The 285,728-nt window shown below is 41.8% G+C and overlaps 21 protein-coding genes and 1 long non-coding RNA gene across 52 annotated transcripts; 10 read left to right on the forward strand and 12 right to left on the reverse strand.

Annotated features, from left to right (window-relative positions):
- Window positions 1-2,823: 2,823 nt before the first annotated feature.
- On the forward strand, window positions 2,824-111,031 carry spdi (split discs). 7 transcript variants are annotated; one of them, XR_010654851.2, is made up of 14 exons: window positions 2,824-2,963; window positions 5,036-5,729; window positions 6,290-6,790; window positions 6,854-6,994; window positions 7,589-7,765; window positions 7,844-9,122; window positions 9,202-9,356; window positions 9,429-9,548; window positions 9,619-9,934; window positions 10,180-10,454; window positions 13,565-13,629; window positions 13,695-13,862; window positions 43,210-43,283; window positions 110,894-111,031. XR_010654851.2 is itself a non-coding variant. In XM_017083706.4 (11 exons), the coding sequence occupies exons 2-11, from the start codon at window positions 5,346-5,348 to the stop codon at window positions 10,621-10,623; spliced, it is 3,432 nt and encodes a 1,143-aa protein (XP_016939195.2). In that variant the 5' UTR covers window positions 2,824-2,963; window positions 5,036-5,345; the 3' UTR covers window positions 10,624-11,370. The 7 variants fall into 7 exon arrangements, 5 of the variants coding, with proteins under 5 accessions (XP_016939195.2, XP_070853638.1, XP_016939194.2 ...); XR_005014804.3 differs by lacking the exon at window positions 13,695-13,862; XM_017083706.4 differs by lacking the exons at window positions 13,565-13,629; window positions 13,695-13,862; window positions 43,210-43,283; window positions 110,894-111,031 and adding an exon at window positions 10,534-11,370 and having other exon boundaries at window positions 9,205-9,356; window positions 9,432-9,548.
- On the reverse strand, window positions 19,343-20,309 carry LOC108016846 (uncharacterized). The gene is made up of 3 exons (XR_001767785.4): window positions 20,189-20,309; window positions 20,019-20,108; window positions 19,343-19,963 (listed from the first exon to the last, which is right to left on the reverse strand). It is a non-coding gene; the product is annotated as an uncharacterized lncRNA (long non-coding RNA).
- Window positions 28,610-46,767, reverse strand: vnd (ventral nervous system defective). 5 transcript variants are annotated; one of them, XM_036820330.3, is made up of 4 exons: window positions 46,425-46,767; window positions 45,840-46,023; window positions 32,861-33,540; window positions 28,610-30,609 (listed from the first exon to the last, which is right to left on the reverse strand). In XM_036820330.3, the coding sequence occupies exons 2-4, from the start codon at window positions 45,956-45,958 to the stop codon at window positions 29,630-29,632; spliced, it is 1,779 nt and encodes a 592-aa protein (XP_036676225.1). In that variant the 5' UTR covers window positions 45,959-46,023; window positions 46,425-46,767; the 3' UTR covers window positions 28,610-29,629. The 5 variants fall into 5 exon arrangements, with proteins under 5 accessions (XP_036676225.1, XP_070853639.1, XP_036676223.1 ...); XM_070997538.1 differs by lacking the exon at window positions 46,425-46,767 and adding an exon at window positions 46,250-46,366; XM_036820328.3 differs by lacking the exon at window positions 46,425-46,767 and having other exon boundaries at window positions 45,840-46,393.
- Window positions 53,345-110,409, reverse strand: Appl (amyloid-beta-like protein). Of its 13 annotated transcripts, none has more exons than XM_017083791.4 (12): window positions 110,251-110,409; window positions 108,744-109,065; window positions 75,272-75,442; window positions 61,826-61,964; window positions 61,489-61,707; window positions 60,283-60,953; window positions 60,052-60,192; window positions 57,061-57,210; window positions 55,951-56,636; window positions 55,734-55,881; window positions 55,473-55,655; window positions 53,345-54,895 (listed from the first exon to the last, which is right to left on the reverse strand). In XM_017083791.4, exons 2-12 carry the CDS (start codon window positions 108,819-108,821, stop codon window positions 54,788-54,790), a joined length of 2,694 nt encoding a protein of 897 aa, XP_016939280.2. In that variant the 5' UTR covers window positions 108,822-109,065; window positions 110,251-110,409; the 3' UTR covers window positions 53,345-54,787. The 13 variants fall into 13 exon arrangements, with proteins under 13 accessions (XP_016939280.2, XP_016939278.2, XP_016939277.2 ...); XM_017083789.4 differs by having other exon boundaries at window positions 55,734-55,878; window positions 60,271-60,953; XM_017083788.4 differs by having other exon boundaries at window positions 60,271-60,953.
- Window positions 80,272-81,643, forward strand: LOC108016888 (nucleosome assembly protein 1-like 1). Its single transcript, XM_017083792.4, has 2 exons — window positions 80,272-80,904; window positions 80,965-81,643. The coding sequence occupies exons 1-2, from the start codon at window positions 80,347-80,349 to the stop codon at window positions 81,508-81,510; spliced, it is 1,104 nt and encodes a 367-aa protein (XP_016939281.2). The 5' UTR covers window positions 80,272-80,346; the 3' UTR covers window positions 81,511-81,643.
- Window positions 111,032-121,652: 10,621 nt separating the features above from the next.
- Window positions 121,653-124,034, forward strand: LOC108016812 (endoplasmic reticulum-Golgi intermediate compartment protein 2). The gene is made up of 3 exons (XM_017083612.4): window positions 121,653-122,140; window positions 122,208-123,020; window positions 123,478-124,034. The coding sequence occupies exons 1-3, from the start codon at window positions 122,020-122,022 to the stop codon at window positions 123,885-123,887; spliced, it is 1,344 nt and encodes a 447-aa protein (XP_016939101.2). The 5' UTR covers window positions 121,653-122,019; the 3' UTR covers window positions 123,888-124,034.
- Window positions 123,930-146,653, reverse strand: arg (arginase). Its single transcript, XM_017083614.4, has 5 exons — window positions 146,330-146,653; window positions 145,481-145,684; window positions 145,231-145,417; window positions 125,780-125,879; window positions 123,930-124,421 (listed from the first exon to the last, which is right to left on the reverse strand). Exons 1-5 carry the CDS (start codon window positions 146,535-146,537, stop codon window positions 124,038-124,040), a joined length of 1,083 nt encoding a protein of 360 aa, XP_016939103.1. The 5' UTR covers window positions 146,538-146,653; the 3' UTR covers window positions 123,930-124,037.
- Window positions 131,161-142,416, forward strand: elav (embryonic lethal abnormal vision). Of its 3 annotated transcripts, XM_036820188.3 has the most exons (3): window positions 131,161-131,417; window positions 133,016-133,291; window positions 135,935-142,416. In XM_036820188.3, coding segments are annotated over exons 2-3 (1,440 nt in total). In that variant the 5' UTR covers window positions 131,161-131,417; window positions 133,016-133,290; the 3' UTR covers window positions 137,374-142,416. The 3 variants fall into 3 exon arrangements, with proteins under 3 accessions (XP_036676083.1, XP_036676086.1, XP_036676085.1); XM_036820191.3 differs by lacking the exon at window positions 133,016-133,291; XM_036820190.3 differs by lacking the exons at window positions 131,161-131,417; window positions 133,016-133,291 and adding an exon at window positions 134,739-134,975.
- Window positions 146,654-147,279: 626 nt separating the features above from the next.
- Window positions 147,280-163,224, reverse strand: svr (Carboxypeptidase D svr). 2 transcript variants are annotated; one of them, XM_070997231.1, is made up of 9 exons: window positions 162,285-163,224; window positions 154,785-155,020; window positions 154,225-154,704; window positions 154,053-154,153; window positions 151,896-152,013; window positions 150,312-151,638; window positions 150,034-150,257; window positions 148,759-149,966; window positions 147,280-148,691 (listed from the first exon to the last, which is right to left on the reverse strand). In XM_070997231.1, exons 1-9 carry the CDS (start codon window positions 162,732-162,734, stop codon window positions 148,522-148,524), a joined length of 4,314 nt encoding a protein of 1,437 aa, XP_070853332.1. In that variant the 5' UTR covers window positions 162,735-163,224; the 3' UTR covers window positions 147,280-148,521. The 2 variants fall into 2 exon arrangements, with proteins under 2 accessions (XP_070853332.1, XP_016939125.2); XM_017083636.3 differs by lacking the exon at window positions 162,285-163,224 and adding an exon at window positions 157,310-157,993.
- Window positions 163,225-163,404: 180 nt separating this feature from the next.
- On the reverse strand, window positions 163,405-165,346 carry LOC108016653 (uncharacterized). The gene is given in 3 exon segments (XM_017083361.4): window positions 163,405-164,125; window positions 164,128-164,425; window positions 165,054-165,346. Coding segments are annotated over 3 exon segments (381 nt in total). The 5' UTR covers window positions 165,102-165,346; the 3' UTR covers window positions 163,405-164,090.
- A 1,488-nt stretch (window positions 165,347-166,834) lies between these two features.
- On the forward strand, window positions 166,835-170,143 carry LOC108016965 (probable methylmalonate-semialdehyde/malonate-semialdehyde dehydrogenase [acylating], mitochondrial). The gene is made up of 2 exons (XM_017083902.4): window positions 166,835-167,054; window positions 168,382-170,143. The coding sequence occupies exons 1-2, from the start codon at window positions 167,025-167,027 to the stop codon at window positions 169,912-169,914; spliced, it is 1,563 nt and encodes a 520-aa protein (XP_016939391.2). The 5' UTR covers window positions 166,835-167,024; the 3' UTR covers window positions 169,915-170,143.
- A 507-nt stretch (window positions 170,144-170,650) lies between these two features.
- LOC108016605 (ATP-binding cassette sub-family B member 10, mitochondrial) lies at window positions 170,651-174,029 on the reverse strand. The gene is made up of 6 exons (XM_017083295.4): window positions 173,531-174,029; window positions 173,260-173,466; window positions 172,308-172,510; window positions 171,964-172,245; window positions 171,167-171,910; window positions 170,651-171,099 (listed from the first exon to the last, which is right to left on the reverse strand). The coding sequence occupies exons 1-6, from the start codon at window positions 173,907-173,909 to the stop codon at window positions 170,830-170,832; spliced, it is 2,085 nt and encodes a 694-aa protein (XP_016938784.2). The 5' UTR covers window positions 173,910-174,029; the 3' UTR covers window positions 170,651-170,829.
- A 273-nt stretch (window positions 174,030-174,302) lies between these two features.
- On the forward strand, window positions 174,303-179,109 carry LOC108016909 (uncharacterized). Its single transcript, XM_017083826.4, has 6 exons — window positions 174,303-174,435; window positions 174,498-176,849; window positions 176,903-177,555; window positions 177,618-177,980; window positions 178,036-178,596; window positions 178,843-179,109. The coding sequence occupies exons 1-6, from the start codon at window positions 174,420-174,422 to the stop codon at window positions 179,002-179,004; spliced, it is 4,107 nt and encodes a 1,368-aa protein (XP_016939315.2). The 5' UTR covers window positions 174,303-174,419; the 3' UTR covers window positions 179,005-179,109.
- On the reverse strand, window positions 179,019-180,826 carry LOC108016910 (uncharacterized). 2 transcript variants are annotated; one of them, XM_017083827.4, is made up of 4 exons: window positions 180,666-180,826; window positions 180,382-180,585; window positions 179,574-179,898; window positions 179,019-179,310 (listed from the first exon to the last, which is right to left on the reverse strand). In XM_017083827.4, exons 2-4 carry the CDS (start codon window positions 180,527-180,529, stop codon window positions 179,247-179,249), a joined length of 537 nt encoding a protein of 178 aa, XP_016939316.2. In that variant the 5' UTR covers window positions 180,530-180,585; window positions 180,666-180,826; the 3' UTR covers window positions 179,019-179,246. The 2 variants fall into 2 exon arrangements, with proteins under 2 accessions (XP_016939316.2, XP_016939318.2); XM_017083829.4 differs by lacking the exons at window positions 180,382-180,585; window positions 180,666-180,826 and adding an exon at window positions 179,980-179,998.
- Window positions 180,827-181,049: 223 nt separating this feature from the next.
- Window positions 181,050-184,313, reverse strand: LOC108016547 (28 kDa heat- and acid-stable phosphoprotein-like). 2 transcript variants are annotated; one of them, XM_065868072.2, is made up of 2 exons: window positions 184,200-184,313; window positions 181,050-182,093 (listed from the first exon to the last, which is right to left on the reverse strand). In XM_065868072.2, the coding sequence occupies exon 2, from the start codon at window positions 182,025-182,027 to the stop codon at window positions 181,425-181,427; it is 603 nt and encodes a 200-aa protein (XP_065724144.2). In that variant the 5' UTR covers window positions 182,028-182,093; window positions 184,200-184,313; the 3' UTR covers window positions 181,050-181,424. The 2 variants fall into 2 exon arrangements, with proteins under 2 accessions (XP_065724144.2, XP_036676078.2); XM_036820183.3 differs by lacking the exon at window positions 184,200-184,313 and adding an exon at window positions 182,175-182,321.
- On the forward strand, window positions 182,722-189,980 carry ebo (ellipsoid body open). 2 transcript variants are annotated; one of them, XM_065868071.2, is made up of 11 exons: window positions 182,722-182,928; window positions 183,041-183,564; window positions 184,518-184,673; window positions 184,755-185,149; window positions 185,276-185,472; window positions 185,986-186,422; window positions 186,487-187,036; window positions 187,106-187,275; window positions 187,344-187,553; window positions 188,447-188,882; window positions 189,157-189,980. In XM_065868071.2, the coding sequence occupies exons 1-11, from the start codon at window positions 182,926-182,928 to the stop codon at window positions 189,232-189,234; spliced, it is 3,156 nt and encodes a 1,051-aa protein (XP_065724143.2). In that variant the 5' UTR covers window positions 182,722-182,925; the 3' UTR covers window positions 189,235-189,980. The 2 variants fall into 2 exon arrangements, with proteins under 2 accessions (XP_065724143.2, XP_016939359.2); XM_017083870.4 differs by having other exon boundaries at window positions 182,723-182,928; window positions 184,755-185,137.
- Window positions 189,981-191,883: 1,903 nt separating this feature from the next.
- Cyp4g1 (Cytochrome P450 4g1) lies at window positions 191,884-194,180 on the forward strand. Its single transcript, XM_017083859.4, has one exon. The coding sequence runs from the start codon at window positions 191,983-191,985 to the stop codon at window positions 193,654-193,656; it is 1,674 nt and encodes a 557-aa protein (XP_016939348.1). The 5' UTR covers window positions 191,884-191,982; the 3' UTR covers window positions 193,657-194,180.
- Window positions 194,181-200,093: 5,913 nt separating this feature from the next.
- ase (asense) lies at window positions 200,094-202,319 on the reverse strand. The gene has a single exon (XM_036820181.3). It carries the CDS (start codon window positions 202,071-202,073, stop codon window positions 200,529-200,531), a length of 1,545 nt encoding a protein of 514 aa, XP_036676076.2. The 5' UTR covers window positions 202,074-202,319; the 3' UTR covers window positions 200,094-200,528.
- A 31,288-nt stretch (window positions 202,320-233,607) lies between these two features.
- On the forward strand, window positions 233,608-235,008 carry Pgcl (Pepsinogen C-like). The gene has a single exon (XM_017083388.4). It carries the CDS (start codon window positions 233,651-233,653, stop codon window positions 234,878-234,880), a length of 1,230 nt encoding a protein of 409 aa, XP_016938877.2. The 5' UTR covers window positions 233,608-233,650; the 3' UTR covers window positions 234,881-235,008.
- A 23,721-nt stretch (window positions 235,009-258,729) lies between these two features.
- Window positions 258,730-259,878, reverse strand: l(1)sc (lethal of scute). The gene has a single exon (XM_017083452.4). It carries the CDS (start codon window positions 259,793-259,795, stop codon window positions 259,013-259,015), a length of 783 nt encoding a protein of 260 aa, XP_016938941.2. The 5' UTR covers window positions 259,796-259,878; the 3' UTR covers window positions 258,730-259,012.
- A 2,409-nt stretch (window positions 259,879-262,287) lies between these two features.
- On the forward strand, window positions 262,288-264,706 carry LOC108016685 (transcriptional regulator ATRX homolog). Of its 3 annotated transcripts, XR_001767772.4 has the most exons (3): window positions 262,543-262,762; window positions 263,002-263,684; window positions 263,898-264,706. XR_001767772.4 is itself a non-coding variant. In XM_017083408.4 (2 exons), exons 1-2 carry the CDS (start codon window positions 262,331-262,333, stop codon window positions 263,624-263,626), a joined length of 654 nt encoding a protein of 217 aa, XP_016938897.3. In that variant the 5' UTR covers window positions 262,288-262,330; the 3' UTR covers window positions 263,627-264,706. The 3 variants fall into 3 exon arrangements, 2 of the variants coding, with proteins under 2 accessions (XP_016938897.3, XP_016938896.3); XM_017083408.4 differs by lacking the exon at window positions 262,543-262,762 and adding an exon at window positions 262,288-262,359 and having other exon boundaries at window positions 263,002-264,706; XM_017083407.4 differs by having other exon boundaries at window positions 263,002-264,706.
- Window positions 264,707-279,190: 14,484 nt separating this feature from the next.
- Window positions 279,191-280,608, reverse strand: sc (achaete-scute family bHLH transcription factor scute). The gene has a single exon (XM_017083425.4). It carries the CDS (start codon window positions 280,512-280,514, stop codon window positions 279,474-279,476), a length of 1,041 nt encoding a protein of 346 aa, XP_016938914.2. The 5' UTR covers window positions 280,515-280,608; the 3' UTR covers window positions 279,191-279,473.
- Between the last annotated feature and the right edge of the window lie 5,120 nt (window positions 280,609-285,728).

Consider the following 285,728-nt stretch of genomic DNA (forward strand, 5'->3'; position numbering starts at 1 on the left):
TATTTATGTGTCTCAAAAGAAACCAGAGAAAAAAAGAGTCTTTTTTAGAAATGTTAGCGAAAATGAAACCGTTTTCTAAAAATAATTTATTGTCGCCGGCGTTTGTGTCTCCGCCGCAAACTATATAAACCATACAACATATAACACACAACATATGGCAAGCGGAGCGAACAAAGGCCGATAAACACAAACATAAACATATCAAAAGAGAGCAGCGCATAATTCGAGCGGTAAAACGGCCAGCAAACAGTTCGCGGCGACTGCGCAGTCCGCTGCAGCAGCGAAAAATATGGATCCAAAATTTCCGGGGGCTTCCTCTTCAAAGATCACTATATCTTCGTAATATTATTCCATCTATCTTATCGTCTGTAAAAAGATAGTTTTACAAATTATTGGAGGGTTCCTTATAAAATATCATAACCATATGTGATATAAGAATATGGGTCCAAAACTTCCGGTGGCTTCTCCTTCAAAGATCACTATATCTTCATAATATTATTCCATCTATCTTATCGTCTGTAAAATGGTAGTTTTACAAACTGTTGGAGGGTTCCTTATCAAATATAACCATGTGTGATATAAAAAGTATCATTCTTGGATTGGTTTATAAGATTGGTATAAGATACTATGACCCCTATGTATAAACACAAAATTATTTAAGATTCAATTTTCTAAATGTAAAAATTAAATAATATGTATATCATACAAGAAGGGAGCTGCAGATTTCTTTTACCAATCCCTTAATCCATCAGATTAAAAAGAAAAAAGATTTTTTATATGATGAGTAAGCATTTCAAGCGTTTCTTGCCTATGAAAGAAGAGTAAAAATTGTTATTCCAACAGATTGTGATATCTGGCCTAAATAGTTGATTATATAATAATCCCTTGACTCTTGCTTATAACTTACTTATAAGATCAACGGAAACAGTGTCTGTACCAGAAGTACCATTGGTTTACCTGATATCATTTGTTTCCGTTTCCCACTCTGTTCTGAAATATCTCGATTATCTTCTTTACTATAATCTGTCATCTGATCTTAATAATTTCCTGAGAGTGTGGGAAAGCGAAGCGATATGGCCGACTGTTTAGGGTATAGCGCACATTTCTTTGGCGCGCCAAAGCGTAACATTCATAAAGAAACGAAAATTCACAGAGCAACTGCCCCCTTTTTGCCTTTCAAACGCAAGTGAATGCCCGGAGGGGCTATGAACCCCCCTTCTGGTTATTTTTTTTTTTTTTTGAATATGTCAGGAGCGAATGAATGGCCAAGTTTTTAAGTTTTAACTGGCTGCCCAGTGGTTTTCTCAGGTGGCCATTGGCCAGCAGCGAAATGCGATCCCAAAAAGGGGGTTTCGCGGGGGGCTCGAGCTTTCTGCGGTTATCACCAGCTGTTTCCAGGGGCGTACAGGGTAGCAGGGGGAGCAGAGGCGGGGGGGGAGATGGGTGAAAGGGGGCGGGCGGCCTTAACGATAAGCGCTGTTTTGGCCTGGCTTTTTGGTCATAGACCTCTAACGTACCTAGCTTACGAACAATAAAAATCATAAAAGAGAAACGTGGTGGGTAAAAAGTGACAGGGGGGGGGTTAGGCCGAGAGAAACGTGGAAGTGGCAGAAATGCAGAAAACCGCAAATGACCCCCCACCCCCAAAAGCGACGCGCTTTGCTGCCTCTTGCGGTTTCTTGGGCTGATTTCTTCTGCTTTTGCTGCCTCTGATAAGCCCCACGCTTACGAAGAGGCATCAGAAGAAAAGCCCCAGAAGAACGGTCCGAAGAATCGGAAGAATTAGCCAACTAGCCGTTCACTGCGAGAAATTGCGGGCTTAAACCGGGGTTTCAACTTTGAAAAACTAGAATAATTTAATAAACATATTCGAATAAGGAAGAAGTTTAATATTTTATTTTTTCCCAACAAAGCTCAATAAATACTATCATCTGGCATTCTGGACTGGTAATTTCGCTCAGTGCACGCACACGCAACGCGCAAAATATCAAGATATCAAGAAGGTAGCAAAGAATGCGGGGAGAGTCGCCGACTAAATTGAATTGTCATTCAACGCCATGGGAGCTCGACTTTGGTCAATGTCTCCAGGTCTCTGATAAACCAAACCTTTTTACAATCCAGACCAACCTTCTCACCTTTTGGAAGCCAAGCAAATTCCAAACTACTAGCTATTTCAAATGGATCAAGAAAATATGTTTGCCTTAGCTTAGAATCTGGGAAAAGTCGAAGGTCACTGGATTTATATAAGAGGTCTGAACTTTGGAGTCCTCCCTGGCGGTATTTTAATTTAGTGGAGATCACTTTGCTTACTAAGAAGCAGGGGGCTTTATTTCCATTTTCGGTAGTTAAACAGGACCAAGGTTCCAATGTATTTATGCTTAAGAATTTTAATTTATAGCTAAACTATAAAAATATATTTGTTTTCAGTTTGTATTTATTGGGAAAACTTAACAAAAAGTATAACCCTTTGGATCTATTTAAGTCTTATTTTGTCTCCAAGTGCTAAACAATATAAAAACCTCCTCAAGAATGCAAAAGAAAAATTTACCATTTAATTTAATGAACTAAATTTCAAAATGAAATTAGAACTAAAATAATACTTGGTAGAAAATAAATAAAATCATTCATTCACATCTAAACCTTTAGTTGGCACATTACTGGCCCTTTCGATTGTTTTTGAAAATTATATTTCTTGGCGCCAACTCAGTGTTGGGCAACGCGTCACGCATGCGCCGTGGCCGCGAGCGCCCTCTGGCGGCGGAGTGTTATCGGTCGGCGTTATCGATAGGCGCCGTCGACTGGACACTTGTTGTTGTTGTTTGCAGAAAGCAGCAGAAACAGAAAACGCGCGTCGCTTTGTTGCCAGTTCGTTTATTTAGTGCCGTGCGTTGTTCCCCCCGTTTTGCCTACTTTACCTTTAATTTTTTTAACTGTTTTCCCCCGAACTCTGTGCAACATTAAAGGTTTTTATTAAAGTAGCAATAAACCAAAAAATAAAACTCGGCTCGGTACGTGCGTGTGTGTGTGTGTTAGAGCAGCATATTTGTGAGCGTGTGGAGTTGGCTTTTTGTTTTGCTGTCGTATTCCGGTTTTTTCGACGAAAGAGAGTGCGAAAATCGAAAGAAATCCCTTTTACAGTTATCTGGTGCAAATAATTAAACGGTGTTGTTGGGTGTTTGATTCACTACCCACCTCTCTTTCTCTACGCCTCTCCCCTCTCCCTTGATTTTTTTTATTCAATTATCGTGCTCTTTCTGGCAACTCCATTGTTGTTGTTGTTGCTGCCTCTCATTGAAGGGCAACCGATCTTCCTTCTCTCTCGCTCCCCTACATCCTGTTTCGCCCTCTTTTCCTCTCGCCGCTCTCTCTCTCTCTGGATCGCAGTTGCAGTTGCATTGCACAGTGTTGCATAGTTCCCTAATTAGGGCGCGCTCTAAAATCATAATTGAAAATTAACATTCGATCGCTAAGTGGCCTGCTCTTTCTGGTCTTGCTTTCTGACCAATTATCCAACTTATCGCTGTGCAAACGAGATAAAGATAAACCTCCCCCCATATAATAATGATAAGGAACAGTCCCGTGTTCATCAGCAATTAGGCGAAAAGTGTCCCTCTGAATATGAATTTAATTTCGTGTTTCGCTCGTTTGCATGATGTCACTCCACTGTTTGCGTTTCAATTTAAGGCCCTGAGTAAAGTAAACAAATTTGCGTGTTTCGCGTGGGCCGCTGTCACAAAAAAAAAATAAGCAGAAGAAAAGAAATCAAAATCAAATCCGAAATCATTCGAGGCCATAAATGGCAAACCAGCGAAATCACCGAAAACCGGACTGTTTACCAACACTGGCCAGATCGGCGTGTTGCAAGTGCAGGCAGCGCTGCTGCGGTCAGCTGTCAATGTCATTTGTTGGTGCAGTTCATGTTCACATCATATTCTCCTGCTCTCTTTTCTCTTGCTCTGCTTTTCTGACGCGTCGTGACATGAGTAATCCGGCATATTTGTGACAATGGGGAAAGAACACATGAACAAACACGCAGTGCTGAGTGGAGTGGTGTGCGGGGAGGGGGTGGTGATGTTCCATGGGGCGAAGGGCGGAGAGTTCGAGTCCTCTCTCTCTTGCACACAAATACAATTTACACACACATACATTTCTGCACAGCAGAGGTTAATCATATGGCACCTGCATTCGAAGTTTTTTAATCAAAGGTTTTAGATGAGGTTTTAGTTGATAAAAAAGTTTAGCTGCTCTCCTTTTCAAGTAACATTTATTTGGTTAATACTTTGTATTTCTAATTTTGTTTTAGTCCTTTACTCTTTTTGGATTAAATGTCCAAACGAATAGTTTATCTTAGACAAAGATATAAAATTTCAAGTTATTTTCAATGGGTTGTGATGCTACTGGCCTGACCTCGGCTGTTCGGCAGTGAACGTGTGATTGGGAGTGTGCACACATATGTATGCAAGTGTGGCTGTTGAAATGTTGACGTTGCAGCGGAACTCTGGTCTTGGCAATATGTCCATGTCCGTCAGACCCCCATATTCCGGCATCCCATATCCCCATCCAAATTCGAGCTGGAATAACGTATCAGAATTTTAATTTCGATTTCATGATCGTCGAGTGCATTTTAATTAATAATTGGGTGTGAACGCGACTGTGATTGTGTGTTTGTTTTGATTTCTCTCTTTATCTCAGCCCCGTTGCCTCTCTTGCTTTATCTTATTCGCTCTCTTGACGACAAACAATGCAATGCGATTGTTTGCCGCCGCACAAACGGGTTATATTGTTGTTGCCATCGGCCGATTGTCGATGTTGCATGCAACATGAGCATCTCTTGGTGAATCCAATTTCGAGCTCGCTTTCCTTCATTCATTCATTTATACGTCGCCCGTCTTGCATTACAAATTCTGGCCAACAATTTTGCACAGCAATTTCACTTTTTACCCCGTTTTACCTCCGTTGCCATCAACTCAAAAGAAAGCAGAGCAAATTGAGTTGATAAAAGCATTGTGATAACAAGCATGTACAAAATAACTAGCAAACGGCGATAACCGATAACCAGCAACCAACGATAAACGAACACTGCGAGAAAATTCTTTTGAATAAAACACAAAAAACGATAAACGAACATTCCGAGAAACTAAATAAAGTACACAATATACATCAAACTTGACATATTAAAAAAATATTTTAAGAAACTAAACACTGCGAGGAAAATAACCATTCTTAATTCAGTACACCATGCTAAATATGAAATAATTTGAAAAAAATACAAACAAGCCATAAGGAAATTAAAGTTGGCCCGTTGATGGTTTACGTTTTGCAACAAGCAAGGATAATCCGGCAAGATGATCAAACTGAAATCCTTGTTCCGCAGAGGACAGGGCACCTCCAGCTCGAACTCCTCCAATTCGTCGCACAAGCAGCAGCAGCACTCCTCCAACAACAATCGCCAGAAGTCGCAGTCGAGCACTTCATTGAATACCGCCCACGAGCAGCAGCAGCAGCAGCAACAACAACAGCAGCAGCAGCCGCAGCAACAGCAACCACAGCAGCAGCAACACAACAACACCGCAGCAACAACAACAAAGTTCTACGCCCACCAGGAGGCGGCCAGCTACGAAAGGGGCGTGGATGTGGGCGACGAGGAGGCGCTGCTGCTGACCAACCAACAGCAGCAACAGCGGCGACAACAGCAGCAGCAACAGCAACACTATCACCAGCAGCAACAGGTTCGTTATGATTGTGTTATTATTATAACCTTTGCTATCTTATAGTTAAAACTATAAGCAAACAGGGGATTTATTATAGAGCTGTAGATATAAGAAATACGTATACCTACAACATATGTAATTCTAATTTTTAAAATTTTAATTTATTTTAAAATTTCAATTTTATGTTGCATAACACGTTTTGGGATTTATTTCTAAATCTCTGTATATCTTTTATGAGAAAACAGAATCCCAATATTAATAATATTTATATTTACATTTTTGTAATATTTATCTGTTAGTCAAATTTATATTTTATTAATCACATAAAATTTAAGTTTAAATTTGTAATTTAACAATAGAATTTTTTTTTTGAATTTCGTTGTCCCTAATCACGGTATGATAATAGTAGCTGTCAAAGAACAAAATCTTAGGAAAGTGATAGTTATGAAATAAACATTTCGTTTATATTAATAAAAATATTTATGAATTACTTTAAAGGCAGTAGTAAAAACTACTCATTTACTCACTTACTTAATAATTTGTTAATCAATAAATAAACGTTTACTACTTTACAACAGCAACTACAGAGCAACACCTTGCCCCAAAAGAAATCAAAGCTCAAGGGACAAAAGCAGCCAAAACAATTGCCAGTGCAACAGCAACACAGCAATGCACCTGAGCCACAGCAGCAACACCAACAGCAACAGCAGCAACCACTGATGACTTCCCTGGCAGCCGTGCCGCAGGCAGCAGCAACCGGCAACAGCAGCAGCAGCAACATCAACAATAACAACGCATTGGCCGCACTGCAAGATGGTGGCGCTGCTGCCGCCGCTGCAGCCGATTTCTACCAGCAACTAGCTGCAGCAGCAACGGCAACAGCAACATCGGCCAACGGCAGCAACACCAGTGCCGACAGTCCGGCCAACGCTTTTCCCGCAGCAGCAGCAGCCGTTGCTGTTGCCGCTGTGGCAGCCAGCAGCTATCAGCAACAACAACAGCAGCAGCAGCAGCAACAACAACAACAACAGCAGCAGCAACTCATCAACAGCGAACAGCAACAACAGCAACTCTTAGAGGTGAGTTATGCCCCTATTTGTTTGTCCATTCCATAATTAATAGTCCGAAATTCCAACACGCAGGCTAACAACAAAATGCAGGAGCTGCACAAGCAGCTGGAGAGATTGGGAAGCGAGCAACTGCAGCTGGAGACACGCATCACGGAGCTCCTGCCATACCAAAGCGAGGTGGCCAAACTGAAGGGCGATCTGGTTAAGATGCAGGTGCGCAAAAAGAGCCAGGGGAGGAGGAGGAGGAGTGGGTTGATGGGTTGGCTGGACAAAAAGGGGTGCACTGTGGGCGGAAACGGGGTGGCTGGCTAACCACAAATTGCTGATGTGTTGTCACGGCTGATTGATGTTGTTGTTACTGCTTGTCCGATGATAAAGTCATTACATACCCTTAAGCCAAGGGAGTAATCTAGATTTTCAATTCATAAATTGAATGAATTGTTATTTTATAAATAAGTCCATGAACAGTTGATGTATTCTTAGTATATGACATAATGTCAGCTAATGTATAAATACGAATCTCTAGAGTTCCGTCCTTCCGCAGTGATTAATAGCAGGCTTTGATAAAGGGTATTCTCAGTAGAGACCCTTCCACTAGTCAATGACTAAGCCAAGTTCTCGGGGGCGTTGCGCTTCGCTACCCTAACCAATCCATTGATATTCAATACGATCTATAGGCGATGCGCTCCTTTAATTGAGTCGAGTAGAAAGCTTTTGCGTCGTAGAACAGCAGCATCAGCAGCAGAAGCAGCATCAACGCAGCTTAGAGGGAAGCAAAACTGATCAGTCTGATGTGTGTGCTTACAGAGTCTACAGGAAAAGACCCAGATGGAGATCGGCAACCTGAAATACGAGAACGAATCTCTGCGCAATCGGCTGCGGGACGTTGTGAACTCGCCGCTGTCGGATGCGGAGAAGCACCAGATCATCCAAGACTCGCAGCGGCTGCACAGCTCGGCGCCCGCCTCGATAGCCCTGCCCAGTGTGAGTACTCCCAGACAATATCTGGTGCAGCAAATCCCAGCATTAACATTCGCATAACATCCAATCTTCCCATTTTAGACAAACGATGCGCATGATGGCACACCCTGCCTCACGCCCGACTGGGATAAACAGTCATCCTCCAGCGAGATCTCTGTAGCCTGCCTGCAGGACAAGATCATTCAGATGGAGGAGACGCACTACTCCACCAACGAGGAGCTACAGGCCACGCTGCAGGAGTTGGCCGACCTGCAAACCCAGCTGACGGACACGCAGACGGAGAACGTGCGCCTCGCCGAGGACAAGGATGTGCTCTTCCAGTCGCTTTGCCGGCAGACCGAGAAGCTGAATGAATCGCGAACGCAGATCAGCACACTGAAAGAGCTGCTTCTGCGGGACACGAAGCAGGCGGCCTCCGAAGTCAGTGCCTCGGAGCGGGAGCAGAAGCTTCTGGATCTAATCAAGACATCGCAGGAGGAGCGCGAGGCCGTTCTGCTCAAGCAGGAAGAAATGGGCGCCGAACTGGCAGAGCTGAAGCAGGCGCGGGAAGCTGGCCAGCAGGAGCAGCAGCGCCAGAGGGAGCGGATCGCCCTGTTGGACTCTCAGTTGGACGCAGCCAATGCGGAGCGGCGGCAGGGAGAGGCACAGTTCTCGCAGGCCAAGGAGGAGATCTCGCAGCGGGCCATTGAAATCAGTCGGTTGAGTACTCTGCTGGAGAATGCTCGCTCCAAAATCGAGGAGCTGGAAGCAGATTTGGCCAGGGGCGACAAGACGGACCTGAGCGACGTGCTGGATGTGGCCAGAAAGGAGAAGGATGCCCTGGAGGAGCGGGTGGCCGAGCTGCAGGATCAGTGCTCGCGTAGTCAAGCCGAGCTAAGACGGCTACGCGAGCAGCTATCCGGCCTGACCGAGGAGTGCAAGGTGGCCAAGAACAATGCCAAGTGCGCCGTCTCCCACCTCGAATATCGCCTGGAGCAGCTGCAACGCGACAAGGACAAGATAGCCGGCGAATGGCAGGCGCTGGAGGAACGCGTGGCCGAACTGCAGGTGCAGTGCAAGTGCCACCAGGAGGACAAGGCCCAGCTGCAGTCCCTGCTGAGCGAAACGCAGCGCCACCTGGGCGATGTCCAACTACAGCTGGGCGAGGCGGAGTGCCGGCTCGACCAGGAGATGCAGCTGCGACGGAAGGAGGCCGAAGAGTGGCAGCAGTTCCAGGCCGATCTCCTGATGACCGTGCGCGTGGCCAACGACTTCAAGACTGAGGCGCTCAGCGCCCGGGAGCAGCTCGTGCTCGACAACAAGACGCAGAAGGAGAAGATCAGGCTGCTGGAGCAGCAGCTCGAGAAGCTCACCAAGCAGCGTAAGTATATTTGTAGAGCTCTTTTCCTTTAAGGAAGCCGTCAGTAATGGTAAATGTTTTTTTTTTTCAAACCCTCCAGCAGAACTGCAGCAGTCGGAGACTCCGCAGTCGGTGCTGTCCACGGTCCAGCGTGAGATGGAGATGGCCACGCGGCGCAGCAAGCTGAGCTTCAGCCGACAGGACTCGCGACTCTCCGTCAAAACGCTTATCGAGAGCATCGAGAATAACAAGGCGGTAAGTCCATTATTAGATCAGTTCCACGAGAAATCCTTTTCTGAATTGCAACGTTTCTGTTTCTTCCAACAGCAGGGCAAAGCCGACGAGGCGGAATCCCACTACAGCTCCACGTCCAGCCTAAACAGCGGCACTCCGGAGCTGGGTACCACGCCCATTATCTTTCCCCCCTCCAGTGATTGGCATGAAAGCGTGAGTGTTTAATCTGTCTAGTCTATCTGAATGATGAACCTCTGTACTGATGACTTTAAATCCCCCACAGCTTCGCCTGCCTGTGCTGCAGAGCAGCAATCTGCATGTGAACGTGGGCAATCAAGCAGGCACTGGAACAGGAGCGACTATTCCAGCTGGCAACGCAGGAGGAGGAGGATCAGCTAGCACTACCAAAGCCACATTGCCGCTGCGCGATCAACAGCAGCAGCAGCAGACTGCGATGACTACGCCCCAGAGCCAGATTCAGTCCCAGAATCAGATCCAGAATGTTTCCCAGCCCTCGACGCCGGCCACGCCCAGCAGTGCGGGCAGCAGCAGCAGCAGTGGGCTGCCCTTTGGCAATGTCTCAAAGTCCTTCATTGGCGGTACGAAGATAGTCTCAATTGGAAAACTATAAAATTAATTGATTTTTAGGAAAAGCATTAGGTTTACAAAGATAAATGCATATTTAGAAGATTTTTTTTGGATATTTCTCAATCCTTCAACATAAGGATTCTCAAAAAGTCTCTTACCTACGCTATCTTGACCAGTTTTGTTGTAAACTTTCAGGATATATATACGATTTTCATGAAACATAATGCTAAAGTCTGAAATTCTATATATTTTATAGGGGAACGCAAGGATCCGCTGAACATGCTGGCCAAGAATGGAGGCTCCAAGCGCAACGCCCTGCTGAAGTGGTGCCAGAACAAGACAGTGGGCTATCGCAACATTGACATCACCAACTTCAGTTCCTCGTGGAACGATGGCCTGGCCTTCTGTGCGATCCTGCACTCATATCTGCCGGATCGTATTCCATACGATCAACTGAGTCCGGCCAACAAGAGGCGCAACTTTTCGCTGGCATTTGCGGCTGCCGAGTCCGTGGGAATTGGCACCACCCTGGTGAGTTTCCATTCCATGAGCAACTTATATATATCCCCCCGAAAATGCATTATTATCTGTACAATTTATTCGCTACCAGAACATCAATGATATGTGTCAGATCGAACGACCCGACTGGATGCAGGTGATGTCCTATGTGACGGCTATCTACAAGTACTTTGAGACCTAGCTGAGGGAACGGACTTGAGGAGCGTCTGCTGCACTCCACTTGGGCACTCTTTTTGGGGCAGTAGTTGTAGGGATCGCTTTATTTTCAATATATATTTTTTTGTTTTTTTTTCCTTATAAATACTTTTTTTCTCGTTGTTGTGTATATTCAGCGTTTCCAGGATGGACAGCAAAAACACAATCTTTTTCAACCGATTCCCCTAGCTTGTATGCTTTTTTTTTCTACGACCCCCTTCTGTTTTAGTGTGTCTACGTCCATTTTCTTGCCCATGTACAGTGGTCACTCAATGCAGTGGTACATCTGTAAAATGCATTTGTTTGTTTTTCGGTTTTACAGACGACCCCTTTAGCACTAAGTTTTAAGCTTAAAGTTTAATTTTAATGGAGCTTCGAAGGTTGTTCAGGTCCATCACTCCAGGGACAACGATGACTCTCACAGCCAGTGTCCACTGTACATGGATAAGTAGTAGTTCTTGGCTATTTTTTTTATTGCCTGGTACAGAGTTTATTTTTACACGCAATTGAGGATGATGGAGAATGATTAGCTTGATTAGCTTTGCGACGAAGCATAACTATAGAGATAATAAGGAGATGGTCCGGACTAGCTTTAGCCTATATATATATAATTATTTATTCCAACTACATCAGATCACTAATTTAAACGCAAACAAAATGTATTTTTTTCAACGATTCATTCTACGATCTACCATAAAGAACAAAAAGCTGCGAAAGGCAGTGAAACAAGTAATCCCTGGTTGTTTTCTTTAGCTTTAATAACTTAATTAAACTGGGATTAGCTGAGCTGTGTGGGTTGTAAATTAAAAATTCTCGGAAAATTTTACAGCTTTCGCAATTTGCATTTTTCGTAATCAAAATTTTCTGAGCCGTCGCTTATTAAAATAGATCAATCTTGTGCCTGCCGCACAAAACGAGGAACCTGAGACCTTCGGGAAATGGGTGGGTGAAGTGATATGAGGTGTGGTGTGGTGTGGTGCAAACTCTCGGGGAAAACTCTCAAAATGGCGCTTCTTGAGCGCGGAAATTTCCCTCGAGTGGGAAATTTCCCAAGGAGCAGGAAAGAGATGGCTTCTGTACGTTGATTTTATCCTTTTTGTGGGCGGGATTGAAATTCCGGACGTGGTTGGTCGAGATTTCGGGGGATGGTGTGGGCGGCGGTGGGTGTGTCATGTGGCATGCGGCAGAGGATTTAATTAAGTGCCCATGCCACACCGCAGGGGGTGTGTGATTTCTTTAAAATTAAAACAAGCCGATGATTGATGTACTCGAGGCTAATGAGAAGAGGCAGCCAAAGCTGGGAAAGAATAAGGAAAGTCATACCGCCATGGAACGCACTGAGGCACGAGATTATTTAAAAGCGCTTGATATATTTATATCGTATTTGTTTTTATAAGAAACTGCTTCTTATAATTACTGTTAGAGCTCTCCAAAATTAAATAGGGAATTTAATTTATAGTACATAATGAATTGCAGTGTTGTAAAGGGCAAATTATAGCGCTTAAGTAGCAAATAAACCATAATATTGCCTGTTTTTTAATATTTATTTCTTTAATATATGCAGCTTCTAGTCAGTAAAATTATTCTTATCAAATAAATATTTTTTTTGCATACTTTTGGGACTTTTAAAAATACCAGATTTATTAAATGATTCTGCTGACATTTTTCCTTTTTGGTATGTGATTTACCAAGAGTGATATTTAATGTCAGGACTAAAGAATATATAGACTCGTTGACAGGATTAACTCCTTCAGTTCAAATCAAATGCATATCCGTATCCGCATTCGTGTCCGTTAATTTGGTCCGCTTGTTTAGGCCAATGTCACGTACTTCTAAAGACCTTAAAGCACCCATGCCCAATACCATACCCATTCTACCCCTTCGGTTGACTCGTAGTTCCAGGACAAAAGCAAATTGTATCTGTCAATTAGGCGGCTTCTTCTAGTATCGCTCTCTATCTCTCCTGCTCTTTTAGTCCTTTAATGCCCGGCACATGTCGAAAATGAAATTAAACGCTGACGCATCTTTTGCTGACCAGCGGACAGTCACCAAAATATGTGTTTTGGAAATCGGTGGCAGGGGTGAGGGATTGAGTTGGGTGGCTTGGAGAAATGGAGAAAGGAAAGAAATGCTTAGTCATAAATCTAGAAATCGGCAAAAATAAATTTCAATGCGGCCAACATTTTAATATACAAAACAGACTGGCCAAAAGGCAAAGACACACGAACGCAGGCACACTGATTTATTCACTCACTCAATCGGTGGCAGTGCAACTATAAAAATATTATCTATAGTTTCCACTTAAATGCACAGCGGCACTTACCGGACGGCGCTCGTCCTTGTCCACCAGCCAACCGCCCAGCCACCCAACCACCCAACCACCCAGCACAACCCACCCCCACCTCCCCCACATGTGGATAAATCATAATGGTTAATGTGCACTCATAAATGGATAAGCCAGGCGGTATAGTACACTGAAATAAATTACTATCCTTACATAGATCTAACTATAAAGATCTATAAATGTTGTATTAGTAGAATGCCAATTTAGAATTTATATTTTGTATGACATTTTTATACCATTTTGTTTTTCTATTTCAATCAAATGAATGTATTTTTAATTATAATGAATTTGCTTTAATTTTCAGTTTGATTTTAAACAAATTTTATTCATAATATCATATCAAAAATGTATACTCGCCGAAATCTTTATAGTTTTTATGTATTAGTAATAATAGAACGTTGTTCAGTTGAACATATACCCGATAATCTTTTTTTTACAGTCTCAATATATTCTAATTGTTCGTCTTTTTTGTATATTATATTTTATTGTAAATTTATAAAATACACTATTAGCATGCCATGTTTATTAATTTCCTTATTTAAATAATAGATTTCTAAAACTATCCATTATTTTCTCTGTGCAGGTACATATGCTTCAACCGAAGGAAGTTCAAATTCGTGCCGGCGAATGTGGATGTGAATATGAGTGGTGAGTGAGAGTGGGAAAGTGGGTGTGGGCTTGGATGGGCTCCAGATATATATATATTTATATAGATATATAGATAGCGCGGGTGGACATTGCTCATTCAGGTCAGGTCATGTCAACTCGGGCGGCGGGAAATCGTTTTGTGTGCGTGTCATTTATGGGTCATTTGCCAGGGATCCATGGAAAACCTGAACCCACCGACAACAAGTGAGCCAAGCCAGCCGGAAAACGCGGAGGTGGGTAGAACATATATGTTCATTAGGATATACATATAGATCGATATAAAAATCTCTATTGAGTGTTTAGAAACCTAAGATCCCCTTTGTTCACCCGCATTCAAAGTGAATCTATAAGATCTATGTAACTATTTTTAAGCATCTTCATCAGAACTGGCTAAACTTTAACATCTTGTCACATTCGATTTTCCATTTGCTCCACATTTTCCGAACAGAGGAAAACAGACCACACAGACACTCACCCACATATGGTACCAAAAAAAAAGTTGACTTCCTGTCATAGTTGGATGTTAATTTGGTTCCTAACTTTGTCTTCTTAGCATTTTCCCCCCATCCCCACCACTTCCGATGCTCGCAGTCAAATCCTGTTTACTGCCTGTCAACTTATAAACAATTTTCCATGATAATGACGCCGACGATCGAAGCAACTTTTGCGGCGGAAGCAAAGACTTTTCAAAAAAATGTAAAAAAAAAAGAGGAAGGATTATAATCGGGTAATGGAAAATCGAAGAGCGGACAAAGATTAAATGCGTTGGGCAACATTTCCGGTTTTGAGTAGATGGTCCAGCTCCATGACGAGGCCGCTTCGATTTGATTTCCTCCCGGCAGCAGGGCAACAAAGAGCTTTATGATTTTCCGGTCAATACAATTCCAGCCAGGGGCTGCTGCACTGCATCCTTACAAATCAACAAGCATGACACATTGCCGCCCAGCCATTGTTGTTGCCAGTTCGGTTCAGTTCAGTTCTCGGGGCTCTCCGCTCGAGGAAGTACTAAAAAACACAATGGAACTGGGCAGGGGTTCTCACTCTACAGACTCTTCTTCGGCTATTCCGACAGTTCGACTGCAATGACAGTCACAATGGACCCACAAAGAACCATGGAGTGCCCCGCGCCCTCCTCCAAAAATAGAAAAAAACCTACCTAATGTCATCCTGCTCTCGGGTTAGATCTGAAGTCGTTGGGTCATCGAGGCTGAGGGTCAATAAATTGTGATTAGACAAATGCAATTCACTTTTTTATGGTTCCGAAGTCAATTGCCGGAGGGGAATACTTGACTGGGGTTGGTAATATTAAAACTATACTTTTATGATGAAGACTGCCATGGTTTATTATTATAATTTCGACTCGAAAAGTAATTTGAAGATCCTTAAAAAGGATTATGTGCTCACCACTTGAACCATATTATAATAACTTTTAAATTCAATTACAAATTATAACAGTTATTATAACTCTTTTTTTAATATTTTAAAGGATTTATGTATATTTTCCTTTAATAATACTAGTTCTGACTAAAGCTTGAAATGCTCTATTTCTCCATTTCTCTATTTCTTAAATGGCATCTTTCTCCAAAACACTTTCTTGTAAATTGCTTGTATGACCTTCCTGCTAAACGATCCCCATTACGATCCTATAAAAATTCAATAAAGAATCCCGCAGTTCGCCAGCCAGTAACCCCTTATCCGAATCCTTCGAAAAGGGAATAACAAGGCTCATGAATCTTGTCCCACGGGCGGAGTCCCACGTCGTCGGCTAATACGCATCAGGGCTAAATGCTCTGGTCGAGCCAATAAATGTGTTTGTGCACCACCCACATGCCCCATTCCGTTGAACACCCTCCGATCTAGTACACAAGTTCACCCCTGACTTCTTGCCCATTGTCCTTTTGGCCACACTTGCCGTGCTCACTTTGATTTGCACGCATGAACTCTGTTTCTTGAGCAGTGAAAAAAACGTTATCTAAGTTTGAATTTATCCACCTTAATCTTCATTATATGAGTGTCTCCAAAATCAACGTAATCATTTCTGATAAAATATTTTCTCACAACTAGATTTTTTTTTTTATTAGCCTGTTACAAGGAAATCGGAAATTACCTATGACATCTATAACTAGTTTTAAGAAGCCTTAGTACTCATGATTTAAAAATCTTTGCCAAATCAAAAAAATTCATTCTAAAATTAGTGTTGGAAAGTGTTTTTTAAAGCAATTTTATTAGCTTGAATACTGAAAATCGAAATGTAGATGCTTTTCAAAACGAAATATTTTGTTGGTTATACTAAAAAGATTTTTTATTTGTTTTTCAATTAGGTTAGTAATTTTTCTCACAGTGCAACCTCTTCTCCTTCGAAATCTCAGCCTCCTTCGCTGAACGGCGTGTCAATGTTTGTTTAGCACCCCTCTTTGCCATCCTGCTAACCAGATTTCAATTTGTGCCGAGCAAAGTGTTTATGAGATTTCGAGCTGCCGCTGCTAAATGGCCGAAATCCTTGTGTCCTGGGACTCCCCCGCAGGACTCGAAGGATTCGAAGGACTCGCCGGATTCGTCGGGCATCTGCGTGTGTGTCCGATATACCGTATATACACTCGGTTTTATTCTTCCCTTTGTTTGACTTTGTTTTGTCCTGTTTGGTTTGGTTTGATGTAATGTGACATGATGGTTTCATCAAAAGCGCATTAAAAACAAAGCGAAAGAAACAAACAAAAGAAGGCGGAATCGAGCAGGGAATTCCGTTATGGACTTGGAATATCCTGCATCGTAAATTGTATCTCGGAGATTAGCCAACTTAGGTCATAGTTATCTTTTGAGGTACCCAAAATGTTCCGTTTTCTGAGCGAAATTAAAAAAATTACCAATAAAATGAACTACATTTGCAGATATGCTTACCGGATATTAGATCTTTATAGGTGAAGTTCGTAAGTGCTGAAATCGTGGTCACCAAACCTTTTCTCTAGCAGATGTCATAACTTCTGCAGCTTAGTTCCATTAGTACCATGGAAAATTGATCAAATTAAGTTATCCAATGCACAGGCAAGAGGAAAACTTCCTTTAGATTTGGTGGGCTAACAGGGGTTAGCCTCGCAGGATCGCACAGGCCAATGCACTCAGTCTGAGTCCTGCGAAAGGGACTTGGTACGGGAGTCAAATCAAGGCAGCAAAAGGATTCAGGCCATTAAGTTCCGGAAGCGAGTTGATAACCAGACAACAAGTATACAAATCCAGCCGACCACTGACACGGGACACAGGATTCAGGACTCAGGACTCAGGACTCAGGACTTTGTGGCATTACGGAGCTGTCCTGGCTGGAGATATTTATGCGTGTTTGGTTGTGTTTGTTCATTGCAGTAATTGGCTGGCGGGTCCTCCGACAAACAACTTTTGTGCATATGCAAACCAGAAAAAAATAAAATAAAATAAGAGAAGAGAAGAGCGAAAACTAAAACGGGCAAAGAACCCAAGAAGGAAAATGAATCAAAGCGAAGGCATCCACGATAAACTTTTTGGCCCGCTGAAAATTATTCCTCGCCTCTATCTTGAGGTAACTGATGGAAACATGGATTACCGTAGAATACATAACATTGAAATTCGATAAAATAATAAGATACAGAGACCAACACTCATGAAAATTATGAATAGTTCACTACAAACCTGTTTCTAGTTAGTAAGTAATCAATAATATTTAGTAAAATAATAATATTTATATAGGTACCTTCTGTTTTGTGTGCCTTCTGATTTGTATATACAATGATATTTTAATCTTAAACGTAATTTCAGCAAAGGTTTTCTCCGTATATCCCTTTGAAACCTGTTTTGCGACCCCTGTGGTCTATGGACTGGGTGCATGTTAGTTACTTTTGTTTTGCGTCCAGGCTGGATGAGTAAATAAATAAAAGAGCCGTCAGCGGGAATTAAGCAACCCTTCCGTTGCGAATAAATCAGCAAATTAATCGCACAGCCGAGTGCAGACCGCAGTGACTGTGCCGTTGCCACCCCCCTTTTTCCGCAATTTCTCCATTTTCTCAACCTCCCGGAAACGGAAACGCACACACAGTTAGCCACACATCAAAACTGAATCCAAATCCAAAATCCCAGACCCAATTCAAAAATCGAGCAAACTTTGCCACTCAAGTGGATTTAAATTGGTTTTTGCGTAACCGCAGTCGAGATTGGATTTTAAAATTTTTCAGTTATTTGTTGCTTCTTGTTGGTCTTGTTTGGTCCTGTCTGCCACTGAACGGCGACACATTTCCGCTTCCGCTGGCGAGAAAAAAAAAAGGAAGAAAAAAAACCCTGGCTGGGTTTCATTTGATTTGACTTTTCACGTTTCATTTAGCAAACGATTTCATTAGTTAAAAAGCGCAGTTTCTTTCTTTCCCGTCCTGAAAAGGGGCTGTCCTGCACATATTGTCCATGTCCTTGCTGGCTTTCCTTTTCCTTTTTGCGCCCTTTCAATCGTCCGGGCGGAGTTGCCCCTTTGTGTGTTTGCTTTTTTCTTTTTTTTTTTTATCGCCATTCAAGTTTGTTTTTCCGCTTAAAGTATTTTTATTGAATCTCCTTATCGTTTTTTATGGCCACTCACCCAGTGGTCCATCGAACAACAACACCCCAACCCCCCCCACACCCCCGATTAATGCTAATCTAAACAAATTCTGTCATTAAGGGTCCTTGGATCCCTCGTCGCCGGAAATGTCGCGCTGCTGGCCTCTGGTTCCACATAAAATATTGTCAATCAATTCAATTACAAGTTGACATCATTGTTACTTATTGTTGACGTCAATTGTCCGGCAGTAGCCCCCTCCTGGCCCCCTGATTTATGGAGTTACCCGGAGTTAGCTGGGCTGACCACTTGGTGGGCGTCTGTACTCCAAGGACCGAGCCCCTGACCCTGATTTTTCCAAGACTGATGGTCAGAGGCTTTTATTCTTGCTGTTACAAAAAAATAATACATACATATAAAAGGCTATAAATATATTTTAATGAGTGTGTATAGTATTTTAACCTAAGGACCAAAAATAATAATAAAAGAATATTCAAAATAACACTATTTCTACTCATAATCAGAAACATTTAAAAAGAAAACCCAAAATATTCATAGTAGCCCTTTAAAAATAAAAATCCCAAGTAATGACTGTTCAATTTTCATATAATATCGCTTTACTCTTTATTTATCTTTCAGAAATTTACGCAGATCTGACACTTATCGGGAAATTTCCCAAATATATTGGAGATTACCTTACTCTCCAGGGTCCACTCTATCCGCCTTTTTGGGAGCGTGTCTACTCGAATTACCGATCAGACCCTCGAGGTAACGCCAACCCCTTTTAGTCGTGGGCAATTAGGCGGCGCACACACACAAATGCTCGCTGGCGGGGTCAAAGGTCAGTGGGTGGGGCACGGACTCGGGACACACTCCAAGGCAACCCTTTTAATAACTTCCGTTCATCCGCTTTTCCATCGCCACCAGGATCGCCGCTTGTCGCTAATTGCCACCGAAGAGCCTTTCCATTTCCAATTTCTTTTTCATTGATTGATTTCCCTGCCAGATTTTCTTCTTGCGATCGTGTTTGCTTTGTCTGCCGGTTGCTTTTGTTTATTTACCAATAATAATGCAATAAAAGGCCAAAAAGGTTGAACCCTCTCAAGGAGTGGGTAACCCCCCAATAAGCACACCTTTTCCTTACACTGAAAAAAATTGTATGCTCTTTGACGTTTACGTTTTATTAAGACATTCAGAGATATCGCAAACAAAATCTGTATACTAAACAAAGTGGGAAGGATTACATCCAATTAGCGCAGCAGATTCCAGTCCAACGATTCGTATATAGCAGCATTTTTTTTCGCAGAGTTTAGCCTTTGTCCTAAAGTATCCTTGTATTATTGTGATCCACACTCGAGTATTCCGTATCATAGATGTCATTATTTTTCGCAGAGTTTAGCCTTTGCACCACAGTTTCCTTGCATTATTGTATTCCAGATTCGAGTATTCCGTGTCATAGCAGTCTTGTGTTATTTTTCTAAGAGTTCAGCCTACGCACCACACTATACTTGCATTATTGTATTCCAGATTCGAGTAATCCGTATTATAGCAGTTTTATATTATTATTCGCAGCGTTGATATTATATGAGCGTTCGTATTATATTATTCTATTCGTATTATTTTCCGTGTAGTTCAGATTATGAGCGTTCGTATTATAGCATTCTTGTATTATTTTTGCAGCGTTGAGAATGATTATGATGATGATAGAAGAGGATGGTTATTGGGCAGTTCAGAGTGTATGTAGTCCAGACGCATTTCCATTCAATTAGTGTTGATTTGTGTAGACTATAATGAAACGGGCTTAATTTTTTAGTCGCTCGATAATAAACGCTTTACTTACCGGCAAGAAACCCCGTGAAACTGGAAAAGTGTCGAGTACACTTGTCCCCTGGCCTCTTCCGAAAATCCCACGCCTGAAATTTTCGGCCGCCTAGAAAATATAGTGTTAATTTTTTGTATACCGATTTTTGTTCACTTTTTCGAGAAAATAATTTGTATTTTTTCACTCACCACAGGGACTGCCATTTTTTTGGCTTTTTATTTTAGGTGTTAACGCAATGGAGTATACTAAACAACTGAATAATTTGGGCTCTGGGTCTGGGGCCATACTTTGACAGCTCCGAATTTCGAATTGGCATCGCCTACTTGAAAGCAAGGCCTGTGTGATTGTAAACATTTTCATTAGCTTGTTTTCTTATGAAAATATATATGTTATGTTTATAAAAAAGAAAAACTAGATGATTGCGTACCCTAGATAATTCTCTAAACTTAATTAGAACCCATCTATTTTATATGTTCCAGGCAACAGAAATATTTATTTTGCTCAGTGCCAACCCTTTACAGGTGGCTCGCGAGCTGTTCTTTTGTCTGCTAATGGTTAGGATCGTATCGGTATCGTATCGTACAGGATAGTATCGTATCGATGTCGTGGGAAGGTGGCGCAAAGGTGCAGTGGTGCCTGAGCGCATTCAAATTCAAATTAGTCGATCGACACCGCAGCAACCACCGGGTATACATATAAACAGAATATGCCCAGAGCCACTCGCCGGGGTCATGTGAAAGTGCAAATTTATATTGGTTTAATGGGTTCTCCCTTTGTTTTGTCTGTGATTTCGCGGCTGAGAAGGGGGTGTACAAAGTACATAGTATGTTTATTATGAGGTATGCGTGCGCCCTTTATGCAAATCATGGTAATGCAATATTTAAATTGATGTTCGTGGCTTTTTAATGGCGCACGTTTCGAGGCTCCGCACGCAACTCCCCTCGTCCTGTCTCTGTCCTTTGGCGTTCTCCTGTCTCTTTCTGCGTTCATTAGGGGTAAAGTCATCTTGCTGGTCCCCTTTCTCGACTTATTGACATGTTAATTAGGCATGTGAACATCGAATCAGTGGGAAAGGCTGCTAGAATTGTGGGAATCTCGGGATATGCAAAACGAAACCATCAAAACTTTTATTTTTAAAAATATCACCCTTAAAATATGGTTTAAATGTCTTTAAAGGGTGTTCTGATGGGATAATATTATCAATTCAGCATAGAAAACTGGGAACTAATAATATGGCTGAACTTCTCTATAACCAAATAGAGAGGTCTTTGGGTATATTAAATTTTTTGTATTATTATTTAATTAACTTTGTTCAACATTTATCCTGTTACCTTGTTACGTTTTCAATTACCTCATCTGCTATTTATTATACTGATATATACGTTTTCAATTACCTCATCTGATATTTATTATTCCTCGATGCCTAATCTCCCCCCGATTAATTAACCATTTCAGATCCCGCAAAGACCTGCTGATCCCACCATTTCCATCCGTATCGCCATCGTCGCTTTTCCCAATTTCGAATTTTGCCACCCCCGGCTGTTCACACCCCATTAGAAAGTCAATCTGTGAATGCACAAAACCTCATTCACACCCATTAAGTAAACTTTTTGGGTATCTCTGGGTCAGCAAATCGTCAACATATTGGCCGCATCTTCATAAATAAGAAAGTGTGACCGCGGCGCACCCAAAAGTTGGAAAGTAGGGGGGGGGGGGGAACCTTCCAAAACAAAACAAAAAAAAAAACAATGTGGCACGTGCGGGTGGAAAAACAAGGGGGTGGTGCAAAACCCACACACAGAAATACAGAAACAATTGACTCTGGACAAGATTACATGGCAGGAAATTCAATTTTAAAAGCAGCTGCCACGTGTCCTTTTAGTGCTTGAAATTGTTACAGTTATTGCCTTGAGTGAGGGTGGGTGTACTTTTCCCGGGTCTCCGAATCCATCCAGTCATCCTCCATCGCTCATCGATGAGCCCGATGAGTATACATATGAATACGTAATTCCCTTTGTCGAAATTGAGCAATAAACGCGAGCGACGCGGTGCGGCGCTTTCAAATTGCGTTACAAATAAACAAAGGGGGCGGGGGCAAAAGCGGAAACGGAAACACACCACCGCCAACGTGTTAATTTCCAGGGGGTGGCTTTCAATGCTTTTCGGCCTTCAGCATTCGGTTTTCAGCTTTCCGAAGGCCTCTTGCGGTGGCTAAAAGGGCGTGTGATTGACTTAATTGACTATGAAAATGAGAAATTACATGCTGATAATGACGCTGGTCGCGAAATGAGCAACAACATTATTAAAAACGCCATCCGCCGCGCGTCCTCCTCCTTCCCAAAAAAAATACTGTAAAATGCGCCATCAACTGGCGACTTAATTTGATTTGATTTTTCCCCCAGACTCCCGCCACCCACTGGGTTTTTCCGCCCTTTCCGGCGGTTTATGGCCCCGCATTGGCTAATTAGAATTGCGTCCCGCGACTTTGTAAACCCCATTTTTCCCAGGGCGGGATCAGGACTTTGTGTTCGCCCGAGAGTTTGGTCATTAAAATTGCATTTGGCCTGCGGACACGAGTCCTGCCAGGAGGCAAATCAAACGGTCAGCCATTTGACAGCCAGGAAATACAAAGGACATTTGTGGTAAAAGGTCATCTCTCTGAAAGTTTAAAGTACCAAAACCGTAGCCTTAAAATAACATGTAGATAATATAGTACCAAATCCGTATTCCTCTATTATATGTTATTATATTATTGAACTTTGTTGATTTTATATCTCTTGAAATATTATATTTTGCACTATGATATTGTTTAAGTATGAGCTAGAAGTAGCATCGCATAAAATAGATTGCAAAGATGGTTTACGTATGTATAAAAATTGGGAGTACTCGCAGTGTTTTCGCTGTAAAAGGTTTATAGTGCTCCCTAGAGCTTATAAAATAAGCCTTATTTAACACTGTCTTCTTAAAAAGTGTTGGTAAATATCACATGAATCATCGGTAGTGTTTTCTAAGTCAAAGCCTTAAAGCTTTCATTTTTTCATAGATTTTAAAACCCTTTCTTAAGATACGTTTGCAATTTTTCAGTTTTAATAATCGAGACTAGTTTTATAGGCATTCCGAAATAACTGATCAGGAATTCAAATGTATTTTTCCGGTCTGCAGTGGGATAACAATGGATGGCCTGGGAACCAATCTGTGGGGCACTACGCCTGGCAATCTGCAATACGTCGAGTGGTTACGGCAAATCTGAAAGCGTAATTAACTTGGGCCTACAATCTCCACCCCACCCCACCAATATAAAAATATACAGATATATATTTATGTATGTTTGTGGGTGACTGCATGGCCACTTATCGATTATTTTATTAATTGTAATCTCATTTATTTACCCCTTTTCTGCTTTGTGGTTCCTGGCCTGATTTGGTTCGGTCTGTTCTGTTCAGTGTTTAATTTCCACGTTTATTTTGTGATAAATTTATTATTTGATCGGTCCGTCTACGTATGCCATCCATATATATATGTATGTTATATATAACAAGTGTGTGCGTGCTTTAATCAATTTTTCATTACAAACTGGCAGTGCGATTCCAGTATCTGTATCTAGACTATATCTGTGTCGCCGATGTCCGATGTCCGTAGCTTTATCAATGCCAAATTCGAGGAGTTTCAGTCTCGGGTTTGACCATTCGGAAATCGTCTCCGGATCAAGTGTTGTGAGCAATGCATTCCCCAACCACCTGCTCAATGCCAAAGATCTTGGGTCACAAGTGTCCCGAGGCGCCCCCACGATCCTTGTTATGGATCTACGTTTCGGAATCACCTTGTTCTCATTACCCAATTCGCGTGAAAAGAGCTGGGCAAACACGGAAAGTCATACATTACATAAAGCTGGATTTCCCCTGTAAACAATTTCTAGTCTCGGCCATCGAAAACAAAACAGAATGAATCACCTATTAGTTAATCATTACAATTACGATTACGTATGGCTTACGAAAACCATTGGAAATACGGAAAAATCTGACATGAGAATGGGCTAAAAGTTTGACCATATTGAAAGTGAAATATTTAAATGCAGAATTTTAGATATTTCAACCACAAACTCATAGAGGTATCCCACATGAAAGTGGGGATCCTATAACTCAAGTTATGGAATCTAGAAGTGCAGTTTTGGGCTCCCATTCTGAAAGCCATTGGAAATACGGAAAAATCTGACATGAGAATGGGGTAAAATTGTGACCCTCTTAGAAATGATATATTTAAATGTAGAATTTTAGAGAATTCAACTACAAACTCATAGAGGTATCCCACATGAAAATCGGGATCCTATAACTCAAGTTATGGAATCTAGAAGTGCAGTTTTGGGCTCCCATTCTGAAAGCCATTGGAAATTCGATAAAATCTGACATGAGAATGGGCTAAAATTTTGACCATATTGAAAATGAAATATTTAAATGCAGAATTATAGATATTTCAACCACAAATTAATAGAGGTATCCCACATGAAAATCGGGATCCTATAACTCAAGTTATGGGATCAGAAGTGCAGTTTTGGGCTCCCGTTCTGAAAGCCATTGGAAATTCGATAAAATCTGACATGAGAATGGGCTAAAATTTTGACCATATTGAAAATGAAATATTTAAATGCAGAATTTTAGATATTTCAACCACAAACTCATAGAGGTATCCCACATGAAAATCGGGATCCCATAACTCAAGTTATGGAATCTAGAAGTGCAGTTTTGGGCTCCCATTCTGAAAGCCATTGGAAATACGATAAAATCTGACATGACAATGGGCTAAAATTGTGACCATATTGAAAATGAAATATTTGAATGCAGAATTTTAGATATTTCAACCACAAACTCATAGAGGTATCCCACATGAAAATCGGGATCCAATTACCCAAGTTATAGAATTTAGAAGTGCAGTTTTGGGTTCCCATTCTGAAAGCCATTGGAAATACGATAAAATCTGACATGGGAATGGGCTAAATTTTGAGCCCCCCTGTAATTGAAATATTTAAATGTAGAATTTTAGAGAATTCAACCACAAACTCATAGAGGTATCCCACATGAAAATCGGGATCCTATAAATCAAGTTATGGAATCTAGAAGTGCAGTTTTGGGCTCTTATTCTAAAAGCCATTGGAAATACGGAAAAATCTGACATGAGAATGGGCTAAAATTGTGACCCTCTTGTAATTGAAATATTTAAATGTAGAATATTAGATATTTTAACCACAAACTCATAGAGGTATCCCACATGAAAGTGGGGATCCTATAACTCAAGTTATGGAATCTAGAAGTGCAGTTTTGGGCTCCCATTCTGAAAGCCATTGGAAATACGATAAAATCTGACATGAGAATGGGCAAAAATTGTGACCATATTGAAAATGAAATATTTAAATGCAGAATTTTAGATATTTCAACCACAAACTCATAGAGGTATCCCACATGAAAATCGGGATTCTATAACTCAAGTTATAGAATCTAGAAGTGCAGTTTTGGGCTCCCGTTCTGAAAGCCATTAGAAATACGGAAAAATCGGACATGAGAATGGACTAAAATTGTGACCCTCTTGTAATTGAAATATTTAAATGCAGGATTTTAGACATTTCAACCACAAACTCATAGAGGTATCCCACATGAAAATCGGGATCCTATAACTCAAGTTATAGAATCTAGAAGTGCAGTTTTGGGCTCCCATTCTGAAAGCCATTGGAAATACGGAAAAATCTGACATGAGAATGGGCTAAAATTTTGACCATATTGAAAATGAAATATTTAAATGCAGAATTTTAGATATTTCAACCACAAACTCATAGAGGTATCCCACATGAAAATCGGGATCCTATAACTCAAGTTATGGAATCTAGAAGTGCAGTTTTGGGCTCCCATTCTGAAAGCCATTGGAAATACGGAAAAATCTGACATGAGAATGGGCTAAAATTTTGACCATATTGAAAATGAAATATTTAAATGCAGAATTTTAGATATTTCAACCACAAACTCATAGAGGTATCCCACATGAAAATCGGGATCCTATAACTCAAGTTATGGAATCTAGAAGTGCAGTTTTGGGTTCCCATGCTGAAAATGTTGACTCTCTTGTAAATTAAAGTCCGGATCGGAGTTTTGGGTCACCTTAATGCAGGAAATTATTTAAAAGTGCACGGGTTAAAACAGAATACAAGAGAATTAAACGACAAACAATGATTTAAAGGCATGTTGATAAGGAGGTGTCTAGAAAATGGGATTCGTGGAAAAGAAAAAGTAAATACTAAGCAAGGTGCCAGCCGTGTCCTACAAATGGAAATGGAATCCATCTGGAAGCCCCGACCCCCCCGGAACAGACCCCTAACACTCCGATAAGCTGCACGTTTGTACTTGACATGACGGTCATGCATGCTTGACCAGGTGGGTAATCGACGAAGGAGGAGGCGGGCGGAACGAAACGGATCGGATCGGACCAAATAACTGTCCAAGCAGTTGTGAGACATATAGCTGATATCGTCGGGGGAGCTGTACGCGGTATGGGGATTCCGGGGAGTGGGCAATCAGCTTGGCGCAGCGTGTAAACGTCGCGGGTTGTCCAAGAGTCAAACAGCCAAACAGGCAGTGGGAATCGGGCTTATCGATATGGTATATACTATATTTAGGGGGGTTGAGGATCTTGGGGGGTGGCGGGGGAAAATATTATTAGTTTATTTCACGATTGTGCCAACTGAACTGCTGCTGGCTTTCAGTCCACCAGGGCTATATCACTGGCCCACTCTAATCTAGATCATTGAATTGTATTGAAATGTACTCGCTGGGGCCATATACTCGTTTACGTACGCTTACTATATGTATATACGCACTGCCACAATCAACATCCTGTCCGATCCGATTCGATCCGTGCGATATGGGTATGCAAATGATTAGGCGACGATTAGGGGCTGTACTTGGATTTCTGACACTCCCACTCGTAGTACTCACCATCCTCCACCTCCGGATATCGCTAATCGGTGGCTTTATGGCCACATATATTGGCCTGCTGGCCATTCAAACGGGTTATGGGCCCCATAAACGGGTGCAGCAATTATGTACTTCTGGTAATTTGCTGCCCGAGAGCCCACTGCGTGCTACGATTTTCGATGGACAAGTGGGGAATCCTGTAATGGCTAAACATAGGTGGCTTTCTTGTAGAATGCATCTATAAGGATGTGCCCTAAAAATTATAAACTATACATTTTATGGATTATCGACTTTTAATAACTCTAGCATTTTTATAATGTAATAATATAATATTTAATTAAATATTCGCATAAAATATGACTAACACACAAAGGGCTAAATCATATTAGGACAGCTCTAGAATATCACTCATGTGCCACTTAAAAACAGAGTGATTACCTGAGCTTACGTAATCCCCCGGTTAATTACTGATCTTTGATCACATTTTCTTGAGTGTCAATCATGACCATTGGTCATGGTGGTGGCCCAGTGATAAGCAACAGCTTTCTCCGTGGTCAGTGCTTCCAATTGAGATGGATCCAAACAAAAACAAGTCCGATCGTAAAAATATAATTAACCAAGTGGTGAATAACTATAGGCCGCGGCGTATGTAGGGGCAATATTTATGGTACTTGAGTTGCAGTTGTTGAGTTTATGACCCGTGTAAAAGAGAGCGTTTCGATTTCGTATTCCCATTCCCGGTTTCGGGTTGCTGCAATACACATATGTATATGACCGGGGCCCCACTTGATGTTTATTAATACAGCGCACCGCATCGCACAAATATTATTGCCATTATGCTAGCTGTGATCAGCGTGAATCAATCGAATCGGGCCGAAATCGAATTGGGTGGGTGGATGTATGAGAGGTATGTGGGTCCACTTGTGCCAAGTGCCAGTATTCCATTGATGAGTAATTTAATTTGTCGTTTATTAGAATAGCACTCGTTTTATTTTATGAGATACTCCAGCGCCTCTACTTGACTTCGAGTTCTTTATTTGCCAAATGTGTCGAGCGGCGCAGAGCGAGATATCTGTGCCGGCGGTCTATATCTTCAAAAACTGATTGGTTATATGGGTTGTGTATATGGGTATAATGCGCCTGATGGCCAGTTAATCGGCTCCAAATCGAAGCCACCAGACAGAGTGCTCCGCAAGCCGCGCTGTCGTGTTAAGGTCCGTTGATTACCCCTTATTTCTATCCGGGTCTGGGCCCCTGTTATCGGATCGGACCCACTGGCTTTATGGTCTAGCCCCCTGGCTCTTCTATTCCCCCTGATCTACCTACCATTTGCCCAATCCTAAAAATTGTTTTGGTGCCGTAATCAAGCGAACTGGACGGATTACGATGCCAATCGCAGAACGGTAGCTAACAACCATAATCAAGTCGATATTTATGGTTTGTCCAACATGTTTATACGCCCCAGCGATACGTAGACCTAGAAAATGCGGCGGAGGGTGCCATTTACGATCCCATAAAGTGCATAAAGGGCTATAAGTCGTTGAACAATAACATTTTTCAATACATTTTAGAGGGCTTTTTAAGTTTTTCAACAACATTCAATTTTTCCAGATGATATTAATTATTATTCCCCGGTATGGTAATAGTAAAACATTTTCTTTTGTAATTTTTGTAAATGGTTTTTATTAAATTTCTAAAATGTATTTTTCAGTTTGAAGTGTTCTTGTTTCGCTTTGCTTTCTGTCTGGAATACATTTGCCGTCTCTGTCTGCGTCCTGTCCTTGTCTTTTGTTAACATTTATGAACTCATTACTGGCTATAAATTCAAAGAGTTTTTTTTTACTCGCTATACACGCACACACACGAAAAAAAATATCGGTTAAGGCTAAGTGTCTATATTATATATGTATTCATACAAAAAAAATTGGGTCATTAAATTCTTTCTAAAAAATTTGAACACTAATTATGCTTGATTTTAATATTAAGATATATAGTACAGATGTAGTTGCATTGCCTTTTATAAGTTTTTATTTTGGAATAATCTTAGTTACATGCTTTTTTTTCATTTTAATATTTACAAAATGTTTTTTTTTTAGATTTTTTAACTTAGGTCTAGAAAAAAAATTTAAAAAAAAAATGGTGCCTAATTCTACATTTTATAAGTATTATCAACTTTAGTGCAGTAAAACGGGGGATTTTATGGGACCTAAATGCCCAATGACAAGACATACTAATATAAATATAACATTTAATCAAAAGAAAATGAACAGTATACTTTTGTCATGGGCATTTTTGTTTATATTCAGGAATGTGTTTTATGTTTATATAGAGGTTACCCCTGACTAAGTGGACCTATAGCTCTTGAGCTCAGGTCTTGGGGTTAGTTTAGTTTATATATATAATCGTTTTTGGGGCTCTTGCCTACTAACTTATGTACAGGAATGACTCAAAGGGGGAATCTGTGAGACTATGAACTAGTTGTGATCTATATATGTATCAATTATATTTTATGTTTATTTATTTTTTGGCTTCTCCGGGGATCTTGGGGGCCTGGTCTTCTGATTTATTGCACCAAGGGTTCATATCTATCCACCTATTCGAGTGGCTCCAGGCCCGTGAAGATCAGATCAAATCGGATCGAATCAGATCGGATCGGATCATATCCTAGCAATATTAGGGCCACCAGGCCGCCCTCTGGGCGTGGGCGTGCGGATGGGCGTGGCCGTGGGCGTGGGCATGGGCATGGGCGTGGGCATGGGCATGAAGACCGGCGGCAGCAGCGGCGGCATGTTGATAGGCGGCTGCTCCGTTCAGGGCCACCAGATGATGAGCGGCGGCGGCATTTTGCATGGCGGTGGCGGTGGCTGATGAGACGGATACGCAATCGGCTCCCAGTTTGGAACCATCACCCAGGCAGGGTTTACCATTCCTCACCAGAACCGGCACGGCCACCCGACGGGGCGAGGGCAGGGCGCTCGGATGATGCGGATGGGTGGCATGACCGTGCAGTAATCCCGGATGACCCTCGTAACCCTTCTCGTTCTGGGCCCGCTTCGTCTTGTAGCGATGGTTTTGGAACCAGATCTTCACCTGCGTCGGCGTCAGTCGGATCAAACTGGCCAGATGTTCCCGTTCCGGGGCGCTCAAGTAGCGCTGTTGCCGGAATCGACGCTCCAATTCGTACGTTTGCGCCTTGGTGAAGAGAACTCGGCGCTTTCGCTTCTTATTGGGCAGACCATCGGGTCCATTGGCCCCACCGCCGCCACTGCCATCGGCATCGTCCACATCATCGATGTCCTCCTCGATACCGTCCTCATTTAGGCTATCATCGTGACCACTACTTGCTCCATTGATCCCCTCGTGCTTCAGGCTGTTATTGTTATTGTTGTTGTTCGTCGTATTGTTGTTATTGTTGTGCAGGGCATGGGCCGCCGAAGGACCACCAGCTGATCCTCCTTGATTGGCCGAGGATGATCCATGCAGCGAGTGCAGGGCATCGCCCACGGACAAGGCATCGCTGTCCGCCGATCGGCTGTAGCTCTTGTAATCGCCGGAAAGTGCCGGCGATGTCTGGCAATTTGATCCAATGTAGGTGTACGATACCTCTGAGGTCACCGGAGAAGTGCTATCCGGACTGGCTGGCTGCTGGGTTCCTACAAATAAAAGAACAAGAAGGCAAGGGTTTATATATCTGCTCATTATAAAATTATCAATAGAATAGAGATTCTTAATACCCTTTAAGACGAACAATAAATCGTTTAGAAATTCCATAAAATAGCAAACATCATTTTTGTTCACTTAGGCGCCCGAATGCCAACCATTTGTTTGGGTTTTTCACTAAAGACAGCTCAAAAAAAAAATAGAAAATGCAAGAAGACAAAGGCCAAGTGAGAGAACTGGGTGGGAATTTGTCAGCAATTGAAATACCTTTTTGGCCGTAAATTAATGCACCGACACACCCCTCTAAAAACCGAGTGATCGAGCAGAATTCGACACGAGAAAAGGGGGAAAGTCAGGATGGCAACTACGGCAATTGGATTAGGCGCGACATGAGGCTGTGGTCGATACGATCCAAAATGCCAAATGCTAAATGCCAGATGCATAGTGTCAAATCAACCCCTGCCCCCATCCCCTAGGAGTCTCACCCTAATAACGTCAATTAGGCGGAGACAAACAGAGATCGCATACATATGTATATAGGGAGGTATTCCCTCGTTGTCTACCTGGATCTACGATCGTTTCGATCTCCCGCCGACCGACTGACTGACTGACTGCTGACCTTCGGGCCTGTACTAAAAACCAGGAACCAGGATGCTAATGAAAGGACAACACAAAAGCCAAACCTCAAACACATCAATGGCAGTCGGGAATCTTCCGGTTCGCCCACTTTTGATAGAGTTCCGCAGAGATAGTGATTTATCGCCGGGCGTGGCTTTATATGATATTCTGGGGCGGGATCATGGCAACCGCAGGATGAGGTATTTGAGAGTATTCATAAGGGAAATCCCGTTTAGGAATAATACAAAGAAGTTATGGGATATTTTGGAATATAAAAGGGACTTTCTAATAATTATTATTATTATTTTTATAAAACTATAATATGAGAGGTTTTTTCTATGGGCTTCTTAAACGCCTGAATAACCATTACCCCCAGTGTACCCCATTGACTAAACAAAAAATCCAAACGTCGTAGGAGCTGCTAATGCTCATCCATTAGGCCCCTCCTCCAAACCAAGGACTTGGTTGCAGTTGCCCTGCCAAAAAAAAAAGGAACCCATCCGCTCACCATGACAACTCAACAAATTAATAACTTAATATAATCAAAACGACTCCTTCACAGCTGTGAAAATTCCCAAAAAAAAGAGCAGACAAGAAAAAAAAAACGGCAAGCGGGCAGCAATTATAATTTGTAGCTAAACAAAAAAGGCATAATAATAAAAAAGGGAAAGAGAGACCCCAGGCGGAAGTGCGTGCCATAAATTTCCAGGACGAGAAATGTTTGGGCCGCAACAACAAGGAGCCATCGAATCGAACGGGCCAACGATTGAGTATCCTGGCCGAAGGACACGAAGGCTAATCCTCAAGTGTGAAGCGCATACAAACTATTAGTCAAGATTAAAAAGGGGGAAGTCCAACCCCCCCACCCATTACGATCCGCAGTTAACTGCCAACGAGTGAGTGAAAAGTGAAAAAGAGAAAAGCAAAAAAGAAAATAAAAAAAAAAAACAAGAGGGCCAGGATCAGACATGGCTCGTCACTCCACTCCCTGGCAGCACCTGAATCCTGCCGAATCTGCGGGGTATGCAAACACAGCTGCCTCATCGCTCGACTGCCCTCCGGAGGAACTCTCGCTCTCTGGAGGAGTGAGTGGGCAATTACGGAACAATATCATTAGTCGGCCAGTTAATCGGGGGTTAAATGCAGTAGAAAGCAGGGAAATCCTTTATTCGGGTTTTTAATGAAACTCTGTCCTGATTTTTTCTGGCGGTCCTCTAGTTTTTCAGCTACCTTAAGATTTATGATCATAGACCATATCCTATGTTATATATCAAGTGTTTCTTATTTGGAATTTACCAGCAACTCAATGGTGACATTTTTTAAGGATCTACAAGTTCTTAAGCTTAAACTAAGAACAGCATTCGCTGTTCCCAGGACAAAAAACATTATCATATAAGATCCTATACCATATATATAAATAAAAAAAAATAATATATATGATATTATGCTGTGGAAGTTTCCCAAATAGACTAACCCAAGGCATCTAACATCGAAACTTATAATCCTTACCCTATAGGCATAACTCAAGATCAAAATTCCTATTAAGAATTACTTTAGGCTTATAGCATGGTCGTCCAAAATCATTGAGACCCCAACAAACCCTTTCAAATAGAACTCCAAACTCACCGTATAGCTCGTTCTCCTTGATCCACGCACTCCTGCCCGAATGCTGTAGCATGGTTTGGGCCATGTGGTGGTACGAGGACATCTCGTCCCCGAAGCTCCCCGGGAAGTTCTTGGGCAGATTGGGCAGGTATTGGCCGGCGGCCACCGCTGCAGCAGCCGCGGCATTGTGGCTGGCCAGCAGGTGGGCGGCGGCTGCGTTCGCGTGGGCGTGGCTCTGGGCATCTGGTCCGCCCTGGTGGTGGGCCAGTGGGAGCGGGGCCACCGATTGCTGGTGGTGTGGGAGGTGCTGCTGCTGGAGGTGGTGCGCCGCCTGCTGCTGGTGGTGGTGCGGGTGGTGCTGCTGCTGCTGTGGGTGGCTCGGCGGCTGCTGTTGGGCGTGATGCTCGGTGGTGCTGTGGTGATCCGATCCTCCGCCGCCCGTCCCGCTGCCATTGTGGTGCTCGTCCACCGAACCGCCGGCGGGCGTGGGCGAGAGGGCCGAGGGCGTGGCATGGGCTCCACCCTGACCACCGTGTCCATTGGTGGACTCACTGGCCGAATGGTGGCTCAAGTCACTGCCATGTTGAGCGGCTGCGGCCGCGGCAGCAGCGGCATTCTTCAGCTCGGAACCCTCCAGATTCAGGATGTCCGATATGTGGAAGCCAGAGCGCTGCGATGACGGCACCTTTGCATCGAACAAGCTGCAAGATGGTCAATAAATTCGGGCATTATTTATTAGATAATTTAAAAGTATATGTGTACATTTAAAATGTTTAAAAAATCAGTTTTGAAGTTATGTTATTTAAAGGCTTTTTTGAAATACCCAAAATATGCAAGGAATTCCTCCATTGCAACTGCCCGCGGCTAAATGAAAAAAAATATAAGATCTGAATCTTAAATAAAACTGACAATGAAATTGGAAAAGCCTACTTCAAAGGATGAACATCTAAAACTTGTTCTTCCTTTTCGTATCATAATAGTGAATATAAATTGTCAGAATTTATTCTTGACTTAAAATACATCTTTAGAAAAATACTTAAAGGGCGAAAAATGAATTCCCAGAATTTGAACTTGAATATTCGAATACTTTATTAATTGCCCCCGACAATTGGCCATCGAATGCTGTGATTAATGACTTCAGAAGGGGCCTCTGAAGATTGTCATCCTGTTTAGCATTTAGCATGCTCATTGCAGCGACATCCGGTGTCGATCTTATGAATGGCCGGAAGGTGCAACAAAGGGAGGTCCTTTGGCAAGGATCTGCTAAGGGAACACTACCTGAGCTACCTGCCCGCGCTCTGACTTTCACAGATTTTCGCACTTGCCCTGGAGAAGGAGGAGGGGGATAGGGATAGGATAGGATGTGTATCCTATAGACACCATACCATATCCTTTTAGATCGCAGAACTCGCACCTTTCCCCCGGAATTAACTTCGATTAAGTGCACACAAATCGCTGGATTATTGACACCTAGTCCCGGTCAGAAACCGAGTTTTGATTTTCCTAATACCATCAACAATTAAACGCAAATCCGCTCGGGATCGTTGGGAACTACCTGCTCGGGTCAGTGCGAGAACTGCGGGTCAGATCAGGTCAGCTCAGGGACGAGTCTTCAGGTCGAAACAGGTCGTGCCACATGTTGGCGCAAGTTCGTCTGCTTCCGGTTTTCCCAACTCGAGTTGGGAGTTTTTCCCAAACCGAACAGAGCCCGGTCTCGCGAATTTCCCACGGTACACGGGGCATTCCTCGTCGTCCTGTGCGGAATTCCCTTGGCCAGACAGTGTGACGCCAGGATCTCTGAGTCTGCCGCACACATGTCGCCGCCGATTGGGGTTTCCCTGGCACTCACCTACGGGAATTGGGAATTTCTAAGCCAGGCCCGAACAACAAGCCAGAATTTCCCAAACCAACCGCCAGTCGCCAGAACCTTGAGTACTTGCCAGATCAGAAAGACGGGGGAATTACGTCCTGTATCTGGTTTCTGGTATCTGTTCGCTCTGCGGGACTTGGCTAATTTTTGGATTAGCCGGACAAGTCCATTAGCTGGATGGGATCTAGAAACTGATAGGAGGCAGGGGCTCGCAGGGGTGTGATCTTGAGTCGGAGCTTAAGCGAGGGCCATTGCAGCTCAAGTCGGGACATTTTTGTAGATATACCACAGATTTAACTATCTGCATATCTTATCTGGATAAAGCTTATGCCAACTATTTGACCAAATCCATTTATTTTATCATTTAAATGTTAAGACACGTGTTAATATCCTTGATAAGGATTACTTAAGGTTTTAAAAAACTAATTGATCAAAACTCATATAATACTTTAAAAAACTTTAAAAACTGTTTAAGAATGTTGGGCGGATTTTGAGAAGTAAGGCTATTCCAAAGTTCTATAATGAAATTAGTTGTACATTTTCTCAGTGGTCTACGCAAATGTACAAAACCTTTGACATCATTATCTTCCAAATGATGTTAAAGGATATAACAAATTTTGAAAAATATAATCGTACAGGGTAAATTATGTTAAGATCATATGGTAAAGCTTTTTATAAATATTTGTTTTAATACAACAAGTTATTGATAAGAAGTTTTGATTTTTTAGAAGTTTTGAATGTACAGATAGTATGGGAAGATATGGGAACGTTATACCTATACGTCGAAGTTTTCGTTTTAGTTAAGATCATACATATTAATCGTGATTTTTTAGTTAAGATGATATTTTATGTTCATGAATTCGTAATATTAAAGAGGTCTCATCACCAAAGTTCAAAGCAAGAAATAAGATTATAAAGAATTGGAGAAGTTAAACCTTTTCAATCATATTGCTCCCCCAGTTGATCCCCAGTTATCCCGTTTCCCAACCGAATCCTTGAGCTTACCCGGGCAGAGCGTTTCTCAGGGCCGCCGGATAGAAGGCGGCTGGCAGGAGGGCGTGGCTCCACGGCGGCAGCAGAATGGGCGACCAGGGCAGGAAGGGGGCGGCAGCAGCGGCGGCGACGGCCGCCGACGACGGAACCATCAGACTGCTCATGCTATGGAGTCCCGGGAATCCGCTGAAGGCCGCCGCTCCCGTTGGAATCCGAAGCTGTTCGGACGCCAAACCGGAACTGGAACTCGTATTCGTGGGCACGGTGGTGCTGGCGGTGCTAAAGACCTTGGCGGATCGCTCGCGATCTCTGTCCCGCTCCTCACGATCCCGTTCCCGCTCTCGTTCCCGTTCCCGTTCTCGCTCCTTTTCCCGCTCCAGCGAGGGCGTTGAGGTGCGCAGGGGGCGCTTGGGCGTGGCTGGGGAAGAGGGACTCACGGTGATCGCACTTTGCGGTGAGGCGGGCAAGCTGCCGGCGCTGCCCAGACCGCTGCTGTTGTCCCGCTCGCGGTCCCGCTCCCGCTTCGAGGGAGTCCTCTCCAGGGACGTGGCCGAGGTGGTCATATCGCTGGGCGAGATCGGGGAACCACTGTTCGATTTGCGACGCTGCGACGCGGGCGGCGGCGTGGGCGGACTTTTGCGTTTCTCCGCCACTTTGGAGCTTTTTTCGTTAATCGAAGCACGCCAAAAAAAATAGATATATAGATATATCACAAGCACTTGGTAGTTTTAAGTATCCTTTTTGAGGGCAATTCAAATTCCTGGCATAGTGTTTGATTTATGTTTGTGTATATTAACAAGAGGAAAGTTCGTTGGTTCAATGGGTCGCGATTGTCGATATCTCGGATTTTGTGATTTCTCAGTTGCACGGATCCGCGGAGCAGCGCACTCTAAACATTCCAAACTGAAGTGTCATCAACAACTAACGAGGCATCAAGAACTCGACACGAGTCCAAGTCCAAAGCGGCCAACAAGCAACAACCAACAACCAACGGCAGAAAAGTACCAGGTCGTATGCTCGGGGTGTCTTTGGGTATATCTCTATGTATGTGGTGCATATCTGTATCTGTATCTGTGTCTGCATCCCTCTGCCATTGGGTACATAACACAGATACGCACACACATACACACATAGCCAGAGTGGAGAGACTCTCGGCTTTGTTGGGCGCGCTAAGTGGCTTCTCATGTCCTTTTCAACAAGGATACGGCTACAATGTGAGTGGCCCATTCAACCACCAAAGGAAAACAACCACCATTCGTCGCCAGAGCGAGATGGAGCATCTGAATGCGAGTCCTTGTGCCGGAGTCCTCTCGCCGTCCCGCTCTAACTCTCTCCTGTTGCTCTCTCTGCCGCTCTCAAGAGTACCACTTGAGTGAGAGTGTGTGTGTGCTGCAGTCCCCTCAATGTCTGTGTGTGTGTGTGAGGGCCATTGTAGCGCCTCGAGAACCTCCTTAGGTATACAAAATTCCCATTCCCATTCCCAGATTGGGATTCTGGGATTCTGTTCGCCCCGTCCCGCTCTGTTCTGCACTTGATGTTGTCAACAATCGCCGCGTCATTATATTGTATTTATCATTATCAGTGCTCTGCAACTCTGGACCTCTGAACCTTTTGGACCTCTGGACCAGGAACTACACACTTGCCACCGACTTACGACGCCGGTACAAGTGTGCATGAGCAGGGCAGGACATGCGCTTGTGGTCGGAACTCAATATGATATCATCAGATGGAGATATCAACCCATTATCCTATTGAGTGGCATGGACGATAAGGAAGATTGGCTAGGGATTTACCTTACGCGGCTTATTTGTAGATGGCTATTAGAGATATAGTTTTGGCACTTTAAATACCGATATGGGTTATAAACAAACCTGGACATCTTTGAATTTGGAAAGTGATTATTATTAAAATCAGAGATCATTAATACTGATTAAAATAATATCGATATAGTTAGTTGTTTAAAAGATACAATTCTTCCAACCCCATTGAATGATTTCTAAAATTCCTCGGAACTAAAAAGCATATTTAAATCTTGAGGCACATATGTGCATAAAGAATATCTTAAATTTGTAAACTTACTAAGGAAACTTTAGCATAGTGCTTGCATTACTTCAAGTACACACTTTAAATCATTTCTGAACTCAAAGACACTCTTTAAGTATCATATCATACATTTGTAGTACCTACTTCGGCTATAAAAACTTTATTATTGTGAAAGTTCTATATCCCTTAACCATGTTAGTGGTATGCTATCATGCTCTGGCATTTAGTTTATTTTATGGCTGAGTTTCGGAATCCAATTTCTTGCGTGTAACGGAACTGTTATAGAGCACTTGGGCGCTAAAGTAGAGCCCTTATATACAAGGATTGCGCCGCTGCTCGGTGTTCGTGCAATTTGAATTTCGATTTCATAAGCTAACCCATGATTAGCTCAGATCCTTCACATGCCAATACATGGGGGGTGTCCTTAGAGAGGTGGCCTAAGGACACACCCCGAGCACTCAGATAAAGAGGGATAGAGAGAGTAAGCGACTAAGGGAGCCAAAAATAAAATATGGGAAAATACATAATCAACGCGAACATTAGGCCAACTTGGGTATAGCCCCAAAGAGCAATTGAAAAAAGGGAAAATCTCTTATATGGCGTGTTGGACGCCATCTATATAAAGGATGGGGGGGGATATATAATGTATACGTATATATGGAGGGTCCTTTATAATGCTGGTCCTGGTACTCCTGCCACACCCATCCGCCCTCTGAAAGTGGGCACTCCATTGTCGCTCATGACGTTCACACCATCAATCCCTATATGGGAATGGAGAATGGAGATGGTAAGTGGAAAGGGTCGAATTTTTACTTGTAATACCTTCTGCCGCTGTCGACGTCGCTTCCCGGTGGGCGCGTCATGGCCGCCCGACCAATCGGAGGAGTGTGCGAGCAGTAGAGCTATATGCACCGTATGCTGATGCGCATGTTTGGGAAATTTTCGTAAGGCCAAAGGACTTTTGCTGGAAAATTTCCCTAAAAGGCGCACACGCCCATTTTTCCCTGTGTGTAGTGTTGTGTTGTCTGTATGTTGGCCATTGTTATTGGGCTTAATGATGATGTTGCATTTAATAACAAAGTAAAACCTCTGCCTGCGTCGCTGTTGTTGTTATAGTTTAGCTTCCGCAGGAAGTTTAAGTATCTCATGGATATATCTGTGGAAATGTATCTGTATCTGTATCTGTGTAGAGCGCGGTGGCATTCAAATTTACACACGAATTCAATTCGATTCTCGCACAAAAACTCGTTTGTTTTTATTGTCCTCGTCTCCTTTATTTGTGTACTTATTTACTTTTGTGCCCTAGCTATGTTCACCGTGTTTTTTCCCGCACTTCAAACTACTTTGTCAGTGTTTATTTCTATTTGGACTCTAAGTAGAGACAACTTCAATTGCAGCTCTCGTCCTTGTCGTCCCTGTGCCCTTTCTGGCTTTCAGGGATTTTGGCATTCCCATTCCTATAGTTTATTTTTATTTTCCCGAATTAGTTTTCAATCTATTTGCATAGCAATGGGTGCAGGATCAGCGAGCATCAAAGGGTTATTAGAAACGAAACACAATTAAATGCTGTTTGTGCTTATAAAAAGGGAAAAATAATCTTTTATAGGACTCTTGTGTAAATAATGAGGAAGTTCATTTAAACTCCTCCAAACAATTTATAGTGATTAAGAATAGACTCTATGAATTTCTTCGATTAAATCCATTTATAAATGTATAAAATTAAAAATTATAGAATTTGTTGTTTTTAGCACACTTTTATAAAATTTGTTTACTGACATAATTTAAGGCATTAGGTTTAGATTAATATAATGAAAAAAAATGCAAAAACAAATAGTTTTTAAATAATTTCCAACCTTTATTGCGAATTTTGTGCCCTTTTAAATATAAAATACACAGGTATCTGTTGGATTAGTATCTTCTTAGTTTAAATGTTCCAGGGCATGGATTCTTAATAGAATGTCTTGAGGTTTTCGATCAAAAAGCAAACATTATTTTGCAATTGTGAAAATTCCCAAATGTTATTTACGACCGAAAGCTACAAATTAAGAAAACTTCCCTTGTTCAAAAGACCACTTTTGTTCGTTGGTATGTCATGGTCCTTGTGTCGCTATCGAGGACTCTCTGCAGTGGAGTATCGGGATCGGAATCAGGATCATAGACGGAGGCAGCTGTCCCTTGGCAATGCGATTTGAAGTGTGACAATGTGCTGGCCCAATCGCATCCGCATTCGCATCCGACGGATACACAATACACCATTCCATTCCACTCGCATTCGAATGCAATAAAGTATGTTGGATGTCACAAATCGTCCTTGTTAATCGCAGGCAAACCGCGCGACAATCCCCGGGATATTTTGGGATATACGCATATAAAGGAGTATTTCCGTATGTGTTAGGGGGAATTCGAGTATAACAACCCCAATTAAACGCCTCGCCAGGCGTAAAAAATCGAGATATTTGGCAAAAGGTGTTTGCTTAACGCGGATACAATTAGGCGGCCATGTTGCAGCAGCCTCAAGCAGCGTGCCACAAACTCACACCGACATACACACGCACATCTCCACACTCGAAGCCATTCACACAGATACTCACACTTACACTTATTCACACCCATTCATTCAGTCATTCATTCAATGCTCGTTTGGCTGCAGCCCCTCGCCCATTGCCCTTCCTCCGCTCATCCCATTGTCATCCATTTTAATTTACCTTCCGGTTCTGCCTTTATATTCTCCCTTTTGACCCTCTACTCTAGAGCCCTATAGCCCTATAGCTCTACATCCCCCCTTCCCCCTCTTGCTCACACTATCCACTGATTTTGGCCCGCTCGTGTTGTCAATTGACGGCCATGACAATTTCGGGTCTCCGATTCGTCCCGCGGAAGTGATTTACCCAAAAAAAAAGTAAAAACGAATTTTCCAAAGGGAATCCATAAAGTTTCCCCGCCGGAAATGCATTATTCACCTATGTGCACACCGAGAAAAAAATGTAGTAGAACCAAGGATCTTGTTTTCAGTCTGTTTCCAAAAATATTAAGCGTGACTTTTTATCAGCAATACGATATCTAGACTGCAGTTTTGATTTTTATAATGAAAATAACAAGTTACCAAATTTAACTTCCTGTTTATTTCCGTGTCTTAAACTGTGCTAAAGTTGGATCACATCGTTCAAATACTACAGTTACAACAGACTTTTAAAGTACTATCTTAAAGCTCGTATATAGGAAATGATCAGTATCAAAGTCCAAATAGAAGTTTAGATAGAAAGAGAGGAAACATGATTACCCCAATTTAATTTTAATTATTTCTTTATTAAATATATCTTTGTTTTTAAGGTCATATGTTTAAATACTGAAGTTTTAATATTACTAATAAAACTTTTATATATAATCACACATTTTACATTTATTGCTTCCATATTTTTTCTCTCAGTGTAAACATACTCCCATCCCAAGCCATCTGATTGATCTTTAGAGGTTTTGTCCTTTGGTCAGTTGTGCCGGCGTGATCGTGTATCTTCTGCTTCTGCTCTATTGATTCCGGGCAATTTGTTTGCTCTATTGCCAAATATATTATGTAAGGGGGATGTATCCTAACAAGAAGGCGTTGCCCATGCAGGACAAAAGTCAAAAAAGGATCTTCAAGATGCGAATGTACTCGTATCTGGGCAAATACAGCTGGATATCTGTTTGGTTTTGCTTCGGGTTGATTGTTTTTTCAACTTTTAGGGTGGCTTGTGATCCCTAATGATCGAAAGTAGGAGATTTGCATTTAGAAGTCAATCCCAAGTCGATTTCTCTCGCTGTCTTTGCTGGCAAGAGCAATCCATCAGTGGCTTAAGTCAGCTTAGGGGAAATCAGTATCCTTCAGCTGTTCTACTTGATCTTGGTGGATCTTTAGGTTTGATTGGATAAATCAATATGGTTATCAATTGGTTCCGTTTATCATCTTAGGCAAGGCAACAATTTAAATGGGAAAGTAATAAAATATTATTTCCTAATTCTTTCTTTTTTTTCTACAATTTCAGTAGAGGTTGGATCATTCACCAGCTCATTGAGTAATAAAAAAGATGAAAGGATGGATGGATGCCTCCGTCCATTCTATCTGTATCGGCATCTGTATCTGCAACTGAGTTCGTATCCTATATCTTTTGTGCAGCTGTGAGGATCGGATCCGTGAGTAGCGCCCTGTAACTTGACAAATGGATTTCCCGACTGCCTGTCCTGGTCTTTCCAAGTCGTTTTTTGAGCTGCGCATCCCACTGTGCCGATGTGTCCGAGTTGCCGGGTCAGTTGGTCAACTGGGTTCATAGCGGCCAACTTCCTCTGCACATACATACACTTCCTACTTCCTTCACAGCGGGGGGATCCCCGGACATCAGTCCAGCCCGATTCATTCGCAATTTATTCGAAATGCCAAGGCGATTCCCTTCCCGCTTCAAATGGCAGCATATATATATTTTGTATGAATGGCCCAGCGTGCGAAATGGCCATTTCAACGCTTTGTTCGGCTTTGTTTTGTTTCCTAATTTCATTTTTTCGAACATCACCTTGCCCATTTGTGGTGGTCATTGTAGGATGCCATCTATTACTATCCCATTTGAGCTGCAATCAGTGAGGGAGGAAACCTTTGGCCAGCCGACGGCTAATTGTTCAGATGGGTTTGCTTAATTTATATGAAATAGGTATCCAAGTTTCGTTTAAATCTTTAAAATAATATCAAATATATTTCTAGGTATCCGTGTAGTATCGTGTCCCAGCCGAACTGTGCCAAAAACAACTTGAGACCCCCCGATCCGCCCCTGGACTCTTGTCCGTGACACTTCAGGCAATCACATGCTTCATTATAGGCCCATCAAACGATTCGGGCGACCTGGGTTCGGAATGGGCATATGGCCTACGGCTAATGGCTGTCGCGGATGCAAATTTCATTGTGTTATTTTCGCATCCGGATAGCCTATATAGTGCATGCGATGCCTGCCGTTGACAAAAAAAAAACGGGCTGACAAACTGGCATTAAATGTCACAAAGTCACGCGTCCCCCGGCAAACTGAAACTGCAACTGCAACAAAATTGTATGAAATGTATCAATTTCTGGCCGTTGTTTTTCGTCTATACATATTTTTTGCCTTAGCTTTTCCCTGACAATGGGGCTGACATGCAGAGACAGCCACTCTTTGTTCCCCGAACTCCCACATTTATTACTTTTCCAACTCCCACTTTATCCAGCACCTCCTCAACCTCCTCCACATTTTCTTGGCAAGTGGCCGTCGCTTTGACAGCGCCGTTTAAGCGAAAAAAGGTGAAAAACTTTCCTTTCATTTGGCGGGTGACAGTTTCCTGAGCGAAGACATGGAAACCAACGAGCCAGAGTGGTCGAGCAGTTAAAAGAATAAATCAGGGTAACAACTTATACTATAAGTATTGAATTTTATTTTATTTAAGCCTATATTTTCATTTCCCATTCCAGATTTCTTTAATCTAAGGATATATCTTTTACTATGACAAGAACCAGTAATTTCCTGTTAATATTTCATTTTATCGGTAAGCAATACTTAATTATTTTAATATTTATAAAACTCCTTATTCAGTCAAAAACACAATTTAAAACAAATACTAACTACCTTTTGCAGATCAGTTCTTAATTATTTAAAGTAAGCGGGTACCTTCCAATTGATTTACTATAATATTAAGAATTTATGGTTTATTTTATGGCTTGACAACCCTGCTACTCAGCCAGGACTTGACATTAATATTTGAGGAATCCAAATCGAAAAAAATGCAGAAAAAACATAAACACAAATTATCGCAAAGTGAGGGTCGCGAATTGAACGCATTTGAAGGAATCCCCTTCGGGTATAGACGACCTTTCAGTGCTTTATGGGTCGGGAAATAATTCAGTCGAACCTCTACATTTTAAATCTTTATAAGGTGAAATATAATATTAATGTTAAAAACATTTAAAAAAATTTTAGACTGAATATCTTTGTAACAAAAGAGTATAAATTTAAGTTAAAGTAGGTGAATCGTAAGTCGGTTATGTGACCCTCACAAAGTTTCAGAATTTTTTCCTGTGAGTTCGGGTTTTGTTTACTTCCTGGCTCATCGGTCGTCGCCGTCGTCGCGGACATGTGCACACATTCCCAGGCATTTGAAGCTTTCGACTTCATTCTTTTTTTTTTTTGATGGCTATGCTCTTTTTTTTTGGTTTTTTTTTACCGGGTTATATGTTTTTTATTATATTTTTTTTCTTGGGTTCTTGGTTCTGGAGTACGTTCAACTTGAGTGACTTGCGTTGGGGACTCTGCGTTCAAATGAAATTATTTTTTCGAACTTCATATTTCAGGGAGACAAGTGTAGCGTGTCCGCGTTCCGTTGTCCTTCAAGTTTCACTCACTCCAAAAATATAAAAGGGGTTTCGAAAAGCGGAAGGAAAAAACCCAACCTGCCATATGGAGCAACAACTGCTGTCGCAGGGAAATTCCGAGATGGAAATCGGGACAAAGCACTGGCTGTATGCACATACATATATGCAGCATATCCTGCGATCCTGAGTTCCTCCAACCATACGATCCATCAATGAACTCAGGCTACCGATCCTCACACATGACATAAAGCACAAATAAATGGAATTGGTTTTATTTGGCAAACAGCATTATCCCGGATTATCCGAGGGTTCGATGCAACGATTATGGACAAACCCAATTAAACCCAAATTTTGCCTGTCGCAGTCGCTCGCTTCGTTTTGCTCTCCTGTTTGTGTGATTTTCCAGGCGATTTCACTAAACATGTGTTTTGGTTTTTCAAAAACCCCGCCGTCGCTTCGGGAAAGGTGACAAAGTGGAAATAATGCGCATTGTTGAACTCGGGTCTTGGTTTTTGGCTGTACTATGTGTTATATATATGCTATATGGGTATACCATATATATAGATGGTACTGTTATTCCGACACCTTTTTGCCTCGGCTTACCGATCAGTCGACCAGTCAGTCTGCCGGTGGATGAATATGATGAATCCCCATCCCCAGACCAGAGCAGACCATACCATACCATTCACAATGCCGTAACATTGGCTTAGGAGTGTGCGAAAATCAGGGACTTAGCCGAAGAACGGACCTCGTTTCGATCCGGTTCGGTAGCCAATACAATTTCATTATGTTATGCCATTAAATGTTAATGCGACATGCCTTGATCCTCTGCTCCTTTCTCTTTCCATTTCCCCGGGCCGGTGTTTTCTTAGCCCGGTTTGTGTTTTCTTAGCTGATTTTAAATCAAATTGTTTTTAATTGCCTCATCGATTTCCAGGAAATATTGTGACATTTCTTTGCAGGTGCGTATGAGTACCTGCCATCCTCTGAATGAAGGAAATTCAGTTATGGATCATTGTGATCACAGACGTTTTTCTCTACGGTTTTAGGTTCCTAAGTTCCAGCATTAGATTAAATGAGTTTTGAAGGCCCGACTTTTGTCTCTTTTCCAAGGTTATTAAACTTAAATCTCAATAGATGTTATGTTATTAAGCCCACTATATATATCCCCATTTTTGCCGGGCCTTGTATTTGCCATGTCATGCTACCATTCAAGTTTGATGATTGTGAATGAAAGAAAGATTGTGAACTGTGAACGACAGATTCATAACATGACCATGTACTTGAAGTCCCCAAAAAAGTGGCTCTATGATCAATTGACTGATAACGGGTTAATGAATGAATGTTCTACGAGAGATCTTGGACGGGTGAAACATTTAGCCACTTCTAATATTTTTTTTACTAATACTTAAGGTCTTAAGCATATATTTTATTTGTTGCCATAGTCTGAATTATTAAAATTTGGGTCTGCTTATTCAGTTTTCTTTTTTTGATCTATACTGTAACATTAGGATTATAAATTGTACCAATTAACAAATGATTTTCTGTGATTGGTTTCCCTTTCAACCCACATTCACCCGCCCTTTTTACCCTTTCATAATATTATTCTGACAGCTGAGTGACTTTGCCCATTTGCCGACGGCCGATTTTCCGATTTGTGAATTCGGATCTCAGAGCTCTGAGTTCCGAGTCGTGTGTTCCGAATTCGGGCCGTGACTTTGGGCTGTACTTACTCGTAGACATGCTTGTTGTACTCGTAATCCGGCTGCATGCAATAATCCTGTTGGTACACGTTGTTCGTGTAGTAGCTGCAATCCTCGAAGTAACCGCAATTCGGATTATAATTGCTCATAATTAAGGCTCTCGCGTGCGGAAAATCTGAACCGTCGGAAAAATCGTGGAAAATGGCAACCGAAACTGAACAGAAAAAAAATTATTGTTACTACAAATTGGTGGGGGTGTGTGGTTGGTTGGTTAGTTGGATTACGATTGGTTCACATTTAATGAATTATTTAATGAACTATTTGTCGACGAATTATTTGCACTCGAATGGCTTTTTAATGCGCGATCACTTTTTAATTGATGTATATGTACACTGTGTACGGCAATTAGGCGGCGAAGGCGTGATTTATTGGGATATTACTAGTCAACTGCACTCGATAGAGAGCTACATTTTCCGATATATAGCATATATATATATAGAAGCCGGATCGAATCCGGGAGTTGTGGCAGGCGTAGCGCGCGCTTTTTGACTGCCGCTGGCCGATTTCAATAAGCCATAAAAACGTCGTCGGCTAATAATACTAAATAAAAATTACAATCTGTCCGCCGAAAGAGAGCGTCCGTTTGTGGTTTTATCTCGCTTGCTCGTCCGTTGGCTCCACCACTCGGACACTCAGGCTCTCTCACTCTAACAGTCGCGATATCGCTGCGATCGAGTGGTTTTAGCGACTCCACGTCGAAAGGTGCCAACTGGCGCTGGCGTACTGCCAATGGAATAAACCGGGGGACCTGGACCCGCCGCCAGAAGCCCTCGACACCCGATGATCCGTCGAGAATCGGAATAGGAGAATCGGGAACCGGAGAACCTGAGAATTGTCGGGAGAATCGCCAGAGAATTTGAGTGGCGCAACGAGGGACACTTTAAACGGTACAACAATCACTTATTAAAGTCAAATAGGTATTAAACAAAACACACGCAGTGCACAGGAGAGCGTTGAAGGCAGCCGAGTTGAACAAATATCAATAAGTGTACACAAGAGTATCGATAAAGCTGTCCCCGTAGGTGTGCGCTGCAGTTATCGCTGTCCCCCCCCCTGGAAAAAAATATATATGTATATATCCACACACATGCACTTAACTGGCCCGCAGAGATATATTCCAGCCGGGAGATACTCGCAACGCCCCAAATCGGGCTTTTTGCTTATATTTGTTCTTCTGCCCCTCATTTTACTGGGTCTGAACCGATTTGTGGCTGCTGCTGCAATGCACAGTGGTGCCAAGTGATCGAAATGGGAATAAAGTAAAGTTGTAAAGTGTGACCAGATCATCTGAAAGCTCTTACGTTAAGTTTGCATTAAAAACTTATTTTGTATCCATTTTCCTTATTTTCTGACGATTAGATCCTGAGTTTCGTGGTTTAAAGATGATCTTCATAGAGGACCACGCCTTTGTCCGTAGTTCTTGTCCGCTTTAAAGTGCAACCCACTGGGTGGTTATTTGCCGTGCTATATAGCTTTCACCCATAAAGTATAATCCCTGCAATCTATACAGTTAACCGCAATTGAGGAAAATATATACTAAATCAGCACTTAATCCCCTCGTTATCTGTCCGCAACCCGTCCGCTTGTCCGTTTGTCCGCCAAAACTGACCGTTAGAGTCAGACCCCACTGGGTGGCTATATTGGCAGCACTCAATCGCACACTTTGCCCACAAGACACCACGGAACCGGCGATCCAATCCATCAGCGAATGCGAGTGAATAAATTTGTCGGGTGGCCGTCGATAAATATCTTAATGGGCGCTCGTAAGACTGCCACTTGATGTTTCGGTAGCACCCTGACCAAGGTAAAGGGGCTATAGCTATCAGGTTATAACTCCCGACTCGAATTCAAGCGGAGTCATAAAATAATAATAATAATAGTAATACGGCCCCCGGCGAAATTATTATTATTAAGGGTGATTATGTGGCGCGTATGTTTATTGACAAACAATATCGCTGCTCGATCGGGAGTTGTTGGGCCCCATAAAACTCCCGTTTGGCACCGTATTCTGTTTTATTTTCGTTTTGTTTTTGTTTGCACACGGGTACGGATCGGGTAGATATCAGAGTGTGTGATATGGTAGCCGTGATAATGCCGTGGACACCCGAGAGAACACACAACAACAAGAGCATACAACCTACATATGAGGTATGAAGACCCATACATTACAGCTCCCGATGTGCTGGCTAATCAGCCCGATTTGAATGTGGACTGGCTGTTTTAATGTTGTAGCAACATGTTTGGCTTCCATTCGGGTTCGATTCTTATCAGATGGAAGAGCGGGCTACCGTTTGCACCGCCTTATCAAGGGGGCCAGCACCACTACCACCACCTAGAAGAACGCCACTGAACACCCAGGTGGGGCGGACTGCCGCCGGTCGTCAGTCTAGTTGTCCCTGTCGCACCCATTCAGTGGTTGGACCGCGAGCATTTTGTTTATGCCCTTATCTCTCTCTCTCTCTATGAACTCTGGGCCCCATCGACCGCCCCCTAATTTCTCTAGCGATCTCAGGAGCTGTACCACCTATCAGTATCCCAGTGCTGACATCTAACTTCGACTGGGCCAGACACTATGACAACTGTAATAGGAGTGGTACTGGTGATCTCGGAACGATATGAACCATTTCAAGATTACTTCTTAAGAGCCCATTCAATGTTCTTTATGGGGGTTCTGTCGAGTGATCTCTTAACCAACCTGAGTGAACTCAATGGGAAACCGTTTAATTTTGGTAATCAAGGAGCTTTAAGTGATGGGTATTATCAGTTCACCTAGTGATTATTAACTTGAGAGATTCTTCTCGTTTGAAGAGCTTTAATTTTAACTCAATTTACATAATAATTTAAAATTCTAGATTTATTTGTAATACGTATGGAGGGTTTCGCTTACTGTAGGGTTTTGAAACCAAATGGTGAAGTAAATCTGTTACCAAACAAACTTTAAAGAGGCAACTTCCACCTCTTATCCGAAATTACCCGATGCGTCCTTGGTTGATCAATAAGCCCAAGTGCAAAACAGGGAAATTAAAGTAGAGCTTTTGGGCCGGACCCAAGGAATTCTCCCCCCAACACTTAAGTACTGCTTGCAGCAAAACAAAAAAAAATTCACATATCTCAAGTTCCCAATACCCTCAAGTGCATTTCAAAGTTGTCTGTCGCTCTATCTGTGCTCTACCTCTATCTACTTGGGTGTAACATTGTTCCGATAGAGGAACTGCACGCCCGGCAAGTGTGTTGTTTGTCATTTGTCATGTAGCGGACAAATGGACGAACGGACAAACGGACAAACGGACATACGGACAAGGGACAGTGGCCACTTGTGTGTGGTGCACTCTTGAGAATGCAGAATGCACTTTGGAAAGTTTCACAACGCAGCCAGGGTAAAAACAAAACCCACGGAGCCACTCGACGAGCTATTTCGAACACAGATCACTATCTATCCGCTTTTCCGTCCGCTATCCGCTGTCCGTTGTCCGTGCTCCACATTCACGGAGTTCCACATCGATCAAAAATGCGGTGCTCCATTAAATGCGAGCGACAAAAGCAAACCCCAATGGAAAAGCCAAAGCAAACCAAATCGAGTCAGCAGAAGCTGAAGCAGCTCTCCCGGCCCATATATCAAAATGTACGTCAATTTTCATGCTCCGGACACTTGATAGACTGAAGTGCTTTACATTGATTTCACATATACCTTTTCAAGTGATTTATTGTAAAGGCTTGTTGGCGCACTCGAAGTTGAAACTCATAATGAGCGCGCACACATGTATGTGCCCGGGTGTAATGTAGTCCAGCCCCCGCTTAGAAGTCAAACTCATTAAGTGAGTGGATGTTCCCCGGAGTCTCAGGCCTATATATCTGTTCGTTCTTGGACTGATTGGCCAGCCAGACTCTCTGGCATTGGGCCTTGGTTATCTTCGAGGGGATTTAGGGGCTTAACAGGAATTGGTTTTGAAAGTTCAGGGGTTGGTTTGCATATTATTATTAAATATTATGCAACGTTAGTGGTTCAACCTTCTGGGAGTCACTTGAAGTTTCAGATGGTAAAATTTAATTTCGAATACCATGTTCGTTTGGTTTTAACAATAAATCATTTTGAAACCTTTTTTTAAATGTGAAAAATAGTATTTCCTATAAAGAGGGAAACGTTTTGCTAATATAAGGGCTACGATTACGTACTTACTTCGTTTTATAACCAATATATGTATGTATGTTTTGGAACGATTGGGCTAATGCCAAGGCTGGAACCAATCCGTTCCATCTGCTTTCAACTGACCCCGTATTATCGATGCTAATCCAACATTAAGGCAGGGAAATTGATTAGGTTCGATGGGTTATCGGTGAAATATATGACCGATCGCGCGGAATAAATCATAATAATCTTGGGGTTATTTGGATGTGGAACAACAATCGTAATAAAGTTAATTCACGCTATTAATATTTTGTTTTTCTGTTATTTTATTTTATTTATGCAAAATATTTCGAAAAAGAACACAAAAATTCAAAATCAAATTATATGATTATACATTGAAAATGGTTTTTTTGGTTTTGTTTTCTTTGTTGTTGTTGTTTTGTTGTTGTTTGTTTCCTTTGCATTCTTATGTTTTATGTTTGGTTTTCCATCAATGGGTTTTTTTGTGTGAAACATTATACAATTTTCCTGGCTTTTCCTGGGTCCCACGCCCCGGGGCTATAGTGTTATAATGCCCGACATATCGATAATCGATATCGATCCGGATAGATCGGTGCGAGTCGAAGATCGAAGATAGTCGATCGCCGATCGAAGATCAAAGATCGGGGGTCAACGGCCAGGACCGAATGCTGAAATCTTTTCCACATTAATAATAGTATATATAGCGTACAATTATTGTTGCAATTACAATTGTCTTTGAGTACATTTAATATTTAAATTTTCTTATACTTTTCTCCAACTGAGTTCTCCGCTCGGCCAAAAATCATAGTTCGACAAAAAGAATTACACAAATTTTTTGCTCTTATTTGCTGGTTTTCTCTCGTTACAATTTACTTCTTTTTGTTTTGAATTTGTTTTTTTGTTTTTTAATTTTTTTTTTGCTTTTCTCTTGGTTTTCAATGATGAGACTACGACAAAAACACATGCGATTTCATTATAATTTTCTTGTTGTTGCTTCCACGTTTTTTTTTTGTTTGTTGGTTTTGCATTTAATCTTTGTGTAAATCTTTTTTGTTTTATGATATTCTTTACGTTTCCATTTATTTTATTATTTTATTTAATTTTATTTATGCAGGACGGGGTTTATTTCTTACACATTTGCATCATTTTTGTTTTTTGTTTTTTTTTCGCTTTTACTTTCCGCTTTTTTTGTTTTTTGGTTTTGTTTTTTGCTTCACTAAGTGTAAATATCAATTGTTTTTTTCTTTTTTTTCTTGTTCTTTTTTGGTTTTTATATATATGTATACTTTTTCATTTTTTGTTGTTGTTCTTGTTGTATTAATGAATAAATTAAAAAATATTCAAGCTTTGACTAGTTAGATTTTCTTCTTATTTACTTTTTGTGTAGTTGATTTGCCTTTTTGTTTGTTTCTGTTGAAATATATATGTGTTTGTATATATATATATATATTGATGTATATATATTGTTGTAATACATTTAGCATTATATAATGTGTCTGTCTTTGTCTGTGTGTGTCTGTGTGAGGGAGAGCCATGAGTTTGCCTTGAAGAACGAAGATTGCCATGATTTTTAAACGAGTCAAAAATTCTTGAAGATATTCTTTCCGTATAGCCAAAAGTTCTGACCAATCCTATAATTGCATATATTTTGAGATTGTTATTCAACTTTGAGTATGTGCGAAACAAGAACTAAACTTGAAAATCTGCTAAAAAAGTAAAATTTGAATTGAAACTGATCGCAAAACTCTAGTTGAAATCAAAATAGAAATTTAAACTGAGCTGAAAAGTGGATTTAATCACTTCCAAAAGTTAATGCCTAAATAAACGTTTCAATTATAACAAAAATTTAAATCAATTTCAAAATTGAAAACGTTACTATTCTTGATGCTCAGAAACTGAACATAAGTTTGTAATCCTCATTGACACTGACCTTGGATTTAAAGTATAAATTGTTTTCGATATGGAAATGATATTCAAAAACATAATCTCATTTAAATTATGGTCTTAACTAAAATTTCCATATCTCCATTGTACATTTTCAGCTTCAGTTACAAGGTTTGTTTCTCTAAGGATTACATTTTCATTGTCAATTTCATCCAGCTTCAATTTTAGTATCAATCTCAGGTGACTTTTGAATTTGCATTTCAATTTCTGCCTAATTTACAGCACTTATTTTGATTTTAATTTGTATTAGTGTGTAAATGCCAGTTTTCAGTTCTGTTTATACTGTATTTTTTCAATATCAGATCAAAAGTAACTTTCAATCGCAGTAATTTCCAATAAACTTTAACTACAGGTTCGATATCAGTTTCAGTTTAAACCCAGTTGCTAAATTTAAATTGCAGTTTCAATTATGGGGTCATTCTCCTTTTAAATCTCATTCAGAATCTCAATTTCCGATTTAATCTTCGAATTACTCAGTGCAACTGTATTTTCAATCTCAACTTTCAAGCTATGGCTCTTGTTTCAATTTTAGTTGAATATCGGTTTCAATATGACATACAATTTACGATTTAGTTTTACTCTTTATATTCCTATTCTTTTCAGAATATTTTAGACCAGTAACAGTTTAGATCTCAGTTTTCGTTAAAACACAATTGAAATAAAAAATGATTTTCCATTCTGTTTCAATTTCAGTTCAATTTTTATTTCAATTCCAGATCAATTTTTATATCAATTTCAGTTCAATTTTAGTTTCAATTTTAGTTTCAGTTTAATTTTTTCCGTAGATAGATCATTTAATATGCTTAAATTCAACGTCTGCTTCAATTTAGCTCTTGATTGAATGGAAATTGAACTGGGAAGGGCAACCACTTGTCGGTTCTTAGCCACGGGGAATGCATTTCGATTATTTGGCTTGATTGAGTAACAGTATCTCGCTGCTCGAACAAAGCAGGCCAAATATTTGCCAAGCAATCGAGCCGAGAAATGAAACTAGCCGTTTCGAAACGGTTTATCTTTGGGACTCTCCGGCGCTTTGGAGCGTCCACTCTAGGTGGTGCCGTCTCCGGATCCGTCCGTCGCCGAGCTCCCCGGATTTTGCGGTTCCACCTCCGTTTGGGGGACCCGCTTATCTGATTTCGCCGTCATTTGGCCCTAAGGCATAATTGCATAATTGCAAACAGTTGCGAATCTTTTGATATGAAATGCAACGACTTCTCAAGGGCTCTACTGTGGTGTGTTTGTGTGTGTGTGTGTGAGTGTTTTGTGCTGGCCTTTGAGTGAAACATGTAACGTAAAAAAGAGAAAAAACATTTTTGTTTTTTGGTTTTTGTTTGGTTTTTTTGCCACCGACTTACACACAAAATATGCAGAAAAAGTTCTAAAAGTTTTTCGCTTTCGTTTGTCATATTTGTTTTTTTTTTCTTTCTTTGGGTTTCCATCTGCAATTAGCTTAGCGTTTTGCATTGTTTCTGTTACGTAGCTGATTCATATATTAATTTCATAGCCTGCCAAGCATCGTAATTCTTTCCCTCAGCCGGCTGACCTTCGACCTTTGGGTTGTGTGGCTCGTGTATAGATACATAAATACATTTATGGACATTTCTTCTTGCTTTGCTTTAAATATATTGTATATATATATATATATATGTGTATATATAATTTGTTGGGTTTTTGCAGTTGCTTTTTGCGTTTTTTGTCTGGTGTCCTTTGGGTGTGGGTGTGAGTGTGAGAGTGTATGGTTTAGAGAGAGAGTTCGACATATACATTAGCGCATATGCACGTTCGTATAGAGATTAGTACGCGTAGGTAGCTCTTAGGTTCACATGTGTCTCAGTGTGTGTGTGTATCTGTGTTTCTGCGTCCTTTCAGCTTTCTTCTTTTAGCTCTTAGCGCGGCTCTAATAAATGGCGTAAGTTTTGTCGGTAAGAATTGCGATCGGCTTGCAAGCATTTCAACGCCACGAAACGCTCAAAAGTATGCTACAAAGCAGCCATGAATGCGTGTATGCGTGTGTGTTAATCTGTGAGTTGCTGTCAGTGTGAGTGTGACTGTTCCTGTATCTATGAGTGAGTCGGTGTGTGAATGTGTGTTGACAATTTATTTACTAGGAATATCTTTTGTTTTGCATTTGCTTTTCTTCTGCTCTCCTTTCTTTCTTCTCCTCCGCCAGCTCCTCCTTTCCTTTTTTTTTTTTTTTTTAATTTTTGGTGTCTGCGATTCTTGCCTTTGCGCTTCCTACTTTCTTCTTTTACTCCGAGTTGCCTTTGCACGGATTTTTGCTTGCCTCTTTGGCTGTTAGTTCTCTTCATTCTCTCTTTTTAATTGGCGCCCAACAAGAACCGCAAAATGGGAAATGTAGGTGAGTCTGTGTCTTCAATCTGATTATGTGTGTATCTGTGTGAGTGTGTGTGTGTGTGGGAAAGGGACAGAGTGGTCGAGTGAGACAGAGAGAGACAGAGAGCTAGAAAGGATGTTTACTGCATTTTGTTAAACATTCAAATACTTAAATTTAATTGCTTGCTTTATATTCTTGCCTTTCTGCTTGCTTGCTTTAATTTAATATATAGATATATTACCATTCATTGAATTTATCTTTCTTCTTCTACCCCTCGATTCTCCTTATTGGAACTGCGCTCCTTTTGACGAAAAAAAAATCATTTCTCTTCCCATCTGCTTTTAATATTATGCTTAAGTTTTTTTCCATTTTTTGAAATTGTGGTTGCTGCTGCTGTTGCTTCTGCTCTTGCTTTTGCTGTTGATGTGTGCCTCTTGCTCGCTCGCGTTCTCGCTCCTGCTCTAGCCAGCCGCGTCCCTGTTGCCGTCCCGCTTACTCTTTCACTTCGAAATATTTGTAGGTCGGATTCTCGTACCCATTGATCTGCATGTTGGGCACGATCTTCTCCTCCTGCACGATGGGATGGTGTGTGGTTACGTTCTAGATGGGTAAATCAATGAGTTAGTAAGCGATTAAGGATAAGAAAGAGTAATATGTGTTAGGTATGGGGTAAGAGATCGACAAAGGCACCGAGATTACAATGCCTATCTGTGGTAATAATTGAAAACTTACACCGTTGTGTAATTGTAAATTTTAGGTTGTTAATCAAGATTAACCGAAGGAGCTGCTTCTAGCTTAACTTGGGTACTATTTCTCTAGTAAGCCACTGTTATACATAAACTTTTACTCTTATCAAATCTGTTATATACAAGAGGTTAGGGGAACCATTAGCTTGAGTTAAAAAATGAATTATTTTATGTAATTGATCTACCAGAGCGTCACTGTTCTACACTGCTGTTATAAAACTGTTATACATATACGGAACACAAGAATGGATTCCCTAGTTTTGAGTGAATGATCTTCTCTAAGCCTAACTCCGAAATGAGCTTAGGATGTTCTTGTTTCTACTTCTGCAAAGCACCACTGTTATACGGCCATCATGCCCCTACTTCTATACTACACCACTGTTATACGGCGATCTCGGCTCTCCATACCCTGACCACAACCCGCCACTCACCTGATCGACCTCGATGAAGCCTTGGGCGTGCGGCGAGCGCGATGTCCGCCACTTGGCCACGGCCACGCCCACGAAGACGGCCGCCATGAGGGCGATGCCGGCGAAGGAGAGCGTGAAGTAGACGTTGCGACCCTCCTTGACCGCGTGCGCATGCTGCGCGAATTCGCGGCGCAGCGAGAAGCTCTGCAACGAGAGGGGAGAGAGAGAGAGGGGATAGGCTTTAGGCAAATGCGGTACGAGTTGGCGCCGCAGCTCAAATACCGATTCGCGGTGGCCCAGGTCATGGGTCATGAAGTGCTGCACCTGCGGCTCGGCCTCCTGGTGAGCAACGGCAGCGGCCACATCCTCCACCGCCCGCTGGACGGCATCATCGTCGACCGTTGGTAGCACGGTCTGCACCTTGGTGCTGCTGTAGATTTGGACAGATCATAGATTCATTATTATCCAGAAGTTTGTTATACTTCGTTTAGATACCCACCTTACTGTTGCCTCGGCGTACTCAGTATCCGACAGCTCCTTCTCGCTCTTGGTGGTGTCCAAGTTGGGATTGGCCGCTGTTACAAGTCCGCCATCGAGACCCAGCTCCTTGCTGCTCAGGCTCTTCTCCTGCTGCTGCTGCTGCGCCTGCGATTGGGTCGACGACTGTGGTGACTGCTGCGATTGCTGCTCGGCCGCCTGCGACTTGAGCATATCGTCCACCTTCTTGGCCTCCAGGCGCAGCTTCTCCTCGCGCAGTTTCTCCCGCTCGGCGGCCCGCTGCTCCTTGCGCTGCTTCTCGGCCAGCCGGAGACGCTCCTTCTCGGCCACCTTGCGCTCGATCTCGATGCGGTACTTGTCCAGAATGCCGGCTTCCGCCTCCTCGCTCATGCCCAACGACGAGCCGGGAATGTCGTCCTTGCTACGCAATGCCAGGATATAGTCGTTCATCAGTTGGGCAATCTTGGCCGATAGCTCGGGATAGCGCTTGAGCATGGTCATCGACTGGTTAACGGCACGATCGATGTCGATCAGGCGCTCAAGTGTGCGTGGTCGCTCCGAAGCAGCCGCCTCCAGGCCACCGGGTCCTCCAGAGTTCAACAGGTGGCGGTAGTGGGCCAAAGCATGGGCACGGTCCTTGTGCAAGGCGCGCAGTAATTTCTGCAGGCACTTCTCAACATGGTGAGCCTGGATGAGATTATGGTCATTAGCATACGAAACTTATGTCTTAATCCATAAGGAAGAAGTAATGACTAATCTCTTCACAGAGCCTTTTTAACAATACAGCTTAAAGAGGTTGTGATAAGATTGAACATATAACAAATCACATTTTTCTTTTTTGACACAAATTGGTTTCCACCAATTTGGAACCGCTCATATTTTCTATGTACGCCTAAGATCCACAAAAACTTTTTTAAATGATGTAACAATTAATTGGCGCCCCCGGGTGGACTCACGTTTGAAAATAATGATTTTTATGATGAACATGCTTGCAATACTAAATTGATCGTAACTTTTTGACAGTTCTTGTAATTAATCTTTAAAATATCGATTTTTACTTGGAACCGGACATATCCCATTGAGGATACCTCTCGCAGGGGGAACTACTCACGTTCGGGGGCTGTTCGGTGAGGGCCTGGGTGTAGCAGGTCATGGCCTCCCGCTTCCGCTGGTTGATGTGGGCCAAAACGCGCTGCTGGTGCATGGCGGCCAGCTGGTGCTTCTCGGCGTTGCCTTCTTCCTCGAGTGCCTGAACAGAAGTCTAAAATTACATTCCCATATAAAGACGTATTGCACACCAAGAGAGAAAGATTATCAGCATGGGGAATTTTCTTCGATCGATAACAATATGCAGCTGTCGATCGGTCTATCGGTATTTTGATTTCGTTTACATTTTCGAAAAAAATTGCCTCGATTCGTACGTATCTCGTGGAATGTTTTGTTTGTGGTTGAAATGTTGGTTTTGGTTTGGGTTGGGAACGTGTCGCTTGGTTTGTCCTGAGTTTTTGGATTAAAGGATAGCTCGCAGGTTTTATTATTTTTAGTTTTGATTGTGCCGCTACGGAGCTTGTGCTGCCATGGAGGAGCGAGATGGAGCGAGAACGAGCGAGAGAGGAGAGAGAGTGCAAGCCACTGATGCGGTGCAAAAATGTTTGGATTTGAAATGATCCTGTCCATGTGGTCGAATAGTGTCAAGTTTTATTATGGTATATGGTAATATATACATGGATGCAGTTCATTCCCGGCGGAAGCGCAGCAGTTACGTAAGCAGCATATACAGGTCTATAATGCGAGCAATACACATCGATAAGGACCAAAGTCGGGATATCAGAGGTTTGACTTCCGTTCGTGTTCGCGTTTATTCTCAGTTCGTCTTGGGATAGTTTGGTATCGAAATAAGTAATACGTCAAAACTAAGCATAGGTTAAGGATTACGTGTAGGTTTAGGTAAAGGTATAGGCGGATTATAGTTAGTTTGTATGCCAATCAGTTCAACTACAAAGCACTTTGAATGTTAGTTAGTAATATGGGTAATTGGATCTATTGTTTCGTTTCTGTAGTGGTACTTCGTTAACTGGTTAGATTACGAGCAGCATTATCGTTATTTTTACTGGTACTGTTATTGTTATTGCTGTTGTGATTACAATCTGATGCCTCTTTCGCTCCCATTTGCCATACATATGGATACACAAATAAACAAAAGACAGCCCAACGATGCCCAGAGATATGGATGGGTAGTATATCCCTAAGATGGGTAGTACATACATAAAATCCATCTCTGGACCTCGAAGTGCAGCAAACGAAAAGCAGGCGATACAATGAGGACAACTTAATATCTTAAGAATACGACTCAATGAGCTACGATTACGGTTAGAGTAGGAAACAATTACGATTACGATATACAGGGTGCATGATAAGGGGACTTTAAAATGGGAACAGAAAAGGAACTTGACGAAATAATAAATGATTTCGATGAATATACAGATGGATTGAATACTTGTTATGGGGCCGATTACTCAGGTAGCTTCAGGTGGCAAAGCTAAAGGGAGTTCTATAATCGATAATGATTTTTAGTAATCACTTAACTAACACCAGTTTACAAAAGAAAATTGATGAAATACGCCTTTCAGGAAACCTTTGTTTTCCGGTAAGATACATCTCCCTGATTAAGAAAAGGGCACTTAAAATTTTTTCTATGGTACCAATTTTTTTTTAAGTGTAAAAAACGTTTTTCGCACTTTTTTATTTTCTAACTCGAGTTGTGATAAACCGAATTCGGTCATTAAGGACTCATTTTACAGGTAATAGAATGCCCTTTAACTTTCTTATACACATCATTAAGTTCCATTCATTAGTTCAAAAGCTACACTTCGTCAAAGTTGAAAAATTTGGAAAAAAATCAAAAACGCTGGCATAAATGGCTTCTTTAAAAATACACGCGTAAAAACCGAAATTAGTTTTATGTTGTTTTCTTGAAGGCTGAACCATAACGGAGAATATGCGCCATAGATCACGACAATCCGTTGGTAAATCGATTTTTAACAGATTTTTAAACGTATATACCCAAGTTCAGTATTCGGGAGCAGCGGCCGTTAAACGTTATTTTAAATTTTCAGTGTTGGAGAACGTAAGAATTTGGTGCAAGTTGTTATGCATAACGTCAGTTTCCTTGCTATTAGCGCTGGGCAAGCTAAAAAGTATGCGATTGCAGTTACGAGGAAATCATTTTTATATATTTTTAGCAAGGAAACTGACGTTATGCATAACAACTTGCACCAAATTCTTACGTTCCCCAACACTGAAAATTTAAAATAACGTTTAACGGCCGCTGCTCCCGAATACTGAACTTGGGTATATACGTTTAAAAATCTGTTAAAAATCGATTTACCAACGGATTGTCGTGATCTATGGCGCATATACTCCGTTATGGTTCAGCCTTCAAGAAAACAACATAAAACTAATTTCGGTTTTTACGCGTGTATTTTTAAAGAAGCCATTTATGCCAGCGTTTTTGATTTTTTTCCAAATTTTTCAACTTTGACGAAGTGTAGCTTTTGAACTAATGAATGGAACTTAATGATGTGTATAAGAAAGTTAAAGGGCATTCTATAACCTGTAAAATGAGTCCTTAATGACCGAATTCGGTTTATCACAACTCGAGTTAGAAAATAAAAAAGTGCGAAAAACGTTTTTTACACTTAAAAAAAAATTGGTACCATAGAAAAAATTTTAAGTGCCCTTTTCTTAATCAGGGAGATGTATCTTACCGGAAAACAAAGGTTTCCTGAAAGGCGTATTTCATCAATTTTTTTTTGTAAACTGGTGTAATCAATCATTTTTTCATCGATACCTTGCCAACTGAATTACCCGATATAGACGCAGACATACACACACATTCAGATGCAGAGACATAGCTTTTTAATGGTTCACAAATTCTAGAGGATAGGTGGCAGGCAGTCAGAGAGAGAGATAGGTGGGGTTCGGTGCGAGACAGAGACAGAGTGATGAGTAGAGACAGTGAGTGAGAGAGACAGAAATAGAGGGGGTGGACATTGGGATGTGGAATACTGGAGATGAGTGCGTCACACGGAGGATGACTGACCTGGAAGCGAGCCGTCATCCGCTGCTTAAAGGATTGGGCTGCCTTGGGGTCCGCCAGTCGCATGTCCTGGTACTTCTCCTCCAGATCAGACCAGTCCTTCATCACGCGCGTGACCTTCTCGCGATGCGATTCCTCAAGGCGCTGTTGGGCTTCCTTTGTTTAGAATACGTTTTGTGTTGCATCGATAAATAAACCTGCGCCCTCAACGTAAACACTTACTTTCTGACTTACTTTGTAGCTCTGGTGCTCATAGTGCGGATCAAAGTGGGTGAAGTACGGGTCCGAAGTGGGCTGTGCGGTGGATGGTGGGGCTCCAGCTCCAGCTCCTGATCCCAATCCAGCTCCCGAGTTTCCAGAATTCATAGATGCTGCAGCAGCAGCAGCAGCAGCGGCGGCTGCTGCGGCAGAAAGCTGAGGAGTGCTCGTGACCAAGTCGGACTTCAGGGGTGTCTTTTCGGAAGCAGGGACAATCGGAATGTTGGACGGGGCGGAAGAGGCACCACTCTTCAGGGTCACCACCTTAGCTCCTCCACTCTGATTCCAGGAGGTCTCACCATCAGCCTCGCCCTCGGAACCAGCTCCATCCTCCTCGTAGTTGTCACCCTCCTCACCGCTATCATACTCCGCATTTATGTCATCCAAAGATCCGCTATTGACATCCCCTGAGGAACCGGTGCTGGGACTTCCGCCTCCGGCAGCTGCCTCATCCGCCACCATCTCGTCCTCCTCGTCATCGCCCATCAGGTCATCCTCATCGTCCAGCTCATCGTCATTGGCATCCTTAGAGTAATTCGAGTCATTGCTGTCGTCCTCGTCATTCACCACCAGTTCGTCATTGGCACTGGTAATCTGGGCTGGTGGCATCACCGGCAAGTCGGTCTTTTTCACATGGATTTCATCGGCTGGGAGAGGGGAAAAATTTCATATATGAAATATTTGTTTAATGAAGAGCCAACACGTTGGCTAATTGATAGGAAAACCCAACGTTTAATTGACGAAATGTGAAGCCAAATTTAAGCAAACTCCACAATAAAATTCCTGAATAAATAAATCCATAACTGATTCGCTTAATATCCAATGACAGAGTGAGTAATGGCACATTTGTTTGTTCTGTGCATTTGATTTGTGTTTTAAATAATTAATGTCATAACCACAGGGCGAAAGTAACTAATGGCTATGCACAGACAAAGGCGGACAAGGAAAAAAAAGTGTGGAAAGTGGAAAGTGTGACAGTAATTGGAGGGGATTGCAGAAGGAAATAAAAAGCATGTTGATTGGATTTGCGGAATATCATATTTCTGCCACAATAACGATGGGCTTTTGCAGTCTCAAAAGACTGACGTGTGACACCCCTTGATGGGCGAATGGCTAAGGGAATGCTATGGATTTATAGTTTTTTTTTTTTTTTTTTTAAAACGGCCCTGGTCCAGTACTCACTCTTGAAGTGCTTGGGACAGCAGACGAACTCCACGCCGGAGAAGACCGAGATGCCGCAGGGCAGGAGCATGGCGAAGCTGCGCATCTGCATACCACGCTCCTGGCAAGCGGCTGCTCCAGTTTGGTTCCACCTCACGAATGGCCAGCAGCGGGAGGCGTTGTGGATGTGGTCGAAGAGGCAGCCCTCGGGAACCAGCAGGGCGTCCGATTGGAATGGTCCTTCTGAAGCCAAACGTCGTCGAGTGGTGATGAATGCAATGGATGGAGATGGAGCATAGGGAAAGCGGATCAGTTGGTTGGTCCCCTTCTATGGGTATTGGTATTTAAGTATACTCACCGAGACAGCGGAATGGCTTGATCCAGCGGTGGGAGCCCTTGCACTTGGCCGCATTCAGAGCACCCTGACGGCACCAGCCGCCGATCTTCTGGTAGTGGGATGACTCTACGATATTGGTAATGTCTCGGTTGGGATAGGCCTGAAAAGTAAAAAAAATAACCAGTTTATAAAGCTGTTAAGCTCACCCTCACAAGGGTATAAAAATAGATTAAATTTGAAAGAGTATAACAATTTGTATAACAGTTTATATACCTGTATAACAGCATGTATAACTGTTTTAAAACATTTTACAAATAACGAATAATGTTTCGATCTCTAAACTATTTTAACGAGAACACGACAGTTTCTCCGTACTCCAACCAAAAATGTTGTCCTCTCATAAACTGATTAAAGTAGAATGCCACTAGTTATTCATCAGCATTTACCACTAAACCAGGTGGCTTATGTAACAATTTTATTTAGTTCTAGCCACCCAGTTAGTGGGAGAGATTTTAAATTCCGGCTGCCGTTCAATTCATTATTAATCAAGTTCTCATTTGGGGGGCGATACAGGGGAATTTCATTTATCTGAAAGGATTTTCCCCAGGCTCGCCAGGACACTACCACTCCCCATTCCCCTATTACCCATCCCTATCCCTTTCCCTATCCCATTTTTCTCATCCTGCAAAACTACGAACCGATACCCTTTTGAACTCTGGGCTTGTTTGCCAGCCCATTTGATGTGTTTATTTCCCTCTTTTCCCTGTGCTTCTTGTTGTTCCTGTTGCCTTTGGCTTCCGACAATGGGCAGTGAAACTTTAATTGCCTGCCCGGTTTGATTGACTGACTAAATGACTGACTAACTGAATGGCCTAATAAAATATCCCACATGTCTGTACTTCGTGTCTGTGTGGGTGCACGTGCACCCATGTGAGTGTGTACTGTGAGTGAGTGTGTAAGTGAGGGTGTGTGTGTGTGCACTACATTTGTTTCAAACAATTATGTGCCGAGTGGCACACACTCCTCTGGATCCACATTCTCACCATCGTCATCCTGGCCCACACACACACACACTCACTCACTCACTCACACTCGCACAACAGCTCATGAAAATGAGGCCTTTTTAAATGTTGTTTGAGTGCTTGGTTGGAAAATGGTTACCTACCCATGAGGGGAAAAGGGGGAGAGGAAAGCGGAGGAGGCCTGGCAAGAAATGAGTGCAAACGGCACGTAGGCAAGGCTCACAGGCGGTCAGACAGCACCCACTCACCACCCACCGCCCACACACCCACTATCCACCCAGCAGCCCACACTGCGTATGACTGTCGGCAACCGGGCTAAATAAAACATTAAAAGCACAAAATAATGATGCTGATGCATGTCAAGTCAAACTGAAAACCGAAACCCCAAAGGCCCTCGACTGCCGGACTTCCCGGACAAACAGAAAATAAACCAAGTCTTGGGCATAAGGCCTTGTGCTATGTGCTATGTGCTATGTGCTATGTGCTCTGCTGTGCTGTGCTGTGCTGGTCATTCCATATGCTGCCAGTGTATAAGCCCATAATGGCACAGTGGACTGTGGACAGTCGTTGGACTGCATTGACAATATAACACCAAGTATATAACAAATGGGAGTTGGCCCAACTACACACTCCTGCCTCTCCAGGAAATGAAAATGTGCCAATGGAGATTTTGGGAAAGGTTCAAGATCATCACAACGGAATGCATTTTAATTAGGAACCGTCTGGTGGGCAGGGATATAAACATCCTATATTATTGAAGAGTCTCAGAAACGAATTAACTTAAACATTGTATAATATCACCAGTCGCTGTGCATTGATTCTTGAGATTGATTAACTAGCTTTATATATATAGATTCCTCTTATACAGGAACTGACTATGCACTTAAGTTAGCAGTCTAGAACTAAGAAATCCTAGAATAGATCTTTTCGGAAACCTAGTAAAAATGGTAAATCAGTTAACAGTTAATAAGTTATTAAGGCTCTTAAATGCCAAACCTTTACCAGACATAAGGTTCCCCCAAGAGCAACACCTTTCAGACCTCAGGTTGTCCACTGTGCCCCAGGTTATGTTTTCGTTTCCGTTCGGGAGTTGCGTGCGTGCCAGCGACTCGATATAAACCATGGTGGATCCATCCAAGGACCCACCCACACAGGCCCGAATATTCCCGCACTTTAAAAATAAAGAAACGGGGGAAATGGTCAGGGGATTGGAACCACCGACGACGACGTCATGTCATTCACACGGCCCAGTGCCTGACCAGAGCGGTCGATGGAGTATATAAACGTGCCCGGGGCTTATGGATATACACACACCCACACACATCCAAGCAAGCCAGCCACCCAAACAATCCACCCAGTAGCCAGTCGGCTGTGGAAAGTGAGACTCACTTTCGCAGGACTCGTCGTCCTGGCTGAAATGTGTTCGTTATACTTGGCTTAATCAAAACATATTCAGCCGAGCGTGAGGCTGTTTAAGTGGCTCGCTTGAGAGAGTTTGCCGCAAATAAGCGCGGCGCAAGTTATTGTAACAGCATTTGATTCTTTTGTTTCGGGAAAAGCCCACTCCCCAACCACCACCCAACCCACTAAACCCACACAACCCACACAAGCAAATTTAATTGTATAAAATTAGCAGAGAGCAAAAAATCCATGCATCGCTGCACCGCTTCAGTGGGTGAATGGGAATGCGGATGTGTGAGTGAGTGGGTGAGTGTTCGCTAATGACAGACAAACAATTAAACTTGACATTTCGCCATTGTTCCGTTAGCTTCCACACACACACACCCACACATACATTCACACAGATATAAAAATATATATACACGCATGGGATTTCAGGACACGTCGCCATTGTTGCTGTCCACACGCTTCACAAGTATCCTTGAGCAATGCAATTAGAAGGGTCTCGATACGCGGACATTAATGACAGCGGCGAATGCCGTTTGCCATGGTTATATTGTTATATTTATCGTTATCGTTATCGTTACAGTCGTCCTTCAGATTCATTCCGCTTTTTTTCCGGCTTCCCCTTTCTGTATGACTGAATTTATTGCATACTTAGGGGCGAACTACCAACTTAGACTTTATATAATCTTATCGAAACTATTTTTAATGGATCCTTATAGCTTTGACATTTTGCTTTGCCTAATTTTCCTTTTTTCGATTTTTTTTTATCTATTACAAGTTATTTTATAACTGTTTGTATAGCCATAGGCCGAAAAATCCGATATATAGAATTACCTTTCACCTATCCCATTTCCCTCTGATTATTTGCACCTTTTTCGATTTATTTCAGCTTTTTGAACTCCTAACGAACCTTAATTATTATAAACTTTTCTAAACGGTCTCACTTAAAATACAATTAAATTGTTTTACAGTTTATGCAGTTAAACTGTTGAAAAAATAAACTATATAAATTGTATTGTAATTGGATTGGCTTATTGAACAAATTGTTGGGCGCTAATGGGCTGTGAAAAAAGTTGCTCGCTTTAGTTAATTGGTAAAAACGAATGGCTACGCGGCGCAGCACTTTAAAGTTTATACCCGTACATGTAGATAAATATTGTTAGTCAATTGGATATACGGATTGGATTTTTCCCAGCATTGATTTATTGGCTTGGCTTAAGCGAAAAGCCCATGACCCGGAGGCATTTGGTTTATTTATGGCAAATCCAATTTGAACAGCGGCAAACACTGTATGCCATTATTGTGGCCTTATTCATGGGCTCGATCTTTTGTTAAGTTTCCTTGTTTCTTTTGCTTTTTTTTATCTGAGTTTCGGAACAAGTTGTTTTCCACGCCGATCAAGGTGAGGCGGAGAAGCCCAAGCCAAACAAATCCAGTTAAAAAAAGGAGAAATCCGGCGTGGCAAGTGAGTGTTTGACAGCACCTAACATTCCTCCCATAAAACATCTGTATCCGGAGGGGGCGTGGCGTGGCCAGGTCCCCGGTGTGCCCTGTCTGTCAATGCATGCAAAATGCAAACAATTGAGTTGCCAGGAGGGAGGAGGAGGAGGAGTCCAGGGATGGGGATTGGCTGAACCTGGGCACACCTGGCGGAGTGGAGCGCGTTATTGAAAATGATTTTTTAATGTGGCACTGACATGGTGCTCCGTGCTCCGTGCTCCATCCTTCATTTGCCTCCAACCAACTGGGTTGCCACCGTGCCTCCGTGTGGCAAATCATTTTGTGGCAACTTTCTATTTGCATTTTTTCGCATCCTTGCTTTGTTTGCCTTGTTTTCATTTAAGTTTTCGCCACGCCTTGGCATTCCAGTCCACTTCTCTTCCGCTACACGCTGCGTATACGTAACTTGAAGCCTGGTCACGCGGCGTATACATAGTTTAAGCTTTGTTTTTTTTTTTTTTTTTTTACCTGACGTGGGTCTACAACATATATATATGTATGTATTTTTAGTTAACTTCAAAACCCAGGCATTCAATGACGGAACCCCAACACACACTCGGCCTTCGCCCCAACATGTTGACATTGAAATTGTAAAAATAATTTCCCATACGCCCCGTTGTACAGCGGCAGAGGAACTGAAACTGAAACAGAAACAGAAACACAAACACTAACACTAACGGGGGCATTAGGGCCAAAAAGGCCAAGCGCTGTGTTATTGTTGCCCCGACTGGTCCTGCGGCTTTTCCGTTTTTCCCTGGCTTTGTTTTGCGCCCCGTTTTCCTCGAACTTTTGTGTCGCCGAGTCCTTTCAGTCAAATGGCCAGAAAGCAAACACAATTCAAGGTGCCATCCGAGAGCAGGCCATGGTATATATGGTATATGCTGCATGATACACCGATAAAAAAACTGATTAAAAATACTACTCGTTTTGATGAACTATCTCATGTGATATTTGCAATTTTCATTATCAATTATCAGCCAAAAAACTAAAATTTTATGGCGAAAAAATGGGATTCAGATTTTGGTAAAAAGTACGAGATTCGCATTTTAGTCAAAAATACGATTTTTCTGTCCAGTTTTTCAATCGTAATTCAGCCAAATGAAGCCGTACAGCTAAAAGACCGACTGTTTTGAGCAGCTTTCTACAATTGCTATCGATTCCTATCACTTTAAGGAACATTTATTTTTTGACCCATTTTCTCATTTTTTATAAGGGGGTACATCGGTTATTTTTGGAATTCAGATTTTGGTCAAAAATACCAATTTTTTAGTGGTTTTTCAGTCGTAGTTTAGCCAAATCAAGGCGTACAGCTAAAAGACCGACTGTTTTCAACAGCTTGCTAGCCGTGCTAACGATCCCAATCATTTTTAGGAAAATGTATTTTTTGAGCCATTTTCTCATTTTTTATAAGGGGGTACATAGGTTATTTTTGGAATTCAGATTTTGGTCAAAAATACTAATTTTTTAGTGGTTTTTCAGACGTAGTTTAGCCAAATCAAGGCGTACAGCTAAAAGACCGACTGTTTTGAGCTGCTTTCTACAAATGCGATCGATCCATATCACTTAAAGGAAGATTTATTTTTTGACCCAATTTCTCATTTTTTGTAAGGGGGTACATCGGTTATTTTTGTGATTCAGATTTTGGTCAAAAATACTCATTTTTTAGTGGTTTTTCAGTCGTAGTTTAGCCAAATCAAGGCGTACAGCTAAAAGACCGACTGTTTTGAGCAGCTTTCTACAAATGCTATCGATTCCTATCACTTTAAGGAACATTTATTTTTTGACCCAATTTCTCATTTTTTATAAGGGGGTACATCGGTTATTTTTGGGATTCAGATTTTGGTCAAAAATACTCATTTTTTAGTGGTTTTTCAGTCGTAGTTTAGCCAAATCAAGGCGTACAGCTAAAAGGCCGACTGTTTTGAGCAGCTTTCTACAAATGCTATCGATTCCTATCACTTTAAGGAACATTTATTTTTTGACCCATTTTCTCATTTTTTATAAGGGGGTACATCGGTTATTTTTGTGATTCAGATTTTGGTCAAAAATACTCATTTTTTAGTGGTTTTTCAGTCGTAGTTCACCCAAATCAAGGCGTACAGCTAAAAGACCGACTGTTTTGAGCAGCTTTCTACAAATGCTATCGATTCCTATCACTTTAATGAACATTTATTTTTTGACCCATTTTCTCATTTTTTATAAGGGGGTACATCGGTTATTTTTGTGATTCAGATTTTGGTCAAAAATACTCATTTTTTAGTGGTTTTTCAGTCGTAGTTTAGCCAAATCAAGGCGTACAGCTAAAAGGCCGACTGTTTTGAGCAGCTTTCTACAAATGCTATCGATTCCTATCACTTTAAGGAACATTTATTTTTTGACCCATTTTCTCATTTTTTATAAGGGGGTACATCGGTTATTTTTGTGATTCAGATTTTGGTCAAAAATACTCATTTTTTAGTGGTTTTTCAGTCGTAGTTCACCCAAATCAAGGCGTACAGCTAAAAGACCGACTGTTTTGAGCAGCTTTCTACAAATGCTATCGATTCCTATCACTTTAAAGAATATTTATTTTTTGACCCAATTTCTCATTTTTTATAAGGGGGTACATCAATTATTTTTGGGATTCCGATTTTGGTCAAAAATACTCATTTTTTAGTGGTTTTTCAGTCGTAGTTTGGCCAAATCAAGGCGTACAACTAAAAGACCGAAAGTTTTGAGCAGCTGGCTTCAATTGCTATCGATCCCTATCACTTTAGGGAAGATTTATTTTTTGACAAAATTTTTCATTTTTAGTAAGGGGGTAGCTCGTTTATTTTTGGAATTCAGATTTTGCCCAAAAATTCTCATTTTTTAGTGGTTTTTCAGTCGTAGTTTAGCCAAATCAAGGCGTACAGCTAATAGACCGACTGTTTTGAACAGCTTGCTAGCCGTGCTAACGATCCCAATCATTTTTAGAAAATTTATTTTTTTTACCCATTTTTGCATTTTTTATAGGGGGTGCATCGTGTTTTTTTGCAAAAAATGTCAAAAGTTAAAAATTTTCACATTTCCACATTGAAAGAAAAAAATTAAACGTTTTTAAGGTTAAGAATGATATGTTTAGACCTGTGGAGCCACTAAATCTTGATACTTTTTGTTAACTGTATAGTGTGCGGCTGTACAGTTTGGCCCTGCGTGTCCACATGTGTGTTTAAAGTCCGCAGTCGACAATGGCTGACCTACCCAGCGGGTTCTGTTCCGTTTCTGTTACACTGGCTCACTGGGGGCCATGGGCCATCCCCATTATGGGATAAGCTGATACGCACCGAGCGGTAATGCCGTGTAATTACGACTGCTCTATGGCAACCACTGTTATACACAGTGGCTCGATTGCTCAATCGGATTCAGTTGGCTTTTGTCTGCGCTGCTCATTTGATTATGGAGCAACTCAAACCACTCAGTTTGCCAGCTGCTCTGCTCTGTTCTATAGCTGTGTGCTTAGGGACATCCGATATGGCAAAGCTCCTTTATTTAATCAATCTCGATGGTGAATTAACTGAGTTGCTTCAGTCGAACTACAAGAGATTTTGGTTCTATTCAGATTTATCTCTGTGAGGCAAACAGGAGTTGGGAACAATGCCCCTTGGGTGGTTTTGGCAAAATTATTATTTTATTAGTTGCTGCACAAATTTATTCAAAAGGCAATGAGTTTGCCATGATGCAGAATAAAATTCCAACTAAAAGCCTTTGTAAGTGGATCTCAGTCAAAGCTATTCATGTATACAAAGGACATCCGAAAACAATGCAGTTCAAAACAGGAAAATAATTAGGATTAGGTAAGCAAGGTAAATCAGAGATATTCGTATTTGTATTTAAATAAAAGGACTCTGTTTAAGAACTCTTAAAGTCATAAAACTTCGAAATAGTTTCCTAAAAGTATTACTTCTTCAATGATGATCCTTTAAAACACATACAATTTACTGAGAGTAGAGAGAACTATTAGCCAGATTCTTAGCCCTGAACTGGTGTAGTTTTGGTTTCAGTTGTAATAGCTCTGCTGTTATACATGCCCATTTTGGCGGGTCTACAAAATGGCCCAACCACATGCCAGGGCACCACAATCTGGGAAGTTTCGCATAGTCAGCCAACCAAATTCCCAGGCACCACCCAGTAACCACCCAACCAAACCCACTGGCCTGGGGCCTCAGCATCCCCAAACGGGCCGCACATACATCACCTTTAATGGGCATTATGTGTAAGCAAGCATTTAACTTTAAATGTCCAGCTACATTACAAACAATTGAATTAGGCAACTCACCCACTGGACCAACACCCACTGGAGCACCACCCACTGGACCGCCACCCACCACTGGACCTTTCCAGGTCCCAAATCCCCTCGCTCTTGGCGGTGCACAATTTTGCAGGCATTTAAGCGAGCGGCTTAGCTGGCAAAACGGGCCCATTTGTTGTCTCTTTTATCTGTCAGGGTGTGTGCGGGTGTGTATCCATTTGGGCCTGGCCAACTATATTTAGCCATATCACAGATGAGGAGGATGATGATGATGAGAAGTGGGAAGTGGGCCAATAGGGGATCTGCCGGATCTGGAAAGGGGGGGGGGCTAAACTATTTAGCGACTAAACTACTTTTTGCCAGCTCAGTGAGTTTCAATGCGGCCATTATGGAGCGTCTCGTAAATATAGTTCAGTTCGGTTCGTGTCCTTCAACGGTGAGTGGCCAACCTGTTCAGCTGTTTAGTTGTTCATCTGCTCACCTGTCAGGGGCATCATCGCGGCCTGATGATGAGGATACAGATGAGGAGGATGAGCAGGATGCAGGTGCGGATGGGTCAGTGGCAATTACAAGGGGCGCCTCTGGTGGCTCAAATGATTCGCAAACTATTCCAGCCGGTGCAATTATGCACAAACAACAACAGCCACTGTGCAATTGACTCGCTGCGGGATGTTTGTGCAGCTCTCGAAGCGACGTGTCTTTTTAAAACCCCATCCCCTACACTCGGAAAAAAAGCTACTTTAAATAAAACTCTCCATAAATTTAACCATTGCTGCTGAATGTCAATATTTATGTATATTTTGGTAATCAACTATCATTCATGGTTGACCACATTTGTTTTTAGCCTTGGAATGCTAACCTCGGTATCTGAACAGAATATTCTACAACTAAGGTGAAGTTTTTAACTTTACCTTATTTTTTCTAAGTGAACCCGCTGAGTTTGCTCTTAAAGCGGATGCAACTGAGGCGCTGACAGCGCATAATTAGCGCATAGTTGGTCCGTAATCGGCCGACCAGGAACTTAAGAGGGCGCTGTGAGAAGCGCGGAGAGAGGCGCCAAAAACACTCCTCTTAATTGAGCGATCAGCGCCGGATGATGCTGCGAAATCAATGCAAGAAACGGACACACAGCAAAAGCAGAGGGTTCTTGCTTATCAAGCAAGGAATGCCCAGCACACACACACACACACGTGATACAAAGTGAAACACTTGGGGGGAAAGTGCTTTTGGGGATATTCAATTACAAGCCTTCCTAATTAACGTTCTGGTCCGCGGTTGCGTGGCCCTCGCCCAGTCACTTAATGAGATTTTCCACCAAATGAGCTTACAGGCCCCTCAAACTCAGAACCAACCAGCCAGCCCCCCATTCAAATGCCCCCTTTCATATCGAATTGAGTGTAGTTAATTGAATTTAGATGCGATTTATGTCTGCAAAGTGCAATTTTGGGCATTGAGAGTTTTTGAAAGGCAACCAGCCACTCATCAGCAAGTCTCATTTATCATTATTAATCCAGAGTTTCTGCGAGTTTTGAAAGCCATCGCAAGGCACATGTAATTTAACTCATTAGCCCGGGCAAACATCGAGGGGATTGGTTGTTGTTTTTTTTTACTCCCTGGGTTTCCTTTTTTCGGGGGGTTTTTTTTGGGGTGGATGGGTCAACATTTTGAAGCCCGACACCGCAAGGCAAACACAGGCAAATTAATTAATTTCCATTTGAATTGCAGAGCAAGCGGGGCTCCACTGAAATTGAAACGAAACCAAAACAAGAAACCAGCGCAGGGCACAAAATTGATATAAAAATGGAAGAGTGGAGTGAAAAAATGATATAAATAAATATAAACATGTTGGCAAGAGCAGTTTGGGCAGCCGGACAAAAGGACAATAAAGCGCTTTTAATTAATTTCTTTCGCGGTCAGCGTCAAGGTGAATCCAAACAAAATGGTCGAGTTGAAAAAGTGTTGGCGTGATTTATTTGCGTAGGAGGAAGCCAGTGAGTGAGTGCAAAAACTGCATGCAAATAGCCAAATTTGCCCGTTTTGCGAAATGTTTAAGGTGCGACTCCCCCCGGCCCTGGCCACGCCCATCGGGGGCTTGACATTAATGGAGAGTACGCACCCCCCACCCCCCCCCCCCCCCCAACCAACCACCGACCCCCCTCCGATTTCCCTTTGCTGCGGCGTGGGCGGGGCCTTCGTTTGTGGTGGCTCGAAGGTTTGAAGGCTTTTCATGCCATCAACGGAGGGGAAAACGGGGCAATGGGCCAACGGGTCGGATGGAAATTGCGTGCAGGTGAAGTAGATGGTGGGCGTGGTCAGCTGCCCTTTTCTGGCCACTCTCTGAATTCCCCATTCTCAATTATACAGGAAAATGTTCTCCTAAAACATGAGCGCCAAAGATCAGAAACCTGAGAATAAAACTCAAGCCACACAAATCACTAGGGTGATTTAAGGTGCCCAAAAGTAGGCAACAAAATATTTCAAACTCTGAAAAACCAAATGTTCTTCTAAAAATTTGAGCACCAAAGATTAAACAACAAGTAACTATACTCAAGACTATTTTGAAATGTTTTTTAAGACAATTGGAGGTGCCACATAAATCACTAGGGTTATATAAGGGGTCTAAAAGTATGCAACAATATATTTGAAACTCAGTAAAACCTATGACTTCATTTGGAAAGCGACTGTTTTTTATTCACTGCATACTTTTAGACAGCCCCTAGGGATATTTCTTTTTAACTGCTACCTTTTAAATTTGAAGCTTAGATGTTGGCAAGCTAAACCCATCTTAAAGCCATCGAACGACACTCCAAACTCACATCCATTCATCCAATTCGTTAGCTGCGGGCTCTTCAGCTTAATTACGATTTTATTGGATTTTATACTCAGTGAAGCCTGCGGCGCGAACGGGGGCAGAAACATCAAAAACATTGCCACCGACGTAAATTAAGCATAATAAATAAATTACCATAATTATAAAATGTGTGAGCGGCAGCAGAAAAAGGCGACATCGTATAAATGCGTCGGCGAGAATTACATAAAATATCAACGCGAGCAAATATGCAAAAAAAAAAAAAGAAACGTAAAAAAAATGAAATAAAATTAAAGTAAAAAAGGCAGAAAGAAAAACCGAATGAAATGAAATGGAACGAAACGAAAAAACGAGAAAACGAAATGCAAATGAAAAACCAATACAATATTTGTCATTTACATACATCATACATGGGTGGGGGGGATGAGTGTGTGTTATTTCGATTTATGTTGTGGCAACACAGCAACTGCAGGCGACAGCCGAGGACTCCAATCCGAATCCGAATCCAAATCCTGGCGGCGGCAAGGAGCCAGGGTGAAATTTGCATGTCAGAATCAAATGCGACAGTTTTGACAGCTTGCCGGGCTCATTATTTGCATACAGATGATCGTAATGACGCCGGCGATGAGTATGAGTATGGGTATGGGTATGAGTATGAGTGTGAGTCTGGGTATGGATCTGGGGTCCTGACCTGACCCCACCCGAGCTGGCCTTAAACCACATACCAAACACATGACACTGGCTGAGCAAATGGTTGGAGAACCACTATTCAACTGCGACTGAAGACCTCAAGTGCAGACTTTGGCTTTATGAATGATTTATTCACAGAAACGAGAAGTCCCTAAATCAAGTTCGTTTTGAAAGCATTTATAAAAAAAATGTCGAAAAGTATGCAGCAAATAATTTTCAATAGTGAAGCTTTGATGGATTCCCAAGCAAAGGTGGAATTTATATTATCGCTGCATACTTTTAGACACTTTTATAAAAATATTCAAAACATTACCTACCAGAGCATCAAACCATAAACTTTTGGAGGTATACCATGTTAAAAACACATCCAAAAATATAAAATACAAAACTTAATGTTTTAAAAGATAGCAAATATCAATACCATAATTTAAAATGTACGAATGTCGATGTATCTATTCCATGGTTCGCCACATAATCGCATCTAAGGTTGGATGTAAGCTAACAGGATCATTATAATCCTATAATCAAAATCCGCACGCCAAGAACAGACATCAAAGCAGAGGTAATTTTATTACAAATCAATGGCAGAGACAAATTTCCCTAGTAAAAAAGAGAAAATGAAAAATACAGCACTCTGCCCGACTCCTCGGGCATTCGGTGTACATATCCTGATTAATATTCTGGCTCTTTAAATTTGAAATAAAAGCTGCAATCGGATTTATTTAAGCTGCTCCGAATCCGAATACATTTTTCCTTCCCCCCCCCCCCCAGCAGGCAAACAAAAGCAGACACATGGACAGCTGTTGGCTGTGATCTGATTTCATTTGCCCTGCCACACATGTCGTACTCAATACATTTTCCTCGGGAAAAACTGCGGGGCCAATGCAATGTCAATATTTATGAACTATTATTGAACATTTGACGAAGCTGATGATTATGTTGCTGCTGCTGATGATGATGATGATGATGATGATGTAACAACAACAGCCAGGAGGAGCACGAGTTGAGCAGATGAAGTGAAGCTTACATTAGCCAGCGACTGGCAGAAGAAAAATTTAATTAAAAAGTTAAAGGAAATGGAACGGAGGCAAAATGTTGACTATGGAATGCCAATTTATGACAGCGACGACAAGGATGCCATGGCTTCGATACAGGATACACACACACACACACACACTCACACACATACGCATGGGTAATGAGAAGGGGAAGTCCCGCAAAATGCAAAAAGCGAAAATTAATGGAAAATTAATTAAGTGTCGTTTAATGTTGTCTCAATGTAAACGCTTTCAACGCAGCGCAAATTAAATTGTTGATGCCATACAGCAGGACCACTCAGCTTTTGCTCCCTTTTTTCCCCTCCGTTTGGTGGCTGCTTTTGATTTATTGGTTTTCCTTCTCCGGACTTAAAGTTCTTTTTTTATATATGTACATATATATGCATATTTTTTTTATATGTTACCCAGTATTTTCTCGACTGCTGGTGGGGCTGCATTCTGGAGCCTCAGTCGAGCGTTAGCCAGGGCCATAAAATTACATTTTCTCCCCCCCCCCCCATTCAGCACAACCACCCACCCTTGACCACATGGCGTATGCGCAATCTCAACGAGGCAAGGAGCGGCCGAGCCACTTTTCCATATGCAAAGTGCAATGGAAATTGCAATTTTTCATGCGGCTTCCCTTTGGCTTTTCCCTTGCAATTCAATCAAATACAAAATGTAAAAAAAAAAAGAGGGGGGGGGGGGGTTGGAATAGAGAGACACACTTACCTTCTTGCAGTAATCAAGCAAATCCATTTTATCACGCAAACATGTGGCGCCGGTTGTCTTCTTGCTGAGGTCCGTCACCCAGCGTCCCTCCTCGGATAGATATTGCGGCTGATAGATTTGTCCGGCCTCGCAGAGAACGGCTATCTGGGGTTCCCATCGTGGAGAAGCGGCCTGTAAAAAAGAAAAAAAAATAAAAAGAAGGTTAGTCTGCCATTCTGGTGGTCAATTGACTTCCGTTTTCAGCGGAAAGTAACAAGTTGTCACTGTCAGAAGGGAATGGAGATATTTCAAAAAAAAAAAAGAATTCCCATTCTAGCAATGCCAACAATGCGTATGCGTAATGTGTGATATGTGTGTACACAAGTATTTTGGTATCTGCTGTGTGAGGACGACGAGCATGAGACATCAAGAAAGCCAAAGACAAGACAGCAGCAAACAGCAGACAAAGACATGCCAAGGCACATTAATCATACGCCACATTGTACAGGCACAACCCACATTTCTAAGCACCCCCCACCCCCCCACACACACACACACGCCCGTGACAAAGCGATAAAAAATGATGCCACATCGTTTGGTAGATAGGCAGATACTGAATACTGAAATACTGGGAGATACTGTGAGATACTGTTGGTACCCGCCAGCCAAAGAACAATTAATGGCCGTCATTAGGGGGCGGCTATGGCGGTGGGGGCGTGGCAAATGCTGAGTCCAGGCGATTGCTTAAATGCTTCATTACCACATGACAGGAGCAGCCAGCCATGTGGCCAACTGCAGGCCCTCCGAGCGATGATGAATGTCCGGGCAAATTATGCATAACGATATCAATTGATACATTGATTGATTGACGCCCATAGAGTGACGAAAGTGCGAAAGGAAGGCAGGAGCTGGACCAACATCAGCAAAATATGCTACTAAACTTTAGGAAAACTGTTTGTTTTATTCATTATTGTTTTCTTGATATAATGAATTCCTCCATTTAGTTATAGGAAAGGTGGCTTCTATAGAGTAAAGATGTCTAAAGGTGTCTAAAAGTATGCTATAGAATTTTACTCCTTTAGAACAGTGTTACTTTGTTAAACTGCCGTGCTTCTTCATTTGTTGAAAATATTTATTGTATTATTGTAAAAGGGATACAATATTATTATACAATTGTTATATATATTTGTGGAAGAGAAGACTATCCCATTTCTTTATTTTTTCGCTCAGTACAACGACACTTGACGGTGCGCTGTAGAAATCATCAAAGGGATAATCACCAGAGACAATTGGAGAATCACTGCGAATGGGGAGCGGGATTAATGTGCAAAGGGATGGAGATTTCGAGCAGAATTTTGAGACAATGCCGGCGCTGATTGCAATCAAAGCGAGTTGCTCGCCGGCCCCAGCTTTTCACTCTCCAATTATGACCGGCAACAATGGTAGTTTTTCTGATCTGTGCTTTTCCTTTCAGCTAGCTAAAATCCCGAGGCTTAAGTCCCAGGTTTTTGTTTCAATTTTTTTCGCGCGCGCGCGCTCACAAATAAAGTAGAGCAGACATTTCCGCCCCCGATTTTGCACAGCCTGCGCCTTTCAAAGCGCAAATAAAATCCAAAAAAAAATCCGATACTCCGAAAAATTAAAGATACTAAAAGGAAAGGTACAAAACTAAGAAAATAACTTAAAATCGCAAATAAATATCGGATATAAAAGTCGGTAAATCAGATATAAAACTCTGAAAATCAGCTGTAAAAGTCCGAAATTCAATAAATTCCTTTTTAATCCCATCTGAATGATTCCGCATCCCTGAAAACCTTTCAAAAGAATGCGAGGAAAGTGTCGATAGGTCTAACAGCTTTAAAATATTTCTGAAATTTAATACCTGCTGGTCGACAGCCTTCCGAAATTAATGCGATAAACATTCTGTGTCCCACTTAAAATGATTTCCAACTTGAAATGCATTTACCCCAGAGATGGGAATGTTGCAAAGTGATTAAACGGAAACTTTCCCTATCGCCGGGCACTCGATTTAATGATGCCCTAATGCATTCATAAATACATAAAGCTCTGTTCCACAATATAATTATTGATCGGAAATGCTGGGAATTCGACATCCCCCCCCCCCACTCACACACACACACACTCAAATAGCAAAGTGCATTGAGTGGATACTCGCAAGTAACGGATACTTGTAAAACTTCATTAAAGCCGACTTCCGGTTGCCAAGGCAGCAGCTGAAATATGCATTGTACCCACGGGCCATTTTCCATTTTCCAGCCAGCTAGCCCAGCCCCCTGTTGAATTTTCTTCGCCCCTCGGTTGTTGTCAGTCGAGCAAAAGTGATGTGATGTGATGTGTTTGTGTGTGAGCTCAACTATTTCAAAAGTAATTAAGTTGGCAAAAAGGCGCCAACGCAGCTTGGGCTTAGCTTTTGTTTGTCAGTTTTGGGGGCTAAAAGCAAGGGGGAAAAATGGGGGAAAATTGTTGGGTTTCGGCAAAAAGGGTGAAAGGCTGAAAGGTTGAATGGGGGCGGGGTAGATGGAAAACCCAGTGACAGAGGCGGGCCAGCAATTTTTCCAGGCAATCTAATAATTCAACCAAAAGCAACCACACACGCACACACTTTTCGCATGGCCAATGCCCTTTTGCAGCAATGTGTGTGTGAGTGTTGTGTGTGTGTTTGTTTATGCAGATTTTGTTTGGCTTTTGCCCGAGTTGGGATTGCACTTGTTGTTGTTGCCGCTGCCCTGCCGTTGTGTTGTTTACACTAACACCAACAAAGGCATATGCCAAAGGGGGGTTTTTCAGGGGGGGGGTTGGGCAATAATAATGTCGCTAGCCATGGCAACGCAATGTGCAAACAAAAACACAAAGACAAATTTGTAACAACTGTGGGGTTTTTTTTTTGGGGGCTGAAAAAGGTATCCCCAGAAGAGGAAGAGCCCCGTCTATACGTATGTGAAAGAGTGCATGTCCTGCGACAATTATGCGGAATATCCTCTTTTGGCCAAGCGAAAATAATGAGGATAGACAGGAGCAGCCATTAAACGCAGTTCAACCCACTTAATCCTGGTCTCGAGAGCGGAGGTACGACATTAACGACACAGAAACAAGGCATCACCATTCAAGTTGACAGTGTTGTAAAATAGGGAAATATCAAATATCAAAATGATTAAAGAGTTACCACTCAAGCACTTAGTACATTTTTAAAAGTGTTTCAAATTAATACAATGATGAATAGTTTCACAGCTTTCTTTCCTTTTAAAACACTAAAGATTCTATAACATTCAGAAAATTAGTGTTTATTTATAATTTTTCAATACTACATACAGATCAAACAGTTCCCATAGAAATAAACAAGGAAACATTTCAACTTTTTATTTTGGCCATATTTACTAAAGTTTTAAAAAAACCGAATAGTTTTCTACATTCAACAAATTTATTTTCTTGGTTCTTAATTATTTTTAAACCCTTTTCCAACACTACCAAATACTTTTATCAAAGTGTTCCAACTGAACACTTGGTTGCATATTAACTGGACCTTTAATATTATATCAAAACCCTAAGGATTATTTTTTTTTAAATGTTTCTTTTCTTTTTAAACAATTTTACCATTGATGAATATATTGTTCGGGATATATAAAAACTTTAATCTTTTATGGGTTTTTAAATGAAATCTAAGAAATGCCAGGACAACGACTAACTTGCAACTTGAAATTCAACCTGAAAACACCTAAAATGCGGTTATTACCATGCTAACAAGTTGCCTCGGGCTGCACATTGCGGCTGAAATTTGCATCCTGCCCGAAATAGACAATTTCGCCGCTGAAAATTGATGAGGCCCTTGGCCATAATGATCGAAGAAAGTAATGCGGAGATGGGGCAAATCAGAAGCCGCCAAAGTGACAGGCGACAAAGGGAAATTGCAGCAGCACCAGGGTGTTAATGGGGTGGTGTCAGAGGTGGACTCCTGGGAAAATGAAGGGGGGGAGAGGGGGGGATGGCCGAGTGCAACAGCCAAAACGCTGCCACTTGCGGCCACGCCCACCGACCAAATCCGCCCCAGCTTCCGTCTGCTGCTGTCGTTTCACTTCCTCTTTTCTCGCGCTCTGGTGAAAGGCAATCATGGTGGAAAACCACCGCCCACTCCGCCGGAAAAGCCCCCCCCTTTTCATCCGCACTGTTTGCTGAACAAGCTGAAAGGGCGACAAATTGTAATCAAATGCACGCATGAGTGTGTGAGTGTGAGTGCGCTTGTCCTCCGCCTTGCCACAGTAAAGGGGCGTGGCCCTGCGTGAGTGTGTGTGTGTGCGACAGGTTTGTGCTTGTTGCCCGGCCAAAAAGAGCGAAAAAACACGCTTAATCGGAGGAAAAAGGGGGGGGGGCATGTGAGGTGAGGGTTTTGGAAAATAGTGGAAAGCCATTGATTAACCTGCTGGGCGGAGAGTCAAACGGTGTACTCCCATTTGGAGCTTGCAGCTCATAAACTTGCCAAGTAATTGGAGTTTCGATCAGGGGCCCAAAGTATGCAGCAGGAAATGGGGACACCGGAAAAGGCGGGAAAACCTGTTTCGAAATGAGTTTGCAGCGAAAGATCCAAAGTGAACTCCTGAACGAGAAATCTCTATCAATAGAGATATAATGGGATGTGTAATTGAAAGTCACTGCCTACTTTTTGACATCTTTATAAGTTACTACATATATGTGATTTCTTTGCTGATAATGGATACAAAAGCAAATGTTTATGGTCACTTGAGCCGAAATCCATTATAACTCAAATCAACACTACAGAATAAAAGATGGTAAAATATTTGGAAACTTTAGACTAATTGGCTTGAGCTGTGTATTGATTCTTAAGATAGAAAAAATATATTTCTGAGACCTCCTCAACTGCAACAAAAACGCAAATATGCTTGAAAAATCCCAACTATAAAGCAAGCCATGACTTCAAATGGAATACATTTTCTGACGATCAAGTAACCTTAGCACTTGCTAGCACACCAGTTTGCATTACATTCCCCATCCCGAGCTCAGTCATCATTCGAAACTTCTACCGACAACATCGACTTGAAACGAAAAACTTAGACATTTACAAAATGGGAAACTTAATGAAATTCATAAAGAAATTTTTCAAAAAAAACATCTCGGCAAAACAAACCGCAGACATCGATGACATTTCCGGTGACTTAGAACCGGCCTACGTAGAGACCAACTTGCGACGTCAGTACTTGCAGACCATGGTGGAGAGTCTGCCGCCTTCAGTTCAAAGCAAGTTGGTGATGATGAAGAATATGCAGCTGGAACGGATTTATGACGAAAAGGAATTCTACGTTCGTGTCTTCGAAATGGAGGTGGACCAGAATGAGAGCAACCAGGAGATGTACCGCAAGCGCAGGGCCATTATCGAGGGAACCTGGCAGCCACCGGATACGGTGCCCAGTTATAAGGTGCCAGATCCATTGGAGCCGAAGGCGGCAGTCTATTTTCGTGAGGCCCTGGCTAAGTTCAAGTCGGTGCCCCCTGAGACCAGGGGCATTCCCGATTTCTGGATAACCGTGTTCCGCAACACGTGTATCGCCGGGATGATCCAGGAGCAGGATGTGCCGGCCTTGCGCTTCCTGGTCGATATATCGATTCATTATGGCAAAAAAAAGGTAGGTTTTTAACCGGTTATCTAGGCAAATTCCCAATCCAAAACTCTCTTCTTGTCACAGCCCTCATTCACGTTAATGTTCCATTTTGCCAAGAATCATTTTTTTATGGACCAGTTTCTTACCAAAACGTACTTCCTTAAGATGGGCATTGATAATAGGAATCCGTTCTCCTTTGAGGGACCCCAGATAACCCACTGCAGGGGCTGTGAAATTTTCTGGGAGCCCAACATGAATCTCACCACCGAGGTGCGTCAGAAGAAGCTGCGCCATCGCGGCGACGGAGATCAGCGCATCATCTACGAGACCTATTTGGCCGATTCGTTTTTCAACTTCTTCGATCCACCGCTGATGAAGATGCGCAAAGATAACTATAGCGAGAAGCACAAGGCTCTGCGTGCCGATTTCAAAATTGCCCAATATCTACGCACTAGGATTATACCGAAGGCAGTGCTCTATTTCACTGGCGACATTGTTGAGGAAAATTTCGTTCGAGATGAGGACGATACCACCGACGAATACAGCGACGACGAGAAGAAGGATGATGATTACGAGAAATACGACTTCTCTGATGTTATAAGCGACGAATCATCGACGCAGTCGATGTGATTCCTATATTTATTACGTTTCACCCGTTTCATTTTTAATTTGGTTAAAAATGTATATATATTTTGGTACCTGTATCTATGAGATACGAACTCGCAACTGAAAAGCATTAAAATCCAAGTATGTACATAGAAAACAGTATAGAATGTTTTCATTGCAAGGACTAGTTTTATAATATTTATTTTATAAACCACAGTCAATTTGAACTTTCGATTTAAATACTTAAGTCATCTCTTGTGTCCTGGCCAAGAGAAAGTAGAAAGTAGAAAGTAGAAAGCAGAGAGCAAAGCAGACCGGCCAATAAGTACTTTGGGGGCTACTTATAATGGCCAAAGAGGGAGGAGAGCCGACAGAAACACAATTATGTTAATGTTTACTCGACCGTAATTAACTCAAATTTATGATATTTTAATTTCGCCCGAGCGGGACACTCGAGAGCGGCCAAAGTTGGAAAAGCTCGGGAGCAAATGAGCGATGAGGAAAATTGTGGGGCTGTGTGGGGGGTTTGGAAAAGCGGCAGCGAAACAAACAAAAGAAAATTGCGTTATAATAACACACGTAAAAAAGTTCCCCATTCCCTGTGTCGCCTGTTATGCTTAATGCGAGTTGGAGACAAATAGAATTTTAATGCAAAATAAAACGCAAAATGCTTTCTCTCCTCTTCGGAGTCCTTTTTTTTAGTCCTTACTTTCTTTTTCCTATTTTTTGTTTGCTTTCTTTTTGTTTCTTTGGCAGTCGGCGACAGGCGAAGGAATAACAAATGCGTTTGCCTGATCGAGGGGATAATTACAGTGCGTTTCATGGGCGTAGGAGTGTTCAGCGAAAAAAACGTGTCAAAAAGTTCCACAATAAATAAAAAATTGTAGCAAATAAAAATCTCAATGTTAAATCGACAGTTGAACATTTTCATGACCTAAATATTTGATTGAAAATACAAGGCTCAGCACTCCAGGGATTTTACATCCATAATTCAGTCTTCCAAAAAATGTTTTTTAAATTGCAGTTTTCATGATTTATCTTTAGTGAGTGAGCTCTCCGATCGTTTTATGACCTGACAATTTTGAACCGCACTGTCCCTCAGTTGCAGGCAAGTTGGCCATTCAAATTATGCTTTGCATGTTAAATTTGCGGACCAACAGTCAGGCAGAAGAAATGAGCATGGGTGGAGTGGCAAGGGGGTTGCTGGGTTGGTTCTTTTTTTTTTTTGGGGGGGGGGGGGAGGAGGAAGACCAAACACGTAGCAAGTGCAGATGAAAAAGCAGCAAAGAAAACAAAAACAAATTGTGAAAAATAGCCACAAGCTAGGGCTTTTAGGATATATAAAGGGGGTTCATGGGTGGCGCAGAAGGGGGGGCAACCTAAGTAGCGTGTCGCTTGAAGTAAGTCAAAGTTGGGAAATGAAATCGCTTTTCTTCTCTTTCACACCCGCGGACATTTTTCCTATTTTTTGGAAGCCATTGGCGAACTCCCACACACACACAGATACAGACACACACAAAGACAGGGCTATTATTTATGAGTTTTCTACGTTCGCTGCTGCTGTCTTTTGTGCATTTTCGCTTTTTGCCATTTAACTTTTTTGCCCATGATTTTCCTCTTCTTTTTTTTTTGCCTCTGTATGTGGGTTTTTTCTCGCTTCTCGCTTGTTTGTGGCTCAATTTCGAGTGTCAAAAAGCCTTGTTGTTGCTGTTTTGTTGATGATGACTCAGCGCACACAGTGGCGTAGGGGGTGGGCCTTCCAGCAGGGGTTAGTGTGGGGGGGGGGGGGCTTAGGAAGGGGCATGGATTTTCGTTGGCCTGCTTTCTAGCCACTTTTTTGCTTTCTCTACTTTTCCGCTTGAAGCCCGAAACGTGCCTAAGTGAGTGTGTGTGCCCAGGCATATGTATGCGTTTAATTCCACTTGCACACACACACACACACACACGCAAACACGTACACGTACACTCGAATGCAGATCGAAAGAAGCAAAGACTGAAACTCGAAACTTTTTGGCCAAAACTTTTTGCAGCCAGTAAAAACCCAAAAAACATTTCTTTATTTCATCTACATCTCTGTCACTTTCTCCCGCTCTCCCCCACTCTGTCTCACTCCCTCTTGCAGGTAAATCGGATGCTTTGACAGCACTCACTCACCCACATTTACACACAAACACACTGACACTCACACACACACACACGCATGCAAATTGAAATTAATTTTGTGAAAAGTGCCTGCAAGTATGCAACACAATTTTTCCAAGACAACTTTCCCGCACGCGTGTCTCTGTGTGTGTGTGTGTTTATGTGTCTCTTTTTTCACATCCCTGCTTGTATGTGTGTGGCACTGTACTTTCTAATTGATGCTGCTGAAAGCACTTTTAATTACATTTGCGGGCGGCAGGATGCCCCCAGGTTGCAGGCCCGAGGCGGGGAAGCCCCGACCTAAAACTCAACTCAACTCAACTGAATTCGAGTGCCAGCGAATGCTCATCATCATTATCAGTGGCATCATTACTGGAATAGTTGGTACTATGGGAGCGAATAAAAGCTGCAGTAAATGTCACATTTTACAGAAGGGTTTCGAAAATCAATCAATCAAATCACTACGGTTTTGATATTACCTTTAAAGGTCATCTTAGATAGCCTAAAATGTGCAGTGAATAAAGGATAGTCGTGTTTCGGAATAAATTCATTGTATTTCTGAGTTTAAAATATATTGTTGCATACTTTTAGACACCTAAAATGATATTTTAAAGCTTTTCAGGGCCCTAGTGATTTGGATGGTACCCTCGTAATCTTTTTTGTTCAAAAGATTAAAAATCAATTCCTTTTCGTTAGATTTGATTTTAAAAATGTATAGCCACCATAAAAAGCATTAGATTTTCCTTTAATAAATCTGCAAAATCAAATAAATGTTGGTTGCTTAGACAACACTATTACATTCCCAATACATGGGTATTCGACACGGAATTTGCGAATATTTATTGCCACCCCTAGGAAACTAACTATCATCAAATGAAAAGTCACCATCATCACCATCGTCATCATCATCAAGCAGAAGCTGCAGGAGTTTCCCTTGGTTCCCAGCAGTTCATCATCCTCGCAATGGCATTTTCAATTTCAGTTTTTGCACTTTTATCGGAAACTGCATTTGGCCACTCGTCCCAACCCCCCATATCGTCGCACCCTCCCACCTAATTGATTCGGCATGGCAATCTCCTGCAGGAGGTAGCTCTTCAATTATACAACTTTTGGCCCCAAAATGAAATTACTCAAGTTTGCTGCCTCGCTGCGATGCGATTCGTATTCTGCACTTTCCTTGCATATAATGCCTGATTCCCATTGACGCCTTTATCTATCTCCATTTCTATTCTTTATACTCGGTACACCCCAAATAATTTGGGTCACTCCAGTGGCCACTTTTGAACGTCTCTCTCTCTTTAGTGCGGTTCATTATTCCTCGATTTGCTGCAGGTCCTTTTGCCTCCTCCAGTCGTCTCATTTCATTTCATTTCATTTCACTTCATCTCATTTCATTTCGATTTTTTATTCAGCTAATTGAGTGCGAGCTGCAAAATGGCCAGGGAAATTGTGTAGGAGTGCGTTTAATGGCCCAAGATGACAATTGAAAACTCATTTGTTATGGCCTGATGTAGTTAATCGATGGTTTGCCTATTTTCCTCCTCATCCTCCTTCTCTTCCTCCTAAAAAATGGCAATGATTCATGGTAGAAAGTGGACAGAGAAGGAAAGACAAAAAAAAGGTAGAATAAGAGTCGAAAAGATGGAGAAATTACTTAATGTCCTTTGGTATATTACATTTGATGGTAAATGGACTGATGGCCATTTGCTAAAGGACTTCATTTGGTTTTCAAATTAAATGATTCCTTTGTACAGCCAAGTAGTCTTAAGCTACTACCAAATTACTAACTAAATAATAACACTGCTTACCAATAAAATATGCATAAAATATATGCACTCTGTACAAAGCTTAATTGAAAGAAATTAAATTAAAATGTGAAATCCACTCGGATCCCAAAAAAGTCCACCATCATACCGCATTTGAGGTAATCAACCAAATTATCCACTAGTAGGGCCCCAAACTTCTACCACTATTTCGCCCAATTTTAGGCCAACGAAAAACCGGAAAACAGAAATTCGAAATGGGGGGAAATGGCAAATGGAAAACCCATGCGCAACGAAGTTAACTGAAAAATTAACGCTGAATCAGCAAGGCAATCAACAAAAATTACGCAACATTAATGCGCTTACAAGCAGGGATCAGCTGGGCAGAAATAAGAAGAGTCGGGGATTCGACGACCGACCATATATATATGGTCCATGTACGTATGTATGGATGTATGTATGCTGTGGCCGTAATGAAAATGCTGGCTAACAACATTTTAATCCCGGCCACAAATTGCTGAGGCTTAAAGCGTTCGTTCGATAATAAATATGATTAATTTTACACAAAAAGCCACAGAAACAAGGCCGGAAAGTGCATGTGCGAAAGAGACAGATGCGGCTAAATAGATAGAGATGGGTATAGAAACAGACAGCTGAACTCTAATAAGTACAGTTGGCCACAAAACATTTTGGGGGCTAGAAGGGGGATAAAAGGGTATTTGGCTAAAATGCAATAAAGCTGCCAAACAAAAAAAAAACTAATCAACAAATTATGGCAGGCAAGTGGTTTGGCCGGGAAATGAGAAAAGCAAAGGGAAAATAGGAAAAGTTGGAGAAAATTCAGTCGGGGTAAAAGGGAGGGATAGATCAAGGGCGAGAGAGAGACAGAGAGAGAGAGAGGTGGCTGAAAGATGGAGTGCTGCATTCTTTTGGGCGACCATTGCAATTCAATTAACTGTGAAAACTAATTAAGTGACTCCTGCCGAGAGCAGGCAGCCTCTATCCTTAGAAGCCTATGCATGTGTGCACTGAAAAAAACCGTGTTGTATTGAAAATATTTTAAAAGTAATTAAAAATCTACTTGGTTTCTTTACAACTATAACAATTTACAAAACTCTTTGAGGGTTAAGATAAATATTTATATAGTATCCTTTTTTGATGATATTACAAATATTAGAAATCAATATTTTAGAACATTCCTCTTTTGTAGGGAAAATATGTTTAAAATAAAATTTTAGAAAATTAAAATCATGATTTCGATAGAGATTTTAAAACTATGTATGCGATATTTTACATTTTTTATTAAGACAATATCGTGACATAACGAAAAAGGTTATAAAATTATTAGATATATTTCCTAAGGAGTTTTCTAAATGAAATAAGAGGAAAATGAAGCCTACCCAGTTTTTTTCTAACTGCAAAGATTGCATGAGTATATTGCTTGCATACTTTTTGGCATAACTTTTGGCCTGGCCTCGACAACAAATTGAAATTGGAAGCTCAGGCGATGGGAAGCCAAAGGAAGTGAGAGGGGCGGGACTCGTGCGTGTTTCAAGATGGCGACTTCGACAACACTTGGAGCTAATGGCTTCGCAGCTCGGAGAAAGCGGAGAAAGGAGGAAAGTTTTCGCCCCCCGACACCGACACGCTCCGACTGACAGCGACTAATTCCACTTGCCATCTTCCTCTCATGGCACCCAGCCACGCCCCCTATCCCCGTATGCCCCTATCCCCTATCCCCCGCCCCCTTTCGTCCTTAACTCCTTTACTCGCATTCATTTTAATCGCACGAGCGTAAGCCAAACGGAAAGCTTTTTCAATTTGCTGCCATGCAGGAGCAGCAACAACAGCACACACACACTTACTGCCAAGATACTCAGATATTATGTATCCCACCTAGCCGAAAAGATACTTAATCATCGCAAGCCAAGTCCTGCATCCCAAGTCCTTCGTCCTTCATCCTTCGTCCCTAGTCCCTCGTCCTTGATACTTGGGCTTCCCGCGCCGCGTGTGTGTTATCCGGTATTTAATAACCGAGCAGCTTGGGGCGGCAATAAGAACAACAATGGCGCAGCCAGCAACAAATTTGTGTGCATAATTTATGCCCTTTAGAATAGAATATCCTCTTGCTGGAAGAAGCTCGAGCAGATTGAGGATTTCGAAGTGGAAGCTGGAAAGGTGAGAGGTGGGTGGTGTTATGCTGGTATGGTGTTGGCATGGGGAGTGCTTGTGGCAACCAGGATCCAGTAGCAATCAAGTTGTGAATGTACCTGCCAGATAGCAAAACTTCTCCGGTTTCAGCCATTCATGGGGCCAAACAACAGGGCTTAAGTCCCTTGTCTTGCGAACTATGGCAAATAATGATGCAGTTCATGGACGAAGGTAAAAACATATCAACAGCTTGATATGCGAATATTCCGACATTCAATAGCCCCTTGAAGTTGGGAAAAGCAAGACTCCAATGTTTAAAGGAAGCATTTATAAATTGGGTATATTGGGAGGTCTAAGAGTATGCAGTCTATAAGTTTGAACACAGAGAAAATTCTGACGTTCTCATCTGAGTTGAAAATGTTCTTAAAAATAGAAAAACATTTTTAAAGTTGAACATATTTTTATTTTGCTCGAATCAAGTTGAATTGGCAGTCCTTACATTGTATATCTCAGCAAATGAACTATTTGTCCAGTCAGTAGTCCATACTTATCAAAAAACGTTGTTACCAAAATGTACTTAGACGGTTTTTAAGAACGAATGTTCTCAATTCAAGAACAATGTTCTTGGATGATTCTCTCTGTGAAGGAGTTTAAAATATATGTTTGCATTCTTGTAGACACCTAAAATGGCGATTTCAAATCCATAGAGATCCATGAGAGTGATTTCTACATCACATATGTAGGTATTTTCTAGCCCCAACACCATATCTTTTTCCTGCACCAGGTTCAGAAGACCCTAAGCCCTTGCAAATGGAGGCCTGTGTTCCACAAATCGTCATCACTTTCCCGCTGATTGATTGCCCATTGAGAACTGCAGTCCGCAGTGGATTCCATGTTGACCCATTTGCGATTAGGTCTAGTGCCGCCCCCCTTAAGACCCTGAATCGCTTTTGAACTACGGCATGCAGGATAATTGCTAGCACAACAACTGGGTGGAGGGGGTTGAGTGGTGGGTTAAACAGTTGGAAAATCAGTGGGAAAGGCGGAGAAAATCGGTATGAAAAAGGATCAGACTGACTCCCCAAAAACCGGAGACTGAGCTGGAAAATGAATCGCAGTCGCTTTGATAAGCGTCGATTTAAGGCGTCGGAGCATTTGGCACACTCATTACCAAAGGGTTTGGCCACTCACACACACACACTCAAAAGCACTCACCCACACACAAGCACACACACACACACACACACACGCACACAGGGCTTAGGAGCACATTCACCAGATAAATGCCATGATTGAATGACGGAAGAAGGTGGAAAATAGGGAAAAATAGGGTTTTGGAGGTGGTGGGGGTGGCTGTGGAAAAAGAGTGAGCTACCTAGTTCATTAAATCAGCTTTTCCACCACCACCACCTCCGTCCCCGCAATACCCCGATTTTCTTCTTTGTGTAAAGTTGTATTCCGAATCTCTTTGCCTCGCTTTGCTTTCTTGTTACGTTTTTCTCATTATCTCGACCCGTTCTTTCTCCTTTATTTATTTTTTTCCCCTTGGAGTCAATGAATGTGTGTTCATTCGAAACTGCAGTGGGAAAGTGGGCGGAGAAAGCGGGGGGGGGGGGGAGGAGAAAGGGCGCCGTAAGGGCGTGACTTACGTGCATAAATTACAAACAGAAGCGAGCGCATTCCCCGCCACATGGGGCGTATGCGCAATTTGGCCAAAAAAAATGGGGAGAGGGTAAGGAAAAATGTTGACACCGACAAGGTGTTGGCAACACACACACACACACGCACACGCACACATGATAGACATGCAATTTAAACTTTTTGCCAGCAGAAGGATCCCCCTCCCCCCTTTCTTCGGGAGATTAGCGACAGGGAGCGGGAAACTTATGCCATCCCTCTCCTGCCAGGATGCGTATCGAAATAACTTAAAGTGATGGGCCAAGAATCACTGGCTTGAGTTCAGGTTGAGTGAGTCCCGAGACATTTTAATTAAGTGCATCGCTTCGGGATGGGACAAAAGCTGGATAATGGAGCAGGGCATCGACGCAGATTAATCGATAACAGCTGGAGAGGATTAAGCTGCATTATCAACTCTAATTGCTCATAAGTGGCTGGCCAAAGTCAGAAAGGTAGGAGGATTAGGCTCTCAAGACTTCACTTAATGGTTATCGTTTCGCACGCATAACTGCAAAATCTATTGATATTTCCTAAAAGCTCTAAAGGTGTTTAAGCAAAAGATATATAAAAGGGGTTCGTTGATAATTTATGAAATAGGTAAACCCACTAATAGGTTTTAGAAATACCTAAGCAGTAAATCAAGGCAGTTTATAGCTTGATTAATTTGCAACCAAGTACAGTCACCTCCGGCCTCTCAATGATTTCTAAAAATCGATAACAATCGATATGCAGCCAAAGCTTTTATGCTTTGAGTCTCGGAAAACGCGTGTTAATGGGTCACCAAAAAGGGGGCGTTTGCTCTTGCCTGTCACCAATGGGCGCGGCTGTCGAAGGACTGCAATTACTTGAGCCGGAAATGTCACTTCCCTCGCATTCTTATCCCCAGAAGCTCCTTATTTTCCTCGCGGAGCTCAGGGCAAATGAACTTTAATTAAATTCTTCATATGCCCCTGCGTAATTCTTTCTGCTCTTTTATATAATTTTTTTTTATTTTTTTGTCGCCCTCTTCTGCTTCCTTGAGCAATGCCATTATAAAATGTGGTGGTAGGACCTCTAAATGGATTTTGGGGCGAGGCAAAAGTTTTACTTCAAGGCTTTGTCCTTGACGTTGGTTGGAGGTGGAGCGATGGTATGGTGTTAGGTTGAAATGTTGTGGGTGGTTAGAGGAGGAGGTGATTTCTCTGTCGATTTTCGGTCACCTCAAGGTGGACCCTTTGCCAACTTATCGGCATCTGCATCTCAGTTTCAATTTGAGTGATTGGATGGATGCTTCTCCCTCCCCTGCCCCCCTAAGTGTAATGTAAATAAAATATAAATTAAAATTGCTCCTTTTTATGAACTTTGCTGTCAGCTTTCACACCTCTGCACACGAACTTTGAATGGCCCTCCGCTGTCAACCAGCCCCTCCAAAGGTCACAAAACTTTTTAAACATTTTCTGTCCACTGCAGGTCCTGCTTGGTCCAGGCCATGATCCTGGCCAGCCCAAAAGTCCCAGCCCCAGCCCCTCCGCTCCCATCCCTCCTCCGCCCCTCATTATGCGCACAATCAGCAACGGCGAGAGAGTAGGAAAAACAAACTTCATTTTGATAAAAGTAAACGAGCTTCATTTTCCAGCAGAGGAAAAAACTAAACAGAAACTTTTCCAGCTGCGCTCGCTGTACCCCCTAAAACACCCATCCTCCTTTGTTGTTGCTTTTGTCAGCTTGACGCCATTTTGTTTTCTTACTTAAGCCCCCCTTTGCCCCCAACCCCCCTCCAAAAAAAAGAACGCCACGCCCCCTTTCCACCGAAAATATTTGTGCATATTCTGCAGAAAAAAAAATGAAATGGCAAAGTAAACCAGAACCGGAAAAGGGGGCAAGCGAGCGAGGCGAAATGTTTAAAATTAGCACAATTAACTTTAATTGACGTAATTTTTAGTGACGCCTGCCAAGGGGGGGGGGGGGGGGGGTGGGGTTGATGGGGGTGTGGTTCTGTAGGGTTAGTTAGTTAGTTAGTTGGTTGGGTGGAGCGTTAACAAGTTCATAATGGCGAAATATGCAATTTCAGCTTTCGGACACTTTGAATGGCACCCAAATTACACAGCCAGCGACTTTTGTGGGAATCCCCTTAAGCCCTTGGCTTGCAAAAAAAAAATGAAAGAAGTAGACGGTAATCCTGAATTGTTATGATCCCCATAATTAAAGAGCTTGTGCAGAAATGAGCCACTCTAGATAACCAAATCAATTACAGATTATAGACTTTGGCTATGGGGAGTGCAATGTTGCATATGCGTTGATCGATTACAGGCACACACGATTATTGTAATCGAGTTTAAGCTTTTCGATATCAATATTGAGTAGTATTCAACTATTTATAACTTGTGCGGAAATGAGGCACTCTAGATATCCAAATCGATTATAGATTATAATCTTTGCCCCTGGAGAATACTGCATATTCGATGCTCGATTGTAGCACTCAAGTTTCAAATAATCGACTACCAACTTATCGATATCAATATAAATTAGCATCGATAAAATAATTTCTTAAAAATGTTCCTTAAGCAACGAAAACACCAAGGCAAATAGCTCGATCAACAATAGTTCAGTGTTTGCATATGCACACTGCTCTTGGCTAATGAAATGCCACCGATTGCACGATTGTTTGGCATTGTAATCGATACTGCAATCGACTAGGGCTCAGGGTTTCAGGGCTTCAATCGCACTTGATCCCCTGCCAGTCGTTGGATTGGAAAATCGGAGCGATGCAAATCCCAATCAGGCGAATGGGGCGGAGTGGGGGTTGGGGGGCTCCCTAACCCCTTATTTCTTCATCCTCCAATCTTCCAATTCTGAGACCCTACCCCCCCCCCCCCCCCCCCCCCTGCAATTGCATTTGGCTGGCACGATGACAGGGTTGCCTATGCGGCTTATAGTTGTCGCCTTGTTGTCATCCCTCGTCCTTTTGTTCGCATTTGCTTGTCTTCTGGCCATTGTTGTTGCTTCTTCTGGCTGTGATTCTTCTGTTTTCTTGTTTTTTTTTTCTCTGCCAGGACTCTGCTCATTCATTAAGCATTTCAAATGGCTTTCTTTGGATTTGCTTTTGTTGTCCGCCTTCATCTTGTCCTTATGCTGCTTCTTGTCCCATTGTTCTTGTTGTAATCTCTAAAGTCTGCATTACTTCAAATCCACAAATAACACAAAAAAAGCGGCATAAACCAAAACAACAGAAAAGCAACCCTCAAAAAAAAAAAAAAGAATATCTAAGGAAAGACCGAAAAACCAGCGAATCCAACACGTAATTTCCTTTCTTCTCTAGCTCTATCTCTCTCTATTTTTGTTGTTGCTCTTTTCTGGCTGGGTCAGGGGTGGCGAAGGGGAAGTTTAAGGGGGCGGGGAGTAGGAAGTTTACTTTGTCGCAGTGTCATTTATTTCGGCATTTTTGTCACTGACGTTCGTTTGCCTTTAGCCTTCGCCTTGTCTTCAATTTTTGATGCCCCAAAAAAATTGGGGAAATATGTATATATAATAAAAATTTCTCAGATTGCATTACTTATAGTTATTCATGATATCTCTTATTAAATTTTTTAAAATTTTTTTTCCTAGCAGACATATACGTTAGTAATCCCTGTCCTACCTTTTGATACTCCACTTTTGAGTGTAGAGACTTGATTGTTTTGAAAGTAAATCAAGCAAATTCAGCTTGTTGTATTTTAATATGATTTTCCATAATCCTGTTATGGGAAAACTCCATTTGGAAGGGTATTTTGCTGCTGCTTCCTCCGTTGCTGCTGTCGTCATCATCATAATCGTTAGTGCCGTCTCCCTCTAGCAAACCCCCTCCCTTTTCTTCTCCCTTGTGCGCTTCCTTGTTGAGTTAAGAAATACCCAAAGCAGCCCCCTTTGGCGACCCCCTAGCAATCCCCCCGCCCCTGAGTGTGCGTTTTTATGACTCTTATCTGCTGTTGTTGTTCCACTTCCACATGTCCTGCCAGCCCCTCTCCCCCCATTTTCCCAGCCCCTGTACGTCTTGGCTTGAATTTTCCACTTTTGCATTGCATATTTCAAGGCGCAATTTTTCGTGTCAATAAAATAAAATCGATATTCCACTCCACTCTTCGTTTTTGTCTTGGTTTTGTTTTTTTTGTTTTTTTTTTTTGGCAATTTGCTGGGTTCAACAACTTTGTGCCACATATGCCAAGTCGCTCTGAAATTGCTGGAGAACTCAGTGTGTTTTATAGGAGGGGGGGTTGAAAACTATCACTCGGGGCGGCTGTAAATGCAGCTAAGGGAATTCTGAGCCAAAGTGTCCTTGCAATTAAACTTATGATCGTTGCGGGGGAGGTTGACGGAGTTCTGGCTTTCTGGAAATCCCAGGAGCTACCGAAAAACTCCCCGTCCACACCTCTAGTTCAATGCCCACACCGCCGGTATTTCTCTATCTCTCTTTCCTAACAAGTTGAAAAGTTCCAGCAAACAATGTTCTAATTAAGACATTGAAACCCTGCTAACCCACAGAGGCGGCGGTTGAAGGGGGGGGGGGGTGGCTTAGGTGGGTAAAAATAACAAAAGTTTATTGTTCCATTCATCACCCACTAAGCAGGGGGTGCTGGAGGGCGGGGGCAACAAATTAAAAGGATATCAAAGTAAATTTGAAGCGTATTTCAAAGTCGTGCGGGGAATGTGGGGCCGTTTCGAGGGTGGGTTCGGCTGGCTGGCTGCTGTCGTCACTATGCAAAAGAGCCAGGGGCAAGCAAGCCACCCCCCAAACCACCCACACAGACACCCTTTAGCCATCTCTTTCGCTCAGTTGCGTCTTGAATGAATGCTTGAAATTGGTTTCTGCTGCTTCTTGAACCTTTTTTTGTAGCACAGAAAAGTATACTACACACAGAAATACACAGGTAGAGAAAGGCAGAAGGGCAGGGCAGGGGCGTAGATGGGGGTGAAGGAGGAAAGACAGGAACCTGGGGACAGGTAAACCGAAATAAATTCAAAATAATTTGTGTAAAATAGACGAGCAGCAAACGATGTTGTCGACGCTTAGCCGCCCATTGAACCACCCACTTGGCAGCTCAGTCAGCGCACCCTCCTGACCAACTTTTACCCCCTTTTTTTGGCCAGAGGCAGCTCGACACATGCGAGAAGCGTGGTGAAATCTGCCGCCGGCATCGAGAACCTACCACAAAAACGGTGGCAATGTAAAACCCCCACAACCCCTCTACTACACAGCTGCTACCGGGCTGAAAGGCTGCCAAAAATGTATTTTCCTCAACAAGGCCAAAAGTTTAACAAACATTGCGGAGCGCAGCAGAGAAAATAGGGAGAAAATGAGTGGGACAGTGGGAAGTTTGGGGAAGGGGGGGGTTGAGAAAAAAGGGGGCTGAAAGTGGGTGGGAGAAAGGAGAGAGAGAGCGAGCCCTGGAGGCCCATAAGGCGAGCACAGATAAAGCTCAAGCATTAGCAACTCTTGAGAAAGTTGCGCTGCGCCCAAGGCGCCTCCCCTCAAATTTTTTGTTCTTATACATACCACCCAGCCACGCAGAAACAGACAATAGTTTTTTGTTGCACAATGGCCACATTCCAACCACCCAACACCCCCCTTTTATTTCACAAGGTCGAGCATTCATTTGCATTCGCATTCGCATTCAAAATCAGATTCAGTTTCGGCTTTAGATCTTTGGCTGCTCGTGTTTCCAGGCCATTGGATCTCATTGGACCCGCCTAAGCCGCACAAAAAAAAAAGAAGAAAGGGGGCGAAAAAAAGTAATACCCAAAAACATTTAACTCAAAACCCGATTGAGTTTATATTCAGAACTTCAGGGGGACATAGGGGGGAGCTCATTTCAATTATGAATACAAAGACGAGTCCGCAATCCCCGGACCCCAATCCTCAATCCCCAATCCCAGGCGTAATCCCCAAAAGTCGGGGAAAATCGCCCTCTCTATATGCATATTTTTACTTGGCCCCTTGCTTTCTTCACTTCTTCACTTTCCACTTTCACACAGCAAACGCAGTGGGAAATCGTGGCCGAAAGTTATTTCGGCCAAGGGGAAAGAACCACCGGAAGATAAATGCAAATAGGCGAAATAACTAAACAGCCAAAGTGGCAAAGTGGCAAAGGCAACAGCAACAGCAACAAAATGCCGAATCGTGCGAAACGAGGCAGGGCAAAAATTTAAATTAAAAACACGTCGACATCAACATTTTGCCAACACCACAGAACAGCACACACATGTGCAAGCATGCACAAGGGTTTCGGGTTACGGGTTACGGGTTTCGGCTCTTTGGGTTTTCGGGTTTTAGTTGGGAATTCGGATTGGGGTTACGACTCTGGCTTTTCGTTTTCCTTTGCCTTTGGTTTGTGATACGGGGTCATGGGTCACACATCACAATGGTCACAAGCATATCGATTGTTGCCTTATATCCTTTGATTAATTTAAATAAAGCCAAGACAAGCTTGCAGTCACTGGCAGTCCAACAGAGATATTGATACGTTTGCCAAGGATGCTTTAAGTTATGAATCATAAGAGCAGGGAAACTGTAGTTTCTCCCTTAGTTGTGCATCCCCCCGAAGCCAGCTAAGCACACATTAAGTTGATTACCAATCATGACCAGCAACTCGAAACAATCGATTACTTGCTACAAAGCCTGACAAAAGGGCCTGCCCGCAAGGGTTTAATTCCGGAATATCATTTGGGCGCCTGTTCCCTCATCATCTTCAAGTCCAGAAACTTGTACAGTTGGCAACAAAAGTCGCCGAGGCTGGGGTGGATGGGGATCTTTATAACCCACATTCAGTGTTAACCACTTAATTTTCCGTATCATTGAGAAGGGATATTAAAAAGCGTTTGACGCCCAACCCGCACCCCTCAAGTGGATATACATATATATATACATATAGGATAATCGTATTGGGGGTAGGAAAGTGAGAAGGGGCGGGCAAATTAACTCGACTGTCAACCGCAAAATCACAACAGATGCAGTCGCCACTCAATCACAGTATTTGTGAGCCCGCTTCGAGGGTCCTTTTTCATTTCCAGCCCCAACTCCAGTTTCCTGTCCATGTGTGTGTGTGTGTCTGAAAACTAAGCACACACACTCGTCCGATCGCCCCACATATACATATGCATGAGTGAAGGGTTCGCCAGCTATAAAATATTTTTTACTCGCCCCATAATGTGACACCAGCAGAAGATTGCAGATTGCGGGGGCGAAAGGCTGGCTCAATATCAATACAGTTTTATTTACATTGGAATTCTGACCCCCCACCCCCCTCTCACACACACACTCACATGGCTCGCTTAAACAATTTTGTAGCATACTTTTGTGCGCAGCTCTCCTGCCCCATTCTTTGTCCGATTTATTTACGACACAAACATTTTTTCCGGTTCCTGCCATGGGCGTGGCAGCTGTATGGTAGTAGGGGGGGAGGAAGGGGCAAAGGGGGCTTTGTATTTGATTTGCTCGACTTTCGAGTGGCTTAAAAACAAAATCGAAATCGAATGGGAACTTTCGAGCCACCCACAACCGCAGGGAATGCTTTCAATCGTGGTCCTCTTGCCTTGGCCCCTTCCTATCCCCTTCCCTTCTTTATAAATTTATAATTCCCAACCTATCTTTTCCACTCAGTTTACTCGTTTACTGCTTGGCTGGCCACACCACTCACCACACCACACACTCCATACACTCACATTCTGAGGCCATAAGCCTTGCTCAACACACAGAAATGTAATAATAAAAGTGAGCCAGCGGGTTTTCTGTGGGTCAAATGTGGTACATCATCAAATTTACCGCTCGAGCAGTTCATAAAGTGCGTCGAGTCGAGGCATCGATGAAGACATTCGATTATGTACAAGAGCGTCAAGTAACTATCGATAAAAAAGCAGAAATCGTGTATCGCCGCCGGGGGTACAGTCTGTGTGTCTCATGCAGACAGGCGGTATTAATCAATAAATCGCACAAATCAGCGCTTAAATGGCAATTGACTTTTATGGTTACCTACCCACTACCCACAACCAACTACAGGCTACAAACACACATGCATGCACACATAAGCTCCGTCCACCCGGGGGCGCCAAGTATTTTGGACAGGGGAATCGCGCATGCGAGACGTTAAAAAGTCATTACTTTGACGGCAGCACTAAAAATTTGTCTTGTTTGGGGATGGTTTGGGGTATGTTTTGCTAGGGGGGGATGTGGTTTTCGGGGTGCTATTGTCGCATACAAGTGCTGTCTATACCCACACACACAGCCACACAGCCATACAGCCATACAGATTATGTGCCCTGCATGGCAGACATCGCAATGAGCTTGTTTCTCACTCTCCTTCTTCTCGCTGTGGCACTCGAAATATTTAAGCGATAAAGTACAGCAAGTCACCCACACACACATGTTTGCTTGTGCCTAATAGAACCCAAGTGACAAAGGCATAAACACACACACACTGGCCATTAGCTGGCTGCTGCTGCTGTGGCAATTTGGTGGCACAGATGAATTTAATAGAGACGCCAGTGCAGCTGTGTTTGTGTGTGCTGTGTGCTGTGTGTGTGGCGACCATTATGCGCCGCAGCGCATACAACATTATTTTATTAAGTGAGACGAGGCCAACAAGGGGGCCCCAAAAACAATATGCGTTATCTCAACACCCCCGTCGTAGGACGCCCAGCGCCCAAACGCCCAACGCCCTGGTCTATAACGCACATTCCTCCGACTCCATCTCTGGATTCATTCTGCATTCTCCGTTCTCCATTCGCCATTCGCCATCCTACATTCTCCATTCCTCTTTGGAACGTGTCAGGCGGAGGAGGAGTCGCCGGAATCATGGACAAGGGACTTGGATGGAGGGCAGATCGCATTCTGTGGTTGCATGCCAAAGAGCTGGCATGTGCAATGGTCCCTTTGACCCCGGCCAGATGATTCATGGCCCTAGAAAAGCCCCACTCCCTGTGGAGTGAGTGGCAGGCAGGGCCATAAACTTCGATTTGCTTAAATCCACGACTAGACTATAAGTACATTTATAAGTCAAAAATATATGGGGGAAATACTATGAAATCAGCTTGAAATTTTGTATAAAAGTGTCTAAAAGTATGCAATGAAAAAATATTAAATATATTGCTGCATACTTTTAGACACCTTTATAAGGGATTTCAAAACAATCCCTGTTTAGCAGTGAAGAAAGAAACTCCATGGGATTTGCTCATTCGATATATATTGTTCCATACTTTTAGACACCTTTAAAAGGGATTCCAAGTTAAAACCTCCCATTTATGTTAAAACCTCTGAAATCGAGCAGCTTTCAAGGTGTGGTTGCTGTGAACTTGCGACTTTATTGTTCACTGAACACATACAATCCGAGCTCCGGGTAAAAGCTTTAAATTTGCATCCCCCTGCTGAATATTCATTTGCCACATTCATCAGTGACCGAGCTCATTCGAATGCAATGCGGCTATAAACACGCATATTTTGTCCGACTTGCTCTGGCAGCCATTTGTTTAGTTTTATCATTTCTCAACCGTATTCGAATTCGCATCCTTATCCGTATCCTTGCTTCACTCCTGCCACCGCCCATTTGAGCTGTCTGCACGTACAGCTGACTGACTGACTGAGTGAATGAATGAGTGAATGACTGGGCGATTGACTAACCGTCTATCCATTTGTCTAACCCCTTCGCCGCCGCCCCTGTTTATTTATCCTGATCGGGCTGTCGGTGCGGATAAATTTCATTATCTGCAAACGCGGTCATAAAATCTGACATCGAATCAATTTCTGCAACAAACGTTGGTTCTCTCTGACTTCATTTTCCATTTTGCCCAGCTTTTCCTGCTTTTCTTAGCACGATTTTCGTGCTGGGGCATATTTTGTTGTATTTTGAATGAATGTGCAAATAAAATTTAATTTAATAGCGAATTTTATGTCGCAAATATTGCGCTTCGGCCACGCCACCCCGTTTTCCCATTTTCCCCATTACCCATTTTCCATTTCCCCACGATTGTACATGTGAGGCACTATGCCCACTTTTATGGCCCTCAAATGGTTTGTTGGATCGGGCGTCAGAGTTGACAAACAGGCGATGAGCCACTCCCCCTTGAATCACCCCGCCCACCCGCAAAAAAAAAGGAAAAAAAAAGGAAAACCACCCAACACCACCCCTCTCAGCCATCTGCAACTGCCGGCGTGCTGATAGCCAAATGGGATTTGGGGAATATGCCAGGACATGAACCGGGAACAGGGCCAAAAACCAAGGACTACTACAGGAATACAGGACTTTGGGGCGACAGGAATTCAGGGACTGAAGAGGAAGGGGTGGGGGGGGGGATACACGAGGCCAAGTGCGGATGCATTAAAGTGTCAAACAAAGTTGCCGGCGGGGGATTTTGCGGGGTTTCGGCCTTTGATTTGCTTTCATTGTTTGCCCATCGCCAATTTCGTCGTCGCTCGCACAGTTGGGCAACTTTCTCCCGGAAATCATCGATTGACAATGGAAAAGTGGAAAACGGAAGAAGTGGAGGTCAAGCGAGATGGTCCACAGGGTATCCTCGCACTATCCTCTACGAGTCCAGCACTCAAATGATGAATGAAATGAGCATGGGATGAATAAGTGAACGAATGAATGCCAGGAATAACTGAGTGGAAAATGAGGAAACGTCCGGAAAAGGCAGTACCCGATTTAATGGGTGAATCAACGAACTCTTTGATTGAACACGGAATAAATGGGGATATTCTGAGGATGGTCATTCAGTTGGTTGAATTCCTTTGCCTTCCGCTTTAAAATCATTGGATGATCTGTTATAATAACACACAAAAAAACCAATCGATCTGTAAACTCCAAACAGAATATGGACTACATTTGTTCAAAAAGAAATATTTTTAAAATCTGTTTTTAAAAAACAAGCTTGTAAACTTATTAAAACTACAATCAATTTATCAGAGCATTCCATAACTCGGCCACATTTGATCACATTTTCCTGCATTCTGCACTTTTCCCAGCTCTTTTCCTGCACTTAAAATCCAGGGAAATGCAATTTCACCCCGGGGCTGTGAGATTGAATGATTCAAACTCGTTATGCTCCAAGGGAAATCCAAGGAAGCGAAAACTCTGCTGCCAATTGAAAAATAATCCAATCGAGGAATCGGCCAGAAAAGTGGAAAATGGAAAGTGCAGGGAGGTGGGCGCAGGTGGGTGCAGAGGTTCAGATGGGCAAATAAAAAAAAAAGAAAAAAAAAATGAGGAGCTGCTGGCCAGAGGATGGGAAAATGGCAGCAAAGAAAAACACAGCCGAAAATGCAATATTGCGATTTTATAACACAAATTGCTTATAATCACCAGGCAACAACAAGGCGGGAGGGAGGGGGGATGGGAGGAGGAAGTGGGTGGCAGAAGCTGGAAGCCAAAAAACGGAAATGCACGCTGTAATGGCCTGGAAGTGGGCGTTGGCGAGGGGGCGTGGCTGGCCTGGGCTGGGGGAAAAACCAGCTGCTCCGGCTCCACCGGCATGGCAATGGCATAAAAATCATATTTCCGTTTTATTATTTGCTGTTAATGAAAATGCAAATAAAATTGGATTTTCCGTGCCGCACAAAAAGGCAGCAAAATTAAATGTTGTTGGAAAGCAGCAGAGAGAGAGAGAGAGAGAGAGAGGAGAAAGGAGAAGGGGAAAGTAGAGGAGTGCAAATGTATTTCCTGGCGCACATTTCAAATAAACATTTCGGTTTTCAGTTTTCGCATTTCAGTATTTCTGTATTTCTGTATTTTTATGTCCATGGCAGTCGACAAATGAAAAGCATCAAAAGAGGAAAAATACGAGCAGCGGGTCAGAAGAAAAACCAGTGAAAAATCATTTGAAAAGCCAACAAAAATGTGTGACCCCTCGTCTCTTGGCCCCCGATGTGTGTTTAGAATTAATTGGGTCACGTAATTAGCAGCTTGTTTGGCCATATACTATATCTATATACTATATATCATATAATATATATAGAGAGGAGCGGGTTGTGCATGCCCAATTTGATTATCCAAAGTGGGGGCTAGAGAAAAGAAATTTTCGGATTTTTCGCGGTGGTCACAATTGATCCGAAATTTAATAAAGCTGGATTAAAAAGACCAGAATACGTGGGATCGACCAACCCATATAAGCCACAATATAGGCTTTGGATAATCTCCTTATGGTTCATAAGCATACGAAATATGCTTTGCAGTTTCCATGGTTATTATTTAGATGGCTATTTCCAGTTGTACATATCACAGGTATTACTAAAAGTAAAACTTCTTAACCCCCCTTAAATATTTTATCCCAACCATAAATAACTGCCTTCCATTGGAACAGATTGCACGTATAGTAAATCTGAATGATTTATTCCAAGGACACACTCTAGCAAACCGAATCCATTCATTCAATCGCCAGCATAAGGAAGCCCCACTCGATGCTCATTGCTAATGACACCATCGATAATGATGCTCCACACAGCCTCCTCTTTTGCGATTGCGATTCGATTCGATTCGATTTCCAATTCCAGCTCCAGCTCCCCAGCGTCTGTTTGCCATTTGTGATTTTCAGATCCAGAGGAGCTTTGCCCACCATTGGAGCCATTCGAGTGGAAAAGTCAAGTCAACTCGAGTCGGGCTTTCTACCCAGCGTATGGCAGCGAATCAGGACTTCAGAACCTAACCCAAATCCGCTCGAGAAACTATAAACTAGTGGGGTATTCAGTAGGGGGGGGGGGGGGGGGGTTGGAGCTCAGCCATTCGATTGGGAAAGTGCCATTCGTGCTACTCAAATGAAATCAGCAACGAACTATTGGGCAGGCGGCGGGTGACACCTACTAACCCACCTATAAACCACCACCACCCCCCCCCCCCTTTCAACCACTCGAACAAATAATGCATGCGGCTGTGCCACTAACAACAACAACAACAGCAACCACGAAAATAACAGTAGAACAAGAAAGAGAGCCAGGAGAGGGGTATACGGTGGCTACGGCTACAAGAAAAGTCGTTCAGGCTCAGTCAACAAAATGCCAAATTCAAGCACCTGCCACAATTTTAGCCCGGCACGTTGTCGCTGCCACGCCCCCCGCCCCCTATCCTTATCCTCATCCACATCCACATCCTCATCCCAGTCTAAGGAAGTTTTTCCCTCTCGTAAATGTTTGCCATACAAATGTATAAAACATTACCGCACGGCTGTGCCAAAGACGTGCAACACAAATAGTGGAAAAATGGGTGGCGAAGGAGGTACTTTTTATATTCTCAACTTCTGCAGGCCTTGCTTTTCACCTCCTCGAAACGAAAACCCCAAAATCACACCGCCCTACACTATTTTCTTTTGGCCAAGTTTTCCCGATGGTCCTCACCGCTTTCTTTCTCGCCGGGATGCCAGTGATTGGTAGAGGGTAAGCGATACTTTTGGGTTAGTTTGGGTCCCAGTTATCTTCAATCTATCATATATCTTAGAGCTTTGGTGTCTTAGGTATTTATGGGTTTGGTTTAGTGTTCATAAATAAGAAAGAGCCAAGACCCTTGACATGGTAATATAAGGATTCACTAGTGTTAAAGTTTCTTTCAATCCTTCTTTAAGATCTCCCCTTTTCTTAAAATACCTATAAATTTAATTATTGTTCTTAGATTTGTTAGATTTCTCAGATCATCATCTTAAATCGAACTCCAGGCCAACCATTCTTTTCTTTTTCCATGTTTATAATATAATATATATCTCAGATCATCTTAATCGAACTCCCAGCCTACCCAACTTATCTCAATTACCCTTGATTTAACCAACCTATCCTCCCTATTTCCACCTTAAGGCTGTATTGCTAACCCCTGGCAAGCCTCTTTTGTGACCCCCTTTACCCTTTTTTTTTTTGCCCCGCCAGTGACATTTTTATGCCTCTTGGCCCAACGGACAGGGACAGTCTCCCTAGCCCCCCATTTATTTTCATTTGGTTTCATTTCATTTCGTTTCGTTTACGTTTGTCATTCATTCTGGTTCATTTGCTCGATTGTGAGTCATCGTCATCATCGCCATCATCATCGTCATTATTATCGGAGGGGGCCCATCATTATCAGGTTTATCAGCGGGGCTGGAAAGTCGTCACCTTGCCGGATAAAAGTTGTTGACCCACGTTGGCCTAGCCACCACCACCCTGCACCCCCTTTTTCTCCACTCGAAGGTGTCCTGCGATTTCTAGAGCCCCAAAGAGAGAGAGAGATAGAGAGAGACAGAGCATCGCTGGTGGGCAGGAGCACTTAACCCTAATTCCTGCAACTCTGACACATCAACTGAGCCACAGACAATGGCCACATTAGCCCAAGTCCTGGCCACTGGCTTTGCCTTGGTTTTCCCTTTGCCTTTGGTTTTCCCTTTTCCTTTGCCTTTGTCAACGTTGAAATGAAAATGAGCAAAATGCATAATCGAAAAAAATCATTGAAGCGTAAATGCTTTGTAACAGGATACGGGGGGATGGGTGGGAGGACACTTATGGCACAGGACGACAGAGAGCGACTACGACTATGAATACGTAAACCTAAACCTAAACCTAAACCCAAACCTACAGCTATCCCATACGATACGATACGATGCGATCCGAGGCAACATGAAAGCCAAGCCAACCGAACGAAACGAAACGTAACGAAACAAAACCAAACGAGTTGCGAAGGACAGACAAAAGAAGGAGGAGGAGGAGGAGGAGGTCCTGGCAGGGAATCCCAGGGAAGTTGGGGTCACTGCACAGTTACCAGTTACCAGTTACCAGTTACCATCCCAACCCAACCCACCGCTCCATCTTTGCCCACATAGCATATACATATGTGTGCGACATCGACACCACAACTAATGAACGATGGACAGGACGTGGACAACTCTCAGACTGACAAATGACAAAGGAAACGGGTCGCTGGACACTGGACACAGGACAGCCAGGAGATGAAGAGATGAAGAGACGAAGAGATGTACAGATGTAGATGAGGATGCACTGCAGCAGCGGGCGGAGAATGGCGACTGCGTAAGTGACTTACTACGGCTGACCAACTACAAACCCAATTGAAACCAAAACTTAACCCCATCACGAACTGTGGTCAGTGCTGTGGGAAGCCCATGTGGCGACACCCCTAGCGGCAGATTCTATTACTACACTGGGCGAAAAGAGGGGGGGATATCTAGGGGTTATGGTTTAGATACTCCAAAGATAAGTATAAGCACTTTGGCTCAGTACTCAGACTTTATGGCACTAGCTTGATTTTTGACTAACAGACGGGTTTTACTTTTAAAAGTCCTGGCAACCTATAGAAAATGGTCTACAGCCTAGCAACATGTTATGAATTTATATATTAAATCATATTTGGGTTGAATTTTGATGAATAAATGCAGGGAGTTAGTCAAAAATTAGGCAAGTGTCATAAGGGCTTTACCATGGATAGTATTGAGAAGTGAATACTTAGTAAGATTTTTAGTTCTTTGACTTAACTCAGGGACTTTCTTTTCTTCTTTCTGTTGGGGTTTGAAGGTTATGGCTTGCTTTCATTAAATATTTCGATTTAAATAAGTGCAATCAACTGAATAATATTGAATGTTCAATACAAGTACCGAAAACCACATCCAAGAATTTCTTGGTACTTAAAACTCACTTGTTCTCCATATAAGAGAGCTTCCTGCATTTGTAACACTATCAAGTTGTAAATACCATATATAATTGAAGTTGAATATACTTGATAATTGATTTTATTTTACTGCTTGTGCATGCCGCATTTGAAGAGTGTAGAGTGTAGAGTGGACAGTGGAGAGTGCAGAGTGGTGTATTTTTGGATCGAAACGCGGAATTCCAGAAAAGTTTTGCGGCTGTGGGAAATTCCGTTACGGCGGCTGGATCGCATTCCCGCATGATTCATTCGAAGCCCAGCGGGTGACTCAATAGAGGGGGTTATGTATGCTAAGCCCCCTCTACGCCTCTGTCTTCTATCAGCCAGCTGAGCAGCGAACCGACTAATTCAGTTGACTCCAGTGCAATTCTGGAGGGGATGGGGGCATGTGGGTTGGCTTCCAAAGGAACAGGGTGGGTAACTAAAGTTGGCCGACAGTTCGCAGTTCGCAGTTACCAGTTCCCAGCCGACAATCAAATGGCCAACGACACCCGGCCACCCGGTCACCCCCTCTCCCCTGCCACCCCCCTTTGTGTAAGCCCCTGTTCTCTGCAGAAAAGGGACTTTGTATGGGTTGTTTGGCAGCGACGATTGCGTGTTCCCTTTGCCAGGGGCGGTGGGCTTAAGGGGGGGAGGGGGTTCACGTCGCTCTGGCATCGAGTGTTTGGGGAGATGCTCGGGCATATTGCACATTGTGAGCCAGTCCCGCAGTCCTGCAGTCCCGTAGTCCTGCCAACCCCTCCCATTTACTTTGCCTTGCGGATGAGTCAGACATGCGAACGTGAAGTCCTTAAAAAAAATGGGGAAAAAACTGGAAAGCGCAGAAAAAATGCAAGCAGAGGAGGGATAGCTAAAAAAAAATAGGGGGCATGGCTGATAAGGGGGGTTAGGTAGCCAGTGGTAAGAAGACCACACAACAAGAAATTCAAATCAATTTCACTGAAATTCTTTGGAAATTTGACATATCTAAGGGACATATCTTAAAAAAGAAATCTTTATACAAAAAAAAAACAAATTATATTGGAAAATGGAAAAATATATTTGACATGAATGGCATTTTGTTTTAGTTTGATTAAATTGATTGATTCTAGCTATTGCCTTGAGCCAATTTAGAAACTTAAAAAAAATAAAAAAAAAAACCAATAACATTCAATATATAACCACAGCCATAGAAATCCTTATCTAAAGTGTCTAAAAGTATGAAGTAAAAGTATCAACTTATTTTTTTTAAATGCAAATATAGTTGCATACTTTTAGGTATATTTGTAAGAGATTTAAAAACCTCAGAGGCTTTGCGTTGGTCTATTGAATCTCTTTTTTTCTGTGTTTTCAGTAGAGTGGTAAGGGAAGGTGAACAGTGGGTACTGGCGACATAAGCAACCACCGACTACCACAAAAATGACGAGGGCGATGCGTGCCACTGATAACGGTGACGGCTGACTGGAGAAGGTGGTGCAAGGCAGGGTGGTTCAGTGGGTGATGGGCGGTGGGCGGTGGGCGGTGGTGACCAGGTCCCCGGATAGTCCAGGTCCAGTCATAAATTTCCGGCAACAGCGAACTAGCATGAATAGCGGCATTAAAGTATCTGGCAAACAAAGGGGGCAGATAGGTGGAGTGCAGTGGGGCGGATGGTGGTTGGTGGGTGAGTTAAAGAAAGAAAGAAGGGCAAAACAAATTGCAGGCTGCATACAAAACAAGCCATGAAAGGAGTGGGTGCAGGGGTGCAGGGGTGCAGGGCGTCATAAAGCAGCTTAACTGGGATTGGGTAGGTATCCTGGCCCCAACATCCTTGGGAGCAGCTCCTCCAGCTCCACCAGCTGCTCCTCCTGCAACTCCTCCACTCTTTCTTTCAATTGCTTCGCTACGTACATGTATATGAATTTGATAAGGTTTTTGTTTCGCCGCAAAATGCTCAGAACCCCTAAGACTGTCCGCTGTCCGCTGTCCGCTGTCCGTTGTCCGTTGTCCGTTGCCAAGGCAAATTGCTTTGAGTTATTTAAGGGGAGAAATACGTAAAGGAAATTTTTGTTAAGGCCAGGCACGTCGTCGATTGTGGGTCGGGTTGGTAGAAGAAAAGCTCGGGTCGGGCTGAAATTGTTTTGAAATGATTTGAAAAAGCATTTCAGTTTAAGCCAACAATATCCCAGGAACGCATGTGTGTGTGTGTGTGTGTGTGTGCGAGTGCCTGTGAATTGATGAATGCGCCCGGAAAAGAGAGAGAATCCCTCTGATGAATGCAGGACCAGCCTCAGAACAATTTGAGGATTATGCTGATGGAGCTGTAGCCGAGCTGTAGTTCCGCAGCAATAATTGAGGGATTTTCTTGGACCTGAGCTGGGAATAAAGATGCGAATGTAAGTAAGTGGTCCCTAAGCGCCACTCAACCCCCCAAACTTCACCGATCGATAACCTGGCCACTTATTCAATTTCCATGATAATTGCCAACCGCAACGGGTGGCAAATCAAAATCAAAATGGCCTAACTGCCTTCATTAGTTTCGCTGGCACTTTAGCTACTTTCGCATGCAAATTGCCCGTTGGAGCCAGCTGCTGCTGCTGCTGCTGCTGCTGTTCCTGAATGTTGGTATCTCCTTCGGTTTTTGGGTTTTCGGTTTTTGGGCTTTCGGTTGCCTGTGTGCGGTTGTGTAAGCCGAAAAGCCACGGGAAAAACCCAGCCAGTCAGCTAGCGAAAAGAAAACGGTTCAATTAAGCCAATATTTGCGCACACTCGCGCCTTGTGTTGGTTAGTTTGGCAACGGCTGAGACGGCAACTGGAACCCCTTACCCAGAAAACCCCCTAAACACCCTAGAAACCCCCCGAAATCCCTTGAACCCTCGGGCGGCGCTGCTAAGCGATGGCACATTTTTCGTAGCATACTTTGCGCGGCTGCTTAGCCTGGCCCACGGCCACAACAGAAAAACAGAAAACAGAAACTCACAAACGCTGCTCAAGTGTTTGTGTATCTGTCTCTCGCCCAATGAGTGTGTGTGAGTGTGAGTGACTGTGTGTGTGTGGTTGGGATTTGAATTGCCATTGCACGCAGAAAAAAACCACAGCCATATCTCTTCGATTTTGTCAGCTGTACACTGTAATATCACTTCTGATATTGTATCAATAAACAAAATGTTATGAGGAATATATTAAAGGTTTATCAGGATATATCTCTTGAAAAGTTCTTTGGTATTATACGTTTTTTATGTATTGGTTCACTTTTGATATTGTATCAATAAATGTACTATGTTATAGTTTTGATGGGTATGATTGTATCTTGAAACGTTGGTCAATTCTATTAAATGTGAAATATATTCGTTCTCCTCTTAATATTGTATTAATAAGACAAATGGTATTTTAATATATTATTAGATTTGATGGGTTTGAAAATACTTATAAAATTTTAAACATATGTTATTATAGGGCATTTTAATAAGTATTAAAGGAAAAATTTCTAGAGATTAATATAATTTTGTTTCCCTAACTACCAAAATTAAGAACAAACCTGTAATTTTTCGGTTTCTGTTAATGTTAATTTTAGTTATTGTTCTAAAAATGTTAAAAAACTCATTTTATACTTTTAATTTTCAAATATACCGCTTGTCACAATAGATTGTTATTATATTTTATGTACAAATCTAAATGTTTAAATAATGTCTTCAGATCTCTAGTCAGAATAGTTATTTTAAAGGGGCTTTATCTATTTCAATATTCAAAAATAGCCATATTTTTGGGTCATATTTTGCCTCAGTGTGCTCTTTCGGTTTCGGTTTGTGTTTCTGTTCTGGGTTTCGGGTCTTTCGGCTAGCGCCTTCGTTCCTTCGAGGCATTGTATCGAATGTGGAGTGGAGTGGGGTTCTGGTTATGGTTCTGTTGTGTGGAGTGGAGTGGAGTGGAGTGGTGTGTGGATGCGGTGACTCACCTGAACCTGAGCGGTGCCAATGGCCAGGACGACCCAGAGGCTCCGCAGCAACAAATTACGACGCAGCGCGGCGCACATTGTTCGCACTCCTTTCAGCTTTCAGCTCCTTGTCCTTGGCTCCTTTGTCCTCCTGTCTCCCGTCTCCTGTGTCTCCTGTTTCTCCTGCCTGAGAGTCTTCGAATCTCAGAGGGGCTCTGAATTTAGCGCTGCTTTCTGCGGCTCGTCTAACTCTTCTGATTTGGATTCGGATTCTGATATTGTTTCGATTGCTGTTTCTGTTTAACTTGTATTTGGTTTGTTGGCTTGTTCGTTTAACACTTTGCTGCACAGACAGACGACGGCGGCAGCAACAACAAGAAATCGAAAACACAAGAAAATTTCATTAGCAAGCGATTCGGAATTGTGGGTTCAGCATTTTGGTTTTCTGGATTTCTGATCTCTGCTTTCTGCGTTCTGGGGGTTCGTACTCCGATTTCGTTCGATTTGCGGTGCCCAAGTTAGCTGGTGAGCTGGTTAGCTGCCTGCCCCACAGCGAAGCGCTTTTCCTTTCGTCGCTGTCGCTGCCTTTGCCCCAAAAACTATCCACGAAAAATGTCAACTCGGAAAAGACAGTGAGTGTGTGCGTCTGTGTGTGGTCGTAGTATTTGATTGTGGAACGTAGTAGAAGAGAGTCTAAGATGTCAGGCGGGGGGTAAAGGAAAGCTAAGGCAAGAGAGCACTCGCTGCTATCTGTCCAAAAGTACCCAGTACTCAGTAGTACCCCTTACTCGCTGGTTCTTGAGATGGTATGGTATGGCATGGCATGGTATTTCGTATTTCGTATTTCTCGGACAAAAATACACTCCGCAAACTACGTAATTCAGGAGGCAAGCGGAGAACCTGTCAGCTGCAGCCGTTGGCTCCCATGTCCCATGTCCTGCGTCCTGTGTCACTTGTGAAAGTCCTCTGCTCTTGGCAGCTCCTACGCAGGTCCACCCAACCCCCCTGCCATTACCCCTTGGCCAAGGAAAAGGCCTCGTAACCACGTCGTTTTTCTGGCTTCTGCGCACTCACTTCTCACTTTCTCAATTCATCTCTTTGCTCACTTTCTCACTGATTCTGCGCATTTTGCCCCCCAGCTAAGTTGGCACCACAAATCCACTGTTCGCATCGGCTTAGTTTTGTTCTATTCAAGATTATATCACTTTGTTTTGGATGTTTCTCTAGGGTTTTCTCTATTTTTCTTCTTTTTTTTCTCTTTTTCTCATAAAGCACTCGCACTTGAACAGCAAAAAAAAGTATTGAGCTTGTATTTTGTTTTAAGTGATTTGATTTGGTCTCTCAATGTGTGTGTCTCTCTGGTTTCGATTCTCGGCTCCTCGGCATCCAAATCTCTCTCTCTCTCTCTCTCGTGGATTCTGATTGTGGGAGAAAGGGGGAGAAATCAGCCCTAGGCCTCTTCCCAGCGGAGCTCTGAATCTCTGAGTCTCTGAATCTCTGAATCTGGAGCTCTGGCGATGGGCTGTACCTGGCGCTGCGAACGCTCACAAACGACTGCGAGTGCTGCTGGCTGCTCGGCGGACTCGTTGCCTCCAAATCGAATGTCCTGCGAGTCCGAAAGTCGAATTCGGGGGCGCAGAGCGCGTGCCCGGGATCGATATTAAGGGCGAATCCGAATCAGAAACCGAAACCGCGGGGGTGGAAGTGGAACTACTTGCTTCAGCAGTGCTCCGTGCTGCCTGGTCCGTGGCCTGTGGAATGTGCCAGCCGAAAAAAGGCAGCAGCAGGTGCTCGGAACGAAGTCCGAAATCCAAAGGGTGGCATTCGCAGAACCGGTTCCGCCAGCGAACCAAACGAACTCGCGCTCACTTCCGTCGGAATTGTTATCAGTTTTTGGAACTCCGCGCGGTAACTTCAGGTGGTGGATTAGCCCTTGCAGCACTTGCAAGGATTCAATTCCAGTTTCCCTGTTTTATATGCTTATTTTTCCTTTTTGCATGACTTCCTTTGCAAAATACACATTTATGTGGCACGTATTTAGCTTGAATTGTTATACGTGACTTAGCTTAATTTTTAATTTATTTATTTTTATACAATGGTGTTTTATATCTTAAATATATATTATATATTATTTCAAGTTTTATTTATAACACATACCATTTTTTTTCTAGGTCTTGCGACGCAACATGAATGAGATGAAAGGATAACGGCTCAGGAGGCGCAAAAACCTTTGGCTTTATTTAAATTACCACGTTTATTATTAAAAAAAATAAAATAATAACCAAGTCGGCAGTATTTTCGGAATAAAATGAAGCGGATTTTAAATTTAAAATATTTGTAAGATACTTTTTGGGTAACTGCTTTTCTCGTATAGCCCTAAAGGTGTAGCATATTTTTGGGGATCATCTACAAAGTTCACCGACAGGTAGCGCCACATATAAACTCAATTCACTGCCTGAAAAAAGCTAACTGCTGCAATGTTATTTATTGGTAGCCAAGTTTTAAACCAAAATCCCACTATTTTAAATGTCGCCGATACTTTATACAGCGAGGTGCTGAGCCATAGCCCCGTCTTTTAAGCGTGAATAGCCAGGTATCAAACCACGCCCCCTATTTTTAAGCAAAATCGAACAAAAATATTAATCTTTAAAACTATAAATGCCAAAAAGGTCAGAATGAGGAGTGTCATACCTTGTTGAGGAAAGAAAAATCGCATTTTTGACCAAAATCTGAATATCGTATTTTTGACTAAGATCGGAATCCCATTTTTTCGCCAAAAAAATTCGGTTTTTTGGCTGCCATAACAAAAATATAACTCAGAATGATGAATTTCATCGTTGAGCTCGTTGCTTAATTTCCAATCCATTGGCATCCAAACCTGAAAACTTTTCATTTTTGCCATTTTTCGCAGAAATAGATGATGTACCCCCTTACAAAAAATGAAAAAATTGGTCAAAAAATACATTTTCATAAAAGTGATGAGGATTGTTAGCATTTTAAGCAAGCTGCTCAAAACAGTCGGTCTTTTAGCTGTACGCCTTGAATTGGCTGAACTACGATGAAAAAACCAAAAAAAAAATTCACATTTTTGACAAAAATCCGAATTTTGTATTTTTGACAAAAATGTAAACCCTTTTTTCGCCAAAAAAATTCAGTTTTTTGGCTGCTACAAAGAAAATAAACGTCGGATCGAGGAATGTCATACCTCGTTGAGCTCGTTGCTTAATTTCCAATCCATTGGCATCCAAACCTGAAAATTTTTCATTTTTGCCATTTTTCGCAAAAATAGATGATGTACCCCCTTACAAAAAATGAAAAAATTGGTCAAAAAATACATTTTCATAAAAGTGATGAGGATTGTTAGCATTTTAAGCAAGCTGCTCAAAACAGTCGGTCTTTTAGCTGTACGCCTTGAATTGGCTGAACTACGATGAAAAAACCAAAAAAAAATGTCACATTTTTGACAAAAATCCGAATTTTGTATTTTTGACAAAAATGTAAACCCTTTTTTCGCCAAAAAAAATTCAGTTTTTTGGCTGCTACAAAGAAAATAAACGTCGGATCGAGGAATGTCATACCTCGTTGAGCTCGTTGCTTAATTTCCAATCCATTGGCATCCAAACCTGGAAATTTTTAATTTTTGCCATTTTTCGCAAAAATAGATGATGTACCCCCTTACAAAAAATGAAAAAATTGGTCAAAAAATACATTTTCATAAAAGTGATGAGGATTGTTAGCATTTTAAGCAAGCTGCTCAAAACAGTCGGTCTTTTAGCTGTACGCCTTGAATTGGCTGAACTACGATGAAAAAACCAAAAAAAAATGTCACATTTTTGACAAAAATCCGAATTTTGTATTTTTGACAAAAATGTAAACCCTTTTTTCGCCAAAAAAAATTCAGTTTTTTGGCTGCTACAAAGAAAATAAACGTCGGATCGAGGAATGTCATACCTCGTTGAGATCGTTGCTTAATTTCCAATCCATTGGCATCCAAAACTGAAAATTTTTCATTTTTGCCATTTTTCGCAAAAATAGATGATGTACCCCCTTACAAAAAATGAAAAAATTGGTCAAAAAATACATTTTCATAAAAGTGATGAGGATTGTTAGCATTTTAAGCAAGCTGCTCAAAACAGTCGGTCTTTTAGCTGTACGCCTTGAATTGGCTGAACTACGATGAAAAAACCAAAAAAAAATGTCACATTTTTGACAAAAATCCGAATTTTGTATTTTTGACAAAAATGTAAACCCTTTTTTCGCCAAAAAAAATTCAGTTTTTTGGCTGCTACAAAGAAAATAAACGTCGGATCGAGGAATGTCATACCTCGTTGAGCTCGTTGCTTAATTTCCAATCCATTGGCATCCAAAACTGAAAATTTTTCATTTTTGCCATTTTTCGCAAAAATAGATGATGTACCCCCTTACAAAAAATGAAAAAATTGGTCAAAAAATACATTTTCATAAAAGTGATGAGGATTGTTAGCATTTTAAGCAAGCTGCTCAAAACAGTCGGTCTTTTAGATGTACGCCTTGAATTGGCTGAACTACGATGAAAAAACCAAAAAAAAATGTCACATTTTTGACAAAAATCCGAATTTTGTATTTTTGACAAAAATGTAAACCCTTTTTTCGCCAAAAAAAATTCAGTTTTTTGGCTGCTACAAAGAAAATAAACGTCGGATCGAGGAATGTCATACCTCGTTGAGCTCGTTGCTTAATTTCCAATCCATTGGCATCCAAAACTGAAAATTTTTCATTTTTGCCATTTTTCGCAAAAATATATGATGTACCCCCTTACAAAATATGAAAAAATTGGTCAAAAAATACATTTTCATAAAAGTGATGAGGATTGTTAGCATTTTAAGCAAGCTGCTCAAAACAGTCGGTCTTTTAGCTGTACGCCTTGAATTGGCTGAACTACGATGAAAAAACCAAAAAAAAATGTCACATTTTTGACAAAAATCCGAATTTTGTATTTTTGACAAAAATGTAAACCCTTTTTTCGCCAAAAAAATTCAGTTTTTTGGCTGCTACAATGAAAATAAACGTCGGATCGAGGAATGTCTTACCTCGTTGAGCTCGTTGCTTAATTTCCAATCCATTGGCATCCAAACCTGGAAATTTTTAATTTTTGCCATTTTTCGCAAAAATAGATGATGTACCCCCTTACAAAAAATGAAAAAATTGGTCAAAAAATACATTTTCATAAAAGTGATGAGGATTGTTAGCATTTTAAGCAAGCTGCTCAAAACAGTCGGTCTTTTAGCTGTACGCCTTGAATTGGCTGAACTACGATTAAAAAATTAAAAAAAAAATGTCACATTTTTGACAAAAATCCGAATTTTGTATTTTTGACAAAAATGTAAACCCTTTTTTCGCCAAAAAAATTCAGTTTTTTGGCTGCTACAAAGAAAATAAACGTCGGATCGAGGAATGTCATACCTCGTTGAGCTCGTTGCTTAATTTCCAATCCATTGGCATCCAAACCTGGAAATTTTTAATTTTTGCCATTTTTCGCAAAAATAGATGATGTACCCCCTTACAAAAAATGAAAAAATTGGTCAAAAAATACATTTTCATAAAAGTGATGAGGATTGTTAGCATTTTAAGCAAGCTGCTCAAAACAGTCGGTGTTTTAGCTGTACGCCTTGAATTGGCTGAACTACGATGAAAAAACCAAAAAAAAATGTCACATTTTTGACAAAAATCCGAATTTTGTATTTTTGACAAAAATGTAAACCCTTTTTTCGCCAAAAAAATTCAGTTTTTTGGCTGCTACAATGAAAATAAACGTCGGATCGAGGAATGTCTTACCTCGTTGAGCTCGTTGCTTAATTTCCAATCCATTGGCATCCAAACCTGAAAACTTTTCATTTTTGCCATTTTTCGCAGAAATAGATGATGTACCCCCTTACAAAAAATGAAAAAATTGGTCAAAAAATACATTTTCATAAAAGTGATGAGGATTGTTAGCATTTTAAGCAAGCTGCTCAAAACAGTCGGTGTTTTAGCTGTACGCCTTGAATTGGCTGAACTACGATGAAAAAACCAAAAAAAAATGTCACATTTTTGACAAAAATCCGAATTTTGTATTTTTGACAAAAATGTAAACCCTTTTTTCGCCAAAAAAATTCAGTTTTTTGGCTGCTACAATGAAAATAAACGTCGGATCGAGGAATGTCTTACCTCGTTGAGCTCGTTGCTTAATTTCCAATCCATTGGCATCCAAACCTGAAAACTTTTCATTTTTGCCATTTTTCGCAGAAATAGATGATGTACCCCCTTACAAAAAATGAAAAAATTGGTCAAAAAATACATTTTCATAAAAGTGATGAGGATTGTTAGCATTTTAAGCAAGCTGCTCAAAACAGTCGGTCTTTTAGCTGTACGCCTTGAATTGGCTGAACTACGATGAAAAAACCAAAAAAAAAATTCACATTTTTGACAAAAATCCGAATTTTGTATTTTTGACAAAAATGTAAACCCTTTTTTCGCCAAAAAAATTCAGTTTTTTGGCTGCTACAAAGAAAATAAACGTCGGATCGAGGAATGTCATACCTCGTTGAGCTCGTTGCTTAATTTCCAATCCATTGGCATCCAAACCTGAAAATTTTTCATTTTTGCCATTTTTCGCAAAAATAGATGATGTACCCCCTTACAAAAAATGAAAAAATTGGTCAAAAAATACATTTTCATAAAAGTGATGAGGATTGTTAGCATTTTAAGCAAGCTGCTCAAAACAGTCGGTCTTTTAGCTGTACGCCTTGAATTGGCTGAACTACGATGAAAAAACCAAAAAAAAATGTCACATTTTTGACAAAAATCCGAATTTTGTATTTTTGACAAAAATGTAAACCCTTTTTTCGCCAAAAAAAATTCAGTTTTTTGGCTGCTACAAAGAAAATAAACGTCGGATCGAGGAATGTCATACCTCGTTGAGCTCGTTGCTTAATTTCCAATCCATTGGCATCCAAACCTGGAAATTTTTAATTTTTGCCATTTTTCGCAAAAATAGATGATGTACCCCCTTACAAAAAATGAAAAAATTGGTCAAAAAATACATTTTCATAAAAGTGATGAGGATTGTTAGCATTTTAAGCAAGCTGCTCAAAACAGTCGGTCTTTTAGCTGTACGCCTTGAATTGGCTGAACTACGATGAAAAAACCAAAAAAAAATGTCACATTTTTGACAAAAATCCGAATTTTGTATTTTTGACAAAAATGTAAACCCTTTTTTCGCCAAAAAAAATTCAGTTTTTTGGCTGCTACAAAGAAAATAAACGTCGGATCGAGGAATGTCATACCTCGTTGAGCTCGTTGCTTAATTTCCAATCCATTGGCATCCAAACCTGGAAATTTTTAATTTTTGCCATTTTTCGCAAAAATAGATGATGTACCCCCTTACAAAAAATGAAAAAATTGGTCAAAAAATACATTTTCATAAAAGTGATGAGGATTGTTAGCATTTTAAGCAAGCTGCTCAAAACAGTCGGTCTTTTAGCTGTACGCCTTGAATTGGCTGAACTACGATGAAAAAACCAAAAAAAAATGTCACATTTTTGACAAAAATCCGAATTTTGTATTTTTGACAAAAATGTAAACCCTTTTTTCGCCAAAAAAAATTCAGTTTTTTGGCTGCTACAAAGAAAATAAACGTCGGATCGAGGAATGTCATACCTCGTTGAGCTCGTTGCTTAATTTCCAATCCATTGGCATCCAAACCTGGAAATTTTTAATTTTTGCCATTTTTCGCAAAAATAGATGATGTACCCCCTTACAAAAAATGAAAAAATTGGTCAAAAAATACATTTTCATAAAAGTGATGAGGATTGTTAGCATTTTAAGCAAGCTGCTCAAAACAGTCGGTCTTTTAGCTGTACGCCTTGAATTGGCTGAACTACGATGAAAAAACCAAAAAAAAATGTCACATTTTTGACAAAAATCCGAATTTTGTATTTTTGACAAAAATGTAAACCCTTTTTTCGCCAAAAAAAATTCAGTTTTTTGGCTGCTACAAAGAAAATAAACGTCGGATCGAGGAATGTCATACCTCGTTGAGCTCGTTGCTTAATTTCCAATCCATTGGCATCCAAAACTGAAAATTTTTCATTTTTGCCATTTTTCGCAAAAATAGATGATGTACCCCCTTACAAAAAATGAAAAAATTGGTCAAAAAATACATTTTCATAAAAGTGATGAGGATTGTTAGCATTTTAAGCAAGCTGCTCAAAACAGTCGGTCTTTTAGATGTACGCCTTGAATTGGCTGAACTACGATGAAAAAACCAAAAAAAAATGTCACATTTTTGACAAAAATCCGAATTTTGTATTTTTGACAAAAATGTAAACCCTTTTTTCGCCAAAAAAAATTCAGTTTTTTGGCTGCTACAAAGAAAATAAACGTCGGATCGAGGAATGTCATACCTCGTTGAGCTCGTTGCTTAATTTCCAATCCATTGGCATCCAAAACTGAAAATTTTTCATTTTTGCCATTTTTCGCAAAAATATATGATGTACCCCCTTACAAAATATGAAAAAATTGGTCAAAAAATACATTTTCATAAAAGTGATGAGGATTGTTAGCATTTTAAGCAAGCTGCTCAAAACAGTCGGTCTTTTAGCTGTACGCCTTGAATTGGCTGAACTACGATGAAAAAACCAAAAAAAAATGTCACATTTTTGACAAAAATCCGAATTTTGTATTTTTGACAAAAATGTAAACCCTTTTTTCGCCAAAAAAAATTCAGTTTTTTGGCTGCTACAATGAAAATAAACGTCGGATCGAGGAATGTCTTACCTCGTTGAGCTCGTTGCTTAATTTCCAATCCATTGGCATCCAAACCTGGAAATTTTTAATTTTTGCCATTTTTCGCAAAAATAGATGATGTACCCCCTTACAAAAAATGAAAAAATTGGTCAAAAAATACATTTTCATAAAAGTGATGAGGATTGTTAGCATTTTAAGCAAGCTGCTCAAAACAGTCGGTCTTTTAGCTGTACGCCTTGAATTGGCTGAACTACGATTAAAAAATTAAAAAAAAAATGTCACATTTTTGACAAAAATCCGAATTTTGTATTTTTGACAAAAATGTAAACCCTTTTTTCGCCAAAAAAAATTCAGTTTTTTGGCTGCTACAAAGAAAATAAACGTCGGATCGAGGAATGTCATACCTCGTTGAGCTCGTTGCTTAATTTCCAATCCATTGGCATCCAAAACTGAAAATTTTTCATTTTTGCCATTTTTCGCAAAAATAGATGATGTACCCCCTTACAAAAAATGAAAAAATTGGTCAAAAAATACATTTTCATAAAAGTGATGAGGATTGTTAGCATTTTAAGCAAGCTGCTCAAAACAGTCGGTGTTTTAGCTGTACGCCTTGAATTGGCTGAACTACGATGAAAAAACCAAAAAAAAATGTCACATTTTTGACAAAAATCCGAATTTTGTATTTTTGACAAAAATGTAAACCCTTTTTTCGCCAAAAAAATTCAGTTTTTTGGCTGCTACAATGAAAATAAACGTCGGATCGAGGAATGTCTTACCTCGTTGAGCTCGTTGCTTAATTTCCAATCCATTGGCATCCAAACCTGGAAATTTTTAATTTTTGCCATTTTTCGCAAAAATAGATGATGTACCCCCTTACAAAAAAATGAACAAATTGGTCAAAAAATACATTTTCATAAAAGTGATGAGGATTGTTAGCATTTTAAGCAAGCTGCTCAAAACAGTCGGTCTTTTAGCTGTACGCCTTGAATTGGCTGAACTACGATGAAAAAACCAAAAAAAAATGTCACATTTTTGACAAAAATCCGAATTTTGTATTTTTGACAAAAATGTAAACCCTTTTTTCGCCAATAAAAATTCAGTTTTTTGGCTGCTACAAAGAAAATAAACGTCGGATCGAGGAATGTCATACCTCGTTGAGCTCGTTGCTTAATTTCCAATCCATTGGCATCCAAAACTGAAAATTTTTAATTTTTGCCATTTTTCGCAAAAATAGATGATGTACCCCCTTACAAAAAATGAAAAAATTGGTCAAAAAATACATTTTCATAAAAGTGATGAGGATTGTTAGCATTTTAAGCAAGCTGCTCAAAACAGTCGGTCTTTTAGCTGTACGCCTTGAATTGGCTGAACTACGATGAAAAAACCAAAAATAAATGTCACATTTTTGACAAAAATCCGAATTTTGTATATTTGACAAAAATGTAAACCCTTTTTTCGCCAAAAAAAATTCAGTTTTTTGGCTGCTACAAAGAAAATAAACGTCGGATCGAGGAATGTCATACCTCGTTGAGCTCGTTGCTTAATTTCCAATCCATTGGCATCCAAAACTGAAAATTTTTCATTTTTGCCATTTTTCGCAAAAATAGATGATGTACCCCCTTACAAAAAATTAAAAAATTGGTCAAAAAATACATTTTCATAAAAGTGATGAGGATTGTTAGCATTTTAAGCAAGCTGCTCAAAACAGTCGGTCTTTTAGCTGTACGCATTGAATTGGCTGAACTACGATGAAAAAACCAAAAATAAATGTCACATTTTTGACAAAAACCCGAATTTTGTATTTTTGACAAAAATGTAAACCCTTTTTTCGCCAAAAAAAATTCAGTTTTTTGGCTGCTACAAAGAAAATAAACGTCGGATCGAGGAATGTCATACCTCGTTGAGCTCGTTGCTTAATTTCCAATCCATTGGCATCCAAACCTGAAAATTTTTCATTTTTGCCATTTTTCGCAAAAATAGATGATGTACCCCCTTACAAAAAATGAAAAAATTGGTCAAAAAATACATTTTCATAAAAGTGATGAGGATTGTTAGCATTTTAAGCAAGCTGCTCAAAACAGTCGGTCTTTTAGCTGTACGCCTTGAATTGGCTGAACTACGATGAAAAAACCAAAAAAAAATGTCACATTTTTGACAAAAATCCGAATTTTGTATTTTTGACAAAAATGTAAACCCTTTTTTCGCCAAAAAAAATTCAGTTTTTTGGCTGCTACAAAGAAAATAAACGTCGGATCGAGGAATGTCATACCTCGTTGAGCTCGTTGCTTAATTTCCAATCCATTGGCATCCAAAACTGAAAATTTTTCATTTTTGCCATTTTTCGCAAAAATAGATGATGTACCCCCTTACAAAAAATGAAAAAATTGGTCAAAAAATACATTTTCATAAAAGTAATGAGGATTGTTAGCATTTTAAGCAAGCTGCTCAAAACAGTCGGTCTTTTAGCTGTAAGCCTTGAATTGGCTGAACTACGATGAAAAAACCAAAAAAAAATGTCACATTTTTGACAAAAATCCGAATTTTGTATTTTTGACAAAAATGTAAACCCTTTTTTCGCCAAAAAAAATTCAGTTTATTGGCTGCTACAATGAAAATAAACGTCGGATCGAGGAATGTCATACCTCGTTGAGCTCGTTGCTTAATTTCCAATCCATTGGCATCCAAACCTGAAAATTTTTGATTTTTGCCATTTTTCGCAAAAATAGATGATGTACCCCCTTACAAAAAATGAAAAAATTGGTCAAAAAATACATTTTCATAAAAGTGATGAGGATTGTTAGCATTTTAAGCAAGCTGCTCAAAACAGTCGGTCTTTTAGCTGTACGCATTGAATTGGCTGAACTACGATGAAAAAACCAAAAAAAAATGTCACATTTTTGACAAAAATCCGAATTTTGTATTTTTGACAAAAATGTAAACCCTTTTTTCGCCAAAAAAAATTCAGTTTTTTGGCTGCTACAAAGAAAATAAACGTCGGATCGAGGATGTCATACCTCGTTGAGCTCGTTGCTTAATTTCCAATCCATTGGCATCCAAACCTGAAAATTTTTCATTTTTGCCATTTTTCGCAAAAATAGATAATGTACCCCCTTACAAAAAATGAAAAAATTGGTCAAAAAATACATTTTCATAAAAGTGATGAGGATTGTTAGCATTTTAAGCAAGCTGCTCAAAACAGTCGGTCTTTTAGCTGTACGCCTTGAATTGGCTGAACTACGATGAAAAAACCCAAAAAAAATGTCACATTTTTGACAAAAATCCGAATTTTGTATTTTTGACAAAAATGTAAACCCTTTTTTCGCCAAAAAAAATTCAGTTTTTTGGCTGCTACAAAGAAAATAAACGTCGGATCGAGGAATGTCATACCTCGTTGAGCTCGTTGCTTAATTTCCAATCCATTGGCATCCAAAACTGAAAATTTTTCATTTTTGCCATTTTTCGCAAAAATAGATGATGTACCCCCTTACAAAAAATGAAAAAATTGGTCAAAAAATACATTTTCATAAAAGTGATGAGGATTGTTAGCATTTTAAGCAAGCTGCTCAAAACAGTCGGTCTTTTAGCTGTACGCCTTGAATTGGCTGAACTACGATGAAAAAACCAAAAAAAAAATGTCACATTTTTGACAAAAATCCGAATTTTGTATTTTTGACAAAAATGTAAACCCTTTTTTCGCCAAAAAAATTCAGTTTTTTGGCTGCTAAATAAATTTCCCGGAAAGTAATGGGGATTGTTAGCATAGGTTGTCAGCTGCTCAAAACAGTCGGACTTTTAGCTGTACGCCCTGATTTGACCAAACTACGATTGAAAAACTGGAAAGAAAAATCTCATTTTTGACTAAAATCTGAATATCGTATTTTTGACTAAAATCGGAATCCCATTTTTTCGCCAAAAAAATTCAGTTGTCAGCTGCTCTTTTAGCTGTACGCCTTGATTTGGCTAAGCTACGATCCAAAAACCGAAAAAAAGAATATTTTTTCAAAAAAACAGAATCTTTTTTTCTGCGTAAATACGAGCCAAGTCGCAAACCACGCTCCCACATTTTACATTTTCGTTAGCCAAGTCTCAAACCACTCTCCCCCTATTTTAAACAGGGTGACCCCATTATCCGCTCATTGCCAAGTGGCAACTCTGCTCCCGCTCAGCTGTTCTGCACACCGGCTGTAAATAAATCGTGGACTTTCCACAAACGCATTTGTTTATCCACGCCAACTCCCACAAGCCGGGCTTAATGAGAGCCACCAACTAGGACAGCCAGGAGCCACACACCCACAGCTACACCCGCACCCACACACCATACGCCACATTCCGCTGGAGGAGGAGGCAGCGGCAATATATCGTGGGAGGGGGCGTGGCGGTGCCCGGCGAGCTTCGGAGTACGTGGCAATGAAACTGAAACCCAAGCCAAATTGAAAGTGCAATTTTACAAGCGGTACCAGGCACCCGCAACCGAAACCATTCCAGTAGCAATCTCGAATCTCAATCCCAAAGTCCAATCCCGCCCAGCAAGATGACGGCCACGTTGCGTTACCGCGGCGACAAGAGCAATCTTTTGGAGTTCGCCAAGAATCTGGATGCGTTTAAGAAGGTCCCGGAGAAGTACACGGAGACGACGGAAATCGGAGGCACACGTAAGTCTGGTACTCTCAGCTATTACCCGGATAATCCCTAATCCATTTACTCCCCACTCTCTCTTAGTATCCCTGCTGAGCCGCCTGTTAATCGTGTACCTGGTCTACACGGAACTCCATTACTACTGGCACGAAACGGACATCGTTTACCAGTTCAAGCCGGACATTGCCCTCGACGAGCAGGTGCAGATGCATGTGGACATCACGGTGGCCATGCCCTGCGCCTCGCTCTCCGGCGTGGATCTCATGGACGAGACGCAGCAGGATGTGTTCGCCTACGGGACGCTGCAGCGCGAAGGCGTCTGGTGGGAGATGTCCGAGCACGACCGGCTGCAGTTCGAGGCCATCCAGATCCAAAACCACTACCTGCGCGAGCAGTTCCACTCGGTGGCCGATGTGCTGTTCAAGGACATCATGCGGGATCCGCATCCGGCGCGGGAGAGTCCCTCTCAGGTGCCCGCTGCTCCGCCGCCACCAGGAGCACTCGATCTGCTCCAGCTGCAGCCACATGGCCTTCACATTGGCCAGCCGGAGAACAAGTTCGACGCGTGTCGTTTGCATGGAACTCTCGGCATCAATAAGGTGGCCGGCGTGCTCCATCTCGTGGGCGGAGCCCAGCCGGTGGTGGGTCTCTTTGAGGACCACTGGATGATCGAACTCCGGCGCATGCCGGCCAACTTCACGCATCGCATTAACCGCCTTAGCTTCGGGCAGTACTCGCGGAGGATTGTCCAGCCGCTGGAGGGCGATGAGACCATCATCCAGGAGGAGGCCACCACTGTGCAGTACTTTTTAAAGGTCGTGCCCACGGAGATCCATCAGACATTCAGCACCATCAACACTTTTCAGTATGCCGTCACGGAGAACGTCCGGAAACTAGGTGAGTAAAGTGTCTAGGAAGTATATTTCAAAAGAATAAGAAGCTATGGATGCCATCTCCAATATTTAATATAAAAGAGGCCAATATCATATTGCTTTCCCAGTATCTTGTAGTAGTAGTAAATAGTCTTATTGAAATTCTATAAGGTATGGCTTAGAAAGTATATTTAATTTTAAAATGGCTCTTTTAATGTACAACAGACCATAATAGATCACTATGTCATGATCCCAATTCTAATATCTTAAACATTATTTTAGGCACATTTAAAAAGTTCTTTAGAAAACTCCTATAAATATTTTAGAAACCACTTTATCATATTACTTTACCTGTTACTAGTAGATATATTTCATAGGTTTTAAATATTACTTTATACACATTTAAAAAGTCCCAATGAGATTCCCATGAGTATATCTGTTGTAATACTTAACATTATTTAATCGATCCCTGTTACCCACAGATTCCGAACGCAATTCGTACGGCTCCCCTGGCATTTACTTCAAGTACGATTGGTCGGCTCTCAAGATTGTGGTGGACAACGACCGGGATGACCTGGTGACCTTCGCCATCCGCCTGTGCTCGATTATATCCGGAATCATTGTCATCTCGGGCGCCATCAACTCGCTGCTCGTGGGCATTCAGCGTCGCCTGCTGCACACCTTTGCCCCAGAGTTGTACCACCGGTTGACCAACACCAAGGCTGCTCCTTCGTCTGCTGCAGCTCCAACTGCTCCTCCCACTTCCGTATCGGGTTCCGGACAGACCACCCAGCCCGTCAACAACCTACTACACACGGCCAACCTGATGGCCAGCGTGGACATCTCGGCCTATCTGCCCACGGCGCAACCTAAGCTCAAAGCCGGCCTCTAGCCTTTTGGCCAGCAAATCTCAGTCCGCAGCTTCCCCCGTCTCTTTAAACTAATATTTTTGTTTATTCTTTCATTAAGATACGAAAAAAAATATGTAAGCACACACAAATATGGCAAGAATGTTGTACATAAATATTGATAAGCTCAAGAGTTAGCGCTGTTGTGTTGTTGATCCTAAATCGCTATCCAGGATGCCGGTGTCGATATTGCTCCAGTGGCCGGATCGTCGGTAGCCGAACATGCTCTTCAGGATCTCCAGGCCGGACTCCACGGTGGTGCGCACGTCACGCTCGCTGCCCAGCTTGGGGTTGATCTCCACCAGGTCGACGCCCTGCACCCGCTTGGTGTCCCTCAGTGCCTCCACGATGCTGATGCCCTCGCGGAGCGTCAGGCCACCGCGCACGGCGGTGCCGGTGCTGGGCGCCACATTGCTGTCCAGGGCGTCGATGTCGAAGCTCACGTGGATCTTGTTCTGCGGATTCAGGGCGTCCAGCGTCATCTCGATGATCTTGGGCACGCCCACCCGGTCGATGGTCTGTCGAGGGAGCGGATAATCAGAGGGAATGGGCAAATGGCGAATGATGGTTGAATGAATGCTTTTTTGGACTCTAAACCTCTTGTACAGCCTTATCTATCGTTATTTCACATATGGCTCTCTTTATGACTTTCAAAAAACATAATCTGTTTGCTTAAAATTGAAATATCTTTCTTAGTATATGTAGGTCACATAGTTAACCATAGAATCAAAAACCCGCAATCCAAAAGCTTTCCAATTTAAAATACTGAAAGCTATGATATAGGTCGGGTTAGATGGGTTAGATATCTAAAGAATGGCTTTTCTAGACCAATATCCCTCTTAACTAAAATGCCTTTAAGATTCTTATATTTCATACTATTTTGAAATCAAAGCTAGTAATATAAGGCCTAAAAAATTCAAATAAGTTGTTTTCTGAAATTGTAACATTCCAAAATGTTGCTACGGGCTTGGCTTGGTCCTTCAATTATCCTTCCTTATCGCGACTGTACAAAAACATCAGCGATAAGACCCCCGCCCATTGCACGTTCCCCTGTCGCATTTTCGCATATCTATTGGAAAATATTCCAATTCCGATCGAACTAATGAGCGACAATAAATTTGCAGCTTTGGTCGAGGCCGGATATTCGCACTGAAATCGGGAGCGAGGGCATTAAACCATTTTTCAACAGACGTCGATTTGCACGAGCCATAAATAATGGGCAATGAGCCGTTCCTGACAAGGATGCGAATGTGCTCCGAGTTCCCAACTGCGGAAGTGGCCAGGCACGTAATTTCGTGTGAGTCACCACCACCTTTTCTGGTTTTCGTTCTCGTTCTCGGGATCGCATCGGATCGGAAGTCCTGTAACAGGGGGTGGCAAAGTGGAGTGGGGCCGCAGAAGTAGTACTAGTATTGGTAGTAGCTGTAGGGTCTGTGACAACCCCTATAAATGCCAAGCTTACAACGGAGGGCGCAGGACGAAGGACCTCTGTGTAATGCCATCGGCAGTCACGCACGATCGTCACCCGATCCTGTCCTATAAACAGGGATAGGGGAAGAAACCGGAATTTTACAATTTTACAACTGGCAGCCAGACGGAAAAGGATGGGATCGCATCGGGAAACCAAACTGGAATGCAGTGAAATGAAATGCCATTCGGTAAAAGGACGATCGATGCTTTCTACCTAGGTGCGGCTGCCTTTCTCTAGTTTCTACACAGCGAGAAAATAACAGCATATTCAAATGATATCTTAGATTTAAAACATTACATTTCAAGTGACTACCATATAATACTTATGATATCATTATGTTCAATATTATCCGTTTTGCATGAAATGAAAGTAGACGACAAGTGTATTAACGCTCTGTGTACTCACATCCATCGCATAGTAGCGTATCCCTACTTTGTTCAATATGAACGCCTCGTAGGGGTCAATGTCCCGGAGTCCGATGTAAACCAACTGATCCTTGGGCAAACTGAAATGACAAGCAGAATACATCGTGATCAATAAGAAGGCGAACAGTACGTGGCATGGCTCTAAGAGTGAGGGGTAGGAATGGGATACTTGGGATGGGACCTTGCTATATGGCAGCATGGATATTATGGATAGTTCAGGGGAGTGGGTGGGCCGCAAACAGCTGACGTGTAAACAAATAGTCGTGGGTTCCAGTCGAGGGATCACTGAACTAAAAAGTGGAAGGAGGGGAAACAGGAGAAGCCCTCGAAGTGCGGGTTGTCTTGCCTTTTTGGGGTAAAAAAGAATGCAGCGAGGATCATTTAGGGAACCCCTTTGGTCACCGATCCTTAATGAAGGGGGAGAGGTCTTCAAGTTTGTGTTCCAGCGATCGTGTTTAAGTCTTTTTTTCTGACAACTCAATGGTGGGTTAGGTCAGGAAATGAAAACTTAAGGACTATAATAACCTTAGGTTATCTTCGCCAATTTCCATTGCTCAAAGTTCAATTAGGCCAAAGAACACAGTAATTCTGTTTACTCAGTTGGCGTTTAATCATATTAGAAACATTTCAGTGATCATGATGGCATACCACCCTGTGAGTCTTGGGATCACGTCAATAAATGGCCCTTTCAGATCCCTTTTTAAGGAATCTATTAATCCTCACCAAATCTGACAGCTTGCCCACCTTCTTAGAAGGTAATAATTGGATTATGCCGGTAGAGTTAAGTTCGCTGAATTTCTCCAGACAAGCTCTATTACTTCTTTGTAAGAGAATTCACAGGCTTGAAAGTATTTACTCGAGTATGTGAACTGATCATTGCTCATAATAAAAGCTCAAATAGGTTATTAGTAAGACACAAGTTAAGAAAAGAATTGGTCCCTAATTCTGTATTAAGAAATACAATAGCAAGTCAATATATCACTCCTTAATTTCGAATTTCCTTTGCAAAAATCAAATGTTTTACAGCTCCCTACTGCCTTCTGATCCTGATCCTGCCCCCCTTCGATCAGCTCCTTTTCACCTACTGCCTTTTGCCATTCGTGATCCTGATTAGTAGGCCAGGTGGCCAGGAGTCCTTGGCCCGATCACGATCGCAACCCCAAGGGAATGCAACCGAATCGGATTCAGAACGAGAGCAGGCTGCATCGCGACAAAGGTGAAAATGTCTGAAAAGGAAAAACGGCAACAAAAACACAACACAAATGGAAAACAATGCCGCCGCCGGCAAAAAGGGAGAGGGGAAGTGAGGGGAGGGGAGGGGAAAACGAAACACATGCCACGATTCAGTGCCGAATGTCCTGCGATCCCCCTTCTCCCGAAATATACATATATGTATGCCGCCCCTGGCTTCTATTCCTTCTATTCGATCGTGCATAGCTCTGGACTTTGAACCCGGTGTCTTATGGTAATTTTTATGATTATTACCATTAGTTTCGGGGGAAAAGTGCATCTGTCGCCGGCTGCAGATCGGCTCAGTTAGAGTTTCGATCCTGCAGATCCTGCAGATCCTGCCTGCCCAATCCGGATCCGCCTCGAGATCGTGGATCGTGGCTCGCGGACATTTGTGCAGTGAGACGTGCAAAGTTAAAAGCGCCCTAAGGATCATTATGTAAATATTCGAAAGAGCAAGGACCAGAAAGGGGGTGGCTATCACCAGATAGTACACAACACAAAATATAAAATAAAACTGAAATTTGTATATTCAATTTTAAGATATACTTTGGTTCTCACCAAATGGTCAAAAAGTAGGGGTCAGATTTTAAATTACATTTTTTTTAGCAGTTTTTAGATCATAGATTAGCCAAATCAAGGCGTACAGCTAAAATGCAGATAGTTTTGAGCAGCTAACATACCAAACTAACAATCCCCATCACTTTCAGGAAAATGAATTTCTTGACATTTTTTTTTCATTTTTTGTAAGGGGTAGCATCATGTTTTTTTGCAAAAAATGGAAAAAATTAAAAATTTTCAGGTTTGAATGCCAATATATTGGAAATTAAATGACGAACTCAACGAGGTATAACATTCCCCATACTGACCATTTTTTGCAGAATGGCAGCCAAAACTCTGACCTTTTTTTGCAGAAAAACAGGACTTTAGATTTTTATCAAAAAATACTCTTTTTTTTTGAGGTTTTTTAATCGTAGTGTAGCCAAATCAAGACTTACGACTGAAATCCTGGCAGTTTTGAGCAGCTAACATCCTAGGCTATAACAATTCCCATCACTTTTCGGGAAATTCATTTTTTGACCCAATTTCTCATTTTTTATAAGGGGTTACATCATGTTTTTTTGCAGAAAATGGCAAAAATAAAAAATGTCGAGGTTTTAATGCAATTGGATTGGGAATTTAATTACGAGCTCAACGAGGTATGACACTCTTCAATCGGATTTTTTTTTTGCATTACGGCAGCCAAAACTCTGACCTTTTATGTCAGAAAATCAGAATGAAAATTTTTCCCCTAAAGAAAAATAAGTCTGTACTATTTTTCCGAGTGTGCTGGACATTTCGAGTCCTTGTGCCCGTGTCTCCTAGTTTTTGGTGCTGCATAACTTTCGGTTCGGTTCATTTTTGTTACCGCTGTTCAATTTCGACTGGGTGTTTATGTAACGCTAAGGGTGGGCCAACGGCTCTTTCGGAGTACCTCCCCTTCGAGCCGGGTAAAAACAGAAAAAGAGCAGACCCTCCCATCCCAATGCATTTTCCCAGCTTTGTTGTAATCTTGTGTTGGGCCTGCTTTTTTAATCCCGCTTTGTTGTAACGCCGGGCGATTGTTGTTTGTGTTTTGTTTCCGCCGTGGCTAAAATGGATTAGACAACCCAACCCAACCCTTTCGCTTTCGCTTATGCTTTTGAAACCCCCCGCCAGTATTTCCCCTCTTTTTTTAATTTTCAAAAAGAATATAACTTGTATTGCCTACTTTTTTGGGGGGTAGAAGCTGCGGTGAAATGGTCGAAAGGAAGAAAGTCCGGGGAGAGCACATGGCCGCGAACTTTCTCTATCAGCATGCGTCAGCGAAAGAAAGGCTAATGTAATTTTAATGGTATTATCAGTGATCCCATGATGGATCCCCGATAAGACTCACACGTATCTGTTGGGGTGGGCACGAAGATAAAATATAAGGTCTGCATAAACTGCAAATATACTCAAATATACTATCTAGTATTTAACTTGAAAAATTATTCCCTCAATTTTAAATTGCAAATCCATTAATTCGACCACCACGGTAGAGACTTTGAGTTGAACTTACATATGTATCAAACATCGAAAGGGCGTTCATATGTACATATGCAGATTTGTATGCTAACCAAACACTTGCGACGCCGATCTGTCTGAATCCGAGTCCGCATATCCTGCGAGGACAGCAGTGGCACCACCCCACCACATTTCCGCTGCCACTAGCACCACCCTTCGGAAAGGACGACAAAAACCACCCCCGGCCAAAAGTTGCGTTACAGTTCTGAAAGTGCAGTGCATCCTGGATATGGTAAACCCGATAGAACTAAAAATGGTGTGACGACTCTTGTTGTACGCTGTTCGTGTGCCGGCAGAGGCTGAGTAGAGCTATTCCCTATCCCCGATTGATTTATAATAATTCAAAATTAAATAATCTCTTTGTAAAAAGTTCCATATAACACCAGTTCACTGTACCCAATTTCGCCAGTCTGAGACTTGGTCGCCTGTTTTGTAAATTGGAACAGAGCGTCCGACTGGAACAGGGTAAAAAATCAGCACATGGAACCGGAAGTTACAAGGGTTGGGGGAGTCGGCGGAGGGTGGCTATGTGCGATAAATGTATGTACGGCATATCCTATATACTACTATGTGGCGTGTCGTGTCGAGTGCCGAATGTCGAATACAAGCGCAATTAAGCACACGCACGCAACAAAAACGAAGGGAAACATTGAAAAACGACGGGATTGCAGTGTGTTGAAATTGAACCGACTCTTGGAAATGGGTCCTGGGTCCTTGGTCCTTATTCCTTGTTTTTGGGTTTAATTTCCTCGGGTAGGGGGTGTACGAGGCATGCTGCATGCGGAAACCACCCCAACCGTTGGCGTTGGTGGTTGCTAGTGCAAAAAAAAAAAAAAACATTATAAAGGAAACGGAACCATAAACCCAAAACAGCCCTTAGAACGCGGCTATTTGGCAAGGATAATGGTCGCGTGCATCATAAAACGGTTGACGACCTCGTTGGAAAAAGCCTATAGCAATGATTTCCAATACGATCAAATGCCTGAAAATCTGGGTTTGATGGTTCTATTTTTGAAAACAACGGTTGCGAACTCGCCGCTCTATACTCACGATAGGTGGCAACTCTATGCAGATCGTTTAGTTTAAATAATTTACTTGGGTGTACATCGGTTTCTGGGCTATTTGTAAGTTGTGTTTACCAACTTAACAAGACAAAATTATTAAAAATTTATTTTAAATAGCTAAATTGCTATAAGAGCGCGTGCATTTAAACGTTTCCAAGCAATGGAATTGGAATTGACAACTCTGACTCTCTCTCTCAGTTTTTTTTGCTCAGAGAGTAAACGCCATTTTGGTATCAAGCCGCTATTACACTCGCATTTAAATCTAGCAATTGCAATTTGCAATATTATAAAATAAGCTTTGTACAGAATTTAAGAATTTACTTTGCGTATAAAATACCTTAAATTTTGAGGGATACAATGAAATCATTAATGATCGGTTTATTTTCACGAACAACTTTCGTTGGCCTGTGTGAACACCGCATACAACTGAGAGCACAGCCGATGTGCATGGGTGTAGCAAAGGGGCTTCCCCTAATGAGCAACAAAATAATGATGTAAAATATTATATGATCTTTATGGAATTATCTCTTTACAAAAATTACAACATTTTTAATGTATCTAATAGTAAAATCCCTATTAAACATCAAAAACTAAAGTTTAAGTTTTCTATAAATTATGTCGTATTGTTAAAATATTTTTGTTTAATACCTCCCTATAGAGGACCTATGTATGTTCACAATGCCTACGTCACAAAGAAATGTATCTTCTTATAGCTAGCAAATGTATCTCACGGTGGGGCAACTAAAATGATTGCCCACTTAGCATTTCATTACGGAAACTAAAGTTTATTTTTGAAAATAATCCCCTTGTTGCCCCAGAGAAACGCTTCCACCCACGTCCATGTCGCCGCTCTTTTCGCTGCTCTCTCTCTCTTTCAGCGCACTTTCCACGCTCGCTTCGAACACGTATTGCAACCCCGAGAGCCGTGTGGAAATGGAAACCGAAACCGTACCGTCAATCCCTCAATTCGGCATTTCATTATTTCATTTCCACGCCAACCATCGTGCGCCGCAGTTCGAACGCTCCTGCCACAGCGAGTAAAGAGGAGAAAAGCTAGGAAAATCGAAAAATCGAATTCGAAATCCAAATCTCGTGCCTGTGTGCTCTTTCTGCAATTGATTTTTTTTTCCGAAAGTAGTGCTAAACAATAACCGTTGACCAAACTAAAACAAGTAACTGCAACTGGAAGCTAACTACAGCTATTGGCCGAATCGAGCGAATCTCAAACCGAACGAAAATGTAAGAATATCCCTCGGATATCCGGAGACTTGTGCAACCGAGCCAACAACAAACACAATAACAACAACAAACCACAAACAATCTTTATGAAATTGTAAACTATTTTTGTTGTTTTTTTTTTGCCAAATGATCGTGCCGCGCTGCATAATTGTGCAATTTATACACACATCTAATATGAGTGTCCACATATATATGTATATGCATATATATATACATATCTAATTTTTTCTGCCCGCTATACGCTAGTGGGTGTGTGACTGTGTGTGTGTTTGGTGTGGAAGTTTTATACATTCAAACAAATATTAATAGGCAAAGCAACAATATGCAATTCGGTGGACATGAGAGCGGCTAAGAGAAAGGAGGGGAAAATGCCAAAAAAAAAAGCAAACCTCCAAAAGAGAAGGCGGAGGGGAGATGGGCGGCGGTTGGTCAGATTGAGAGGGGGGCGGCTAGTAGTTCGGAGATAGTAGTTGCGTTCAAATCTACGCCTCTGTGTGCTGTGTATCTGTAAATGCTTGCTGCTCAAATTCAAATCTGTGTGCGTGTATGTGTGAGCGGGAGAGGAGAGTGGCATCTATCTGTGTGTGTGTGCTAGAGCGAGAGAAAAAGGGCGCAGCTAGCATATCGATTTTATGTGCAAGGAAGGAGCATTGTACGCAACAACAACAAAAACAACAACAGCAGCAGGAGCAAGAACAGTTAACCGATAGACGTATGTAGACATTTTGCGAGGGGAAGGGGCGGAGAGAAGGAGAGGGAGAGAGTGGGTGGCTGAGATATTGGCAGTAAACAAAACGCCGGTTGCCATAAAAAGCAAACGCACTCACACACACACACACACACGCAAACAGAGACACCAAACAAAAGCAGTGTAGTAGTAGCCAAAGAATTATTGTAATTGTAAACCAAGGGGAACGCGCGCGGAAACGCAAATTGGGACAGTTCCACATGTAGATTCACAACAGAAATGCTTTTCAAACACTCAAAACAAAAAAATAAAACAGCGCGTGTTTAGTTCCAAGAACAACAACAAATAACTTATAGATACTAAGTGACATTGTGTGAGTGTTTGTGCGAGAGAACGCGATTCGTTTTAACAAAAAAGTCAAATACATACGCACGCACTTACGTATATGTGGGTATAAAAACAATAGCAACCATACAATGTATCTACGCCCCCCGTCCCCCACCACCCACCGACCACCCCCCGTTGACCAGCAGATATACAAATCAGTGCAACCGCTGAGCAAGAGATATTTGGGTATTTCAAAATGACGCAAAAATAGCCACTCACACAATAGAATTGTATAACAAACAATACCTAAAATGCTCTCGCTACTATGTATAATATTTTTGTTATGCCTTTTTTTGCCAGTGGAATATGAATGATGTGATTGGGGGAGGGGGAAATCGATAAAATCGATTTGCGATAACAAAAACGCACGCACAGCAGCAGCAACACACACAGGCGCACAAAAACACATGCATACAACACCCCCAACTAAACCAAAACCAAAAAAAAAAAAAACTACTACCAGCAAACACATCGAATTTACCGCTTCTTTTGTTTTGTTTTATTTTTGTTTTGTCCACATCAGACGACTGCGACGACGACGCCAGCGTTTATTTATTAACAAAAACGATTACATTACAACAAACACCAAAGTCCTGGACCACCGGAGAGTGTGTGAGCGAAAAAAAGAGAGCGAGACCGAGAGGGAGAAAGTACAAGGAGGAGCGCGTAAGGGCGCGCGCGCAAGGATTCCAAATTCCAGAGAGAACTTAACAAATTAATTCACTTTGTTTGCTAGCCAAACAAGACAACAACAACCACCTCCCCCAATAACACACACTCGCTCTATAAACTAAAACAAGTGAGTATTTAAAAGACGATGGGCTTTTGGCCGAAGAGAGCATGCTAACGGTATCGGGGATCGCAGGACGAAAGAGAGCAAGAGAGAGTCGGGGAGAGTGCCTCAAAAGGGTGCGGTGTCGTGTGAAGGCGATACAGTGGCACCTCTACAATCAGAACTTTCCTAACTTAAGCTACTTGAAATTCAAAAGGATACAGCAAACAAGTAAATTTGTTATACCCCAAAGTCCGCCCATGGAATAGTAGTTCCAACTATCAAGGTTTGACTGTAGTTGCCAAGGCGATGGTTGAGTGAGCGAGACCACTGTCTGCCTGTCCCTGGGTCAGAAGTGGGTGGAAACGGGTGGTATGAGATGACGACATGTGTGCGCGTGACCTTTTGACTCTTTCGTGAGCACTTCAAAAAAAAAGGTGCGAATTGGCATAGCGTGCGAGAAACCACAGGAAAACATGTCCAATATGACCAACGTATATTTAAGTTTATTTACCCAGCTTGCCAATTAGTTTTTCTTGAAAAAGACAAACTAGTGGCAAAATATGAAAAATACTTTCCTTGAACTAGCAAGTAACAACTCAAATGGAACTTTTGGGGCTTGTTCAAATTCGTTTTTCCCCGTGTGCATTTTTTGTAAATGATCTAATGCTTAATTAAGCAATTCATTTTTCAAACATGGCTAGGGGTTTTTCCTCTCATTACATGTACGTATGTTGCTTAAAGTGAAAACCGAATTTAAAAATTACTTTAACAACATAATTATTAATATTAAGCAAAAAGCATTAACACAATCCAAAATGTTTGGGTATAATGTTCATTTAAGTTAAGTTATCCGACTTACACTTTAAAAATTCTGCATGCAAATCAATCAAAATGCTGCCATTTCCACGACGATCGCTTTTTCGGACAGCCTTCTGTCACTGTCGCACTTAGTTCATTGAACCGAAACATCCGCTAGTTTTAGTCCAAGCAATAAACGATGGCTGTCTCTCTCTCTCTCACACTCTCTCCACAGTCGCCCCCTCGGCCGCAGCCTCTGCTTTTGCTTTTGCTGCCCTTACAGCGTTGCCATGTAAATGCGAGACGAGAGCCGGCTTTGGGGGTGGCAATGCCGTGCGTTTAACCCTTAAGCGGTGGCAAGTTCCGCTTGTACATAGAAGCCACCGTTCTGCGTTTCGTTTCGCCAAGGAAATATTACAACTTGTTTGGCCAAGGGTGGGTCTGCCTATTGCTCATTTTTAGTGTTTTTCCTTTTCCGAAGGGGTGCGAGTTGATTTCTGGCATGTCCTGGCCCCTTAACTTAACCCTCCGTCTGCCTCTGCCGCATTACATAACTGGGCGGGGTACAGAGAAAGAGAGAGAGAGAGCGCTGTAACAGTTTGCCGAAGAGGAAACGATTGAGAGAGTGGGTGGGGGTGGGAGAGAGAGCAATGGTAAGAGCGCAAAGCCTGGCCAGAAAGTCCTGCGCTCGCCTCAGAAGCATCCTGTGCCTGTGACGCAGCGGATCTGGTCTCGCTTTTAGCTCTGTAACCACTAACTTTAACCATAGTATATCAATTCAAAAGCAGTGTCAACGGATAAATTTTAAAAGCGCACCGCAAAACGAAAGCAACAACAACAAAAAGCACTCAAATCACCGACAGAGCAATAGCAAAAAATTAACTAAAGTTCAGTTCTTCCAGTGACGAAGGTGTGTGTTTGTTTTAGTGTGTGTGTGTGGGTGTTTCGTTGTCTGGAGAGCTTTGATTCTCAGTGTGGGCGTGGGTGGAGAGGAAGGTTGGAATAGACACTGAGAGAGCGGCCGGGAAAGAAAGTGGGCCGCTGGGCGGCGCCAGTGAGCAAAGCTCCTTCGGCTAACCGTTAACCGCTAACCCACAGAGAGCGAAACAGCAGACCAGGGATGCAAAAAATTTGGGGTCCTTAAGAAAAATGAAACCAAAAAACGAACTAGTCTGGATGAAAATGTAGCGTTTCAAAAGTGAATAACTGTGCATATTCCTTGTGTATGTGTTACAAAGAAGTCCTTTGAACGAGGTCCTTAAAATAAATAAGTGATATCCCAGCTTACAATTAAACACAAAGTGTAAAACTATCACAAGCGACAATAGTTTTCTTAAAATTTCGATACGAAGTGCTAAAATTGCATATACAGAAACAAAAGGATAATGTGCCTAAAAGTAGGCAATAGTTAAGTAGACGATCACTTAAGTTTCAACCCCTTTTGTACTTTGGAAATTAGTTTTCTTCTGATAAATATTCAAGATTGGTAAATAAACGAATATATTTTTGGACCTTGAAAGTCATAGATAACTGGGGTAATGTGAGAAGAAGAATCTTAAATAGATCAGTCACATCATTAAGTATTTACTCAGCTTATTTTTTTTTTACTGAAGTACCACTTAACATCCTTATTAACTTATTATATATTATTCCCAATTATGGATTATTAAATTGAATCCTTACGAACCACTAGTCTATAGTACACCCACTAACCCATAGTAGATATCAAAAAGACATGAATAAAAACTACTAACACATCATGCAAATGGTTTAATCTTGACATTTAACTACTCTTTTCATGCGCCTGCCCCTGCGTTGGTCGTGCCAACCAACTCAAACTCCTCGACTCCTCCCGATCCCACCACCCAGTGGACTTTATGATGGCAAATACCGGAACCGGCGGCGGAGTGGAAACACAGACGCAGCTCATGCAGAGTGCAGCGGCAGCCGCTGCGGTGGCGGCAACGAATGCGGCCGCCTCCCCCGTACAGAATGCGGCCGCCGTGGCCGCTGCCGCCCAACTGCAGCAGCAACAGGTGCAGCAGGCGATCCTGCAGGTGCAGCAGCAGCAGACACAGCAGGCGGTGGCCGCGGCCGCTGCCGCCGTCAGCCAGCAGCTCCAACAGCAGCAGCAGGCTGTCGTGGCCCAACAGGCGGTGGTGCAGCAGACGGCGGCGGTGGTGCAGCAAGCGGCGGTCCAACAGGCGGTGGTGCCCCAGCCACAGCAGGCGCAGCCCAACACCAATGGCAATTCCGGATCGGGTGCCCAAAATGGCAGCAACGGCAGCACGGAGACGCGCACAAATCTCATTGTCAACTACTTGCCGCAAACGATGACCGAGGACGAGATCCGCTCGCTCTTCTCCAGCGTCGGCGAGATTGAGTCGGTGAAGCTAATACGCGACAAGTCGCAGGTCTACATCGATCCCCTCAATCCGCAGGCGCCCAGCAAGGGCCAGAGTCTGGGCTACGGCTTCGTCAACTACGTCCGGCCGCAGGATGCCGAGCAGGCGGTCAATGTGCTGAACGGTCTGCGTCTGCAGAACAAGACCATCAAGGTGTCGTTCGCCCGGCCGTCGTCGGATGCCATCAAGGGCGCCAATCTGTATGTCTCGGGGCTACCGAAGACGATGACCCAGCAGGAACTGGAGGCCATCTTCGCCCCATTCGGAGCCATAATCACGTCGCGCATTCTGCAGAATGCCGGCAACGATACGCAGACCAAGGGTGTGGGCTTCATACGGTTCGATAAGCGGGAGGAGGCCACCAGGGCCATAATTGCCCTGAACGGCACCACACCATCCAGCTGCACGGATCCCATTGTTGTGAAGTTTTCCAATACGCCCGGCAGCACCAGCAAGATCATTCAGCCGCAGCTGCCCGCTTTCCTCAATCCCCAACTGGTGCGACGCATCGGAGGCGCCATGCACACCCCGGTGAACAAGGGATTGGCCCGGTTTTCGCCCATGGCCGGTGACATGCTGGACGTGATGCTGCCCAACGGGCTGGGCGCGGCGGCGGCGGCGGCAACAACGCTGGCCAGCGGACCAGGCGGTGCGTATCCCATTTTCATCTACAATCTGGCGCCCGAAACGGAGGAGGCTGCGCTGTGGCAGCTGTTTGGGCCCTTTGGGGCTGTGCAATCGGTGAAGATCGTCAAGGATCCCACAACGAACCAGTGCAAGGGCTACGGCTTCGTCTCGATGACCAACTACGATGAGGCGGCCATGGCCATTCGGGCGCTCAACGGCTATACCATGGGCAATCGGGTGCTGCAGGTCAGCTTTAAGACCAACAAGGCCAAGTAGAGTGGCCCGAGTGGAAGTGGAAGTGGATAGAGATGCAGAAGCAGAAGCAGCAGCAGCACCCCCATTATCCTGAATCTAAACATCCTGACACACACCACACCCAACACACATATATAAATATGCATGGTATAACGGTAACTAAGCGCAACAAAACAGTATGTGTTAAACACACACGAACAAAAACAAAAGAAAAACAAGAAAGTATCAGGCAGGAGAAAGTACTCTCTCTCTCCACATGACGACACAACGAAACGGCGTGAACCACTCCCCCACCCCCAAAAAAAAAACCCAAAAACCTTTTTAACTACATAAATATCCTGCTCCAAATCCAATTCCCTAAAAACCGCCGGCCAAAAGCGTTGCAATAGCAAAATTCTTCTTGTTTAGCATTTAAGTAACAAATCATTAACTAAACGAAACAAACAAAAGAAAGGAGCTGCCTGAAGTAGAAGAGATTGAGGAAAGTAGAAGTGAAAGCAGAAGAGCAGGGGAGTGAGAATGAACAATGAGATTATAAGGAAAAATTGCAATATGAACAACACTATGGCAGCTGTGGAAAGGTCAAAGGTTGCCGCAGTCAAATTAGTCGCAAAGCAAAACAAAGAAATCAACCAAACACACAAAAAAAGAAACTATGACAAATTTAACTTTACTAGCAAAAAAGAAAATGAGAAATTTTAAAAATTTATTAACCTTAAGTAAAACGCAGCAATGAAATCTTCCAAACAAATGAAAAGAAAAACAAAAAACATGAAATCTGTTAGTTACACTCCAACTTTTTCTACCATAAAAACTTCAAAACTTGATACTAAAAAGAGTAAAACAAAAACAGAATTAAGAAATTAGAGGAGTTCAGTGTCTAGGATTTATACATGGTGCTTATAGGACATCAGTTTGGCTTGATCGAAGAGGGCTAAAAAGGGACAAAAAGTATTCGAGGGGCGATCGAGAGGATCGAGCATATATAATAGATATATATACATAACATGGAGGCTGCTACAGTATTACAAGAAACATAAAACAAAAGCTACATACTTAACAAACGAATGGCAAACACGGGCACGTTTAATAATTCTAAATATATATCCATATGTATATGCGATAATTCTATATCTACCTAGATATACACTTAAATATAGAAATTTAACGAATTTTTTTTATGTTTTGTGTGTTTGTTTTCTACACTTAGAGAACGAAAAACCCGATTGGATCAAGCCAAACTCGTGTCCTTTGAGCACAACTACACGCAGTGAAAACTGTAAAAATATATAGAAAACATATAGCATGATCGAGGGAAAGTTAGCGAACGGAAAACAAAAGTAATACAATAATTTATGCGCAAATTTGAAACGTTTTACTAAAGTAAATAATTGTTAGTGAATATTAATACTGTAATTGTGCGCGTGTGCACACGTGTGTGCGTGCAGGTATATAGCTCGCTATGTACAGGCACTTGCTGGCGTAGGCACACCTTATACACTTTATATAATGTATAGTTCAAGGAGCAAGTAAGCATAAACAAAGGGAAGATACTTGCTAAACCAAAAAATTTTTAGCGTTTAAACAAAGCGTAGCACAAACAATTACTAAAACCAAAAAGAAAGTAAAGCAGAAACAACCATTTTTTATATGACAACAGTTTAAAACAAAGTAAAAACCCGTAAAAAACAAAAAGAAAATGGAAAATATGTATGAGGGGCGTGAACAAAAAAGCATTAGCAAGCGATTTCTCTAGCCAAGTAAGTTGACAAAAAGGATAAGGGGAAGGGCTACTTATAGACGAGGATAACTCCCAGCACATCCTACATATATAATACCCCATAAACCCCATGTCCAAACCCAAAAACTTTTGTGCAATTTTTGCGTTACTTTATCAGTTATCAGTTGAACTTCTATATATTTCTTTGCTTCTTTTGATTGTTAAAACGAGAGAGTGAGACACACACCAAACACACATAAATATCTACATATATGATTTCGATTCTGGATTCTATATTCTATATTCCGTATTTGAATTAAGTTTTGTTTGATTTCTTTGTTTGCTTTGTATACGAATTGTATTTGATAATAGGCTCCTGCATCCAGTCCATAAAACCAGTCAGACCCAACCATGCATATTTATACGAATGATTTGTGTTTAATTTGTTTATAAAGTTAACCTAAGATGACACACCCCAACCGATTTTGAGTTCTCTCTCCGAATAGCATAAATTCTAAACCTAAGTTTCAACAAGCATTGAACAGAAACCCCAAAAGCGAAATAGAAATTGATTTAACTTTGAATATTATTACGATACCTAGTGCTATGTGTAATCAGATATACATATATTACCATATTTATATATATATATATCTCACTAAATATAATTATTTTTTTGTATAACTATAGGCCAACAAAGAAATCTTTTTTTTTTTGTTTGAACAAAATTCGCAACAAGAACTCTAGTCAGAAGATGGAAAAGAAGAAGATTACGATGAAGGAGAAATAAGTTTCGAGGCAGCCGCATATAGGGAGGAAAAGTAGATCAAAACCAAAAGAACTATGGCAATTTCTAGGTAATAGCACGATTACGATACATTGAAGCGGCCTGCTCCCCCCTTTCCAAAGATTTAGCCCCTCGAAACCCATAAGAGAAGATGGGAGCAAAGCAAAGGGCAAGCATCAAGTCAAAATGGGGATTCCCCCCGATTTGACTTTCTGCTTCTCCGGATAAATTTGCAATACATTATATACAACCTGCTAGTTTATTTATACACCCACATAGAAACACACTGTAGGACAGGAAATCAGGAAGAAAATCCTGTGGAAGCGAGGATTATGTACTTGATTTTGTTTAATTTGTATTTCTGTCATCACACACACTCACACACAACACACACACACACATACATATATGTATATGTATATTCAATATTTAATTTAATTAACTAATCCTTTAATATATATATATATATATACTTATATTTTTTGTCATCGATGATCTAATTAATTGTATTAATTCTAATTCTTGTGCAATAGTTTTAAAATGCAACTAACGGCAAAACAACAGCAACAAATTTTCATGCATCTCAAACTATAAATTACAAATTATAATTTCATTAAGTGAAGAAAACGAGAAACGAAAAAGGAATCTTTTACGATTATGTAACTTAAAAGTATCATTATTCTATATACCGCAAAACGGGAAGCAAACGCAAGCCACAGCAACTACAAAAAATTAACAAAATATACAATTATTTTTTAAGCGAATTTGATATGTATTTCTTCGCGTACATATATTTATATCTCATCATTTTTCTTTACCTATTTAAGTAAGCGAAGAACCAAGAAAACAAACGGAATCGAAACAAAAACATTATTTATTGTATTTTTATAATTACGTAATTTAATTTAATTCAATTTGAATTCAATATTCCTTTGATTTTGAGCAAAGCGAAGATGAACAAGAAGATTATGATGAAGAATTAGTCTAATTATACACACAACACATGAACAGAGAGAGAGAAAACGAGTGTCTCTATAAGATCGGGAATCTATAACATCCCAAATCTCTCTCCAAATCTCCCAATCTCCCCTTTTCTCAATATCTCTCTATTTACTTCCTATGTTTGGTTTAATTTTAATTTTGTACCTTGTATTTTATTTCGTTTACCAACCATTTTGATTTCGTTTCAGCAAAAACCTTTTATGTTTCAGTTTTAGTTTTAATTTATGATTTTATGCTATACCCATTTGATTTGTCACAGCAACATGAACACAACCCAGCGGTTTTAGTTGATATCTTAGCTATATACGATCTGTGTGTATGTTAACATGTAAATCCACGTGAGCTAAAAGATTCCTGTGAATCCTATCAAATGAATATTATGATTACGTTTATTATTATTTAGTATGGTTTATTTCCTTTCTTTGGTTTTGTGTATTTTGCTTTTTGATCTAAATTTGCCACGAATTATGTTGGAAAATTGCGATCCATTACAAATTTATGTTTACTCTTATGATTTTATTTGATTTCCGCACCAAACAAGTAAAAAAAACACGAAGAAAAATTTTACTTTCAATAAAAAAACACTTGATGAAAATTTTAGCATCATTTTTATTTATTTGTTACTTTTTGGTTTTGTTTGTTTTTTAAACTGTATGATTTTTCTACCTTCAACTACATGTTCTCCCAATCCTGAAACCCCAGGATTATCTTCTCTCTCTCTCTCTCTCTCTATTTAAACACTTAAAAAAACCAGACTGTCATTGGAAGACATAGGAATCGATCTAGTCAAGGCCTATCTATAAAGATGGTGCCATCGGAATCAGTTGATCTCAGCAAAAAAGACATTCCCTATAGTTCCAAGTTTTGGTTTAGTACTCGTAACCCCGTGAAAAAACAACCCAAAGACATGCATTCCAGTTTTTGTTGCTCGGTTTAGAGACTCTGCCAGTTGCGATATTATTTGTGTGCAAACGAAAATACTTTTAATTTGTGTAATGCCATTAAGTTTAGCGCTTATGATTAACGAATCTCATAGTTTAGTTTAGCAGAGAAAGTACAGTCACCACTCCCTCGATTTACGTATATGTGGGGGCATGTCGCGACATGTCCCGTGTATGATTTTGAACCTGTATCTTTGTATTGCTTAATTGTGTGTAATTTTTGTAATTTTTAGAGCAAAGTTTATCTATCATTTTGATGGGCAGGGAACAGGAGAAGCTTAACGATAGCGTTAACGATTACACAAATGATACCGTTAATAATCATTGACAACAACAAGGATATATATACCTTTCTATATATATTATTATTATGATTAAAATGATGACGACGGCGACGAGAAGGAGGAAACTATTTAATTTATTTTATTAAAATATTTATATCGATTAATTAATTAATTAATAATATTTATCACACATTTCAAATGATATTTCAAAATGGAAAACAATACAAAACAAAAAAAAAACGAATACAAGCAAATGAGAAAAAGATATTAATATTATAAATGTATTTCAAAATATATGATTATGAGTTTTTCTTGCTTTTTGCATATATATGTATATCTCTCTATATAGTATATATCAGAACACACCAAACTTTTGTTTCAAGATTGAGTTGGATTTTGGTTACCTTTACATTCTGTTTGTTTTCAGATGTGGTTCTTGATTTTTTGAATTTCAATTCAGACTATGTTGGAAGTTCTTTCGGAGTTATGATTGAGTTGAAATGTATTGCTTTCTCGTTGGAACGTTACAATTTGGGTTCTCCTTACGTTTTCTATATTTGTCATTTTTCATCTTAGACGAATTTCACTTTGGTTTTTGGTTCCTTTCTATCAGTATATATATTTTTACAGTGTATCTCACACTAACACACAGCTACACAACACACTCTCTATTTCTATTTCCAAAATTGATTTCAGTTTGTTGTGTGCCCCCTCTCGAAAAGAGTATGCTCTTTGTTTGCTCTTATGATTTCGCTCAGTGTATTTTGAACGTACGCTTCTTTGGTCCCAGTGTATTAATCCAGCTGAGAAGGAAGATTTAACGAGATGATGATGTGGAGGGCCTTACTTTGAAAGGAAGACAATCCGATTCGATTTTGATCCGATTTGATTTGAGTTGATTCCCCTTTCGTTCCTTTCGTTGTGGGCCGACTATATATATATATATACATACATATATTCCCGATCGATCCGTAGCCGATTTTCGTTTCCGGATTTCCGATTTTCAGTTCGTTGTTGCAGTTGTTATATATTGTTGTATTGTTCGTATACCTCACTCACTTTTATTGTTTCGTGTGATTTTTCGGTAAGTAATCAGAAAGATAGCGCATCGGAGATCGGACCGATCTGGCGCCGATCTGTACTATTTTTGGCACACATTTTTTCCCAATAAACATTTTGTCAGCAAAACTGATGATTTCTCTAAATGGTTTCTTTCTCTTTTTATTAATCTATTTGTAGCAAAATAAAAAAAAAACTGTAAAGTTAACACATGAAAATCCTGCAGCAAAAAGTATAATAATTTACGAAGCATTTTCTAATTTGTTTCTTTCTCTTGATTTATTTTCAGGCGTGTGTTCTTGTTGTTCGTTCGATTTTGAATTGAATTTATGCAAAAAAAAAAGCCAAAAACAAACAAAATATATTTCAAACACATTTCTTCAAGTTGAATTTCGATTGAAATTATTAATTGATTACTTGGTTAAAACGATAATGATTGTGTAATTATATTGATTGATTGATACTTTAATATTAATTGTAATTATTTAAAGCATAAACCACAGATGTCCCCAGATCCCGATCCCCAATTCCAGATCCCGAAACCCCAATCAATGTACATATGATGTACATACCTGATTTGTATTCCCCACACATGTACACACAGAGAAACACTTACGTTTTGTATTGTAATTTCAAAAGAAAACCTTAGCGAGCCACAGAAAATTTTCAATTTCAAAGAACTCGAATTTGAAAGCTTTTTCTAGTTTATAGACTTGATTTTCAACCAGCAAAGCACTATCCACCATCCTCACACCAACCACTATCCATTAATATCTCAGAAACTAAAATTTTTTAACCAAAAGGGTAGCCAGACAGCCGAACTTTTATAACTCTGAGTATCTTAGATTGAAAATGTTTTTTCTTTGGTGCAATAATCCATATTTATACCAAATTATTTATATCGTTTTAAACATTGAATATAATATTTGGTTTGTATCTTTTGACAAAGATTGGATATTTGTTCGATTTATAACAAGAAGAATTGATAAATTTATTCTGTTTGGGAATTATTATAATTTGGAGTTATGAAAATTCAGCTGAGTATTTATTTAGTTGGTCAACAGTCTTCGTCTGATAATGTATATAAATCTGATTTCGATTTTCGTTCTTATTTCGGTTTTCATTCCGTGCCAGTCATTCTGTCCGTTCAATGTGATTATTTGTGATTTGTCGTGTATATGGGAGTATTCCTATTAACCAGCCTTTGTTGTATATTTTGAGTTCGAGTCGAGAAGAGTTTGAGTTTTTCACAAAGCCACTAAACCGAAGAACAAAAGCACTACCCACGCCAAAACCCCGCCCCCGAGGACCCATGTAAAATGCCTAGTTATAGAGCGCTATATATAGATACGATTTTAGAACGCGAGAACGTAGAGCTCGAATTTTCGTTTGATTTCCGGGGATTCCCCGCAGCTTGGGTTCCTTTTTTAACTGTGATCTGTGATTTGATCTCTCTTCAGTTAACTTGTTTTCTACCTTCTCGACTGACTTTCCAATGCTTGGAAGAAAAGCACGAAACCGAACTGCCCAAGGCAAAAAGCAATGTGTAAATTAATAATCTATAAATAAGCAGATTAAAGGTTGATAGCAACTAAACCCAAAGACTGAGGCAAGCACAAAAAATACTATGAAACCAGAGAAAAACAAATCGAAAAACAAGAGTCAAAGCAAAGAATCAAACCAAAAAAACAAAAAAAGCAAGTAATTCTTAGTTCGTTAAGGCAACTGTGATAAGGCGAACAAACCCCGCCAAAAACCCCCCACCCAGCAAACCCCCACCCCAAAAACTCCCAAAAAAAATCAATATATATAATATACATAATATGGAATAAACAACCCCCCCGAGAGACTTAAGTACGACTTGTCTAGCTGTAAGCCGATCTATGAAAAATGTGCTTTTCAAAACTGTGTTGTGTATTTGTGTTTCTGCATTAGGTCAAAAGGATTTCTCTAAAAAAGGGATCTATAAACGTATAACACTTTAAAAAATAAATTTATAGATTTTTTTGTAAAGAGATCTTGTTGAGTGAGCAATGGAGCACAAATAGGCAGCCCAGGAGAAAAGCACACTATTCTAACACTCACCAGTTGGGCGCAATATCCTGGAGGCCGGCGTGCTGCCAGGTGGTGCGGAGCTGTTCCAGCAGAAAGGACACGGGCATCCCATGGATGTTGCCCGACTGCGAGGTGCTGTGCAGATTGATGTCCGCATGCGCGTCGATCCACACCAGCGACAAGTTCGGCGTGTGCTGCAGGTGTCCGGCCACCGAGCCTGCAAGAGGGGATTGCGATGCCATCAGGACGAAGGATGCGAATGCGGATGTGGAAGACTCACCGAAACCGATCGCATGATCACCGCCAATGGCCAGGAACTGCGAGTTCTCCGCCAGCATCAGCTGCACCTGCTCGATCAGGGCACGATTGCAGGCCATGAAGTCCGCGTAGTTCCGGATGTGATGGTAGTGCACCCGCTGCTGCTGGAGAAGGGGCTCGTCCACGGCGTACTGCAGGTTTCCGTAGTCCCGTATCACCAGGCCATCTGGGCAATAAACCATTTATTTACACCGCAACTTTAAAACTAGTTTTATTAATGGGGAGCACTATATATATCATATCTCGGATCAAAAAATTATATTACAATCCTAAAACTTCATAGAGACCATAAGGTGAGAGTTATTCAAACGATCAGTAACACATTGTATCACTCTATATCACATTTCGGATCAAAAAATTATATTACAGTCCAGTAAATCACAGTGACATTCCATATAATATTTCGGATCAACAAATTATATTAGGATCCTAAAACTTCATAGAGACCATGATGTGAGAGTTATTGTAAGGATAAGTACCACATTATAGAACTCCATATCATATTTTGGAACAAAAAGCTATAGAAGCATCCTTAAACTTCATAGAGATCATGATGTGAGAGATATTCAAACGATCAGTACCACCTTGTAGCACTCTTTATCATATTATGGATCAAAAAATTATGTTAGAATCCTTAAACTTCAGTAGCACATTGTACTTGAAAGCTAAAACAGTGAGGGGTACTCAGAATGAGAGATTACCGGAAAGACAACGCTAGTTTAGTCTGGTTTTGATATTGTATTTTTGTTTACCAAGTCTGACCTCAAAAGTGAGATCCCAAATCGACAGGGAGCACGAGCACCTAACTCACCATGACTGCTCTGCAGCACCTGACGCAGGCTGCTCTGGCGCAGGAGATCCGGAGCCAGCTCCACGCCCTGTTTGCCCTGACCCTTGGCGAAGGGCACTCCAATGATTCCCAGAGTCTGCTCCGGTTCCGTGGAGGCTGTCCTTCTTCCGGTGCTCTTGGCCCGATGGAGGCGCAGACACCTCGAGGCTAACTTACGGCTCCACCACATATTGCGTGTGTGCTTTCGGCCTGGGGATCTGATGGGTTGGCTCTGCTCGCAACGCTGGAAGATCCGCAACTGAGGAGCCGGAGTGGAGGAGACAACGACGGCAACCACAATGAGCACGAATGACAACTATCTCTTGGGCTCTGGACCCCCTGATAAAGCTTGTGCGACAGTTCAGCTGAGATCGGCGGACATTGTAGTGGCTGTGTGGATGGAGCGGGAGCCGCTGGATGGGCGATAAGCCGGCTATCGCCAGATGACCTTGATCCTGGCTCTGACGACGACAGCGGCGATGGCCAAAGCGACACTCTCCACAAAGGCAAGACTTGGGCATACTATTCGACTTCCTTAACACCGAGATATGTCTAACAATCATTACTATCATGGCCTACGAATTTCCTAATCATTTCTCTCCATTTCAAATTAATTTCATATAACACGAAAAGAAAATAATACAAAGTAATATGATCTATTAAACAGAACCTTCAGTTAAGTTCATCCTATTAAAATATGAAAACTAGTGCAAAGACAGATAAATATAATACGAAATAACAGTGCAATATTTCCTTTAAAACCTTTTTTATGACATACAAAATATCATCTTTATACAACACAAAATTTACCATTTTTACAACCTGATAGATATTTTTTTGTTGTGCACATGGAATACTTGCACCCAGGAAACTACCATGTGATTCATCTGATCAGGAAGCTTGATATTACCTTAGAATTTCTCTTTCCGCCGTTTCGTAGGTACATTATTAATTTATTCAGATAGTTGCTTACATAGTTTTAATTGCCATACTTGTGGATATGTATACGATATAAGTATGTATATATATATAAGTAAATGCTGCACCTTGTGGAATATATTTTGGTTCCTTCTCTTCATCTTTTTTACTTCTTTGTCTTTCTGTGCTCTATATAGCTAAAATCGTGCAGTTATTTTTATAATTTTGTGTATATTTGTATTTAATAAGTTAGACATATCCAAGAAAATATTACAAAAGCTGTTAACTGGTTGGTTATGATTCTCCCTAAGCAAGCTGCACATTTGTTTTTCTTTTTCTAGCTGTTTTTGTAAAATATTAGGTTTTTTGGAAGCTAGATGAATAGATTTGCCAGATTTATGCGTACAGAGGGTTATCGTTTGAGGGACTACATATATATGTTGTATAATATATGTATACTGATTTATATGCCATTAGATAGGTTTATTATATTATTAAGTACTAAGATTGAAAGTAATTTTTAAAATGATCCTAAGAGCTTTTGAGCAATTAAAAATTCACATTGATATTCATCAGTAAAATAAATAGGTATGATTAAGTATTCACATTAGATTCGAATTATACTAGATACAATTAAAATATTTAAACAAGATTTTAGTCCATTTAAGAAACTCAAACCGCTCTGTAGGCATTCGGCTGTGATCTGTTGGTTCTATTTCCCAAGATTCGCGTGTTTCATATCTCTCTGCACATCTTTTCATTTCTTTTTTTTTTTTGCTAGAGTAGCAAGGCTCTCAGTCTTAAGTTAGGTTACGGTTACGCTTACAGTTCTCTTGGCTGGACAGATAAATATATATATATATATCTCTATATAAACGGGCTTTAAGGACATGGGAGAGATTCGCCGAGTGGGTTGGAGTTTAGAGTTTGGAGCACAACATTCTCTATTTAAAGCTGACGATTGTGATGCATTCTATGTGCAAGCTCACTAACATTAAAGCGCAGACGTAAATCGTATCATTGTATATCGAGTAATTAGGTTACATTTAGGGGGTATGTATATATGTATATTACACAAAAATAAAAAAAAAGGTAGAGCAATGCTTGCGTTGGTTTCTCTTGAAAACGTTTTGAATCACAGTTATGTTGTGTGTGGTTGTCGTGTAGTTGCAGTGGATCATGGATCATGGTTCAAATGGTTCCTGGATAAGACAGACAGTTGAGATTGGTGGTGATCGATGGGATCGTGGGGACATCTAGTGCCGGCGCTTGTTCCCATGGTTGTGCAGCATCACTATCTCGTCGCCACTGTCGTCGGCCACATCCAGTTCCGGCTCCATGTGCGGCCCATCGTCGTCCTCCTCATCCGTGTGCAGGATGCGCTCCAGCTGCTCCTCATCGAAGTACGGCTGTATGGTCATGCCACCTAAAGTGGGAGATTAACCATTAGTTTGGCGACTTAATCAGTCTTCTCAAACGTCTCCCCAACTTACGTTTAATTGGCGACCGGAAGAGCTCCGTCTCCCCATCATCACCCGCCTCATCGTCATCCAGATCGAACTGCTCCTTGCTCTTCTGCGGCAGTAGCGAGAAGTTGTAGTAAGGCTTGTTGCCTCGGTGGCGTCGATAGAACCAAAACTGGGCGCACAGCACACAGACGACCACGCCGACAATGATCAAAATACTGGCCAGCAGGATGAACAGCAGGCGAGGCAGTCCAAAGACATGCTCGTTGACCTTCAGGTGGAAGACCACGTTTTCCGTGGGCAGGCCACTTTGAATCAGGTGCAACTGTCGCGTGGCCTCCAGATGACGCGGTGCCTCCACTCGCAGGCTGATGGTACCCAAAGGCACCGCCGATATATGGTACTGACCCATGCTGTTGGTGAAGTTCCTCAGCTGCGTCTGGCCCACCACCGAAACCTTAGCATTCCGCACCGGATGATTGCTCTCGTCCAGCACCACGCCCGCAATGCTAGTGGTGGCTCTGTTGCCATTATTGGGCAACTCCATGACCACGCCGCGAAGCAGCGTATATGGATGCATGCGTACGATGCCCAAATCCGTGATTTGGCCATCTTGTACGTCCACCTTGATCATTTGCGTCTCGTAGTTGGGAGCGGTCACCTCCAGGCCATAGAGGCCATGGGGCAGCATCAGTTGGAATCGCGCAGCATTCCTCGTCACATTGATGATCCTTTCGTGCTCCAACAGCCGGACAAAGGCTTCTCTCAGCGGTTGTCCCTGGTCGTTCTGCACCGAGCCAGTTACTCCTGTCTTCACCAGAGCCAAGAAGTTCTTGATCTTATCGATGTTCTTGCGCCAAACGGATGCGATTTGCTTGTGGTGTGGCATCCGGCAGCAGGAGATGCCCAAGGTGTACACCGGTAGGTTGTACATGCGGTACATCATATTGGTTATCCTATCAGTGGTCTCCCGATGAGCCTGCCTTGTGGCGGATGGAGGACACTGGAGGGGCGAGTAGTTGAACTCGGTTCGCTGCATTCCATGGGCGAACTTCTCCAGCACCGAGTCTCCCTTGGGATAGCTCAACTCCGAGCTGCCGGCTCCGAAGGTGAGCATCAAATCAAAGCGTTCGCTGCGCAGGAACTGCAGGAACATATCCTTGGACTGGTCTGTCTCCGGATTGAGAAGGCGCTCCGCCAGCTCATCGCCCAGGACAGGATCGCAAATGGAGGAGCTATAACATGGAATACAGGGGAATACATTAGTTTCTAAGCAGAAGGATTTATAGAAGACTATCTCACTTGGCATTGTACATGTTGAAGACATCATCGAACTTGTTAGTTTGTGGCAGGAAGTAGATAACACTGCGCTTCAGAAGATCGAGCACAGTGGCGTCCTGCAGCTTGAAGCCCTCGACCAGGTGACGCACCAGGTTGAGCATAATTTCCCTGCCCAAGGGAGCTGCTGTATCAAATAGGGAACTCACCACCAACAGCTTGTACTTGTGCTCCTCGGGCTCGCCAATCTGCAAGAGAAACACAGGTCAGTGGAAGGATAAGGGATACAAATTTCCACTCACATCAGAGGTCATCTTGAGGTAGTTGAAGTATCTGCTAAACTCATTGTCGGCATAACCAAAGCTGGCAATCTGTCCATTCTGGTTCTCTAGCTCCGCTAGACGGGATCGAACCTGGGGGTTGGTGTGATACCTTGTGTTGACCACGTTCTCGATAATCCTGAAATCGTTGGCGGAGGCCCAATGCTGCGGATCGTCGGGCATGAGGGTGACATCCATGCGCATCTCAAAGGGCTCGCCCGCGGGCACCTCCACCTCCACCCGCATCGGAGCATAGTTGTCGCCCAAAACGGTAAGATTGTGTCTACCCGGTAGCGCCAGCTTCCAGTAGTCTCCGAACGTTTGACTGTAGCTCGAGTGATTCGCACCATCCAAACGGACAACAGCTCCCGCGATCGGAGTGCCAATGGTGCTGTGCACAAATCCATGGATGCCATGATGGACTTGCTCAATGAACTGGATCAGCGGTTCCCGATGATCCTCCCAGTACTGCGGCAGTTCTGCGGCCATGGGGAACTTATCGCAACCCATTTCGATGGTCAGCTCCAGGCATCCCGCCCTCACATAGTTCCAATCCTGCATGCCACCAGTGACACTGTACCACTGAGCTCCGTTTGTGACGCCATCGGTAAAGTATTCGTTGGGGAAGAGCGGGCACGGCTGAGCCAAGTGCATGGTGGGGTGGGCCTTTGAGTAGATCCCGGCCAGATGTCTGAACAGAGCATTGTCCTCCGTGGGATTGGGCTTGCGTCCATTGATACTGGAATTCCGCAGCCTCATGAAGGGATCGTTGAAATCATTCTCGTTATCATCGAATGGGTAATTGGCCACCAAGGAGCCGCCGTGCAGGTTGGCGGACAAAACAAAGGGCAGCGAGAGCGTCCAGTTCATCAGGGCGGCAACCTCTGGCTCCGTCACCTTGTTGTACCTATCGGTTCCATATTGATCCGGGAAATTCCTGTTCAGGTCAATTCCATGGGCATTCGCTCGTCCCACTCCGCCAGTTCGATCGCCCTCGGTGGAAATCTCATAACCATCGGGATTCATGCTGTACAGGAAGTGCATCCGGGTTCCATTGACCAGCTTGGTTATCCTGTCGTCGTTGCCGTAACGTTCCAGCATGTATTTGCTGAGGAGCAGCAGACATTCCTTGCCCACCACCTCATTGCCATGCATGTTAGCCACGTATTTGAACTCCGGCACGCCCGGCATATGGGAACCCGGTGTGGCAAAGATCTCCAGCACCCACAGTTCACGACCCTGGACACTCTTGCCAATGCTGTAGAGGCGGGTGAGCGAGGGATAGCTGGCGGCCATGTCCCTCAGGAAGCTGGAACAGAAAGAATAAATATGGATTAGATGGAGTTACCTTGGAAATTATATATATGATTATATATTGAAGCTTATATTACTTTAACTTCAAATAAGAGGAAAACCACTATATATTAAACCATTTAAATCCATTGTAATTACTTTATAACACCTATATATTTAATTTTCTGCCACCATATGGAGGCTTTCAATAAGAGGAGTGCGAATATACAAGACATATATTGATGTGCCCTACAAGATGACCCAAATTCTCACCTCTCCATGGCCGTATAGTTGTGGTGCTCGAACTTGGTGGGGGTCAAGAATCCGTTGAACTGCTCCTTGCGCTTCTCCGGCGGTTCCGAGCGTTCGACCTTTACCTTCCGGAAGTTGCCTGCGGGAATGGGAGAGCGGAAACGGAAATGGGTGAGGATCTTGTATGTGTGTGTAAGCATGCCAGTTTTTCAGGTTTTTAGGGGGTGCCACATGCGGGTGCCTGGTGAAATCGGGGTGAGGTTTGGATGCAGTGCGTCTACGATTCAGCGGCGGTAGAAGCTATAATCAGCAGCGAAATCACAAGCACAAGCGGATGCATAATTTCGTTCATTTATTTTGCCATAATTTCATAGTTCACATTTATTTAAGTTAAAATCCAAGTAAAATGCCAAATAAAATGCTTGACTCTTGTACGATTAAGTGCCATACACATACATTCATATAGCATATATATATATATATAAAACATATCCATTTCGAAATCTAGAAGTATAGTTTGACTTTTGGCACACACGCTTTTCATTCGTTTTTTGATTTTTTAGGTACTTAGTGGAATATACAATTAAAATTCTTTAGATGTGACTCGACGTTTCTCGGACACGCCCCCAACTTTTAAACGATCGCAGGGCAAAGGATATATACAAATATATGAGGTCGGCGAGAGAAACTGAGGGAAAAGAAGACAAAGACATAAGGCTTAGACCAACATAATGGGTTTAATAAATAAATCAGACAACTAAAAACAGTCTACAATATTAAAAAAAAAAAAATAAAAAAAAAATATGTACATTAAAAATATAAAAAAGTTAGCCCAATAAAAACAATATGAACAATCAAAAAATATAAAGATATGGCATAAAAAATGTAGTGGCATACCCAATAATAATTTTTGTAATATTAGATACCAAATGAAAATGAAATAATGAGCCTTGGATGAAAATAAAACGCACCAAGCGAAAATCATAATTTTATTCATCCTTAGCAAAGGATTCGTGGTACCCCTCAATACTTTTAGGCCACTCCATTACTCTTCGTTGGATTTTAGCCAGGTCTCGTCAACATCGTACATATACATATATATATTTAAAAGCCATACATGAGCATGTGTGCTACATTAATAGTCGGATCGTAATTGATAATAATTTCGCTTTACTTTCGAAGGTTCGATTTTTTTTTTCCTTTTTTGAAGAAATGCTCAACAATCGTTTCTGATAGGATTAACCATATGGTTCGCATATAATCTACATATATCGATAGTGATATCATATAGAGCAGTGTGTGTATAAAGTGGGTATATATGCGTGGGTTTTTGTGTTTATCATAGTTTCTTGCTCATCGTTGCTAAAATACTCCACAATAGGTTTTTGGGATCGGGGAAGATAAGGGGAATGGAGATCAAGCTAAAACCGATTCCTATTGATTTTTTGTATCTTGTTCGTGTAGGTCATTCTATGACCTTTAGTGGGCTGATTTCTTTATAAGTTCCTTAGTACAATTCTCTTACTCGATTATTGTATTTTATTTCGTTATTTTTGGTTGGCTATTTGTATTTGTTCGATTTCTTATTTAATTCTCTATGTACAAATTAAACGTTTTTTTGCTGAGTGTGTGCGTGACAGAGACAACGATAATGGTATAGGAGATAGAGAGAGACAGAGAGATCGCTAACATAAGCTGGCAGTATAAGAATTGCTAAAAACCCAGGAGATTCCAAAGTGAAAGTTTATGAAAATGCCACATAAATGTATAAATGAACAATATGGGGAGAAACATATATATATATAGATAAAACGTATTCGAGAAAATCCCAAATCAGATACGATCCCCCACGAGAACCCAAACATTTTATATTTTCTTATAGCTCTCGCGGGGAATCGAATCGTAGTTCCGGGTGAAGAGGACTAAATTAACATGCCAGAGGGCTAAGGATCGGGAAATGGCGGAGGTAACATATATATACAGTACAAGGAAGGTGCGGAGTGAGCAGGAGGAGCAGGCCAACTAGGTGCAGGTCATGGCATGGTTATATGTACGTGTGTGTCTGGTGTGTTTGTGTCTTTTTTCTAGCTGGCGACTAAAATATATATGCGCATATATATATGTATATCCGTTGCAGCCCTCTCTAGAAATAATAGGGACTGTAAATACTGCTAATACCATCAAAGTTCGTCTCGACGGGCGTCAGCTTGAAGTCCAGCCGCAAGGCCTCCTGGTTCTCATTGGTCACCCGGACTTCTTGAGGGGCACTGTTCTGGTAGCTGCATTGTATATGGTAAAAACGAAACATTATCAACCAATTTGGCACACAAAAAACAATCCAGAAACGCACCCAAAGGCGGCGGCATGCACGCTATAGAGTCCCGGGGTCAGCAGCCTCCAGTATTCGCCACGCTTGGAGGTGCGCATCGGCTTTTGCTCTAGTCCGGCCACATAGATGTTGGCATCCGGAATGGGGAAGCCACTGACATCCGTCACCAGACCCTTGATGCCGATATGCGCCTGGCGCAGCAGCTGCAGCAGCGATGCCTTGTTGCGCTGCCATTCCAGGGGCAAAGTGCTGGCCGCCGGATACTTGCAGCAGGACAGCTCGATGGTCAGCTCAAAGCAGTTGCTGAACGCATAGTTGAAGTCCTGCATTCCGCCGGATAGCTCGTACCAATTGGCTCCGTTGGTGATGCCGCCCGAGAAGCTGTCGTTGCAGTTGTTGCCCTTGCTCATAATGGGATGGTTGTCCGAATAGGTGTGGGCCAATTGCTTGAAGACCCGATCGTCGGGGGTCAAGCTCTCCTCACAGCACTCGTTGTGGGCCCTGTTAGATGGAAAGATGGTGATTTAGTTTAATCCCCTAAGTCACAGGTGCTCCAGAAGGAGGCATTTTGCAGAACCTACAAGGAGTTATCGTAGGGATAGCTGGCCACCACAGCTCCTCCATGGAAATTCGCGGAGAGCACAAACGGCTTGCTGACGATCCAATTGACCAAGGCTGCCGTTTCCGGCTGACGGGATTGGGCGCGCAACTGGTGGACATGGCTCTGCTCCAGGCGATCGGGAAAATCGCGATTCAAATCGATATTGGCAGCATTGCCACGTCCTACATAATTGGGCAGCGATTCGCAGTTTCCCTCCTGCAATGAAAGTATATTTGATACATTTATTAGCAAGGTGTATGATATTTGTATTGAAAAATAAGACAACCAAATTGTTCTTAGTTAACACTTACAAAAAATAAGAAATATTACCTAACAAGAAGGTCCATCAATTTAAAATATCAAACTTAAACGAACTTTCAGGAGGTATGTTTTAAGGTGTGCCAAAGTACTCTCATATTGTAAAAGCGTCATTAAACATACAATTCCCAAAGGAAGACCCATTTAACATGATACATTTTCAATATGAGTTCCACTTAAACAAACCTTCAGGAACTCAAACGAAATTTCAAAATCATGTAAAAGCTTCATAAAACATATTATTTCCAGAGAATGACCATGGATGATGGCAAAATACCCATCTGTTTCGAGCTAAAGTTAAGTTTCTCTTTCACTCTATGGGCTGATTGGCATGCAGGTCACTCCTGACCGGAATTGACCATTTAGCATGGCAGTCAGGTGTCAACCCAGTGATTGCACCATAACAATCGCGGCGAAAGAAAAGCCCACGGATCGATATTCGATAATAATATTGTGCAATGGAGCGGAAAAAGAAAACAGAACGCATCATCAGTGTGTCCCCCCTTTTCCCTGGCCAATCGGAACAGCAATCAATCAATCAATCAGAGCAAAAACTATACACTATGGATGGACATCGGAAAGTGGAAAACAACACAATTAAATCAGAAGGCCGAACAAAAGGGGTTCTTTCCCGGGACTGTGGACCATAGACCATTGCATAATCAACAAATTACACCATTAGAGGGCCAACTTAAATGGATCATGTCATCATTATGGCCACAATGATCACGCTACCAATCGGGAGCTAGCCTGGGAAAACATACAAAGGGCTGGCGTGGAGTAAAACAAATAAAACGTGCAAACAGTGCAGAAAATCCCCTCGATTCAAGTGATGAATCAGTGAAATTGGAAGGCAAATGGGTAACACAGAAAGTCGGTTTTTTGTTTTAAGCAATATAAACTAAATATTGTGGAATTTTAGAGACTGCTCATGCAAATAACTCAAAAAAACCTTATCAAAGTATGCATTTCAAAATACATACATTATATGAATCATATTTATAGCAATATTTTTAGAAAAATTTATAAAAACGTATAAATATTATTCATAGGAAAGTCTGCAGGTCAATTAAGAACCTGTAAACTAACAATTCTTCTTGATATAACGCCAATTAAATTGAGTAATATTTTTCAATTTAAACCAAATTGGGTTAAGTTCAGGAGACTGTTTTCAGAGCATATATACGGTATGTATTTGCTTGCACATTGCTAATCAATTGGAAATACCCGCAAGAGCATCGGCCAGATTGTTTATAGTATTAATCTGACCTTTGGGGCTGTGGCAACAACAATGACAAGTCGAGGGAGATAGTCTACAATGATTGCATGTTTGTGTTTACTCCACATTAGACTTCAAGTGGCTAACGATAAACAAACGGGCCGAAGATTGGAAATCAGGTGTGTCTCTGGCAATATGTCAAATTTTTCAATGGGCAGTGTGCCTGGCCTAACTCAATTGATAAAAAAGTGCGAAGTTTTGGGTGAGCTGTGTACCTATTTGTTTGTTAGCACAAAATGTTTTCAATGCAAACGTCTCATAAAACTGGTGATGATAGCAACTTGTAGTATTAATAGTCTTATTTCATACAGTTTTATCAACCCTAGGAATCATAAACATTGCTGAAGATAACATTTTTAGTTACGTCTTTTGGAGAGAGGTTTTTGGGGGGCCCTTTAAATTATTTTTTATAAGTAAACGAAATTCATTTAGTCATCTTAAAAAAAACCTTTCAAATTGACTCATTTGTGATTGTAGTTATGTTATAGTAGTTATGGTATACATAGGTTTTGAATTTTGCAAGTCAAGCTGCTGGTTCTTAAACTGCCTCCAGACTCCTTGTCGCTTTAACCAAGGATAATATAGACTATTATTGTATATTATAGTCTCTCCTTACATTAATCCCATATTCCCTATTTTTTCATAATCCTACAACGACCTTATTTATCTTCCCAACTTTGTCCTTGTTTTAAATCTGCTATTTCACGATGTTCCCGAAAATCGTATAGTGCTCCCGTTCTCACTCCCAGTTGGTATCCACTGCTCCCGAGATGGAACCCCTGCATTGCTCACGCTCGCACTTCCCAATTCCCGAAGTTTTCCCGAAAAACACCACCCACTTATCGATTTTTCACCCCGAAAACAAAACACGCGCCCCAACAGGTGACCCCTCTCTGTGGGTTCTTTACCTGGGACAACGCATAGCCATCGGGATTCATGGTGGGCATCAGGTATATGTCCGTGCTGTTGACCAGCTGGCCCAGTTCGGTGATCCTTTCGTGGTTTCCCAGGAGATATTGGGCCAGGTAGACCAGGAGCTGTCGACCCACCGTTTCGTCGCCATGCATATTGGCAATGTACTTGACGGGGGGCGTGAGGAGATTTCGCGACCGAGTGTTCCGTGAGATCTGCAGGACCAACAGATTCCTGCCCTCCAGGGAGCGACCCAGGTAATGGACGCGGGCCTGGTCGGGATAGGCCTTCTCCAGTCCGGCGAACAGGTCCTCCAGCTGTTCCTGGCTGACGTAGTGCGGCTGCTGCAGGAAGGACTCGTCCTCCTTGATGATGTAGCCTGTGCCGAGCGAGATCAGCAGGGCCATCGAAATGGCGACAAACAGGAGACCCAGAGATGGCATCTTGTGATTACGGATTGCGGATTGGGGACTGCGGATGGCGGATTGGGGCAATCTGGTCGAGATTGCGTTGTTTTTATCACTGGCGTGCGAATTGAGCGAGATACAGTTATATTCCTTCGGCAGCCCAGCAGCAGCTGCTCGCTCTCTCTCTCTCGCTTTCTGGTGCTTTTTGCTTGTCCGTCGGGCGTCCGTTCGTCGTGGGTCGTCGTTGCAGCTCAGCCTCGAAAAATCAACTGTTTGAAAATTTGCTGCGTTGATTGGCCTTAAGCGCCCATTCGCCCGCCGCCTCGGCCGCCAACGCTCTGCCGCGGTCGACGTCGCACAGTGGAGCGCAGCGGAGAGGCCCCAAAGAATACCAGATGACTAACTCAAAAACACCAATCTATATTTCTCAAGAACTAATCAATATGGTTTATGCCTCAAAAACAAAAAATTATATAAAATAAATTTTAAAAAATGTCTCAAAATAGAAAATAGTAAAAATGGTTATAGTTATGAAAGTTCAAATAATAAAATAGATCAAATTTCAAACCAATATTGTTTAAATGTTTTCACACTTGGAATAGAAAAACAATAGATTGCAAGAAATATCTGATTCACACTACAGTTTTGATACCAGAAAACAAAAAGAAAGTTTTTAAATATGCTCTATAAAATGATATTTATTCGCATTTCTTTAGATCCAAAATAATAGAATATTATAAAATATGTAAATTTTCGGCCATTTAGCGGTCGTTCACCCCACTGTGCGGCGTTCCAAGAGAGCAGCCCCAAAAGAGAGGCGCTAATTGCAGGGAAATTACACGCCGCACCGAGCGCCAAAGCCATCAAAAAACCGCTCATGGAAAAGCTTTACTTTTTTCGGCTGCCACGGGATTAATAGTTTATAGTTTATTTAGGGGCTTTTAATTGTGTTATTATTATTTGTCGGAGGGGGAGTTGCCAGACTCAAAAAGTGGGGCGCTTGCGCATGTGTGCGTGTGATGGTGGAGAGAGAGCGAGTCAAGAGAGTAACGCACAGCGCACGTCAACAGGATATTTTTACACGAAAATCGATAGCGTGACTCCCACGCTGTGACGTCACAGACAGCCCATCCTGTGCGCGTGGGTGCCAAAAAAAAGTAACCACCCACCCAAACAAACATACATGCAGACATACGCACACACCCCTTATCGATAAACACACGAAATTGGCATTCACAAAATTGAGAGCGACAAAGCGCTGTTATCAGTGGAAACGAACGAGCATATGGCCACTTTCCAGCACCTCCTCCCTCTCCCGCCGACTTCTACTAACCATTTCCATTGATTAACGATGGGTGCGAATACAAATGTTTAGCTCCGATCTGCTTATTGGAAAGCAGCTCAGTGGAAGAGAGAGGGGGCTGAGTGGGCACACTGGAATGCACTTCCTTGAAGAATTGCGGTTTATTCAGGTGGTGAGATGCTTACGAATTGCAGATACCCTGCAATGCTTAAATATTTTTGAATTATTTTGTATTTTTTAAACATATACCTTAAATAATTAAGTGATCAAAATTTATAAAAGCCCAGCTAATATAGAGTGAATCAATTGTTATCGAAATTAAGATAAGCTTAAGGAAATTTCTATAGCTTAATGGGAAATTTCAAAATATATATAAATAAATAAATATACCAATTAAGATATGGGTGCTGTGTATCAAAACTTAAGCCCTCGAACTGGTTTAAAGCGCTGATAAGAAATCAAATATAAATTACAAGCAATACGAGTCTGATCAAGACACCTGTATTTCAAAGTATCTGCATAAAATTTACACGTCTTCTACAGAGATACCTCATTTACATAATTTGCATTATAAGAGCGAACAGCTGTTGATTGGCAAGTGCACTCGGGCAATAAACAAAATTATAAATAAAAAAAAAAGACTGTCACCGCGCGTGTGCAGCGGAAATTGGCAAACTTTTTAGCGCTCTTAACTCTCGGTAGCAAAACCCCATCATCAAAAACAACAACAACGAACCGGTTGCGAATAAAGTGTCTCAATTGCAGGAAAATAAGTGAATAAAGCACGAACTTCATCGGTGGTTTACTTCTGTTGCCGTTGCTGTTATTGTTATTGTTGTGACATCTAACCAGTTTCTTGTAAAGTAATTGCCTTTGCCACCCGCTCAATGTTCCACCCCCTGTCATGTCGTCAGTAACTTTTTTTTGCCGCCGTGCTGCAATTGCGAAATCATGACGTCAGCGGACCGACAAACTATGTTTACTTTATCACCAGATTATTGAAGAGGCCATAAAACCGTCATCCAAGATACGCACGAGCGCACACGAAGAAAAATAGACAGGGATTCGGCATTATCATAGCCATATCCTGGGATTAAAGACAGTTTAAGGCATGGTATTATAAGATCAGAATTTAACACTGTCTATATTTATATAGCATGGTATAAGCATGATTAAGGACGTATAAAAAAGCCAAATGGAATCATCTAAGGTATTGTATCAGGATTTAATATTGAATGCTAAATTTGGAAAAGAGTTTTACATAGAACAACAGAAGATACTTTTAAATATGATATTGTAAAGTTACAATTCAATATTCTGCATGTACCATTATTATATTATTATCATTTTCGATATAAAGTTTTGTTATTTCTAGCATATTTTAATGTAATGTTATTAATCGGGAATAAACTATAATACTTTTTCCCAGTGCATACTACAATTAGCAGCCTGCAAAATTTGTTTACCAACATTTTAATCTTATCTAAGTCAGAAATTGACCATTGAAGTCTCCAAAAGCGAAGGCCATTCGTAATATTTACAAGCGCAGCCATAATGCAACAACTGAAACTCCCAATTTGAACAGCTTTTCAAATTCATTCAGCCATTAAGGCCCATGTGCAATATTCAGTTGCCATTAAGGCAAATAAAAAACCAGACAAGATCCACAAAGATCTCTGGCAATTAGAACGCTGATAAGGCTAATAATAATGGTCGTTTTATTGTTTTTACTTTTGCGCTGTTGTTTGCCCACTGAAACTGAACTCAAACCTTGGCAGCGTGTAAAAGTGGGCAATCCAAATTCTTAATATCATCAGATAAATCTCAATTAAAAATTGCTGGGATGTGAATATCAAGTGATATTATGGAAATAATAGAGCTGTGTGGCGTCAATAAAGCATTTTAATTAACTAAAAATAAAGTGTTGCTATTCTCATTGGGGATTTACTGCAAATAATAAAGGGAATTTCCAATATAATATTGATAATGCTGAGAACTTCAGTGCAAAAAGATAAGTCAATTCGCTGAATTCCTTTCTTATCAAAGCGCATTTGTCGAATTAAAATAAAGTAATATAAAATAGGTTCCTTGAAAATCGGTTTATGGTTACATTATTGCTTTTAATGACAGAGAAAGTGAATTCTTTCTTCTTAAGAAAAATATTATGTGATGTCACGTTTGCGGTGTATTATCTCTTTCGCTTTCCATTGTTTATTTAAAAAAATTAGACCTCTTTGAAAACCATTACTTGAGTCCGTTGAAGAGCTCTTGGGATCCATTAAATGATTACCAATTTGAGGGGCACTCGAATGGCACTTTAACAAAACTTCGAGAGAGAAGAGTTGAAATGCAGTATCTCACCTAAGACTTGTGATGTTAAGATGGAATTCTTGGCTGCTAATTGAGTGATCATACACGTTGGCTAACCACAAGCCGGAAAAAGTGGGTCAAAACATTCCAATCACACATTCTATGTAGTTGGGGCACAAGATCTCGTTTTTCTGGAGCGTGTAGATTGCTTGTAGCCCCCTCTCTATCTCCTAGTTCACTCTTTCTTTGCGGTAAGCAAAAAAGACCAGCTCAGAAAAAAAGCTCAGCAGATCGAAAGAGAGAATGGAGAGATAGAGGTGTCTATATGCACTGAGAAAAAACAAGGGAATCAATATTATTATATCAGCCATATAAATATGATGATCTACAGATAAAAGCTTTTCTAATTTCGGCAATTTTTGGTAAGAAAATAATATTTGATAATTAGAAATCGTAAAATAGTTTAGTTAAAAGACACTACATATTTATACGGTAGTGCACATCATATGATCTTAAGAAAAATGCATTGAAAAGTCGTATCATTCCAGTAATAAATGCAAATTTAAAGAGAAAATTGCATAAAATTGGTGACTAATGGTTGAGATATTTTGTTCAATCTAAGTCAACAGGTTTTTTGTTCGAAGTGAATGCTAATGAATAATTTAATTAACATTTTGTGAGTAAATATGAATATGTTAAGTCTCTTGTGAACTTTTCAGGAGAGTAAATTCTTTATAACGAAAGCTTTATGGTTACCATACTTTTTTCTCGGTCTATTGCGATCTATAAACAATAGATGAAAGGGGTTAACAATGGGGTGGGGCATCTGGCAGTCAGTTTACAATCACTTTTTGTTTTTTACTGCACCAGCTGTTTTTCCCCCTTTCTTTAGCTTTTTTTCCATCGATTCTTGATTACTGAGAAGTCAGAAATAAAAAACTAGTGACTCACCTGGGCTTTGGCGAATCCGTCGGGATTACAGGTGGGCAGGAAGTGGATTTCGGTGCGATTGAGCAGCGCCTGGATCTCCGTATCCCCGTCGTAGTGGGTGGCCAGATACTCGGCCATATAGAGGACTACCTGACGACCCACGGCCTCGTCGCCCCGAATGTTGGCCACCAGTTTCACCATCGGTCTGAGGAGATCTCCGTCTTTGGACTCGCCGGTGGGTCCGCTGAGGGCCAGGGCGTACAAAGGTCGATCCTCCAGGGACTTGCCTATCGTATAGGTCTGTGCCAAGTCGGGATAGTCTTTGGCCAGCTGGCTGAAGAGTTCGCCGATCTCCTTGTTCTTCAGATAGTGCGGATTCTCCAGAAAGTTGTCCACTTCCTGGATCACCCGCACCTCACTGTATTCCCCGGCAGCACAGCCGAGGATCAGAATTAGCCATAAACCCCACATTTCTGGGGTTTCTTAGGGGTTTTCAAGGGGGTTTTCGGGATTTCTGGACACGTAGGCAGGCAAAGAACAACGAATATATGATAGCCAAGGACGCAGGCGCACCAGATTTCACAGAAAGTGGTTGCTGCGAGTGGCGCAAATTCAAATGTTGGCAAATACCTTAAATTCACTTTCTTGCACTTTCTTTCTCAATGCAAATTTTCAAATATTTTGCCACAAATGTTGACACGACACGCACACACTCGCACGCGATCACCGACACGCCGACGCTTACACCTACACGCACACACACACTCGAGCGCACACAACAGCCGCAGAATATTTTGCTTTCCTTTTATTTCACCGCTTTTCCACTGATTTTCCTCAACAGCCGACCAACATTTTCACGCTCCTCTTAACAGCTGCGTAAACAAATCCATATTATCCGCAAAAACAGCCGATAAATATTGTAAACGAAACTACGCGATCGCAACCGCGACTAGGGTTGCCACACGATCGTACGGCGTTGCCAGAGGGTTGATGCTCTGTAAAAATACCACATATACCAGTTTTCCCTTTTTTAAATATACCAAAAATATCGCAAGGCTTGCAAAGAGATGCCAGTAGGTTGGAAAAATTGATCAGAATGGCGGCAGATTTGAAAATAAGAATATAAAAAAAAAATAAAACGTGAATGTGCATCATACATATATTGTACATTTAATTTGTTTTAACATTCTCCAATTGGTTCTGCTATCACAAGGGTTGTATGAAAATCAAGAGAAAGACTTCCCCCTTCTCTTTGGGCTTAACTTTTATTTTTCTCTAGAATTCAACAAACGGATCTCCAAAAGTGAAACGAACACAAGAATAACCAAAAACAGGTTGCCATTGTGTGTATTGTTTGCTTGGTATCATTATTTAAAACGTGTCGTATCAAAAACTAGCTCAAAATACGATTATGTTAAGGCAAATTTTGGAAAAGTGCATTCAGACATTTCGGTTCGTCGTAAAGTACGCTATTCATCCTACTCTAAAAGTCTGTGTTGAGTGCATTTTACACTATGTTCTGATTTTGATAATGGTGATCATCTTGATCATCTCCTATCACCACTAAAACCCAAAACATAGCGTGAAAAGCGCATTAGTGTGCTTACAATTGGGTGTGGTTTTTCTTCGAGTGTATATATATAAAGTATAGGATCTGTTCTCGAGTCTAAATGCTTGGTGTGTCTGTGTGTTTGCGATATATAGTTACACAGTTGATTGCTTCAGATTGGTGTCTATATAGTCCCTACTTTTCCGCCCCCTTTGACACATTTTTCGCTCCTTGTCGGCCCTTGTTCGCCTGGGAGGCCAATCAATAAGGCTCATGGATTATTCATGACACCCACTCCCTGCTCCGTCGAGGGCTTTTCTGGCTTTTTGCGACCCTTCTGGGAGCTGGCTATCCGCTGTTTCAGCGTGTGGAATGTCTGCTGCATGCTGCGCATTTGGTAGCGTATGGAGCTGCTGACGTCACGCTGCAACTGCTGCACCTCGCGGATGTCCTTGCGCAGATTCTGGTACTCGTTGGTCACCTCGCTCATCGACTCGAGCAGCTCGAGGACCTCCATTTCGTCCATCTGCTCCATTGTCGTCTGTTCGAGGCTGCGCTCCACCGCATGCAGTTTGTGGGCCATCGTGTAAAGCTGCGAACCGGCATTGGCCACCTTGAAACAGGGAGGAATTGGGGTTTAAGTATGGGTTACTTGGTTTTTATATTCACCGGATAAATATAGTGTTATTGAAACCAAAAGGACGTGAATCAAATTTCCCCACCATTTTGCAAATACAGCATTTTTATTATATTAAAAGAAACAAATTTTAAAAACATTATGATATTATGTTTTAATTAAATAAAGTTGCGATCAAATTACTCGGGGATCACACCATCTTTTTTCATAAGATTTAAGTAAACATTTTGAAAGCATCTAAAATATTCGCTTAAATTGGCAAAGAATTAGGTTTAGTTCGTAGCTACATATTAATATAAAGAATAATTAAATAAAGAATAATTAATAATTTAAATACCTTAAACGAAGATCTTAAATACTATTTTTAGAGCTAGTCTATATAGTGATCAAACGAGTCTAGTGTAATTTTATAGTCTTTAAGTAGTACAACATTTGCTGCCTGCTTTTGGGCGCCATCCGAAATGAAGTGCTTGATGATTTATTGTTAGGGCATGCCCTGTAATTGACCCCTTTGAACCGTACAATTTTCTCTCACTGCACCCCAAGTGCCTATCCCACTGTGTTGATAAGTGGCTATTCATATTTTGCTGGTCGATTAACTCACCGATTTTTCCAGGGCACTGATGTCCTGGTAGCCCGTCGTGGTCTCCATCTTTTCTAGATCCTGGAGCTACTTTCGGCTTCAGCTTTCTGGCATGACAGTGGGTAGTAAATCAGCGTAGTAAGTCCGAACTGCGCAAAATAACAGACTGGATTGTTGTTGCCAAATTTCGGGAGCCTCGGCTGGAGCGTTGGCACACCACTCCAAGCTCTCCAAGCAGAGTGAGCGAGTCCTGCGGGTCGTCCTGCTATTTATATGCTCCTGCACACATGTTGGCTTCCGCTTCCGCGAGAGAGAAGGCGAGAGAGCAAGTGATGGCGTTTTGTGGCTACTTAGGCCACAGCATTGAAATTCCTTAAAAAGGTTCCCAAAAGTATGCTAATAAAAATATAACTTTCTGCATTCTATATCTACTTAAGTGATTATAAATTTCACATATATCTTTTCTTTTCTAGATGTCTCACTATTTCCTTAATAGCCCTAAGTAGGTGGTTTAATCAACGGAATTAAGTTCTCGAAAAAAATTGATAACTTTAAATTTTCTAAAAATTATCTTTAAAAATACCAACATTTTTTTATACAAAAAACAAGAATTGAAAAAAAAAGAACTTTTTAAAATGATAGAAAGTCTTTGAAACATTATCTTTTCGACTTCAGCTATTTAGCTATGGCATCACTTTTGAAAGAGAAGAAGGAAGCGTCTAGCGTCCTATTGAAAGTCAAAACAAACACGCTCCCCAAAAAAAAAGAGAAAGCCAGACATTTGTGTGTGGTTGCATGGATTCCGTTTCACTGGATGTAGGGAAAGTACTTTTAATTATGTTGACCAGGAAGCGGAAGTCCGAGCAAAAACTTTGTTTGCCCCGGCGAAAAGCGAAATTGTTATTTCAATAGAACAAGCGCCTAAAAGTAGGCAGCACCACTTTCATTTACAATCGGATCTGCAAGCGCTTTGGCGTTTTTTAGCACATTCAGGCTTTTGTTTACCGTTATGCTCACAAGGGATTTTTTAAGGGTGTTAGGGATATTCAATTAGGTTAATTAACTTTCTTTTCCAACTTTAAGTAAGCCTCATAACTATTTAATGAGATTTAGTGTTAGTTTCACTTACACAGAAGCCGGTTGACACGTGCCTCGGAATAAAAATACACATGCACATTAATGGAAAAATACACAAATACAACCACATATGAGGTTTTGTATCTCCGCGGGTGTTTATAAATACCCAATAAAGATTATATCTATCCAACACCGAAGACTTTATGCGCTTACATACATTATACAAATTAATTCATGGCAATTTAAAAATTGGTTCTGCATCATAATGTACATATTAATTATTTGAATATCCTAATTAGCTAATTTAAAATATGATTATGCTTTCGTCAAAAGCTAATTTGCTCTTGAAGCAGAAAAAAATTTTATTTTCTTGTTTGTAATTTACAATTAATTTAAGTAGGTAATTTCAAAAATACTTTAAGGAAATGTAAAGAACTGTTTATTTTGTGCTTTCGTCACTAGCTAATGTGCCCTTCCAGCAGGGAAATGACTGGAAAGACAAACATCGCAAAACAAACTCACATGCACGAACACACACGCACACAACGAGCCCCCAACGACGGCAAAAACCATACTGATAACAGCAATAACAATTGGAATATAACGAATACAACAGCTGGTTCGCCAGGTTCTCAAAGGTGTGTGTTACTTTATTTGCTATCGTTAGGCACTTTTCGACATCGTGGTCTTCGTCGCCTCCGTTTCTCGCCATCGTACCATCCAGTTTTCTGACTCGTATATCAACAATCACACCACCACACACCACCGCACACCATATAATATAGTGGGAATATAGGAACAACACACAGGCCCCCACATTGGCATCGAAAAGCGGCGGCTGCGTTCAGTTCTAGTGGAACCACCGTTTGGCGAGCACGCGATCCCCGCCCCAGTTCTCAGCTGAATATCCCCAAGATGTCCCTGGTCCGTTTGATCGGTGCTGAGGTGAGTTCTATGGGTCGAGTCTTATGGATTTCCTATAAAACACCAAAGAATTGCATTGCCAGTGCTGGGAAACGGAATCATTATAATATTTCCCATCTCACTGAAGATGTCTCTCAATTTGCATGCGTGTGTGTGTCTGACCGTGAACTCTCCAATCGGGAATATACAGTTTAAAATGCACTTGTATACCCCATCTCACTCTCACCTTAATCAATTTAGAGCAAAAGCTCTACAAGTGTGCGAGAGAAATCGCCCATTGACAACAACACATGTTACGTAATGTTTCGCTATAGAACTGAAGAGCAAGAAGAAGCACAAGTAGATAAAGTGAAAACAAAAACAATTATAGCGGGGGACTTAGCGTTAGAATGTTTGAACTGGCGTAAAATCCCATAAAACGCGATAAGCGGTATAATTCCATGCGAGGCGTGCTATAAAAAATAGACGCATGCCTGCCAGATGGGCACTGATAAGCCCCCGAATGCCCGCCCCCTTGAGGGTTATCGACATCCAAAACATAAACCTCACCCCACCGATAACGAAATTGTCCAGGGCGTTGAGGTTAGGGTTCCGGCCACTTGGCAATTTGCATCGCAAACCAAAGTCAAGTGCAACAAATTAAATTAAATTACAAAAGCCACTGAAAAAGCTATTTAACTGAGCTATTTCGTTTTTTTTATCAAATATAAACAACAAAAATTGGGAAGACAAGTACATTGGATAAACTGCATTTTAAAAGTGATATTAAATTCAACAAATATTTCCCGTGTAATATGTTTTTACATGGGATGTAAATAAAATAGGTAAATCATAGAATCAGAAATCGTTATCGTTTTAAGATTTTAAATGAAGCCGCGAAATAAAGGAGAGCGCAATCGCAGCGCCCTCTGCTGGCAGAGTCCTTATAATTCCCAAGTGCTTATTCCTCGAGGCGTTCGCTTAAATAGAGCTTGCTCGTATCGATTTTCGGCGGTCGAACGCCTCGCAGTTATCAAGGGTTGGTCACTTTTCCTGACTAATTGTGACACTCCCTTGACCCTTCAAGCGATTGTAAATATGTAGTCAATGATCGGATTATACCAAACTGTGTACAAAGACCACGAGCAGATTCTCTAGAGTTTTACAAATAGCCAATTTTAGGAACACTAACTGTGAGGCGCGCTGGATATGGGGGAACCCTCCTTCCCCACCAGTGATCGCTATTTTGGCATAGCTAACTTATTTTAAAGATATCATATATCATCAGTCCCCAAAAAGGTTATAATTTAAAATTATCAAATCCTAAGTACTTTTACTATACCAACTTGTATCCCTTTTTCGTCACCAGGCCCGCCACCTGGCGAAGAGGTCATACTCCTCGGCCGCTCCCACCACCAAGCTCTTCATCGACGGCAAGTTCGTGGAGTCCAAGACCACGGAATGGATCGACGTGCACGACCCGGCCACCAACAAGGTGGTGACCCGTGTGCCCAAGGCCACCCAGGCCGAGATGCAGACGGCCCTCGAGTCGAACAAGAAGGCCTTCCGCTCGTGGAGCAACCAGTCGATCCTCTCCCGCCAGCAGGTGATGTTCAAGCTGCAGGCGCTGATCAAGGAGAACATGGGCGAACTGGCCAAGAACATTACCAAGGAGCAGGGCAAGACCTTGGCCGATGCCGAGGGCGATGTGCTCCGTGGCCTCCAGGTGGTGGAGCACTGCTGCAGCATCCCATCCCTGCAGATGGGTGAGACGGTGGCCAATGTGGCCAGAGATATGGACACCTACTCGCTGGTCCTGCCCCTCGGTGTGACCGCCGGTGTGGCTCCCTTCAATTTCCCGGCCATGATCCCGCTGTGGATGTTCCCTGTGGCCATTACCACCGGCAACACCATGCTGCTGAAGCCTTCAGAACGTGTTCCCGGCGCCACCATGCTGCTGATGGAGCTCCTCAACGAGGCCGGCTGCCCGCCCGGTGTGGTCAACGTGATCCATGGCCAGCACGATGCGGTGAACTTCATCTGCGACGCGCCCGAGATCAAGGCCGTGTCCTTTGTGGGCTCCGACCAGGCTGGCAAGTACATCTACGAGCGGGCCGGCAAGAATGGCAAGCGGGTGCAGTCCAATATGGGTGCCAAGAACCATGGCGTCATCCTGGGCGATGCCAACAAGGAGAACACCCTGAACCAGTTGGCAGGAGCCGCCTTTGGAGCTGCCGGCCAGCGGTGCATGGCTCTGTCCACGGCCGTCTTTGTGGGCGATGCCCAGTCCTGGATACCCGATCTCGTGGAGCGCGCCCAGAAGCTGAAGGTGAATGCCGGCCATGTGCCCGGAACGGATGTGGGACCCGTCATCAGTGCCGCCTCCCGGCAGCGCATCAATGAACTGATTGAGTCCGGTGTAAAGGAGGGAGCCAAGCTCATCCTGGATGGCAGGAAGATCAGCGTGCCCGGCTACGAGGATGGCTACTTTGTGGGACCCACCATCCTGAGCGACGTGACGCCGAGCATGAAGTGCTACACCGAGGAGATCTTTGGGCCCGTGCTGGTCATCCTGAAAGCCGACACCTTGGACGATGCCATTGGCCTTGTGAATGCCAATCCCTATGGCAATGGCACCGCCGTCTTCACCACCAATGGTGCTGCTGCCCGCAAGTTCGTCAACGAGATCGATGCCGGCCAGGTGGGCGTGAATGTGCCCATTCCCGTGCCGCTGCCCATGTTCTCCTTCACCGGCACACGCGGATCCTTCCGCGGCGACCACCACTTCTACGGCAAGCAGGGCATCAAGTTCTACACCCAGACCAAGACGGTCACCCAGTTGTGGCGCGAGACGGATGTGACCCACACCCAGGCGGCCGTGGCCATGCCCACCATGAAGTAGGCGTATCTGTAGGATAGTCTGGAGGAGGATCCCGATAGGGGATCTAATGTTCCACGTATTGAATTTCTGGATGCTTGCACACAGGACGTATTTAGAAGCTAGATACAGAGAAATTATTGCATTTATTTTTGTGCCTGTTTATTAGATTTAAGAAGATGTTAGAGACAACAAGAGAAGCTTGAAAAAACTGAAATGTAAACGATAGCAATAAAATGTTTGAAAGTGTAAAGGTGTTTTTCAAATGTTTTTGGGACGTACAGATAGATTTTTCCGTACATTCATCTGATATTTCATTTAAAAAATGATATATTTTAAAGAAGTGCTTATTTTTAAAATTAAACTGATTTAAAATGGGTTCTTATAAAGGGTTTGAAGTATTTTGAACTTCTTTTAACGAGACTTCTAAGACTGTTTTTTTAAATACTTAAAATTTTAATTGGACGACCTAAAATCCTCAAATTCATATAATAAATAATTTAGAAAAGGTCCAAATAAAAAAGAAAATTACTTAAAAATGGGTTCATTTATGGTTCAAATTATTTTAAACCTCATATAACTAGACTTGTAAAATTTTTTAAATTAATACTTAACATAATATTTTAACAAGCTAAAATCATAAATATAATAATAATAATAATCTAATATATTCATTAAACACTACCATTTCAAAAGATACAGTTTTGCTCACCTGTTCAATTCATTCCATCCATTTTCCGAAGAAAAGACACGCTCAATCTTTAACAATGGTCAATCGTGTGTATTGTACAAAGAAATAAAAACATTTGATTTATGAACACATAGCACGGTAACAGTTGCACCAGCGGAGCCACCACCAACCAGCGGTGGGCCCACGCCTAATCTTAAGTCGTCTCCTCCGCCTAATCTAAACCCCGCTCCCACTTCTCTTCCGACACCTCAATCTCGTCCGGCGAATGCCTGGCTGGCCACCAGCTCCCGGAAGACGCCCTCCTCGATGCCCATCAGCTCATTGTAGCTGCCCTGCTCCACAATCTTGCCATCGCTCAAGACTGCAATTTGATCCGCGTTTCGGATCGTACTAAGTCGGTGGGCAATCGTCAACACGGTGCGTCCCTGGACAAGATTATCCAAGGCGTTCTGCACCAGGTTCTCCGAAACGGCGTCCAGTGCACTGGTGGCTTCGTCGAGGATCAGGATGGCGGGGTTCTAAAAAAGGTTACAAATGATTTGGGTAAGTAAATATCCTGAGCATCAACTCCCATGTGGTCTTCACCTTGATGAGCGCCCTGGCAATCGCCACTCGTTGCTTCTGTCCGCCACTCAGCATCATTCCCCGCTGGCCGACGAGCGTTTCCAGGCCATCCGGCAGTTGGTCCGTGAACTGGCTAACATTCGCCTCTTCAACGACCCGCTGCAGTTGCTCCTCGCTCGGCGTCTCGCCGGGATTAGCGCCGTACAGAATGTTCTCCCGGATCGAGCAGGAAAAGAGCACCGGCTCCTGGCTGACAGCACCAATATTGTTCCGCAGCCACTGTGGATTAACCGTTCGCAGATCCACTCCATCCAGCTGGACAGCGCCCGCTTGCGGATCGTACAGTCGAAGCATTAGCAAGGCTATCGTTGTCTTCCCCGATCCGGAACGACCCACAACCGCCGTGGTTTTTCCCGGCATCAGATTCAACGAGAAATCGGAAAGGACAGCGGATTCTGGACGCGTGGGAAATGTGAAGTAGACGTTCTGGAAACCCACTTCGCCCACCGGCTTCTCCACCGGCACGATGCCCTTGTCAATGGGTATCGTGCACTCCCTGTCCAGGATCTCCCAGATCCGCTCCGCGGCCCCAATGCCCTTGTTCAGCTGGCTGTAGAAGTTGGACAGCCCGTTCATCGAGATGGCCACATAGCCGGCGTACAGCATGAAGGCAGTCAGGGCTCCAATGGTTAGAGAGTCTTGCAGAACCAAGGTGCCGCCATACCACAGCACGGATATAATGATGAAGTTGCCACAGAAGCCAGTCTGGAAAAAGAGGATTTTAATGATGTATATAATTTAAATAATATTTCACTCACCAGTCCAAAGAAAATAGATCTGGCACGCGTCTCCTTGTAGCCAATCTGCAGAGCCTCATCCAGCAGGCCATCGAAGGCGGCCACTTCCTGCTGTTCCCGGCAGAAGGTCTTCACCGTCTTCACATTCCCGAAACGCTCCTCCGCGTACTTCATTATCTCCGCGTACTTGTCCAGTTCCGTTTTGGTGATCCGCCGCACATAGCGTCCATAGACAATGGCCATGCCCGCCATTGCCGGCACCACCAGGGCACTCACGGCCGCCAGCTGCGGCGAGGTGTAGATCTGCAAGGGAATCCCTGGATTAAGGAGGATGTCTTCAACAGGATGAGCCATCACTGTCATACCATCATGCCCGTGCCGACGCCAATCATGGCCACAGATCGCAGGCCATCGGAGACGTTCTGGCTGAGCGACATGCCCACCATGTAGGTGTCGTTGCTCAGCCGGTTGATCAGTTCGCCGCTGCCCTTGGTATCGAACCATCCCACCTCCTGCAGCAGCATGGATCTGTACAGTCGGGATCTCAGGTTGCGCACGATGCGGAGAGCTGGGAGAAGAGATATACATGTATTACTTCAGATAGTTTAAAAAATACTTTGATTTAATTAAGATTTATTCGTAACTAGTCAAAAAAAGGGCAATATAATCCATAATGATTATATCATACCACCCATATGGACTATATCACTTCAAAACCCAGCCGCCGTTCGCTAAAATAAAAAAAACAAGTTCGTACACAGTCCTCTGAGATGGCATGACGTCATAAGCCCGCTCTGCTCTTTCCCTGTCGTTGCCACTATAATTCCCAAGTGCGAATTCCGAGAGTGGTGCGTATAAATAGCGCTGGCTTATAACGAGTTTCGGCGGTCGAGCGCCTCACAGTTCTTAAGGGTTGGCCACGTTCCCGCCTAATTGTGGCACCAAATTTAAACCGATGTTTCTACATCAAACAAAACAAACAAACAAAACATATAGTCTCCCTGTATCATGCAGAGGGCGTCAAATACTTCAAAACTTGAAACAAGTCCAGCAATGGAAAAATAATAAGCTGTGTGGTTAGCACTTGGTTGGTTGTGGTTAATCCCCTCCGCCTTCCAAGTGATCGCTATTTTGAATTATTTTACTTTAAAGATGATACTTTTAAGTCCTACCTATTTGATGATGATTAAAATCAATAGTTTTTAGGTATAACTTTAATGATAACCTTAAGAAAAACAGGAAATGTGCTACTTTTCCCTTACAACTCTATTGATTTTTTGTCTAGTTTCAAGGTTACACATATATGTATCCACTCACCCGCATTTCCGAACAGGTGGACACGGGCAAAGTTGGCGAATCCGCCCAGCACGAAGATGGCGAAGAGCAGCATTGAGTACTCGCTCAGTTTGGCCATGGCGGCGCTGTCTATGCCCGACTTATTGAAGACCACATCGATGACCTTGCCCAGGAATAGGGGCACCGACATTGTGATGGCCGAGGAGACCACCAGACAGCCAATGCCCGCTGGGGAACACAGAAATGGATTTAGAATTGGAGAAGTCCCGGAAGATATGTGGGTAGTAGCAACCTGAGAGCACCCATTTCTCCGATTTGGTCAGGCTGAGCAGGCGGCCGTACTGAGATCTGGCCATTTTCACCGGCGCGGCTCCAACTGGAGGCACTGCGTCCGCCTTGGCATTCCTGGCCAACCACTTGCTGCTCTGGGCGAATCCTCGACGCATGCACCACCACGGCATGCGGAGCGTTTGAAGCAGTTGCCTCGGCAGGGGGCTCGTGGGTGTGGCCAGAGGTGGGTGGCTGGGCGGCAGGGTAGTCCTGGCGGTGCTGCGTCGGTGGAGACACCTGCCCAAATGGTGGTTATATGATGTGGGCGACCTGATTTGGCTGATTTGCGTGACCCGGCGAGTCGTGCAGCCGTGTGTCAGCCTCGTGCAATTCAACAGCATTGTGATTCCTGTCTCATTCAGAAAGTTAAGGAAAAAACCAGGAGAGATTTTGAAAGGAATTCGAATTGTATAAAAAAAAACAACAACAAAACGGATTCCAGTGGTGTTCTTCTTCTTCGGTGGTGGGGACAATCAGCTGTTCCGACAGTGCCTTGGGCTTAGCTTGAAAAAAGATAGAATTAAGAAAGATAAAAGTACCTAATATGTATTGTACTGACAGAAATGTAATTAATTTGAAAAATAGTTGACATCTATAATCTAAATATTGATAAATGAACAAAAAAAATATATGCGGAATAAAAACAAAAATAAATAAATATATTTATTTCTTTCCACCGGAATAAATCTTAGTTTAGCTTGAAAGCTAGGCTAGTACCTAGCTGCCGTAACATATGTTACTTATCGATAGATCCGATAGGTCTACACATAACGTCCCCCGTTATCGGATGTCGATATTTGTTTGGTTTTTATTCCGCACGTGCGTTTAAATTCCACCTGAAAGCGGCGATCATGGACACAGGCGAAGGTGAGTGAAGTGGAGCATACCCCCGACCAGTGCCAGTAATCCCTCCGTTTGGTCGTTCGCAGAGCTCAAGTCCTGGCTGGCTGATAAGAGCAAACCGTATCCGGCACGTGTTGAGTTCGCCCTGAAGGTCTGGCAATCCGTGGAGTTTCCCTATCCCAACAAGTACGAGATCATCACCGAATGGCTGGCAAAATCCCTGGCCAAGAGCAAGGAAGCGCTCCCCACGCAGCAACTGAGGGACTTCCTAAAGCTAAGGGCGCAACCCGGTTGGGTCTCCTCGACAATCAAAGACCAGCTGATCAGCACGCTGTTTGAAAAGGTCTCCCGGGCTGAGAATGCCAACGAGTCGGCGCTGGAACTCCTGCCCTTAGCCCTCAACTGTGAGCTGCTCCAGGATGCCCTGAGATCGAGCGGCGAGGCTATAGCCCATTGCTTTGGCACCCTGTTCAAGTCGCACCAGATATGCGTGGAACTCCGCAAGGATAACAAGGGTGGGAATCAGGGACAGGAGCACTGGGATGCAGAGTTCGTGGTCCCTGTGATCAAGCAGTTGGCCGAGATTGCCCGCCGCTATCAGAGTCCCGAAGAGCTGTTAGAGGAGTACGATTCGAAGACAGTCCGTCCGCTAGTGGAGCTGCTGCTCAGTCTGAAATCCCCGTGCTTGGAGGAGCTGGTCGAGCTGGAAAATAAACTCAAAGCTCCGTTTAACGCCGAACGCATTCAGAAACAGCCGCTTCATGTCAGCCTGTTGCTCTTGGAGGCCGCTATCCTCAATAACCGCCACAATACAAATGAACTGGAAACGATCGTGGATGTGGTCTTTAGCGCAAGCAAGGAGTCCGAGTCATCGCTTCCCTTGGCCACCTATTTGTTGATGTCACTGCGAAAGCACGATATACCCTTGCCCAATTTTGATTTCGTTTCCGCCAGGCTGCTTCAGCTGGTGCGCCAGTACAGAAAGTCAAATCTAAAGGACATTTTGTCCCTCCTATGCTCTGCCTTGCGCTTGAATCCTCTCCTGCTGGAGCAGAGTGTCTATCAGATCACCGTTTGGCTGCTTACGATCACCAAGGAGACTGCCGAGGAGGAGGAGCTGTACTCGGAGTATCTGATCCTGCTGCTGGACATGTTCCGTCGCCTCAGTCGTGCGGAACGCTTCATCATGAACCTGCTGAAGGCCCTCAAGGAGTGGCTGGGAAAGTATCCTCTGGAGATTACCCATAAGGAAGCCAAGAAGCGGCGCCTCCAGGACTCCGAAACTTCGGTAGAGGACAAGAAAAAGCAGACGGAGAAGCACTTCCTTAGCCTCATTTTCACTAGAGCCCCCTCGACAGCAGCTCCCTCAGCCAATGATGCCTTCAAGCAGCTCTCCCAAACCTGGCCAAGTCATTCCGCCGGCGTGGCCTTCACTCGCCTGGTAAGCAACCTGATGACCAAGCCGTCGCTGGTGATTTGGAAGACCCTGTTGCATTCCTTCGTGGAGCTTCTGGAGGAAGATCAGCCACAAGGTGTGCGGCCGGAAAATCTGGACTTTGCCCGTGAGCTACATGCTGCGCTGCTTTGTCAGTATCTAAATGGCACTCGGCTGGCGGAGCAGGTGCATTTACATCAGGTGCAAGTAGAGCAGCAGCTACAGCACACTTCCCAGGTGCTGGAGCAGTTTGGTCGGCTCTTGCTGAGTCAGGAGCACAATCGCCGGCTGATGAATGCCTTTCTGGAGTGCACGGAGCGGGCAAGTGGTTTTGAGTTGCTCCTGACGCACTACTGGCCGGATGGTTTCCCCGCTAGCCAAAGGCCATTGCAGCTGAGGGGTTTCCTGCCGACCGCCGAGTGGACACTGATCCAACAGAGAGTGCACAACTTTGGCAAGAGCTCCTGCCGCCAGCGATTGCAGCGTTTGGAGCTGCAGCTGGCGGAGAGTGGCTGGTTGTTGCAGGATCAACGGGGAGCCAATTGCTCCGATGTCCTGGCCGAGTTGGTCACACCCCAGCAATTATTCCGGCTGTCCAGGCCACAGAAACAGCTTCGCTTGCAAAAAAAGCTGGATCAGGACTTGGACTCCCATCTGGAGGATTCTGAGTGCGTGGAACTGATCACCCTGCAGCTGTTAAAGGAATACGGAGCAGCGGCCAAGGAACTCAAGGCCAAGGGCTCGTTGTTGGTAAAACTGAAGCTGGAGGAGACGGTGGAGGAGGCCTCTTTGATAGCTTTCGTAAGGGAGAACACCGCGGTTGATAAGGAGCTACAGTTGCCCTCGGCACAGGAGCTCGTAGAGTCACTGCAGCGATTGCCGCTGGCTCAGTTGGCCACCAACATTCGCTCGCGCCTCTGGCTGGTGATCTTTGTTTTATACAGGGATCTTAGTCGTAGCCAGCAGGAGGAGCAATCCAATCAGATCCTAGAACTGCTAATAGGTAAAGGATCTTGAAATAATTGCAACTCACTTATTGATAAATTCCCTTTACAGATCTTATGCACTTTGGTCATCCGCTGCCCATCTGCAGTTACTTTCCGCAGCTAAGCGAGCTGCTCCACCTAATCCCCACCAGCTCGACGACGGGTTGGAGCTTCTACGAGACACTTTTCGCCCGCTGCATACGACGCCAAGGTGCCGGCAGTGAGACATTCCTCGCCAGCTGCACGGAGTACCTTAGGGAGCAACTGGCTGCCGGCAAGTTGCAAGCAGAGCAGTGTCGTCTCTTGCTGCTGGCCATCGAAACGCTTTCCAGTATGACTGGCGTCCAGGGCAGGCGGATGCAGCGCCAACTGCAGCCTCTTATCGAGATCTACGGCGCGATGGTTTCCCACAAGTTCCGCTCCAAGAAGAAGGAGGCCTCCGCGTACAAGGAGTTCGTGGATAGCACTCTGTCGGGCTATGCCACCTACGTGAGCAGCTGCATCAATCGCTTGGCCAGGCAGGAGCGGGAAAAAGAACAGCAGGAGAAGGAGCAGAAAAAGCCAGTTGAACCGGAGGAGGACGAACAGGAACCAGACAAGAAGAAGAAAAAGAAGGATAAAAACAAGGCAAAGGCTGAAGCGGAGAATAAAGAAAGTGAGAAAGAGCTGCAACCTATCGATGAGAACTTCCGTCGCATCTGCAAGATCTACATTGGTCACTCGGTGGGTTTACTTTTACAATAAGAGATAAATAAACATAAATCTAATCCGCTTATCTTCACCAGCTCAACTATCGCAATGCCCATGCCATTCGCCTGCTGAATGTGGCCCTCACCCATCGTCAGCGCTTGCATTTGGATCCGGACGAGATCGAGTTCGTGTTGAGCAGCTATTGGCGGCAATTGAATGCGGATATTGAGGCGGGTGACTTCTCCACCAGTTCGGCATTGGATTGCCTGGAGCCCGCCATCAAGCTGATCATTGGCTACAAGACCAACGAGGATTTCCTGCTGCTCCTGCGTCGCCTCTCCGCGCAAGTGGAACAGATGCAGCGCCCCGAGACGCCCGCCCAGCACATAGCGCTCCAGAATGTGCTCACCCTGTTGGCCCTCTTTGCCAAGTGCTCACTGAGCACTGTCAAGGGAGCGGTAAGTGTTCCACGGTGTTATAGTTTTGTTCCCTGGCTAAAACCCTCTTCCCTAGATGCTCAACGAGCATTTCGAGTTGATCAGTGTGAGTGCGGCCCTGCGTCTGCCGGAACCCAAGGACTCTGCCTACCGAGGTCATGCCCTCCGCCTGCTGGAGGCTCAGCGCAATCTGGCCGGGAATCGCATGGTTCCCCTCACAGGAGAGACTCTGGATTGCCTGCTCGGCAGCATGCTGGATGTGAACATCAAGCACTTCATCAGGCACGGCGGCAGTTGGCAGGACTTTTTGGACCTGTACGGTGCCCTCACGGACAACCTGGTGGTGCTGTTGAAGCAGCACAGCAACCTGATGTCCGACAGAGCTGCCCAGCTAAGTGCCCTGTGCCAGGATCTCGTGCAGGCCATCGTTGGCTATAGGGCGGAGCGAAAGCAGGCGCAGGACTTAAGCGAAACGGAGCTGGATGGTCTGGCGGATCTGGGCTTGAAGTTGGCCACTGTGATGGCCACGGTGGCCACCACTCAGGCGCTAGCCGTGAAGCGAGTGGCACCCTTCCTGCTCATCTTCACCATCCGCCAGATGGTGGCCACTGAAAGACCCACCACGCTGTTCGAAAAGGTGTGTTTTATAACATTAGGGGGAAGCTATTTAAAAATCATCTTAAAAGGTGTTATCATAGATTTAAGAAAAAACATGTTTTTCTGTGAGAATATTTATTCAGTTAACTTCAGTGTTAGTTAAACTAACCCCCTATATATTAGAAATAACAGTTTTTTTTATTTTTATGAGGAACACATTTGGCATATTTCTTTTCCTTATCCATTCATTACATCTTTTGACTAATACTACGTTTTTTTTCTCCAGGTCAAGGTTCACATAGTGCGCGTGTGTCACGAGCTGATCGGGATCTGCGATCACCGCGCCGGACACTTCATCCTGCGCTCCAGCAGCGAGGCGGGCGCCAGGATGTACGAGAGTTTGGTTAAGGAGCACGAGAAGTACCACAAGTTCAGGGGCAAGGTGTAGAATACCGGAAGGAATACCGAATACTACCAAGCTGTTCATTTTTTTTGTATTTGTGAAAAATTTGCCTCTTCGAAAAAAAATATATAAAAACTATAGACCTATGTACTTTTTTTGTTGTGCCAAATTTGTACTGATTCAGAACTTAAAATTTAACGAGCACCATTAGTTCCTCTGTGACGCTTGACTGTATATGAAAATGGCTGGAGTTTTCTGGGTAACGAAGATCCTTGGCAAGGTGATCCCTAAGCGAGGAACATCTGGCAGCGTTCACACAACGGATCTTCGGCTTCTTCGGGACGATTACCACTGAAAATTGGAGGTGTAAGGTTGAGTTTTAATCGTATCAATGTACTATAAATTAACTACGGATCATATATCTCAAACTTCAGACTAAATTGAAAATAACATTTAATTGATAGAATTAAAGCATTATTAATCAGAACTGAGAAGTTACTTTATATGTATGTTATGCAAAAATAAATAGGAACTTAAAGAGGCCGATTGAAAGCTAATCAAAATTTGAGCTTAATGGAATTATATGTAGTTCCTAACTATAGACTACGACTTACAATAATGTGACGCAACTGCGGCATATGAATTTCGAGCATTCGCCGCAGGAATAACCACACTCCTCGCAGAGATCCATAGTACAATTGACGCAGATGTCGTGGATGAGGGTTGGACGCTGGCAACAGCGGGATTTCTGGCGCTCGAGGCGCGGGTTGGACAGGTCGGCTCGAAGGTTGCGCAGCAAGATGGTTCCATCGCCGAGCAGTTGGTACTGCTCGCAGAGGGCGGGCTGCTCCTGGCCCTGACCCAATCCGTTCGAGGGGTTCTGACCCTGACCTTGTCCGCTGCCGGCTGCTCCGTCGAAAAGCATTTTGGTTGTTTTCTCTGCGGTGTCAGAAGAGTGGATTATTGGAGATGGTAGAATTTTTACCATGTCGAGGTAGAAGAATAAAATAAAATGCTTACTTTTTTGGTTCGAGCTCAAAATAAAAATCAACTAAGACGGCTAACAATTTTGAGAAAACTGAATATGCCTAATCTGTTAATTTCAAGGCCTGCTATACTTGCAAAATTTTGATAAGGTAAGTATGATCTAAAAATATGTCTTAAACGTAATAAGCTAATGGAAATTTAGCGTAAAACAACAGATTCAAAATCAAATTTTAAAAAAATTGTTAACTAAAGAAATGCAATATAATGATCTTTTAAGACATTCTATTGTGCTACATAGAACTTAGCTTTCCAATAGGAATTTCTTTCACGGCAAAACCATCTCCCTGAACCGAAGCTTTATGATAACTGATAGTTCCCGGATCAGGTGCATATATTGATATATTGAGTACCGGACGATTCTACACATAAACATACCATGGACCTCCTTCATTTTCTGCGGATCGCGGGTATCGCTCATCTTTTGGTTCACCCAGACCTTCCGCTGGGTAAGATTGTTGTTGGCATCGTCGTCGTCCGCCGATCGGGACCGCTTTACCACCTTTTTCTGGACCAAGCTTTCCATTGTAAGATAATGATGTGCTGGGGATATACTTCCGAATTCTGAAATAATTCTGCGGTCTGCAGTTTTCCCGGTTTTTTTGTATACCGTTTGATTTAGAAGTGGAGAAACATCGATGTTAACATCGATTCATACTCACAGCTGCCGAATGTTGATTGTTTAACACTTTCGGAGTTTTGTTAATGCAACTTTCGACCAGCCGCACTTTTGTTTTTTATAAAAACATAGAAATTTTATAAAACCATACACAAACCACAACAACCGTTCAATTATTTTGTGTTTAATGCGGTAGTACTATTATTTTAGGGTATTATCTTTCAGTATTTTTGTATTTGACGTAAGCAAACGTAAGCAAGTCCCTGGGAAGGGATAACCGATATATGTTTTGTCATCGAAAACTAATAAGTGAGCGGAAATTTAAAACACTGAAATCCAAATGAAACCTATACAAATTTTATAAATTCGAGTATCTTTAGTAGCTCAGATATCTAGGTTGCTGTAATAATTATAAGATCCAATAATATAAGCTCTTTAGTTTTTCATATTTATTAGTGGAATCGAGCGAACCAACTTCGAAATGAAACGAAATTCATGACCATTACTAGCATTTCGAGACGGGGTTACGATTTTTTGAATTTTCGACGCCTGCTTGATTTGGTTTCGGGACTGGCTTCGATTTTATATTGTGTATTCAAAGTGGATTTACAGTTCTGGCGTTTTCCTGTTCATTTCTGAGGTTCGTACTCGATTTTAAAGGTGGGGTTCCCAAGTCTGAGTGGGTTATTGGTGTCCAATTGGAGTGTCCATATTCGGGGGGGTTATTTTTTATGCAGGTTTTCTTTTGTTTTCATTAATGTCTGTGTTCTTGTGTGATTACTTGTCTCTAACTAGTTGAATGCTACTTCTTTGGGGTAGATCGGATCTTTCGCTGACAGGCCTTTGGATTGCGAGCCAGGAAGTCCGTGGCCGAGTCCTCGGATGACTTGGGGCTAATCTTCTTTAGGGAAATGCTCGAACTGGAGGCAGCCTCAGCGGCGGCCTGCTTGGCGGCCAGGCGGCGCTGGGCGGCCGCCTCGCGCTCCTTGCGAACCAACGCCAATCTGGCCAAGTCGGCCACCGACTCCTTGCTCCTTAGGGCACTCTCGGACTGCTTGCGCTCCCGCTTCTTTTCGCGTCGCCTCTTCTTGGTGGCATCTTCCTCCTGGCCACGCTGCTGGCTCCGAGGAGAAGTCACCTTAATCAGTACGCTCAGTGGCTTGCTGCGGGGCAAACGATTCGGATTGGAGATCTCGATCAGGCGACCAATGCCACGGTTGCGATGATAGTCATAGTCATATTCGTAGTCTTCCTCCAAATCGAATTCCAGCTCATCGCTATCCACCTGCTCCTTGTCGGCCTCGTCCGCTTCCTGGTGAATCCTCTCCAGCTCCAACTCCAAAATGTCCGCCGGCGTGAACTGGCGAAGGCGACCCTTGTGATTCACATACTTTCCGCGCGGCATGGTCGTGGGTGTTGTTGTTGGAATCTTCGGAAGGCTAATGAATGCGATTGCTCTTGCTTAGTTACCCTGTAGGTTCAGCAGAAGTTATTAATATGATAAATGGTAGAAAGTGCATCTAGTTAATACAGTAAAGGGCTAAGAACTTACCGCGAATAAAAAATGTCTTAGAAAATATAATAAAAAGCGTAAGAGATCTCGTTGCTGTTGACTGTGTGCCTTGCAAAGTACAATTGATGTTTGACTTGAAAACTAGTGGGGTTCTATGTTTCAAGTTAATTCATGGCCTTCTGCTTTTTTCAGATTTATGGATTTTTATTAATCCAACATTATTTTGACAACCCTAGCTTATAGACAGCAAACAAATAATTTAATTTTTAAACTTAACTTAGTTTTTTTAAACTTAAATATAAAATTTACGTTTTTCTGCAATTTCAAAATGGCCAAAGGTCGATAACCGCCAACCGCTATCGCCAGTGCTGGCTAACGACGTTTGCGAAGGCTGCCAGACCGTCTCACAGTTATAAGAAACTTTTTTGTTTTGTTTTAGTTCTTTTTCGCCTATTTTGACTAATTAAATATAAAAGCCCGAAGTTTCTTTTGCAAAATTAATTGATGTAATACCGTTAACACCGTGTTACCAGTGCTGCCATACTAAAAAAATATACCCAATTGGAGAACCGATATCCGATAACAAATCGATTTCAATAAACTATAGTTTTGCAGATTTTGGCCACCTTTCGTGTAAAAAGAAAAGACACAAAGAAAACCATGAAATTGCTGGACGCCGACTGCTGATGCGATCGAGACCAGAACCGCGGGCAAGCGGAGCACACAGTGACCCCCACATCCAGAACAGAGGCACCCAGGAGGATCGCACAGGAGGACAGGGACAGGGAAAATGGTGAGCAGGGGGGCTCCTGGCCAAACCCACTTTTCGTTTCGTTGAGTTGAGTGTGATTCAGAGCGATTTTATCTAACCGGGGATTTGTTTTCACCCACTCTCCGCTGGCCAGCACGCCGCATCCATGACGACGGTGGAGGGTCTGCTGCAGGAGTTCTATCAGCCCAGTACCTCCAATGCGCGGAAACGGGAAATTGAGACGAATCTCCTGGCCTTCAAGTCGCAGCCGGAGGCGTGGCAGCTTTGCCTCCGCGTGGCCACCACCTCGGATATCAACGAGAATCAGTTCTTGTGGTTCTTCAGCACCTCCACCTTGGAGCACACAATCACACGGCGATGGACGCAGCTGACGTCCACGGACAAGACTTTGTTGCGGGAAGCGCTTTGGAACTCGTATGCCCAGCTGGGCAGCACTCCGAATGCAGCCAAGCGGCAGAGGGACACACTGGCCCAGCTGATAGCCCTGGTGGGGAAGAGGGAGTTCCCCGAACAGGACCCCAACTACATGCAGCACTGCATGGAACTGACGAAAACCCGGTTCCAGCTGGGCATCAACCTGTTGAGGATCACCTCCGAGGAGGTGGTGAGCAACCGGGGCGACCTGACCACCGAATGGAAGCAGTACTTCTACTCCTGGTGGGTAAACACATCAAGAATGACAGCGACTAGCCAATCTTATGTTCTTACACTTTCATCTTTGCACCTTTTGTTCTATTTAAATGTATTCTATATATGCATCTCTTATCAGAAATCTTTACTTTGGTTCGTTCTTGTAACATTGTTAATTTTGTCTATCAATTTTCTTGCATTTCTAGAACAATTCTTGTTTTTTATCTAAAGCCCTTGTTTTATCATATGCGACCTATTTACATGCAATTGTATGCTCGCTACGAATGTTACCCTTAATTCTTTTCCTTTACATATCATACTTAAACACAGTCCTTATCAGTAGTTGCACATGTTTTACGCTTTTATCAATCTTTTCTGTCGTTAACCTAACTATCACATATTTCACAAAGATGACAAATATTACTATATGTAAATGTGCATTATTATGCGCTTTTTATCAGAAATCCCAATTGTTGGTTTAATTTTAAATAGTACCAACGGTTTATTTATTTGTCCTATTGAGGATTTTTGATGCAAATTTACTTTTTATTTTTAGTCTTTCTTATCTTTTTATATTCAGTGTTTATATTACTGTTTATAAACATGTATATTTATTGTTATTATTGTATTTAATTGCTTAATTTATTTAGAAGGAAGCTTACCAAAAATTCTTCCAAAGACACAAACAAAATGCTTGATAATCACTTTTATCAGAAAATTATTTTATGATGAAAATATTTGCTTTGACAAATCGTTCTTCTTAATACAGAATGGTTTTAAAATCATAGTCTCCTGAGATTTTAAATGTTTGGAATTTTTTAGCAGTATTAAATTAGTATTAAATACCCCCAATTAAATTGATATTTTTAATGTTCATTATTTTAAAAGGGTTTGCACCTTCCAAATACTTAAGATTTACTGACAGCACTGTTCCTAATCCTTTCCCGCTTTGTGCTCCCATGTGGCGTGTGTTTCTGTAGCATCTCCATGTGTATACCCGATGTCCTGGACCTGGTCACCAAGTATCTACTAATCGCTGTGTGCCACATCAATGGCAAAGACATCCAAACGACCATACCAAACACCCTCATGGACTTTAGTCTAACCTCAGCGCTGCCAAATGACAATCAATTAAGGTGGGTTCTTGTCAATTATACAGAAGCATATGTATACCCATTTTGAAACCCGTTTAATACATAATATTGCCTACCCCACAGTTCCTCTATTTTGGAGCTGCTCGGCTGTGTGCAGCACTTGGTCTCCTGGATACGCACTGAACTGATCTCGGAGTACTTCCTCATGAGCATACTCGACCTCTCACAGTGGCGACCCGCCCACGAACCCATCTCCCTGGCGGCTCTCTCCGTCCTGAATGAGCTCCTCTACCTTCAGAAGCCATTGCCCTTTGCAGGCACTTTGATGGGTGGCGTTAGCAGCCTCCTGGAGCAGCACAACAACAATCGGCGGCAGAGCGAGATGTATTGCGACAAGTTCCGGGAGCTCCTGCGCCTCTACACCACCAAGTATTCCGGCAAGCTGATGCAGGAGCCAGAGATGCTGGAGAGCTTCCTGAATCTGCTATACGGCTGCACCACAGAATGTGAGTCAAATGGTAAAAGTATTGCCCTCTTGTGATAAATAGTCACGAAAATTCTTTATAAAACTCGTTTAGTTTCGTAGAAATAAGATATTAGAGATTTAAAAGAATGATCTATGAATGGTTTTATTTTTTAACTAGTACACGGTGCTTTGGACTTCACCGAAAAGCTGGAGATCTGGACGCCCATCATCAAGGGCATTGCCCAGCAGCCTGCAAAAATCACGCGCTTCAACCACGTTCTCACCCAGCTGGTGGATGAGATCATGCGGCGCACTCAATTCGAGGCCAATAAACCCGAACTGGAGGTGCTGGACAACGAGCTCATGGAGGACGATGTGAGTGGCTCAGTATTACGATGCCTTGTTTGGAGTGTTTGAAGGTCTTTGGGTGTTGAGAATAGAGAAAGTTGTGCGCCACATTTGGTAATCGTTGAGGTTCCGTTTAAAAATCAATGTCGATAAGTATATTACTGCATTTAAATTGGTGCACATAGAAGTTTATTGTTTTAATTCATACCTTATAATCTCTCCATATAACATTATTTATAATATTAGCAATCGTATAATTAACTGGGATTCCAATAGAACGAGGAATCCATTTAATTTTCCCAAACAAAAGACTTACAATTCAATTTGTATACCTATCTATTTCTAAGAATTAATTAAATAGGATGTTCTTTCCAATTGAATATGGAAGTAAAGTTTCCCATTAGAATTCGTATGTCCCACTACCACATTAAATAGATTTTCCAATTAGAGATACAAAATAATCATGGATACCCAGAAGACTCTTCCAGAGAATTCACAAAGTATTTGAATGTTCTTTAATAAATCTATTACTTATTTTAGGCCTCCGCCACCGAGTGGCAGCAGTTTCTGGACCAATGCTTCGAGACGCTGGCTCTCCTGGCCAACACCCGAGGTGCCCACATCGTCTTCGCACAAGTCTACAACCACTGGTCACGGCCGCAGATGTATCTGCTGTCGCTGGAGCACGCCCTGGACCACGGAAGTGCGCGCAGCTATGAGGCGGCACGCAAACTCAAGGGCGCCAATGTGGGCGAGATTCTGCGCGACTTTGCCACCGTCTGCCAGGCGGTGGTGCGCCTGGCCCCGCTGATGGACACCTCGTCAGCGGCGCCCGGGGTGGCCGATGAGATGGAATGCCAGCTGCAAATGCTGTCCGACAGTTTGCTCCAGACGCTGCAGCTTCTCGCAAGCAATCGCTTGGCTAGCGGCGGTAGCGAAATGGACAAGGCCACGTTCCAGACTGATTTGGATAACCTGTGAGTGGGCAGGAACACCTTGGCTTGAACTCATTACTTATGTATTGTGTATTTAATCTTTCAGATACGCTCAAGTTCTGCTGGCCATTAGGAGTATCTTTCCGCTAACGAAAGCCATGAGCGGCGAGGAGCTTCTGCATCGCCTGTTTGCCATCCTGGGCAGCATCTTCGCCTGCAACGGATCCCTGTCGGCCGCCTCGCCCATAGTGCAGCAGGCGGCCAGCGAGCTGCTGCTCTTTATCTCGACTGTGATACGGCCCAAGTGCCTGCTGGATATACCACAAATTCAGACCCTCCTGCAGGCGGGCTCCCGCCTGGGCGCCCAACTGCCACGCCAGGTGTGCATCAATGTGCACATTAGTCTGGTTAGCTACATGGTGCTGCCGTGGAAGAGCGTTCCGGAGCAGCAGCAGGACTATCCGCGGCGACTCTGGATGCTGCGCGAATATGTCCAGGGGCTGGCGCAGAACTTCCTCGATCTGGATTTGAGTCAGGCCAACGAGAGCAAAGTGGCGGCCACCACGCTCAGTCTGTTGGGCACCTTTACGGCTCTCATCGAGTATTTCAAGGCCACTGGAGGCAATGCCAAGGATATGCTGGCGAGCACATTTAAGGTGACTTATTTTTATTTTCATAAATAAGAACATCCGAACCCATACTATAAAATATGCTTTGTTTTGCAGCCCATTTTGACCAAGGCCCTTATGATCTTCAACAGCTTTGGCCTAAGCAGCATTGCCATGGCCATCACGGTGGCCGAATTTAGTCTGAGTATGCTCCGCACATTGCCCACCCATTTGGGCGCCCAGTTCATCAAGGAGATGATCACTTTGTTCATCAGTGTCAGCAGCAGGTGGGTCTCCCATCTCTCTCTAAATCGTGTGATCTCCCACTACGGCATATGTTTCGTTTGATTTCCAGGGAACAACTAACACTGAGCCGACTAGCCGTGATGGAGAAGATACTGCAGATGTTCAAGCTAATTGTCGAGCAGCCAGGCAGCGCTTCCTTGGGCTTACTGCCCTCCATTTTGGACTTTAGCACCCAGCAGATTCTGCCTCTGCTGCAGCAGCAAAATGCGGCCACCGATAACAGCGAGATCACCAGTCTGCTATACGCTTTGTTTGATAGGTGAGATGAACTTTTAATTTGTACACAAGTTACTCGTGGAGTTAAAAGGTATTGAATATTTTTGATCAGGATAACTATCCGAGTCGCTCTACCCGTGAGCGCTGTGATCTCGGAAACTATAAGAGCTAGAGAGTTGGGATTTCAAATTCATAACTTCAGTAATTGGGTTCCGATTTTGAAGTGGGATACCTCTATGAATTTGTCGTTGAATTCTCTAATATTGTACGTTTGAATATTTCTTTTCGATGAGGGGGCAAATTTCAACCCCTTTTCATGTTCGATTTTTTTTGTTTTCCAATGGTTTTCAGAATGGGAGCCCCAAACTGCACTTCTAAAATCCATAACTTTAGTAATTTGATTCCGATTCTGAAGTGGGATACCTCTACGAGTTTGTGCTTGAATTTCCTATAATTCTACATTTAAATATTTAATTTAAAAGAGGGTCCAAATTTTAGACCATTTTCATGTTAGATTTTTCCGTATTTCCAATGGGTTCCAGAATGGGAACCCAAAACTGCACTTCTAAAATCCATAACTTTAGTAATTTGATTACGATTTTGACGTGGGATACCTCTACGAGTTTGTGTTTGAATTTCCTAATATTCTACATTTAAATATTTAATTTAAAAGAGGGTCCAAATTTTGGACCATTTTCATGTTAGATTTTTCGTATTTTCAATGGGTTCCAGAATGGGAAACCAAAACTTCACTTCTACAATCCATAACTTCAACAATTGGATCCCGATTTAGACGTGGGATACCTCTACGAGTTTGGCTTAAATGCCCTAATAGTCTACATTTAAATATTTAATTTAAAAAAGTGTTAAAGTTTTAAGTGTCATAGTCCTTTTTTAGTATATTGAATAATGAACTCTGCATCCCTTCCATTTCAGTGTGCTTACCTGCAAGTGGCAGTTCTTCTACAAAAACCAGCTCTCCAATGGCCACAGTGGCGGTGGCTCCGGCAACTTCAACTGCAGCGACAACCTGCATCCGGCGCACTTCATGGCCATCCTGAATGCGTACGGGCAGATGCTGGTCAGTGGAACGGATCCCAGCAATGTGCGCAGCGTTCTCTTCTCGATGCAGAATGTGAACGAGCGGAGTCGGCTGTATCAGCGTGCCCTGTTCAAGGAACAGCTCCTGGCCTCCTTTCAGCGGGCTCTGCTCAACCTGCTGTTGAGCGGAGAGGGCTCCCTGCACTTTGACATGATTGCCCAGGCCTTGTATGCGATGGGCCAGGTGGACCGACGCCAGTTGCTCGAGAGCTTTGCCCACGCCTCCTTGCCGGTGGCGCATACAACGCTAGAGGAGATCTGCCAGACAAGTGTGAGTTTAATACTAAATACTTAGGGCTAGCACCACTTGCAAGGAGACAAAATCCAATAATTAAAAGCAGTTTTGGAACTAATCTTAAGTTTATACTGACAAGTAGAGTTTTTAATATTCTATTTATGTTTGTATATTTTATCCTGAAGAATTTTGTCAGTGTAAACTTAAGTTCTAAAAGAGGTCAAGCGTAAATTACATATAAATAGCAAGTGGTGTTAAGCCTTCTAATCACAGACTATGAGATTTAATGGTATTACTCTTCTCTGGCCAGGACATTCCAACGTTTACGCAGAAACTCACGCAGCTCATGCAGGACGCCCACTGCGTGCATCTCAATGAGACGGCGTAGGCCCTACCCTGTTTCCCCCGAACCCGGTACTTCCACTGCCCCCCATCCTGGTCCCCTTTTTTTAAAAACTGCATCCTTTAGAGTGCTTGCATGTAAATAGTATACTTTATTATTTTATGTTTTGTAACTTTTATATGTACTTTGCTGTCGCTTCTTGTATGCCATATTTTCCGTGACTGTTGTGTCATTTTGCTCAGACTTAATTTCCCGTGACCCGTGTCCCATAACGTACCTTTATGTATCCCCACCAGATTGCGTTTGGTTCTTTCTTTGTGCGAGGTTGTGTTTCTGATTAGATCGAACAGCATTCATCCCGATTGATAAAAGACATTAATTTGTAATTGAAGAACAGAAAATTCTTAAGTTTAAATGCATTCTTATCTGTAATTTTATGTTTACCACGTAACATACATACGATTACTCTGCTTTCTGTGCTGTCACCGCAAATCGATAAAAGTCATACCTATATCTTAGTAGCATATATATATTATATACATAAATTAATTAGCATATATCAATATGTAAATCAGTTACGTCATAAGCAAGTAAAAGTATCAAGTGAAAAGTAAAAAAAAAAAACGGGAAGGAGACGAAAACCCAGCCACACATTCATGTAATTTATTCTGCGAAAACGAAACAACACTACACACAAATCCAAGTCGTTTTAACTTCGTTGTAATGGTTTGAATTCTAATTGCTTAAGTCCCTTCAATCAAAAATTCAATAAAACTATTTTTACCATTTTAGTTGTTTGCTGTTTGGATTCTTGGGAGTAACGTAATAAGACATAATTCAAGTCTGTAAAATTAACTACATTTTATAACCATACTATATAAATTTCATAAAATCATTGATAGTCAATAAAATAGCATTACTTTCTTATTAAAAACTATATATTTTTATTTTTAGTATTTTAAAAGAATATAAAAGTGAGGGTGAGAAAAACTTGGATAGTTTTGTAAAAGGCAACCCAGAATTTTACTTTTTGGAAATAAAACTGACCCATAGGAATTTCCAAGTATAGCTATAATTGAAAACATAGAAATGTTTTGCATACATGCATGGGATTAACAAAATATGAATGGATAGGTCAACCCCATGTTGGTTACCACGCTTTGAACACGCGCACAAATAATCCAATTGCAAATAAAAATAAATAGTAATGAGGATCACTCGAAACAACAATCGGGCTGCCAGGATGATGATGAATGTGCGGGAGGATCGTAAAAGCGACAGCTTCCTTCCTTTTGTCAGTGGTTCACATCCCATTGTTTACCCACTCGCTTTTCCCTTTTTGCATACTTGTGCTCAGGTGTCGAGGACAAAAGCGCCGAAATTGAATTTAATGAAAAGCGAAAGCAAAACAGGGGAATGGCATATAAAAATAGGGCGAGGAAGCGGAGCAAGGATCACCCACTTCCGTTTGCCAGCAGGTAAACGCTGCGAAACACAGGTAGTCGAACTTCCACTGGCTGGTTTGCATATAACCGAACCTGAGTCCTGAATCCTGGCATCCTGCGCACTTCCGCAGGAAGCGGGTGGGTTGAAGGGCCGGTAGACACATTCACTTTCCCTTCAAATGTTTCCAGTATTTCCCAAAAAATTATTCCAAACTGGTTATCTAAAGTATTGAAACCTGTTTAAAATACATTTGAGTATTAACCCATACTTTAGTTTAAGTTGTAATACCTCTTTTAGTGGTTTATTATAAAAATTGGCAGTCATAAGAAACGTATTGGCCTAATTTCGCTGGTAAAGAACCACTTTAAAAGAAGATATTTCCAGTGAAAACTTATGTTTTTTTGTGTTATTACCGAAAAAGTATGTGAATGATTTCAATGACTCTCAATATTGCTTATGATATTTCCTGAAGGGAAACTTTTTGAAAATATGTAAAACCGATTGAAAAAGACATTTGTAGGTTTTTCTCTAATGTAAAGGTCTTGATATCACTCCAAATTAAAGGTGTATAACTAAATTGTTTCGAATAACTTATTAGGATTTAGTGGAGTCCTAATATTATTTAAATATTGCCTGATGAACATTTTTTTGAAACAATTGAAAAGCCTATAAGAAAATGTTCTTAAAAGATTTTTCATCGATATAGAAGTCTAGATATTCCTTAACTTTAGGGGGATAATTTAAACGTTTTGGTAATGATTTGTGTGACTCTTAGTATAAGTTATTATATTTTCGTGATGGAAACATTTACAAAAAAAAAAACCGATAGGAAAACATCCTTTTCCTATAACTTCATATCAAAGGTAGATAAACTTATTATGATTTCGATGGCTTTCCATATTATATATATTTCCCCGATGGAAACTTAAAAAAATAAAAGAAACTTGAGGGTTTTTTTCTCGATATCACTTCACGTCAAGGGTGAATAATTAAAATATAATAATTTGAAACCGCGGACTGTGCCATCTGCGCACTCATGACCAACTAAATCCAACCAGAGCGCAATGACGCAGTGCAGCCAGGGGTTCCAAAGGTTTCATCGCCTCCAAGCGAGTACGTGACTGGGATTTGGTTTGCTAATTTCTGGGACTGGAAACGGGGATCGGAATCGGAATGGCATACGCTTGACCTTAGGCGGTGGCCTCCAGACCCCTGGGACCGTATAAAACGCTGGACTCGGATTATGATGATCCACAGTTGAGCACTGGCGGCTGAAATAGCAACAGTGCCATCTTGAGAAGACAACGAGGAGGATCAGGAACCAAGAACCAAGAGACAGAAGCAACCATGTCAGTGGAAACGGTGCAGGAGACGCTGCAACAGGCGGCGGCGGCCAGTTCGTCGACGACCTTGCTGGGATTCAGCCCCATGCTGACCACCTTGGTGGGCACCCTGGTGGCCATGGCCCTGTACGAGTACTGGCGCAGGAATAGCCGGGAGTACCGCATGGTGGCCAACATTCCATCGCCGCCGGAGCTGCCCATTTTGGGACAGGCTCACGTGGCCGCCGGATTGAGCAATGCCGAGATCCTGGCCGTCGGCCTGGGCTACCTCAACAAGTACGGTGAGACGATGAAGGCCTGGCTGGGCAACGTGCTCCTGGTGTTCCTCACCAACCCCAGTGACATCGAGCTGATCCTGAGCGGCCACCAGCACTTGACCAAGGCGGAGGAGTATCGTTACTTCAAGCCATGGTTCGGCGATGGTCTGCTGATCAGCAATGGACACCACTGGCGTCACCATCGCAAGATGATTGCCCCCACCTTCCATCAGAGCATCCTGAAGAGCTTCGTGCCCACTTTCGTGGATCACTCCAAGTCGGTGGTGGCCAGGATGGGCCTGGAGGCGGGCAAGTCGTTCGATGTCCATGACTACATGTCGCAGACCACCGTCGACATCCTGCTGTCCACCGCCATGGGTGTGAAGAAGCTGCCGGAGGGCAACAAGAGTTTCGAGTATGCCCAGGCCGTCGTCGACATGTGCGACATCATCCACAAGAGGCAGGTGAAGCTGCTCTACCGCCTGGACTCCATCTACAAGTTCACCAAGCTGCGCGAGAAGGGCGACCGCATGATGAACATCATCTTGGGCATGACCAGCAAGGTGGTCAAGGATCGCAAGGAGAACTTCCAGGAGGAGTCGCGTGCGATTGTTGAGGAGATCGCCACCCCGGTGTCCAGCTCCCCGGCCTCCAAGAAGGAGGGTCTGCGCGACGATCTGGATGATATCGATGAGAACGATGTGGGCGCCAAGCGGCGATTGGCCCTCCTGGATGCCATGGTCGAGATGGCCAAGAATCCGGACATCGAGTGGAACGAGAAGGACATCATGGATGAGGTGAACACCATTATGTTCGAGGGTCACGACACCACCTCGGCTGGCTCCAGTTTTGCCCTCTGCATGATGGGCATCCACAAGGATATCCAGGCCAAGGTCTTTGCCGAACAGAAGGCCATCTTCGGTGACAATATGCTGCGGGACTGCACCTTCGCCGACACCATGGAGATGAAGTATCTGGAGCGCGTGATCCTGGAGACTCTGAGGTTGTACCCTCCAGTACCGCTGATCGCCAGGCGTCTGGACTACGACCTCAAGTTGGCCAGTGGTCCGTATACGGTGCCCAAGGGCACCACCGTCATTGTGCTGCAGTACTGCGTGCACCGACGTCCCGACATCTATCCCAATCCGACCAAGTTCGATCCGGACAACTTCCTGCCCGAGCGTATGGCCAACAGGCACTACTACTCGTTTATTCCCTTCAGCGCCGGACCGAGGAGCTGTGTGGGCCGCAAGTACGCCATGCTGAAGCTAAAGGTCCTCCTGTCCACCATTGTGAGGAACTACATTGTCCACTCCACCGACACGGAGGCGGACTTCAAGCTGCAGGCCGACATCATCCTGAAGCTGGAGAACGGATTCAATGTGTCGTTGGAGAAGCGTCAGTATGCCACGGTGGCTTAAGGAAGTTAAGGAACTTAAGGAACTTAAGGAACCCAGAACCCAGAACCGCAATCCCGAACCCAGCCCTGTACATAGATGATGAATCCCGCTGTTTATCCCGATCCCATACCACGATGACGAACCCACTTAGATCCGAAAGAACCGAAGAAGAACCCCACACACAAGCCAGCCAGAGAGTCAACCAATTTTTCTTTCTTTTTTTATCTCGTTACTTCTATATGATTAATACCTTTTTTGTTTGTTGGTCTTTAGCGGGTGGTGCCCCTATATAATGTATACGTATATACCAATATCCTTTTTAACCAACTATTCAACGCAACTGTTTGTGCTCTTCACCTTTTTTTTATTATTTCTTCCTCTATCACTATCTGCACTTTTTTTTCCTAGCCATGTAGTGTGATTTTTTTTGCTCTATTCTAGTATTTATTAAGTCAAATGGTTTAAATGAAACCCAAAAAATATGAAAAATACATGTACGACAAGGCAAGTAGCCAATGGAGCTGCAAAAAAAATGTAATTGCAAATGAAGATGTTTTCTGTTTTGGATGGCAAGGGGTTCTTTTTATATGATAGTACCTAAAGTAATCTGAGCATTTGGATATCATTATTACAGCTTCGATGTAGTGGTCATCAAGAAATCCTAAAATTTCCTTATAGTAGGAATATGTTCTTTCCTTATTGTTTTGGCGTTTTAATATTATATCATTTTAGTATTGAAAATTGTTTTTCTGATACTAATACTTTAAGAACCCTGCATATCATAATATATTATTTCTTTCTGTGCACGTTATACAATACCTGTACCATAAGCGATCTGAAAGACCATCGAAGACCTTGTTGGACCTTTGCCATCATCGCGTTAATGCGCTAATGCGAGGCAATCGGCAGTTTGCAAACCGCTGGCAATGTCAAAATATTGATGCAGGGCCTCTGTCCTTGGCGAGGTATTTTGTTGCTTTACTTTATTTTGCGGTATCAGGTACCTCTACCTGCTCGTATTTGTTAGCATTATGCTGATCTTAAGTCGACACCTCATTCGCTGGGCGATTTGTAATGCGATTAATCGGATGCAGATTGCGATGCTGACAAATGCAAATGCCATTGTGTCGAAATCGATAGCAGTTTATCGCGGGTTTCGGCAAAAAAAAAGGTTGTACTTATGAAGAGTACCAGATATTCTCACTCCTTTTTTTTTTGATTAGCTGAATTCCGCCTTGGGAGTCGGCTTTCACTTTTGGTCTTTTGCAATTTTCCGTTCGATTTTCGTTCGATTAACGAGCATCGGATTACGAAACGGAACGAAACGGAAATCCTTTCGGTTTCTTCCGCATTTCCTGTGTTGCCAAACACACGATTAATGAACCCTTCTCCAGCATCCTTCAGCCGACATCAAAAAAAGGACATGCAGCAGGTCCACGAAGGAAAAAAAAAACCGAAAACCAAGCGATACGCATCGATTCTGTTTGGTCATTGTCCTTTTTTGCGCTAGGCAAATAGCGGCATTACCTGTGGATCTGTAATCCAATCCAATGTTCTTCGGCCTCCGGATGTTTGTGCACATTCATTCCGTTTTTTATGGCGTACTGGGCATCGAAATCGGAATCCTTTCGGAACTACGGGGATATGTCCTTCATGCGTGACACTCGAGGACTCACCTTTGATGACCGCCGATTGGTGGGTTGGGTTCTTCCAAAATTCTAACCGCATCCCACGTGGTAACCATAAAATTGAGGTTTTTATACCATACCTTTTTGAGATTGGCATGGTTTGATTGACCTTTTTGGGTTGATCCCATTCTTTTGGCATGTGCTCGGAAGGAAATCGATAATGAATTTAACATAATATTGGCTCTAAAGGTTTTTGGATTTTTTATATGGTAATGTTTTATGTTTCACATTGACCAGGTGGTATTTAAATGGTTTACAATATTATTTACTTCATACAATTATAACACTATTATTTTAATATTTAGAAAATCTTTTTGGAACTGTTGAATGAGTTGGTTTTGTTGTGTCCTCTCTTTTCTGGAGGATATTGCTTAGAATTGGAGCGTTTTGGGATGGAATTGCATTGATTGAGCTGTTTCCGGGATGTCTTCGTGTGGCCTCATTGTGAGTGCTTCTCGAAAAGGACCCCACAGCTAGTCAGGATGGGTCCTCCTGAGTCACAGGAGCCTTGTCGCCTTCAAGTTGCATACAAAGCAGCTTCGGGGGAAGAGATAGAGTCGCACAATGAGCTCGGGGAATTATCGAACAAGGACCTGAGTGCAAGGACATCTCAATCAATGCAAAACTGTCTGCAAAACGCTTCCTGGAGTGCGCTGTCCATTGAATTTGGCCAACAGAATGTGTCAAAATTGTGTTTGTCATACAACCGATCCTCTGATGACTCAATACTCTACTTCATCCTGGAGAATAATCCCTGTGGCCACCCTGGGTGCGTTAGTCAAAACATGGGAATCTATATATATGGTATACAGGAATACAGGGTACGAGACCCACGTGGATTCGGTGACATCCCGAAAATGTCCTGGAAAATGAAAACATGTGCAGCCAGGCCTGGGGAGCAATTTCAATTAATGCTTCCAAAACTGCAATCCAAAACGACGAAGGCCACATGTGTTGTCCTTATGCTTTTCCTTTGGGGCTCCACTCACAAAAAAAATATGTAGGCTTATACTAAAAATAGGGGTTTACAGGAAAAAGATAAATTATCTACAAATTATTTATATTTATTTAAATAAAATTGTATAATAATTATAAGTTTACAAATTAATCCTTCCCTTTTTATTTAAGAGTCTTATGGAATGTTTTTATATGTAAATGTATAAATTTATCAATATATACCTTTTCTCAAGTAATATATTTTTCCAAGTAAAATTCGTTAAATATTTTCTTAAGTGCATGGCATGACATAGTTTGGATCAGTACAATATGGAACCAGGACGCGAGTCATGAATGAAATTAACTCGGATCCGTCAGCCGCAGCCATACGCAAGATCATCTCCGGTTGAAGTGGAAAATGAGAAAAAATATATAGAGGGCGGGGGGCTTAGGTGAACCACAGGCGGTTCCAGAAAGTGTTAACCTGCTTTTTTCCCTCCACTGTTGTCCAGCGTTATCCTCTTGACCTGGTTCCCAGTCGCTGGATTAACCGCTTAAGGTTCTTAGCCACAAAGCGCACACTTAAGTGCCTCATTGTGGACTGAAGTACGTCCACTCGAAGATAGATAGCAAAAAAAACGGAATACTATAGAAAATAAGTAGCTGCTTAAGTTTAAGTAGCTCGGCTTAGGCTGCGGTTAATTTCATAAGCCACAGCAAGTAGTATAATTGCCAGAGCAGTATATCTATGAGCCAGAGAACTGCGTTAAGAAATCAGAGCTGAATGAAACTGGATAAATGAAATCCTTGAATGAAACTAGACCACAAAGGATCAGCGTGGCTCAGTGGATCAGGCACTCACAAAAGTGGTCAAATCCTTTAAGCACTAAAGTAAGACAAGAATAAGTCTGGGAATAAATGATTCCCAATCAGCCATCCAATCTTGCAGAAATATCCAGCCAAAACTTTATTCTTAATCATTTCATTGAATATAACATTTACTCCCAAAACATCTGTCTATACAGAGTGTTTCCCCCAAGATTTATTCATTCACGAGACTAAAATCTCGAAGAAACTTGTGTCATCTGTCGCAATTACAATTGATTTTACCCACCAGCCAGCTCGTGTTCGATCGGGTCAGAGATCAGCACCTGGCTGCCTGGATAATGGTAATGCAATATGCCCAGAAATCGGAGGATCGAGCAACGGGAAACCCAATCAAGTCAACGGTATACGCATGCGCACACGCTAAAGTGAACTGAATAACAGACGGTACTCGGAGTAATAACTCATTATTACTCGCAATGATTTATGAATATTCAATGGTGACATGTGGGGGCGTGACCCCAAATGGCATAACGACGGGGAAAATCAAAAGCGATCGCGGCACCCAGAGCCATGAAACCGAATCCCCCAATCGAAGGACACGAGCGGGTCCATACCACATATTCCTTTGAGATTTCATCTGTCCCTTAAGCCTTTTGCATTCACCAAATAATTAAAAATAGAAAACCAAGCCCAACTAACGGCATAGATTTCCGAGTTCGAACGGGAAAAATACGAAATCCGATCCAAAATCGAAGGTGTACGGTTAAGGGGCGTGTCGCATTACCAATATTTAATAATTATAACGGTGCGTGAAAAAGATTTTCACTGCTAACGGTGAACGGGGCACCCACCACAATCACACCAGAAAATGGAAAGGTAGGAAAATAACTTTGCACCTGGATTGGGAAACTGGAAACTGCTCGGAAAAAGGGGGTTGTAGGCGAACTCAGGAGCTCGGGATCAGGCCAGCATATACACACAGCAAAATAAAATCAATCATAATTAAGAATGTTTTCTTAAAAATAAATTTGAGAACTACTTTTCTAAAATCAAGGTTAAATTATTCTTGAATTTTAAACATAATATGTTAACTTCAAGTCCTAATTAGTTTTATATCTAGAATTCCGGGTTCAAGTCAAGATCATTATTTTCTATCAGTGTATTACCCAGATTCGTTTGGGTTCTTCGATTTTTCGGGGCCCTGCAGATGCACTTCTCCTTCCCGGCAGATCCTTTGGCACAGGCCATCTTTTCTTAATGGCCAAACGATTTTCAATTGATTTTCCTCATTGTTCGGCCGTCTTGGATAATTTTGCATCATCTATATCCTTTGGGTTGGCGCGTTTTTTCTGTTTATTCCTCAGTTTTTGGCCTGTTTGGGCAGATGTCCCAAGGAAAAGGGAAGGGGAGACAGTTGCGAGGACACGTAGGCACAGGACAATGAGGTCCTGCATACAATTAGCCAGGAGACAGGAGAGCCTAGCGCCAAGTCAGCGTGAGGGTGAGAAAATATCCTGTAAATAATGAGGAGAGCAGTCAAGATTTTGCTACTTTAAATGCCAAAAGTATGTGCCTATATATTCCACTTATATATCTCCTTGGAGATTATAAATATTTTCAGGAAAGTGGGAACAATAGAGAGTGATCCATGTGTTTTGGTAAATAAATGGTAATATATATTTTGTAATACTTTTTGAAGGTCAAAATGTAAAACTGTATTTTCCAAGATTTGTATAAATAAATTCTAATTTTTGAGGGACTGACATTTTCGATGATGGGAAACTTTTCCTGTTTGTAAATTTAAATAATTTCTTTATGAATGAAAAAACTTTTCTGGTTTTTAACCTTTTTTTCTTTGACAGGCTCCTTCAGTCATTTATGCAAATCCCAAACACAATTCAATCACTTTAAGATGAACTAATCGATCAAAGATTTCATCTTAAGATCGACAATTCGATATCAGGACATTTAAGACCCTTTTTTAGGGGCATTCTGTTTGCTTTTGCGGTTGCCCGGTTAAATCCCTAATTAATATGCACTGAAGTCCTTACCCTGAAGGCTTTTCCTCCCTTTTTCCCAACCACCCTAGAATTTTTCAACCTCCTCCCCCTTTTTTTCGGTGCACTTTTTAATTACTTGTGTCATTATGGATCGGGGCACATGTTTAAACCGAACCGTTACAAACGAATACCGAACACTTGCAGCATAACTCTTAAATTTCCAGTTCTCATTTTCAATTCCCACGTTGCAGGGTTACGGCATTCGAAATTCGAATATTTCTCATATGCCACTGTCATTTATCAGGACATGAGGCTCATTAGCATATCGGGGCACTGGAGCGCAGTGCCTTGCAGGATCTGCTACCCTCTATGTTACACTAAAAAAAGAAAGTCCAGAAAACCATATAATGGGACAGATAGGATAGATAGATTGTTTTTTAAAAAAATGTATTTTCGAAAGTTCGTTTTTGAAAAGAATTGCTTGTTAATTGTAATTCTTGATTTCCAAAATATCGTTGAACAATTAAATTTTAAGAGTTTTCTAATTTTCAGAGAACTAAAGAGAACTAAATATTTTAAGTGCATATATGCAAATATTTCTCGTGTATCCTTGTTTCGCTCTCTATCTATCCATCAGACGGCGAGTCCTTTTGCATGCATGGACGCTTATGAAAATGAACATGATATTCCGATTCCATTCCACATTTTTTTTGTGGATCCGATGAATGTGCATGTTTGCTAGCCATTTACCATTATTTTTGAAACTCAATATGATATGCAAAACCGTTAGGCAGCGGATGAGAGCTATGGGAACTAAGTTTGATCTCATGAGGATTAATTTTACTATATCAACGAAAACATTTCAAAACTAAATACAAGCTGAAAAAAATAATTTAATTCCCAAGTACTTTCTTTTCATTGTCCAATAAAAATCACAATAATTAATTTGATTTTTCACAAATTTTCATATATATTTGCTTTATATTTAGATACATACTTGTACATATATAAAATCGCTTATCAACTCAACATTCGTACATTAAATCTATGAAAAAAATTGGGTTCTTAAGTAAACACAATTAAAAAATAAAGTAAAATGGGCAAAGGATTACGAACTACGACTGGCTCAACATTTAGCTCTTTATCAGGTTAACTATTTTGTGGTTGGGTCTTAGAAGGTTCTTTCGATTTGGTTTATATCACTAGATGACTTTCATACTCTTTCTGGTTCTTAGACTCATTTTGTTTTTAAGATTGCTATTTACACAATGACTCAGTCAAGGCTTGATTAAAAAAAAAAACTTTAAATATCTCTAGGGATTCGAAATTACTTTGGAAAGGTGTCCGAAAGTATGCAATAGAATCTTGAATTTATACTGACAGCACCTTTTGTTAAGGGATTCCGAAAGCTCTAGAGACTTGAGATAGATTTTGGATTTGGCTACATGGACAGATTGGTGGAGGTGCCATCGGATTTGGGCGTGTGTGCCTCCCACCAGTCGATGGCATCGATCATGCTCTCATCGGAGAGGCAACCGCCGGCTGTGTTGTTGGGCTGCTCCTGCTGCAGGATGTCGCTGAACTCCTTCTTGAAGCCGGGCAGCACTACGTTGTCGTAGAAGCTTACGGGTTCCTGGTCGTAGAAAGCGGGTAAAATGGGCGAGGATCCCAGGATTGGAACTTGCTGCTGCTGCTGCTGCTGTTGCTGTTGTTGCGGGGAACTCAAAGTGTTGCTGGTGTTGCTGCCGTTGATGTTGCCACCGCTGACGTATTCCTGTTTGATCAGTTGCTGTTGCAGCTGGGCGGCACACGCCTGCAAGAGCAGCTCGTTCGCGGCGACAGGTGAAACTGGCGAGGAGCAGGGGCTACTTGCCACCTTTTGTGGCACGGGCGATGATCGCGATAACTGCCCCGCAGAGGCAGCTGTTATTCCTGGTTGTTCCAGCTCTTGCTGTTGCTGGTGCTCCTGCTGGCTCAAATCGCCCAATAATTCAGCCGTTAGCAGTTGATAGGTATTGGTCCCCGGTATCCTGATGTACTGCATCCCATTTAGGGTGGTCAAGCTGGGCAGGAGATCGCTGGCTTGCAGGGGATTCAGATTTTCATTCTGATTCGGATTGGGCAAGTGATTCTCCACTGGCAAAGCTGGCTGACCAGCCGGCGGCAGCTGCTCCTCCATTTCGTAGTTGCTCAGGGAGTCATCGAAATGCTCATCCAGACCATCGAACTCGTCCTTGATGAACATGAAGCTATCGTCGCCGGAACCGGAACTATTGCCCTGGCCGCTGAGTGGGGGGAAATCGAAGCCCAGCAGTTTCTCCAGACTCCTGATGTACTCCACGGCCATGCGGAGGGTCTCCACCTTGGAGAGCTTCTTGCTGGCCCCCCTGCCCGCTCCCTGGGCCTCGAACGCCTCCGAAACTTCTTCAGGAATCTTGTCGCGCAGCAGGGCAAATCCATTGTTCACCTGCTTGACGCGATTTCTTTCCCGGGCATTTCTACGGGCCACAGCTTGTGGCAGTGGCAAACCCTTTCTTCCCGGGGTGCCCAAACTGGGTTCCGTTTGGATCTTACTGGGTTGAGTTATGGATGGGGTTTTCGGGGGCTTTTCCACGGCCAGTTTCTTGCTGGTTTTGCTCCTCTTGGCGGGCACCGAAGCTTTTCCCCCGCTGGGCTGCTGATTCTGCTGATTCTGTTTCTGGGACTCTCCCAGCGGTCTCTTCCTCTGACTGGGCACCGGTGTGGTATTGGTAGTACTTGCCACCGCACTCTGAACCGCACCCAGCATACCAAAGTCGCGGATCTTGCGAATAATGGTATTCTGATTGGCTATATGCTGTTGCAGGGCATTGGCGCCACTCTCGCTCAGAACATTGTGCACGGTGATCTTGCCAAAGGGCTTCAGGGTGGCCTTTAGTCCCGGACTGGGATTCTCCTTGGGATTCTCCTTGGGCGGTGGCGATGGGCTGAAGCTCAAGGCAGCCATGGTTTTCTCTCGTGGGAGGGAGGGGGAGCAAAACTTGTGTGGGTTGTGCGGGTGTGTTCCTTGTGGAGCACGGTGTTCCCTGGACGAATGTTGAAAGGTGACTGATGTAATGTGTGGTGTGGTTCTCGTGTGTCCTTGCTTCAGGACAGCTGCTGGCGTTCTGTGTCGCGTGCCCCGAAACTCCGAACTCGAACTAAAACGCAAACCCAACGGAAGTGACTTCGTTGACTGACACACACAATATACGAGGTATTCGAGGTCCTGCGTATCCCTTATGTAAAAGGCCTGACTTTTCATCCCCTAGACTGGGGTGTCTACTTCCCTCGATCGCTCACTCACACACACCTCTACCGTATATATCATTTAGAGTGCGGCTTTTGGGAAAACTAACATCTGATCGACTCGAGCCAAAAACTCCACCTGGTTTAAGGGTGGATTTCGCCCCGATACGATCTCTCTCTCCTTATTTATCGGGCACACAGCACAACACAGCGTGTTTATATACCGCCCCTCTCGATATATGCATATAATAATAACCATATATGTATAAAGTAATAAACATATATGGCCAGGGGAGCTTTGGCAGCCCTGGTCTCGAAGGTAAGTGTACCTGAGGATCTGCAGGGCAGTCCGCACCTTGGGTTCCCACACACAAACCTCATAGATCACGTAAGACTGCGGTTTTAAACTTATGCAATAATCTGTTTAGTTTAACTATTTGAAGAATAATATGTAGTATTCCTACCATATATAGTTTTTTTCATCACTCAATCACTTAAGATGTTCCAGACCCCCAGAAATTATTCCCAATCAACACAACCTCCAAGCATGACGACAATTAATCATCGAATCAACGACCTGTCAGTTCTACTTAACTTTCCACTTAATCGAAAGGCTGTCCCAGGACTATCTTTTGTAGAATTTCCCAGCTTCTGGCTGAAGAAAATAGAACCAATCAGGACCGGCATTGTGCAAAATCATTTGCCAATTGTCGGGCTAATTAAGGGAAATTAAAGAAGGCGAGAAGCAAGATCCTGGCGAAGTTGTTCGGCCATAAATCCTAATTAAAATTGACAAGATGCCGATCCAAATCCTTCGAGGGGTGAGAAAACACCCATCCTTTCTCTAGCTACTTATTTTTTTCCCACTTTGTCGAGCAGAAAAATCTCTGGCAATTAGTCTGGTGGGAAAATAATTTTACCAGTAGTCTAGTTCTTTCATCTTTTTTTTCTTTTCTTTTTTATTTTTGGAAGCTTAGGTCTGTCTGTGGAAACTAGTTTTCGGTGTGCTTGTGCTACAATAAACTTTTTTCGGTCCGGGTTCTCAGGTAGTTTCCAACAGACCTGAGTATATAGCGGAGTGTATGTGTGTGGTACTTGCTGCACAATTTATAAACTTGAGTTCACTTGAAAGGTTCAAGGAAACGGACTTGAGCACAGGATCATCGACGGGGGAAAAAGGGGTTCCCGCCAGAGTCGACTACCGGTTTTTGATCCAGGATCCCGACGATTCACGATCCTCGATCCCCGTTCCTTGTTCGCAAAATGCAGACAGGCTTCTCAAAGGAAAGGAGTCAACGATTGTGCGTACTGAGGAGTATTTTGAGTACTGAGGAGTCCTTGCTGCTCGGCGTCCTTTGTTGTCCTCGAGGCTTTGACTTGGTTGCGTCCCACTTTGACGACGCGACACGACACGCCTTTCGAGAGGCCGCCCCACTGCCACGCCCCTCGTGTCCACTGAGAGAAAATTATTGGGAAAACAATAAAGTGGGGATACGCTTTAAGCTTCTGTCCACGATGTACCATACTTGAATATAATATTCAAAAAATGTTTATACTAGAAATGATTCTAATTTGTTATGAAAAACTATTGATTTACTTAAAAGTAATTAAGCAAGCTATAAAGTTCTTAAAATGGGTTCTTGTGGCACCCAACCATTATTTGTAAGTTTAACTGAAGGAGAAATCTCTTTAATATAATATAAGGCATAACGTATAGCTTGCTGGTAAATCTTATTTCAATCGAAAATACAGGTAATATCTATTCTGAAAACAAAACACCTTATTAAGAATGGTCCATTTTTTATTTCAACCTTTTTTATAAACGATAATACATTTATTTTTTAATGTGTATCCAACTGAGCTTTATAATAAAAATAAAATAAAATAATAATAATCATAAATAAATAATAAGGAATATTTTTGTGTAGCCTTTTCAGCAACCCCCGATGGAATTATAATTTGTCTGATTCCCAACAGGGTTGAAAGTCGCATTAATGCAACTCGGTTCTCCCAAAAATTCACCGTTTCTCTTATTCACACAGATAGGTAGAGATATGTACAGAAATCTGACAATATCTCTAGGGGAATTTTCGTAATGACAAATATAGGGGGTATATTCAATATTTTGGGCAGTTTGAAATTATAAAATAATAACAAGACAATTCTATAAGGGCAAATGTGTTTATAGGGTGTTAAGTAGTCGATTTCTAAAAACGGTTTTTGAGCTCTTGATTTATGGTTGATTTTTTCGGGGAACCATTTGAACTTTATAATTAATATTAAGCTTTCGAAGCTATATTCAACCCTCTATGTAACAAATATCTGCAGACTCTCTCCCACTCTCTGAAAAACTAACATCCTGTATTCTAATCCTGGCATTCAATTTTTCAAAATTCCATTTCATTTTGACTTTCATCTTTGGCGGCTTGAGAAAATACAACAATTTGGGCAAACAAAAACTAATTTCGATCTTGGGATTGGCAAACGCTCCGATGGTTTCTGGTTTATTTGCATTTCGAGAAGGCAGCGATTTCAATGGGAAAAAATCCTGAATGGGAAATGGGAAAGGGAGCGCTGGAAATATGAATATAGATGATGAGTGAAATTTGAAATGGGAGTGAAAGCGGTGAGCAAACACATGGAAAGCATATACACAGATCCTGGGAGATCTCACGTCCCTTTTTTTTCGGGTTCACACTCGGCAATCGTAAATCAATCAGGCAAAGCATTCAAAGCACTTTGACTTTGATCCCCAGCCATCAAATTGGCTTGGCTTTTCCTTTATTTTTTCCACATCCATTCCTTGCCTTTCCTTTCCTTTCCCGATTCATTAAATTATTTTTGTGTAACCCGAGGAAGGCGCCGAGTGAATGGGTATACGAATAAGTAGTCCTGGGGCCCTCTCATGTCCTGTGTGTACTTGTCGTCGGCTCAAGTGGATCCTTCAGGATCCTTCTTCATTCGGCATCTGTGTGCAGTTGTGCGTTCATAAATCCAAAGGCAGCCTCTTGTTTTCCCATTTCTGTGTTATTTCGTTTCTGGATTTATGAGTGGCGGAAACTTGAAGGAACGGAAGTCTCGCTGTGGAAGTCCTCGAAATAACTTCGGGATCAAGCAGCCCCGAGAAAAAGTGACAGGACCCAGGCGAAGAACTTCACAAAAGAATCGCTCTGCGGGGGATAACAATTTTTGGAACACTGTTCAGGAATCATTTTTGATTTCCAAATAGAATTGAGAATCTACTAAGAGTTAACTTGGGATCTTAAAAAAATATTAAATGTTTAACAGTTGTAATGAAGGCCATCTGAAGGTCATCAATAACATTAAATTTTAACAGGATTTTAAAGCAAAGCTCTTTTCTGTACAAGAATCGATATAAACATTAAATTTAATGTTTAAAAAATTCTAAATAATTTTTGAAACATTATTCTCGAAAGTACTTTTCTTTTTTCCATTTTTCCAGCATTTTCCCACCAGCGGAAAAGTGCGACCTTCGGCTTGCGCCAAAAGTGTGCGATTGCGTCCAGTTTCAGTACCGCTTTTAAGAACAATGAAAAGCGAAAATTGTGAATTTCCCTAAAAAGTCGAATGCAGCTGAATGGAATGGTAAATTGTTATTGTGCGATCGCGCACGTGCCTTGTGCTCTACATAAGTGTGCGTGAGTGTCTGTGTGATTGTGCGTGTGTACTGGTATTGGTGCTCTACCTGGAACCCTATACACACGAAAAAAAAACCAGGACTTACATTTATGCTATAAGATGTGTTTAATATTTCTTAATTGAATGTTATAATAATTTACTATTGATGAAGTATTACCATCATAACCATTAAAATATTGTTTTCCAGTCCAAAAGTGATTTCTAAAATCATGAAATGAATCATCTATATAGTGAGATTTTTCTGTCCGTGTAGAGAACACCATGACCATGCGTATATATGGGACTATATGGTATCGGGGCCCCTTTGGCGCGCTTTTCGGGGGTTGACAAACAACAATAAATTACCCTCACCCTCGCCAGGCTACCTCTCCATCTCCCTCGCTCTCTCCCTCAACCGCTCCCTATTTTTGGGCCAGGTCCTGTTCCTATCCGATCCGATCCTGATCCCGATCCTGATCCAATCTGGGCATATATCGCTCGAGGCGCAAATGTGCATAAAAAGCGGTAATGAAAATTAAGGAGTACACAGGTAAAAAAATTCAGCAGAAACTCTTAAAGCTTAAATATTTATATTTTCGGATTCTATAGTTTAAATAGTTTTAGTAATTAAAACTAATTTAATTATTTTAAATATTTTTCAAATAGTCATAGTGTCAAATACATTATTTAGAATCTTATTGCTTTAAGATTTTATAGACTTAAACTTTAAAGTTAACATCCGTTTTTCCGGCAATATACTGATTTTTTTTTTGAGTAAGTCCTCATGGATTAATTTAGGTTTAAAATGTTAATTTGTTCGCGGTGCCAGGCGTTTTGGCCGCAGGACACCGACCGGTTTAAAAACCGGGCTCGTGGGTCTCCCTCGCATTTAGCTCTGTCTCCCTCTCCGCTAGCCCCTGCCCGCTCTAACGCCCATTGTTCCGTTTTATATAGAATATAGTCCGTGTATATCGTGTCCCGTGCTGGGGTCGCTGATCGCCGGCGATCCTGCATCGTCATCCTGCCGCGAAAAACATCTGCTCCTGCTGCACAGCAATCGCTCAACAGCTCTGCCTTTCGCCCCCTCTCTTTCTAGGGCTCTATGCCCGTCTCTTTCTGCACACACTGTCCCCCTCTCTCTTTTCTTTGATCAACCCCTGTGTCAATAGCAAATGTCCACCCGAAGGTCCTGGGCACTAAGTTCCGGCAGGATTAGGGGGTGTTTGCATTAAGGATCGCTGGTAACTTTCGACCGACAGCGAAAAAGCTGCCAGCAAATCGGGAATTCAGTCAGTGGGTGTTGCTCATATATCATTCTATATGGGCTCAATTTTTATACTGCCTTTTTACGATCCGTGGTCCTTAGGGTTTTATGTCCTTTTTTATACGCTATATGCTGTCATATTTCATCCTGCGTTTTTATTTTCAGGGTGTTTGTTTTCTTTAGTTTCTTTAGTTACGGGTTGTTTATGGGATCGTCAAGGTATGAATGGATCTATAAATTAATGGAATGACTTGGCTGGAATTTTCTATAATTTGTTCGGCTATTTTTTGAAAGATGTTACTTTTTTTTAATGGTTCTGAAAAAGATGAATCGACGATCTGAGATGGATCTATAAAGTAGGAAATACTCGGTTATTTAGTCCTGGTATAGTGAATTTCAAAAACCTCATGGCTATACTTTCTGAGCTATCCTTGCCTTGGCAGAGTATCGTAATGCCGCGAATAACGAAACTACCGATCAACCCCCTCGCTATAGAAATCAAAGTTCCAACTACAACCCACAGTTATGCATGGGTAGCTGTTACTTTTGCAATCCGATGATCATTTTCGAGGGTGAGTGCCCACGGATCAGGAGCAACAGGATTGCGACTAGAAATCGGAATTCCGCACAAACAATGGTGAACAATGGCCAAAATTAATGCGCAAACAATCGGGAATGAAATGAAAAATCTATTTGAATAACCGATTACATGGCGAGGGGGTAGAAAAAAAAAGCTTTTCATAAAACTTGTTGCCCGGGGGTGCAAAAAAAGAATAAAAACAGGGGGCGGGGCAGCGGGGTGCGCACGCGCAAGGGTCCTTGATAAAGGATTCAATGCCGGCGGCAATGCAAATTATGTAAATTTCACCCTCTGCACACACTCCGCCAAAAAGTTGATCATGCTCCGTAATTAAAGCAAAAACTCTGGATGTTTTTATCCAGGAAAAAGGGGACCAAAAATGTGCCGCAATAACTTGACAAAATATTAAATGCTGTACAATTTGTTAACGCGTTTTTTAGTAAGCCGAAGAAGCAAGTACTCTTTAATATTTCTATAAGACCCCATCAATTTCATAATTAGTTATTATAAATAGGTTTTAAAAATAATATTTAATAAATAACAGATACAGATATGTAACAAAAATGCCTTTAAGCACTCCATCACCAGATAAACCCCATAATGATTATATACCTTGCGATCCCCTTTTATTCCATTTCTGGTACAACCCTTTTCAGAACCATTAACCCATGTCCTATCTAACCTTTATGTAGGGTATTCGGTGCAGCTCTACGCTTTCCACCACTTTAATTTGAAGAACCAAGTGACCTTGCCCAGTCGGGCCTAACCGGCATATTAATGAGCGCGTGTCCTTAGTTCCTGCGATCCCCTCGGTTCCTTTGTCCTATAGAGAAGGTACCATCCCCTCCGACTTTAAAGTCCGCTGACCGCACGCGCTGCCAGTTTTGAAGTTTTAAAGTCGCGCCGATCGCAGGTGTCGAATGAACTGGTTGCGTTGCGCCCCTTATATCATCTAGCTGGATAGTCGGGGTCTCTGGATCGGAATCGGAGTCGGACCCCCAGCCACACTTTGCATAACTCTACGTTGATGGATCTTAATTAGCTCGAGAAGAGACGGAAAATAAGGGATTCTTCTTTAAGATAAAAGTTTTGAGAAGTACTGGCTATAACGATATACATAATTTGCTGTATATTAACGCTTCAGAATGGTTAATGGAATATGGTTAAGCTATTGTATAACTTTTTAAAGGTCCTCAGTAGTCAGTTAATGAGTAAACAAATATTTTTGGTATTTCTTAAGCTAAACGATAGTTGAACATAAATTCGAAAAGAGGTTTATTCTTTTATGATATTCAAGACTTAAGAGACGTACTTAAAAAAAAGTACTTAAGATTTGTCCAGACAATTAACAATAAATCAAAGAATTAAGCTGCTCAGTCTTTTTTAAACGGAAAATCTTTTCAGAACCGCTCTAGCTCCGTTTTTTAACCCACTTTCTAAAATCAGCCAGATCAATTGGAGTTTTTGCAACAAAGAAGGACGATTTTCATCATTCTATTATTTGTTTACCCTTTTTCGAAATGCAATGGAAATGCACCCCCGCTTGACTATCAAAATAATGATTGGGGTTCAGAGATGCTTATTGATTCCCTGATTTCTGTGTCAAGCGTTGATTTCCTGTTTGAAAACTCTTTGAATTGCATTCGGGCAAATTGGCAAAATGGGAAATTTACGCGCCGCTGATTTTTCTTCGTTTTCAAGCCTCATTTTCCATACAAACCATTGTGTTGGGTTTGCAAGCTGCGGTTAGACAGTCGACAGTTGAAAGGGATCTGGCTCCGATGAGGATTTAAATGCACTTGAATGATCCTCTAAGTAGGTCCTGTCTGCCGGGACTCGAAAAATGCGTCAAAAGTGAATTGCAGCTCCAGGATTAAGCGGCGATTGAAGTACGCCGACCACTGAAAAATTCAAATTCCGGCGGCATTAGCTATTAATTGCTGTCGCAGCACTTTTGGCATGCGGCCTGTAAGGACTACAAGGATATACTTGTGTTGCAAGGACTATATTGCAGGCTGTGGCCCAGAAAACTCCCCGCTGATAAGATACACCCGTGCTCGTCCTGCGTTTTTCTGGGGACAAATTATGACTCTCTTGATTAGATTAGCCAAAAAGACACAGCCCGCAGCAGCTGCTGCTCATAAATTCAATTCTCTTAATTATAGAAGAATTTTTACTTTATTTTTGAAAGTATAGAATATAATTTATAGATTATACTAGAAAATACGCAAACCTTTTAGGTTATCACAAGGTAGAAACTAGTTGACAAATTGTTTTCCATTTTCAAAGAGTGTCTATATTTTATGACGATTGTTTTCTTGTTTTGTTCGATTCACTCCCTTTTTCCCCGATGATTGATCAGAAATGTCCTGTTCTTTGGCAATTTCATGGAATTGAAATTCAGTAGTAGTTTTATTTGTCTCTTCTTGAATCCACTGATCCTGGAATCGAATCACTCCCCTATCCCTTGGACATTTGGAATCGAAGGGCCAGTGTTTACACAAAACATGACCAAACATAGCAAGGAAAATAGAAAGGAACAGGACAAACGCCCCATGCAAACAATTGCATCCTTGGCCATTCAAGAAAACCTTCTTTGCCAGGCATTGTTGCGTGATTTTTTTTGCACTTGTTTGTATTTCTGATCAATTAAAAATGTTCCCCCGCATTCTGCATTTTCGGATCCATTGTTCCATCATTGCTTATTCACAGTAGTTCGTGATATTTGCTTTTTCCCTACTCAATTTCTGTTGACTTTGCTTGGCAAAGTCCCGGGACCGATCGGTTGAATGTGCCCACATGCTGGGTGTTTTTACTACGGATTGTAATAGAACCAGGTCCAAGAGCACTGTGGAAGATTGTGAAAAATTGTGCATTGTTGTACAATTTCCTCGGTTAGCATTCTTGGCTATTATGCTGTTTTCACGGAAATTTCGTAGCAAATAACGAGAAGATTGCGCAGTTCTTGATTCGCACTTTGTAATGATGGGTATTCTAGGGTGTTTCTTGGGTCGACTTTTGGTAGCACCCTATAAACAGGTTGTAAGTAATATTATAAGGCATGAATTAAAATTAAAATCAAATTATATCACTTTCATTATCTTAAGAGGATCATTAAAAACAACAATGGTGTTAATCAAGAAGTAATAATAACCTTGTGTATTAATATTCGTATTAATTTGAAGTTTCTAAATGACTTTGTTTTGTATTATTCGAGGTATAAACAAAATTACAGGGCATTTACAAGTCGATGCTTTCGAAGGATCTTGCCATTTTTTTGTTGGCCTATTTGAAAATTTGGCTCAGGTCCTTCTGTCCAGAATAATGTTTATGTTCGCTCAGGGACAGGACTTCTGTTTTATTCAGCTGATGCCAAATCCTTTTTGAGCAACAGCCAAAACATTTTCTTAGCTGCAGAGCTCAGGAATTTTGCTCAAATATTGCACCATTCAGCGTGTGTCAGCCTGTGTCAATAAGATATATCATCGATGTTTGCGTCCTTTCGCATTGTTTTGGGCCCAGCCACAAAAATGGAACAATCCTGATCGGATGGTAGAGACCCAGCTTCTGGGAATCCATTTGGTCCTGTTGATTCTCTCACGTTTGCGTCTGGGAAAAGGTTCTCCACTCTATTTTTCTGTGCTAAAAACTCTTCGCTCTGTTCGTGATGTTCGATCGAATGTTGCGATTTTGTTGCATTTCGTTTTTTATGCAATTTCTTCGCAGGATTAGTGTCCTTCTAAATCACTTCTGAGAACTGCGAAAGGATTTTCCCGGCAAGAGGGCTGAAACCCTTTTCAGAATCTGGTTTTGGTCCTTTATGAAGTCTTTAAAAGGTTTTTGCTCAATAAAATAGTTGAGTTAAGCCCGTAGAGGTTTTTATTGATAAGGATATTTTATATATTATATATAAATATTTATATTTTATAAAATAACACAGTATGAATGTATTTATTTTTCGTATTTTTATTAAAACAATAGTCAGTGTTTTGGCTGTCATAATGCAAAAAAAGGTCACAATGTGGAGTGTCATGCCTTGTTGAGCTCATAATTTAATTTTCAATCGATTGGCATATAAATCTCAAAACTTTTTTTTTTGAAAATTTTTCGAAAAAAAAGATGATGCAACCCCTTATAAAAAATACGAAATTTGGTCAAAAAATAAATTTGCCAAAAAGTGATGGGGATCGTTAGCCAAGACTGTTAGCTGCTCAAAACAGTCGGTCATTTTGTTGTGCGCCTCAATTTGACTAAACTACGACTGAAAAACGGCTTAAAAAAACGTATTTTTCGACCAAAAAATGTTACTCCCTATTTTTGCACAAAAAATATCAGTTTTTTCGTCGTTAAATTGCGAAATGGAGCCAGAATAAGGAATGTCATACCTCGTTGAGCTCGTATTTAAATTTTCAATCGATTGGCATTTAAATCTCAAAACTTTTTTTTTTGAAAATTTTTCGAAAAAAAAGATGATGCAACCCCTTATAAAAAATGCGAAATTTGGTCAAAAAATAAATTTCCCAAAAAGTGATTTAAATCGTTAGCCAAGGTTGTTAGCTGCTCAAAACAGTCGGTCTTTTTGTTGTGCGTCTCAATTTGACTAAATTACGACTGAAAAACGGCTTAAAATAAACGTATTTTTCGACCAAAAAATGTTACTTCCTATTTTTGCACAAAAAAGATCCGTTTTTTCGTCGTCAAATTGCGAAATGGAGCCAGAATAAGGAATGTCATACCTCGTTGAGCTCGTATTTAAATTTCCAATCGATTGGCATATAAATCCCAAAACTTTATTTTTTGAAAATTTTTCGAAAAAAAAGATGATTATAAAATATGCGAAATTTGGTCAAAAAATACATTTCCCAAAAAGTGATTGGAATCGTTAGCCAAGGTTGTTAGCTGCTCAAAACAGTCGGTCTTTTTGTTGTGCGCCTCGATTTGACTAAATTACGACTGAAAAACGGCTAAAAATAAACGTATTTTTCGACCAAAAAATGTTACTCCCTATTTTTGCACAAAAAATATCAGTTTTTTCGTCGTTAAATTGCGAAATGGAGCCAGAATAAGGAATGTCATACCTCGTTGAGCTCGTATTTAAATTTCCAATCGATTGGCATTTAAATCTCAAAACTTTTTTTTTTGAAAATTTTTCGAAAAAAAAGATGATGCAACCCCTTATAAAAAATGCGAAATTTGGTCAAAAAATAAATTTCCCAAAAAGTGATTTAAATAGTTAGCCAAGGTTGTTAGCTGCTCAAAACAGTCGGTATTTTTGTTGTGCGCCTCAATTTGACTAAATTACGACTGAAAGACGGCTTTAAAAAAACGTATTTTTCGACCAAAAAATGTTACTCCCTATTTTTGCCGAAAAAACATCAGTTTTTTCGTCGTCAAATTGCGAAATGGAGCCAGAATAAGGAATGTCATACCTCGTTGAGCTCGTATTTAAATTTCCAATCGATTGGCATTTGAATCTCAAAACTTTATTTTTTGAAAATTTTTCGAAAAAAAAAGATGATGCAACCCCTTATAAGAAATGCAAAAATTGCTTAGAAAAATAAATTTCCCCTAAAATGATTGGGACTTCACCTTAGGATGTTAGCTGCTCAAAACTGTCGGTATTTTAGCAGTACGTCTTTATTTGACCAAACTACGAACGGAAAACTAATAAAAAATTAGTATTTTTGCATAAAATCTGAATCTTTATTTTCTGCCCCAAGTACTCAGTGAAATCACAATGCAAGAAAAGGTCAGAATAACATTTGAGTTACGTTTCCCGACATTTCAGTTCAAGAAATCTGAGCTAGTATACTCTGATGAAATATAAACCAAGTTCCGAAATTTGGTTCTAAGTTCTGTTTATTATCTTAACTTCATTTTTTTGGCCTTACATCTGCTGGAGCATAGGGTTTCGTTTCCGAATCGCTTGAATTATTACAGCACTTCCGATCTTCCGAACTGGCACCAATATATCTGAATATTGTGTATCTTTTCTACCATGTCGCGTGACTCTCGGTAAAAGGCGACACTCGACACTTGAGAGTCCTTATCAAAACGTCGGCTTGTTTCACAAAGGGAAGAGCAGGAGCATTTCTCATCAGAGGACTTCGCCGACAAGTGTCCTTCGGTAGTCTTGAGCTCGAGGGATTCCGAGTCCCGAATCCGATGCTCTGGCATGTTTGTTTATTTAACTGTTCACAAATTAGACTCCCTGGACGGGCGGCTATCTATCCACTTGACCATTTGTACTTCGGGATGCGCCTATTTAGATAAGGATTCTTTCTGTCTGGACTGCCGATCAGCGGATCTGTGGATCTGCCCAGCAGGCCAGCAGGCTGATCATCCCAAATCCCGACTTAATTGTTAATGCTGAGTGAGATGTTCTGTCTGCTGGAGCCCAGCGACTCGTTAACATTTAGCCAACCAGTCGAGCAGCCCACTAATTAAGTCATTTTGCCAGCTCGTTACATGGACAGCGGGAAAAAACAGGAGCACACTTCAAAAAAAAGAGTTGCAAGTGTTATAAGAAATATGATTCCATTTTTAAATTGACAAGAACTTGTGCTTATAATTTGTATCCAAACCTTTCCCAAAGATATTATAAAGCAATTACGATATCTGAGGTTTATATATCTTGTATGTTTAAATGTATTCAGTTTGTCCTTCTTAATATCATGGCTTACCTTTAAAAACCAACAAAACTTAAATTTCGAAAACTTTTTGTGAAAAATGTGTAAGGATACACAAATAAAACCGATTTTCTAAATCATTAATTAAGATTGGAACATTTTAAGGACCTAAACAAAATAAGATTGACCATGCAAAACGATAGAATTGAATGAATTGTATTTTATTTCTTGTTCACCAGAGGACTAGGATTTTTTCCGAGTGTCCTGGGCGTGGGGCGTGGCCGAGGAATGCTCTAGGAGCACCTCAAAAAACTCGACAGCATAAATTCCGCATTCAAATGCAGCGTGAGTTGGAGCTCGCAAATCAGTTTTATAATGGGCCCCGGAGGATCCGTGGATTCGGATTCAGATGCGGATTCGGTTTCGCCCGTTTGATCTGTGCTCTCGGCGCTATCGGCAGAACCTTTTGGGTTAAGACGTGGCCGAGTGGAGTGAGGGGTTAAGGAGTGCGATAAACTGGCCAAGATTGTTGGCGGCTAATGAAGGCAGCGCGTAAAGTGCATGATTGGCATAGACCACACATTTAGCCCGGGAAAAAGGAAAAAGGAAAAGGGAAGAAGCTTCCGAACTCGAACTCCAAATCATCCTTCATTCTTTCGGCTTGTTTTTTCGGTAGCTGGTTAGATGAAGAGCCGGGGATTCCATTTCGTCGGCTGTCTTGTTAGGCTAATTGATTTGGCTTCCCTCGATGAAGGGACCACCTTGTGGTTTGTTCAGTATTTCCCTTAATTCCTTGGGTTTTTGCAATCACAAGGCAGCTCAATTAATCAGGCAGTTAGCCAAAGGGATATATACTTGTATACAGGTGTACGGGTCAGGGGATCTCGAGATTCCTTACTTGTTCCCAGAATGTTTTCCCCCACCTTTACGGCTATCAATGTCAACATATCAATTTCGTTTCGTTCGCTGGAAAATGTCATCGAAAGCGAAATCCTATCTATTTTGGCTACTGATTGCACAATAAAACGCCCCCGTTTCGAACTCTATCACGGGCACTACACTACTATAAACAAAAAACAAGAGTAGAACCCATGGTATTGCTCTTATAAATCAAAAAACTAGAGGAGGCGCAATCGATGCCCACCTACTGTTCGGAATTCCTATCCTATCACACACCTGCACAGTAGTTTCTTCGGCATAAGATCTTACATGCATGTATCTATGATGCTACCTGTCTGCCTATCTATATGGTATCTCAAGCGATCTGCATCTGGGGACCTTTGGGTTAATTAGAATCCAGCTAGATTGTCCTCGGGTTTCAGCCCATAAATTCATCGCTTTGTTGTCGTTTGGTGATGTTATTATTGTCATCGTCGCAGCGGGAATATGTATCTTTTATGGGGGCCTCAGCTCCCGTAATCTTAATGAAAATATTTTGTAACATAAATTACAAATTTCTTTTTTATCGACTGATGAAGTGGAAACTTGTGTAAGGTTTTAAAGGGGAAAACGCTTGTATTCTATTAAAAAGGAATATTAACAGGTTCTTACTAGGAAAATGTTGTATGTTTATGAAAAGCAGCACTTATGAGTGTTTTGGTATCAGGTTGACTAGACTGTAATAAAATAGTTTAGAACGAAGTTCTTAATAAAAAATAGTAAGTAATAAATTAATCATTCACGAAGAGCGCTTGGGACATCAAAATAATATTAATTATACTTAATGTACCCTCTTACCCTAGGAAAAAACCCAGGAACCCCAACGAAATGTAGGAACCCTTCCAAAGGATCCTCTGGCAGAAGTCCTGGCTTGTGTCCTGCGTCGCCCCAACATTGGTGCCCCCAAACCCATCCACCTTTCCCCCGATCCAGAGTTTTTGGCCCGCGGCCGGGGCAAACGGTAAATGTTGCACCTGCCCAATGAGCGCGACGATATCCTGGTCCTGGTGCATCCTCTCGATCGGAGCAGCTGCTCCTTTTCCCTTTTTTCCCGCTACAGGTGCGCGTGTGCCAAGAAAGAAGGAAAAAGACGGGTGCACTGCAAACAAAACTACAAGCTACTACTACTATATATAATAATATTGAATCCCAATACTACCAGGAGACTATATATTATATTTGAAGTATAGTACAATTTTAATATTTACAAAACGATACATCTAACTAAAGTCGATCATCTCATCATATTTATTTTTCTCTCTGTGTAGACAGAAGGGGAGCCAGAAAGAGAGACAGAGAGGGAGCGGCAGGTGAAAGGAAAGAGAAAGCCAGATAGAAGAGAGCGTGTGCCCAGACATTTATCGCCCTATCTAATTTACATAATCCCCGATTGACCCCAGATTATTCCCCCAAAAATCATATTGTTCCCCGCCTATCTCTACCTATCCCTCTCATTCATGTTGTATCTCTGTCTCGGCTCTGTGACGTCAGCGCTGTTTATTATGAAATTTCCTGCCTAAGCGGAAATCACAAAAATGAGTTCGCTTTCCGGTATGATCTGAAGAAAGGGGGAAATCTCTTGGGTTGCCAAATTGAAATGCAATAAAATTTACACTAGCAACAGCGGCAGCAACAACAACAACAGCAGCAACAGCAATTACGATGCACTTGAACATTGCATAAACAACAAAGGCCAAAACAACAACTTTCAGACAGTCCACCAAAGTTTCGTGCACCACACAAAACGGTCAATATTAAAGTGGAGCATGTGTAAAATATTTTATTCTTAAATTAAGAAACCCTTTTGTAAATTAACATAAACTTTAGGCATACAGATATATAGTTCATTGGCAAAAAATGGTGTTATTAAGTAATTGATTTAAGTAAATGTATGTAAAATATCTAAGTACTGAACATGTTTGTTGCCTGACAAACTGCATGCACAGATTGCATCCAGAAGATACAGATGGAGCGACAGAAACGGAGAGAAACGACGCTTTCCGTTAACATCAATCTTGCAGATCAGATTCGAGGTCCCAAAAGGGGGATCCCCACACATCGACGTCTGCGTGCACTGAAACAAAAGAGGGTTACATATTTAAAACTTGCCTGATAGATGTTCTATTTTATAGTTTTATTTTTATTTTCATACTGTTATATTTGTTGTTAAAATATACTTGAATTCAGAAATGAAGATTCTTCCTCTTATACTTTCTCTTTTTTGAAGGCAAGTACCTCTTGGTTTATTTTTTACAAGTGTAGTGTGTGTGCATGATAAGCTGCAAGTCTAACTAAATGACCCGAGGACTATTGTGATATTTTATTGTATTAAATCGCATCCGACACACAGAGCACAAATGCAAAAGGCCAGAGCAGAAAAGCAGAAGCAGACGGATATGGCCAAGTCGGGTTAACTGACCGATCGGAACGGGGAACGGGGAACGGAGAAAAGGGTAAAAAAGGCAAGGCAAGTTGGAGGCCCGAGTTGAATGGTCGACAGGAAGCGCCAACTTGCGCCAATCTCTTAAGCGTGTTATTAGTGTTTCGGCATATTTATTTATTATCATTTTCGCTACGAAACTTCGAAGCATCTTTGCTGTCTGTGTCTGTAGCGTAGAGAGATGACAAACAAAAAAGGCAGGAACACACAAAACTACAGGTAGGATATGTGTATCAAAGCTATGCCTTCACTTGATACCTCTTTCATTGGGGTATATAACAAAGTCGGGATTTTAATAATTGACTTAAAAAAAATATATTAAAATTAAAGTAACTTAGTTATCAACAATAAAAACTGATGATAACGGTTAAAAATTCAATAAATAATTTTATATTTAAGTCTGTGTCTTGTCTTTAATAACACAATATAGTCACAGAACTGGTATCCTATTCGCTTTAAAATAAACTGATATACAACATACCCCACATATCCTATTGCCGGGTATTGAAACCTCATCCTCTGCCCCTTCGATCTTCGGCTCAATCAAGCCTTTTGATTACTTAACTTGCCCCCTGATTGCTGGTCGACAGCAAAATGCCACATTGATGACATAACTGGGCAGCAAGTTGCCGTCAATAATTTTTACATTTTAAAGTGCAAGTGGTGAACTTGAATTGGACCATCGGGAATTGGAATCGCAGTTGGAATGGGATTGGATTCCCGGGTTCAAGATCATTGACCGCGCGCCCAATGAACATCAAACGGATGGCGACCCACGGAATCGGGGATCGGGTATCGGGACAATTAGTTTAATTATGCTGCGAGTGGGTTTTCTCGGGTTTCTACGGGGGACAAAAGGGGCTCCACGAAGGGCTAAACATGGGCAATTTTCGGGCAAGAGGTGACAACGATGCGACATGATGAAGAGCTCCAACTTCTGATGTCTCAGCTGCTGTCAAACTTCCTTTCCTTCGGACAGTTGAAGGCAGTTTGTTAGGATTGAAAGAACAAAATTAAGCAATTTTTATATAATTGGTAATATTGTATGAAAAGATATTACTTTTTTTTTCAATTGCAAATTCATTTAAATGGGTTGTATAACATCCTTTAAAAAAAAGGGTTTTATTTGGTCTCAGTCAATTTCATATAACGATAGGTCCATAAATTCATTTCCTTTTGTGGATGCTATTAGGCTTAATGGTCTTTGATACCACACTCCAAAGTAACTCGACTTAGCTCCTTGGTAATGAAATTTCTGTAATTAATGCGCGCTGTGCTATTATTTCAACCGCAATTGTGTAAGCTGGCCGGCATATTCGCCAGTTCGCTCGCGGATCTCATCATCAATTGGGCAATTTCAGCCGGGGTGCAACTTGTTAGCACACGGGTCCCGCATGTGGCGACGTCATCTCAGCTGTCAGCCGAGTCAAGCTGCCATCTCCATCTCCAGCTCCAGCACCATTCCCAACCCATCACCATCTCCATCCAGGGATCCCGATCCCGATTCCGATCCCGATGCCGCTTGGCAGCCTCGTCTCCATATCATTAGTTGTAATTGATCCTGTGTGATCTTTTGATTTTGCGTCAACGCTGACGTTTTGCATATGGACAGCGACGATCCCAAACACCAGCAGCGACAGCAACATCAACGGCAGCAACATCCACAGCAGCAACATCGATGGCAGCAACATCAACGGGTTCTCTGGCACCGGAAAAAACAGCTCATTATACACTTGATATTCGCAGTTTAAATATATAATAGATATTTCATTCTTTAAATTATTTTTTTAATAAATAATAATCCACAAGAATAGCTCTTAACTCTTACTTTGAAAACTATTTTATTATTGGTAGTAAATATAAAATCTTTAAATATTTTATTATTTCTCTCTGTGTGCTCCTGATTTTGCCGGTGCCTGGGATTTTGCCCTGCCCCTCATTAACATGATCATCAACGCTGTCGTATTTGCTCGACTGCCGGCAAATTAAAAAAGGAAGAGTAAAACAAAAAAGTAAAGCAGCAACGTATGCGAAATGAGGGAAGTATATTGGGTAACCTTAACTCGAACAATGGATACTCCCGAAATTAAACTTTTGGTTAATTTAGATATGACGAAAAAAGTAGGTGTAATTTTTTCATTTTTTAAATATTTAACAAAAATGTCTCAGTTTCCTAGACATAGGGATATATATAATTACCTTGAGTATACGTTTATTTACTACATTACTATTTTTATATCATTGAGCAATCATAATGCTCATTTGCACTTGCAATATCAATAAAATTCGTTATCAATCCATATAAAAATCAATTAATAAATGTCAAAATGTAGCCCTTGCAACGTTTAGTCTTTTATGATAATATCGTATTTTGTTCGAATAGATTGCGTATCCCCACGACACCTTCTTCCGAAGATCCCTATCTACCCCATGCGAGTAATAACTGATGGCAAAACTGATGGCGGCACTCGACTTCACTTTGCATGCGGCCCACGTTGCGTTGCGTGTGCCTCTCGAGAGCTCGAGATCCCGTACTCCCTGTCCCTTTTCCTTTTCGTACCCCTCACAAGCTCCCAAAACTGCCAAGGAAACCCAGGAAACCCCCCATTGGTCCTGTCCCGCTGCGCATTTATGCTGGTGCCCGTAATTGCCCAGAGAGCAGGGAAATGGGCCTCGAGACGCCAAGAGTTGCAGAGTTCCAGGTCCTTGGCATTATTTAAATAGTTACTGCGGGCAAATACTTCACTAAATGCTTTCGTTGGAGTTTCAAAGGGACAGTCTGTATATTAGCCATTTCAAGTACCACAAAAAACAAAAAAAAAAAACAGAACAAAAAACACAACCAAACTTTTCAATTTGCATTTGATCTGTTACCTTTCTTTCTGCTCTTCTGGGGCCCATCCTTTAATGTTATAATTTATGAGCTGCAAATGCAATGAAATGGGGCTCTTCAAATCCCAGAATCTTTTGCTTCGCGAAGCGCACCCCATGGGGAGCATTTAGTGTCATTTGGCTAATGGCTTTTAAATTGGTTCAATCGATTTTGGGCAACTTGTTCGATTTCAACAAACTTGACTCGAAATGAAATCGTTCTCCAGAGGCGACTGTTTAATTATATCATTAGCATAATGGCCAATATGGGCAAGTCTGGGTTTCCTTGGGTCTTCCAGTTCCTTTTTTTTAACAGGAAACTGTTTGATTTATTGATGTTTTCAATGAATTAATATCACTTGTAAGGATTTGGAACTGATTAAAGTGGTCGTTAAAAAGAAAAACTTTAATATAAAATATTAGAGAATTCAACCACTAATTTATAGAGGTATGCCACTTCTAAAACGGAATGTAAATACCTAAGTTAGGCAATTTATAAGTGCAGCTTTGGATCCTATTCTGAAAGCCATTGGAAACACAAAAAAATCAATAATGAGAATAGACTAAAATTGTGACGCTCTTTTAAAATAAATATTTTAATCTAGAACATTAGGGAATTTAACCACAAACTCATAAAGGCATCCCACATCAAAATCGGAGTCCAATAACCCAAGTTGTGAGAATTAGAAGTGCAGTTTTGAGTTGTCATATGGAAATATGGAAAAATTGAACATGAAAATGGGTTAAAATTGTGACCCTCTTGTAATTGAAATATTTAAATGTAGAATTTAAGAGAATTCAACCACAAACTCATAGAGGTATCCCACGTCAAAATCAGAACCAAATTACAAAAGTTATGGATTCTAGAAGTGCAGTTTGGGGTTCCCATTCTGAAGACCATTGGAATTATGGAAAAATCGAACATGAAAATGGGTTAAAACTGTGACCCTCTTGTAATTGAAATATTTAAATGTAGAATTTAAGAGAATTCAACCACAAACTCAAAGAGGTATCCCACGTCAAAATCAGAACCAAATTACAAAAGTTATGGATTCTAGAAGTGCAGTTTGGGGCTCCCATTCTGAAAACCATTGGAAATATGGAAAAATCGAACATGAAAATGGGTTAAAATGTTGACCCTCTTGTAATTGAAATATTTAAATGTAGAATATCAAAGAATTCAACCACAAACTCATAGAGGTATCCCACGTCAAAATCAGAACCAAGTTACAAAAGTTATGGATTCTAGAAGTGCAGTTTGGGGTTCCCATTCTGAAGACCATTGGAATTATGGAAAAATCGAACATGAAAATGGGTTAAAATTGTGACCCTCTTGTAATTGAAATATTTAAATGTAGAATATCAAAGAATTCAACCACAAACTCATAGAGGTATCCCACGGCAAAATCGGAATCAAATTACTAAAGTTATGGATCTTATAAGTGCAGTTTTGGGTTCACATTCTGAAAACCATTGGAAGTACGAAAAAATCGCATGAGAATGGGCTAAAATATTGACCCTCTTGAAAATAAAATATTGGGATCCGTTTAATAATTAATATTAGCACCTTTGCAATAGTTTTTGCCTATGGTAGATAAGCTACTGTTTGCCTTTGAGATGCCATAATTTTCCTCTACCAAAATACTGCCTCTTACATCATTTTGCCATCAAGATGTGGCCAATTGAAGCTACCGTTTCAATTTAGATCTTCTGGCTGGCGGTTAATGCTTTCCAGAGAAGTGAAAAAAGGGGAAGTTGCGAGATGGCAAATCTGAAGCGCCGTTAGGCAATCCAAAAACCTGATGACCAGGGGCTCCAGCCTGGGGTTCCTTTGCCTGCTTCTTGGATCTTCGATGCTGGATCTCGGGTTATTTTCCCGGGGTGGGCGTAGCAAAGTCAAATAAAACAAACGGTACATTGGTGGCCAGCAGAAGAATCAGCTGAAGACCGTCTTCTTTGGCGAAAGAGAGTGACTGGCATCAAGATCGGCTATCGACAGAGGGATCAGTAAATTTGTGAATTTTTACGCTGCGGCAACACGCGTTGCCTTTAATACGAGTAATCGGGATCAACTCATTCCTTTTGGCCAAAAAGTGATGGACACTGCACAGAGAAAAAAGAGGGTCGTTACTTTTATTCTTATAGTAGCCTAATAGTAGAAGAAGACCTTCTTTAAAACAATCCGTTTTCAAAAGAACCAACATTTGGGATCCCCCAAATATTATTTGTAGATAAATAGATTACTATAATATTTCGAAGCCACTATCCAAATTTATTTCCGTGTGACCATTGATGATGATGAGACCCGGGGAACCAGAAGACAGGCCAAGACCCTGAAACCCAGACTAAGACCCGCGGAATCTCCTGCTCCTGTTGATGGTGTTGATTGTGCGCCAGTCAAGTGTAAGCTGCACATTAGTCAAAGAGAAAGAAAAATACAAACAAATACAAAAAGCACACGATAAAAATGAGCTGGTCCTCGGGAATAAAAAACGGAAAAGCAAAAAAAAGTAAAGAGTTGGTTGGGAGAACTTAAGCGGCTTAGGTTTGCGAAGTCCATGAATGAAACGCATCGAAACCCGATTGCCAACTGAAACTGGAATTGCAGCTCAGCATTGAGACATGGCAGCTGTCGAGAAAGTCCATTCACTAAGTGATCCTTGATAAATAAAATAGTTGTACTTATTCGCATTATACTTAAAAAAAATTTAAAGTAAATTCTATAGATCTTTAAAGCACACATTTTTAGAGGTAGGGCACTCTAACATCGGCAAGCAAGTGGTTAAGCTAACAACTCTAAACCTGCATGTTTGGGTCATCTTTCTGTAAGCCATTGAAAACTTACCTAGATGGGATAGACATTATTTGATCCTAAAATAGAGTATCTAAAGTTCTTACCGCATCCTTGGAATGTCCGATTCCAGTTTTAATTATAAAGAACGGCAGCCGAAAGACCTGTCTGTGTGTCTGGATTCGCCGTTTCGATCCGTTTCCAGATCGCTCCTTAATCCACTTGTTCAAACGCTGTTGATATTCATATGCTTTGTCAGTTGATTCGCTAATATGACGTCTGATGCGGCTGCGAAAATTTGCACTTTTGACTTGGGCGCACCGAACTTTTAATTTGGGAGTCGGCCTGGACGTGGGCCCTTGTGGACCGACTATAGGGGTCCACAAAATAAATAAAGTCTGAATAATGGGCTAAGCTACCTCAGCAGCAGCATCCCATTCCAACCTCTTATCCCTCGTTTTACCCCCAGATCTTAGTTTTGGGCTCTGCCCTCCAAAAGTCACTCATTAAACACAATTTTGACCAGGGAGTGTGTTTGATTTGGAGCCGATTTGATGGCGATGCACGTGTTGCGAAGGAAGTGGCTCCATACTCCAGCCCATCCTGCCCGGATCATCATCCATGATGTGTTCGCTCGCTCATCAGCGATAATGATGGGCAATTATATACACAGATGGAAAACATACCGATATTAAATTAATATTTGTGGATTGTATATCTAATATATATATTTGATCAGTGAAAAATATCAGAACTATACTTCTGTCTCATGAAACTTATGAAAATAATAATCAGATTGTGTAAATGTAAGACTTAAATAAAATATGAAACATTATAAATATGATTACCATATCATATATATTTTTTTCCTGTGTACATATGGCGCACCTTTCACAGGGCCTTCGATTTTTTGTACCTCTCTTAAGTTTCCGAGCCTGCGATTTTTTTCCAGCAGTCGCGTGGCCTCAGTTGTCACTGCTTTACCCATTGATATATTGGCTTGCCAATTTGGCATTACTCTCTTTTTTCCAAAGACCCGCATCTAATGCCGGGCTTACTTCATTAGGCATTCGGATCTTTTAATTATGCCCGGGCTCAGGAAGAATTTTAATTTGGACTCAGAGTTGAGTGTGCAATTCATTGTCAGCAAACAAATGCGAAAGTCAGGTGATGAATGCTCCGCAGCCACGCACAGTTTTTTACGGATCGGATCTGCGAGTTGGAGACGAGGATTCTATGGCGCATTATGCACACAAATTAATTTATGTGCACTGCTCGAGCTGGGGCGTTCAATACCAGCAGGACAGACTGTATCCTGTAGTTGTGCCTTTTACACCAAGGTATGATGGTTTTGCTTATAGGGATCCTTAAATTATATTACCTTTAAGATATTTTTCTAAGAACATCACTTCTTAAATGTAGAAATACATATTACTCTCTTATTTCATATGCATTGTATTTATTTCTTTAATAGCTATTCTACAAGTTCTAAGTCCTCATCTTCTCAAGATATTGCACTGCAGCTTCGGCCACCGTCCGCTAGGTGTCGCTGGCTGTACAAGGTATCCTTAAGGTCTTTATAACAAACCGATTCATTATGGCATTCCTGTCTGGTTCACACCGCAATTTGTGCCGGACTCTTCGAGTTTGTGCCTCTGTTTGTTTGTTTGTTTCTGCGGCTGCTCCCGATTCCCAATCCCTACTCCCGTTTCCGATCCCTATCCCTATATACGAAGTTCCTATGGCACAGCTCCTGCTGCTGCAATTACGCGCTGCACTTTGATTCCCAGCTCCTTCTGATCCCCACTTAAACCCCATCGCCCCTGCCACACAATTCAAAATGTTCGTGTTTAAGCGCTATTAAGTGGCAAAAATCGCGCGCGCATCAAGTCCTCAGACAAGCTTGAAGATGGAGCTGCGCTTTGGGTTTGGCGATGGGTTTTCGGATGGGTTTTGGGTATGGGAGTACAGGGAAAGAAATAATATTCAAAATAAATAACCCAAGCTTGAAGGTTTTCAATATTAAAAGGGGTTTCTTTAACAGCCGGATCATCTTATATATCATGAAAACAATTTAAACGATACAAATACTATAGTACTAACATACAAATATTATAAGAGTCCTACTAAAATCCAAATATTTGTATGTAAATATAGATTTACACACGATGTTTTGCTGGATTTCCTTATCAAAATTATTACCCTATACTAGTGCAAAATATAATTTTTCTCAGTGCCTGATCCAGTAGAAAAAGGGGCATTCTGTCGACGTGGCCACGCGCATGCCCAGTGAATGAAGACTTGCATTCTGGCCAAATGTGGTGGCCGCCTGCGTGTTGCTTATAATTAAAAAAACATGCCCAAGGAGCCCCAGAAATCAAAAGGGGGGACTTCGGTGGGGGTTTTGGAAGCTCTTGCACAACAGCAAAATCAACTTATTTGCCTTTCCATTGAAATAATTAGTTCAAAGTTAAATATTGACTGCCCAGCCGGGGTCCCCAGACCCAGAAAAAAAATCAAAATAAAGACAAAATAAAAAAAACACCCAGCCGATTTCAATCCCAAGCCCACAGAATCTTGGGGTCTTATCGCATTTAGGAGCGGAATTAATCGATTTGCGGGTGCGAAAACATTGGTGCGGCTTTAATTGATGCGAGTCCAGCACGACAAAATCGGGGATCTTCAGGGGGAGAGAAGCCAGTAAGTAAGAGGACCTCTTCTCGCCTTGATTGGACCCAACCGAACTGAACCGAACCGATCGATGGCTTATCGATGGTGTTGACAATTTGTGCGACAACTGCCGACTATCGTTTATCGATCAATTTAGTGGAAAAAAGTAAAAAATAAATTATTTCGGGTGGAAATATGTAGGTGAACTGATCAAAATTGTTTCAAGAGTAAAGGGTTTATTTATGGCCATATGACACATGTTTAAATTTCAATAACTCACTTGTTTTTTCAAAAGTGATGGACGTTTTGATTTAATATAAAAATGTAAAATGAACAAATATTCATTAAAATTGGAAATACTTAAGACTGGTATAACTTTTCTTTAAAAGTAAACCTATTTCATACATGCAATATAGTTTTAATTTTAACATGAGAGCTATTACAGGTTTCCTTTTGATTAATGAGGGGTCCGTGGATCCTTTGGTACCAAATTTTGGCCACCACTTCCTTCCCAGCGGGAGTGGCACAATGAATCCAAGGAGCAGAGTTTGTGTGGTCCTGCAGCAAGGACCTCGAGGAGCAGCAGGATATGCGGGGTTGCCCAGGATCTGGACAACAATGCACGGCCATGAATTGCATAAAGAGCCGGCGACGACGATGAACAACTCAATTAACTGACCCGGTCAGAAACTGAAAATGCATAAGTAGGCAGTGCTAGTGACCCAAGGAAGTCCGCTGTCGGGGTTTCCGGCCAGCAGAACAAAATATATATAAGTATTTATATACGTACGAGAAGTACAAAAAAATAATTGAATTGTCAGCGAGGGAGAGCATAATGATGAGTCTGAGCCTGAATGGTGAGCCCTCGAACTTGGATTTGGAATTGGAACTTAATTGTGCAGATCCTTTGGACGGATGTCCGGCCCAGAGGTCAGTAACCAGACTTTTATATATCCAGCAGTCCAAAACCAGTTCAAAGTCAACTGCACAAGAAAGAGAAGAATATAATACCTTAAAATTTATAGTTCATAGATCATCGATCGCCTTTGACACGCGTTGCCATTTTCCCTGGAAAATCCTAAGAGGGTAAACCGAAACAAAAACACTCGATTCTTTATGCCCATTGTCCGGTGAAATGTGCACAATGGGCCAAATACGTTTTCAATTAGTAATTTACGATTGTTCGGCGCAGGATCTCCATTGTCCTTCTGAGCGTGCTGCATATCAAATCCGTTTCGAATGAGTTTCGAATCGCTTTTTGGCCTAGATTTTTGCTTTGTTTTTTTCTTCATTTGGCAAAGTCAAAAGTAAGCCGAAATCTACGGGTGGAGTACTTTTTTCTTGAATTTTTTAAACTGATCCGTACATTTTAAGGTCATTAGAAGTTTTCTGTTTTAAAACTTTATTTAATTTAACTAACTTTTACATAAATTATTTACACTTTCTAATTTTGTGTACTATCTTTTTTTGTGGGGTTTCATTTAAATGTGTTACCTTAATTGCTACCATCTAATCTGGTTCTTTTTTCCCTTCTTTTCCTGTTCAGCCCAATCAACATGTTTATTTAACTACCATTCGATCCTCGGCAGTTGGAAATCACTGAACCGAACTGAAAACTGCGTTTCTGCTCGTTTCGCACATAAAAATTAATACGCATTTTTAATCGCCGGCAGTCCGGTTTACTGCTCAACTCCTCAACTCTTCGGTTTATGTTAACTGATTTATGGAAGGGAGTTGCTCCCGGCAGTCGGTAGTTCATAAAAATTTGTCAATTTAATTGAACTTACAATTTTTAGAATTTTTGCGCTCCTTAATGGGCAGTTTGTTCATTGTCGTCATTGCTGCTGAACTTTAGAATTTTTATCATGATTGAAATGGGCATTGCAAGCGACATTTTACAATGGCACATTGAATAGCAAAAAAGTACGTTCAAAATAAAAGGGAAAATCAACCAATAAAAAAAATACTGACGATGGCTTCAGGTGATTAAAGGTGAGGTCATGTTGTGGAAAATAACTCAATCTATATTTTTATAAGTTTAATGACTAGAAAAGACAGAAAAATCATTAACTTTTATTATAATTTGTATAACGCTCTCTTTTTGATTTATTTTGTGTTAAAAGTGTTTTGAGAGGCCATTAAAGAACATCTCAAAAATCAATTCCAGGCCTTGATCACTGATCAGATCGATCAGATTGCTGCCTTATCGATCTGAAGAATGTCGGCTCCTCATTTTCACAATACCTCTCCTTTTTTTATTACTTAATGGCAATGCCGCTCTGCAAATGCAATTCTGTCAGGGCATTTTTTCTCAGTTTTCTGTTTTTTTTTTGCATTCATTTACGAGACTAAACGATCACTTAAACGGCAAATGCCCAATAATTTCCACTCACAATTATCCGCACATTGTTGCCATCACTCAGGCGGCTTTTCAATTTGGTCATCCATTAGCTTTTATTGATTTTCGTGCAACATTTTTCTAATTTGCAGCCCCAAAACGAATGCTAAATGGAGGGACAGCCAGCGCCAGTGGCGAAAACATGGGGGCTTTTAAAGGAGAGATCTCGAGCAACCTTGGTGGCAAATATCGACTGCTTGGGTGGTCCGACATCCACGGGAGCAGCCATCATCTTCCAAGTGAAGTGCTCCGAACGCTCGCCTCAAAAATCAACTCAATTCGCTGGCATGTAAAGCAAATGAGGCGCGTTTTATGCAAAAAGAAAACGAACCACAACGAAAACGAAGTGAACAAAATAAAAAGAAAAACCAAAATGTAAAAATAAGAGCAAATAACAAAGGATTGAAATTTTGAATACCCTTAAATTAATACAAAATAATACAGAAGTTGAGGTTCTTAGGGATCACAAGATTTTATTTTAACCGTTTTTCAAGCTTAATCAAATGTTATACATTTATAAAGTTATAAAATATACCAAGACTTTTATATATTTCAAAATGTTTCCATTTGAATAAGTTATGGAATTTTTCTTAGAATTAAATAGCATTAACCTTGTTCTAAAATTGGAAACAAAGAGTGTCATATATATTTTTTTATATATTTAAAGACACCTTTTTTTAAGACCCTATTTGGTATACCCAATCAGAGGGTATAAAACAGATTGAAAAACAAGTTGGCCATCGAGATCGCGACCATCAACTGAGCCCAGTGATGGCTATCGATCAACGCGCCGTTCTTTCCGTGAGTCTCTGTCTCCGATATTGGACTCCAAAACCTCTTGATTGCCATCGATGGAGCTGTGGAGCATAATCCCTCACCGATCTGGTGAGCCAGCCCCAAAAAAATAACAGTTACAGAACCGCGCGCGCACTAATAACAAACAATTAGTAACTATCAGCACTGGAATTAACCGAGTTCGAGTCCCTGGATGCCTGGATTTTCGGGAACGACTTACAATGTGGGTCAGTTGCCAAAAACTGATACAATGTTATGTACACAGAAAGGAAAACAGCTTGAAATCCATTTGATATTTGTAAGTCACTAAAAGATAGTTACTTATAATGTGCAAGTAATATAAGCTGATATTTTCCTCTATACTACTCAGATTTACTGTCATATATGATGATCAAAAGAACATGTTAAGTTCCAGAGTTGGTAACCATATCATAGGAAATTTCCTTTCTGTGTAGCAAGTGTATGGAAAAATGAAGAGAAGACTTTAATTACACCACTTTCATTGGTGGAGGAATCTGTGTGTGGTGGGTCCCTAATCCTTGGCCCTTAATTAGTAGTCCTCGCCAGCGATACAGATCGCTCGAGCTGGGCGCGTGTCCCTTTTTTTCGTTTTACGTGGCTTCTGTAACAATTAGTAGCCGCTATTCCTTAACCCCCCAACTCTGTGGTCCTCAAGGGTTAAGAGTTGTCAACTGCTGCGGTAGGTGAAAGTCGTAAAATCCCGAGGACATTAGTTATGCTCGTAAAAGATTGCGTGTTAGTAAGCTGGTTGATCAACGAACATCAGCATCCTTTGGGAAAGAAAAACCCTGGATCAGTAGCTACTTTGGTAGCTAAGTAACATTAAAGTAAAACTCGATAGCATCACTTGAGCGAAAGTTATGTCTTGGTTAAGGGGCTCGGAAATTATCCTGCGGGTCTCCTTTTTTTTCTAGCCTGCGTGTGTCCCTTATCAGAGAAAACAAATTTCTCTAGATATGGTTAGGGAGTCTACTAATTGTTGCGATGACTCACAAGGAAGTGATCACCAAGGGGTGGATGCTCCGAGAAGGTTGTGGACTTTGAGTTTTCTTTTTTTTACTTTTAATATTTTTTTAAAATAATGCTGTAACCCAACTCTTCAGTTTCATCAAGAAACGATAATAAATAAGCCACAACAGGGCATGCAACTGCAATATCATTTCGGAACCATCTCCGCCTCCCAAAGGATACCCAGAATCACCTAACCAACCATCCAGAATCCAAACACAAGTCATTGGGCAAAGCAAATAAAATTATCTCATTACAAATTATGCCCCCAATGCAGGAGAGGATTGAAGGAGGAGGATACCGACTCCGAACGCGAGATTCGAGGATTCAGAATGCAGAATTCAGAACTCAGAGGAGCTCGAGAGCAGACGCTAAATAGATTATGTCAAATGATCGAAATCACATCATAAATTCACGTGGAGGATGAAGTGCAGCCGCGGGCGGCGGAATGAACGCATCCAAAATCAAATAAGCCAGGGCGGTGCAGTTGTGGGCGTGATCTTAACCCCAGAGAGCCCCTTGGTCCCCGCTCGACCCCCTCCCCATCCCTAGGAGCCCCTGTGAAACACTCTTTAACACGTTTTTAAATGGAATGACTGCGGCGAGCCTCCCAATTGCCCGGCATCGATTATTGTTTTGCATGTGGCCGAAACTGAAACCGATATGGGCTCCCCACCCCCCCACTAAAACCCCCCCTTAACCCCATCTTGCCGACGGCGCTTTGAAGCTGCACCTTCGATCTCCTCGAAGTCCGAATCCCAAAACTGATAACGCACCACGGGAACAGAACCACCTCGAAAACTCCAAGGAGGTGCAGAAGTTTTAGCGAAAACAATAAAATATTGATCGGACTGCACAATAAATTCAATGCCTAAGTACAGAGGCACTCGGGGGTTAACAGGGGATCGGGTTTGGGGAATGGGAATGGGGAATCGGGAATCGGGGGAATCAGGAATCGAAGAATCGGGCATCGGGAATCGGGGGACTCCCTCACACTTTGCGTGCAAAAATCGATCAGGCGAAATGAAATTGAAGTTAAAACGCAGCGCCCCGAGGTCCGAGGGCCATATAGCATGCCCAAGATATATATCTCCAACTCCCAGCCACAGAACCGAAAGTCTGCACCCACTCCAAAGATATTTCACTAAGCGAAATGTCTGGGAACTTATGTTCTACAATTAAAAAGCCAAAAAACTAATATTCTTAAGATGGTATATGGTCTAGTTCTATAATAATAAATTAAGTAGGTTCAATATTATCCATAAAGAAGGTAATTCCATAAATTCTTTTAATGAATTTCATTTAACTAATTCCAAAAATCTATAAAAGTATTTTCCGACTTAGAAAGCTCGCTTTTTTCCAGTGTAACACCAGTTCACAGCGGGCCAATGACTTCCACGAGCTTCTCCAGTCGGCATTTGCGTGTGAAACTCCTTTGAAATTCGATAGACCCGAAAAAAATCAAAGAATTATTCAGAGAAAAGACATTGTTCGGTTGACACATTTGGGCAAAGCGAAATCAATTTGCGAATGGTTCAGTGAATTTGTGATCGCCACCAAGTTGCAAGTAGCATAGTGTAAAAAATGCATTTGCTTTGGCACACAAACTCATCATCGGTTTTTCTTCTTTTACTTTTTTGGGTACGGTGTGTGGTGCCTTTCGCTTCGGGTGATAAATTTTCAATTTGTTTGACTTGAGCGCCCACGCAAGGAATCGGTCGGTATAAACACAGCTCCGGCCGTAATAATAGTGATTTTCTATATTTTATACAGCTTTATTAAATGCAAGTAAAGCTACACTAAATTTTGGAAAAATATTCAACAGTTATTTAAATATTTATATTATTTAAAATATATTCAAAGGTCAATTTAAAATAATACAAAATTTGGAATATATATTGTTTTATTTCTTATAACTCTCCTTATTTTATGTTGAGTTTTTGATAATAATCCCAGGTAGTATGATTTTCCATCAACGCAAATTGGCAGTGCTATTTTTTCTACCTCCACTGTTTATATATACATATAGAAACTGTATAGGATCGGTTGGTAGCGCAACTAATCCAAGTTGACACTGCCGCACGGGCGACAAAAGGGCTCATCATGGCCCATTGTGTGTAGTGCAACATTAGGTCATGGCTAATCAAGTGGCTGACACCCAAGGATACAGACACTATACTCGTACATATATACTACCCGCCGAGGACCTCTGCTGTGTCCTGTGACCTTTGTCCTCTGCCTCCACTCTCTATGCATACATTAAAAACAATAACTCTTTGTTTTCCGCCTGGCTTTCTTCATTCATCGCCTGGTACGTCTTGGTGGGTCTAGTTTTTAGAGACATTACTTTCAATCCATAAATATTCCCACACCTTCAAGCGAAACCTGACATCTCCATTAGCAATGGGCAGCCAGGCTAATTAACATTTATCCAGCCAGGTTCCATAGCGAATTTGCCGGACAGGAAGTGATTTCCATTTAAATATGGAAAATGGTTACTTGTTTAATAGATATCTTAATTAATATGTATTAAGGACATCAAATAACTACCCATATCGGTAAAGAAATCACTGGTAAAAAGCACCAAAAAATAGTCCTAAGTTCGCTCACTCAGTTTTCTTTCAAATTGAATGCAATTTTGAATGATTTATTGAACACACATTCAATATATGACGTATGTACATTTGTCATAAATTCTTGATAGCGGGGGTCTAAAAACACACTCTCAGTATCCAAGGAAAACAAAGTTTGTATCGTCATTTCCTCGAATTTTCAATAAAGGATTAGCATGAGGTGTCTTTTTTAGTGATCAACGCGCATTGAATCATAATTTGATAACAAGAAGATATGAAACTTAAGTCCAGTTATCGCAGTGAGTAGGCAGACTGGTGAAATATATCACTAGGCTCCTAGATAGTACTAAAAGGGAATGCTTGGGTTTTGTTCTTTAAAGCCTTTGAAATCATTATAATAAAATTAAGTAATATAACACAGATAAGAGTTCGATATTCAAGGGAAAAAATGCAAACATTTTTAAAATTCTTAAATTCGCGGGTATACAAACCTTTGCTTATCAAGCTGAGATTGCTAAAATACTTTGATTGATTGTGGTACTATCGCGGGAATCACACACGCGACTCTAATATCGTTATCGGTAAGCTCCCCCTCTATTTTTTGGGAACCTTCTTTATAAGAACGCCACCAGATAGTGAAAGCCCAGTTAGTCGTGTTTGCCATTCGATATTGTGAACATGGCGGGTTCCCAAATGAAAAAGTTGGCCTTTTTGGCGGGGATCCTGGTTTTGGTGGGCGTGGTCAGTTCCACCCTTCATCGTATACCCGTCCATAGATCACCGAAATTCACACGCAGTCACAAAAATATTGTCGCCGAAAGGGATTTTATTCAGCAGAAATACAATCGCCAGTACACCGCCAATGGTCACCCCATGGAGCAACTATCCAACTTTGATAATTACCAGTATTACGGAAATATTAGTATTGGAACCCCCGCTCAGTACTTCCTGGTACAATTCGATACCGGCTCGTCAAATCTTTGGGTTCCGGGAAGTTCATGTACGAGCACCGCGTGTGAGGATCATCAAGTCTTCTATGAAAGTCAGTCCAGTACCTATGTGGCCAATGGAACGGCCTTTTCCATAACCTATGGAACTGGCAGTGTTTCTGGTTATCTATCCGTGGATTATGTGAGCTTCGCCGGCCTGACTGTAAAAAATCAAACATTTGCTGAGGTAACCACCGAGCAGGGAACCAACTTTGTGGATGCCTACTTCGATGGAATACTTGGCATGGGTTTTCCCATTCTGGCTGTGGATGGTGTTACGCCCACGTTCCAGAATATGGTAAGCCAGGGCCTAATTCAGAACCCCGTGTTTTCGTTTTTCCTGCGAGATAATGGCAGTGTTGTTAACTATGGAGGTGAACTCATATTGGGCGGTTCGGATCCCTCGCTTTATAGCGGTGGCCTAACCTATGTGGATGTCATCCAGGCGGCCTATTGGAAATTCCAAACGGATTCCATCAAAATCGGCAGTACCCTCATTAGTACCTACGATGCGGCAATTGCGGATACTGGAACTTCCTTGATTATAGCTCCCATAGCGGAATATACCATGATTGCTGCATTATTCGGTGCCGATTCCGAGGGAACATTCGAGTGCACTAGTTTGAATTCATATCCGGATCTGGTAATCACCATTAATGGCGTGGAATTTAAGATCGCAGCAAAGTACTATATCATCCAGGAAAACTATTTGTGCTCGCTGGCCATTCAATCCATTACATCCCAGGACTTTTGGATTATGGGCGATGTGTTTTTGGGTCGCTTTTACACCGAATTCGATGTGGGCAATCAAAGACTGGGCTTTGCTCCAGTAAACTCTGCGATTTCCCTAAGGCAAACGGCTCTGTGGCAGGTCTTCACTTTAGTACTGGCGTGTGGAATGTGGAAACTATGGCAATAATATGTTTATTAGTCATAAAATCCCCAAAAGTATTATTCTAAAATTAAAACGAAATAAGTGAGATTTTTAATATAATTTACCATTTTTTTTGGGGGTTTTCTTCCCTAGACCTAAGAACTAAGCATTGTACACAGAAAATTGAAATAAATCGATATTCAAAAAAATGTTGCTTGTGTCTATAAACAATATCTTACAAGTATAAGACGCATTTATCAAGAATTATAGATAAATGTTAAGGTCCATAATTAAGTTCACAAACAGTATATACTTTACTTACATATCATATCTATGTACCTTGACCAACCTCATAAGTCATGTAGATATCATGATATCATGGTTATTTCGTTACCATTATCTATAGGCAAGGGATTACGTCGAACCGCGATCCATAACATACCTAATTGAGTTGCAATTGGAGTTGTGGGAAGGGGTAAGAGTTTCGGCGAATGATTCTTTGGGTCTTCTCGAAGCAATGTTTTTTTAACTCCTCGCTGAGATCAGTGATCGCAAATTGTGCGGACCTAATTGGCCTGTCGCGTGATTTATTGTGAAAAAAAGAAGATGCCGAGGGGCCGTAAAAACAACTCGATCCGAAATTGGAACTCAAACTCAAACTGAAGTGAAGTGAAGTGGAACTCAATGAGCGCATTATTTATGTGATGTTATTTTTTGTGCTTTAACCGGGGATTAGGACTCGCTTCTCCCACAAGAAACGCACCCGGTGGTCGATTCCCATCCAGATCAAGACCTGATGCACTGGGAAAACAAGATGTTATGTTATATAATATTCTCAATAGTTAAGAATTCTTACTATACTCATTGAGTAAAAATGTATGAACTGTTAAAAATAATGTTACTTTGCTCTTGAATCAGTTTTGTAATGATATTCTGATAGATCAAAAAATATTTTAGCGGTTTTACAGTATTGTACAGTATTACAGTATTTGTTTTTTTTGATAAATTATTTCCTATATAAACAAAGAAAGAAAAAAGGTGGAATTTTTATATCTTATATATTTTCTACAAGTGTATACTCCAGAATCGTTCTCTAATGAGCGATATCGAGCTTAAAATTTATTGACCCGACAATTGCATCAACGGCCGATGCTCATCAAATACCAATAAAATATCATTTGTTGCAATTGCGTGTGGGGATCGGATCGGTTTCTTTGCCGCAGGACCAGACCACCGGCATTTGACCCCCAGAAGAACGGGCCAGAAGAATGGTGGTGAAGAGCGGAGAATCCGAGGCCCCAAGACTGGGCAATCTGTCTCATTAGCCGCAAAAGCTCCGCCTGATTTATGGCTCGATCGATCGTACGATCCTTGTTCTTTCGCTGTTGTTAGTCGGGCAGATAAATCACATTAAAATATTTCACCAGCCGAATCGGAATCCTGGGCCAAGTTGTTCGGCTGACAAATCTCTAAACGGAATCAGTTAACAACTTAACTAATGATAATCAATACGCATTTAAACAGCAAACAGGGTTCGCATATCGTATATCGATAAGACGGCAAAAAAATGGAGAGGATCGAAGAAAAAATCTTTGATAACGGCTTTGTCGCTTCGCACATCTGCAAAATTGTTTAAAAGTCCATTAAAAAATGTTAGTACATCCATGCGAGTGTAAATGTTGTTAATGATTTAAAGGTTTTATAATTAAAAGTAATTGCCTTCAATTTTTTAATTTAGTTTTCAATACTAAGAAGTATAATATATAAGTCTAAGTATTATATTATAACATATAATATTTAGTATAAAAAATATAACAAGTAGTTGAACAACTTTAGTCAAGTACTTAAGTGTGTAATATTACCGGGGATCGGAAGGCAATTAAACACTAAATATATAGTGAAATAGAAAAAAATAAGTAATGTGAGTTAATTTCAAATGTTTTTTGCAAGTTACCTAACATTTTTCGTTGCGGGTATCTGCATTTTGTGCTTTTTCCCCGTGTGTGTGTTTAATTTCGGAACCAAAAATGCAAATGAAATGAAGGTATGTATGCATGTAAATAAAATGCAAATAAGATTTGCAACTATTTTACAAAGGACTTAATGTTTATTCGAAAATCGTTTATACAATATAATATTGAATAATATACTGGTGCTTTATCAATGTGTAAGCATTCTAAATATAATCTTGACGGCGGAAACATGTTGAGATATGGCTTTATTATTTAACAGGAATTTATTATTAATTGTTAAGCCTTATGTGGTTTCCAAGAAATGCAGTTGCTCCACTTTTTAATTACGCGAGGCAGCGAAAGTGTGCCTTAAAATCCACTCAGAATCTATCAATTCCAATTTAGATAAGCTACTGATTGATTTCGAAGGGAGAATAGAAAGCCCCACCTGAGATATCGATTGTTTTAATCCCCAATTGCAATTATGAAATTGTTTATTATGACCGGGAAAAGTGTGGCCCTTGTAAAGTGAGAGATAAATCAAGAGGATAACGGCGATAAAGTGAATTTTTTTGGTGCCGATTCGCAAGCATCTTCGTTTCGCTTCTTATACAGTGAAAAAAAACGAGAAAAAATTAAAATGGTTATATATTGAATGGTTTAAATACCATACCAGTAAGTAACACGATCTCTGAAACACACGCTTTAAAAATAAAGAAATTTGAAATCGTTTCCTTTTAGTCCGAGTATATGCTCAATTAATATCTTGAATCCAAAATGCAGAAAACCCATTTCACTTTAAGATCAGATAGTTTTATTTCAGGAGATATGTACAAGTCATATACGAATATAACCATAGTGTATTTTCTCTCAGTGCGATTCGATTCGATGCGATTCGAAATCGTGGAGTTACGTGAAGGGGGTACGTATATGGGGAATCATCTGGGGACCTGGGTAGTGGAGCACATCGATAAGGATAACTAGTTTCGCGGCCTGCTGCCCGGCCTGCTGACCTAAGTGATTACAGTTTATGAGTTATTGTAAAGCAGCGGACACATGGCAGTACCATCAGATATTATTTACTTTAATCTGCTGCATCGGCCAGAGCTTAATTACAAAAAAAAAGGGGGAAAACTTGCCGCGCTGCCCTGTCACGCATGCGGCACACTTTTGCGCCCCGAAAACTGTGTAATTTGTAGCAATTTTGCTTGAAAGCCAACTGCAACTGCCAAAAGTTGAGCGAATATCTGCGAGTATTGTATACATACGTATATGATAACAACCAGCGAGGAAACTGGGTCAAAGTTTTATAGTCAGCTTTTTTGAATCGGCCGAGAGATTGCCATAAATGAAAATGATGCCGATCCCTGGGATCGCCTGTTCCCAGTTTTAAGTTCGGTCTCTCTGGTGTGGTGGCACAATAAAAATTTAGTTTAATGAAAGTGTTTTCGGTTGCAGCGATATTTTGATGGCTTGATTGCCTCCGCTGGATTATGATATAGTGCAGGGGGCATAGCTCCACAGGAAGAAAATGAAAGTGGATAGGAATTCAGTAGTCCTATACTATCTTTCCTTGAAAATCTGGAATAGATCTAAAAGAAGTACAGTCCTTTCCATAAAACTTAAATATAGTAAGTCTAAAGATAATTTATCTTTCTATTATTAACAAAATGTATTTCTAAATATTATATTATTACAAATAATGGATTTTGACTTGTGTAGATCAGAATTTGCTACTCATCTTTTCCTCCGTGTAAGGATATAACGAGATAAGCTGCCTCGAAGCGCACTGAAAGTGCATCCAAGCAACGATTTAGTTGAGCAAAATTTCGACCGACTTTACCTTGGCATTTATGGCATAATTTTGTCTCATCAGTAGAGACAAAACCGAGATATATATAACAACTATGCAGCATCGGGGCAATGGCAATCATCATCAACAGTAGCCGTCCGAAGGACAACAGGATGTAGATTAAATGGAAAGTTAATCAATTGAAAGCGTTTATCCAGCTGAATCCAAAGCCCCATCCGATGGGCAGCCACACGCCCACTTAATCGGTCCTCGTTAAGTGCAATCCGCAACTGGGCATCTCGATGGCCTGTCCCATCCCCTTTGGTCAAGTGACTTAATTAGCATGCCAAAAAGCATCCTAAAGAGGCTCCCTCCGCTATCGAATCAATCAAAAATGCAAAAACCAAAAAACCGTAAACCGAAATCGATGATCTGCTCCTGCTCCAAACGATATTACAACAATGTACTGCCCCAAAACTTTCTTTCCACTTGGATGATGGGAAAGTTTGCAGCAATCAATTGCTGAAAGAGCAGGAATAACTCTGGAGCAACTGGTGATGGATATGAAGGTGGCACCCGGCATTATGACCGAGCTAATTGAAATATTCTTAATCAGATTCCCCCAGCGTACGCGATCTTATGATGAGGCCCCGCGATGCATTTAATCCGCAATTACCAGCCGAACGAGCCAGCGAACGAAGAAGCCATTGGCCACGGTTCAATTTAGCGTTAACTAAAAATAAATCCCAATCCCCAAGATCTTCGGCAAGTGTGCGCCTCGTTAAGAGGGCCCTATACCAGTTTCAGTTTCAGTTTCCCAGCGAGTCCTTAGCGCTTAACAAGGTGGGCGAGGCTGGAAGCCCAGGCCCCAAACCCCAAAGAAAGTTCATTTTCATTTCTTTAACCACAGAGAGAGAAAAAACTCCCCGATATTACGGTGTAGTATTATTATTTTGGATCAAGTTCCGAAATATAATATATTTGATATCAACAAAATGGTATTATATTTTTTCCTTTGGCAGATACGCTGATATTTCTAAATTTATTTATTTTCGAATGGAGAGAAACTAAAAAGTACATTTTCCAATATATAGGTCCTATATTATAGGTACATTACATTATTCAATTATAGGTGTTAATTTACTTGTGAATATCAAGTTGTTTCTGACATTTCTTTGTGTGCATTTGATATATTGGCCAGTATTTTGTACCTTGATCAGGGTATACAATAGATAGTATAGAGTTGTATATTCTATCTCGTTGATCATAATTACCAATTAAAATCTTAAGTAATTGATATACGAATACTAATCCGACAAGGCCCAAATTTCTCTCTGTGCAGTCAGCCAAGTACTTGATTTTTTGTTCGGTTTTTCGGGGTATACGCGCCAAGTCGTTGAGATTAAAGAGCTGCCGTTTAGTGGCTACTTAGGCGGCGATAAAAAGCGACGTGAAATTGCATTAAACGGCATGCCCCCAATGGTGAAATGAAGCGGCAGCAGGATTTGGGGCAAGCTTAACAAGCTTGTAAGTTGAAATGGCTTTTTAAAAAGCTGCCGCGCAGTGTGCGCAGTGGCCAAATGCAAAGCCCACATTAACAGCCATCATCTTGGGTTAATAATCCGCACAGCATCACAGCAATTACAAGTAGCTTTGAAGATTGGAAATTGTAGATCGATAGCCGCAGCAGCAGCACCAGGAGCAGCAGCAACATCAGGAGCAACAGATAAAAGGCTGAGGCTTCCCTGGCCGGCACAGTGGGTAATTTTTATTGACATCCCCCCAGAAGCAGAGCAGAGTGGAGCTTGGCCTAATGCTATTAAGCCTTCATGATCATCAACATTCTGGCAGCAGGTACATCACTCACTCTGACTGCAGATCGGACACGATGACGGCCCAGCCAGCAGCTCATCCTCTGAAACCCTGAAACCATGAAACTCTGGAGCTGTGGACCATCGGATCATTGGACCACTGGACCTCTGGACCCCGTCATGCCAACAATCTGTCCAAAAGCGATAAAGTTATAATGGTGCAAATGTCGGACACAGTTTCTGAAATGGACCAGACAGCCTCTGAGCCATCATCATCATCATCATCTAAGTCGACGCGTCTTAGGCTTAAAGCAAGTTCAACATGGCCAAGTGCTGGGGGGACTGGCTTTATCGCGATGCGGTTTGAAAACTGTTTACAAACTGTCTGACAGAGTTTTGACTGCTGTTCGGCGGTTCGGTGGCTCACTGGCTTGGCTCCACGGTTGATGTCGCCGCTGTTGTTTTAGCCGCCGCACCACCACCACCATCAGAACACCACAGCCATCAGAACCACCACCACCACCACCACCACCACCGATCATCGTCCGTTGATGATGATAGACGGATCTTTCGGAGCCGAAACAGAGCCACAATGCCTTGATCTGGATGATGCACTCCAACTAGCTTCAGGCGACTTCATGCTGTGTGCTGTTTGCTATATGCCTGGGATACTATACTAAACTATACCACATAGCAGATATAGCCATGTGGCAAGGGGCGGCACAGTGGGCGTGAAGGCGTCAAGCCGGCGCTCATTAAAACCCACAAGCCAAGAGGTCAGTTTCAGGTTCTCCAATCAAATAGGACATTAAAATTCATTGATTTTGGAGGATAAGTCAGAGATTTGGAATCAGAACTTGTCACTGATGATTAGTGAGATCGGTTAATACATTTAAATGGAATAGTTAGCCCACTTTAACTTTAACCAAATATCAGATATAGTATTTCAGATATTATTGTCAGAACTTAAACCAAGCATCAACTATGGAAGCTCCACTGTACCCCCGAAAAAACGGTATGGATCATCATTTCAATTACGTTTGCCAGCTGCATTAGATAGCGGTGCGGCGTTATTATCCCAATACATAAATGCTGGAATCGAGGATCCCGGATCGAGGATCACTCAATTTGCGGAAGATTGGAAGACTGGAAGCGTTGGACTCCGCACACCTTCTCGGAAGACTGGAGACCCACCTACCCGATGCCCCGGGGCCAGAATCAATCTGTCTCACCTGGAGACTCCGGAGCAATTGTCTGTAGCCCCAAGGAGCTGGCGGCTATTTGCACTATGGAGATTCGGGATGCCATCATAATTTAGGTGCGGGCGAGTCATATATCAAGATACAGAGCGGAGAGTCCCTGTGATATATGGCCGGGTCCTAATGATAATGACGTGTCGAGGAGCCCAAAGTCGGTCTAGAATCTCTCGGATAAGTTTGCTGTCAAAAATAAAGAATTGGAGTGTGCCAGTGCCTGCAAAGTAAAGTGAGCCGAAGTTGTGCTGTTGTTTGGCTTATCGCGGATGCCATGTGCCATGTGGCATGTGGAATTATTGATTTAAATTTGCCGTTTCGTCTTCAACGTAATATCGTATATTGATCGACGCGCGTTTGACACACTCGGCAAATGTTGACACGCCGCGAGTCGGACTCTCCTTGTGTTGACACACCAGTCGACACAGTTATGCAAGTTCATAACACCCACGCAGTCACTTAACCGATTCCCGATACCCATACCGTTCCCGAATCCACAATCCACTTATTTACATATTAAAGGAGACGGCGGTGTGCAAACAGTTCCGCCGAAGTAACCGGCGCACGCGGGTCACGGCGATATCAGTGGACCTCCATTAAGGGTACTCCCACTCCCGAGCCCGCGACTCGAAAACGGAATCATAAAACGTAAACCCAACCTCGCGCCAAATCTTCCTCAAACACTCTATCTATCTTGTCTTGTTCAAGTGAATTTCAATTTCAGTTTCAGAATTTGAGCAAACCGATAGCCAGAAAGCGTGGGTGTGATTATCTCTGGCCAATGGCTATATCCATAGAGGTATTTTTTAATTTATCAAAGGTAACTGGCTCACTATCTAAGCGATCTATATTTGCATAACCAAGTGGTTTACATTGCATTGGACTTTTGCCAAGCGGAAATGGCAAATAAATGCTCGGTAATTGTGTCACCCAATCGATTGGCAATCGGATCGATCGATTGATCCGAAAGCCTAGCCCCGAATGGCCTGCATTAACAAGTTAAATCTCAGGTGATCTTTCTCGATCATTGCTCCTGGGCTCAGTGATCCTCAGTGATCCTCAGCGACAATTTACGATGCGCCCCGCACAATTCAAATTCTAACAAACTGTACATCATGCGGTGACATCGTTATGATCACGATTCGAATCCGAATCCAAATCCGATCGGCTCAGATATGGGGCTCATGCATATATCCTGTATGCATACAAAGAAATGAGGCCGTAGTTTATCACAGTGCCCACATCAAACGCTCATAAACTATTTTGTCTTCTGTCACAGGAACTTTTTTGAATTGCCACAGCTACCGCCTGGCGATCGATCGTGATCGTTTGGCCGTTTGCATTTTTGATTGATCGCTTCATACGTTGCACAAAGAAATGAGAGTACAAAATGTAAATGGCTCTGTGCCACAAATGGGGAAATGAAAGGAAAGGATGAAGAAGCCACGAAGACACTGGCATCGATCATCATTTGGCGGTTTGACGATCAGCACGTCGACGATGATAATCAAATCAAAGAAGCCTGATCAAGATCGAGAAAAAGAGGAAAAAGCGATGGCATGGCATTGGCAACCATCATAATTTCACCTGTGTCCTGTCCTGTCCTTTCCCTTAAGATTTTCGGTCGATTTTTTTTGGATATTTTTCGGGGGAAACGGGAACGGATCTACCTACGCAGCGATCAGCGTTCAACGTTCAGCGATCGGCGATCGACAATCGATGCATAATTAAATTTAAACAAATCAAACTGCCAGTGCAGCAGAGGAAACAGAAATCAAGTTGTACATTGGGACCACCAGCAGATCGTTCGAGTGGTTGGCGCAAGTGAAATAATTTGCTGGGCCCACGATCCATCCATCCAGCGATCCATCGATCGATTCGGCCCAGATCAACCTACACACACGGCGCAAGAAGAGGCTGCTGCAGGAGCAAAAAACAAGTACAATCCGGTCCTGTTCAAGAAATTTACTCTTGTACACGATAAAAAAAACACTTTGATATCAAAGAGATACTTAGATATCGTTTTGAAGAAGGAAATGCTTAAGAAAGAGTTGTCCTAAATCAAAAAAAATAGATAAGTAGTTGGGATTTTACAAAGTATTGTTACTAAAAAGAGCCAGGCTTGAATCTTATGAAATTTTTACTTTTTATAATTTTTTTTATACAAAAGTTTTGATAATTTTATTATTTTCCTATATGAAGAAGGAAGTTCTCTATGCTTTATTCATTTGTTTTGAATACCCTTCTTAACCGAACAAATTAAGAAATAAATTCAATGTCACAAGCCGTTTATGCTCAAAAAGGGCCAGGTTCGAATACCACTAATGAACTTATGACCATTTTGGTTTTTTTTTGTTTTTTAAGTTGATAACCTTGTTAATTTTCTATATATATGCAGATAAGAATGAATTAGTGTTCAAGTATTGATGTAATACAATGTTGGTCGCTATCATCTGAATTTTTTCCCTGTGTAGCCTGTCGAACTCGTAGGACGACGACTACGTCTTTCGGTGGCTGTCTCCGCTGATCGTTTAATCTAGCGCTAAAGATCAAGCGACCTCGTCGGTCGTCCCACGTTGCCAGTTTGCCAGTTTGCCATAGGGAGTCCAGAGCGAAATGATTGAATTGTGTCTCGCTGTCGATCAGTGCGTGAGTCGTCGATCGGGCAGCCAGAGGAAGATCGCCAGCCAATGATATTGATACTGGGCTCCTTTCTGATTCGGTTTCAGTTTCGGTTTCTGACTTGGAATTGGAATTGGTAGTACGTTTACTTCTGGGCAATGGGAATTGCAGAATTGGGGTTCGCCCCGCTTTGTTTTTGTGGGTTTGTATGCAAAGCAATGAGTGCGGCGGCGGCGGCGGCATCGGATCTTTTGCATAATGCTGCCTCGATCGCATGCAAATCGCCATATATACATATATCTGCGCCTTTGACTTTGAGTCCTGTTTCCGATCGCTGTCGCGGACTTTCACAGTTTTATAACAAATTTGATTGAGCCCCCTGCTTCGGTTGAGGTTGTGGTTGGGGCTCCTGGTCCTTCGCCTGCTGTCTGCACCTTGCAAATGGTTATGAATTGATTTTTGATTGCAGTTTGGTTTCTACTCCGCCGCAATATGCATATGAGATTGATATGGCGATTTCGATGGGGACACAAAGAGCCCCGGTTACCGTTAATACAGGCTGGCTGGCTAGCTGGCTGGCCTTCGATCTTCCATCTTTCCTGGCCTGCATACATTATGCATTTGCCTGGCGATCGCCGATCACTGATCACCGATCATCTGGGACTGTAACTGACTGGTAATTAGCACACACACACGTCTTCGATTCGCCAAAAGAACTATGGGATGTCCGGTGGAAGATCCATAGATCCAAAGATCGTTGCCCAATGATTGAGTCATCCTCTGTTTTGGCTATATCTCTGCGGTACCATCGATCATGCCGGGGTCTTTTGTACGGGAAACAGCTTGCCAGGTAGCCAAAATATGTTTTAATGAAGTGCCACTGCCGCCGACTAATGTGCCTTAATGTTTATGCAAAACTCCTCGTGTGTTGCATGTGTGTAGATCGCCATAGATCACCATAGATCATCATCACCGGGGAGATCATAGTGCTCTGGGGAGTTGCGAGTTGCGATTTGCACGTGCTATTCTCCAGGGAGTTGCGCCTTCTCTCAGGAGTCTCTCAGGTACACGCGTTCCGAGCTCCGATCGCGATAACGAAAATGGTTTGCAAATCGAGATTCTGTCCCTGGACTAAGCTAAATCGCAAGATCTTCCGATGTCACTGCGTTTCGAACCCAAGATTATCTGGCAAGCTTTTCGCATTAACTGATTATTCCCGAGTATTTGTTTGATCTTAGATTTTATCTTGACTTGGAATTACTTTTATGTTTTCGTGGGTGGAGTTTAAAGACAAGTTGGTCCTACCATATCTTATATGATATTTTATAAATATATTATGATTTTGGTCAAGTTAACAATCTGCTTCTCACGATCTTGGCTGCAATCGAGCTTCTTGTGTCCCACATTTGTTGGCTGCAATCTTTGAACTTGTCCCCTATCTGATGGACACTCTGGATGCGATAGTTGCGCACCCAGTACCAGCACAATCGAGACCGGGATCTCCTATCTGCTGGACTTATCCCCAAGCTCATTGCCGGCTGATAAACTTGCATGTAGACGTCAGAGATATGAATGAATGTCCCGATCTCTAGAAGAGGCGGCTTAAATCGATTTCTCATGTTGCCGCTGGAAGAAAGAAGGAAAATTAAGAAAAAGCGGGGCACATTGGGTGGGGGAAGCCGTAAAGAGGCAAACTTTAAGATTAGCCAAGTGGCAAGTTGGTGTTGCTGGTTGATTTCATTATCAATATACGCGAACGGCCATAAGATGATGTAAGATATACCAACCGATAAATAATTGCAACAGATCGATGGGCCCGCAACTTCGGAGAAAGAGAGCCTGTAACTCTGCGATAAGGAGACAGGCAGCGAACGAGCAACTTTATTAGAGCCTCTTAACACGATCCCCAGTTGATATTCGATTCGATTCGATTGGATTGGACTCGATTCCGCTGCTCCTGCTGCTGCTGCTGCCAAAAGACATTAACAAACTGGCCAGAAGATCAAGCGATCAGCAGATCAGCAGATCAACAGATCAGTGCAATTAAAATGTTATCGCTGTTTGTTGTTAAGGTTGACGAGCCGATAGAGAGCGAAAGAGAGAGTGTATATAAAGATACTTCGAAACACTTCCTGTGACCATGCTCTACGGATAAAAGAGGTTACTTTGGCTGTAAAGGGGTTTTCAGGAATATTATTGGTTTATCAAGGTAAAACACTATTTAAGTAATATAGTGAAATACCAACACAAAAATTATAAGATAAGGTGTGATATGATATGATATTATAAGTTATGATATACGATTTTATATGATATGATATTATATGATGAGTAAGAGTATCATCTATTCGTCGAACTTTGATTTGCAAGACCCACGCTTGTTGCTTCACGCCTTTGGCCTTTTCGCTGAAAACTTAATTTAATTAATTGCCAAACACACACATTTCGCATAAAAGCGGCGCGACCTTCCCTTCGAGGCGCAAACTTGAATAATTGGAACTGTGCAAATGCGTTGGAAATGAAAATGGAGAAGGGGATGGTATGGGGACTTGGGGACTTGGGGCATTTAAAACTGATTCGCTTTACGAGCGCATTGCACTGCCTTTATGATTGGCAATTAATTAGGCCAAAACGCACGAATGCGAGCGAATATGGCGCAGATCGAACTGCATCGATCTGCATCGTGTTGCCCTGGGTTATTTGTTTTTACAGCTACCGTATATATACGGCCATATAGCCGGTCTCGATTTGTTTGCTTAATTAATCGCAGCTGTAATAACAATAACAGGGCGCGCGTTGTTTATATGCCGAGGTCCGATCTCTCCGGGCATGAAATTAGTTTCTCCCTAAGAGAGTTCATCTCCGGGCTGTGGGACTATGGGATCTGGGTTTTGGGATAAGGTTGTATCTGGGTTCTGAAGATGGCCCCGATTCGCCTGCGAATCGATTAGTACGCGCAATTGCATTTCAATGGCCAAAGTGGCGCATTCGTTGATTGTTCTCCGATTGTTCTACGGGCCTTAACCATTCGCCTTGGCCCATAATAGTTATAATAGTAATGGCCGAGTGAAGGGATCATAATACGAGTAACTGCACCACGGTCATGCTAATCCTTAACCCCTATTCGAAGGAGACGTGTGTGGGCTGCGCCAGCGCGGGATTATATCTTCGAATGTGAGATGCATTTTGGCATCCAAAACAAAGCGTAATGGTCTGTCCCTGATAGAGTGAAGAATGCCCAAGTAGATCGCTTCACAGAAGAAATGCGTTTTTTATTGTAATATCGTAGCGTTTTTTGGGTTTTCGTTTTTTTTTTTCTCTTGTAACTCCTAAGCCGAGGCCAAACGAACGTGCCAACGAAGGACCACCCTTAAGTTCCCCGGGCACACAATTTATTGCCCTAGAATAACTCCAAAGAGTCCCAGAGGCTTACCTGTGAAAGGACCTTCTTCGCTGCCCTGCATCTTGGGCACTTCATTTCAATTTTAATTAGAGCATCGCCCGATCTGCATTTCCACTCTTTCCCATTCCAGTGCATTTTTCCCTTCAAATTTCTTATTTCTTTCCTTAGTTAGTAGTCGGCTTCTTAGATCGTTCCGCGTTTCGATAATAATTAGATGGCAAAATGCCGCCGAACCAAATTGATTGTGAAATAATTCTCGAGTGCCACCTTTGCGGTGTTGATTGGTCCTCATTTCGGGTTCAGCGAGGTTCAATCGAAGGGTCCCGCTCTGGATGTCAAGGGCAGGTAATCCCTGCGTAGGATAATTGGCTGGCCAATTCATAAATGGAATGGAAAGTTGTGAAGGAATGTCTTTGATCTTCGTTTAGGCGGTGCAATTAAGGTTTTTCTTTCGGGTGTTCAGAATAATAAATTTTAAAAATGAGTAGGAAAGTAAGCTATATACACGTATGATTCTGAAAACAACATGTAATATTTGTTTCAGTCCATACTATATTAGAGTCGAAGATGGTATTTTGTTTAAGTGATAACATTCTCAATAAAGTGTTTTAAATATTATTAAATAAGTATTACTAAACATCTATTTAAAATTTTGAATTACTAGATTATTATGGTATATTGTATGAATTTTTCAACAAACTTGTAATTTTATATTCCTACTAAGAGTAAGAAAGACAACTTGTAGAACACCCCTCGCATTCGGCAACTTTATTGGACTCATTCCAGCATAAGCTGATGTATGCAAAATATGCCGACACAAATCAAAATAAAATCGCAAATCGCCGGACCAACTAACGAGCTTAGCGACGATATTCTTATTTATTTTTTGTCTGCGCATGCGCGGAAGCTGCCAACGAAGGCAGGAAAATTAGTCGCAATTTTTATTGGCGACAGTTGGGCCAGGGACATACTTATATATACATTTTTTTTTGAATTTCCTGTGGGGAATCGAATCGAGTCCCCGAGAGCTGTGTGTTTTGGTCGCCAGACAATGGTTAAGCCACTTAAGTGGGCACAGCCCACTGGACAAACAGTAGTGGCCCTCTGTTTTCCGCCGAAAAGTGTGGATGAGAAAGGATTGTGAAAACCACAGAAGATGTCAAAACATTTCGATGGAAAAACGGAAGAGTTGAGGGCATTTGCAGTTCCGATTCCCAGTACATCTAAAGGATTTCTCGAACAGGAAGAGGAGTACAGAGATCAATTGACATTACCAGGAACTCCAAAAGGCCAGATACTAATAGATACCAGCATAAAATTTGCCTGGCATGCGTCGTCGTCTGGCTCGTGTTCATATAAACAAAGGTATATATTTCTTTTTTTTGCGATGATGACTTGGAGATGCTGGTGGAAGAAGAAGCGAGGCCTTGACAAGTCCCAAGTGGAGAGTATATCTCTCCGGGTTCCAGGTGTCTGGACTGGAAAATCAAGGCTGCAAGTACAAAATGCTGTGCAGCTGGCCAACTCGTGCCAGTTTCGCTAATTGTGTATAAATATTTGGCCAACAAACAAGCGGGTCACCGAGGCAAGGCTCAATTAGAAACTGTTTAGCTTTGTGTCCTGCGGGGCTCATCCCTGCATCCTGGGATCCTGGGCCAGCCCAGCATGCTAATGGCAGTTAAGAACTCGCAGCCCTCATAGCGCATATTCCTTGCTCATTTCAAGGTATTTTCATTTTCATTTTCGAGGTATTTGAGGACTGAGCACCGAGCGAAATCCTGTCGTGTTGGGCGGTCCCAAATGGCATTGTTCTCGTGGACAATGTTTTGACCGCATTGCCAAACCAAAATGTATATCTATATAGATGCCTATATCTGGCCAAAGACAAAGGGCAAAAAGTAAAAAAAAAAAGGGATCTCACTCCTCCGCACTGGTGGTCTCATCTAACTGCAAATGTATCCGAATCTCTCGTTGTTTTTCCCTGCTGGTCGCGTTTTAGATGCGTGACATCTTATTTGTTTGACAGTCCACAGTTTGTGTCTCTATTATATGGTCTCTGTCTTTGGGTCCATCTGGCTCGGGCTTTTCCTCGCAAGGAAAATCGTATTTCTTGTCATTTTCATTTTCATGTTCATTTCAATTCAATGCAACTCAATTCGATAGCCATTCAATTCAATTTACCTCGATTTCGGTGGGCGTTCGTCAATTGTTAGTGAGTTCTCATTGTCCGAGCGATTCGAGATAAAGATGCATTTGGCAGTGGCACATTTATGGTCCCTGCGCGGCGCATCTGCCGCCGCAAATTGTCTGCTTGCCATATAGAGAATATATAGGCTTTAGTCCCCGGGGACTGGACTATACGACTATTCACAATTGAGGCGTGATTGCGGTGGCAATCGCCGTGTGCGGTGCGAAAATATTCACTTCAACAACCGCAAATTCATTCGGGGAGTGAGAAGAGTAATGTGTGATTTCTGGAAATTTCCCGACTACCGATATTTTACAGAAACTTGGATGATTTTCTTTGGAAGAACTATGAAAATCTGGGATACATTTCATTATTATTTGTTGTTCAAAATATATGTATTTTAAGGATGTTTATTTTCCATTATAATCCTTCAAGTATCATACAATAATAAACCATTAATGAGGCATTTTGCATAGTAAACACGAAGTTGTTTTCCTATCTCTCCCTATTTTTGTTATTAGCATATATTTTTCTCTACTCCGAATAAAGAGAATTAAGAGTCATTAACAGAGATCTCTACAGCTGATTAAAGGGAAGATGATGGATAGATACATTTTGCGCAAAGACTCATTGCCTGGGATTATCCCAAAATTGCGCATCATTCCTCTGGAAATTATTTGCCAGATACCAAAATTAGCTATTTCATTTTTGGAGAACTCACTTCCAAGTAAACGTGCTGCCCGAGGGCTCTAAACCCATTACGTCAGGCATGTCCAGTGAGAGCCGGAGAATTGGGCGTGAAGAGAGTCTCCGGGAGAAAGCTGTTAAGCGCATTCGATGCGCATGTCGCCTGCGGGATCAAAATTAATTAGTTTGAAAGTGGCAGGAGGACGAACGGAGAGAAAGGTGTTGGAAATCTCTGATTACGCTGACTCGCCTCGAAATTGTATTTTCGAAATTTTAGATTTCGGGCCTGCGGTAATGCGAGACTCCTACAATTTGACACAAAATTCGGGGTGCCGCTTATCAATAATCATATTTGCCACGCCGCAGGATCGTAAGTGTGCAATTTAAGTCGCAGGAAACAACTCAATTTGCTGCATGCGCATATCCTGTGCACTAAGGTCCTTTCATCCCCGACATCGCGATAATTTTTGTGGTTTTCCTCGGCGTTTTAACACCATTTCTGTGGCGTTTTTCTTCTCTTTTTTGTGTTGGATAGAGAAAATATGGTCTGATAATTATTTTTGTTGGCACTTCCTTCCGCTTGGCTTGTAATTTCAAGCGTGGCGAAAAAAAAAGTGGTGGCAAGTGTAATAATCCAGGGGATCCCTTCTAAATAGGATATCTTATTAATGGATCTAAAGAAGTAGCCATGTAACACCTTTCTATACAGATGTTTTTTCGTTGAGTTTTATTTTAATTGAAACCATTTTATTTTCCTTATTATAATAGATAGATAATTCTCAAATCAAAGATGGGCTTACCAAAGTGTTGCTTTACTTAATCATTCTTATATTTGACCCATTAAGTCCATAGATGTTCCTTATAGGGAACTAGTCAGTGACTTGCTTTCCAACTCAAGAGATCCGAGATCAAGAGCCCTTCTAGGACATTCCACGCACAGTTCACTCCAGAGCAGGCGAGCCACTTGACTGAGATCTCTGCCCCTTTCCCAAGCATCTGCGCATGTTTCTTGTCCCGTGTTCATGTTGCATGGTAATGGTAAAATGGTATGGTGTCTGCCTGGGCTCTATTGGGATATCTAAATTTGTTTGCTCTCGGAGGCGATGACAGGCATGGACGCGTGTTGCCTGTCAATTACACGTCACGATATGCACGGCTCGAATCGAAACTCTTTCACAACTTCGTAGATACTTTCTGTGGGCCGTCAATCAGTTAACAAGTTGTTCGGTTTTGGGCTGGGGGAACTACTGGATTTAACCTTTGCTGCGATTGAGTGTTGGAGTATTGTACTCACTGAGATAGTTTGGTCTAGTGGATATAAGAGCTATGATAAAGAGTGTAGGGTTTATTTAAGATCTGCGATTTTGTCTGTTAGCATTTTACAATAGATGGGATTATATTCTTTTTTTATTGTTCATATAATAATTAAGCAAGTTCTCAAGTTCTATATCATCTACAATACATTTTATGGTAACATTTTGTAAGATCAGTAGGATCTTTTGCGATATCCCTATCGAATGTCTAATCATCTTTCATTGATCCACCTCCCAATATCCCCCGTTGCGATCGATTTCTTCCGACACTCTTATTTGCAGTCGTTAGGATCGGCAAGCGTATAAATGATTCGCCATGCTTTGTTAGCTTTCCCATTTGCGATCGGTTCTGGTCCGGGGTCTATGCAAAGTGTTTGCTCTTAGCGCCGTCTCGCTGGCTTCCTTCGATTCACGCCCCTCTGAAAATGGATCGAATCGGAGAGCGGATCGAATAGAATAAGGCAGTGTGGGATGGGCCAGTCGGATCGGAATGGGATCTGCTGGTCCTCAATGAAAAACCGCCGAAGCACTTGTTCTACTTCCACGAACTTGCGCTGGGCAACCTCAATTAAAAAACGACAACCTGCTGCGATGCTCTGAATTGAATGCTCTAAATTGGCGGAAGCATTGGGAATATTGGGTGTGGCCAGTGTTTGACCCAAATGTTTAGGGCATAATTGTTCACGCCTTGGCCGCTTAATAGAAATGCTTTGATCCTGAGCGACTTTCAGATCCGGCGGCTGCACCATTAATAACAAGGATACTACCTAAAGTCCCTCCTATCCCTTAGTTCCAATCGATATCCTATGCAAAGCGCCGCTAAATGTTGAAGCGTGTGCGCTTGATTTGTATTGGGAACAACAGGTATAGCGAAATTATATGTACCAAGAGGAAAAAAATGGAAAAGGACCTGCTGTGCAATGGGTCGGCGATCGCCCGCTGTTAGCCGTAATTGCAGCTACAAGATACGTTATCTGCGAGATATCATTTTGCTAGGCGAAATTAACAAAATTAACAGGAAAAACAAAGTTGCCAGCGATTGAAAACTACGATTACCTTAAGGGTTTCCCATTTTTTTTTGTCACCAGCATAGTTTCGATTAGATAGTCCCGCATTATCGGAAAAACACGTGTCTATTTGGGCAAGTATCTGTATTTCGGGGCTCTGCAGTTTCGTATCTCAAGGTGATTACTACCTTGTTTTCTAGGGGCAAACATTTGATAGCTGAATTTGTTTGGTATTGTTTTAGCCCAAGGAAATACTCCAATTATATTTGAAAAATGCTGTATATTTCCTAATTTTTACGGCTTTGAGGGTTTGAATCTCTGAATGTATTCATGAATATCTTTTCAGCCCTGTACACGTGCATTCTGACAGGGAATTGCTCTTTTTGGGGTGTTAGAACGTAGACGCCCAGTTTTTCGAGTCTTTTTCCCTTTTTTCTGTGGGCCCTTCTTCTTCTTCGGTTCCTTTCACATTTTTCCCCGGTGGGTGTGGCATGCGGTCCATGAAAATTCGGTTGCATAAATGCCGGCAGAATCGAGAGCGGGAAATGCTGAAAGGAATCGGAATTTCGACTGGTCTAAGAATCTTCTATTCACATGGCTTTCGATGCTGTCAACGCTGCTCCGAGGACCGCCGACTGCTGCAATCGGTACACCGAGGGAAAAACTGCTATTAAAACTTAAGAACAAAATTCTTAACATGGGATAGATTTGGTCCTTAATTTTGTATATTGAAATAAAAATAAGTTAATAAATTTTTAAAGGCATTAAAAATAATATACTAAAAATAACAAAGAAGATATATCATTTTGATATTGTTTATGTAGTTGAAAGTTTCTAAACTGAGACAAATGGCTTGGGCTAGGCTTTTTTTAGTAAAAAAAATATTTTTTCTTTATTTATTTAAGGTTTTCACATGTTTTTTTCAGTGCAAGGGATCTGTAGGTTTTATTATCCTTCGAGTTCCGAGTGGAACTTGGTCCGAGATGCTCTCTTTGCCATTGCTGTTGTATGTTGAATTTTTGACTGTGGGCCGTTGCAGCGGGGACAATGGCCAAACAATGGTGACAATTTCACGTCTTAATGCACCTCAATGTGCATTAAAAATTGGCTGTCTTGGACGGCGGTTTGCTTTTGGAGTTTTCACAATACTTTTGCAAAGCGCATTGCGGAGATCTTTGGTTTTTGCTTTGCTTTTTTTGATAAATCGATTATCGCATCGTAGGAGGCAGTCGCAAAAACAAAGCGGCGGGCAAAAAATAGACAAAAATCGGGGCAGATCAAAGGTCGGGGGGTCGGTCGGAATGGCCAACGTCATCATCTCGATCATTATCCTGGGCTCTGAATGAAAAATAAAGGGAATCTCGATGGTAGATCGTCATCGATCGCCGCAGTCTTGTGGTTGACATTTTTTTCTCCTTCGTTTTGGGTCGGTGACTTTGCTTTGAAGACATGGAGTGACACCAGCCATCCGCAACCTCAATTTTTAACCTCAACCTCGATTTTGACCCCGCGCTCGGGTTATTTTTTTTTGGTCTTTGTGGTTTTGCTGCCTTTGTGTCTGCATTGATTTTCTGCCCTGATCTGATTTTCCCGATCCGATTTTTTTCTTGTATTTAGTAAATCTCTGTCTAAGTCGGTTCTTTTTTCCATTGGTACCAAGGTTCCCAGGGTCAAGAAAGATGCACTGACCAAGGAACAAGAAAATTATAAAGAAGATTACGGCAAAACCCTTAAATAGTCCATTAAACCAAATTATAGAATGCCTGGCACTTTAATTCAATGTCTAAAATCATAAAAAGCATATACATATTTCCATATAAATAAATCTATTAATATTTCTTGTCAAATATGCCTGTATACCTCGGCCTCGGCTCAATGATGATCATGTTTATGTCCATTAAGTCCAAGTCCGTAAACCCGACTTAACTCGAGAATGGTTTGTGATACTTTCCTCCTCCTGTTATTCCCTCTAAATCCTCCCACTTTCCCTATATACTATATACATATATCCCCTGATATCTGGCTGTGTTTTCGCTGTCGGAGATCGTTAGTCCGTGACATTTGTCGCGCCCTTTGAACCAAACAACAAACACGTGTTCTCGATCGTCTTTGGTTTTTCACGCCATTTCACTTGTTCGTTTCGCAAATTTCCACGCGAGGCGGAAGAAAATCCCGAAAGTTTCCCAAAAATGGGAAGGAAGTGAGGGAACAGGTAGAGGATTTTCCACGCCCAGTGGTGGGCCATTCCTAGCGACACCTTCGCATCGGACACGCCTGTTTTCGAATACCCAATGCTAATGTCCTGCCAGGAGGAACGCCATAAAGCTGCTGGGATTTGCGTGTAATGGCGTACCGAATGCCGAATCTCCCGCATCTTGACCTTTTGATGGATCCTCGGAGGAGAGATCCAAAGATCCACGCATCAATGAACCATTTTTTGTAAAGTGAAACGCGCACTTCTCCTTTTTATTCCTTTTATTTTTCGTCGGTGATGATGTCGTGAAATCAGCAGACGAATAAAAGAAGAAATCACTTTTCATTCGAGGACAATGGGCCACAGGATATTCCAGCGAAGTCTTTTCAATGGAGGATCCTTCGATAGCGCATCGCATTGTCTAGAGTCTAGAGTTTTGAATCTGGCTTTTGCTTGCTCTAGAAACGCTCTGACATTGATTGCCTCTGATAGTTTATTGGACCCGGATAGTCAGTCAGCGGTAGAAAAAAGCAGAAAAATAGAGAATCGAATCGGACACGTGTGCTGCATTGTCTCATATGCGCCATTGTTGATTCTGCGGTTAGTTTCTCCAGTTTCTACAGTTTCTCCGGTTCCCATCATGTCAACAATCAAGTCAAAGTCCCCATACCGAGTTCTCGAGATCCCGAAATCATGAGATCACAATGCTGTGCAAAGTCATTTAACTACCGTCAATTCACACAGTGCTAAATGTAGCGTAGTGATCGATACAAAACTGAACCAAAAGTGAAATGAAATCAGTACGGCTTGGTAAAAGAACAAGATTGCGTGGGTGGAGGACGGTAGATAGCAGATTTCCAGCGATCCACGCGGGTATCATATCATGCTGTTAGCTAATCACTAGAATGCATGTGGAGCTGACAGGCCAAATGAGATGTTCGGCTATGAGGATCGAGAGGTTTTCAACTGGTGAGATTAGATTTTTCTTTCCCAAGATCCAGATGGGGTTGCAACAAGTAGACCATTGGAGAGCTATGAAAGTTTCTCTAGCAAAAACATCAGATTTCTTTTGTTGATATGTTTTATATCAAGGAGGTAAAATGTTTTATAAATTTCTAATAAAGACATGTACAAATTTCTAATAAACCATCGATATGTTTGTGATATTTAGTACTTGGAACTCATTTCATATGGGAAACTCACTTAATGACTTCTTATTTTTTACCCATTATGATGTCTTGTTTTCCTCAATTGAATCGCTTTCTTGTTAGTTTAAGCAGTAAATGTTTTGGCAGCAGTCATTCGGGAACCGAGTATCCTTCCTGCCCACCTTCCTGGTATCCAAACACTTGGCCACTTCGACCGAATTGCTTGGACAACTCAACTCAATTGGATAGTCGGATAGATATTGGATCCTGTGGACTGGTAGCACTCGGTGTCGCCTCATTAACGAGCTACCAGGAAGGAGAGACGGTGTCCAGAATTATAGATGGAACTACTGCCTGCCACTTGACGCCTGGTTAAGTGCGAAATTTAACAAGAGGATCCGATCAATGGATGGTCCAGGGAGTAGAGCACTTCCCAAAACCGAAGAGGAATGGGAACGCCGGGGATCGTATTTTGACACATGGGTCATAAATCTTGGCCAGCGAAGCGATCGCGACGGCGACGCCGTCATAAAGTCACATAACTCAAACTGCCATTTATAAATGGAGATGAACATGAACAAGTACAAGTGCCAGTACAAGTACAAGTATAACTACAAGTGTCCTGCGTGTCCTTGGATGTCGTTTCCTTTGAATTGCGACATGATAGAATAACATTTGGCTCGTATTTCCGAGGGGCGCATCTACAAAAATAAATAAACGACCGAAGGGCCGAAGGACTTTTGTGTCTGGCCGAAGATGCAAAACAAATACGCACTTCCTGCGACAAGGACCAAAAGAAGTTACTTCCTGAGAGGACCAGAAGATGAAAATGAATTTATTGCAGCAGTTCAGTGCTCTCTGTTATTTGAGATTGAACCCAGGGATCTAGAGGAGAAAAGCGGGGATCAGCTGGTGAAAATGGATCTTTTTTTTTGCGCAAACGAGCCAGTGAGCCAAGATTGCATAAAACTCCTGGGCTAGCCTATTAAAGGACATTGGCTTAGCCTCGTATTTTGACACCTAGTCACCGAAACCGGACAGGTCCTGAGATTTTGCAGTCCCGGATCTCTTCTGGATTTCTGGATCTGCGCTAAGCTTCTTTTGATATCCGGTAACAATGGGCCACGAGAGAGTTTCACTCTCCCTCGTCTGCGTTTCGTTTCCTGGTTTTATCTTAAGCTGACATACAATCACATTTCGCATTGTCCTCGTCCACTACCTATCCCTACATCCTTCGCCTCCTTCCTCTTCCTTATTATTATTTTTTTTTTTTTGAGGAAAAATATTGGAATTTTCGGCAAGACGATATGCTTCCTGTTCGCTGTAGAGTCGTCCTGTCCCTATAAGACATCCTCCCGGGGATCATTGCTCGATCCTGGCGTTCAATTTCCCTACCTTTGCATTTAAATGTGCACGTGTCCAGCGCAATTGGCGATTTGCATAATGTGGGCGTGGCAGTTACCCTGCCTAGATGACATTCCTGCATATTCCACATCATCTTGTGGCACACGCCCGAAAGTTTTCACCTTTTCCTTGGGGTGGGTTTACCTACAACTCGGGGGTTAGCGGAAGTGCATTTCACGGCTCGTCGACATCGTTGTCGTCCAGCTTGATGATGGAAAGCTGTATCGCTGTATCGCTATATCGCGGGGTGCGCCAGCCACGTGGATCGATCCTGCGCGCTGCCTGTCTACGAGTCCCGATCCTTGGACCAGGACCACTTCATCCTCTCAGGCGTGACTGCCTATTTCCGGGCAATTTACGCGCCATTAACAATGCCCGGCCAAATTGAAACTCGTTAGGGCAACGAAACACGAAAATATTCGCTGTTGTTTCCGGTCGGGTGTTGAATTCCTAAGTTCCTGTGGGTTGTCATGGCTTTCATGTCCCTGCTGAATAGTGAGTCATGTCCAGGCTCTGCAACTAGCTGAGTGATTCGGCAATTTATTGGGTAACCATTCGTATTGCCTACCCACTTGTTTTAAGTTCTCGTATGCACATTAATAATCCTGAGATCCCCAGATAAGATGCCCCAGTCACTTGACTAGTACTCCTTTTGAAAATACTCCACCAGCCGAATGCATACACCATATATCCCTTTTATTTTTCAATCGATAGAGTTATTGTTCTGTTTTTTAAAGATCCTCTTTTAATACATGTTCCTTTTATGATTTTAAAATTGTTCTTTTTTGAGTTTTGATATTTGAAGAATATCTACCTACGATTTAAGAAAGATTTTCAAAATGATCTATTATTTGAATTGTTACTTATAAAGGTAAGTAATTTTAAATGCTTATCACTTGTTACAGGGACAAGTTTTAGAATTTTAGTATTTCAAACTTACTCATTTGTTATTTAAAGTCAACAAGTATTTCTTAGATCTCTTAGGAACGATCCTACATTTTGAGCTGTAAAACCTGTAAGAGAAAGTGATCTCAACTGATAATTTTGGAGTAGCTGAAATTGTAGAAGATTTTCCTTGTTTTCAGAGAATAAAAAGATTTGTTTGAATTTTGTTTTTGATATTGTTTGTTTGTTTTTATTTTAGCCTTAAAACTAGTTAGTTTAGTGTCTTCCATGCTTATAACAAACTTAGAACTATGAAAAAAATAAGTGTTTTATATCATTGTCTTCCATTGTCTTAAGCTAGTGTCAAAAAAAAGTTTGGGTCGTGTGGTAACTTAGGAGCTAATGTAGAATCTGGGACTTGGTTTCTCACTCACTAAGGCAACAATTTGAGGTATTTACAATTTGTACAGGTTGTTTTTTTTTTGGTTTTGTCGGTGGAGGCTTTCGATGAGATCCACTCACTGTTCCTGCCAGGACGAGATGTAGTCGAGGAGTTCCTCGTCGTCGGGCTGCTCGTCGCTGAAGCTGTCGAAGGACTCGAACTTGAGGTCCTGCTCGGGCAGCTCCTGCTTGACATAGCCGGAGACCTCGGAGCCGGAGTACGAGGGCGTGGGCGAGGCGGAGTGGTAGGAGTGGGCCTGGACGGAGTTCAGCTGGGCGGCGGCTCCCAGGAGGAATTGCTGCGGACTGCTGTCCAGGCTGTCGTTGTAGTCGTTGTAGCTGCTGCCATCGTTGCTGCTCTCGTCGGCGGAGTTGTAGATGTGACGGGTGGATGATCCAGTGCCATCATCCAGCATGTCCTGCAAGCCACGAATGTACTCAACGGCAATGCGCAGAGTGTCCACCTTGGAGAGCTTCTTGCTGGCACCACGTCCTCCATTGGACAGCGAGTTGATCACCGTCTGGGGCAGATGCTGGCGGAGATTGACGAATCCGTTGTTCACCTGCTTGACACGGTTGCGCTCGCGGGCATTGCGCCTGGCCACCGATGGCAACTGCTCGCCATAGGGCATATTATTGTAGTTGAACTTCTTCTTCTGCTGGGCCATGGGCCCGATGTTCGACTGCTGCTGGTTCTGCAGTTGACTGGTGCCCAGCGGCATCTTGGGGGCAATCAGCTGGTGGTGTTGCTGCTGCTGCTGATGCTGGATCTGATGGTTTTGGTGCTGCAGCAACATGATGTTGCCGTTGGTCAGCTGATAGTGCTGCTGCTGGAAGTTGCTGCTGCAGATGCTCGTCATGGTAATCCTTGCGAGAGTTTGCTTGTGTAGGAGGAGAGATGTTGACTGTGTGGAATCAGATTCCGTAATGATATTCTACCGTCCTGGCCTAGGGCCTTAAATACCCACGGAGGTCGAGGTAAGTGCGCCGGCAGAGGCAGCGACTTCGGCAGAGGAGCAACAGGGGTTGCTACGGGGTCGAGGAATCCTGGCTACCTACCTACCTGCCCTCGAAAAACCCGAGTCCCTGTGCCGAGTCCTTTGCGCACAAGTGATCGCACTGCCAGGGGATCGTAATAATTTCAGTCCTCTCTTTCTAGGGGTTTTATGTTCTGTGTGGTGGGTGCCTATTCCGTCCCGCTCTCTCTACTCTACTCTACCTACCCATCCCACTCCCTCTCTCCTTTGTCCTTTGCGTCCCTTTGGTACCACACATATATATATTTTTCCTTTTTGGGAAAATCGAGACTTAAATCTCGGATCTGCAAGATCCTTGTCATGGCCAAAAGAAATGAGAAAAAAGAAATAAGACTTTGAATGCACTTCCACTTTTGTCGAATGTCGTTTGCATTGAAAGCGAAAAATAAAGGAGAGTGTGTGTGAGAGGGGGAACTTGATATAAAATGTGATCCATCATGTGAAAGAAAACGAAACGGAGGCGAAACGAAATGAAAAGGGGATGTCGTCGTCGTAGCACTTTCACTGTCTCCAAAACTGCGTATCCACTGTATGTTTTCTTTCACAGTCTTTTTTCCCCCAGTCCTTGAACTTTTTCTCGGGGTCCGGGATATTGTTCAGCCCCTCTGAAGTCTCTTTTCTGGTCCCGCCGCATTTGACACGTGCTTCCGATCAGTCCGATATACATTAACATAAGCTCCCGAGCACAGAACACAGAACAATAATAATATCGCGGCGGCAGACAAATCCCACAAGTGTGTGCCGCATCATGAATACCAAGGGCACAATAATATGAGGGGCTGCGAACTAAAAGAAAAACAAAACGATCTGCAAGGCATCGGCAAAATCAGAATTGCAGTCGAAACTCTTCCACACTCCCCTTTAAGAAAAATACCGCACTTTTGAGATCCCAAGAAAACGTTCTGCATGTCGGCGCTACACTTCCAAAAAAAACTAAACTTCTTAACAATTGATAAGATTTTGTTTCAGAAAATATTTAATATTCTCTACTTAGTGTACAAAATTTGTAAAATATAATGTATACTTAATTTTCCGATGGAGCATTTTAATCTTAAAACGATATAACGTAAGTTATATAATTTTCTTTAACTAACTATACCTATTGAGGAAAAATAAATAACGTAATAAATAAATTTAATCTACATAATTCCATATTATTTTTAAAATTGAAATGAATTCTTCGGCAGAGTGCACGAATTGCTGCTCATTAACCGACTTGCTCGTGACTTGTGACTTTGGATTTTTATGCCCGCCTCAACAAGTGAAGTTTTTTCCTTTTCCTCCCTCAACGACCCGTGCCATAAAGCATTCATAAATCTGTAAAAACTTCTGTAAGCGAAGCAGAAACTGAGGCAAATGTCTGGACTTGCTAGTGGCAACTTTGTTGCGCCTGGCCAGGCCATATCAATACCGTTAGGGAAGGGGAAAGTCGGGTAACGAGATTGCACCCATAAATGCATAAAACCTTGATTAACCCAAAGGATCCCGCCGAACGCAGCTGCCCAAAAAGAGATCAGAAAATAGAAGGTGGATTCCACAGATCCCACGAAAAGAACGCAGCGCTGAAAATCAAAATGAAAAATAATCAATCGTTTACATTTAAATTGGTTTTTAAAAGCTGCCACCAAAATATGTACCCATTCCTAATGTATTTCTAATATCATGAATGAAAATCGTTTGCGTCATCACCTGTACGCCTTCGCTTTTTTTTGGTTTTCCTTACAAACCCTTTGTGGAAAACCCTTCTTTAATTTGCTCCAAACACACCCACCGAAAAAATCGAAAGGTAAAAATGTTTTGGTAGCAATTTAATTAGCCGCGGATTCGAAACCCCAAAATGCTCGGTGATTAATTAAACCGCATGAGATGAGGAAAGTGTTGATCCTTAGGTGCCTTTTCGGGGGTTGCAAAGGACCTATGAGGCTCAACAGCTGACCAGGGTTGCCAGGTGCATATACCACAGAGTGGCGGCCTCTATACAGTGTCAATCTTTCTTGCACTGCAGCGACATCTGTTGTTGGTGGTATTTTTTATGGGATTCTGGTTGGTAAGAATGGAATAATCTAATTGGTAGAAGGTTGGAAAATGTATAGGGATGTTATAAAAGAACGGTCTGTGGAGGTGGATGTAGAAAAACCGAAACAAACTTACCATTACATTTGTTTTTATATTTTTTTTACTTTCTATTTCGGATTTAAGGAACACAAACCCTTTCAAATCTACTTTTTAAAATTGGAATTCGAATCCGGACCAAATATAAAAACATAGCAAGCGCTTTCTTTTCACTCTCCAAACAGGTTACATGCTTAATGCCAGTCACAACTGAACATCATACACGCACACATCTTTAAAAAAATCATGGGATCTAATAATAGTTTGCTTAAAAAGTAAGTTAAAATATTTAAGTCTGGACACGAAGTTCATACATCCGTGCGGTGTTAGGTTTCTTGATACTCTCGCGAAGTCGGTAAAAATTTTAAATCTAGTTTCTAAAATTGGAATTCGAATACGACCCAAATATAAAAACATAGCAAGCGCTTTCTAATCACTCTACAAATAGGTTACAAAGGTTAATGCCAGTCACAAGTTAGCATCGTACACGCACGAACATACACGACACGTCCAAACGCATTAAAAAATAAATCTAATTTATACAAAACAACACAATTTTGAAAAAATTTAACGGATAGCTAGCCGTACAACAGTAACCGGTTCTATATTATTTACAAACATCCGTCGGTACAACTACTCAAAAATGATGCGCTTATTTTCTGGTTTTTTTAAACGAAGGTAAATCGGATTAATAAAAACGCGAATTCAACATTGAATATTAGAAAATCCTTTTAGCTATTCCATTTATAAAGAATGTTGTATTCAATTTATTGAACAATTTTCTTTTAACCGAGGCATGGGTAAACCTTTGAACGTTGCCCTACTCGTCTGTAGATAGCTTTAATATCCATTCGTTTGATGGAAGTCAATCATGTCTTCAACTAATTTAAATTGTATACACCTTATTAATGTTACAGAGAGGAGGAGGCGAAAAATGATGAGCCGGTAGTCGCTACCGAATCCATTCCTCTAGTGCATGAAGGTAGCGAAGATAACGCGGTGGTCCGAGAAGTCACGCCAAGAAATATAAGAAAGAGGCGTGCTCCGGTGAGTAGTACAGATGAACAACCGGCTAGAAAAACCAGAAAGAAGGCCAAAACCGTTTCGCCATCAATTCCTACGGAAGAGGACCTTACACCTTTGCAGGAGGAGAGTATGGAAGTGGTATCTCCAAAAAAAGGCAGGAAGAGGGCTTTGGTCAACAATTCAGCTGAAGAACCGACCGGAAAATCCAGAGAAAAGGCCAGAACCGTTTCCCCATCAATTCCTACGGAAGAGGACTCTACACCTTTGCAGGAGGAGAGTATGGAAGTGGTATCTCCAAAAAAAGGCAGGAAGAGGGCTTTGGTCAACAATTCAGCTGAAGAACCGGCCGGAAAATCCAGAAAGAATGCCAGAACCATTTCCCCATCAATGCCTACGGAAGAGGACTCTACTCCTTTGCAGGAGGAGAGTATTGAGGTGGTCTCTCCAATAAAATTTGAAGAACCGAAGATCAAGACTGGAACCCGTGCAACGACCAGGAAAAGGAAGTATAAGTGAAGGTCAATCCTATCGGCACTGATTCATCAAGCCCCTCGCAAATTATCAGTATTCTGTAGTATGTATGGTTTTTGATCAGATTTACGGAGCGCTTCTAGTTCGGCTGGAATTTATGATAATAATTCGTCACGAAATTGTTGACATTCCCAGAAGCAGTCGCCCAACGGAAGCATCCCTAAAACCCCAAAATTCTTATCGTCCAATGACACAATCAATTATATATTTTATATGCTCGATGTTCATTAACACTAATTGGAATTCAAAACACCAGCTACCGGACCAGGCAAAACGCGCTCGACCTCTGAACCCGGGAAATCGGAATCTGAATCACGTACGACCTGGACAAGTGTAAAACGTGATGGACTGGATCGGCGGTGGGCTACTACTGCCGATATCGTAAGCGTGAAATCTGTCAGATCCGGGAGCCTCCGAGATCCAAATCTATTGTCACATTAATTTGACTTTTTATGGGTGTTCCTTGTTATTTTTTTCTCTTTTTTGGCCATGTCGCCTGGATCGAAAAGCGGAAATTGTCACTTTGGCTTGAGAGAGAGAGAGATTGGCCAAGATTTCTGGAATGAAAGCGAAGTGAAACCGCTGACGATGCAGTTAAATTTAAAGTTGAATCCGTAAGATGCTTTTGGCCGTTCGCACGATCACAGCTAATAACGGTAATTTACACACACGCTACTTGCGATAATTGCGACGCCAAATGTGCTGACAGGCACACAGGATACGACTTCCCGATCCTCCAATCCGCTGCCCCCAAAGGCCAAAAGCCGAGGAACCATGACCAAAGCCAAGCCGAGTCCGTAGTCAAAGTCGAACCGCGCATCCCGATGAACTGAGTGAGATAACAGCCAAGCTAAATCAGCAGCAAAGCGGCAAAAGCTTCGGTTATTAAACACGGCAGTCGGAATCGGACCTTCCCAGATCCAGAAGACGTACACTGGAAGGAAACTAGTGCTACAACCTCGAACCCACAAAAGCGAGATCACAATCTTGTACAGCACTGTTGGCAGGGCACTCGCTACACATAATCTTCTCAAATAAAATTCAAAATTCTAAGCGTTTTCTTAAGTTGAAGTCTTTGTTTATGTATCAATAGAGCCTGCAGTGACGCGAATTCTTGAGCATCCCAAACTTCAATAGTTGTGACGATCCATTAGGATTATTGGAATCCTATCTCCTTAATTTTAGTCTTTATTTATGTATCAATAGAGCCTGCAAGAGACGTGAATTCTTGAGCATCCCAAAATTCAATAGTTGTGACGATCCGTTATGATTATTGGAATCCTATCTCCTTAATTTTTTTTTTCGGTGCATTTCGATATCGTGGCGGTGGCGGCAATGCTTGATTGTTGTGGTAACCGAATATGCCGCTCCAAGTGCGAAAAAATGTTGTCGAGGTGTGAAAAATAACTGGCCAAGAGTGCGTACGTGGTGGGTTAAGGGGCTTGGGTTCGGGTTCGGGTTTGGGTTGGGGATCGGGGATCCCTGGGCAAGCGGAAGGGTTATGGGGGTTATGGTGACCGGGGTGAGGGGCTGGCGGATAGGATGTGCTCCTTCGGTTGGGCACGCATCGAAGGTGTTGAAAGCTCTGCGCTTCTAAGAAACGTTTGTCGTTGTTGCTGTTGCTTTTGAGATTTCGGTGGCCTGATAGCCGCTACAATATATATTCTGATATATATGTATATATTCCTGTGCCTGTGCACGCGCAAAAGACCCCGCTCTCCAGATGATATTTGTCGATGGTGTCGAGGTGTTAAAATTACCCCAAAGGTACATAATAATTACCTTAAATTGCAAAAACAGCGAAATAAATTTCCAAATGGTGCGAGCGGGATGGGGCGAGTGTGTGTGTGCGAAAGAGACGGGCTAGAAGGGTTGCCGTTGCCGTTGGTAAACCGAACCTTTGGCGGTCCTTTTGTTTTTGAAGCGTGCCGCAGCGTTGCCAGACTTTGCTCTTTCAGTGGGGAGGGGGGGGGGGGGGCGCAAATCAAGAAGAAGGGCATGCAAATGGGGCGTGTGTCATCCATAAAAATTGAACGCTGTCGCCGTAATTAACGGGCGGCTAAGAGGTGCGAAAGAGACGGGCTTAGCGACGAGCGAGAGAGACGGCAAGAAAAATGACAGTCGAAGCTGTTTGGCCAGCGGCCGATCTATTTAATTAATTGCTAACAAGTTGAAAATGTTTAAATGGTTTATGGCACAGAAAAAGTGCAAAAAAAAAGGAGCTGGATATGGATGGTAGGCAGGGAGCAGCATCCTTGGTGGTAGCGCTTTGGGCCGTTTTTTATTTTTTGTGTTCGGACCATCAAGACAAATTGTGATGGCTTTTGTTGTTCTGCACGCTTTTTGATTCCCCCTTTCTTGTTAACCCTCTGCGGACTCGGGGGGTCAGAATGTGTCCCATGGGGGATTTCGAAATACCGAATGGGGCAAGGAATCCTTCGCGGTGTTAATATCTAGGTGATATAGCGAAAAATTTAATAATATATTATACATACTAGAAAAGGGAAAACAGATTTCCTATTTGAGTTTTTTTTTCAAAGTAATTTCTGATAATGGAACATTATTCTGAGCTCTTAGATATCATATTGTTTGCCACCTGGTGATTAAAGCTCGATGTGTCGACAGCTTGCAGCACACTCACATGCAAATCTCGGGTGGCTCTCGAGATCCGAATACCCAGGGAAACCAGTCCCCGGAAAATGCAAAAAAAAGCCAACCCAGAAGTGGCAACATCGATGCCAACGCGACTCGGTCGTGCGAATCGCATTTATCAATGTGAAAAATGAGTTGTGAGGCGGCAATTATCATTAAAAGTAACATGACTGCCGTCAACGAGCGATGTTGTCTCCTCTTGCAGCAAAAAAATAAAATAAAAAGCCAGCCAGGGGAATTCGAGTTACCTCCAGCTCCAGAGATCCCCAGAGAGATGAAAAGAAGTAGATTGATCTAACGCTAATTAATGATTAAGTGCCCCGTCGATCGGTGGAAATTATGCAAGGACCGCAAAGCGGCACCCAAAACAAACATAAAAACATACCAAAGTACGGAATGATTTTGCGGTTCCCTATATTGATGGCCGAAATCGCAGCGGGATAAGTAAAAACAAATATACACAAGACGAGTAGCACACGCCGACCTTTCGCAGAAATCCACGAGATACAAGATACGAGATCCTTGGGATGCGTGATGGGATTATTTCTAATGCCTGGCGCTCTCCTGTTACAATTTCGATTTCCCTGGAAACAGAATTATGATTGTTTTGTTTGGTTATTTTTTGTAGTATCTCTGCATCTCTCTTTCCTGATGTAATTTTTCATGTGCAGTTTTTTTCTTACTTTCGTTCGATTCTTGCCGGTCAAGATGCAATTAATCTAAATCCAATTATAAGACAAAGCGGGTCAGGCCAAGGGCCATTAACCGAAGTCAGCATATAGTATCCGTATCTGTATCGATTCTCCTTTACTTTTGTATCGAAATCAATACGTTTAGCAGTCTTTTGTTTTGGGGCAATAGTGGGGGAGATGAACAACTACCTTTTGGAGGAGCAGATCACTTCCTTTCGCCGGCCCCCGAGGGAATGTATCGCCAAGATTCGGACTCTAAGGACGGAGGAAAACGCTGCATATCATATTACACATCCACTGGGTTTCGAATCGGACTGGGGATTGGGGAAGGGTGAATCGTTTTGCTGCAGCTAACAAGATGCATGAAGTGTTTAAATTGGTGTTGAACCATATTACCCCTTGACTGGCCTCCAGGGTTGATGAAAAGAAAAGGAAAATGACCAGGAGAGTGGGGATCCAGCGGTCAAGCAGTGCTCTATGAGGAGGGAAAACTGAAATGGCGGTACTTTCGGGAAATATTTGGTGGTATATCCCTTCACCAGGAACTTATGCGACACAATGGATGCAATGATGTTACAGCTAAGAACTTATCCTTCAAGGGGTAACAAGTAAGTGAAAGACATCTGCTAAGGGGTACTACCGTAAACAAAATTCTATGGATCGACTTTAAGACGCAGAAGCGCCTTATGTAACTAAGCCGATTGGAACCCTTACCGTACTCCACACTCAATAGTACTTACTCCCCAAAAAAATTCAAAGTTCAGAACAGACCACACAGTCTAGTAATATTTAAGAGCATATCACTCCAATGATAAGTATCTCCAAATCGACGATTTATGCGACTTGATTCCCCCGAAAAAAATCGGATCCCGCATGATTTTCCGAGTTTGTGTGGGTGATTTCGACTCGGCCTTCGGCAGCCCCAAAAGGATTATTAAAGGACAATGGTGTTAAATATGAAAAATTGATAGACTTCCAGGATAAAGTCAATGAAATTTACGACTTACTCAACGGAGGAGCACGGCACTGACATCTCTATTTTCCTGGCATTATAAAGATATCTCCCCCATGACGCGGCACTTTTTTCCCGATCCTGCGGTCGTTAATAGCCCTTGGTATTTGTTACTTTTTTTTATTATTATTTCTCCATTTGCTTTATCTACTGCAAGGCATCGGGAGTCGGGGGAGGGCTCAAAAAAGGACGAGGCAAGGATAAGAGCAGTCCTCTTGTAGTTTTAATAATTTCATATTTTTTTCTCGGGTCCTTGTGTTTTGTGTTTGGTCATCGCAGTTTGTGGAAATTTACACCACCAGCCAGCGTATATCGGTACCCTAGAATCTCTCTGGAGGGTTATGATATTCCCCGCCCCCACCAAGGTTCTTTGTCTTTTCAGATCCTCAGATCCCAAAGTGCTGGAACGTGTCGCTGTCTTTAATTGCCATTTATGCGGCCTAATGATCAACGTTCATTATAGCCAAAGATCCAGGCTCGTTCTTAAGTAAGTTGTGGGGGTAATATAGAGCAGATAAGGTGGAATTTATAATTAAGATATGAATTTGAAGAAATAAAATAAAATTACAAAATAAATTTAAGTTTGCCATGAGCCAATTAGATATTTTATGGGCAATGTTTTATTTGCTGTGCTTTCTTACAAGCTCACAGAGGCCTTAAAAATCGGTCATCGGAAGCATAAACTTTTTCCTTTTCTCCGCATTAATTGGTCTCGGTCCCAAGAGGAGGATGCTTTCTCCCCGAGATCTTTTGTGCCCATAGCCATCGATTCCTGATCCGTGGGCTCGAGCTATTTGCGTGCTCGCCGGCTATTTAAATGCCATCCACGATCTCCTTTCAGTGGACACGCGTGGCTGTCATGCGATCCCAGGCCAATTAGCCGATCCACAATCCACAGAGGAACCGAACCCCCAGCCAATTTAATAAGAGAAGGCAGAAAATTTGTGCCAAAGTGTTGATAACTTCATTTCAGCCAACCGAAGGGCTGGGCTAGTTTAAAAAAAAACGAAAGGGCTTTAAAAAAGTATATATATTGAGTGGACCCCACAGGAAATGCGCTAAACACATTTTAATTATACACAATAGAGCTGATTAAAATGCAATTTGCAATCAGAGGAGGGGGATTTTCAATTGTTGCACGGATGGCTGGGATTGGGATCGGGATCTTGGATGAATCTTCTTTATTTTTCGCTGGGAGCTGCAGCTGACTCTTGGGTAAATAAAGTCATTAAAATGGGATCAAAATTATGGTGCAATTACGTTTTTGGGTGGCCAGAAGTCCAGCGAATTGGGGCGATTTCAATTACCTTTTGATCATGGCCATTAGCCAGAAATAAAAGGATCGCCTGCGAATAAAATAATCTGTGGAAATCTGAGATCCCTACAGCAGGGCACATGCCAAGGAATTCATTGTTTTGATGAAAAACAGTTCAAAATTTGCCACGGCCATGAAAATAACAAAAACTAACTGAATCTAGAAGATACGGTAGCTGGCTAAAAATCTTCGGTTGGCTACTGTGCAAAACGAATCTTTGAAGCTGGACAGCTGGCCGAAAAGTAAGTGCACCTCACAGATGTTTGTTTTCAAACCGAAGTTGACCTTGCGACCAGAACTAAATTGGTGGCCATGGATTTCATGGCTAGTCCAAATATTGACACAAATGTGAAATTAATTTCACTACAGTTGAGCGGGAATCCGTTTCGCCCAGTGGGAGATGTTCTCGAGGTCGAAACTACTGCCACTGCCTCCTCATTCGATGCTCATTCGATTCTACTGATTTTGTTTTCATTTACCACTGCATTTTGTTTTCGCCCCACTTCAAAAAGAAAAAAAAACAAACCCCAACTTCAATGGGTATTTATGAATGAAAATTTCGCACGCTTTCAGGCAGCGAAAAAGTGAAGACTGGATCCAGATCCAAAGAGTTGGAGATGGGGGGCAGACACGCGAGTCTGGGCCTCGGAAGACTGAAGACTCTGAAGACTGGAAGACTGAGGCTGCACCTGATAATTGACAAAACCTGCCAGTTTTGTGGGCTTTTTTCCGTCTCTTGTTTTCCTTTTTGGGGCCCTTGGAACGGGAAGTGGGCAAGACAGCGACATCAACTGCAAAAAACAGGAAAGGAAGTGGGTATCTTAGCGTAAATCGAATGGGAGATACTCTGAAGTTGACTTTGTTTACAAAACCTTCTCAACTTTATTTGTTTATTTTGTTTAAAAATTTTCGTTAATTTTTTTTTAACCTTAATGGAATTTATGCAAAACTATGCTAGTCAAGTAAATTGGAGAAAATATTCCAAATAAATTTTTTAAGTGTATCAAATATATTCAATTAAATAAATATTTTAAGATTTTAGTATTGACTGAAATATTATATTTCAAATTTGCTTAAAAATGGTATAGGGGTGAATAAATGCCATCACTCTTGGCCAACTAAATCCCAAAGCAAACAAACTCCTAGACAGAGTGCATTCCAGAAAAAGAGCCACCGATCTTGGCCAGAATCATGAGAGTTTCTCAGCGCAAGCGCCTGCATTTCATTTGTGCAAATGATTCAATATTGAGGTTTTTAAAGGCTGCGGTCGCCTGGCGATGATTGCCTGTAAGGAAAACACAAACAACACAGAAAGGAGAGGTATTTATGAGAAGGGGTTTGGTTTTTCAGGGAACTGGCGCACATTTGTTTATCCAGTGCCATCTCTTCTCTTCTCGGCCAACATGTGTATCTATGTATCTAAATATTTGATGAGTGAAAGGATCATCTCTATGTGGATGATGATGATGATGATGGCATCAAAGGATCGCAGCCTTTTGCACGGCTATCTATCACAACAAATATGCATATCAAGTGGTCTTATATTTTGTGTTTGGTCATGGCGCAATCCTTTCTTTTCAACTCCCCGATAAACTCTTGAACTCTTTTGGCTTTGGATTTGGTTTTGGTTTTGGTTGGTGTTCGCGTTTCGGTTTCGGGACTTCTTTGTACGCGTGGCTTATGTGGAGATGCCGCAGCATCCTGCGCCAACGGGTAATTACAGATCATGATTTATGGCCAGCTGACCCGGCCCCACCAAAATAATACAACAAAAAGCCAAAAAAGGCCACAAAACCATCGATCGATCAGTTCAGCTCTGTCCGCCCATTTTGGCCCCTTTGGGCAACTAAAAAACTCCATTGCAGATGCGTCTCTTTTCGGCTTTGTTGGGCTTTTTCGCATTTTATGCAAATAAAACCAACGGCAGTGCAAAATCAAGCGATGTGTTTGACAAAAGTCGAGAATCTCGAGCAGCAACGCCACCGCAGAGATTGATGGACCAAAAGGCCAGGCGACTTCAAAACTATTTGCCGCTTCTCCACACACGAAGAAAAGGGGACTTTAAATGAGAGTCAAACACATATTTTGGAAAATTCAAAAATATATATATTTTCGATAAAAGATCTAAAATCGAACAACCCATTGGAGGCTAATGGTTAAAATGGAAATAAGTTTATAAAGTTAAATCCTTGACAGTTTTATTAACCTAATACATATATGGTTAAAATAGACATTTCTCTAAAAAAGGAATTTTCTCTGGTTACCTTTATTTTTCAGTATTTAATATAGTTTCTTTTCTGTGTATCAAACTAATTGTTTGGTGTTTATGGGCAAAGTCCATATAATCCATCAAAAAACATCTCAGACGTTTTGCTCTACGTGTTGCGGAATTTGAATGCGAGATTTGTGTGCAAATTTCTTTATTTTTTGTATCGTGTGATTTGCAGGGCGAGGGGCACGTGTGATTTGGTCAAAGATTGGGTTGTCATCGTTGTCGGGGCTGAGTTTGAATTTTGGACCGAAATCCTTTCAAGTGGTTGGCAATTAGGTTTACGGGAACTATTTCTCTAGTGCGAACTGAAACACGCCCAGTGGCAAATTGTTGTGTGTTTATGCAGCACGCTCTAATGGGATTATTTCTAGACTATTTCTGGGATAATCGCAGCCTCAAGAACGTAATTGGGATGCCAGACCACCAGCGTCGGTGAAAAAAACTGAATAAACAAAAATGTTTTGCTGGTTGAAGGTGTTTTTGAGGGAGGAACTGCTCAGAAGGTGGTCATACTTAATATTGGATTACAGCAAACTTAAGGTTTTTGTTCTACTTGAGAAAAACCAAATGATGGAAATAAAAGTTGGATACATTCACAATTTGAAACTATATATCAACTGTATTTACTTAATAAGTAAGGGGAAAACAAAATCATAAGAAATTCTTAATATCTTATCAACCCAAATATGCAGTACTTTTGGAAAGACCTCAGGAAGAAGGAATAACCCAGTAACATGTCGTAAAAATTATTATGCTGATCCTGGATTTTCATTTGCAAATAAGCCTGCTAAATTCGAACCCAAATCGGCGACAAGGTGCAGAAAAAAGGAAAGGGTTAATTTTCAGCGATTTACCAATTGTCCAGGCGCCTCGAGCGCCTATTAGGCCCCTTTTTGCGCTCAGGTAATTCCCTTTCCACCCGGCAGGTGGAATCTTAGGTCAGCGAAGAATAAAAGTCAGGGTCACGTAGTAAGGGTCATAAAACCGAAATCCCAAAAACTAGCGAAAAGCAGACTCTAGGAATTTCCCGGGCACCATGAAACCGTTTTGAATGATCGGAATGTAGGGGAACGAGAAGTCTCGCGAAACGCGGATCATCATCATGGGAAGGGACTCTCTGCCGAGGCGCCTACCTAAACCCGCCAAACCCAGGGAATCCAAGGGCCGGGGACAGAGTTATCACATTTGGTATGTAACTACATTTATCACAACCTAATATGACAACTCAAATAACTTTTGCCTGGTGGACTCGAGAGTCGCTGCCTTGATTTCTTCTGGATGGCCGGCCTGTCACATTTGGCTTCGCTAATTGGAACATATTTCTCCCCTTTCGGCTCCCCAGATGATGAACGTTGCGCGTTTGCTCTGCGATTTATGCATCCTCTCCCCGAAAAATAAAGATATCAGGCGGGAAGCCTATATCATCTCGTGTCCAATAGTTTAGAAGGGATTATTCTAGAAAGACCTTCCTTAATGTTTTATATTACATTAAATTTAATATATAGTTTTCCAAGAGAACTTATGAAATACGATTAGTGTTTTAGTAACCTAATATATTTATTTCGAATTTCAAAAAGTTATTATCCGTTAACTACATTTCTACAAAAAAAGAAATTGTGTTTAAAAATCTAGCGACTTGTAAAAATATTCCCTCACTTGCCAAATAGTTTAGGCTCAAGTTGAGATATACATATATTTTTGGGGAAAAGGGCAGTGTGTGGGCGATTTTAACCCGAGGGTCCTGCATCAATAATTCATAACGCTAATTAATAACGCCCCAGTTCAAATGCGTTGCGTGCGCCGCGAGATGAAAGGCCGAAATGCCGACATAACAGGATAATGAACCCCAAAAACTTTGGGCCTTATTGAAATTCAAATAAATCGGTAACGCTGAACGATGCCTGCAACGCTGTGCTGTTTTGATTACCTTGTTCTGTTCGATGACCTAACTTTTGTGGTATAATACCAATCTGAAGAGGTTGGGGAGTTTAAGGATATAATTCCTATGGTAAATTTAGAAAAGTATCAATATACATCTTTATAAGAGTACAAATTAACTAATTCCAGTTGCTTTGTAAAATTATAACAGAACCAAAAAATGTTCAGTGTTTAAAATTTGCTATAATTTTATTAATACATATATTTATTTGTTGATTCTTATCAATATTTTTATTAACAAACATTTATAGATCCTGAAAATCATGTTTTTTTTTGTAGAGATCAATAGACTTACAATTACTTTACTGAATATATATTAATGTTAGGGTACATAAAACTTCGATCTTTCATTTTCCAAATTCTTCGTTGTATTATTTAGTTTGGGTTTCCTTGTTGGTTGTTCTCCTCTTTATTTTACTTTATTTTTTTCTGGTGGATATCGGGGCGTTTGCATCGCGCCTAAGGTGTAAAAATAAATGTTTCAAGTAACAACTTCTTAAAGAGCTGAATTATGAGCTAAGCTGCGACTGAAAACTGCGACTCCAGCCATCAATCTGCGGTCCTGAGTCCTCGAAACCTTGGACGAGCCTATAATTTGGTCAAATATCTGGGGCCTGATTGATGCAGGCGGCTGGTTTTTTATGTGCCACAATGTTGCTGGCGTGGCGCGTCGAGAAATCTATTAAACAGCAGTTTTAATTCAGACCCAAAAAAACAAACGAAAACAGAAAACCGAAAGCAGCTGAAAAAAACGTGGCTTCTCCCTTTTGGTTCTAGGGGAAAGGTGAAAGTTCTTCCGGCGCTGAGGAGCGTTAAGCCTTGCCTACAGTGTTCAAAAAGAGAAAATGCAGAATATGGTATCCCAGGACCCATTTCCATGATCCGAAACAATTGCATTGAGTTGTCAAGTGTCAGCGTTGACATTGAAAGAAAGGATCCCCGATCCCCGGTCCCTTTTCACTTCCTTGTGGAGCATCCAGCGATCCCAAGGACAATGCGATCCTTTGTCCGCGATGCCCTTTAATGTGTCAAAATATAGTCTATGGACGCACTCTCCCAGGCGTTTGTTTTTCTAATGCAAAGTGATTTATTGTCTGGCCAGCAGAAGAGGTTTTATTCCAACGATCTGACATCTTGGTGCGTGGGAGCGAAGGATTTTGTTATTGTGCGGAGAAGGGCTTTTCCTTTTTCCAGAAATGGAAAGTGGTGCAGAGAACTATATTATAAAGCCATCAATTTGTAGGCAAAACACTCGAAACAAAGGTAAAGCGGTTGAAATGCCAAGAGGAAGGTCTCAGAAGGAAAATGGAAATTATAACACATGACAGGACTGCAAGAAAATGCTTTAAATTGTCAGAGACTACATATTACAGATTTAAATGTAAGTTTTGATCAATTTTATTACGAAATTAAGAAGGTACGGCCAAAAAACTTACATTATTTGGGCTTAAAATAAGGATATTAGATTTTGACAAAAAATCGATTTTTTTCGTAATCCTTTTTTGCTGTAACTTGGCCAAAACTAGACCGATATCAAAAAGGCGCACTGTTATGGACAGCTAATAAGCTAGATAATCGATCGCAGTCATTTTCGTGCTGATTCTAAGAACTTCAAATTTTCGAAATTTTTCACTTTTTTTGAAAGGGTGAGCATCCCAATTTTTTGCAAAAATTGGTCAACATAAAAATTTTTTAGGTGTGAAAGCAAATTGATTGGGAATTTTATTACGAGTTCGGCAAGGTATGACATTCCGTTTTGAGACCATTACTTTTTTTGTTTCGCCCAAAATACTGATATTTTTGGACGGAAAATTAGGATTTTAGATTTTGGCAAAAAATAGATTTTTTTCGTAATCCGTTTTTGCTGTAACTTGGCCAAAACTAGACCGATATCAAAAAGGCGCACTGTTATGGACAGCTAATAAGCTAGATAATCGATCGCAGTCATTTTCGTGCTGATTCTAAGAACTTCAAATTTTCGAAATTTTTCACTTTTTTTGAAAGGGTGAGCATCACAATTTTTTGCAAAAATTGGTCAACATAAAAATTTTTTAGGTGTGAATGCAAATCGATTGGGAATTTTATTACGAGTTCGGCAAGGTATGACATTCCGTTTTGAGACCATTACTTTTTTTGTTTCGCCCAAAATACTGATATTTTTTGGACGGAAAATTAGGATATTAGATTTTGGCAAAAAATAGATTTTTTTCGTAATCCGTTTTTGCTGTAACTTGGCCAAAACTAGACCGATATCAAAAAGGCGCACTGTTATGGACAGCTAATAAGCTAGATAATCGATCGCAGTCATTTTCGTGCTGATTCTAAGAACTTCAAATTTTCGAAATTTTTCACTTTTTTTGAAAGGGTGAGCATCCCAATTTTTTGCAAAAATTGGTCAACATAAAAATTTTTTAGGTGTGAATGCAAATCGATTGGGAATTTTATTACGAGTTCGGCAAGGTATGACATTCCGTTTTGAGACCATTACTTTTTTTGTTTCGCACAAAATACTGATATTTTTTGGACGGAAAATTAGGATATTAGATTTTGGCAAAAAATAGATTTTTTTCGTAATTCGTTTTTGCTGTAACTTGGCCAAAACTAGACCGATATAAAAAAGGCGCACTGTTATGGACAGCTAATAAGCTAGATAATCGATCGCAGTCATTTTCGTGCTGATTCTGTAAACTTCAAATTTTCGAAATTTTTTATTTTTTTTTGAAAGGGTGAGCATCACAATTTTTTGCAAAAATTGGTCAACATAAAAATTTTTTAGGTGTGAAAGCAAATTGATTGGGAATTTTATTACGAGTTCGGCAAGGTATGACATTCCGTTTTGAGACCATTACTTTTTTTGTTTCGCCCAAAATACTGATATTTTTTGGACGGAAAATTAGGATTTTAGATTTTGGCAAAAAATAGATTTTTTTCGTAATCCGTTTTTGCTGTAACTTGGCCAAAACTAGACCGATATAAAAAAGGCGCACTGTTATGGACAGCTAATAAGCTAGATAATCGATCGCAGTCATTTTCGTGCTGATTCTAAGAACTTCAAATTTTCGAAATTTTTCACTTTTTTTGAAAGGGTGAGCATCACAATTTTTTGCAAAAATTGGTCAACATAAAAATTTTTTAGGTGTGAATGCAAATCGATTGGGAATTTTATTACGAGTTCGGCAAGGTATGACATTCCGTTTTGAGACCATTACTTTTTTTGTTTCGCCCAAAATACTGATATTTTTTGGACGGAAAATTAGGATATTAGATTTTGGCAAAAAATAGATTTTTTTCGTAATCCGTTTTTGCTGTAACTTGGCCAAAACTAGACCGATATCAAAAAGGCGCACTGTTATGGACAGCTAATAAGCTAGATAATCGATCGCAGTCATTTTCGTGCTGATTCTAAGAACTTCAAATTTTCGAAATTTTTCACTTTTTTTGAAAGGGTGAGCATCCCAATTTTTTGCAAAAATTGGTCAACATAAAAATTTTTTAGGTGTGAATGCAAATCGATTGGGAATTTTATTACGAGTTCGGCAAGGTATGACATTCCGTTTTGAGACCATTACTTTTTTTGTTTCGCCCAAAATACTGATATTTTTTGGACGGAAAATTAGGATATTAGATTTTGGCAAAAAATAGATTTTTTTCGTAATTCGTTTTTGCTGTAACTTGGCCAAAACTAGACCGATATAAAAAAGGCGCACTGTTATGGACAGCTAATAAGCTAGATAATCGATCGCAGTCATTTTCGTGCTGATTCTGTAAACTTCAAATTTTCGAAATTTTTCACTTTTTTTGAAAGAGTGAGCATCACAATTTTTTGCAAAAATTGGTCAACATAAAAATTTTTTAGGTGTGAAAGCAAATCGATTGGGAATTTTATTACGAGTTCGGCAAGGTATGACATTCCGTTTTGAGACCATTACTTTTTTTGTTTCGCCCAAAATACTGATATTTTTTGGACGGAAAATTAGGATATTAGATTTTGGCAAAAAATAGATTTTTTTCGTAATCCGTTTTTGCTGTAACTTGGCCAAAACTAGACCGATATCAAAAAGGCGCACTGTTATGGACAGCTAATAAGCTAGATAATCGATCGCAGTCATTTTCGTGCTGATTCTAAGAACTTCAAATTTTCGAAATTTTTCACTTTTTTTGAAAGGGTGAGCATCCCAATTTTTTGCAAAAATTGGTCAACATAAAAATTTTTTAGGTGTGAATGCAAATCGATTGGGAATTTTATTACGAGTTCGGCAAGGTATGACATTCCGTTTTGAGACCATTACTTTTTTTGTTTCGCCCAAAATACTGATATTTTTTGGGCGGAAAATTAAGATTTTAGATTTTAACAAAAAATCGATTTTTTTCGTAATCCTTTTTTGCTGTAACTTGGCCAAAACTAGACCGATATAAAAAAGGCGCACTGTTATAGACAGCTAATAAGCTAGATAATCGATCGCAGTCATTTTCGTGCTGATTCTAAGAACTTCAAATTTTCGAAATTTTTCACTTTTTTTGAAAGGGTGAGCATCACAATTTTTTGCAAAAATTGGTCAACATAAAAATTTTTTAGGTGTGAATGCAAATCGATTGGGAATTTTATTACGAGTTCGGCAAGGTATGACATTCCGTTTTGAGACCATTACTTTTTTTGTTTCGCCCAAAATACTGATATTTTTTGGGCGGAAAATTAAGATTTTAGATTTTAACAAAAAATCGATTTTTTTCGTAATCCTTTTTTGCTGTAACTTGGCCAAAACTAGACCGATATAAAAAAGGCGCACTGTTATAGACAGCTAATAAGCTAGATAATCGATCGCAGTCATTTTCGTGCTGATTGTAAGAACTTAAAATTTTCGAAATTTTTCACTTATTTTGAAGGATTTCTAGGATTAAATGTCAACCAATTAAAATTTGATTACGAGCTGAACAAGGTTTGGCATGTCATTTTTGGACCATTGCTTTAGTTATTTCTTCCAAATTACTGACATTTAAATACTTGTGTTGATGGTTTAATGGTTCTGCTTTTTGGGAAACCCCCAACCTTGACCTTGGCCACAGCTCTAGCTATTTCTGCATTAGAATGAAGTGTTCCAAGGCCTGGCCCCGCCCATTTCCGCTTCTAAATTCAGAATTCAATTGAATTAGCATATAGCAGAAATGTTTGCGCTCAGTCAATTGCGATAAGGTTTGTCGACGCAACTCCCTCAACTTTTCAACGTGTAGCACGTGTCATTTGAAGGGTACTACAATATATAAATATTATATATATGTCTAGCTGATCGTACCTGCGGCAATTTGAATTTCCCCTGGCTACCTGAGCAAAAAGGGAAAGGGCTTTGAGACCAGAGTTCTACTGATCCGGGCTTAGCACTATTTTGGATTAGTATTAACGCTTTACGAGGAGGCCTCTTCAAGGGGATCATATAAAACTGATGCCCCGGCGATCTTCATTAGCGGTCGTATAACAACATCGACAGCCCGCACATCCTGTCTTCAGGTTCTCCGCATAATGCCACCTTATGGATCCCTGCAAATTGCAATTAAAGTGCAAGTGCTACCCGCATATGTTACCAACTTGATTATAAGCGGGCTCCCCTTCTCAGAAAGCAAAAAAGAAACATGATTCTTGTAATTCTTATGATTTTTCGTTTTATTTCTTCGTCCAACAACTAATTAACATATAATTGTATTTGCAAAAAAGAGTTGTCTTCGTTTTTATTATAATTATTTTATAAATATATATTTGATACTGGTCTCTTGGTTCTTAAATTATACAAAAAAATTTGCTTATAGTAGGAAAAAAAAATTGTGTCGGTCGGTGTGGTTTTTCGCATGAGTGTTATTTACAATTTGAGGCACTTGGTTCAACTCAACATTGACTAGAAGAGAACAGGATGTGTGGTGGGATGTGGATTTTGGCAGGATCTTCAGATCAGGATCAGGATTCACTGCTCCTGCCACAGAGAAATGTAGTCCAAAATCTCCTCATCGTCGGGCGTGCAGTCCTCCTCGTCCAGTTGAAAGTGTTCGTAGGGTTCGAACTTCAGCTGGAGTTGCGAGTGGGTGTGTCCCTCGGTATCGAGGTGATCCAGATGATCCAAATGGTTGGATAGCTGCTGGGGAGCTGCCTCGTAGGTGCCGGAATCGAAGGACATGCTGGAGTTGAAGGAGGAAGTGGGCGAGTGGCAGGTTTGCTGGTTGTTCGCGCTGATGACGGCTCCTCCAGATGCGACTCCATTTCCACCTGGCAGGGATGTGGCCACCAGATTGCTGTTCAGTGAGATGGCCGTCAGTGGCTGGTGGTTGAACTGTTGCCTCTGCAACTGCTGCTGTTGCTGGAGAGGATTGTGACCGGCAGCAGTCGTGGTGTTCTGATAGTAGTTAGTGTGCCCCGAAGAGCTGCAAGTACTGCTGCTGGAACTGTGACTGCTGGACTCGTCGTCCAAACAGAGTTGCAGCTGGGTGACGGCATTGCTGGCCACTGAATTACTGGGTCCTCCATTCAGATCATCCACCAGATCCTGAAGCCGACGGATATACTCGACGGCAATGCGCAGAGTGTCCACCTTGGAGATCTTTTTGTGGGGTCCTCGACCACCGCCCTTGGTCAGATCCGAGATGATGGACTGCGGTATATGTTGGCGCAGTCTGGCGAAGCTGTTGTTCACCTGCTTGACACGATTCCGCTCCCGAGCGTTGCGCCTCTGCACCGACTGGGATTGGTCCACATTGTAGGGAGCCGGCGAGGAGCCAGGCGAAATGGATGATACCGAATCGGAGGAGGATCTGGCCAGAGCCATGCCCCTGGGCGTATACTTGCGGGTCTTGATGGGCATTCCACCTGCACCGGGCTGATTCTGATTGCCACCGGGATGCGACGATGGACTGGGTGCCGGCATAATGTGCTGGTAGCGAAAGATCTTCGTGGCCGTGTTGATGGTGGTGGGGAATAGGTCGTGGCTCGTGGTCAGCACACTCGATGACATGGCTAGGTTTTTCGTTGGATTACTATTATTTTGCTCATAAACACACACAGTTTCGGATCGCTTATTTCTTCCTCCTTTAGTTTTCCCAGAGTAGTACGATCAACAGAAAAAAATAATATAGTGAGGAGAGGAGAAGGCTTGAACTTGATCGTTTGACACCTTGCACAAGAATGAGTCCCTTCGTCCTAAACCCTCACGTTATGTACCCTTCAAGCTGGAGAGTTTGCGAGCCGAGGTGCTCAAAAAGCCAGGCAGAGAAACCGGCGAGAGAATCGGAGCAAAATGCGAGACAGAGAGACATAGCGCGAGAGAGAATGAGCTACCTACCTGTACAGGTAGGCAAAAATGAGCTGAGAAGTGAGTGAGCCACAGGTAGCCTCGGTATCTCTCTCTGTCTTTCTCTCAGGTACACTCAAGTATCAAAACAGTCCCCCAGGAAAACTGTTCCCAATCCAAGAAGAATCACTCGAATTTTCACTCAAAAGAAATACTCAAGCTATGGGGGAAATAAAATAAAAACGATCAACTGCATTGCTGAGTGTTCTTTTCGCTGCGGCACGCCAGCAATTTGATTTCCGTGTTAATTAACTTAGCAAAAGTCGCGATCGCCAATTTCATGTGCAGCTCACGCACGCCCCTATTCATTAGCGCCGGACGGATCCAAGAGATCCCAGATCCATCCAGGAGATCCCGAACCGCTCCGCCTTATTAGCCATGCAGAGTCAGGCCTGCGAAGGTGTTCGAACAATTTCACATATTCCTCTAATTAAATGATCAAAAGGATCACGGCTTTTTCACCCAAAACATGCCACAGAACGAGGACTTTCGAGATGTGACAAACGTTTTGGATGGCGGGTTACAGTAGGGACTGGGTTTCTAAGTTTAGAAGATTTTACTTAAAACATACTTACCATTTTTAGGCTTAATCTAAAATTTAAATTTTAATATATGTTTACTAAATGTACAAAAATAAACTTTACATAAGCGTAGTTGTAATAGGTCTTACCAATAAAATAATATTATATCTCAATATATTATAATTATACTATTACATTATAATTTTACTAATGTAATTTAAAAAGAAAGTTGCATTATAAGGATAGTAACATCCAACATCTTCTTTAGTCCTTTTAGCATGGACCCCCATGGATATCCGGAAATTGCCACTTCCGAGTGACCACTGTATCGATAGACTGGTCATCATCAGCCACTGACGATCGTGCTAAACGCCAACTGAGAATTGCAACTTCCGTTCCGTTCACAAAAGTCGCTTCATTTTGTCACGATCATCAATCGATGAGTGAAAAACAGCGAAAAAGAGGGAGAATCGGTTGCCAGGTGTAAGTTATATTTTTATTGTCCTCAACTCGTTCCCTTTGTTTGCCCCAGCCAGCATTTTCCTTTTGCCAAAATCATCGGCAGTGGCACTTCTCCATTTCCATTTGCCAAATCCCAGATCGGGGATCACAGAACCCGAATTCAAAATCAAAATCAAAAACCGAAACCAAAACCAAAGCGAAAACCGAAACCTAATAGCCAAAAACCTATTCAACCATGACCAGCAAACGGCGCTTCTCTGTGTACTTTCTATATATATTTTAGGCACATATATCCTTTGACAATTTCCATTACCTTTTTTGCATGCTGCACTTTGTTTGGAATCTCCACTCTTTCTCTTTATTTTTTTTTTTTGCATTGTAATGCCGGGATCGGTAGTTGGTTTCCATTATTTTGGCATCATTAACACGTTCATTGTTCCCGAGTGTCGCAGAATTTTTGGCAAACCAACTTTCTATTCAAATTTTCGCATTTCCCCGGGTTTCATTGTGGCATTTTGATAAATGCTACGAGAAAAACCAGGAGAAATGCTGGTGAAATGCCCAGAATAGGGTTGAAGTCCTGCGTCCTTTGTGGACTGGATGATCTATTGTGTCTGCGGATATCTGAAAGACTGAAGTCTGAAGTGGAATGCATTTGCGCAATGATTGATAGTTTTGATTTTCTGATTTTCTGAAGTGGCTGTACTAGGATCGGCAATATCGTGTGTTCTTTCTTTTGTTTCAGCACCTTTGATCGGTCAAAAGTCAAATCCCGGCGAAATCCAATGCGCTCACATGTATGTAAATCTCACTCGTGCCAGTTGATCTTTGGCCCCGATCATTATCCGGCGATCTTATCGGATTCTACCTGATTTTCTGTAATCTTTTCTTTCTGACTAGTCTGCAGATCTGGCCAGGATAATGATCAATAGTAAAGTCAGATCATCATACGTTCGAGAAGCCACTTGGATTTCGTGATCTTATGCAGGGGAAGATATTATATCTGAGCTGGGTGATCGTAAGAAGGGAACTATATCTAAGCTTGTTGATCATACGTTCTTGGAGTTTGAGTCTTATATCATAATACATAAATGTTGCAGACTTCTTAAAATATTTAAAAAAAAATACAGAAAATAAAGGAAGTTTTTTCATTTTAAATGACATTTCCTGAGGTATTGCGAGGGGATTTTTTGAAATTCAGTCAGATCTGAATGTTTTAAAGTTGTAATCCTGTGGTAATTCCCCCGAAAAACAACCCGAATGTGGTAACCTGTAAACTTGGCGTTGTCCCGACGACCGGTAAACAACTTTTTCGGGCCACTTTATTTGTTTATATCCTTCTTCGGCCGGACTTGCAACGCTTGGAAGATTTAAATGCGTAATTACTTTGATATGAGGCATAGTTCCGGGCCGCGAAAACGGGAAACGGAAAGGACTCGAAGGTGCGAGCGAGATGGAGAGCAGGGCGCGTGCGTTAATTGCGTGTGAGCAGGATGGGGCGATACAGGATATATGCACTGCACTGCATACTATATATACATATATCCTGATCGAAGGGGCGACGCGTGCGTTTTTCCAACGAAACTTGAAATGCAAAAATGAATGTTGAATGTTAATTGAAACGAGTTCCCGTTGCCAGGACCTGCAGAAGAGAGCAGGAGATCGACAGGAAAAAAGAGAAAGAGACAGAGTCGGGGATATATAGACTCTCCACGTGCCGAGTTCGTTTTCCACTCTAAAAAATTATTTACCATATATTTGATCATTTTATATTCTTACTATGTGGTTTTTGAAACTTTTCTAGAAGAAAGTGTAATGTTACATTTGTTAACTTTGAATAGATAGGGTTTGTTAAGTATCTAAACGTTAGCATGTTTAGACATAAAATATAAACGAGTTTTCTAAATATATTTGATATGTTTCCATTATATTTCACATATATTTCGATATATTCCACGGAGGTTCTTTGCAAAATGTTCGGTTTCTAAGTAGTCCCACTTTTCGAGTAGTGCAGCCAGCGTGTCGTAGTTGTTGCTCTCTCCCCAACTTTTGGCTCAGTCATTTTCGTAGTTAATATTTTAATTAAATGCAGGAGCAGGCGCAGGACTCGCTCCCTCCGTTCCCCTAAAACTCCCCTGGATTTCTGGGCTATGGCGACGCGTGGCAGGTGTATTTAAGCGAACGAATTGGGATCGCGAAGGGAAAAACACTGGGGAATGGGGAAGGTGGATGGTAAGTTGGTGGATGGGGAAGCACACGGGCTTAGACAACCGACCGACTTCACTACCTCGATTTCTACCTTTCTTTCTCCGCTGCAGCTGAAAAATAAACGAGCGCAGCACACCACACAAATAAAATGGAAACACACGCTCATTTGCTAGGGGTTGCTGCTCCTGCTTCTTTTGCCCCGAGATGCATTTCCAGTATCTTCGGTATCGACGCCACAAAATAGGGGAGCCCACAGTCACAGTCAAAGTCAAAGTCACTGCCAGAAGATACAAAGGGCCGACGTGGATAAAGATACTAAGATACAGATACCAAATGCGAACGGCGCATTGAACTTTGCACGGCCCAAAAGTTCAGCCCCAGTTCGTCATGCCAAATCAAACAGAAGGGGATCGGATCGGATCGGATCGAGGGGCTTTCAGATTTAGCTTCCCTTTTTTGTGGGCCCGCCTTTGGGGTCTGAGGGTAGTTTGACTTGGCCATAACGCTTGTTCAAAGAAAACGCAATAGTAACACGCCTTGGTTTTGCAGCTGTTTTGAAGAAAGCCACTCCCAAGAGTCAGCTATAAACTAAACACTGTATACAAACTATATAACGATACCATTATTAGGAATTTTAAAATACCAGATCATAATAAACTTTAATAAGATATTGCTTATTTAAGTACCATGTATTTTATATGGTTCTCCTAATATATAAATTGTATCGCATGGATGGTTCATATCTAACTGACCTTAAGTGGAAAAGTTAAATCTGTTTGGTGGTTCTTTCAAATGGAACCCGAGATTTTCAGGGCATTCCAAGTTCGAATTTCAAAGGCTTGCCTTTGTTTTTCTTAGGGGTTTGCTTTATGAGTAGTCGCGGGCCAAAGGAGCCAAGTTAAGACTTTTGAGATCCAGACGAGGTTCGATAGACGGACGGCTGATAACTATCATTACTCGCAGAGGAGTGTGCTTTGTCCATGTGGACTCGAATTTATATGTATATACTTCGCTCTGCCAGTCTCGTCTTTCTGCGGTCTCGAGCTGGATGATCATTGGACCCTGGGATAATGATGATCATGATCACAACAACACGATCCGGAGGGAAGGAGAGGGAGCTAAGCAAAAAGGCAGTAGCACGCACCATTAGATGCGGTCAACATGGAAACATCTGCTCTTCTGTGTACTCTGTTTTGGGGTCAAAAACAATAAATGAGCGATAGAGACGGGTACTACCAAGGAACAGAGGGAGATGGTAAAAGTAAAGTGGCGTGCGCCATTTTTTGTCGAAATGAAAAGTGTTTTGGCGCTCTACGATTATATCTGGTGCGGTTCCACACAGATCCCAGGTCCCCACAGCATAACATATCCCCATGCAAATGAAGCCATTTGGATGGCATATTTATGGCCTACACAGTTGTGCCTCATTAAATTTTAATCAATTTTTTGTGCTCCGCTTCCACGGATCGCGGACCGTAAATCGCAGTTTAGTTCGGGATTAGTGCATATAACGTTTAATTTAAAAACGCATAAAATTTTGTAACAATGTCGCAGGCTAGTCCAGATGATCCCCATACTCCATTTCCATTTCGATTTCGATTCCGACTACCAGACGATCTTTGGCTGGCTCAACTTTTTGCGCCTTTTATTGAACTTGACGGCGAATTCGAACTCGTTTGTCTGTTTT

This window comes from Drosophila suzukii, chromosome X (genome assembly GCF_043229965.1).
Source record: "Drosophila suzukii chromosome X, CBGP_Dsuzu_IsoJpt1.0, whole genome shotgun sequence".
Lineage (NCBI taxonomy): Eukaryota > Metazoa > Arthropoda > Insecta > Diptera > Drosophilidae > Drosophila > Drosophila suzukii.

Excerpts from the sequence above, each read along its gene's own strand:
- spdi (XM_036820325.3), top strand. The coding sequence starts at position 5,346 with ATGATCAAACTGAAATCCTTGTTCCGCAGAGGACAGGGCACCTCCAGC. Across the intron at positions 9,357-9,428 it reads GCATCGAGAATAACAAGGCG|CAGGGCAAAGCCGACGAGGC; the intron begins GTAAGTCCATTA and ends TTCTTCCAACAG. Across the intron at positions 9,935-10,179 it reads CTCAAAGTCCTTCATTGGCG|GGGAACGCAAGGATCCGCTG; the intron begins GTACGAAGATAG and ends TATATTTTATAG.
- vnd (XM_036820327.3), bottom strand. The coding sequence starts at position 36,265 with ATGACCACCTCGGCCACGTCCCTGGAGAGGACTCCCTCGAAGCGGGAG. Across the intron at positions 33,541-35,714 it reads CTGAGAAACGCTCTGCCCGG|CTTGTTCGATGCAAAGGTGC; the intron begins GTAAGCTCAAGG and ends ACCATCTTGCAG. Across the intron at positions 30,610-32,860 it reads CAAGGAGAACGAGCTATACG|GAACCCAGCAGCCAGCCAGT; the intron begins GTGAGTTTGGAG and ends TTTTATTTGTAG.
- LOC108016888 (XM_017083792.4), top strand. The coding sequence starts at position 80,347 with ATGGGAAACTTAATGAAATTCATAAAGAAATTTTTCAAAAAAAACATC. Across the intron at positions 80,905-80,964 it reads TTCATTATGGCAAAAAAAAG|CCCTCATTCACGTTAATGTT; the intron begins GTAGGTTTTTAA and ends TTCTTGTCACAG.
- Appl (XM_017083781.4), bottom strand. The coding sequence starts at position 108,821 with ATGTGCGCCGCGCTGCGTCGTAATTTGTTGCTGCGGAGCCTCTGGGTC. Across the intron at positions 61,711-61,825 it reads CAAGCCATTCCGCTGTCTCG|AAGGACCATTCCAATCGGAC; the intron begins GTGAGTATACTT and ends GTTTGGCTTCAG. Across the intron at positions 60,954-61,488 it reads CTGTCCCAAGCACTTCAAGA|CCGATGAAATCCATGTGAAA; the intron begins GTGAGTACTGGA and ends CCCCTCTCCCAG.
- LOC108016812 (XM_017083612.4), top strand. The coding sequence starts at position 122,020 with ATGACGGCCACGTTGCGTTACCGCGGCGACAAGAGCAATCTTTTGGAG. Across the intron at positions 122,141-122,207 it reads GACGGAAATCGGAGGCACAC|TATCCCTGCTGAGCCGCCTG; the intron begins GTAAGTCTGGTA and ends ACTCTCTCTTAG. Across the intron at positions 123,021-123,477 it reads GGAGAACGTCCGGAAACTAG|ATTCCGAACGCAATTCGTAC; the intron begins GTGAGTAAAGTG and ends TGTTACCCACAG.
- arg (XM_017083614.4), bottom strand. The coding sequence starts at position 146,537 with ATGTGGTGGAGCCGTAAGTTAGCCTCGAGGTGTCTGCGCCTCCATCGG. Across the intron at positions 145,418-145,480 it reads TGATCATGCGATCGGTTTCG|GCTCGGTGGCCGGACACCTG; the intron begins GTGAGTCTTCCA and ends CCCCTCTTGCAG. Across the intron at positions 125,880-145,230 it reads CAGGATATTGCGCCCAACTG|TTTGCCCAAGGATCAGTTGG; the intron begins GTGAGTGTTAGA and ends TTGTCATTTCAG.
- svr (XM_070997231.1), bottom strand. The coding sequence starts at position 162,734 with ATGTGGGGTTTATGGCTAATTCTGATCCTCGGCTGTGCTGCCGGGGAA. Across the intron at positions 155,021-162,284 it reads ACGGATTCGCCAAAGCCCAG|GAGGGAAACTGCGAATCGCT; the intron begins GTGAGTCACTAG and ends CTTTCATTGCAG. Across the intron at positions 149,967-150,033 it reads TTCAACATGTACAATGCCAA|CTCCTCCATTTGCGATCCTG; the intron begins GTGAGATAGTCT and ends TCCATGTTATAG.
- LOC108016965 (XM_017083902.4), top strand. The coding sequence starts at position 167,025 with ATGTCCCTGGTCCGTTTGATCGGTGCTGAG. Across the intron at positions 167,055-168,381 it reads TCCGTTTGATCGGTGCTGAG|GCCCGCCACCTGGCGAAGAG; the intron begins GTGAGTTCTATG and ends TTTCGTCACCAG.
- LOC108016605 (XM_017083295.4), bottom strand. The coding sequence starts at position 173,909 with ATGCTGTTGAATTGCACGAGGCTGACACACGGCTGCACGACTCGCCGG. Across the intron at positions 173,467-173,530 it reads GGAGAAATGGGTGCTCTCAG|CGGGCATTGGCTGTCTGGTG; the intron begins GTTGCTACTACC and ends TGTGTTCCCCAG. Across the intron at positions 171,911-171,963 it reads GATCTATTTTCTTTGGACTG|ACTGGCTTCTGTGGCAACTT; the intron begins GTGAGTGAAATA and ends CTCTTTTTCCAG.
- LOC108016909 (XM_017083826.4), top strand. Across the intron at positions 177,556-177,617 it reads AGATCTACATTGGTCACTCG|CTCAACTATCGCAATGCCCA; the intron begins GTGGGTTTACTT and ends TATCTTCACCAG. Across the intron at positions 177,981-178,035 it reads TGAGCACTGTCAAGGGAGCG|ATGCTCAACGAGCATTTCGA; the intron begins GTAAGTGTTCCA and ends CCTCTTCCCTAG.
- LOC108016910 (XM_017083827.4), bottom strand. The coding sequence starts at position 180,529 with ATGGAAAGCTTGGTCCAGAAAAAGGTGGTAAAGCGGTCCCGATCGGCG. Across the intron at positions 179,899-180,381 it reads GAAAATGAAGGAGGTCCATG|AGAAAACAACCAAAATGCTT; the intron begins GTATGTTTATGT and ends CTGACACCGCAG. Across the intron at positions 179,311-179,573 it reads CGCAGTTGCGTCACATTATT|TGGTAATCGTCCCGAAGAAG; the intron begins GTAAGTCGTAGT and ends TCCAATTTTCAG.
- LOC108016547 (XM_065868072.2), bottom strand. The coding sequence starts at position 182,027 with ATGCCGCGCGGAAAGTATGTGAATCACAAGGGTCGCCTTCGCCAGTTC.
- ebo (XM_065868071.2), top strand. Across the intron at positions 185,473-185,985 it reads ACGAGCTCATGGAGGACGAT|GCCTCCGCCACCGAGTGGCA; the intron begins GTGAGTGGCTCA and ends TACTTATTTTAG. Across the intron at positions 187,554-188,446 it reads CTATACGCTTTGTTTGATAG|TGTGCTTACCTGCAAGTGGC; the intron begins GTGAGATGAACT and ends CTTCCATTTCAG.
- Cyp4g1 (XM_017083859.4), top strand. The coding sequence starts at position 191,983 with ATGTCAGTGGAAACGGTGCAGGAGACGCTGCAACAGGCGGCGGCGGCC.
- ase (XM_036820181.3), bottom strand. The coding sequence starts at position 202,073 with ATGGCTGCCTTGAGCTTCAGCCCATCGCCACCGCCCAAGGAGAATCCC.
- Pgcl (XM_017083388.4), top strand. The coding sequence starts at position 233,651 with ATGGCGGGTTCCCAAATGAAAAAGTTGGCCTTTTTGGCGGGGATCCTG.
- LOC108016685 (XM_017083407.4), top strand. The coding sequence starts at position 262,728 with ATGATGCGCTTATTTTCTGGTTTTTTTAAACGAAG. Across the intron at positions 262,763-263,001 it reads TCTGGTTTTTTTAAACGAAG|AGAGGAGGAGGCGAAAAATG; the intron begins GTAAATCGGATT and ends TTAATGTTACAG.
- sc (XM_017083425.4), bottom strand. The coding sequence starts at position 280,514 with ATGTCATCGAGTGTGCTGACCACGAGCCACGACCTATTCCCCACCACC.